This window comes from Protomyctophum parallelum (assembly GCF_964188405.1).
Source record: "Protomyctophum parallelum genome assembly, chromosome: 14".
Classification (NCBI taxonomy): Eukaryota; Metazoa; Chordata; class Actinopteri; order Myctophiformes; family Myctophidae; genus Protomyctophum; species Protomyctophum parallelum.
Genome location: NC_139709.1, coordinates 22685327 through 22949966, shown reverse-complemented (window position 1 = coordinate 22949966; position 264640 = coordinate 22685327). Strand labels below are relative to the sequence as shown.

Sequence of the window (264640 nt, the reverse complement as noted above, 5' to 3'; positions counted from 1 at the left end):
GGGAGACTGGGGTATCAATCCTCACCTTGGTAAGATATAATTAAAGTTATGAATATAGAAGCTTATTATAATACCACATAACTGCATTACTTATTTCTACATGTTACTAAAACACTTATCTGTTCTAAATCATTGTCAACCACGGCATTGTATGGCTTTGCTTTTATATAAATGTTAACTTGAAAATTATAGATGAATAATTTTAATAGCTTTTTTTACAAGAAAAAAGTCTCTGACTGTACAAACAAGGCGTAAATGAAATGGCTCAATTTTGAGGAACTGCATGGCCAATCCTCGCCTAAAATGTTAACAGAAACTGGATTTGAAAATCAAAAATGTGCAACAAAATCAGACATTTTGAAACAGAGTTTGGCACGGCTCTGTCTGAGCTAGAGTTCCAAGCATGTGTGTGTGTGTGTGTGTGTGTGTGTGTGTGTGTGTGTGTGTGTGTGTGTGTGTGTGTGTGTGTGTGTAAAGACCTGTTGTTTATCAATTTCAATGAATTGAATACTCAGGACACAATGGAAACAAGCCATATTGCTTTCTTGGGTTCAATCCTTTTAGCATTGCATTTGTATTAAACTTTACTCTTCTATAGGCTACTGGCTAAGTAATTCAATCAATCACTTGATCTTCAAGTAGACACTTCATCCTCTGAAACTCACTGACAGTCTTTTGACATTGCTCAGCTGATTTTAATATTCTTAGCTTTATATGCTGCTCTGATGTTGGTGTTACTCTGATGATCCCAATTATGAACAATCCGACGTTCCAAAATACACGTCTCAGTTTTGCAGGTAGGGTCAGAATTTCCGTGCTCACTGAAGACAGTTCAGTCTCTCTCTCCAGCAGACGTTCAAATTCTGCTGTGTGCCAGAGACTTGTCTCTGCTTGTGCCACCACCGTGGAGGAACTTTCATTTGACTCACTCACTGTAAGTCTTTACTACTTCATCCAGGCAATGGGTTTGTCGTTTGACTATTGTCAGAAATTCTTTGCCCAATTCTTTCACGATATTTGTGGAACCTCTTTCTCTCATTGTCTTATAGAGGTTTGTTGTAAAAAATAACCCCAAATGCTACTGATAACCACAAGCTCCAACTGCCCGTCAATGGAACTGCAATTATTCCCACTAATACAAGCACTAATAGTACTCTCCTGACCTTGTCCGTCTTGATGTGCATGTTTTGAACGTCATCGGCTGTTTCCCAGAGGCTACTTGCAATAGATTCCATTCTTCCTTTATCGGTATCAAAATGTTTTATGAATGTTGCAGCACTCTCACAGACCAAATTGGATAAATCTGGCGGATTTTCCATGCTGTATCTTCTCCTTCCCCTTGGTGGTTCTTGGTCCATTTTTTAAAATAGAATCAGTCAACACATAACTCAGTTGTCTTCTGTGTGTTGTAACTTGTGGCCCCCCACTGGCCGAGTTGTAAAAAGTCAAAAAGCTGAATGATGAAAACAGGTTATTAGTTTTCGTAGTTCACAGTAGTCACAGTAAAAGACCAACATTATTGTCCCTTTGTGGGGACTTACATGGGCACAAAGTTCCCATGTAAGCACCACAAAGTGTGAAAGCACACAATTACCTGTCTCTATATGAGGGTGCTGACTATGTAAAAATGTGACAAAACATACTACTGTATATTGAAGTTGTTTGTCTTTTCATCTGAGCACCGAAAGGAAAACTTTCAAAATTAAGACAAGCATCTTGAATCAGGCCTAGGCCGTTGGAGCAGCAGTAGACTAGACTGACAGCGTGTCACAGGTTCGAATCCCGAATCACTCCCCATCTCTCTCTCCCAATTTCCTGTCAATCTATACTGTCCTATAAATAACGGCATAAAAGTCCAAAATCTAATCTTTAAAATAAATAAAATAAAACATGTTGAATCATGTTGTAACTTTAAGGGCCATTCGAGCAAGCGGAGCCTACAGTACCACCGTTGCCCAGGTGGAGCCTGCAGAACCATTGCGGCTCAAGAATCCACCACTCCTGAATGAAGTGTGGTGCTGGGAGTCTGGTGCAACGCACACGTCCTGGCTGCACCTGGTGAGTGGACCTGATGATACGTAGGAGGGGCCCGGACAGGAGTCAACCCACAGAGCCTAGCCCTAGTCCCTCCACATGCTAGAATTGTGCCTCCCAGTCCCGGCAAAGTAGTTCTGGAGTGGTTCCAACAGATTGTGTGGCCCTGGTCTTTCCCTAGTGGGTCTGATCGAGGGTAGCTACTGGGACGTAATTCGGGACTTGATCACCCCGGCTGGGTCACCCGAGTGAGGGGTATGATCCGAAACCCTGATGACCTTGGGATACATCACTGAGGATACTTCCCAGGTATATCCATGCGATGTATTTACGTTTTGTTCTAAAGGGACACAAAATATATGTTAATGACGTTTAGAAGATTTAGAACAACTTCCTGGGGGTCTCTATGTGTGTAATATGTGGTTTTAGATATTTTAGATTTTAGCAGTGAGCCCAGTGTCTGATGTCCCATAATGCTTTGGTGCACTGCTCCTCCTTGTGGATAGGGGGAGGGCTGTCTTACAGCGTTTCCAGACCTGAGTCGACAGCCGCGGACATAAAAACCCGGAAAAGAAGCTGGCCGACAGAGAAAACGTCCGCGGCTCTCTGGTAAGTCTGGCAACAGCTTTACTGAGACAGCATGTAGTCCAGGAAGTAAGTGAGCCCAGTGTCCATGACATCAGAGACACTAGTGGGCACACTGCTAAAAATCTAAAATATCTAAAACCACATATTACACACCCCAGGAAAGTGTTCTAAATCTTCTAAACGTCATTAACATATCTGTTTTCCAAAAACTTGCTTATCTGGGAAGTGTATGGTGAGGGTTTTAATGGTTCTGAGAATAGTGGTCAGTGATGCATTGCATACCCAATACCTAAATTGGCATTACAATTAGTAAGTGTATTTTTTCTTTCTTTCTTTTTTTTTGAGTGGTGCAACCACTCCTACAACCAGCTTGCAATGTCCTCGTACCTGTTTGTGTGTCTGTGTGTGTGTCTGTGTGTCTGTGTGTAAGCACGAGTATGTGACTTAATAATAGCAGTAGGGGGCGCCAGAAACAGTGAGAGGGGTAGTGACTCTAATGAGAGAGAGTGAGAGAGAGAGAGAGAGAGAGAGGGGGGGGGGGGGGGAATTGCACCACTCAGTTCACACGTGTGTGATTTTTTTTTTACATATAGGCCTATATATTTTATATATTGAGTGCACGTTGAAATATGTCTGGCAACAAAGGCTCCAAACTGGTTGTCATGGTTCAAGGTTCATGTTGTCAGTCACACATTTATTTCTAAAACCATTGAACGTGTTGTCTCCAACCAGCTCTCTCTCCATCTCTCACAGAACAACCTGCTGGATCCCAACCAGTCTGGATTTAAGAAGGCCCACTCCACAGAAACTGCCCTGCTGGCAGTCACAGAAGCACTACATGCTGCCCAAGCTATCGGCAGCATTTGACACAGTGAACCACCAGCTGCTCCTAGACACCCTAGCGGATCTAGGCATCGGTGGAACGGCACTAAAGTGGTTCTCCTCCTACCTCACCGACCGGACCTACCAGGTTTCCTGGAAAGGTCTGTTATCATCCCCCCGAACCCTCCAAACTGGGGTCCCACAGGGATCTGTACTTGGTCCCCTCCTTTTCTCACTGTACAATAAATCCCTTGGCTCTATCATCTCTGCTCACAATATATCCTATCACTGCTACGCCGATGACACACAACTGTTTCTATCCTTCCCCCCCTCTGCCACTCAGGTGGAAGAGCGCATCACTGCATGCCTGGCTGACATCTCACAGTGGATGTCCTCCAACCACCTCAAACTGAACCCAGACAAGACTGAGCTTCTCTTCTTCCCAGCTAAGTCCTGCCCTATGCGGGAGCTAACTATTTCCGTAGACAACGCCCTGGTAACGTCTGTCCCAACAGCCAGGAATCTTGGTGTTGTCCTGGACAGTCAGCTCTCGTTCAAAACTCACATCACAGCTGTCACTTGATCCTGTAGGTTCACACTCTATAACATACGTCGAATTAGACCGTTCCTCACCCAGGAATCAGCCCAGCTCCTAATCCAGACAACAGTCTTGTCAAAACTCGACTATTGTAACTCCCTCCTTACTGGCCTACCAGCATGTGCACTTAAGCCTCTCCAGCTGATCCAAAATGCCGCAGCTCGCTTGGTCTTCAACCAGCCAAAATTCTCACATGTCTCCCCCCTGCTCCGCTCCCTCCACTGGCTCCCGGTCGCTGCCCGCACAGAATACAAAACTCTGATGCTGGCATTCAAAGCAACCAAAGGTATGGCTCCCCCATATCTTGCAAGTATGATCGAACCCTACAAACCCTCCCACGCACTCAGATCAGCCAACGCAGGGAAGCTGGAAGTACCCTCACTAAAAACGCCGGGACAACGCTCCACACGTCCCAAACTCTTCTCCCTTCTGGCTCCAAAACTGTGGAATGCACTTCCCATTGCAGTCAGAACTGCAGCATCACTCCCAATCTTCCGCCGTAGTCTGAAAACCCACCTTTTCAGACTCCATCATGGCCCATAGCACTTACCCCACCCCCTTAGATAGCATTTCTGTAAACTTAGATAGCATTTGATACAGACTTATAGCATGTTATGTAGACAGCACTATAATTGCATTGTAGTCATAGCACGTCATAGTACATATGTATAGCATAGTAGTATAGATGTATAGTTTATATGTATAGCTTCATTATATAGATATTCCACTGTTGCTTTCTTAGCTTACGCATGTTTCTTGATAAATGTTTTTATGTGATGTATTCCCATGCTTTTTTGTTCTTGCTTAATGTAAATCGCTCTGGATTAAGAGCGTCTGCTAAATGCCTAAATTGTAAATTGTAAATTGTACAAGGTAGGTGTATTTAAGGTGTGTATTTAAGGTGTGTGCACTGTGCAGTGCTGTTGTGGAATTCTTTGTCATACGCTCCCAGTCCCCATAAATCTATGTCCCTGAGCAGTGGTGTAACGAAGAACATTTACTTAAGTACTGTACTTCGTACAATTTTGAGTTATTTGTACATTACTTGAGTATTTCCAATTTCCAGTACTTTAACTTCTTCTACTCCACTACATCTCTAGCCTGGCGCAACCAGACTTCATCTGCCTGCACTGCATATTGTCCCCCAGTGCAGTGCAGTGGTTAGTATTGCAACTCGAGGCTACTACATCTCAGAGGCAAATAGCCAATTGTACTTTTACTCCACTATATAGCCATGGTTCACGTACATGGCGCTCGTACTTCATGTTTCAGGGCTAACTCCACTACATTTAAAACTTTTGTTACTTTGTAGATTATGATTTACAAAACATTATTGATTTTGAGCTTGTAGATCTACTATTTTCAAATGATTATTATACAATTGAAAACTTGAAATGGGACATTCTGCATAATTAGTACTTTTACTTTTGGTACTTTGATGCCAATACTTTTGTACTTTGTACTCAAGTACATTTTAAATTCCGGACTTTTAAGCTTTTCTTACACTTCATGCTTCTGTACATAACAATAAAATAACAAGTTAAAATAGTTGTAATTCAAGGAAAATGAGCTGAGCTGCTGCATCAAAAACATGATTCAGGTTTTGCTTTAATATTTGATTCTATTTATCTTTTTTACCTTTCTTTCCCAGAAAACACTGAAGTTATACATTTCAAAGCAGAAAATCTATGGTATGAAATAAATGTATGTAGTCTATCTATACTCCGTGTCCACCAGACCACCTGTTGCAGTCTCTTCACAGTGAAGTCTTCACTTATGACGTTGATGACTATGAAAATATTGAAAAAACACTTTCATTAGTGTGGTTGCCCGAATGGGCAACCAGACTCTTGTAACTGTGACACTTTATTAGTGTGGTTGCCCAAATGGGCAACCAGACTCTTGTAACTGTGACACTTTATTATTTCACTGGAGTAGTCTTTATTTTGACGCTTTATACCTCCCACACTGTACGCTGTACGCACTTGAGCCATATGTCAAATTGACCGGAAAAATCGGGAATCGTGTGCTTGTATTTTGTTAAGAGAAATGTTGTATAGTTTAATTGATATGAATTTATTAGTGAATTAAATTTCCCCATTGACATGAATGGGAAAAGGCAAAAATTCACATTCAAGTATTTGTTCCTCGGAGACTGTAATCACTATAGTTACAAAACTTTTAGGGATAATTCAACATTATCCCTAAAATTATTTAACCTTAGAATTTTATCGGTCGGCCTCATGGTGGCGCTATAACAGCCCACTTTACCTTTTGGCTTATAACTCTTGAACCATAGGTCGTAAAATAAAAAATATTTTTTCCCTGGATTCCTTGGGTCATGACGCATCTCCCCATATAGGCCACGCCCATTTCCGCCATGATAGATTTTCCGCCATTTTGAATTTTGTCCAAAACACACTTTTTTCTTTTCCTCCTACAGATTTTGTCCAAATCTCACAGAAATCGGCACACGTGATCTCTGGACCCATCCAATTAAAACTGAACTGCAGAATTTTGAAAGTGCGTATCGTTCGGCCGTAATCGTCTTCCGAAGTTAGTAGGAGGGGCCTATATCACAAAAAATGCCATAAATCACGAACGGAATGTCCAATCCATCCCACATTTCAATCACATGTCCGGGGTGGTTCAATCAACCAAGTTCTAAAAGCAATTCCATTTTCATCCATAGGGGGCGCCGCAAATGCGAGAAATGTAACCGTTTGTCGCAAAAACATGAATTTCGGGGGTTAAATCCCCTCCGAATTACTTACGCATGATCTAAGGCGTGACTTGAAATTGTAATTGGCTGGCAATACTAGTGGGAGGGGCATATGTAAGCCACTGCGGCAACCACACTCTGCAATTTTTTAAAATTTGTGATGCCTTTGACAGATGTTTGTAGAAGTCGTTCAGTTATTGTTACATCATTTTGTAATTAACCTCTTAAGTCCTACATAATATATACACTTAGTCGCACAACAATGTTCAATTGTAAAAATGGCTGATCTACAAACTCACAACACAGCATTGTGAGGCTGTTTTTGAACATTTGTAAAGGATAATTTCACATGTTTCAAGTGATTAAAGGATGGATGGCTTTGCCGGCATTTAATGTGAATCACCACCAGCCCAGGTGAAATGTATGCATAGTTCTTGTGAGGCTGGAATCTATTTTACAGTATGGCTCTAGATGCGGAACATAGAAATGTTATGTCAGATTTTCACATTCAGAACCGTGTTAATCAGACCAGTGTGTGTCCATGTGGAAACCTCGTATGAATCTGATCTCAGGTCAGAATGGGTTAATCAGACCAGTGTGTGTCCATGTGGAAACCTCGTATGAATCTGATCTCAGGTCAGAATGGGTTAAATACTACTGAAGTTTCACTTGTAAGTTTGGGTAAGAAACTGTTTTTTTTTTTGCAGAGACTTTTTGTCTAATCACGTGGTCTGGTTCTTTATTTTCTTTACTTTATACGATAAAGCGTCCAGTACAGGAGTTATGTACAATTTGTCAATTTGCAGGTATTTAGAACAAAATTATAGACTCAAAATCTATACATGCTGCAAGTGCTCCGTCTTCCAATAAATAAGGTTTATCAAGTAGAAATACATGTTTGGTTATGGTGACATACATTTTGTGCGTTGTACATTTACATGACATTGGCAGTTATAAATAAAATTGATATAAATTAACATGTTTTGAGTACTGAGTTATTTCACCGAGCTGGTCAGTTCAGGTGAAGAAGTTTAAATGGTTTAATGTTTGAAATTATGTTAATTAATTTATTATTAGCCAAATTTGTTTGATACATATCAAGTAGTGTCTAATGGGGGTCTAATGGGGGCTCAACAAATGTGGATTTGGGAACAACTGCAGACTGCAGTACAGTATTAAGTTATTAACAGATCCCTGATTGATCTAAAACGAATCCACAAATCACCAACAACACAGCAATAAGGCATTAAAACGTTTCCTTTGGAAAGTCAGAAAGTGACGTGCAAAATAAAAAATAAAATCTGCCAATTTATACACACTATGTTACACGTATACCGACGGTAGGATACCGTGTCTTTTAGGGGCGTTTCTGTGGTCAAGATAGGGCTTTTTTTTGGTACTGTAGCCTACCTGTCAGTTCTGCTGCTGGAGTCGGGTCTTCATGTAGGCTATAGCCTATGTGGTCTTCAATGTATAGCCTATGTGGCGTGAACACTAAATCCAGGCTAAAATCGCGAGATAGTCAGCAAGTCATTAATTACAGAAGTATTTCACACACCTTTGATTCGCTGTAATAAAGGAACTAAAAGGTGATCATGAAGCAGAGGGAAACACAAAAGTCAGTTGGCAGCGCCACAGCCCAGCGACACCCACGTTGTGGCCAGAAATGTCACTCCGTTTGTAAGCTAAAGGATCCCACATAATGTAGGTTTGTAATAATGTTGTTTTTTGATGAATTGAACAATGTGGACTTTTGATGAATTGAACAATGTGGACCCTCTAAAACAAGTGTAATGCTTAATTGGGTCGTCCACTCACAGTTAACAGTCTTTGTATTGAGTTTGTGCTTGAAATGTACTGTAATTCTACAAACTATTAATAAAATATTTAAATCAATCAATCAAACCAGAGCTAGACTACACCATGATATATTATTAGGAGTACAATAACTTGGCATTGTGAATAAAAAGGTATTAGCCACAGTGGGGTTGCAGTGTAATGTAATGCTGAAGGTTTAATCACAGGGCTGTCTGCTTTAGGCCTATGTATTATGATTAAACGTGCATTCTGGTATATTGTGAATCAATGATTGAGAAAAACATCAAAGGGGTTTGAACCCGTGAAGTTCTATAAAGTTGTATTAAGAAGTCGGGCGTCTAGACCGCTAGACCACTGAGGACGCTGCCAGGAAAGGGACTCATGTCTGTATTGACTATTTAAGCCGTGACGTGACGCTAATTGGAGATAAAGGCGTTTGAAAGAAACGGATCCGAAATTCAAGATGGTGCACTCCATTGTTGTTGACATCATCAGCTAGCAACCCAATGCTAATGTGAGTAGCATCTCGATCAAAAGCACTAAAAAAGACCATTGCGCCGTGAATCTACGCCAATGGCGTTGGGCCAGACTAACGCCAATGACGCAAATTCACGCTAATGGCGGGCCTGAGTTAAAATACTGACTAGATATTAGATACAGTAATAGTGATCAAATCAGACTATATCATTCATTTCACTTCATATTTTATACAAAACCGTAATTCAAAACACACTTTAAGTACCGTGCTGAGGATAGTTTGTTAATGTAATCCAACACATTAATTATTACTTGATGCAAGTAGATCATAATTGTGAAAGCAACTTTTCTAACCGTATTCACTCTCAACAGCAAAGATATATTTTGAGGTAGACTTACCTTTCTCAGGTAACAGTTGACATATACCGTATTACTCTATTGTTATGTACATTGAAACACTGAATACAATTGGAATAATTCTATACAGTGTTACAGCAGGAATATTGATCTTAAAGTGTATACTGTATATAAGTACTTTTCATGCTAATTTTAAGAATGTCGAAATATATTTTCCACAATTTTGCACATTCCATTTGTAGCTCATTCTTTACTAGCTAATGTTAAACACGTTTTACGTCCTGCAATATCCTCTGAGAGATAACAATAATTTGGAATGAGACAACAAAGTATAAAGGTATAATAATTACTAGAAATGTTTACTGCTGTATTTAAATTATGAGTGTATTGTTTTCAGGACAATAACACCTTTTACTTATTCAGAATTTACCATGTCAATCTTGAGCTGTCAAAACAAATGGAATATGGTACAATAATGGTACATTTAGTTAAATATATTATACTGTGCGGTTTTATTATACAGTATGTAACAATGCAATCATTTTATAAGCTATCTTGATACTTCAAAGTGTTGTGTGACTGAGTGAACAATTAATTTCACTTTAAAACAGGACCGATGTGACCAAATACTTCTGGGTTAAAAAAAGAAGAAAAGCTGTATATGCATATGAACATTTTGACTGTAACCGCCACTGTAGCCATTTATAGAAAGGTTGTTGTTAATTTGATCAACTGATAAGATTTTATTTTAAATAAATATATATTTTTAATCGTGGTTAGTGGTTACCACCACAGTCTTTTGATGAGGACAGGAGAAAAATTGGTGGCCGTGACCCATAATGTAATCTGAATTTAAAAGTAGACCAAAATGATTCTTTCAATGTATTTTTAAATTTTTAAAAATACATAAAAATAGGTTGACTTGGGGTCTCAAGGGCTCTAATTCTCCTTTTTTTTAATCAGCTTGCAGAGCTGATAAAAATCTCTAGTAGCCATGTAGTAGCGAGATTTTCATGATTGGCTAGCCTATAAGCCAATGGGAGACTAGCCCTATACGACCAATGGGATAGATGGCTAATTTCACCCTTCTGCTAGGCTCTCCTCTTCCCCACTCCCCCCCCACCGTACCATAACTAGAGACTGTCTCCTCTTCCCCACTCCCCCCCCACCGTACCATAACTAGAGACTGTCTCCTCTTCCCCACTCCCCCCCACCGTACCATAACTAGAGACTGTCTCCTCTTCCCCACTCCCCCCCCCCACCGTACCATAACTAGAGACTGTCTCCTCTTCCCCACTCCCCCCCACCGTACCATAACTAGAGACTGTCTCCTCTTCCCCACTCCCCCCCCCCCACCGTACCATAACTAGAGACTGTCTCCTCTTCCCCACTCCCCCCCCCCCCACCGTACCATAACTAGAGACTGTCTCCTCTTCCCCACTCCCCCCCCACCGTACCATAACTAGAGACTGTCTCCTCTTCCCCACTCCCCCCCCACCGTACCATAACTAGAGACTGTCTCCTCTTCCCCACTCCCCCCCACCGTACCATAACTAGAGACTGTCTCCTCTTCCCCACTCCCCCCCACCGTACCATAACTAGAGACTGTCTCCTCTTCCCCACTCCCCCCCCCACCGTACCATAACTAGAGACTGTCTCCTCTTCCCCACTCCCCCCCCCACCGTACCATAACTAGAGACTGTCTCCTCTTCCCCACTCCCCCCCCACCGTACCATAACTAGAGACTGTCTCCTCTTCCCCACTCCCCCCCCACCGTACCATAACTAGAGACTGTCTCCTCTTCCCCACTCTCCCCCACCGTACCATAACTAGAGACTGTCTCCTCTTCCCCACTCCCCCCCCCACCGTACCATAACTAGAGACTGTCTCCTCTTCCCCACTCCCCCCCACCGTACCATAACTAGAGACTGTCTCCTCTTCCCCACTCCCCCCCACCGTACCATAACTAGAGACTGTCTCCTCTTCCCCACTCCCCCCCCCCCACCGTACCATAACTAGAGACTGTCTCCTCTTCCCCACTCCCCCCCCCACCGTACCATAACTAGAGACTGTCTCCTCTTCCCCACTCCCCCCCCACCGTAACATAACTAGAGACTGTCTCCTCTTCCCCACTCCCCCCCCACCGTACCATAACTAGAGACTGTCTCCTCTTCCCCACTCCCCCCCCCACCGTACCATAACTAGAGACTGTCTCCTCTTCCCCACTCCCCCCCACCGTACCATAACTAGAGACTGCAAACGCAACTACAGAAAGCCCCACTACGGTACAATATGCAAGAAATCTACCCCAAATCTCTTCACCGAAAATAGCACAATGTTTATCCCAGAATATTATACCAGATTTCATACGGTTAAACTGACAGATTTTAGTATGAATTTTGACATAATGATCTTTTCCTATAAAGAGAACAGCTCTCATCATAGCCAAGAATGAACTTGTCTCTGAAGGCCCCATCTGGTTTGTAGCCCCTTGAAAGTCCTCCCACTAGCAGTAACCCTGCTAGCTGATCAATAATTCTGTCTGTTATTAATAACTACTGAATCTGATTGTACATTTACTTTGGTAGAATGTTTGTGATGGCTGCACTTTCACAACGGCACTAATCAATGTAAAATGAATCTGTTACCAGCCTAGCTGAATCTGCTAGAAGAAATGTTACAAACTGAGAAAGGAGTTCATGCTGTACACTTTATACCTGATGTATGTATCTCTTTTGAGAGTGCATCAATCTTTTTTGTATTTTGTATCTGGAAACCTGGAAGCTGATATGGAAAATAAAGTATGTTACTTTGTGTCTTTGTTTTATTGTATTGACAAATGTCAGATTCAGTGTATAGCATATTTTCTGTGCTGGCCTTCAAAACCACAAGTCAAAATTCAAATATAAAAATGTGTATATCCCATTGCATTTAGAAAGGCGATAAAAGCAAAAAATACCATACATACATACCATATACTATATGGTATGTTGTCTTTCATGGTTTAAAAAAGTGTGCCCTGGGACAAAAAAGTTGGGAAACACTGCCATATAGTATGTTGTTTTTCATGGCTTTCGACCATAAAAATAAATGATGAAAAACAACATTGTTTTTCATAGTTTTAGAGTAGACGATAAACTACGAGATAAATGGTTTTCGATAACATACTATGTTGTTTGTATGTCGTTTTTCATGGTTGTCATTTCTATTATCCTTTTTGAGTGATGCAACCACTATATCTTACAGAGGTATTTGTGTAGGGTGACCAGATCAAAAACTGTCCATTTGAGGGACAGAAGTATCACTTGTGTGGGACAAGTGGGATGGGACGGTGTTAGCAACATATTACTTCAATGCTTTGATGTCATATTCTACCATAGGCCTATTATCTATCATTTTGTTATTAAACCCCCCTAGTGTCATTTTGTTTAAAAATGATCATTTCGGTCATGGGTGGTATGGCGGACTTGGTACTGTAGCCTAGATAAACAATGACGTTTGCCTGAAAAGGAATCTTTGAAATGTTTCATAGTTTCAGAAATATAAGGCTTTCAAATTTGAGACATTTATAAATATAAGCCTTATATTTCTAAAACTATGAAACATTTCAAAGATTCCTTATCAGGCAAACATGTATATAGGTTGGAATGGGGTTTCTAGGTGTAAGTATGTAAACCTACCAACCCCATTCTAGCCTACTTAGGTTCATCACGGTGGACATGTTTGCCTGAAAAGGAATCTTTGAAATGTTTCATAGTTTTAGAAATATAGTGTGAATATAGTGCATTTTTGATTTTTTTTTCAAATCCTCAAAAATGATGAAAAACGGCGTGCTATAGTATGCCGTACGATATGTTTATTACCTCTCTGTCAGCAGTATGAGAATGAAACAACAAGCCCGCGCTCTGTCTTCCACCCTAAGCATGCAGTAAGTACCTACCAGTGTATAATATGGTACAGCATGCAGTAAGTACCTACCAGTGTATAATATGGTACAACATGCAGTAAGTACCTACCAGTGTATAATATGGTACAGCATGCAGTAAGTACCTACCAGTGTATAATATGGTACAACATGCAGTAATACCTACCAGTGTATAATATGGTACAACATGCAGTAAGTACCTACCAGTGTATAATATGGTACAACATGCAGTAAGTACCTACCAGTGTATAATATGGTACAACATGCAGTAAGTACCTAACGGCTGATTCGGTCTGGTTTATTAACCAGGCTAGTAAGTACCTACCAGTGCTTTTTTGCCTCTGCAACACCATGCCTTTACTTGCATGTGAATTATTTTGTTTTGACGGTAGGCCTACTTCTACATTTTTTTTATAAAATATTAATTTAATCAATCAATCAAACCCATTCATTATAACACAGATATGCTAAGCTATTCATGTCAACATGCTCTCTGAGTCTCAATAATAAGTATAACTGCTGTTTATTGTAGCAGAAGAGGCAATTAATTGAACACAGTTTGGCACAATTTTAACATCCCAGATCCATTGAAATATGAATCTACTGTGCTGACTGCTACAGCAGGTCCATATATAGTTCTAATGCCCATTAGAGCTATGGACCACCGCCCCCCCCCCCCCCCCCCTTTCCCCTCACTGTATATGTATCTTTTCCCTTTTTGCTTCCTATATGATGAATTCCTGTTCTGTTCTTTAAAATACATAGAAGTGTCTATTTGTATGTCTCTAAATGTTTTGATGAATTGAACAATGTGGACCCTGTTGTAAACAAGTGTAATGCTTAATTGGGTCGTCCACTCACAGTTAAGTCTTTGTATTGAGTTTGTGCTTGAAATGTACTGTAATTCTACAAACTGTTAATAAATATTTCAATCAATCAATCAAACCAGAGCTAGACTACACCATGATATATTATTAGGAGTACAATAACTTTGCATTGTGAATAAAAAGGTATAGCCACAGTGGGGTTGCAGTGTAATGCTGAAGGTTTAATCACAGGGCTGTCTGCTTTATGTACTATGATTAAACGTGCATTCTGGTATTGTGAATCAATGATTGAGAAAAACATCAGAGGGGTTTGAACCCGTGAAGTTATATAAAGTTTAATTCAAAGTCGGGTGTCTAAACCGCTAGACCACTGAGGACGTTGCCAGGAAGGGGACTCATGTCTGTATTGACTATTTATAAGCCGTGACGTAACCCGCTTCCGGGTCTTACTCAAGAAAGCTCCACGTCCTCGCGGGCGTGGCCTCACGTCATACCCGGAAGGAAGTGCCGCCCCCCCTCAAATCAAGAAAGCTCCACGTCCTCGCGGGCGTGGCCTCACGTCATACCCGGAAGGAAGTGCCGCCCCCCCTCAAATCAAGAAAGCTCCACGTCCTCGCGGGCGTGGCCTCACGTCACACCCGGAAGGAAGTGCCGCCCCCCCTCAAATACGGAAGAGACGCGTGGAGGGGGTTTTGCTCAGTGTTGTTTTGCCACGTCACCATGTCGGTCGTCGTCGTGTCCGCAGCAAGCAGGTACGTTCAATGTTATTTAATACTTAACGTTGTTGTTGTTCAAACATATATGATCACTTTATATGATGTTAACTTGTTGTGATGTTTATATATTATGTTCGTGCCACTCTGTAAAACCGTGTTCCAGTAGCCCAATGGTTACTCTCGGCGCCTTGTAGACAACAGGGCCCGGGTTCGAGTCCCCATCGAGGACTGAGAGTTAGCTTCATTCTTACCAAACTAGCACAATTGTTTTAGCTTTTCTCGTCGAGGTCCATTATTCATTCAGTATTTGAGCCTAAAAATGGTGGTCCCGTGGCTCAGATACGGAATGAATAAAGGACCTCGACTTGATGCAAACAAACAGTGTTGTGTTTGTTAAGAAGAAAATAAACTCGGTCATCGACTGGGAAGTGAACCCGGGCCCGGATGTTCACATACCATCGGCTTAACCATTCGGCTACTGGATCATAGTTTTATAAAGTAGTAGTAGTAACATATATGAACACAACACAGTAGGAACAGAGCATTCTGGGATGGACGCTAGTTCGTTAGCTAGCTAGCGTGCTGCCGTCGTGAACGTGCACAATGATAGTCAACGGACCAGCGCGTTCATGTGTTTGGGGCCAGGCTGCAATACCTTCATTCGGCCACTATGTCCATTTCGCCTCAGGGTTTCCTCTGGGTGCCTTCTCTATTCATAATATACTCTATGCTCACAATGGTGGTCCGTGGCTGAATAAATAATCGACTAGAGGTGAACAGAGTAGTGTTTAGATGGTTCTGTTATGACTGCATGCTGTAGTGTTTAGATGGTTCTGTTATGACTGAATGTTGTAGTATTTAGATGGTTCTGTTATGACTTCCCCTCTGCATGTTGTAGTGTTTAGATGGTTCTGTTATGACTTCTCCTCTGCATGCTGTAGTGTTTAGATGGTTCTGTTATGACTGCATGTCGTAGTATTACTATTTAGATGGTTCTGTTATGACTTCCCCTCTGCATGTTGTAGTATTTAGATGGTTCTGTTATGACTTCTCCTCTGCATGCTGTAGTATTTAGATGGTTCTGTTATGACTTCTCCTCTGCATGCTGTAGTATTTAGATGGTTCTGTTATGACTGCATGCTGTAGTGTTTAGATGGTTCTGTTATGACTGAATGTTGTAGTATTTAGATGGTTCTGTTATGACTTCCCCTCTGCATGTTGTAGTGTTTAGATGGTTCTGTTATGACTTCTCCTCTGCATGCTGTAGTGTTTAGATGGTTCTGTTATGACTGCATGTCGTAGTATTTAGATGGTTCTGTTATGACTTCCCCTCTGCATGTTGTAGTGTTTAGATGGTTCTGTTATGACTTCTCCTCTGCATGCTGTAGTATTTAGATGGTTCTGTTATGACTTCTCCTCTGCATGCTGTAGTATTTAGATGGTTCTGTTATGACTTCCCCTCTGCATGCTGTAGTGTTTAGATGGTTCTGTTATGACTTCTCCTCTGCATGCTGTAGTATTTAGATGGTTCTGTTATGACTTCTCTGCATGTTGTAGTATTTAGATGGTTCTGTTATGACTTCTCCTCTGCATGCTGTAGTGTTTAGATGGTTCTGTTATGACTTCTCCTCTGCATGCTGTAGTGTTTAGATGGTTCTGCTATGACTTCTCCTCTGCATGTTGTAGTGTTTAGATGGTTCTGTTATGACTTCTCCTCTGCATGCTGTAGTGTTTAGATGGTTCTGTTATGACTTCTCCTCTGCATGCTGTAGTGTTTAGATGGTTCTGTTATGACTTCTCCTCTGCATGTTGTAGTGTTTAGAATGGGGGTGGGCAACTTTGACGATAGAGACTATATTTCCACAGTCCACTATATTTCCACTCTCACTCCAGAGGGCCACGTTGCATATTACTGTTGTAGCAAAAATAGCCGATGTACAAGCTCAAAACGCGTCGCAGTGCAACGCGTTTGGGGCTTATTGATCAGCTATTTTTTCCCCAAGACGGTGGATTGTGGCCCATGCCTTCCTGCTGTTATTTGTCATGTTGGTGTTCTCTATATCTTTTCGTCCTGGGCATGACGTTAAACTGTTCCGTTCGAGAGGACCGGCGACCCTCGAATGTAAACAGCCACGAAAGGAAACTATGTGTGTGTGAGGTGTTCTCTATCATTTCATTCCAGTACTACTACTTTGGGTAGTGGCTGGACGTTTGTGTAGATATTGAAAAGGAGGGGGCGAGCAGGCTACCTTGTGGTAGGCCGTTCTTTTGGGCTTTCCATTTACTCCTCTGGTCATTTAACTGGACATAGAAGCGCCTGTTGTTGAGGAGGCTTTTCCTGACCATTGTGCGGTGTTGGACAGTGTCGTAGGCAGCAGAGAGATCTCTGAATGCTGCTCCAGTTATTTGTTTTCCCTCAAACCCATCCTCAATGTGTTGGTTGAGGTTGAGCTCTGTCCAGCACAGGAGCGGCCAGGACGGAAACCACCTTGGTCTTTAGTCAGCTTGGTGTCTATGAGTGGCAAGAGGCGTTGGAGTAGCAGCCTCTCTTCTAGGTGATGCAGAGGAGGGAAATGGGTCGGTAGCTCTTTGTGGATAATGGGTCTTTGCCAGGTTTAAGGATTGCAACCACTTTGGCCTTTTCCCAGACAGAAGGGATGGTTTTCTGTGCTATGCATGTGTTCAGCATCCCCACAAGCCAGGTCTTTGCGTTGGGTCCCAGGTGCTGTAACATTTCTGCCAGTAGGTCATCAATCCCTGCTGCTTTTCCGGGTTTCAACTTTCCCATTGCAGTTTCAAGTTCTTCTAGGTCGAAGGGTTTGGTTTGAGGGCTGGCTGATTGTGCTTGGTCTGATACCACTGCGCAATGGTATTCTCCTGTGGGTCGGTGGCGGTCTTGGTCACAACTGGTGGCCAACAGTTGTAACCAACACCGCCACCGACTCACATAGAATACCATCGCACAGTGGTATCAGACCAACCACAATCAGCCAGCCCTCAAACCAAACCCTTCGACTTAGAAGAACGTGAAACTGCAATGGGAAAGTTGAAACCCGGAAAAGCAGCAGGGATTGATGGCATACTGGCAGAAATGATACAGCACCTGGGACCTAACGCAAGGACCTGGCTTGTGGGGATGCTGAACACATGCATAGCACAGAAAACCATCCCTTCTGTTTGGAAAAAGGCCGAAGTGGTTGCAATCCCTAAACCTGGCAAAGACCCATTATCCCCGGAGAGCTACCGACCCATTTCCCTCCTGCATCACCTACAAGCTCTATGAGAGGCACTAACATTTCTGAACAGACTATATTTACATCAATATGTCTGGGTCCCCACCTACTCACTCAGGGTTGACGTGTCACACCTGCAGTGATGGGAGGGGTACCAAAATGTGGTGTTTTGATTGGTTGATGGGGGCACTCCCTTAGTATAAAAGTGTATGTTTTGTGTACACATGACCTGATGAAGATCAAATAGATCGAAACGTTGTCAGTATTTCAATACAGAACGTTTTTTTTATACCTGTGAAGTGCGGGCTCCATCCAATACCTACACCAGTTGTGATGCAACAGAGTTTGCTGTGACCGTTGTGAATTATGGGTGGTGTGGTTTTTGCCAAGACGGTGGATTGTGGCTCATGCCTTCCTGCTGTTATTTGTCATGTTGGTGTTCTCTATATCTTTTCGTCCTGGGCATGACGTTAAACTGTTCCGTTCGAGAGTACCAGCGACCCTCGAATGTAAACAGCCACGAAAGGAAATTATGTGTGTGTGAGGTGTTCTCTATGGGTTGGGTTTCAGGTGGTTGTATTGTAGTAGCTTGACATTTCTTGGAGGGCACTTTCAAGGACAGACTCAATCTTCTGGAAGTCTGCTTGTTGGGTCGTAATGCAGAGGTTGTCGGCGTAGATGAAATGCTGGCATTAGGCATTGGGTAGTGGCTGGTCGTTTGTGTAGATATTGAAAAGGAGGGGGGCGAGCACGCTACCTTGTGGGAGGCCGTTCTTTTGGGCTTTCCATTTACTCCTCTGGTCATTTAACTGGACATAGAAGCGCCTGTTGTTGAGGAGGCTTTTCCTGACCATTGTGCGGTGTTGGACAGTGTCGTAGGCAGCAGAGAGATCTCTGAATGCTGCTCCAGTTATTTGTTTCCCCTCAAACCCATCCTCAATGTGTTGGGTGAGGTTGAGCTCTGTCCAGCACAGGAGCGGCTGGGACGGAAACCAGCTTGGTCTTTAGTCAGCTTGGTATCTATGAGTGGCAACGAGGCGTTGGAGTAGCAGCTTCTCATATAGCCTTGTAGGTGATGCAGAGGGAAATGGGTCGGTAGCTCTTTGTGGATAATGGGTCTTTGCCAGGTTTAAGGATTGCAACCACTTTGGCCTTTTCCCAGACAGAAGGGATGGTTTTCTGTGCTATGCATGTGTTCAGCATCCCCACAAGCCAGGTCTTTGTGTTGGGTCCCAGGTGCTGTAACATTTCTGCCAGTAGGTCATCAATCTCTGCTGCTTTTCCGGGTTTCAACTTTCCCATTGCAGTTTCAAGTTCTTCTAGGTCGAAGGGTTTGGTTTGAGGGCTGGCTGATTGTGCTTGGTCTGATACCACTGTGCAATGGTATTCTCCTGTGGGTCGGTGGCGGTCTTGGTCACAACTGGTGGCCAACAGTTGTAACCAACACCGCCACCGACTCACATAGAATACCATCGCACAGTGGTATCAGACCAACCACAATCAGCCAGCCCTCAAACCAAACCCTTCGACTTAGAAGAACGTGAAACTGCAATGGGAAAGTTGAAACCCGGAAAAGCAGCAGGGATTGATGGCATACTGGCAGAAATGATACAGCACCTGGGACCTAACGCAAGGACCTGGCTTGTGGGGATGCTGAACACATGCATAGCACAGAAAACCATCCCTTCTGTTTGGAAAAAGGCCGAAGTGGTTGCAATCCCTAAACCTGGCAAAGACCCATTATCCCCGAAGAGCTACCGACCCATTTCCCTCCTGCATCACCTACAAGCTCTATGAGAGGCACTAACATTTCTGAACAGACTATATTTACATCAATATGTCTGGGTCCCCACCTACTCACTCAGGGTTGACGTGTCACACCTGCAGTGATGGGAGGGGCACCAAAATGTGGTGTTTTGATTGGTTGATGGGGGCACTCCCTTAGTATAAAAGTGTATGTTTTGTGTACACATGACCTGATGAAGATCAAATAGATCGAAACGTTGTCAGTATTTCAATACAGAACGTTTTTTTTATACCTGTGAAGTGCGGGCTCCATCCAATACCTACACCAGTTGTGATGCAACAGAGTTTGCTGTGACCGTTGTGAATTATGGGTGGTGTGGTTTTTGCCAAGACGGTGGATTGTGGCTCATGCCTTCCTGCTGTTATTTGTCATGTTGGTGTTCTCTATATCTTTTCGTCCTGGGCATGACGTTAAACTGTTCCGTTCGAGAGTACCAGCGACCCTCGAATGTAAACGGCCACGAAAGGAAATTATGTGTGTGTGAGGTGTTCTCTATGGGTTGGGTTTCAGGTGGTTGTATTGTAGTAGCTTGACATTTCTTGGAGGGCACTTTCAAGGACAGACTCAATCTTCTGGAAGTCTGCTTGTTGGGTCGTAATGCAGAGGTTGTCGGCGTAGATGAAATGCTGGCATTAGGCATTGGGTAGTGGCTGGTCGTTTGTGTAGATATTGAAAAGGAGGGGGGCGAGCACGCTACCTTGTGGGAGGCCGTTCTTTTGGGCTTTCCATTTACTCCTCTGGTCATTTAACTGGACATAGAAGCGCCTGTTGTTGAGGAGGCTTTTCCTGACCATTGTGCGGTGTTGGACAGTGTCGTAGGCAGCAGAGAGATCTCTGAATGCTGCTCCAGTTATTTGTTTCCCCTCAAACCCATCCTCAATGTGTTGGGTGAGGTTGAGCTCTGTCCAGCACAGGAGCGGCTGGGACGGAAACCAGCTTGGTCTTTAGTCAGCTTGGTATCTATGAGTGGCAACGAGGCGTTGGAGTAGCAGCTTCTCATATAGCCTTGTAGGTGATGCAGAGGGAAATGGGTCGGTAGCTCTTTGTGGATAATGGGTCTTTGCCAGGTTTAAGGATTGCAACCACTTCGGCCTTTTCCCAGACAGAAGGGATGGTTTTCTGTGCTATGCATGTGTTCAGCATCCCCACAAGCCAGGTCTTTGTGTTGGGTCCCAGGTGCTGTAACATTTCTGCCAGTAGGTCATCAATCTCTGCTGCTTTTCCGGGTTTCAACTTTCCCATTGCAGTTTCAAGTTCTTCTAGGTCGAAGGGTTTGGTTTGAGGGCTGGCTGATTGTGCTTGGTCTGATACCACTGTGCAATGGTATTCTCCTGTGGGTCGGTGGCGGTCTTGGTCACAACTGGTGGCCAACAGTTGTAACCAACACCGCCACCGACTCACATAGAATACCATCGCACAGTGGTATCAGACCAACCACAATCAGCCAGCCCTCAAACCAAACCCTTCGACTTAGAAGAACGTGAAACTGCAATGGGAAAGTTGAAACCCGGAAAAGCAGCAGGGATTGATGGCATACTGGCAGAAATGATACAGCACCTGGGACCTAACGCAAGGACCTGGCTTGTGGGGATGCTGAACACATGCATAGCACAGAAAACCATCCCTTCTGTTTGGAAAAAGGCCGAAGTGGTTGCAATCCCTAAACCTGGCAAAGACCCATTATCCCCGAAGAGCTACCGACCCATTTCCCTCCTGCATCACCTACAAGCTCTATGAGAGGCACTAACATTTCTGAACAGACTATATTTACATCAATATGTCTGGGTCCCCACCTACTCACTCAGGGTTGACGTGTCACACCTGCAGTGATGGGAGGGGCACCAAAATGTGGTGTTTTGATTGGTTGATGGGGGCACTCCCTTAGTATAAAAGTGTATGTTTTGTGTACACATGACCTGATGAAGATCAAATAGATCGAAACGTTGTCAGTATTTCTATACAGAACGTTTTTTTTATACCTGTGATGTGCGGGCTCCATCCAATACCTACACCAGTTGTGATGCAACAGAGTTTGCTGTGACCGTTGTGAATTATGGGTGGTGTGGTCTTTGCCAAGACGGTGGATTGTGGCTCATGCCTTCCTGCTGTTATTTGTCATGTTGGTGTTCTCTATATCTTTTCGTCCTGGACATGACGTTAAACTGTTCCGTTCGAGAGGACCGGCGACCCTCGAATGTAAACAGGAGTAGCAGCCTCTCTTGTAGGTGATGCAGAGGAGGGAAATGGGTCGGTAGCTCTTTGAGGATGATGGGTCTTTGCCAGGTTTGGGGATTGCAACCACTTTGGCCTTTCTCCAGACAGAAGGGATGGTTTTCTGTGCCATGCATGTATTCAGCATCCTCACGAGCCAGGTCTTTGCGTTAGGTTCCAGGTGCTGTATAATTTCTGCCAGTATGTCATCAATCTCTGCTGCTTTTCCGGGTTTCAACTTTCCCATTGCAGTTTCGAGTTCTTCTAGGTCGAAGGGTTTGGTTTGAGGGCTGGCTGATTGTGGTTGGTCTGATACCACTGTGCGATGGTATTCTCCTGTGGGCCGGCGGCGGTGTTGGTTACGACTGTTGGCCACCAGTTGTGATGCAACAGAGTTCGCTGTGACCGTTGTGAATTATGGGTGGCTCCCTGAGGTCCTTGATCGCCATTGGGTCCAACAGTGGTCATTGAAGCGTGCGCACACATGCACCTACACACGCACAGGCGCACATGCGTATGAACACCTGGACCTTTAAATGAACAACAACACAAAAACTAAGGCACTGGTGTCGGACTTCTGGTTTACCGGAACGGGGTTCAACTCCCTGCAGTGCCCTGCTCAATGTGTTGTATTTCATTCATTGGTCCATGGTCTCAGAGGTCATTGAGCGGCGCGCTATAGTGCGCGATTCTTCATCATTGTTGAGGATTTAAAAAAAAGGTGAAAATCAAGGAAAAGCAAAAGGCTATAGTCCATGGTCACGGACCACATACTGGTCAAGGTCATTTATACTGGTGAAGATCATTTACTAGTCTTATGAAGGTCATTTATACTGGTCAAGGTCATTTACTAGTCTCATGAAGGTAATTTATAATGCCTTCCTGCTGTTATTTGTCATGTTGGTGTTCTCTATATCTTTTCGTCCTGGGCATGACGTTAAACTGTTCCGTTCGAGAGGACCGGCGACCCTCGAATGTAAACAGCCACGAAAGGAAACTATGTGTGTGTGAGGTGTTCTCTATCATTTCATTCCAGTACTACTACTTTGGGTAGTGGCTGGACGTTTGTGTAGATATTGAAAAGGAGGCGGCGAGCAGGCTACCTTGTGGTAGGCCGTTCTTTTGGGCTTTCCATTTACTCCTCTGGTCATTTAACTGGACATAGAAGCGCCTGTTGTTGAGGAGGCTTTTCCTGACCATTGTGCGGTGTTGGACAGTGTCGTAGGCAGCAGAGAGATCTCTGAATGCTGCTCCAGTTATTTGTTTTCCCTCAAACCCATCCTCAATGTGTTGGGTGAGGTTGAGCTCTGTCCAGCACAGGAGCGGCCTGGACGGAAACCAGCTTGGTCTTTAGTCAGCTTGGTGTCTATGAGTGGTATGAGGCGTTGGAGTAGCAGCCTCTCTTGTAGGTGATGCAGAGGAGGGAAATGTGTCGGTAGCTCTTTGAGGATGATGGGTCTTTGCCAGGTTTGGGGATTGCAACCACTTTGGCCTTTCTCCAGACAGAAGGGATGGTTTTCTGTGCCATGCATTTATTCAGTATCCCCACGAGCCAGGTCTTTGTGCTAGGTCCCAGGTGCTGTATCATTTCTGCCAGTATGTCATCAATCCCTGCTGCTTTTCCGGGTTTCAACTTTCCCATTGCGGTTTCGAGTTCTTCTAGGTCGAAGGGTTTGGTTTGAGGGCTGGCTGATTGTGGTTGGTCTGATACCACTGTGTGATGGTATTCTCCTGTTGATCGTTGGCGGTCTTGGTTACGACTGTTGGCCACCAGTTGTGATGCAACAGAGTTCGCTGTGACCGTTGTGAATTATGGGTGGCTCCCTGAGGTCCTTGATCCCCATGGGGTCCAACAGTGGCCATTGAAGCGTGCACACACACATGCACACATGGACCTTTAAATTAACAACAACACAAAAACTAAGGCACTGGTGTCGGACTTCTGGTTTACCGGAACGGGGTTCAACTCCCTGCAGTGCCCTGCTCAATGTGTTGTATTTCATTCATTGGTCCATGGTCTCAGGTCATTGAGCGGCGCGCTATAGTGCGCGATTCTTCATCTCCATCCAATAACTACACCAGTTGTGACGCAATAGAGTTTGCTGTGACCGTTGTGAATTATGGGTGGTGTGGTCTTTGCCAAGACGGTGGATTGTGGCCCATGCCTTCCTGCTGTTATTTGTCATGTTGGTGTTCTCTATATCTTTTCGTCCTGGGCATGACGTTAAACTGTTCCGTTCGAGAGGACCGGCGACCCTCGAATGTAAACAGCCACAAAAGGAAACTATGTGTGTGTGAGGTGTTCTCTATCATTTCATTCCAGACTTTCCTTCGTTCATTCCCAACTTCACTGTCTATCTCCTGTGTTCTCCATTCATCTTGAGCGATACACAGTCGTCTGATGTGCGGGGGGAGGTGCTGGTGTTGTCTTGACGCATCCCGTGTTGATGCGACAGGTGTCATTTAGGGCTGTGTCGACCAATTTGGTGTGACGTGATCGGCTCCAGCTTGAGCAGGCATACTCTGCTGTAGAGAAAGACAGGGCCATGGCAGTTGCACAGATTGTTTGTGGGTCTGCGCCCCTCTTGGAGTTCACTAGTTTTCACAGGATGTTATTGTGGGTGTTGACCGTGGCTTTTGTGTTCTCCAGGTGTTTTTTGAAGAAGAGTGTCCTGTCCAGTGTAACTCCAAGATACATGGGGTGGGTATGGTTGGAGAGTTTGTGACCATCCCAAGTGACGCTCAGTTCTTTTTTCGCGTCTCGGTTCCTCAGGTGGAAGCTGCATAGTTGGGTTTGTGTGTGTCTTTCTTTTTCTGTCTTTCTTTCTTAGGACGGAGATCAAGGTAGACGCCGTTGGAAGGCTCAACACAAGCCGATGCCCCTAGAGATCCATCCCAAAGCTTCCCTCAGGGAGCCCAGCAAGCCAGCTAGCCAGCAAGCCTGCCCAGTCAGCGAACGCAGCCAGTCAGCTCCGCCAGTCAGCCAGTGTAGAAAGTCAGGCTGCCAAGCCAGAGCATATCAGCCCTTGCAGTCAGCCACTGCAGCCATGCCAGCCTTGCTCAGTCAGCTCAGCCAGGCCTCTCTCGAGGCCTGGCTCTCTGTCTGCCTGGCCCGGTCTGCCCCGCCCTGCCTTGCAGCAACAGAACCAGCCTTTCTGGCAAGCCAGCCAGCTCAGAATGCGAGCTGAGCAAGCCAGTGCAGCAACAAGCCCAGACTAGGTTACTGCAGCCTTACTGTGCAGCCACAGCCACTCAGCGGAGATCAGCAGGAGCTGGCCAGGCTCCAACCCTTGCAGCGCAGCCTTAGGCCGGATAGTCCCCCTGCCTGCACTTTGTTGCCTTCCTGGCCTGTCTGCCTGCCTAGGCGCCTCGGTCTTCCTGTCTGTCTGCCTTGGCCTGCCTGTCTGAAACTGGTTAAGACTAACTGCGTGCTTGCCAGCTGCGCTGGCTTGCTGAGCTCGTATTCTGATCTGGCTGGCTTGCTAGCAAGGCTGGTTCTGTTGCTGCAAGGCAGGGCAGGGCAGACCGGGCCAGGCAGACAGAGAGCCAGGCCTCGAGAGAGGCCTGGCTGAGCTGACTGAGCAAGGCCGGTATGGCTGCAATGGCGGACTGCAAGGGCTGATATGCTCTGGCTTGTCAGCCTGACTTTCTACACTGGCTGACTGGCGGAGCTGGCTGGCTGCGTTGGCTGACTGGGCGGGCTTGCTGGCTAGCTGGCTTGCTGGACTCCCTGAGGGAAGCTTTGGGATGGATCTCTAGGGGCATCGGCTTGTGTTGAGCCTTCCAACGGCGTCTACCTTGATCTTCATCCTAAGAAAGACAGACAGAAAAAGAAAGACACACACAAAGTCAACTATGCAGCTTCCACATGAGGAAGGCAGGCAGGAAGGCAGGCACGCAGGCACAAGCTGCCTGCGTGCTTGCTTCGCCCTCCAGTTGCTGCTCCAGTTATTTGTTTTCCCTCAAACCCATCCTCAATGTGTTGGGTGAGGTTGAGCTCTGTCCAGCACAGGACGGGACGGAAACCACCTTGGTCTTTAGTCAGCTTGGTGTCTATGAGTGGTATGAGGCGTTGGAGTAGCAGCCTCTCTTGTAGGTGATGCAGAGGAGGGAAATGGGTCGGTAGCTCTTTGAGGATGATGGGTCTTTGCCAGGTTTGGGGATTGCAACCACTTTGGCCTTTCTCCAGACAGAAGGGATGGTTTTCTGTGCCATGCATGTGTTCAGCATCCCCACGAGCCAGGTCTTTGCGTTAGGTTCCAGGTGCTGTATCATTTCTGCCAGTATGTCATCAATCCCTGCTGCTTTTCCGGGTTTCAACTTTCCCATTGCAGTTTCGAGTTCTTCTAGGTCGAAGGGTTTGGTTTGAGAGCTGGCTGATTGTGGTTGGTCTGATACCACTGTGCGATTGTATTCTCCTTTGGGTCGGCGGCGGTGTTGGTTACGACTGTTGGCCACCAGTTGTGATGCAACAGAGTTTGCTGTGACCGTTGTGAATTATGGGTGGCTCCCTGAGGTCCTTGATCCCCATGGGGTCCAACAGTGGTGAAGCGTGCACACACACATGCACACATGCACCTACACACGCACAGGCGCACATGCGTATGCACACCTGGACCTTTAAATGAACAACAACACAAAAACTAAGGCACTGGTGTCGGACTTCTGGTTTACCGGAACGGGGTTCAACTCCCTGCAGTGCCCTGCTCAAATGTGTTGTATTTCATTCTTTGGTCCATGGTCTCAGGTCATTGAGCGGCGCGCTATTGTGCGCGATTCTTCATCATTGTTGAGGATTTTTTAAAGGTGAAAATCAAGGAAAAGCAAAAGGCTATAGTCCATGGTCACGGACCGCATACTGGCCAAGGTCATTTATACTGGGGAAGATCATTTACTAGTCTTATAAAGGTCATTTATACTGGTCAAGGTCATTTACTAGTCTCATGAAGGTAATTTATACTGGTCACAGTCATATACTGGTCACGGTCATTTCTACTGGTGAAGGTCATTTATACTGGTCAAGGTCATTTGTACTTGTCAAGGTCATTTATACTGGTCAAGGTCATTTACTAGCCTTATTGAAGGTAATTTATACTGCTCAAGGTCATTGATATTGGTCAAGGTCATTAAGTGGCACGCTATAGTGCGCGATTTTTCATCATTGTTGAGGATTTGAAAAAAGGTTAAATCGCAGAAAAGCGAAAGGCTAAAGTCCATGGTCACGGAGGGCATACTATAGTATGTTGTTTTTCATTTTTTGGTGGTGTGCGGGCTCCATCCAATAACTACACCAGTTGTGATGCAATAGAGTTTGCTGTGACCGTTGTGAATTATGGGTGGTGTGGTCTTTGCCAAGACGGTGGATTGTGGCCCATGCCTTCCTGCTGTTATTTGTCATGTTGGTGTTCTCTATATCTTTTCGTCCTGGGCATGACGTTAAACTGTTCCGTTCGAGAGGACCGGCGACCCTCGAATGTAAACAGCCACAAAAGGAAACTATGTGTGTGTGAGGTGTTCTCTATCATTTCATTCCAGACTTTCCTTCGTTCATTCCCAACTTCACTGTCTATCTCCTGTGTTCTCCATTCATCTTGAGCGATACACAGTCGTCTGATGTGCGGGGGGAGGTGCCGGCTAGCGCATAAAGGCACGGGACAGGTGTTGTCTTGACGCATCCCGTGTTGATGCGACAGGTGTCATTTAGGGCTGTGTCGACCAATTTGGTGTGACGTGATCGGCTCCAGCTTGAGCAGGCATACTCTGCTGTAGAGAAAGACAGGGCCATGGCAGTTGCACAGATTGTTTGTGGGTCTGCGCCCCTCTTGGAGTTCACTAGTTTTCACAGGATGTTATTGTGGGTGTTGACCGTGGCTTTTGTGTTCTCCAGGTGTTTTTTGAAGAAGAGTGTCCTGTCCAGTGTAACTCCAAGATACATGGGGTGGGTATGGTTGGAGAGTTTGTGACCATCCCAAGTGACGCTCAGTTCTTTTTTCGCGTCTCGGTTCCTCAGGTGGAAGCTGCATAGTTGGGTTTGTGTGTGTCTTTCTTTTTCTGTCTTTCTTTCTTAGGACGGAGATCAAGGTAGACGCCGTTGGAAGGCTCAACACAAGCCGATGCCCCTAGAGATCCATCCCAAAGCTTCCCTCAGGGAGCCCAGCAAGCCAGCTAGCCAGCAAGCCTGCCCAGTCAGCGAACGCAGCCAGTCAGCTCCGCCAGTCAGCCAGTGTAGAAAGTCAGGCTGCCAAGCCAGAGCATATCAGCCCTTGCAGTCAGCCACTGCAGCCATGCCAGCCTTGCTCAGTCAGCTCAGCCAGGCCTCTCTCGAGGCCTGGCTCTCTGTCTGCCTGGCCCGGTCTGCCCCGCCCTGCCTTGCAGCAACAGAACCAGCCTTTCTGGCAAGCCAGCCAGCTCAGAATGCGAGCTGAGCAAGCCAGTGCAGCAACAAGCCCAGACTAGGTTACTGCAGCCTTACTGTGCAGCCACAGCCACTCAGCGGAGATCAGCAGGAGCTGGCCAGGCTCCAACCCTTGCAGCGCAGCCTTAGGCCGGATAGTCCCCCTGCCTGCACTTTGTTGCCTTCCTGGCCTGTCTGCCTGCCTAGGCGCCTCGGTCTTCCTGTCTGTCTGCCTTGGCCTGCCTGTCTGAAACTGGTTAAGACTAACTGCGTGCTTGCCAGCTGCGCTGGCTTGCTGAGCTCGTATTCTGAGCTGGCTGGCTTGCTAGCAAGGCTGGTTCTGTTGCTGCAAGGCAGGGCAGGGCAGACCGGGCCAGGCAGACAGAGAGCCAGGCCTCGAGAGAGGCCTGGCTGAGCTGACTGAGCAAGGCTGGTATGGCTGCAATGGCGGACTGCAAGGGCTGATATGCTCTGGCTTGTCAGCCTGACTTTCTACACTGGCTGACTGGCGGAGCTGGCTGGCTGCGTTGGCTGACTGGGCGGGCTTGCTGGCTAGCTGGCTTGCTGGACTCCCTGAGGGAAGCTTTGGGATGGATCTCTAGGGGCATCGGCTTGTGTTGAGCCTTCCAACGGCGTCTACCTTGATCTTCATCCTAAGAAAGACAGACAGAAAAAGAAAGACACACACAAAGTCAACTATGCAGCTTCCACATGAGGAAGGCAGGCAGGAAGGCAGGCACGCAGGCACAAGCTGCCTGCGTGCTTGCTTCGCCCTCCAGTTGCTGCTCCAGTTATTTGTTTTCCCTCAAACCCATCCTCAATGTGTTGGGTGAGGTTGAGCTCTGTCCAGCACAGGACGGGACGGAAACCACCTTGGTCTTTAGTCAGCTTGGTGTCTATGAGTGGTATGAGGCGTTGGAGTAGCAGCCTCTCTTGTAGGTGATGCAGAGGAGGGAAATGGGTCGGTAGCTCTTTGAGGATGATGGGTCTTTGCCAGGTTTGGGGATTGCAACCACTTTGGCCTTTCTCCAGACAGAAGGGATGGTTTTCTGTGCCATGCATGTGTTCAGCATCCCCACGAGCCAGGTCTTTGCGTTAGGTTCCAGGTGCTGTATCATTTCTGCCAGTATGTCATCAATCCCTGCTGCTTTTCCGGGTTTCAACTTTCCCATTGCAGTTTCGAGTTCTTCTAGGTCGAAGGGTTTGGTTTGAGAGCTGGCTGATTGTGGTTGGTCTGATACCACTGTGCGATTGTATTCTCCTTTGGGTCGGCGGCGGTGTTGGTTACGACTGTTGGCCACCAGTTGTGATGCAACAGAGTTCGCTGTGACCGTTGTGAATTATGGGTGGCTCCCTGAGGTCCTTGATCCCCATGGGGTCCAACAGTGGTGAAGCGTGCACACACACATGCACACATGCACCTACACACGCACAGGCGCACATGCGTATGCACACCTGGACCTGTAAATGAACAACAACACAAAAACTAAGGCACTGGTGTCGGACTTCTGGTTTACCGGAACGGGGTTCAACTCCCTGCAGTGCCCTGCTCAATGTGTTGTATTTCATTCATTGGTCCATGGTCTCAGGTCATTGAGCGGCGCGCTATTGTGCGCGATTCTTCATCATTGTTGAGGATTTTTTAAAGGTGAAAATCAAGGAAAAGCAAAAGGCTATAGTCCATGGTCACGGACCGCATACTGGCCAAGGTCATTTATACTGGGGAAGATCATTTACTAGTCTTATAAAGGTCATTTATACTGGTCAAGGTCATTTACTAGTCTCATGAAGGTAATTTATACTGGTCACAGTCATATACTGGTCACGGTCATTTCTACTGGTGAAGGTCATTTATACTGGTCAAGGTCATTTGTACTTGTCAAGGTCATTTATACTGGTCAAGGTCATTTACTAGCCTTATTGAAGGTAATTTATACTGCTCAAGGTCATTGATATTGGTCAAGGTCATTAAGTGGCACGCTATAGTGCGCGATTTTTCATCATTGTTGAGGATTTGAAAAAAGGTTAAATCGCAGAAAAGCGAAAGGCTAAAGTCCATGGTCACGGAGGGCATACTATAGTATGTTGTTTTTCATTTTTTGGTGGTGTGCGGGCTCCATCCAATAACTACACCAGTTGTGATGCAATAGAGTTTGCTGTGACCGTTGTGAATTATGGGTGGTGTGGTCTTTGCCAAGACGGTGGATTGTGGCCCATGCCTTCCTGCTGTTATTTGTCATGTTGGTGTTCTCTATATCTTTTCGTCCTGGGCATGACGTTAAACTGTTCCGTTCGAGAGGACCGGCGACCCTCGAATGTAAACAGCCACAAAAGGAAACTATGTGTGTGTGAGGTGTTCTCTATCATTTCATTCCAGACTTTCCTTCGTTCATTCCCAACTTCACTGTCTATCTCCTGTGTTCTCCATTCATCTTGAGCGATACACAGTCGTCTGATGTGCGGGGGGAGGTGCCGGCTAGCGCATAAAGGCACGGGACAGGTGTTGTCTTGACGCATCCCGTGTTGATGCGACAGGTGTCATTTAGGGCTGTGTCGACCAATTTGGTGTGACGTGATCGGCTCCAGCTTGAGCAGGCATACTCTGCTGTAGAGAAAGACAGGGCCATGGCAGTTGCACAGATTGTTTGTGGGTCTGCGCCCCTCTTGGAGTTCACTAGTTTTCACAGGATGTTATTGTGGGTGTTGACCGTGGCTTTTGTGTTCTCCAGGTGTTTTTTGAAGAAGAGTGTCCTGTCCAGTGTAACTCCAAGATACATGGGGTGGGTATGGTTGGAGAGTTTGTGACCATCCCAAGTGACGCTCAGTTCTTTTTTCGCGTCTCGGTTCCTCAGGTGGAAGCTGCATAGTTGGGTTTGTGTGTGTCTTTCTTTTTCTGTCTTTCTTTCTTAGGACGGAGATCAAGGTAGACGCCGTTGGAAGGCTCAACACAAGCCGATGCCCCTAGAGATCCATCCCAAAGCTTCCCTCAGGGAGCCCAGCAAGCCAGCTAGCCAGCAAGCCTGCCCAGTCAGCGAACGCAGCCAGTCAGCTCCGCCAGTCAGCCAGTGTAGAAAGTCAGGCTGCCAAGCCAGAGCATATCAGCCCTTGCAGTCAGCCACTGCAGCCATGCCAGCCTTGCTCAGTCAGCTCAGCCAGGCCTCTCTCGAGGCCTGGCTCTCTGTCTGCCTGGCCCGGTCTGCCCCGCCCTGCCTTGCAGCAACAGAACCAGCCTTTCTGGCAAGCCAGCCAGCTCAGAATGCGAGCTGAGCAAGCCAGTGCAGCAACAAGCCCAGACTAGGTTACTGCAGCCTTACTGTGCAGCCACAGCCACTCAGCGGAGATCAGCAGGAGCTGGCCAGGCTCCAACCCTTGCAGCGCAGCCTTAGGCCGGATAGTCCCCCTGCCTGCACTTTGTTGCCTTCCTGGCCTGTCTGCCTGCCTAGGCGCCTCGGTCTTCCTGTCTGTCTGCCTTGGCCTGCCTGTCTGAAACTGGTTAAGACTAACTGCGTGCTTGCCAGCTGCGCTGGCTTGCTGAGCTCGTATTCTGAGCTGGCTGGCTTGCTAGCAAGGCTGGTTCTGTTGCTGCAAGGCAGGGCAGGGCAGACCGGGCCAGGCAGACAGAGAGCCAGGCCTCGAGAGAGGCCTGGCTGAGCTGACTGAGCAAGGCTGGTATGGCTGCAATGGCGGACTGCAAGGGCTGATATGCTCTGGCTTGTCAGCCTGACTTTCTACACTGGCTGACTGGCGGAGCTGGCTGGCTGCGTTGGCTGACTGGGCGGGCTTGCTGGCTAGCTGGCTTGCTGGACTCCCTGAGGGAAGCTTTGGGATGGATCTCTAGGGGCATCGGCTTGTGTTGAGCCTTCCAACGGCGTCTACCTTGATCTTCATCCTAAGAAAGACAGACAGAAAAAGAAAGACACACACAAAGTCAACTATGCAGCTTCCACATGAGGAAGGCAGGCAGGAAGGCAGGCACGCAGGCACAAGCTGCCTGCGTGCTTGCTTCGCCCTCCAGTTGCTGCTCCAGTTATTTGTTTTCCCTCAAACCCATCCTCAATGTGTTGGGTGAGGTTGAGCTCTGTCCAGCACAGGACGGGACGGAAACCACCTTGGTCTTTAGTCAGCTTGGTGTCTATGAGTGGTATGAGGCGTTGGAGTAGCAGCCTCTCTTGTAGGTGATGCAGAGGAGGGAAATGGGTCGGTAGCTCTTTGAGGATGATGGGTCTTTGCCAGGTTTGGGGATTGCAACCACTTTGGCCTTTCTCCAGACAGAAGGGATGGTTTTCTGTGCCATGCATGTGTTCAGCATCCCCACGAGCCAGGTCTTTGCGTTAGGTTCCAGGTGCTGTATCATTTCTGCCAGTATGTCATCAATCCCTGCTGCTTTTCCGGGTTTCAACTTTCCCATTGCAGTTTCGAGTTCTTCTAGGTCGAAGGGTTTGGTTTGAGAGCTGGCTGATTGTGGTTGGTCTGATACCACTGTGCGATTGTATTCTCCTTTGGGTCGGCGGCGGTGTTGGTTACGACTGTTGGCCACCAGTTGTGATGCAACAGAGTTCGCTGTGACCGTTGTGAATTATGGGTGGCTCCCTGAGGTCCTTGATCCCCATGGGGTCCAACAGTGGTGAAGCGTGCACACACACATGCACACATGCACCTACACACGCACAGGCGCACATGCGTATGCACACCTGGACCTGTAAATGAACAACAACACAAAAACTAAGGCACTGGTGTCGGACTTCTGGTTTACCGGAACGGGGTTCAACTCCCTGCAGTGCCCTGCTCAATGTGTTGTATTTCATTCATTGGTCCATGGTCTCAGGTCATTGAGCGGCGCGCTATTGTGCGCGATTCTTCATCATTGTTGAGGATTTTTTAAAGGTGAAAATCAAGGAAAAGCAAAAGGCTATAGTCCATGGTCACGGACCGCATACTGGCCAAGGACATTTATACTGGGGAAGATCATTTACTAGTCTTATAAAGGTCATTTATACTGGTCAAGGTCATTTACTAGTCTCATGAAGGTAATTTATACTGGTCACAGTCATATACTGGTCACGGTCATTTCTACTGGTGAAGGTCATTTATACTGGTCAAGGTCATTTGTACTTGTCAAGGTCATTTATACTGGTCAAGGTCATTTACTAGCCTTATTGAAGGTAATTTATACTGCTCAAGGTCATTGATATTGGTCAAGGTCATTAAGTGGCACGCTATAGTGCGCGATTTTTCATCATTGTTGAGGATTTGAAAAAAGGTTAAATCGCAGAAAAGCGAAAGGCTAAAGTCCATGGTCACGGAGGGCATACTATAGTATGTTGTTTTTCATTTTTTGGTGGTGTGCGGGCTCCATCCAATAACTACACCAGTTGTGATGCAATAGAGTTTGCTGTGACCGTTGTGAATTATGGGTGGTGTGGTCTTTGCCAAGACGGTGGATTGTGGCCCATGCCTTCCTGCTGTTATTTGTCATGTTGGTGTTCTCTATATCTTTTCGTCCTGGGCATGACGTTAAACTGTTCCGTTCGAGAGGACCGGCGACCCTCGAATGTAAACAGCCACAAAAGGAAACTATGTGTGTGTGTGAGGTGTTCTCTATCATTTCATTCCAGACTTTCCTTCGTTCATTCCCAACTTCACTGTCTATCTCCTGTGTTCTCCATTCATCTTGAGCGATACACAGTCGTCTGATGTGCGGGGGGAGGTGCCGGCTAGCGCATAAAGGCACGGGACAGGTGTTGTCTTGACGCATCCCGTGTTGATGCGACAGGTGTCATTTAGGGCTGTGTCGACCAATTTGGTGTGACGTGATCGGCTCCAGCTTGAGCAGGCATACTCTGCTGTAGAGAAAGACAGGGCCATGGCAGTTGCACAGATTGTTTGTGGGTCTGCGCCCCTCTTGGAGTTCACTAGTTTTCACAGGATGTTATTGTGGGTGTTGACCGTGGCTTTTGTGTTCTCCAGGTGTTTTTTGAAGAAGAGTGTCCTGTCCAGTGTAACTCCAAGATACATGGGGTGGGTATGGTTGGAGAGTTTGTGACCATCCCAAGTGACGCTCAGTTCTTTTTTCGCGTCTCGGTTCCTCAGGTGGAAGCTGCATAGTTGGGTTTGTGTGTGTCTTTCTTTTTCTGTCTTTCTTTCTTAGGACGGAGATCAAGGTAGACGCCGTTGGAAGGCTCAACACAAGCCGATGCCCCTAGAGATCCATCCCAAAGCTTCCCTCAGGGAGCCCAGCAAGCCAGCTAGCCAGCAAGCCTGCCCAGTCAGCGAACGCAGCCAGTCAGCTCCGCCAGTCAGCCAGTGTAGAAAGTCAGGCTGCCAAGCCAGAGCATATCAGCCCTTGCAGTCAGCCACTGCAGCCATGCCAGCCTTGCTCAGTCAGCTCAGCCAGGCCTCTCTCGAGGCCTGGCTCTCTGTCTGCCTGGCCCGGTCTGCCCCGCCCTGCCTTGCAGCAACAGAACCAGCCTTTCTGGCAAGCCAGCCAGCTCAGAATGCGAGCTGAGCAAGCCAGTGCAGCAACAAGCCCAGACTAGGTTACTGCAGCCTTACTGTGCAGCCACAGCCACTCAGCGGAGATCAGCAGGAGCTGGCCAGGCTCCAACCCTTGCAGCGCAGCCTTAGGCCGGATAGTCCCCCTGCCTGCACTTTGTTGCCTTCCTGGCCTGTCTGCCTGCCTAGGCGCCTCGGTCTTCCTGTCTGTCTGCCTTGGCCTGCCTGTCTGAAACTGGTTAAGACTAACTGCGTGCTTGCCAGCTGCGCTGGCTTGCTGAGCTCGTATTCTGATCTGGCTGGCTTGCTAGCAAGGCTGGTTCTGTTGCTGCAAGGCAGGGCAGGGCAGACCGGGCCAGGCAGACAGAGAGCCAGGCCTCGAGAGAGGCCTGGCTGAGCTGACTGAGCAAGGCCGGTATGGCTGCAATGGCGGACTGCAAGGGCTGATATGCTCTGGCTTGTCAGCCTGACTTTCTACACTGGCTGACTGGCGGAGCTGGCTGGCTGCGTTGGCTGACTGGGCGGGCTTGCTGGCTAGCTGGCTTGCTGGACTCCCTGAGGGAAGCTTTGGGATGGATCTCTAGGGGCATCGGCTTGTGTTGAGCCTTCCAACGGCGTCTACCTTGATCTTCATCCTAAGAAAGACAGACAGAAAAAGAAAGACACACACAAAGTCAACTATGCAGCTTCCACATGAGGAAGGCAGGCAGGAAGGCAGGCACGCAGGCACAAGCTGCCTGCGTGCTTGCTTCGCCCTCCAGTTGCTGCTCCAGTTATTTGTTTTCCCTCAAACCCATCCTCAATGTGTTGGGTGAGGTTGAGCTCTGTCCAGCACAGGACGGGACGGAAACCACCTTGGTCTTTAGTCAGCTTGGTGTCTATGAGTGGTATGAGGCGTTGGAGTAGCAGCCTCTCTTGTAGGTGATGCAGAGGAGGGAAATGGGTCGGTAGCTCTTTGAGGATGATGGGTCTTTGCCAGGTTTGGGGATTGCAACCACTTTGGCCTTTCTCCAGACAGAAGGGATGGTTTTCTGTGCCATGCATGTGTTCAGCATCCCCACGAGCCAGGTCTTTGCGTTAGGTTCCAGGTGCTGTATCATTTCTGCCAGTATGTCATCAATCCCTGCTGCTTTTCCGGGTTTCAACTTTCCCATTGCAGTTTCGAGTTCTTCTAGGTCGAAGGGTTTGGTTTGAGAGCTGGCTGATTGTGGTTGGTCTGATACCACTGTGCGATTGTATTCTCCTTTGGGTCGGCGGCGGTGTTGGTTACGACTGTTGGCCACCAGTTGTGATGCAACAGAGTTTGCTGTGACCGTTGTGAATTATGGGTGGCTCCCTGAGGTCCTTGATCCCCATGGGGTCCAACAGTGGTGAAGCGTGCACACACACATGCACACATGCACCTACACACGCACAGGCGCACATGCGTATGCACACCTGGACCTTTAAATGAACAACAACACAAAAACTAAGGCACTGGTGTCGGACTTCTGGTTTACCGGAACGGGGTTCAACTCCCTGCAGTGCCCTGCTCAAATGTGTTGTATTTCATTCATTGGTCCATGGTCTCAGGTCATTGAGCGGCGCGCTATTGTGCGCGATTCTTCATCATTGTTGAGGATTTTTTAAAGGTGAAAATCAAGGAAAAGCAAAAGGCTATAGTCCATGGTCACGGACCGCATACTGGCCAAGGTCATTTATACTGGGGAAGATCATTTACTAGTCTTATAAAGGTCATTTATACTGGTCAAGGTCATTTACTAGTCTCATGAAGGTAATTTATACTGGTCACAGTCATATACTGGTCACGGTCATTTCTACTGGTGAAGGTCATTTATACTGGTCAAGGTCATTTGTACTTGTCAAGGTCATTTATACTGGTCAAGGTCATTTACTAGCCTTATTGAAGGTAATTTATACTGCTCAAGGTCATTGATATTGGTCAAGGTCATTAAGTGGCACGCTATAGTGCGCGATTTTTCATCATTGTTGAGGATTTGAAAAAAGGTTAAATCGCAGAAAAGCGAAAGGCTAAAGTCCATGGTCACGGAGGGCATACTATAGTATGTTGTTTTTCATTTTTTGGTGGTGTGCGGGCTCCATCCAATAACTACACCAGTTGTGATGCAATAGAGTTTGCTGTGACCGTTGTGAATTATGGGTGGTGTGGTCTTTGCCAAGACGGTGGATTGTGGCCCATGCCTTCCTGCTGTTATTTGTCATGTTGGTGTTCTCTATATCTTTTCGTCCTGGGCATGACGTTAAACTGTTCCGTTCGAGAGGACCGGCGACCCTCGAATGTAAACAGCCACAAAAGGAAACTATGTGTGTGTGAGGTGTTCTCTATCATTTCATTCCAGACTTTCCTTCGTTCATTCCCAACTTCACTGTCTATCTCCTGTGTTCTCCATTCATCTTGAGCGATACACAGTCGTCTGATGTGCGGGGGGAGGTGCCGGCTAGCGCATAAAGGCACGGGACAGGTGTTGTCTTGACGCATCCCGTGTTGATGCGACAGGTGTCATTTAGGGCTGTGTCGACCAATTTGGTGTGACGTGATCGGCTCCAGCTTGAGCAGGCATACTCTGCTGTAGAGAAAGACAGGGCCATGGCAGTTGCACAGATTGTTTGTGGGTCTGCGCCCCTCTTGGAGTTCACTAGTTTTCACAGGATGTTATTGTGGGTGTTGACCGTGGCTTTTGTGTTCTCCAGGTGTTTTTTGAAGAAGAGTGTCCTGTCCAGTGTAACTCCAAGATACATGGGGTGGGTATGGTTGGAGAGTTTGTGACCATCCCAAGTGACGCTCAGTTCTTTTTTCGCGTCTCGGTTCCTCAGGTGGAAGCTGCATAGTTGGGTTTGTGTGTGTCTTTCTTTTTCTGTCTTTCTTTCTTAGGACGGAGATCAAGGTAGACGCCGTTGGAAGGCTCAACACAAGCCGATGCCCCTAGAGATCCATCCCAAAGCTTCCCTCAGGGAGCCCAGCAAGCCAGCTAGCCAGCAAGCCTGCCCAGTCAGCGAACGCAGCCAGTCAGCTCCGCCAGTCAGCCAGTGTAGAAAGTCAGGCTGCCAAGCCAGAGCATATCAGCCCTTGCAGTCAGCCACTGCAGCCATGCCAGCCTTGCTCAGTCAGCTCAGCCAGGCCTCTCTCGAGGCCTGGCTCTCTGTCTGCCTGGCCCGGTCTGCCCCGCCCTGCCTTGCAGCAACAGAACCAGCCTTTCTGGCAAGCCAGCCAGCTCAGAATGCGAGCTGAGCAAGCCAGTGCAGCAACAAGCCCAGACTAGGTTACTGCAGCCTTACTGTGCAGCCACAGCCACTCAGCGGAGATCAGCAGGAGCTGGCCAGGCTCCAACCCTTGCAGCGCAGCCTTAGGCCGGATAGTCCCCCTGCCTGCACTTTGTTGCCTTCCTGGCCTGTCTGCCTGCCTAGGCGCCTCGGTCTTCCTGTCTGTCTGCCTTGGCCTGCCTGTCTGAAACTGGTTAAGACTAACTGCGTGCTTGCCAGCTGCGCTGGCTTGCTGAGCTCGTATTCTGAGCTGGCTGGCTTGCTAGCAAGGCTGGTTCTGTTGCTGCAAGGCAGGGCAGGGCAGACCGGGCCAGGCAGACAGAGAGCCAGGCCTCGAGAGAGGCCTGGCTGAGCTGACTGAGCAAGGCTGGTATGGCTGCAATGGCGGACTGCAAGGGCTGATATGCTCTGGCTTGTCAGCCTGACTTTCTACACTGGCTGACTGGCGGAGCTGGCTGGCTGCGTTGGCTGACTGGGCGGGCTTGCTGGCTAGCTGGCTTGCTGGACTCCCTGAGGGAAGCTTTGGGATGGATCTCTAGGGGCATCGGCTTGTGTTGAGCCTTCCAACGGCGTCTACCTTGATCTTCATCCTAAGAAAGACAGACAGAAAAAGAAAGACACACACAAAGTCAACTATGCAGCTTCCACATGAGGAAGGCAGGCAGGAAGGCAGGCACGCAGGCACAAGCTGCCTGCGTGCTTGCTTCGCCCTCCAGTTGCTGCTCCAGTTATTTGTTTTCCCTCAAACCCATCCTCAATGTGTTGGGTGAGGTTGAGCTCTGTCCAGCACAGGACGGGACGGAAACCACCTTGGTCTTTAGTCAGCTTGGTGTCTATGAGTGGTATGAGGCGTTGGAGTAGCAGCCTCTCTTGTAGGTGATGCAGAGGAGGGAAATGGGTCGGTAGCTCTTTGAGGATGATGGGTCTTTGCCAGGTTTGGGGATTGCAACCACTTTGGCCTTTCTCCAGACAGAAGGGATGGTTTTCTGTGCCATGCATGTGTTCAGCATCCCCACGAGCCAGGTCTTTGCGTTAGGTTCCAGGTGCTGTATCATTTCTGCCAGTATGTCATCAATCCCTGCTGCTTTTCCGGGTTTCAACTTTCCCATTGCAGTTTCGAGTTCTTCTAGGTCGAAGGGTTTGGTTTGAGAGCTGGCTGATAGTGGTTGGTCTGATACCACTGTGCGATTGTATTCTCCTTTGGGTCGGCGGCGGTGTTGGTTACGACTGTTGGCCACCAGTTGTGATGCAACAGAGTTCGCTGTGACCGTTGTGAATTATGGGTGGCTCCCTGAGGTCCTTGATCCCCATGGGGTCCAACAGTGGTGAAGCGTGCACACACACATGCACACATGCACCTACACACGCACAGGCGCACATGCGTATGCACACCTGGACCTGTAAATGAACAACAACACAAAAACTAAGGCACTGGTGTCGGACTTCTGGTTTACCGGAACGGGGTTCAACTCCCTGCAGTGCCCTGCTCAATGTGTTGTATTTCATTCATTGGTCCATGGTCTCAGGTCATTGAGCGGCGCGCTATTGTGCGCGATTCTTCATCATTGTTGAGGATTTTTTAAAGGTGAAAATCAAGGAAAAGCAAAAGGCTATAGTCCATGGTCACGGACCGCATACTGGCCAAGGTCATTTATACTGGGGAAGATCATTTACTAGTCTTATAAAGGTCATTTATACTGGTCAAGGTCATTTACTAGTCTCATGAAGGTAATTTATACTGGTCACAGTCATATACTGGTCACGGTCATTTCTACTGGTGAAGGTCATTTATACTGGTCAAGGTCATTTGTACTTGTCAAGGTCATTTATACTGGTCAAGGTCATTTACTAGCCTTATTGAAGGTAATTTATACTGCTCAAGGTCATTGATATTGGTCAAGGTCATTAAGTGGCACGCTATAGTGCGCGATTTTTCATCATTGTTGAGGATTTGAAAAAAGGTTAAATCGCAGAAAAGCGAAAGGCTAAAGTCCATGGTCACGGAGGGCATACTATAGTATGTTGTTTTTCATTTTTTGGTGGTGTGCGGGCTCCATCCAATAACTACACCAGTTGTGATGCAATAGAGTTTGCTGTGACCGTTGTGAATTATGGGTGGTGTGGTCTTTGCCAAGACGGTGGATTGTGGCCCATGCCTTCCTGCTGTTATTTGTCATGTTGGTGTTCTCTATATCTTTTCGTCCTGGGCATGACGTTAAACTGTTCCGTTCGAGAGGACCGGCGACCCTCGAATGTAAACAGCCACAAAAGGAAACTATGTGTGTGTGAGGTGTTCTCTATCATTTCATTCCAGACTTTCCTTCGTTCATTCCCAACTTCACTGTCTATCTCCTGTGTTCTCCATTCATCTTGAGCGATACACAGTCGTCTGATGTGCGGGGGGAGGTGCCGGCTAGCGCATAAAGGCACGGGACAGGTGTTGTCTTGACGCATCCCGTGTTGATGCGACAGGTGTCATTTAGGGCTGTGTCGACCAATTTGGTGTGACGTGATCGGCTCCAGCTTGAGCAGGCATACTCTGCTGTAGAGAAAGACAGGGCCATGGCAGTTGCACAGATTGTTTGTGGGTCTGCGCCCCTCTTGGAGTTCACTAGTTTTCACAGGATGTTATTGTGGGTGTTGACCGTGGCTTTTGTGTTCTCCAGGTGTTTTTTGAAGAAGAGTGTCCTGTCCAGTGTAACTCCAAGATACATGGGGTGGGTATGGTTGGAGAGTTTGTGACCATCCCAAGTGACGCTCAGTTCTTTTTTCGCGTCTCGGTTCCTCAGGTGGAAGCTGCATAGTTGGGTTTGTGTGTGTCTTTCTTTTTCTGTCTTTCTTTCTTAGGACGGAGATCAAGGTAGACGCCGTTGGAAGGCTCAACACAAGCCGATGCCCCTAGAGATCCATCCCAAAGCTTCCCTCAGGGAGCCCAGCAAGCCAGCTAGCTAGCCAGCAAGCCTGCCCAGTCAGCGAACGCAGCCAGTCAGCTCCGCCAGTCAGCCAGTGTAGAAAGTCAGGCTGCCAAGCCAGAGCATATCAGCCCTTGCAGTCAGCCACTGCAGCCATGCCAGCCTTGCTCAGTCAGCTCAGCCAGGCCTCTCTCGAGGCCTGGCTCTCTGTCTGCCTGGCCCGGTCTGCCCCGCCCTGCCTTGCAGCAACAGAACCAGCCTTTCTGGCAAGCCAGCCAGCTCAGAATGCGAGCTGAGCAAGCCAGTGCAGCAACAAGCCCAGACTAGGTTACTGCAGCCTTACTGTGCAGCCACAGCCACTCAGCGGAGATCAGCAGGAGCTGGCCAGGCTCCAACCCTTGCAGCGCAGCCTTAGGCCGGATAGTCCCCCTGCCTGCACTTTGTTGCCTTCCTGGCCTGTCTGCCTGCCTAGGCGCCTCGGTCTTCCTGTCTGTCTGCCTTGGCCTGCCTGTCTGAAACTGGTTAAGACTAACTGCGTGCTTGCCAGCTGCGCTGGCTTGCTGAGCTCGTATTCTGATCTGGCTGGCTTGCTAGCAAGGCTGGTTCTGTTGCTGCAAGGCAGGGCAGGGCAGACCGGGCCAGGCAGACAGAGAGCCAGGCCTCGAGAGAGGCCTGGCTGAGCTGACTGAGCAAGGCCGGTATGGCTGCAATGGCGGACTGCAAGGGCTGATATGCTCTGGCTTGTCAGCCTGACTTTCTACACTGGCTGACTGGCGGAGCTGGCTGGCTGCGTTGGCTGACTGGGCGGGCTTGCTGGCTAGCTGGCTTGCTGGACTCCCTGAGGGAAGCTTTGGGATGGATCTCTAGGGGCATCGGCTTGTGTTGAGCCTTCCAACGGCGTCTACCTTGATCTTCATCCTAAGAAAGACAGACAGAAAAAGAAAGACACACACAAAGTCAACTATGCAGCTTCCACATGAGGAAGGCAGGCAGGAAGGCAGGCACGCAGGCACAAGCTGCCTGCGTGCTTGCTTCGCCCTCCAGTTGCTGCTCCAGTTATTTGTTTTCCCTCAAACCCATCCTCAATGTGTTGGGTGAGGTTGAGCTCTGTCCAGCACAGGACGGGACGGAAACCACCTTGGTCTTTAGTCAGCTTGGTGTCTATGAGTGGTATGAGGCGTTGGAGTAGCAGCCTCTCTTGTAGGTGATGCAGAGGAGGGAAATGGGTCGGTAGCTCTTTGAGGATGATGGGTCTTTGCCAGGTTTGGGGATTGCAACCACTTTGGCCTTTCTCCAGACAGAAGGGATGGTTTTCTGTGCCATGCATGTGTTCAGCATCCCCACGAGCCAGGTCTTTGCGTTAGGTTCCAGGTGCTGTATCATTTCTGCCAGTATGTCATCAATCCCTGCTGCTTTTCCGGGTTTCAACTTTCCCATTGCAGTTTCGAGTTCTTCTAGGTCGAAGGGTTTGGTTTGAGAGCTGGCTGATTGTGGTTGGTCTGATACCACTGTGCGATTGTATTCTCCTTTGGGTCGGCGGCGGTGTTGGTTACGACTGTTGGCCACCAGTTGTGATGCAACAGAGTTTGCTGTGACCGTTGTGAATTATGGGTGGCTCCCTGAGGTCCTTGATCCCCATGGGGTCCAACAGTGGTGAAGCGTGCACACACACATGCACACATGCACCTACACACGCACAGGCGCACATGCGTATGCACACCTGGACCTTTAAATGAACAACAACACAAAAACTAAGGCACTGGTGTCGGACTTCTGGTTTACCGGAACGGGGTTCAACTCCCTGCAGTGCCCTGCTCAAATGTGTTGTATTTCATTCATTGGTCCATGGTCTCAGGTCATTGAGCGGCGCGCTATTGTGCGCGATTCTTCATCATTGTTGAGGATTTTTTAAAGGTGAAAATCAAGGAAAAGCAAAAGGCTATAGTCCATGGTCACGGACCGCATACTGGCCAAGGTCATTTATACTGGGGAAGATCATTTACTAGTCTTATAAAGGTCATTTATACTGGTCAAGGTCATTTACTAGTCTCATGAAGGTAATTTATACTGGTCACAGTCATATACTGGTCACGGTCATTTCTACTGGTGAAGGTCATTTATACTGGTCAAGGTCATTTGTACTTGTCAAGGTCATTTATACTGGTCAAGGTCATTTACTAGCCTTATTGAAGGTAATTTATACTGCTCAAGGTCATTGATATTGGTCAAGGTCATTAAGTGGCACGCTATAGTGCGCGATTTTTCATCATTGTTGAGGATTTGAAAAAAGGTTAAATCGCAGAAAAGCGAAAGGCTAAAGTCCATGGTCACGGAGGGCATACTATAGTATGTTGTTTTTCATTTTTTGGTGGTGTGCGGGCTCCATCCAATAACTACACCAGTTGTGATGCAATAGAGTTTGCTGTGACCGTTGTGAATTATGGGTGGTGTGGTCTTTGCCAAGACGGTGGATTGTGGCCCATGCCTTCCTGCTGTTATTTGTCATGTTGGTGTTCTCTATATCTTTTCGTCCTGGGCATGACGTTAAACTGTTCCGTTCGAGAGGACCGGCGACCCTCGAATGTAAACAGCCACAAAAGGAAACTATGTGTGTGTGAGGTGTTCTCTATCATTTCATTCCAGACTTTCCTTCGTTCATTCCCAACTTCACTGTCTATCTCCTGTGTTCTCCATTCATCTTGAGCGATACACAGTCGTCTGATGTGCGGGGGGAGGTGCCGGCTAGCGCATAAAGGCACGGGACAGGTGTTGTCTTGACGCATCCCGTGTTGATGCGACAGGTGTCATTTAGGGCTGTGTCGACCAATTTGGTGTGACGTGATCGGCTCCAGCTTGAGCAGGCATACTCTGCTGTAGAGAAAGACAGGGCCATGGCAGTTGCACAGATTGTTTGTGGGTCTGCGCCCCTCTTGGAGTTCACTAGTTTTCACAGGATGTTATTGTGGGTGTTGACCGTGGCTTTTGTGTTCTCCAGGTGTTTTTTGAAGAAGAGTGTCCTGTCCAGTGTAACTCCAAGATACATGGGGTGGGTATGGTTGGAGAGTTTGTGACCATCCCAAGTGACGCTCAGTTCTTTTTTCGCGTCTCGGTTCCTCAGGTGGAAGCTGCATAGTTGGGTTTGTGTGTGTCTTTCTTTTTCTGTCTTTCTTTCTTAGGACGGAGATCAAGGTAGACGCCGTTGGAAGGCTCAACACAAGCCGATGCCCCTAGAGATCCATCCCAAAGCTTCCCTCAGGGAGCCCAGCAAGCCAGCTAGCCAGCAAGCCTGCCCAGTCAGCGAACGCAGCCAGTCAGCTCCGCCAGTCAGCCAGTGTAGAAAGTCAGGCTGCCAAGCCAGAGCATATCAGCCCTTGCAGTCAGCCACTGCAGCCATGCCAGCCTTGCTCAGTCAGCTCAGCCAGGCCTCTCTCGAGGCCTGGCTCTCTGTCTGCCTGGCCCGGTCTGCCCCGCCCTGCCTTGCAGCAACAGAACCAGCCTTTCTGGCAAGCCAGCCAGCTCAGAATGCGAGCTGAGCAAGCCAGTGCAGCAACAAGCCCAGACTAGGTTACTGCAGCCTTACTGTGCAGCCACAGCCACTCAGCGGAGATCAGCAGGAGCTGGCCAGGCTCCAACCCTTGCAGCGCAGCCTTAGGCCGGATAGTCCCCCTGCCTGCACTTTGTTGCCTTCCTGGCCTGTCTGCCTGCCTAGGCGCCTCGGTCTTCCTGTCTGTCTGCCTTGGCCTGCCTGTCTGAAACTGGTTAAGACTAACTGCGTGCTTGCCAGCTGCGCTGGCTTGCTGAGCTCGTATTCTGAGCTGGCTGGCTTGCTAGCAAGGCTGGTTCTGTTGCTGCAAGGCAGGGCAGGGCAGACCGGGCCAGGCAGACAGAGAGCCAGGCCTCGAGAGAGGCCTGGCTGAGCTGACTGAGCAAGGCTGGTATGGCTGCAATGGCGGACTGCAAGGGCTGATATGCTCTGGCTTGTCAGCCTGACTTTCTACACTGGCTGACTGGCGGAGCTGGCTGGCTGCGTTGGCTGACTGGGCGGGCTTGCTGGCTAGCTGGCTTGCTGGACTCCCTGAGGGAAGCTTTGGGATGGATCTCTAGGGGCATCGGCTTGTGTTGAGCCTTCCAACGGCGTCTACCTTGATCTTCATCCTAAGAAAGACAGACAGAAAAAGAAAGACACACACAAAGTCAACTATGCAGCTTCCACATGAGGAAGGCAGGCAGGAAGGCAGGCACGCAGGCACAAGCTGCCTGCGTGCTTGCTTCGCCCTCCAGTTGCTGCTCCAGTTATTTGTTTTCCCTCAAACCCATCCTCAATGTGTTGGGTGAGGTTGAGCTCTGTCCAGCACAGGACGGGACGGAAACCACCTTGGTCTTTAGTCAGCTTGGTGTCTATGAGTGGTATGAGGCGTTGGAGTAGCAGCCTCTCTTGTAGGTGATGCAGAGGAGGGAAATGGGTCGGTAGCTCTTTGAGGATGATGGGTCTTTGCCAGGTTTGGGGATTGCAACCACTTTGGCCTTTCTCCAGACAGAAGGGATGGTTTTCTGTGCCATGCATGTGTTCAGCATCCCCACGAGCCAGGTCTTTGCGTTAGGTTCCAGGTGCTGTATCATTTCTGCCAGTATGTCATCAATCCCTGCTGCTTTTCCGGGTTTCAACTTTCCCATTGCAGTTTCGAGTTCTTCTAGGTCGAAGGGTTTGGTTTGAGAGCTGGCTGATTGTGGTTGGTCTGATACCACTGTGCGATTGTATTCTCCTTTGGGTCGGCGGCGGTGTTGGTTACGACTGTTGGCCACCAGTTGTGATGCAACAGAGTTCGCTGTGACCGTTGTGAATTATGGGTGGCTCCCTGAGGTCCTTGATCCCCATGGGGTCCAACAGTGGTGAAGCGTGCACACACACATGCACACATGCACCTACACACGCACAGGCGCACATGCGTATGCACACCTGGACCTGTAAATGAACAACAACACAAAAACTAAGGCACTGGTGTCGGACTTCTGGTTTACCGGAACGGGGTTCAACTCCCTGCAGTGCCCTGCTCAATGTGTTGTATTTCATTCATTGGTCCATGGTCTCAGGTCATTGAGCGGCGCGCTATTGTGCGCGATTCTTCATCATTGTTGAGGATTTTTTAAAGGTGAAAATCAAGGAAAAGCAAAAGGCTATAGTCCATGGTCACGGACCGCATACTGGCCAAGGTCATTTATACTGGGGAAGATCATTTACTAGTCTTATAAAGGTCATTTATACTGGTCAAGGTCATTTACTAGTCTCATGAAGGTAATTTATACTGGTCACAGTCATATACTGGTCACGGTCATTTCTACTGGTGAAGGTCATTTATACTGGTCAAGGTCATTTGTACTTGTCAAGGTCATTTATACTGGTCAAGGTCATTTACTAGCCTTATTGAAGGTAATTTATACTGCTCAAGGTCATTGATATTGGTCAAGGTCATTAAGTGGCACGCTATAGTGCGCGATTTTTCATCATTGTTGAGGATTTGAAAAAAGGTTAAATCGCAGAAAAGCGAAAGGCTAAAGTCCATGGTCACGGAGGGCATACTATAGTATGTTGTTTTTCATTTTTTGGTGGTGTGCGGGCTCCATCCAATAACTACACCAGTTGTGATGCAATAGAGTTTGCTGTGACCGTTGTGAATTATGGGTGGTGTGGTCTTTGCCAAGACGGTGGATTGTGGCCCATGCCTTCCTGCTGTTATTTGTCATGTTGGTGTTCTCTATATCTTTTCGTCCTGGGCATGACGTTAAACTGTTCCGTTCGAGAGGACCGGCGACCCTCGAATGTAAACAGCCACAAAAGGAAACTATGTGTGTGTGAGGTGTTCTCTATCATTTCATTCCAGACTTTCCTTCGTTCATTCCCAACTTCACTGTCTATCTCCTGTGTTCTCCATTCATCTTGAGCGATACACAGTCGTCTGATGTGCGGGGGGAGGTGCCGGCTAGCGCATAAAGGCACGGGACAGGTGTTGTCTTGACGCATCCCGTGTTGATGCGACAGGTGTCATTTAGGGCTGTGTCGACCAATTTGGTGTGACGTGATCGGCTCCAGCTTGAGCAGGCATACTCTGCTGTAGAGAAAGACAGGGCCATGGCAGTTGCACAGATTGTTTGTGGGTCTGCGCCCCTCTTGGAGTTCACTAGTTTTCACAGGATGTTATTGTGGGTGTTGACCGTGGCTTTTGTGTTCTCCAGGTGTTTTTTGAAGAAGAGTGTCCTGTCCAGTGTAACTCCAAGATACATGGGGTGGGTATGGTTGGAGAGTTTGTGACCATCCCAAGTGACGCTCAGTTCTTTTTTCGCGTCTCGGTTCCTCAGGTGGAAGCTGCATAGTTGGGTTTGTGTGTGTCTTTCTTTTTCTGTCTTTCTTTCTTAGGACGGAGATCAAGGTAGACGCCGTTGGAAGGCTCAACACAAGCCGATGCCCCTAGAGATCCATCCCAAAGCTTCCCTCAGGGAGCCCAGCAAGCCAGCTAGCCAGCAAGCCTGCCCAGTCAGCGAACGCAGCCAGTCAGCTCCGCCAGTCAGCCAGTGTAGAAAGTCAGGCTGCCAAGCCAGAGCATATCAGCCCTTGCAGTCAGCCACTGCAGCCATGCCAGCCTTGCTCAGTCAGCTCAGCCAGGCCTCTCTCGAGGCCTGGCTCTCTGTCTGCCTGGCCCGGTCTGCCCCGCCCTGCCTTGCAGCAACAGAACCAGCCTTTCTGGCAAGCCAGCCAGCTCAGAATGCGAGCTGAGCAAGCCAGTGCAGCAACAAGCCCAGACTAGGTTACTGCAGCCTTACTGTGCAGCCACAGCCACTCAGCGGAGATCAGCAGGAGCTGGCCAGGCTCCAACCCTTGCAGCGCAGCCTTAGGCCGGATAGTCCCCCTGCCTGCACTTTGTTGCCTTCCTGGCCTGTCTGCCTGCCTAGGCGCCTCGGTCTTCCTGTCTGTCTGCCTTGGCCTGCCTGTCTGAAACTGGTTAAGACTAACTGCGTGCTTGCCAGCTGCGCTGGCTTGCTGAGCTCGTATTCTGAGCTGGCTGGCTTGCTAGCAAGGCTGGTTCTGTTGCTGCAAGGCAGGGCAGGGCAGACCGGGCCAGGCAGACAGAGAGCCAGGCCTCGAGAGAGGCCTGGCTGAGCTGACTGAGCAAGGCTGGTATGGCTGCAATGGCGGACTGCAAGGGCTGATATGCTCTGGCTTGTCAGCCTGACTTTCTACACTGGCTGACTGGCGGAGCTGGCTGGCTGCGTTGGCTGACTGGGCGGGCTTGCTGGCTAGCTGGCTTGCTGGACTCCCTGAGGGAAGCTTTGGGATGGATCTCTAGGGGCATCGGCTTGTGTTGAGCCTTCCAACGGCGTCTACCTTGATCTTCATCCTAAGAAAGACAGACAGAAAAAGAAAGACACACACAAAGTCAACTATGCAGCTTCCACATGAGGAAGGCAGGCAGGAAGGCAGGCAGGCACGCAGGCAGGCACAAGCTGCCTGCGTGCTTGCTTCGCCCTCCAGTTGCTGCTCCAGTTATTTGTTTTCCCTCAAACCCATCCTCAATGTGTTGGGTGAGGTTGAGCTCTGTCCAGCACAGGACGGGACGGAAACCACCTTGGTCTTTAGTCAGCTTGGTGTCTATGAGTGGTATGAGGCGTTGGAGTAGCAGCCTCTCTTGTAGGTGATGCAGAGGAGGGAAATGGGTCGGTAGCTCTTTGAGGATGATGGGTCTTTGCCAGGTTTGGGGATTGCAACCACTTTGGCCTTTCTCCAGACAGAAGGGATGGTTTTCTGTGCCATGCATGTGTTCAGCATCCCCACGAGCCAGGTCTTTGCGTTAGGTTCCAGGTGCTGTATCATTTCTGCCAGTATGTCATCAATCCCTGCTGCTTTTCCAGGTTTCAACTTTCCCATTGCAGTTTCGAGTTCTTCTAGGTCGAAGGGTTTGGTTTGAGAGCTGGCTGATTGTGGTTGGTCTGATACCACTGTGCGATTGTATTCTCCTTTGGGTCGGCGGCGGTGTTGGTTACGACTGTTGGCCACCAGTTGTGATGCAACAGAGTTCGCTGTGACCGTTGTGAATTATGGGTGGCTCCCTGAGGTCCTTGATCCCCATGGGGTCCAACAGTGGTGAAGCGTGCACACACACATGCACACATGCACCTACACACGCACAGGCGCACATGCGTATGCACACCTGGACCTGTAAATGAACAACAACACAAAAACTAAGGCACTGGTGTCGGACTTCTGGTTTACCGGAACGGGGTTCAACTCCCTGCAGTGCCCTGCTCAATGTGTTGTATTTCATTCATTGGTCCATGGTCTCAGGTCATTGAGCGGTGCGCTATTGTGCGCGATTCTTCATCATTGTTGAGGATTTTTTAAAGGTGAAAATCAAGGAAAAGCAAAAGGCTATAGTCCATGGTCACGGACCGCATACTGGCCAAGGTCATTTATACTGGGGAAGATCATTTACTATTCTTATAAAGGTCATTTATACTGGTCAAGGTCATTTACTAGTCTCATGAAGGTAATTTATACTGGTCACAGTCATATACTGGTCACGGTCATTTCTACTGGTGAAGGTCATTTATACTGGTCAAGGTCATTTGTACTTGTCAAGGTCATTTATACTGGTCAAGGTCATTTACTAGCCTTATTGAAGGTAATTTATACTGCTCAAGGTCATTGATATTGGTCAAGGTCATTAAGTGGCACGCTATAGTGCGCGATTTTTCATCATTGTTGAGGATTTGAAAAAAGGTTAAATCGCAGAAAAGCGAAAGGCTAAAGTCCATGGTCACGGAGGGCATACTATAGTATGTTGTTTTTCATTTTTTGGTGGTGTGCGGGCTCCATCCAATAACTACACCAGTTGTGATGCAATAGAGTTTGCTGTGACCGTTGTGAATTATGGGTGGTGTGGTCTTTGCCAAGACGGTGGATTGTGGCCCATGCCTTCCTGCTGTTATTTGTCATGTTGGTGTTCTCTATATCTTTTCGTCCTGGGCATGACGTTAAACTGTTCCGTTCGAGAGGACCGGCGACCCTCGAATGTAAACAGCCACAAAAGGAAACTATGTGTGTGTGAGGTGTTCTCTATCATTTCATTCCAGACTTTCCTTCGTTCATTCCCAACTTCACTGTCTATCTCCTGTGTTCTCCATTCATCTTGAGCGATACACAGTCGTCTGATGTGCGGGGGGAGGTGCCGGCTAGCGCATAAAGGCACGGGACAGGTGTTGTCTTGACGCATCCCGTGTTGATGCGACAGGTGTCATTTAGGGCTGTGTCGACCAATTTGGTGTGACGTGATCGGCTCCAGCTTGAGCAGGCATACTCTGCTGTAGAGAAAGACAGGGCCATGGCAGTTGCACAGATTGTTTGTGGGTCTGCGCCCCTCTTGGAGTTCACTAGTTTTCACAGGATGTTATTGTGGGTGTTGACCGTGGCTTTTGTGTTCTCCAGGTGTTTTTTGAAGAAGAGTGTCCTGTCCAGTGTAACTCCAAGATACATGGGGTGGGTATGGTTGGAGAGTTTGTGACCATCCCAAGTGACGCTCAGTTCTTTTTTCGCGTCTCGGTTCCTCAGGTGGAAGCTGCATAGTTGGGTTTGTGTGTGTCTTTCTTTTTCTGTCTTTCTTTCTTAGGACGGAGATCAAGGTAGACGCCGTTGGAAGGCTCAACACAAGCCGATGCCCCTAGAGATCCATCCCAAAGCTTCCCTCAGGGAGCCCAGCAAGCCAGCTAGCCAGCAAGCCTGCCCAGTCAGCGAACGCAGCCAGTCAGCTCCGCCAGTCAGCCAGTGTAGAAAGTCAGGCTGCCAAGCCAGAGCATATCAGCCCTTGCAGTCAGCCACTGCAGCCATGCCAGCCTTGCTCAGTCAGCTCAGCCAGGCCTCTCTCGAGGCCTGGCTCTCTGTCTGCCTGGCCCGGTCTGCCCCGCCCTGCCTTGCAGCAACAGAACCAGCCTTTCTGGCAAGCCAGCCAGCTCAGAATGCGAGCTGAGCAAGCCAGTGCAGCAACAAGCCCAGACTAGGTTACTGCAGCCTTACTGTGCAGCCACAGCCACTCAGCGGAGATCAGCAGGAGCTGGCCAGGCTCCAACCCTTGCAGCGCAGCCTTAGGCCGGATAGTCCCCCTGCCTGCACTTTGTTGCCTTCCTGGCCTGTCTGCCTGCCTAGGCGCCTCGGTCTTCCTGTCTGTCTGCCTTGGCCTGCCTGTCTGAAACTGGTTAAGACTAACTGCGTGCTTGCCAGCTGCGCTGGCTTGCTGAGCTCGTATTCTGATCTGGCTGGCTTGCTAGCAAGGCTGGTTCTGTTGCTGCAAGGCAGGGCAGGGCAGACCGGGCCAGGCAGACAGAGAGCCAGGCCTCGAGAGAGGCCTGGCTGAGCTGACTGAGCAAGGCTGGTATGGCTGCAATGGCGGACTGCAAGGGCTGATATGCTCTGGCTTGTCAGCCTGACTTTCTACACTGGCTGACTGACGGAGCTGGCTGGCTGCGTTGGCTGACTGGGCGGGCTTGCTGGCTAGCTGGCTTGCTGGACTCCCTGAGGGAAGCTTTGGGATGGATCTCTAGGGGCATCGGCTTGTGTTGAGCCTTCCAACGGCGTCTACCTTGATCTTCATCCTAAGAAAGACAGACAGAAAAAGAAAGACACACACAAAGTCAACTATGCAGCTTCCACATGAGGAAGGCAGGCAGGAAGGCAGGCAGGCACGCAGGCAGGCACAAGCTGCCTGCGTGCTTGCTTCGCCCTCCAGTTGCTGCTCCAGTTATTTGTTTTCCCTCAAACCCATCCTCAATGTGTTGGGTGAGGTTGAGCTCTGTCCAGCACAGGACGGGACGGAAACCACCTTGGTCTTTAGTCAGCTTGGTGTCTATGAGTGGTATGAGGCGTTGGAGTAGCAGCCTCTCTTGTAGGTGATGCAGAGGAGGGAAATGGGTCGGTAGCTCTTTGAGGATGATGGGTCTTTGCCAGGTTTGGGGATTGCAACCATTTTGGCCTTTCTCCAGACAGAAGGGATGGTTTTCTGTGCCATGCATGTGTTCAGCATCCCCACGAGCCAGGTCTTTGCGTTAGGTTCCAGGTGCTGTATAATTTCTGCCAGTATGTCATCAATCCCTGCTGCTTTTCCGGGTTTCAACTTTCCCATTGCAGTTTCGAGTTCTTCTAGGTCGAAGGGTTTGGTTTGAGGGCTGGCTGATTGTGGTTGGTCTGATACCACTGTGCGATGGTATTCTCCTGTGGGTCGGCGGCGGTGTTGGTTACGACTGTTGGCCACCAGTTGTGATGCAACAGAGTTCGCTGTGACCGTTGTGAATTATGGGTGGCTCCCTGAGGTCCTTGATCCCCATGGGGTCCAACAGTGGTCATTGAAGCGTGCACACACACATGCACACATGCACCTACACACGCGCACATGCGTATGCACACCTGGACCTTTAAATTAACAACAACACAAAAACTAAGGCACTGGTGTCGGACTTCTGGTTTACCGGAACGGGGTTCAACTCCCTGCAGTGCCCTGCTCAATGTGTTGTATTTCATTCATTGGTCCATGGTCTCAGGTCATTGAGCGGCGCGCTATAGTGCGCGATTCTTCATCATTGTTGAGGATTTTTTAAAGGTGAAAATCAAGGAAAAGCAAAAGGCTATAGTCCATGGTCACGGACCGCATACTGGTCAAGGTCATTTATACTGGTGAAGATCATTTACTAGTCTTATAAAGGTCATTTATACTGGTCACGGTCATTTACTAGTCTCATGAAGGTCATGTATACTGGTCAGTCATATACTGGTCACGGTCATTTGTACTGGTGAAGGTCATTTATACTGGTCAAGGTCATTTGTACTTGTCAAGGTCATTTATACTGGTCAAGGTAATTTACTAGTCTTATTGAAGGTAATTTATACTGCTCAAGGTCATTGATATTGGTCAAGGTCATTAAGTGGCACGCTATAGTGCACGATTCTTCATCATTGTTGAGGATTTGAAAAAAGGTTAAATCGCAGAAAAGCGAAAGGCTAAAGTCCATGGTCACGGAGGGCATACTATAGTATGTTGTTTTTCTTTTTTTGGTGGTGTGCGGGCTCCATCCAATACCTACACCAGTTGTGATGCAACAGAGTTTGCTGTGACCGTTGTGAATTATGGGTGGTGTGGTCTTTGCCAAGACGGTGGATTGTGGCTCATGCCTTCCTGCTGTTATTTGTCATGTTGGTGTTCTCTATATCTTTTCGTCCTGGGCATGACGTTAAACTGTTCCGTTCGAGAGGACCGGCGACCCTCGAATGTAAACAGGAGTAGCAGCCTCTCTTGTAGGTGATGCAGAGGAGGGAAATGGGTCGGTAGCTCTTTGGGGATGATGGGTCTTTGCCAGGTTTGGGGATTGCAACCACTTTGGCCTTTCTCCAGACAGAAGGGATGGTTTTCTGTGCCATGCATGTATTCAGTATCCCCACGAGCCAGGTCTTTGCGTTAGGTCCCAGGTGCTGTATCATTTCTGCCAGTATGTCATCAATCCCTGCTGCTTTTCCGGGTTTCAACTTTCCCATTGCAGTTTCGAGTTCTTCTAGGTCGAAGGGTTTGGTTTGAGGGCTGGCTGATTGAGGTCTGATACCACTGTGCGATGGTATTCTCCTGTGGGTCGGTGGCGGTTTTTCGCGTCTCGGTTCCTCAGGTGCAAGCTGCATAGTTGGGTTTGTGTGTGTCTTTCTTTTTCTGTCTTTCTTTCTTAGGACGGAGATCAAGGTAGACGCCGTTGGAAGGCTCAACACAAGCCGATGCACCTAGAGATCCATCCCAAAGCTTCCCTCAGGGAGTTCAGCAAGCCAGCTAGCCAGCAACCCTGCCCAGTCAGCGAACGCAGCCAGTCGGCTCCGCCAGTCAGCCAGTGTAGAAAGTCAGGCTGCCAAGCCAGAGCATATCAGCCGTTGCAGTCAGCCACTGCAGCCATACCAGCCTTGCTCAGTCAGCTCAGCCAGGCCTCTCTCGAGGCCTGGCTCTCTGTCTGCCTGGCCCAGTCTGCCCTGCCCTGCCTTGCAGCAACAGAACCAGCCTTTCTGGCAAGCCAGCCAGCTCAGAATGCGAGCTGAGCAAGCCAGTGCAGCAGCAAGCCCAGACTAGGTTACCGCAGCCTTACTGTGCAGCCACAGCCACTCAGCCAAGACCAGCAGGAGCTGGCCAGGCTCCAACCCTTGCAGCGCAGCCTTAGGCCGGATAGTCCCCCTGCCTGCACTTTGTTGCCTTCCTGGCCTGTCTGCCTGCCTAGGCGCCTCGGTCTTCCTGTCTGTCTGCCTTGGCCTGCCTGTCTGAAACTGGTTTAGACTAACTGCGTGCTTGCCAGCTGCGTTGGCTTGCTGAGCTCGTATTCTGAGCTGGCTGGCTTGCTAGCAAGGCTGGTTCTGTTGCTGCAAGGCAGGGCAGGGCAGACCGGGCCAGGCAGACAGAGAGCCAGGCCTCGAGAGAGGCCTGGCTGAGCTGACTGAGCAAGGCTGGTATGGCTGCAATGGCGGACTGCAAGGGCTGATATGCTCTGGCTTGTCAGCCTGACTTTCTACACTGGCTGACTGGCGGAGCTGGCTGGCTGCGTTGGCTGACTGGGCGGGCTTGCTGGCTAGCTGGCTTGCTGGGCTCCCTGAGGGAAGCTTTGGGATGGATCTCTAGGGGCATCGGCTTGTGTTGAGCCTTCCAACGGCGTCTACCTTGATCTTCATCCTAAGAAAGACAGACAGAAAAAGAAAGACACACACAAAGTCAACTATGCAGTTTCCACATGAGGAAGGCAGGCAGGAAGGCAGGCAGGCACGCAGGCAGGCACAAGCTGCCTGCGTGCTTGCTTCGCCCTCCAGTTGCTGCTCCAGTTATTTGTTTTCCCTCAAACCCATCCTCAATGTGTTGGGTGAGGTTGAGCTCTGTCCAGCACAGGACGGGACGGAAACCAGCTTGGTCTTTAGTCAGCTTGGTGTCTGAGTGGTATGAGGCGTTGGAGTATAGCAGCCTCTCTTGTAGGTGATGCAGAGGAGGGAAATGGGTCGGTAGCTCTTTGAGGATGATGGGTCTTTGCCAGGTTTGGGGATTGCAACCACTTTGGCCTTTCTCCAGACAGAAGGGATGGTTTTCTGTGCCATGCATGTGTTCAGCATCCCCACGAGCCAGGTCTTTGCGTTAGGTTCCAGGTGCTGTATAATTTCTGCCAGTATGTCATCAATCCCTGCTGCTTTTCCGGGTTTCGAGTTCTTCTAGGTCGAATGGTTTGGTTTGAGGGCTGGCTGATTGTGGTTGGTCTGATACCACTGTGCGATGGTATTCTCCTGTGGGTCGGCGGCGGTGTTGGTTACGACTGTTGGCCACCAGTTGTGATGCAACAGAGTTTGCTGTGACCGTTGTGAATTATGGGTGGCTCCCTGAGGTCCTTGATCGCCATTGGGTCCAACAGTGGTCATTGAAGCGTGCACACACACATGCACACATGCACCTACACACGCACAGGCGCACATGCGTATGCACACCTGGACCTTTAAATGAACAACAACACAAAAACTAAGGCACTGGTGTCAGACTTCTGGTTTACCGGAACGGGGTTCAACTCCCTGCAGTGCCCTGCTCAATGTGTTGTATTTCATTCATTGGTCCATGGTCTCAGGTCATTGAGCGGCGCGCTATAGTGCGCGATTCTTCATCATTGTTGAGGATTTTTTAAAGGTGAAAATCAAGGAAAAGCAAAAGGCTATAGTCCATGGTCACGGACCGCATACTGCTCAAGGTCATTTATACTGGTGAAGATCATTTACTAGTCTTATAAAGGTCATTTATACTGGTCAAGGTCATTTACTAGTCTCATGAAGGTCATGTATACTGGTCACAGTCATATACTGGTCACGGTCATTTCTACTGGTGAAGGTCATTTATACTGGTCAAGGTCATTTGTACTTGTCAAGGTCATTTATACTGGTCAAGGTCATTTACTAGTCTTATTGAAGGTAATTTATACTGCTCAAGGTCATTGATATTGGTCAAGGTCATTAAGTGGCACGCTATAGTGCACGATTCTTCATCATTGTTGAGGATTTGAAAAAAGGTTAAATCGCAGAAAAGCGAAAGGCTAAAGTCCATTGTCACAGAGGGCATACTATAGTATGTTGTTTTTCTATTTTTGGTGGTGTGCGGGCTCCATCCAATAACTACACCAGTTGTGATGCAATAGAGTTTGCTGTGACCGTTGTGAATTATGGGTGGTGTGGTCTTTGCCAAGACGGTGGATTGTGGCCCATGCCTTCCTGCTGTTATTTGTCATGTTGGTGTTCTCTATATCTTTTCGTCCTGGGCATGACGTTAAACTGTTCCGTTCGAGAGGACCGGCGACCCTCGAATGTAAACAGCCACGAAAGGAAACTATGTGTGTGTGAGGTGTTCTATCATTTCATTCCAGTACTACTACTTTGGGTAGTGGCTGGACGTTTGTGTAGATATTGAAAAGGAGGGGACGAGCAGGCTACCTTGTGGTAGGCCGTTCTTTTGGGCTTTCCATTTACTCCTCTGGTCATTTAACTGGACATAGAAGCGCCTGTTGTTGAGGAGGCTTTTCCCGACCATTGTGCGGTGTTGGACAGTGTCGTAGGCAGCAGAGAGATCTCTGAATGCTGCTCCAGTTATTTGTTTTCCCTCAAACCCATCCTCCATGTGTTGGGTGAGGTTGAGCTCTGTCCAGCACAGGAGCGGCCAGGACGGAAACCAGCTTGGTCTTTAGTCAGCTTGGTGTCTGTGAGTGGTATGAGGCGTTGGAGTAGCAGCCTCTCTTGTAGGTGATGCAGAGGAGGGAAATGGGTCGGTAGCTCTTTGGGGGTGATGGGTCTTTGCCAGGTTTGGGGATTGCAACCACTTTGGCCTTTCTCCAGACAGAAGGGATGGTTTTCTGTGCCATGCATTTATTCAGTATCCCCACGAGCCAGGTCTTTGCGTTAGGTCCCAGGTGCTGTATCATTTCTGCCAGTATGTCATCAATCCCTGCTGCTTTTCCGGGTTTCGAGTTCTTCTAGGTCGAATGGTTTGGTTTGAGGGCTGGCTGATTGTGGTTGGTCTGATACCACTGTGCGATGGTATTCTCCTGTGGGTCGGCGGCGGTGTTGGTTACGACTGTTGGCCACCAGTTGTGATGCAACAGAGTTTGCTGTGACCGTTGTGAATTATGGGTGGCTCCCTGAGGTCCTTGATCGCCATTGGGTCCAACAGTGGTCATTGAAGCGTGCACACACACATGCACACATGCACCTACACACGCACAGGCGCACATGCGTATGCACACCTGGACCTTTAAATGAACAACAACACAAAAACTAAGGCACTGGTGTCGGACTTCTGGTTTACCGGAACGGGGTTCAACTCCCTGCAGTGCCCTGCTCAATGTGTTGTATTTCATTCATTGGTCCATGGTCTCAGGTCATTGAGCGGCGCGCTATAGTGCGCGATTCTTCATCATTGTTGAGGATTTTTTAAAGGTGAAAATCAAGGAAAAGCAAAAGGCTATAGTCCATGGTCACGGACCGCATACTGGTCAAGGTCATTTATACTGGTGAAGATCATTTACTAGTCTTATAAAGGTCATTTATACTGGTCAAGGTCATTTACTAGTCTCATGAAGGTCATGTATACTGGTCACAGTCATATACTGGTCACGGTCATTTCTACTGGTGAAGGTCATTTATACTGGTCAAGGTCATTTGTACTTGTCAAGGTCATTTATACTGGTCAAGGTCATTTACTAGTCTTATTGAAGGTAATTTATACTGCTCAAGGTCATTGATATTGGTCAAGGTCATTAAGTGGCACGCTATAGTGCACGATTCTTCATCATTGTTGAGGATTTGAAAAAAGGTTAAATCGCAGAAAAGCGAAAGGCTAAAGTCCATTGTCACGGAGGGCATACAATAGTATGTTGTTTTTCTATTTTTGGTGGTGTGCGGGCTCCATCCAATAACTACACCAGTTGTGATGCAATAGAGTTTGCTGTGACCGTTGTGAATTATGGGTGGTGTGGTCTTTGCCAAGACGGTGGATTGTGGCCCATGCCTTCCTGCTGTTATTTGTCATGTTGGTGTTCTCTATATCTTTTCGTCCTGGGCATGACGTTAAACTGTTCCGTTCGAGAGGACCGGCGACCCTCGAATGTAAACAGCCACGAAAGGAAACTATGTGTGTGTGAGGTGTTCTATCATTTCATTCCAGTACTACTACTTTGGGTAGTGGCTGGACGTTTGTGTAGATATTGAAAAGGAGGGGGCGAGCAGGCTACCTTGTGGTAGGCCGTTCTTTTGGGCTTTCCATTTACTCCTCTGGTCATTTAACTGGACATAGAAGCGCCTGTTGTTGAGGAGGCTTTTCCTGACCATTGTGCGGTGTTGGACAGTGTCGTAGGCGGCAGAGAGATCTCTGAATGCTGCTCCAGTTATTTGTTTTCCCTCAAACCCATCCTCAATGTGTTGGGTGAGGTTGAGCTCTGTCCAGCACAGGACGGGACGGAAACCAGCTTGGTCTTTAGTCAGCTTGGTGTCTATGAGTGGTATGAGGCGTTGGAGTAGCAGCCTCTCTTGTAGGTGATGCAGAGGAGGGAAATGGGTCGGTAGCTCTTTGGGGGTGATGGGTCTTTGCCAGGTTTGGGGATTGCAACCACTTTGGCCTTTCTCCAGACAGAAGGGATGGTTTTCTGTGCCATGCAGTTATTCAGTATCCCCACGAGCCAGGTCTTTGCGTTAGGTCCCAGGTGCTGTATCATTTCTGCCAGTATGTCATCAATCCCTGCTGCTTTTCCGGGTTTCAACTTTCCCATTGCAGTTTCGAGTTCTTCTAGGTCGAAGGGTTTGGTTTGAGGGCTGGCTGATTGAGGTTGGTCTGATACCACTGTGTGATGGTATTCTCCTGTGGGTCGGTGGCGGTGTTGGTCACAACTGGTGGCCAACAGTCGTAACCAACACCGCCACCGACCCACATAGAATACCATCGCACAGTGGTATCAGACCAACCACAATCAGCCAGTCCTCAAACCAAACCCTTCGACCTAGAAGAACTTGAAACTGCAATGGGAAAGTTGAAACCCGGAAAAGCAGCAGGGATTGATGACATGCTGGAAGAAATGATACAGCACCTGGGACCTAGCGCAAAGACCTGGCTTGTGGGGATGCTGAACACGTGCATGGCACAGAAAACCATCCCTTCTGTCTGGAGAAAGGCCAAAGTGGTTGCAATCCCTAAACCTGGCAAAGACCCATTATCCCCGAAGAGCTACCGACCCATTTCCTTCCTCTGCATCACCTACAAGCTCTATGAGAGGCACTAACATTTCTGAACAGACTATATTTACATCAATATGTCTGGGTCCCCACATACTCACTCAGGGTTGACGTGTCACACCTGCAGTGATGGGAGGGGCACCAAAATGTGGTGTTTTGATTGGTTGATGGGGGCACTCCCTTAGTATAAAAGTGTATGTTTTGTGTACACATGACCTGATGAAGATCAAATAGATCGAAACGTTGTCAGTATTTCAATACAGAACGTTTTTTTTACACCTGTGATGTGCGGGCTCCATCCAATACCTACACCAGTTGTGATGCAACAGAGTTTGCTGTGACCGTTGTGAATTATGGGTGGTGTGGTCTTTGCCAAGACGGTGGATTGTGGCTCATGCCTTCCTGCTGTTATTTGTCATGTTGGTGTTCTCTATATCTTTTCGTCCTGGGCATGACGTTAAACTGTTCCGTTCGAGAGGACCGGCAACCCTCGAATGTAAACAGGAGTAGCAGCCTCTCTTAGGTGATGCAGAGGAGGGAAATGGGTCGGTAGCTCTTTGGGGATGATGGGTCTTTGCCAGGTTTGGGGATTGCAACCACTTTGGCCTTTCTCCAGACAGAAGGGATGGTTTTCTGTGCCATGCATGTATTCAGTATCCCCACGAGCCAGGTCTTTGCGTTAGGTCCCAGGTGCTGTATCATTTCTGCCAGTATGTCATCAATCCCTGCTGCTTTTCCGGGTTTCAACTTTCCCATTGCAGTTTCGAGTTCTTCTAGGTCGAAGGGTTTGGTTTGAGGGCTGGCTGATTGAGGTTGGTCTGATACCACTGTGCGATGGTATTCTCCTGTGGGTCGGTGGCGGTTTTTCGCGTCTCGGTTCCTCAGGTGCAAGCTGCATAGTTGGGTTTGTGTGTGTCTTTCTTTTTCTGTCTTTCTTTCTTAGGACGGAGATCAAGGTAGACGCCGTTGGAAGGCTCAACACAAGCCGATGCCCCTAGAGATCCATCCCAAAGCTTCCCTCAGGGAGTTCAGCAAGCCAGCTAGCCAGCAAGCCTGCCCAGTCAGCGAACGCAGCCAGTCGGCTCCGCCAGTCAGCCAGTGTAGAAAGTCAGGCTGCCAAGCCAGAGCATATCAGCCCTTGCAGTCAGCCACTGCAGCCATACCAGCCTTGCTCAGTCAGCTCAGCCAGGCCTCTCTCGAGGCCTGGCTCTCTGTCTGCCTGGCCCGGTCTGCCCTGCCCTGCCTTGCAGCAACAGAACCAGCCTTTCTGGCAAGCCAGCCAGCTCAGAATGCGAGCTGAGCAAGCCAGAGGTTGGGTGAGGTTGAGCTCTGTCCAGCACAGGAGCGGCCGGGACGGAAACCAGCTTGGTCTTTAGTCAGCTTGGTGTCTATGAGTGGCATGAGGCGTTGGAGTAGCAGCCTCTCTTGTAGGTGATGCAGAGGAGGGAAATGGGTCGGTAGCTCTTTGGGGATGATGGGTCTTTGCCAGGTTTGGGGATTGCAACCACTTTGGCCTTTCTCCAGACAGAAGGGATGGTTTTCTGTGCCATGCATTTATTCAGTATCCCCACGAGCCAGGTCTTTGCGTTAGGTCCCAGGTGCTCAACTTTCCCATTGCAGTTTCGAGTTCTTCTAGGTCGAAGGGTTTGGTTTGAGGGCTGGCTGATTGTGGTTGGTCTGATACCACTGTGCGATGGTATTCTCCTGTGGGTCGGCGGCGGTGTTGGTTATGACTGTTGGCCACCAGTTGTGACGCAACAGAGTTCGCTGTGATCGTTGTGAATTATGGGTGGCTCCCTGAGGTCCTTGATCCCCATGGGGTCCAACAGTGGTCATTGAAGCGTGCACACACGCACGCACACACACATGCACCTACACACGCACGGGCGCACATGTGCATGCACACGCTAACCAAATGTAACTCTGAGAGTGTAACACATGTAACCAAATGGACCCTTACAGCTCTAACTCTGAGAGTATATATGGTGGCCGACGGGCACGTACAGGTCTAGTGTAACCAAATGGACCATTTGGTCCATGTCTGTAAGTCTGAGAGTGTAACACATGTAACCAAATGGACCCTTACAGGTCTGTCATTCTGAGAGTGTAACACATGTAACCAAATAGACCCTTACAGGTCTTTAACTCTGAGAGTGTAACACATGTAACCAAATTGACCCTTACAGGTCCAACACTGGTTATCGAAGCATGTACACACGCACGCACGTGTAACCAAATGGATCCTTACAGATCCAACACTGTTTTTTGTTAATCATCGAATGAAATGTGGGAGGTCGGCAAAAGAGAAAGTTTAAAAAATCAAAGCAAAGGTAATTCGAAAATGTTATTTTTGTGCTTTTGTGTTTCTCTTCTTTATACATTACTTTACTGTTTGAAATGTAAAATTTACATTTCAACGAAAGGACCTGTAAAGGACAACACAAAACCTAAGGCACTGGTGTCGTACTTCTGGTTTACCGGAACGGGGTTCAACTCCCTGCAGTGCCCTGCTCAATGTGTTGTATTTACATGGTTCATTGAACGGGGTTCAACTCCCTGCAGTGCCCTGCTCAATGTGTTGTATTTACATGGTTCATTGAACGGGGTTCAACTCCCTGCAGTGCCCTGCTCAATGTGTTGTATTTACATGGTTCATTGAACGGGGTTCAACTCCCTGCAGTGCCCTGCTCAATGTGTTGTATTTACATGGTTCATTGGTCCATGGTCTCAGAGGTCATTAGAGCGGCGCGCTATAGTGCGCGATTCTTCATCATTGTTGAGGATTTTAAAAAAAGTGAAAATCGCGGAAAAGTGAAGGGCTATAGTCTATGGTGTCGGACTGCATACTGGTCAAGGTAATTTATACTGGTCAAGGTAATTTACACTGATCAAGGTCATTTATACTGGTCAAGGTCATTTATACTGATCAAGGTCATTTATACTGGTGAAGGTCATTTATACTGATCAAGGTCATTTATACTGGTGAAGGTCATTTATACATGTCAAGGTCATTAATCCATGGTCTCGGAGGTCATACAATAGTATGTCGTTTTTTTCGATTTCGGAGGATTTGAAAAAAAAAAGGTGAAAATCGCGGAAAAGAGAAAGGCTATAGTCCATGGTCACGGACCGCATACTGGTCAAGGTCATTTATACTGGTCAAGGTCATTTATACTGGTCAAGGTCATTTATACTGGTCAAGGTCATATATACTGGTGAAGGTCATATATACTGGTGAAGGTCATTTACTAATCTTATGAAGGTCATTTATACTGCTCAAGGTCAGTGATTGATTGATTGATTGTCGAATTACAGTACATTTCAAGCACAAACTCAATACTAAAAAGTTCCAGCATGTGTCTCCACAGTAAGCTGAATAACAAAGTGTGAATGTAGTTTCTAGGTGAAAGTGATTTTTAAATTTCCCCATTGACATGAATGGGAAAAGGCAAAAATTCACATTCAAGTATTTGTTCCTCGGAGACTGTAATCACTATAGTTACAAAACTTTTAGGGATAATTCAACATTATACCTAAAATTATTTAACCCTAAAATTTTATCGGTCGGCCTCATGGTGGCGCTATAACAGCCCACTTTACCTTTTGGCTTATAACTCTTGAACCGTAGGTCGTAAAACAAAAAATATTTTTTCCCTGGATTCCTTGGGTCATGACGCATCTCCCCATACAGGCCACGCCCATTTCCGCCATGATAGATTTTCCGCCATTTTGAATTTTGTCCAAAACACACTTTTTGCTTTTCCTCCTACAGATTTTGTCCAAATCTCACAGAATTCGGCACACGTGATCTCTGGACCCATCCAATTAAAACTGAACTGCAGAATTTTGAAAGTCCGTATCGTTCGGCCGTAATCGTCTTCCGAAGTTAGTAGGAGGGGCCTATATCACAAAAAATGCCATAAATCACGAACGGAATGTCCAATCCATCCCAAATTTGAATCACATGTCCGGGGTGGTTCAATCAACCAAGTTCTAAAAGCATTAGAAAAAATCCATTTTCCACCATAGGGGGCGCCGCAAATGCGAGAAATGTAACCGTTTGTCGCAAAAACATGAATTTCGGGGGTTAAATCCCCTCCGAATTACTTACGCATGATCACAGGGGTGACGCGACATTGTAATTGGCTGGCAATATTAGTGGGAGGGGCATATGTAAGCCACTGCGGCAACCACACTCACAATTTTCTAGTTGTTCCTAGAGTGCCCCTAGTGGCACTTCAAGCGATACAGTGTGACTCAAGAATTTATTGATTGAATAATGAATACTTTATTAACAGTTTGCAGAACAAAAGGAAAAGCACAGGAAAGTACAGTTCAATACTTGTAAGGTCTGCTAAGATGATTTTAAAGCCAAGAAAGCCTATGACTTGTTTCCACTGGGGTCATTAATATTAAATTCATGAACATGAAGGAATATTTAATGATATACAAACAAGGGACTAAAATAAATTAATTTCGCTCCTATATGCCACCGAAATCAATCAATCAATCAAAACAAATGCAATACTATGCAAAAACACAATAGAAACAAAGAATAAATAATATACATGTACAGTAAAGGGGGGACTTAGATTTGTTTTACTAGTCCAGTTTCTAATTGCAGCCACCCAGAGCGGTTTTGAAGGAAAGTAGGGATTCAATTCCTTTACAACTGTGGTAGGGCGTTCCACATTTTTGTGGCATAAGAGTTAAATTAATTTAACCCCTTGTTTGAGCCAAACCTGGGTTAGTGGAGCACTGGCGCTCCCTCTGGTGCTGTGATTGCGGACGGCATTGACATTTTAGGAAGTAGTTTGACAGGTAGCCTACATCGGTGTCTACTGTCTTTGTGGTATTGTCTGGAGCCTTGTTTATAGGGCCTTTGTGGTGCTATGGTACCATGAGGTGCATGCATATTAGATTAGATATAAAACAATTAGAGGGTTTATTTGTCACTACTCAATACTCATACAGGTAGCTAAATGGTCCACATCACTGTGCTAATAGCAACAGCTATATAGAAATTATAATAAAGCCACATGGGGGTAGTTTAGTGTCTGCCTGTATTTATAGAATTTGCATGTGCAGACCAGATTTGTATTATACATTGTGCAAGTACATCTGAATTTTGCATGTGCATGTAGGCCTACTGTAATTATTCTGGTACAATGTATAATACAAATCTGTACAAATTCTTTGCATGTACAGATTTGTATTATACATTGTGCAAGTACAGGAATAATGAGGCTACAGTTACATTGCCAGATCCCGGAAAATTGCCTTTTCCATATCACACATGGTAGCAGAGTACAAGTAAGACGCGCAAACGCGTGAAGCGAACGCAGCTCGTGTGTGTGTGGTTGTGTGTGTGTGTGTGTGTGTGTGTGTGTGTGTGTGTGTGTGTGTGTGTGTGTGTGTGTGCTACAGCTGCGCCCTGTGTGTGTGTGTGTGTGTGTGTGTGTGTGTGTGTGTGTGTGTGTGTGTGTGTGTGTGTGTGTGTGTGTGTGTGTGTGTGTGTGTGTGTGTGTGTGTGTGTGTTACAGCTGCGCCCTCTGGTGGCGGGCCGGTGGTGTAACAGCGTGACACACACACACACACACACACACACACACACACACACACACACACACACACACACACACACACACACACACACACACACACACACACACAGACATTCAGCCCTTGCTGTCATAGTAAGTGGCTCACTGCGTTCGCAAAAAGGACTCCAATGTCTTCTGTGACACCCTGAATTTCTAACTGCCCCTTGTCTTCTTCAGATCGGGTCCTCTGTGATGTGCACACTGAGGCATTTGAAGCTGCAGTGGTCACTCTCTCCGCTGCCCATCAATCAGGAGGAGCACGTAGGAACTCTGCCCTTCCTTGCAGAAGGCCACAATTATCTCCTTAGTTTTTCCAACACTCAAGAAAAGGCTATATTTTCGTGGCACTATACTGCAACACTTCTGACACCTCCAAGTAGGCACCCTCATCATCAATTTAGTAATTGAGATCAGGCTCACCATCACTGTGTCATCACTCATCATCAGCCATCTTGACAGTGGTGTTGGAGCATGGAGCTATACAGTATACAGCAGAGGACTCAGTATATCCTTGTGGGGCTCCAGTTTTGAGCGTGTTACATGTGTGACTGTCGACCCTGACTAGGATATCAAATGGAATGCACAACCAACCTAAAGATTAATCATTGTGTGTATTCCTCCACTATCTGCATCGAGTGATCTTGGTACATAGAAATGTATTTATTGGAGATTCTGACTTTCAATTTCATACATTTTGTTTTGATTGTATTGTTCCACTTCTTTTGCAATGTAGACATATGTTTTGTCATTACAATAAAGCCCCTTGACTACATTTATGATTAATTAAACATTAATGCTACATAATAACAGGCGTTGAGAAGCTGCATGAGGATTTAGTACACCTGTGTCGAAAAGTCCATTAGTCAAATGGTGTTATATGAATAAAACTAAAATAAACAAAGTTAATTGGAGCTGCCCTCCAAAAAACTAGCAAAACATAACATTTGGAGAAATAGGATTGTGAAGATTTTTTGTATGTGTGTGTGTGTGTGTGTGTGTGTGTGTGTGTGTGTGTGTGTGTGTGTGACACATTATGATTGATAAAACATTTACACCTCAATACATGCGACATAAGAATGAATGATTTGTATTTATTTTTATCCAAAGGGGTGGCCTGTGTAGCTGTGTGCGTTCGTGATACTTGACCAAAACCAATATGCAAAAGAGACGCCACAGTAGATAGGCAATCTGAGAACCCATAGTTAAAAAATATAAAGGAAAAACAGCGCCCTCTTTTCCACAGTGTGTGTTGAGAGGAGGGCAGAGACTATAGTAGATAGATAGGTAACCTCGCGTCACCAGACTTTCAGTAGATAGTTAACTGTTGGACTTAAGTTGTGGCATAGGCATAGCCAAACCAACCTTTAAGAAAAGTTACATTAGGAGAATCTGTAAAAGAACACATGGACAGTCGCGGGGGGGGGGGGGACTACTTTAAAACCACCTACATCAAATGACTCCCTCCCCCTTCTGTGTCTTCAACAGTCGGGTACAATATTTTTCTCCCCCAAAACACGTTCATTTTCTGTTTCTATTCTTCAAAGAGATTTACGCTGACTCCGGGCGAGGAGACAGCCGTACACCTCCACGCCAACGCAAACTGCGTGGCCGTCATTGGCGAGGTTCCTCAGCTGGTTTAGCTAAACATCCAGAGAGAGAAAACCGATGAACAAGAAAAAATGAGACGAAGAAGATCAGAATTGTAAAAGTCCGGACGGTTAAGTTGACGTCTTAAAGGGAAAAGCAGTTAGGTGGGTAAACGGGCTTTCTGGCTGTTGTCGTACATTTTGTTCAGCCTGGTAATGTTTATGAATGGTTGGCAGTGTGTGGATAGAAATGTAACATTAGCTAGCTAGCGCGTTAGCGTCTATTTAGTTTCATATGGAGATCGGCTAGCTAGCTAGCTCGCAGTTGGAAAATTAGCTCTGTAGCCATCCACTGATGTTGTCAACAAGGTACTAACGCTATACCCTCTTATTTATGTTAGATGTGGTGTTGCATGATGCAAAACAACCGAATAGCTGGTATTTTCCACTTGATCTCAGAGATCATGGAGAAGGATATTGAAGTTGTTTCCATAAGGCTAATTTATACGTCGTTGCGCGACACTTTCTATAAGTGTTGCTCCAAGAAAATGGCAAATGTTCGATGAATGGCTTATTTTTAACTGAGAAAAATGTCGACGTCGCGCATGTCGACACTTTTTGGTTGAACATACGTCATTTGTTTCGAGCGAAAGCAGTCGTGCGACGACGGGTTATAAATGAACTGTTGGCTAAAACTAAGCTGAGGCCAAACATATTCCCACAAACTAATGTGGCCTACCCCCAACTTCCTGTCTTATTTTGCTCGATTGGTGGTTGAATGTGTTATTTTTGCATCAAGCAGCTTGGTTATCCAAACATCTTGATTGAACATTTGTTTGTTGGGTGCTAAATTGTGAAGTGATTCATTCAAGCGGACAGTATTTGTCTAAATATTAGATTGGCTGCGTTAGTGTTAGCTAGGTGGCTACTGGCTAGTGTAGCATTCGAGCTATTCTGTTCTTCTGAACATAAAAAGCAGCAAACATTCGTAACTCTTCAAAAGCAGGAAACTTGCCATTTACATCATCAATGCAGCCCTAAGCTTAACTTCATTTTTAACGAGTTAAACACTGCTTGGTGTAGTGTAACCCAATAGTACAATACACATTGTAGACAGATGGCATCACAGTGGGCTAGAAGTCTGGTGGTTGTGAATGTGAACTATGTGAAGGCGTAATGACAATAACATTACATGTATATTGATAGTTGATACATGAAGGGGATTTTCAAAAATGTAACAAGATAAGATAAAACATCAACATCTTATTTTCCCCTAAGGTCCCACAAGTTACTGTTTAGTTCAATGGGAGAGCATAGCACACAGCTAGTACTACCATTCCTATCCTAAGCAATGAAGCATAGTGAAAATTTAATATGCCCTTATTGTACTAAGTGATTGGAAAACAGGCTTCCACTATGTGTTGCAGGAGATGCATTCAATAATTTCTGGAAGAATGGCCCCTTTCCATGAAATCACCCTCTGCAATATATCAGGCTTCTCTCCAAACATCTGAGAGCTGGCTTTGGCTGTAGTTTGTTTGGGTATTTGATACAGCAGTCTGAGCAGTGCTGGATATTGACAGGTTGAGTTTGGGTTACTTGATGTTATGATAAGTGATCTCATCTATTAGTCTTTGAGTACAGTCATAGGACATTTTTTGGTACTGGACATCCATTGTGACGAGCTATGTGTATGCAGGTGCGTGCTGTCTTTGTCCTGGAGTTGAAGTTAAATCAAACATTTGGTGAAAATTTGTATTAAACAATAATAAACTCACCAATATTGCACCTGTATGGACAGCTTAGGTTATCCTATTTGTCTCTGTCAAGTCTTTGTTTAAAAAGAAAAGAAAAAAATCCACCTTGTTTTGGACAACTTTATGTCAAACACTGTGCAGTCCTGATTTTTCTATAAAGTGAAGTGTTCGTTTTTGTAAACTGGGAGTATTTGTTGTAAATCACTCAACGTAGTGTGCACCACCTTAAACCACAAAGATTGAACATATGCAGTGTAGTGCTGCACAATTAATACAAAAAAGCTTGTGATGTGGAAACAAGAAAGACTTGCTAGCGATAAATAGTATAACCCAAGCTGTCTGTACAGGTGCAAATTTGATGAGTTTATCGTTTAATACAATCAGACTTTTCTGTTTCATGAATGGGCTGTCAATAGAGTGTTGCAACTTAGAGAAGTTGTGGCGAGCATCTAAGATCCTTGCAGCTACTGGTCAACTAGTATATAGGGTTAAAAAGACAGTGCTCTGCATACAGTTGATCCCTCTATATTGGAATCCTGTCTATTGTTTTTATTTGAACTTACAGGAAATGTACAGCGGAAGCTTTTATTAGGAAGCGTCTGGTCTTACTTTGTCCGTAGCCGGTTGATAGGGATGTTTTGCTATCTATGCTGGGCGTGTGTGCTGATGACAGACAGAACAAGACAACACATATATATATATATATATATATATATATATATATATATATGTGTGTGTGTGTGTGTGTGTGTGTGTGTGTGTGTATGAAGACTTATTTCATTTTTGTGTTGTCATAAACAAAAACAAATGAATTGTGTGTCTGCGCTATGGACAAAAGGATTTCAACATTAAACATGTCATCCACATCACTAAATTCGAATGTATATAATCATTAACAGATTATCCTAGATCGGTTACTTGGAATGATGCAAGTTGGAAATGAATGCCCACCAAGTTATTATGTCTGTGTCCTTTTTATGCTCCATATATGGAGTTCCTTGTCAGGTATGCCCAAATATGGAGTCTATACAGATGTCAGAACAACATTGTGATGTCAGAACAGGCCAGTTCCATAGGGGTGATCAGGTCCAGAGCCTGGGCAGAGACTGTTGTGCTGATTCTGGACAATGGTGTATCCAGCGGACTCGACGCCAGGCACTGCACTCCCTGTGGTGGTGTGGAACGTGTGTGTCGAATTTGAAGTCGGTGGGGCGAATGGTTCTAGAGTTACGTGGATTACAGACGTGCGCACAGTGCACATAATATGTGCACTGTGCGCACGTCTGTAATCCACGTACATCCACGACGGACGTACATACATATTATGTATGTACGTCCGTCCGTACATACAGAGACTTTGTGCATTTATAGATGGACTAGCCTGGTGCCCGGCTGTAGAGCACAGAGTCTGTAACGATGGAAGTTGGAGATCCATGCCCCACCCGGCTATGCAATACTTATACCCGTGTCAGAGTATCCATTCCATGCTGAGCCATAGAGTAAGACAGAGTTACGACTACTCCGTTCACTTCATGGGGCCAGTCCAATGGCGGCTCTTCTACATAGACTTCTATTGGCGAATAGTGACAAAGGCTGAAAGGCCTGAACCGGAAGTTTATGGAATGCATTGGAGTCTATATTAGGTTACAGTGACAAACGAGTTACATGAACCATGTGACCTGGCTGTTTTCTGCCCCCTCAATGTCTTAACTCTGTCTTACTCTATGGCTCTGGTTCCATCCATCTGTCAGTGTGCCTTTTATGCCCATATATGGAGATTTCTGTGTCTGTCTCTTTATTCCTATATATGGAGTTCTGTGTCAGGCATGCCCAAATATGGAGTGTTGTCATGTCAGAACAGGCCAGCTACATATATGGAGCCTGGGCAGTGGCCCTGTCCAGAGCACGAGCAGAGGCCTTTTGTGGCAATTCTGGACAACCGTGGGTCCGACTCGACACTGGGCACTGCACTCCCTGCGGAGGTGTGGAACGCATGTGTCGAATTTGAAGTCTGTGGGGTGAACGGTTTTGAGTTACGTGGATTACAGACACCTACATAAGGAGTTCTGTATCAGGCATGCGGCATGCCCAAATATGGAGTGTTGTGATGTCAAAACAGGCCAGCTCCATATATGGAGCAGTGGCCCTGTCCAGAGGCCGGGCAGAGGATTTTATGCTGGTTCTGAACAACCCGCGATCCGACGGACTTGACACCAGGCTGCACTCCCTGTGGTGGTGTGGAACCAATGTGTGTGTCAAATCTGAAGTCGGTGGGACAACGTACAGATGTACACACACACAGGCGTGGTGCATTTATAGATAGATTAGACTGTTTTTCTGAGTTACACATTTGATATAACGTAACTACTGGCACAAATGTGGAACATTTAGAATGATAGCATGCTTTTTTTAATAACGTTTATTATTTCTGTTTGACATTGCAAAAACAAACGAAATTCACGAAATGTGCATAGTGAATTGTGTGGCTAATCTCAGACAGACCACCAAATTGCAGATTGAGTTAGAGATTTAACTTGTGGCGTTTCATGGCTTTGTGTTGCAATGATGATAGTGTATCGAGTGACTGATGCACACTGACACACACGCGCACATGCACAATGAGCGCAATATCAGCTACCTGCAGACAATGACCTATCCTCTGTTGTTTGAAGCAGAAGCCACTGCGAGAAAGGGAGATAAAGAATGGTAAGGGGTGGATGAGTGCAGTAGAAAAGTTAAAAGGGCAAAGGTTTAGAAACGAGTTGATGAAGATGTGGTGCTGAGTAGAGAGGAACTGAGAGGAGAGACAGATCTAAGGAGATTAGTTAGGAATAAGGAGATGCTGTATATCATGCTGCATGCATAACATTAATATGTGGAACTACTGTCGGAAACAAATAACTTGTTACTCCACGACACGACACCATTTCTGTCTAAATATACTCTGTTGTCTTTATCTTATCTGGTCCACATATTGATACTGTGTCTTTGGAACGGATGATTGTAAAATTAAATCAAGCCAGCCAACCTTTGCTTGTTTTTTATTTATTCAGATAAAATGTATTGCTTAGCTTTAATAAGTTTGGTCTATTATTGAAGATAATTTTTTGTGTTGTGTAGTAGTAGTAGGCTAGTTAATGGTACATTCACATCAAGAAAACTATAAAAACAAAACCTATAAAGAATCAGAACATATTTCTCCATGTTTTGCTTCTTTAAATAAAATGTTGGAATTCTATAGCATCACAGTCCCTCCGACAGGCCCAGGAAATAATTCCCCATGCACTTTTCCCATAGACATTTCAAAAAGTATTTATTTAAAGAGCAGACATTGCATGTATATTATGCTAAGACAGTCAATGCTATAGAAATTACTGTATTAAATCTTTGACTCTCTCTTCCTTCCTCCCTCCCACCACTCCCTTTTTCTAGGTGGTGAATTCACTGAAACCTTAATTCACAACACTCCTTGAAGCAAGGACCAAAACTACTGGTATTTCATACGACAAAGCCAGGTTGCTGATCTAGTAATTGTGGATGTAGGATTTACATACCAGTAGTGACTGCAACCAGTAAGTGGAGGACCACGCACTGTGAAAACAAGCTGTCTAGACCAGGACAGATGCAACGAGACAGATCTGGGCTAGAATAGAAAATGAAAGTATTCAGATGTGTTTGGAGAACACATCTGAACATCTGAAATCCTTCAACTTTGGTGTATTCAAATTGAGGCTTTTTTTCTAAACTTCGGATTAACGCTGGGTTAATGCTGCTAGTCTGAGGTCTTTCAAGACTTTACCCTTTTAACATAAGTCTTGCTAAAATTGCCTGTATGTTGTGCTAACTGCAGGTTTGTTATGGTCGACTGGTAAAGCTGAGCACAAAGCTAGCGTAGCAGTGCTAGCTGCATGTAGCATGTTAGCATGTGGCTAGCTAGCTACAAATGGTGACAGATCATTATCCACCTCCTTTCCATCTTCACCCTTGGCCCCGATAAGGGGGGAAGTGTCCTCATTAAGGTCGTAGTGGTGCCCCTCCCTGGTCATCCATTCATCCATCCATTGGTCCATCTACTCAAACAGCTACTTTGTGGTTGTTGCTTTTCCAACTCACTCTCAGCCCAATGAATAGCTGTTAGGAAGTGCCCAGACACTACTTCTCTTTCTTCCCTTAAGTCTTTTAATTTATAGACATACATTATTTAGTTACAGCTCCACTCTCGTTCCCTTCCTTTTTCTGTCAGCCTGAGTGTAATCTGGATCTAATCTCAGGCCTGATTTCTCTTCAGTTTTTTCAAAAACCCAATTATCCCCAACCCCTTCCGCGAATTTGAGTTCACGTGTGACCCCCATCGAAGTTAATTCAGCCTGTGGCCTCTCCCCGAACCCCCCACTCTCGAATCCAGCCTTGTAGCCTAACGTTTGGTAGTCAGGCCGGCAGGCAGCCATTTTGGTGGTCACGTGGGTTGCATGGACTCAGCTTAATCGTGGAGAGGCCAGGCTACCACAAACTGATGGACTTTGACAAGCGGGGAGCAGGAGGAGGCGGTGGTGGAGGGGGAGGAGGGGGCAAGGGGGAGCCCGAGGAGGGGAAGAGGATGTCGGGGAAGACTGGGAGTCGATCAGGGCATGGCAGCCGGAGCGCCGGTTCCAACTCCGGAGTTCTGATGGTTGGTCCGAACTTCCGGGTGGGAAAGAAGATCGGCTGTGGGAACTTTGGTGAGCTGAGACTCGGCAAGAACCTCTACACCAACGAATATGTGGCCATCAAGCTGGTAAAACGCCTGACTTTCTTTTGTTGATTCTTCTTACTGGCCAATGTAATATTTGTTTTTAGTCTAGGACGTGGCTAAGCTATGTATGCACTTCATTTAGCGGAGAATATCTCAACTGTTTTTGACTAATATGACCCCCTTGAATAACTTCATGATAAATTCTCTATCCGGGACGAAATACCCGGAAATGACGCCCAAAATAACTGCTATTTTAAACATGGCTCTATATTCTAAACCGTTGGAGCTACAGATATTCTGAGATACTCAAAATGTTCAGAAAACTCCCCCCTGTCACGTGAAAAGAAACAGCTTGGACTCCTCATGCATAGAGGGAAGCATGAGGTCAGTCCGCTGACATATACAGATGGATGGATGCCGCCATTATGCTCCATAGACTTTGCATTGCGCCTCAATTTCCCAGAAGCCCTGAGAAGCCAGGCTCAGTTATCCAAACGTGTGACGTATCCTAGACCTAGACTGTCCGAGGAAAACCTTTATATCTTAAAAGTGATAAAAAAAAGGCAAATTAAACAATGCTTCCTTTTCAGGAACCAATCAAGTCCAGAGCACCACAGCTCCACCTGGAGTATCGATTCTACAAACAGCTGGGGAGTTCAGGTGAGAAGCACCACGTAAAAAAATTACAGTAGAGTTAACAGTGTAAATAATAAGTGCGGGGGAAACAATACTTAATACTTAGTAACAGTTACAAACACATTGGGAACAAATGTGCACAAGATTGTCAAACTATATTTGATTTGTAGGCATGGCTACCACATGTTTTATCATGTAAATTCAACCAAGTGGTGAGCTTAGACGGTCTTTGAGTATGAAACACTTAAGAATTAGTAGTGGGATTCATGTAGGAATCCGATGGCTATATGTGTCATGGTTTCATGTCTGACAACATTCAAGTAGAATTATCCAAGAATAAATCCAGGTAAAATAATTGGACACTCCACAATAGTTAAGCTATAGTTTTCTACCTGTCCAAAAGTCAGTTAAATTCTGAGACATGAAATGGATATTAGTTCACAATTCACATATCTTTGCAAGCATCCTCTTGTGGAGTGCTTGATTTTGTTATGCAAAATATTATAATGGTAATAATAGTAATGTTCATTCAATGCATGCAATACAAAGTGCATGCGCCTATATATCTGTTCTGCCCCTGTCTCTATACCCTCCCTCCGTAATTCTCTCTCTCTCTCGCTCTCTCTTTGTAGAGGGTGTACCTCAGGTCTTTTACTTCGGACCATGTGGTAAATACAACGCTATGGTTCTGGAGCTGCTTGGACCTAGTTTAGAAGACCTGTTTGACCTCTGTGACAGAACCTTCTCTCTGAAGACCGTACTCATGATAGCCATACAACTGGTAAGACTAACACTGGACTGGACAACTGGACTTAAAAACGGCATACATGATAGACCATGATTTGTTTAAAACATCTGCAGTCAAATTTAACTTGCAGATAAGTGATCTGTTATTCACAAACGCCTACACGTTGTAGTTAGTTGCCAGTATTTCAATTGATTCCTCACCAATCAAAACTGAGTTTTCATACATGTATGTTTGTATAATGTATTTAATTTTAATTTTAAAATGAATTCAGAGTTCCCTGGCGGAGATTTCAACCCCCCATACAACGCAGAGAGCTATTGACATTTGCTCATTAACCTCCCATAGATAACCCGTATGGAGTTTGTCCACACCAGAAGTTTGATCTACCGAGATGTGAAACCAGAGAATTTCCTGGTGGGCCGACCTGGTTCTAAACGCCAACACACCATCCACATCATCGACTTTGGCCTGGCTAAGGAATACATAGACCCAGAGACCAAGAAACACATCCCTTACAGAGAACACAAGAGTCTGACAGGAACTGCAAGATACATGAGCATCAATACACACCTGGGAAAAGGTGAAAATCTAGTTGAATTAATATAATTAATTCATATAAATATACTGCTTTATTTCACTCACACATATTGGACTGACTGATGTTTATTCAACTATTTTTAAGTTGTATATACTATATAACTGAAGTATGTTGTTCTATGTACTCAGTATATTTCATTAGATCATGTGTCTTTTCTGTCTGTTGGAATGAGTGTGTTTGCTAACAGTGCTAGAAAGCTAGTACTACACACAAATGTACCACATGCCTCCGCCCACTCCTGGAAGAGTCAAAGTCAAAGATAAGAGCAAACTGTGTAGCTTGGAGTTGGCTGTGATTTAAATCTCTGTTGGTTCCTTTCCTCTCGTCAGAACAAAGCAGGCGGGATGACCTGGAAGCTTTAGGTCACATGTTTATGTACTTCCTGCGAGGCAGCCTGCCATGGCAGGGGCTCAAGGTGAGTGGGCGTCACACATTCATACACCAATCTGTCCATTCATCTATCCATCCATTGATCTGTACTTCTTTACTTCCTCCCACATTGTTGAAGACCCAATGAAATGAAAAATGTGTTTTTCAGACCTTTAGAGCTTTAAAACTGTAAAACGCAAATGTACTGCGTGATTCTGTCACCAGCAAGCCCTTATGAATAAATATAAATCATGTTTTCGTTCACCTGTGTGATTCCCATAGCTCATGTTTTATATTCTACTCAGCCAACTACATGGCAGAAATGCAGTGCATTAGGCATACTCTCATCACATGGCCGTGACAATATGCTGCAGTTAAAACCGAGCATCCGAAAGGTGTATAAAGGTGCTTTAAGTGACTTTGATCCTGGCATGCTTGCCAAATGGGCTGGCATTTCAGAAATTGCTGATCTACTGGGAATGTCATGCACCATCTATAGTAGGTTTACAGAGAATGGTGTAAAAAAGAAAAAACTGGTTCAAGCTGATGGAAAGGCAACAGTAACTCAAATAACTCACTCGTTACATCTGAGGTAGAAGAGCATCTCTGAAAGCCCACATCAGGTGTCACTTCTGTCGGCTAAGAACAGGAAACTGAGGCTACAGTTTGCACAGGCTCACCAATCGAACATTAGAAAATGCTGAGACATCTGGATGGTAGGGTGAGCATTTGGTGCCTACAACATGAAAATAATGGCTCTGTTCTGCCTTGTATCAAAGTTTCAGGCCACCTTCAAAGTCACTTACAGTAAATCATCTGATGCTCTGACCATGTGTGTAATTGTATGCATAAATGCATTGAGTTGCTGCCATGTAATTGGCTTATTAAAAATTGCAATAATGTGCACTTGAACAGATGTTACACTGTGTGTACACACACACACACACACACACACACACACACACACACACACACACACATATGTTCTGTCTGTAGACATTTCACAGTGAGTATGTGAATATGTACGATCTCTCAACCTATAGGTTGAGGGTATAGGGGAAGAGCGTAGTGACGTGTTCAGTAGTATTTTGGCTTATTTGGGTGCCATCTTCCTGCCTACATGTAGGAGCAGAGCATATATGTGTTTGGGAATGTTGCTGAAGGTGTTATTTTGTCAGCTGACACCCAAACCATACAGTGTTTATTTAATTATTTTATGTTTACAGTTTTAAGATGTAGAATCTACATCTACAATGGTATATGTCTCCACAGTGAGGCTGGAAAATGTAGCCTAGCAGCCTACTAGCCTACTGATAGGCAGGAAAATGGCAACCCGAATAACCCGTTCTGAGCTAAACTACTCCCTACGCTCTGGCCCTATAGAGCGCCAAAGTCCTGACGCTAATCCCCTCGATTCCCCTGGTTCACGGAAGTAATTTCTCTATGTAGAATAACATGGGGTGATCTTAATATCGTCTACTATAAGCATTGTGGTCCAAAAATAAACAAGCTGTCTCAGCGTTATTGTCAGTGAGGTGTCTCTGTATCATTTATGACAATCAGTCACTCATATATGATACAGTCTGTTTCTAGTGAAAATGTAACTAATTCAGCAGCAGTAACATTAGCGTTTTCTCTCAGTCAGTTGATTCTTCATATCCATATGAGTGAAGCGGCCTGGGTGGATGATTTGTTTATTTTTCAATGGGGATGGGGATTACAATGCAAATAAAAAGTACATGAACCTGTGGATTTGCGCCCTCGCCACCGATATTGACGTCAGACTTCGGTGCTCTATAGGACAGACACACTCAGCAGTTATCCTTAACTGTCAAAAGTTCTGCAATGTACATCCTAGTAGTGCAATTGTGCCAGAGTCCATGCAGGGATCAGTAGTCAATGTCAAGTGGATGTGGAAGCTGGTAGAGGACAAATGTCCATTGTGAATAAACAAATTAGTTGTTTTGTCCCTCCATACTCTTCTCTCTCTTTCTGTTTCTCAGGCTGACACACTGAAAGAGCGTTATCAGAAGATAGGAGACACAAAGAGGGACACGCCCATAGAGGTCCTCTGTGAGAGCTTTCCAGGTCTGTGTACACGTGCGCACGCACACACACACACTGTACGCATACTAAAGGTAGTAAAAATGTCTGCCAGTAGAGAGGGGCATGATCTAATCAAGGAGAATGTTTTTTTACATATTAAATCCCAGGTCATAGGCATTTTAGCTCCCGGCAGCCATCACGTAAAGACAAATCATAACAATTATGCACTTGGTAACTGCTTTTTGAATTTTGACATGCCGTTAGGTATGGGCATAAGGTTTTCAAAAAACATCGCAAACTAATTTGGCTCGCCCCCTAGTGGTCAGTTTGCAATGAAACCATAAAATATGTGTATATTATTTAGCACACCCAATAGTAACAGAATCCATTGAATCTCCTTTTATCAATTATTTTGGATTTCAACCATACCTATATGTATCTAATATTTGAGTCTGTGCACCACTAGGGTAACCTGACTTTGCCAGATGGGGGCGGTATTGGGTAACCATGTTCCCCAACACAGCATCCATCTGGAATCTCTCAGGGAGTTCAGCTAACACCGAACCGCTCCGTGGTCTAACCAATCAGCGTGAGCTAAGGGCGGGATATGTGCGAAACCGGATGTGAAGCTATATAGACACGTCAATATGATTGGTTGTGTTTGCACGCCCACACGGTGATAGACAGACGGTCCCATCCAATCATCTACCAAGTATCTTGAAAAAAAGGAACAGCCCGTCATCGAATTTGCTTCCGAGATCCCAGATCCCAATAAGCTGTGAAACAATTTTGTGTAGCAAGCTTCTTGGATCTGGCAGCGTCAGGTTACCACTGGGGGGCATGCCCAATTTGTTTGAACACTTTATACCCAACACCACGCCAAAATTCAAAAACTTGTCACAAAAAGCCAAATCTTTACAAGTCCGCCCTCCGCTAAGAGAGAGAGAGGAGCCCACTCCTATGCCACATTTCCAGGGTGGCTCTCCCAGGCTTTTTTTCTTCTTTTGGAAAAAAAAAAACATTAAAGTAATGTGTGACCCATCAATTAATTACAGTCGTACCGTGACCCTTGGCCCCTAACTTGATCAGTGTTTATTGCTCAACCTGTTTACTGGTTTGCTTTGCTTCTGCCACATCCAATTCAACAACTGCAAGAATTTACTTTTTATTTCAGAACTATATCACAAGTTTTAATCGTTAAAATTTATTTAAGCTATTGACCAATTTACCATAACAGAATTTTGTAATTTTCTACATACGTATCCATAAATTGGCAACAAAACAAGTTTTCTTCTTCTCCAGTGCTTTTGGCCCTGCACCAACTCTGTGAACCATTAATCATTGATTGTCTCCGTCTAAAAAACAGGATCTAATTTCCTTCTACTTAGATTTTTCCACCCTTAATTCTACAAGGCAAGTTGACCTTGAATACATTCTCTCTTATATTCTAGATCAGGTACAATAGAGGAGCAATTGCAGAGAAGGGGATTTTATTGTTTACACACTGATTGATGATTGATACATTGATGTACACATGCCTGGGATCTGCAGACATGCATGTAATTTTTTGTGTGTGAACCATACTGTAAAAATATATGGACAAAGCGTTCTCCGGGTCTAATATGGACGTAAGATGAAACCTGTCAGTCCTTGAATTGTAAATCGCCATATTTCTAGATCCGCTTGGGCCCAGCTGGCCATTGGCTGGCCCAGACAACGAGGTGGGACTTCCCCCCTTCTTCTTTGTTTGTTTTTATTTTGACTCGAACGGGGTGTGGCTCCCGATCATAGACTGTAACGGTAGCCACGCCCCTCAGAACATACTGAAAGGTAATTTTTTTAATAAATGGGACCATCATTTTCCAAAAAGAATATTATGACATGAGAAATGAGACTTTAAACTAGTGACTGGAAGCAGAAAGTATTCATGACCATGTTTATTAAGGTAATACAGTCTAGGTGAAGTTGGGCCCAAATACATGGACCTCTATGGAGATATGGGGTTTTTTGGGCCCAATGACAGTGCCACAACAGGGCATTATATGAACTTTCAGGAAGTCCCTTAGTTTAGTCCTTAGTGGCTTCACAAAATATCTGTCTGGCTGCCTCCCTGGTGTGAACCGTTTGGCTGCTCCCACAGAAATCACCCCCACTTGTCCATTTTGTGTTGTTGGGTGATTTCTCATAACCATGTAAATCTTTGTACATTTGTATCTATGTGTGTATTAATGTACATGTACCTTTATCGCTTTGTGTGTCTGTGTGCAACAGAAGAGATGGCCACCTACCTACGGTATGTGCGTCGGCTAGACTTCTTTGAGAAGCCAGACTATGACTATCTTAGGAAGCTCTTCACGGACCTCTTTGACAGGAATGGATATGTCTTTGACTACCAGTATGACTGGACTGGAAAGCCACTGGTGAGTGCGCGTGTGTGTGTGTGTGTGTGTGTGTGTGTGTGTGAGCGTGTGCGTGTGCGTTTGCACGTGTGTGAGAGATGGCTACGTCTTTGACCAGCAGTATTACTGAGTGAAGTGCTTTATATTAATTGCTGAACTGAGCTTTGTCCCAGTAAAATGCGACTTGATGATATTGGCCAGCAGGTAAAAAAAAAACGTATTAGCATATTCCTGTCTGGGGCCACTTAAAAACTAGCTGCATTTTTGCATTCTGCATCTACGGACTCTGAGTACATCTTGCATCAGTAGATTTCTGCACAGTGGGTATATAACTCATAAATCCCATCCAGCTAATCAAATGTCCACATGCCACGTTTTAATTACTCATCGACCATTGCAGTAGCCAACTCTGACCTCATTTCCTGTGTGTCTAGCCCACTCCTATTGGTCCAGTGGCCAGCGAGACTCCACTTCAGGCCGGTAGCCGAGAGAAAGCACCACAGCAGACCAAAAACCAGGTATACACACACGCACACACACACACACACACACACACACACACTACACTGAACACAAGCAGATATAGAAATCACACACACTGCATACATACTCACAACAAACTAATATTTATTTTATAATACGCTCATACACATACATACGGCACATGTATATTAACATACCGGTACACACCGAACCCAGTCACACAAGTGCAGGACACCACCCTCCAGGATAAATTGCTTATCCGGGACTTGGGCTCATTAAAACGTGGCTGTACTTTTTCTTAAGATTTTTTTTAGAGATGGTCGTTTTTTTCTTGCTTAATTTAGATTGGAGAGAGTAGTGAGACAAGAAGCTGAGTGTAGAGAGGGGTGTGGGGTGAATTGAACTCTGTCTGGAATTGAACAGGAGATGTTGTGATTATGTGGACAGCACACTATCCGTTTAGATACCCAAATATGTGGCTGTACTTTTTCACAAGCAAAAACCAACATTTCACCAATAACAATCCAGGTCCATTGACGGTTGAGGGAAAGTAGTACATAGAATGAACAGGTCCACCTGTTCGCTCTCTTCTCTTTACTCTTTGACTTTGCATGGGCCTCTCTCACATGCACACCCTCCCATGCACTCTTGATTGATTGTGCACACTTTCAACGTGCACACCCTCCTGTGGCATCTACACCAGATATCTTCTCTAAACCCGTTCTTCCTCTTCCGTTTCCTCATACACTGTCTACCACCATTTCTTGACTATTGTTCTCATGCTTCGCTCTCCCATTTACTACCATGCTTTTTTTCTACTTCTCTGTCCCCTCTGTATACTTCCTTTCCTCACGTTCCTCACATCTACTACTCCACATTTCTTCCCTTCCATCACCTCTTCACCTTCTCTCCTCCTTGCCCCACCCCCTCCATCCCAACCTTTCTCCCACATTCGTCCTCCTAATGACATCCTGTCACCTCTAGTCTCCAGAGGCGAAAGGCAGTGAGTCCCAGCCCACTCCAGTGACCAATCGAGAGCTGCTGGGCTCCCATCTCACTGCTGATAGGCTGGGAGGCTCTGTCCAGGTACTGGGAGGTTCTGTCTCTGTCTAACTTTTCCGTCTTGTCTGTCTGCATGCCCCTCTTTGTCTCTGCAGCGGGACTGACTAAAGTTAAGTCAAGCTGTTCGGGGCATTTAGGAGTGTGTGTGTGAGATTGTGTGGGTGTTAACTACCAACCCAAAGGCCTCAGATATGTGTTGTATTCATATCTGGTAAGACCAGTGATCTGTTGACTACTGAGTATGCCTTGCTCAACAATAGATGCTGAAGTTGGCGAGATAATCTCTGACAGACTGAGGATGTCAACCAAACCTGCTGTTTTACTTCATTTTTTATGAAAATTGATAATTTTTGGTTTTGATCAATTGCATTTTTGGTTTTGATCAAAATGCATGTGAACCCAGACCAGCTGCAGTGCGCATATTGTCTTCCTCTGCTTGCCTGAAAATCTCTTTGCCATTTAACACAAGTTCATTAAAATAGATTCTGCGTAACCCTCCTAGATACCCATACACACTCCTACACACAGATGATACCTCCTAGATACTGGTACCCATACACACTCCTACACACAGATGATAGCTCCTAGATACCGGTACCCATACACACTCCTACACACAGATACCCATACACACTCGTACACACAGATACCCATACACACTCCTACACACAGATACCCATACACACTCCTACACACAGATACCCATACACACTCCTATACACAGATACCCATACACACTCCTACACACAGATACCCATACACACTCCTACACACAGATACCCATACACACTCCTACACACAGATACCCATACATACAGATACCCATACACACTCCTACACACAGATGCATCTGAGAGCAGCATCTGAGAAATTAGAGCGCAGGGTCAGCCGCAGTGTACATTTGGAGGTTCAGTGTCTTGCTCAAGAGCACTTGGGCAGATTAGGTTGCCACACTGTATATGTAGTACCAGCCGCTATTCAGTCATCAGTTTACGGTTGGAATAAACCTTCCTGTCTGTATCAGGGCTGAACTAGCAACCTATCACAAAGAGAAGGGTGAACTGTGGAGAAGATGGGAGGTTGAACAGACAACACTATGTTGTTGGATTAAGTGTGAGATACTATCTGTTAGTCTTAATCTTTATGGTTGATCTAATGGAAGTGGCAGGTAGAAGTGATGAGTACACTCGGTACTGTAGCCACAGCGAGATTGTCCCAGCTTTTTTTTGTTGCCAAAGGCTGTCCAACTAAGAGACGTCGCCAATAAAATGACCCGGACCACCAGTAGTTGTCAATGCTTCCTCATTGATGCTCCTTTGAAATCAGTCCTATGTTTCTGAAAATTATTATTACCTTTCTAACCTTGTCAATTATTCTTTTTTGTACTACAGTTAAGAACTGCCACGAAATCATTGAGTAAATTCAACCCCAAAGTATAAAATTAGTTATTCACCGTACATACAGAGCAGCTCACTGTTCACAGAGAGAATCACCTTCTCTATTTCCTCCCCAGTGAAATCTATTGATTGCAACAAGCTTTAGTCCAGAAGTCTATCTGACATGTCCCATTGTAAACGAGGAAAGAGTGAAAGCAAACACCCATAAGCATGTGTGTAAGTGTTGACAATCAACAACACTCACACTCAAGATAAGAGAGCACATCTTATCTTTTTACTTCATTACCATGTCTGAATTGCACAGTATTTACAAATCATGAAGACTGTAATAAAAGCTAATGATAAAGATTTTGTGACATAAAGATTTTGTGACATAAAATCAAAATATTTCGCCAAAAGTACCCAATTCACACTCAACTGAATGCAGATCACATTCAGCTCCAGAAATTAAAAACGATCATTGGAGAGTTGAATATTTTATTCACCACCAGTCCACTCAGTGTCCTCATGTCACATGTAGGTTTTGTGCAACGTTCATACACCTCACTTCCTGACTCAACATCAGTTCTCTCGCCCCTCTCCTGTCCAAATTCAGGTGATGAGTTCCACCAATGGGGAGCTCAACACAGATGACCCTACTGCGGGACACTCCAACGCACCAATCACAGCCAACGCTGAGGTAGAAGTGGCTGATGAGACCAAGTAAGGACAAACACACACACAGAGGCACAATTATTAAAGCAATACATCCCAAGATGCTGTGCTTTTCAGTAATTTTAGAAGAGCAAGGAACACTATTAAGAGTAATAATGTCAAATGCAGTCACATATGTTTATAGAGCATTTTACAATAGATTTGAATGGCTCAACCAATCACAATTCAATTTGGGCACAAGAATAATGTGCCCAAAATTGCAAAGTGTTTCTTATAAGTTAGACTTTGTGTGCTTTTCAGGTGCTGCTGTTTTTTCAAGAGGAGGAAGAGGAAAGCTCTCCAGAGACACAAGTGAAAATGAGGGAGATGATAGATGAGACAACTCTGCTCTCTTTGTCTCCTCTTGGCTTTCTTGCTCTCACTCAACCACAACACTTCACACCCTCCCCTCCTCTCTATCACCTTACCACCCTCTCCTCCGCTGTTGGAGTGTCTTGTAGTCTAAGCAGCGGTTGGCTGGTGTGTTCTGGACCAGAGGTCAGCAGCACAGCCAGACAGAAGGATGCGCTTACTAGTTTAGTCTGGTTCAATCTATTCTGGTCTGCTGTGTGCTTCCCCAAACAGGGTCGGACCATAATAGAACCCTTCAGAAGCAGGACAGGTCTGCTCGTCTGATGTGCCTCTGGACTCCAGTGGACCTTAAATGTTTGCTAGCTATACTAGCAGTGAGCACAGCATGTCTTAGACAGGAACTCTTATGTATTTATGGCTCCAACAAGGTTGAATATAGATAATGAACTGGATCAATGCAAATGCCGTAGTGGAACTTATGATTGGGACCACATGGAATTGGTGACTTGCAAACTGTTTAGCTGGCAAACTTGCCGCTAGCCTGTTTGTTGACTGGCCTTTTTAGCTGGCATGTTCTTAACTAGCCTGTTGGCTACCAGATCGGATCAACAACTAACACGTTCATTAGACAAACAGGTGGGAGAGGAGTGGGACAGGTGTGTTTCTATTCTAATGGATGGACAGAACAACGGGAGAAGAGGAATTTTGAGACTGGATGACGCAGCTGCATACACAGATGAATATGCATACAGACAAACATTCTCTGGAGCTTGTCATTACAAAGAGACATTTCTTTGGACGGAAAGATGCAGCTCTAGCACACAGTCTGATGTTTTTATTTGGGGAGTGGCTTGGTCTGTTTGCTGCGACGCAACGGGCTAAGTATATTTCCTGAAGTTACATTCACCCTGAGATGGAAAATCTCATGTCTACCCAATTCAGATGTTTAAAAAAAATTATGTAAAAGGTTCTATTCCCCCATTTTCTTTTGTAATTTAAAAACAAACTGACTACACTTTGGAACCCTTATGCCTAGTTCAGACCTTCACTGGAATTCCACTTTCTGAGAAAGTGGCGTGGTTCCATTCCATGCATTGTTTATGGTGAGGAGCAAGTTTTCTGTGACAGGAGGTGTAGACAAAAAAAAGTGGTACAGAAACGTAGCCTCGCGTAGCGATACTTTATCACTGCGTGGATATTAGTCTCGTCCCTCTCAGTATTACATTTTTTCCCTGCAATGTCCCGCCCCATATTTGCATACTGGGCCCTGGTTGGTTATAGCCTGGCAGTGGTTCCAGACAAATCTGGTTGGGTCGTCACCACTTCAGCCGTGAAGTCCTCCCACAATTGAGAGGGGCCAGACTTAATCTGCCTGGGGCGATATGCATTGCAAAGGCAGATGAAGGCTGGCTATGCAAGGCAAGCAGAAAAGTTGAATCAAGCTTAACTTTTTTGCGGAGTTTTGTGGCAAGACAAAGCAGCAACCAATCAGAAACAGATGCCTGCTATATGTTTCTAGGAACTCCTTCCTTATTGAGGCACACAGAGGTGACCGGGATGTTTTGAGTACTTGGGACACACGCATTTAGTGGAAAACCACTATCGTTTGATGGTCTGAACTAGGCGTTGCTTCCTTCCTCTGGTTTTAGTTGTTGAAAAACGATTTTGTTTTTAGTAGCTTCTAGTGTGCTCCTCAATTTTATTTTTTTTAAATAACTTGTCTTTTTAATTTTCTGTTTTTGTTTTTGTTTGTCCTCTGTCTCTCTGGCTTGGAGGATTTAATGTCTGCCAGATAACTCCATTAAAACAACTGAATGAAAGAAAATGTGTTTTTATTTATTTTTATTTGAGGGAATCAAGCTCAACTCATTTATTGTTCTGCTGACTATACTAAACTTCATTAAGAGGCTTTGAACAGTAGATTCATAAAGGACTCCACTGAGGTGATATTTGCTCTTCACCGATGAGAGCGAGAGGTCTGCCTGAGTTTGGAGAAGACTACTATGATTTATTTGAAAACTGTATTAACAGTTTGTAGAGTAAGCACAGGAAAGCACAGTTCAATACAAGGTCTGCTGAGAGGATAAAAAAATCCAAGAAAGAACCATTGTGTTTCCATTGGGGTCCTCCATTTTCAATTCATCAGAACATTTAATGACATACAAATATACATTACTGTGAGAAAAAAAATCATAAATGGTTAGAAATCAAAAGAGAAAATATGTACAGTAAAGGTGGGGGGGAGGGGGATACAAATGGATGAATGTTATCACTAGGGACCTTTTATATGCGCCCGTCTGCACTGCACAAACTGCATTCAAACCAATACTGACAAGTATTTGAAACTGCATTAAAAATGGAAAGATATATGACTTAACTACATTAAATCCCATTATATATCAGATAATTGAGTTGGATCTTTTTAAACATTTGGCGAAGGTCAATAGGCCTTATGCAGAACGTGACCATCAACTAGCCATTACCAGCCCATACATCCAAACAGAAAGGTCCTATCTCATTGTATTAAGCAACGTCAAACTCGCCAACATTACAGATGTACGAAAAGCTTGAATTATCTGCAAAGTGTTTGATTCATAAAAATCCACTGTAGATATGCAGGGGCAGCCTTAGGAATCTGGATGCCCGTTTAATGACCAAATGAGGCCCCCATATATTCCTATGACTTATTATTCTGTTGATACAGGCGTATTGACACATAGTTTTGACTGTTCAGTATCGCTCGCAGCCATTACTCTCGACAATTACGCAGCAACAACACCTCATCCTGTTGTCCCTTCACAATAAAGTGTCTCCCATTTATCTCCCAATGCTGCACATTTTAACCAAGTTATTAGCAGGAAATAGGTGTAACTTTAACATCGTCATCGTGGGAGAGAGCAAGGCATTGAGTGAGTGAGAGAGAGAGAGAGGGCCATGGGTGGTGGGGGGTTGAATGACATCTGGCTCGGAGGCCCCCCTGAGGGTGGAGGCCCGTTTCAATTGAAACTAGTGAAACACAGCAAAGGCCTCCTATGTAAACATGTTATGAGCTATCTGTCAAGAAATTCCTTGCAGCCAGGTGATTATTTTTGTGTTGGAGTTTGTAAGTGATAATTGTATATCACTTGATGGCCCTGTGTACCACCTGTTTTGAATTTGCACATAATGCAGCAGGCAGCAGGAGGTTTGCTTTAATGAAAGCGAGTGCTTCCAAACTACAACACTTCACCTGCAAGGAATTCCTTGACGGAAAATAGCTCATAACATGTCCACAGTGGATTTTTATGAAACAAACACTTTGCAGAAAGATAATTCAAGCTTTTCGTACAGCTGCAATGCATTAGCCTGGATCCAGCGCTCTTCAAGAAAGCTACAGTCTGATAATCAGGCTAGCAATGCATGGTGTCGTTAAATCCAATCAGATAGGACTTTTCTGTTTGGATGTATGGGCTGTCAATGGCAAATTGCGGCTAGTTGCCACCCTGCTGTTAGCGAACGTAATGGCAAGATGGCCGCGGTCTGCATAAGGTCTTTTCTTAGTATTAATAATACATAGCCTACAATTTATATAGCGCATTTCAAGATACTCAAAGTCGCTTTACATAGCAGAAAAATTAAAACAATTTCATTCGAAAAATAAACTAGTTAAAAGATTCAAAAGGTTTACTAGAACTAAACTAGAAACGAAAGGTAGAGAAACAATAAGTGTGTGAAATTATGTAGGAAAACTATGTCTTAAAAGGTGGGTTTTGAGTGTGCTTTTGAATGTTTCGAAGGTGGGGGCAGTATTCTATTCATAGAGTTATAGATTATATTGCATAGTTTTATTGCAGATGTGGAACATTCCGGGCGGAGTCACGTGAGGGCAGGGACCCAGCAGGCCACTGTTATTGGTCTTTTTTATTGGGTCGTCTCCTCACGTCATCTTTGATCTTCTAGATCCCATTGGCCGGAGGATACTGGTGCCCGATTTTTTTTAATATTTATTATATCAACGTCACATAACTTTCAACATTATTAATAGTAGTATTATTAGTATTATTTTATTATTATTCATTGGCAGCAGTAAATAGCCTACAATTTAAAATAACTATTTGCTACATTAACAAAATTAATGATCTACAAAGACAATATCCAGTTCCACTGTACAAAGTGGATGGATGGCATGGATCACTTTACAGACGCGTAAATGCGCGTCACCCGTCTGCCTGACAACCACTAGCCAATTAACCTCGCTTCACCAGGCTTTACTAGCCAATAATGGCTTCACTCCAGCCAGGCTATGGGATGGAGAGATTCCTTTAGAATCTGTTTCCCATGATGTTTCCGCTGTTATTTAACGTTAAATAACAAAATGTACACAGACACACAGACCAGATCAGTTAAGTTAATGATGGGTCTTTTTGACGTTGACGACTTCTCATAGCACTGCATCACTGTCATTCACGGGCATTTGCATTGGTCGATGTCTCGATCTCGATGCTGGGGAAATTGTGGAAAATAGCAAGTCTTCCCTCATTTGTGTTTTTAATGGAATGTTTGTCTCGTTTATTTTCACGCCGGCGGTCGCTACAGGCAGAATGGACAGCATGAACACCACGTTCCTCACTTCGTTACGTTTACGTTCGATTTCCAGGTGATGTAAAAAGACTGACCTAACAATGTAACGCACATTTACTGTGCTTATACTTTCACCAGTGCAGTTTCTGTTTTTATTGCTCCAAATGCTCCTGCTGGCCCCGACCTTTCTTCCTCTATCATCACCTGACTTCAACTCAAGGAGGGATCTGACTCATCAAATTTAAGTTATTTAACACGAGACGAAACGAATGATCTTTGTGACTTGTCAGTTGTCACATCGCAGGGACGCACATGACACATGACACATGATGGCACTTCTTTTTACGTAACGGCCGGTTAAGTCATCGTACGATAAAAATAAATTGATCTAAAGGCGACAGATACAGGAACATGTAAATTAAGGAACAGAAACTTCTCATTTTACTCTGTGTTAGTGTGTTGTCATTAACATATGAACATTTTGGGTCCAGGGTCTGTCGGTGTCGCAAATCCCAAGTGACAGTCTGACATACAGTGTTGTCCCAGACACGATGTCTGATCCAGAGAGGTCCCTGAGCTTCTGCAGACGGCTCTGCTATGCGGTGGGACACTTTCTGAACGACCTGTGTGCCTCTATGTGGTTCACATACCTGCTGGTATTCTACCACTCAGTACTGGGATTAACGAATGAATATGCAGGTAAATTTACATTGTAAAATACTTCTGTGCAATGTGTACACCAGTGGTTGTGGTTCCCAAAGCCAGGGCAGTATTTGAAATACATGTATTTGAAATACGTATTTGAAATACTTTTTTGTATTTTGTAATTTGTATTTCGCTGGGATGGAAGAAATGAGATGTATTTTGTATCTAAATACTTTCAGATTGAGTATTTTCTGTATTTCAAATACATAAAATACTTTTTTTGTTTTAATGTAATTTTATTCTCAAATGGACACATGTTTAAACTGTAGGGGCAAAACACACGCACCCACCCATACACACAACACAACACAATGTGTGATGTCACTTATATTCCGCCTTCTGATTAATCAATCAGATTGATTGATTGAAATATTTATTAACAGTTTGCAGAATTACAGTACATTTCAAGCACAGACTCAATACAAAGACTGTTAACTATGAGTAGACGACCCAATTAATCATTACACTTGTTTACAACAGGGTCCACCTGCATGTTCAATTCATCAAAACATTTAGAGACGTACAAATAGACACTTATATTAGTTAAAGAACAGAACAGGAATTCATCATAAAAGAAGCAAAAAGGGAATTGCATAGGAGCGAAAATAATTTAGTCCCTTGTTTGTGCCGAATCTGGGTTGTACATGGTTTGTTGCACTCCCTCTGGTGTTGTGGGTGTGGACTTTGTTTACATTAAACTTTATATTAAAATTTGTTTTGGGAGGTCTGGAGCCTTGTTTTAACCCATTCTGACCTGAGATCAGATTCTAAAAATGTCTATTACATCCTGACAGTTTCATTATTAACCCATTCTGACCTGAGATCAGATTCTAAAAGTGTCTTCGATCTTTCAAAAATAGCAGACCTACAAGCTCGTATCGCGCCACTCGGTGGCGCGATATGAGCTTGTAGATCTGCTATTTTTCAATAGCTAAAGCATAACATGATGCTAATACCAAGCCATCCCAGCCTGTCAAAGTGGGCAGGGGTGAGGTGGGTTCGGGGGGTGAGGCCAAGTAGGAGCCTGACCAGTTTGTTTTGCGAGCTCTGGAGCCTTGTTTTAAGGGCCTTTGAGGTGCTGTGGTACCAAGAGGTGCATGCATAGTCAAAGAAACCTTGTACGAGGGCTCCTGTTAAGGTCTTCAAGGTGTTTTTGTTGACCAGTGAGTAGATCCTGTAAAGGAATCTTGTTCTTTGATTGACTTTTTTGATTACGTTGGTGGCCATTTTATCACTATGCATGCACCTCTTGGTACCACAGCACCTCAAAGGCCCTTAAAACAAGGCTCCAGAGCTCCCAAAACAAACTGGTCAGGCTCCTACTTGGCCTCACCCCCCGAACCCACCTCACCCCTGCCCACTTTGACAGGCTGGGATGGCTTAGGGTCGACGACAGAGTACAGCATCTTGCAATGGGTCTGGTCCACAAAATTCGATACACCACCAAGATACCCATGTACCTGTCTAGATACTTCCTTAATGTAAACGAAGTCCACACCCACAACACCAGAGGGAGTTCAACAAACCATGTACAACCCAGATTCGGCACAAACAAGGGACTAAATTATTTTCGCTCCTATGCCACCAAAATGTGGAACGCCCTACCAACAGTCATTAAGACATATGAATCCCTTAACTCCTTCAGAACCGCTCTCAAAGGGCACCTACGGACGGCTGCAATTCGAAACTTTTTTTTGCTTGAAATGTACTGTAATTATGCAAACATATTTCAATCAATCAATCAATCAAAGCTTACACACTCAAATTGAACCACAAATGAGAGGCAGAGTAGGGCGGGCCTTCAGTTGTTGGAGACTAACCTCACAAGGCTCATATCTTCAAGTTCTTCTTAATAAACTTCAATGTATTAGACATTCTGACAGGTCATTAATTTAATATTTGGCAATCAATTATGAATTTACTTATCATTATACAAATGTTCATAAAAATGTATTTTCATGTATTTTCAAAATACAAAATACGTATTTGTATCTTAAATACATTTCTCAGACCAGTATTTGTATTTTGTATTTAGATACATTGTTTGACCCAGTATTTGTATTTTGTATCAAAATACATTTTCAATGTATTTTGCCCATGTCTGCATATCCGTATGAGTGATATGTGAGTTTACCATAATCACAGCTACTAATCCTTAATCATATTCCATCATTCAAGGGCCTTTGGATAGAAATGAAACAGACAAGGAAGGCAATTATGTTTCTGCACTGTCAAATGGATCTACATCTATTCTAAGATAGCATTTTAAATAAATGTTGTGAAAATGTGTTGTGACTTTGATTAAAACGTTTTAATACATAGTTCCAATGGCATCTAAATGTAAGGTTGCAAATATGCTTATCGGTGTTGCAAGGATGAGGGGGTAGTGGGGTAAATTGCGGCTACCCCAAGGGGTACCTGGGCTAAAAAAGTTTGGGAACCTCTGGTGTACACATTATGAAACCAGATGCAATTACTCTTCCGTTACGTATGTATATTTTCTCTGTTTACATTGATTGATACATTGTGTGAATGGATGTGTTCTAAAGTTAAACTATAAACCTTTTCAGAAGATATAGTTATGTAATGTAGGCTACTTTACTTGGGTTTCTTTCTTTCTGTCTACTAAATACTTTAATACAGGGTTCCTACGCAAGTATGTAAAGTAGTGGAAAGTGGAATTTCATTTTATACTTTTCCAGGTCTGGTCAGTGATTCCAGCTTGTACTGTACTAGTGTAGCCTTTAAGTGTCTGGGATGTCCATGCTCACAGGGCGGCCAGGGAGTCTATACATGCATTCTGGCACCAGTGGGCCTTTGCAAGTCGAGGCTTCTCCTAGTGCTGCACAATTAATTGAAAAAAGGTCGGAATCTAGATTCAAAGGGGTCATGCCTATGTTCCCTCAGCCCTATGTTCCCTCAGCCCTATGTTCTCCCATTCCAAAACAGACCCTATGTTCCCTCAGCCCTATGTTCCCTCAGCCCTATGTTCCCCCATTCCAAAACAGACCCTATGTTCCCTCAGCCCTATGTTCCCTCAATCCGATAAATGCAAGTGTAACTACACAAAGTGCCAATCGGCACAGGTCTCCACCAGGGCAGGTCAGGTTGTGGCCTCATGGTGGCGCTATAACAGGCTGTTGAGGAAGATTTGGGCCGGAGGTTCGTGTTGGAGGGATGCAGGTACAATGTTTTTCCATGTGTGCATACATAAGTTGTATACAGATCGATGCAGTTATAGCTAAAAACAGGAATTGGCCTGTTATAGCGCCACCGTGAGGCTGATTTTGAGGAAAAAATTGTGGCATGTCGTCCTCGGCCTAGTGAAAATGTGCGTGTATAATTTAACGGAAATTGCACACTGTGTTTGTGATTTGTGGCCTTTTTTCGAAATGGACGAATCGTGTGAGCTTTGGAAGCCAATCTTAGCCAATCAGGATGGAAGATGGGAAATGGTGCCGCTCCGTGTTGATCACATGACTATGGAGATAGTGTATACCGATTTGCGTGAAATTTGGATAAAATCTGAAGGAGTAATAATAGAAAATGTGTTTTACATATGTCGGCCTCCTGGTGGCGCTATAAAGAGCAGATGTGAGAAATTCCAGGCAAAGGTTTTTCCTTGGCCTCTAGGGAGTTGGCATACAAAGTTATCCACAGATCCGTGCAGTTAGAGGTAAAAACACTTTTCGGCCAGTTATAGCGCCACCTTGAGTCTGAGTTGAAATTGTTCATGTGGCATTTCGTCCTCGGCCTAGTGGGAATGTGGGTGCACAATTTCAGGGAAATCACGCGATGTGTTCATGATTTGCAGCATTTTGTTTGAAACTGAGCACTCCTGTGAACTTTGGAAGCCAATCTTAACCAATCAGGATGGAGTGTGAGAAATCTGAAAGACCGGTTTCGTTGAATGGCTCTAGAGAGACTGTACCAATTTGCGTGATGTTTGGACAAAATCTGTAGGTGTACTGTGCAAAAACTTGTTTTGCACAAAGCGGCCTCCTGGTGGCGCTATAACAGGCCGTTGTGGAAAGGTTGGGGCAGTCTATGGTTGGGGCAGAGGTTCATCGTTGGCATCCAGGGAGTGTGTGTGCAAAATTTGGCATCGACCGGGTTAACGGTGGCCGAGATTAGCTACGGACGGACGGACGGACACACGGACGGACGGAGTGCAAAACATACTCTCCCCACATGCCTTCGGCCTGGTGGAGACAATAAATGTAATAGTGTAATAAGTATAATAGTGTAATAAGTATAATAGTGTATAGTGTAATACAGACAGCATTTTTTTCCCAATGAAATTGGCTGACAGCTTGTCTCGTCTCGTCATAATAATAGGTTCATAATAATTACTCCATTTAATTAATTATATTGGTCGGCCTCATGGTGGCGCTATAACAGCCCACTTTACGTTTTGGCTTATAACTCTTGAACCATATCGTGTGTACGGTTGCAAGTTGGTCATCTCCGTCAACTTTTTGCAAGATTCTATAACCTGGACGTGGCAGAGCTTGCTATGACTCACGTAGTCCTGGGTGTCACCTCTAGACGAGGCAGGTCACGTACATAGACTTTTAGGTTCGGGTAACTTATGTGAGTTGACCCTGGTACCTAGGGCATAGGGCATACCCTGGAGCATTTAGGTGGACCAGGACTGTCAGCTCAGTTAGCCTTTGGAGCATATAAGGGCAAGAGGGCACGTACTGTGTCATGGTGCAAAAGGCCCATTCATAGTCGAATGAAACTGTGTGCCTGTGGCACCCAGGGGTCCCTGGAAGGGCCTCTGCTGTGTTTATATGCTGGTAGAATCTAAAGCAGCAGCATCAAATATTTGCAAGAAAAACTAAATAGGTCAAAATGGGCAGATTGTTTTACAGCCCAAAACATGCCTTCATTGAGTTGAGTGACAGCTGACATGACAAGCCTCTGTTACGGCACTCCATTAGGACCCCAGAGAACCAATGGGGTAGAACACTCCTTATATTAGGACCCCAGAGAACCAATGGGGTAGAAGACTCCTTATATTAGGACCCCAGAGAACCAATGGGGTAGAACACTACTTATATTAGGACCCCAGAGAACCAATGGGGTAGAAGACTCCTTATATTAGGACCCCAGAGAACCAATGGGGTAGAACACTCCTTATATTAGGACCCCAGAGAACCAATGGGGTAGAACACTCCTTATATTAGGACCCCAGAGAACCAATGGGGTAGAACACTCCTTATATTAGGACCCCAGAGAACCAATGGAGTAGAACAAACGTTCCGTCCTCACTGCATGTTACACTTTGCTAGTGCAATTAATTCACAGTATAAAATGTAAACCTTCATAAAACTAAATTATTAAATAATTAAACAGACTCTTAGGTTAGGTTTAGGTGTGCTTCCCCGTGGGAGGTTAGGGTGAGGGTTTGAGATGGTTAACATCGGTAGACTGTAGACAACTTGACTGCGTGTACTGTACGTGCGTTTGATTTGTGAGTTCTCTTGGCACAGTGCCATGGGTGTGTACGCATAACAAAACCATGATGCTTCTATGCAATGATTGGTATGAAAAACATCATTGAAGCTGAGAAGTGTCGGCTATGTGGTTGACACGCACTGTGAGAAGATGAGTTCAGATATGTACCAGTGCCACTGTCTGCTATTTTGTTTAAAGCTGCATTACACCTCAAGCAGACTGAAATTATGAACCCTTTTGGGTGTTATTTTGTCCATAAAGTGATGCTATTCTTGTGTGATCCTCAACACAGGATTTGATATATCCAGACTAAAATTATTAATATTGCCGCCACCACCAATAACCATGATAATACAGCAGCTATCTGCACCCGGGGAAATCACTTTGCCAGCTTGTGAATGTGATGGACATTTCCATTAATATTTTATTTTTGCCACGGACATGCAAAACAAGTGATCAATGATATTACCAGAACACAAATGTATAGCCTATAGTACTAATTGACTCTTGTCTTGACGTGTCATAGTGTCTACTCTATTCCACTGCGCTACACATTTTAAAATAAGTCATTTATCAAAACTTATTTTTGGGGAAAAGCCGATCTACAAGCTCACAACACATTACGGCATGTTGTGACCTTGTAGATCAGCAATTGTCCTTTCTTCTTAGCCTATAATGACATGCCCAAAATTGGGATTTCAGGGTTAAAGTAGCTATATAGTTACCCAACTTACCCAGAAAGACTGGGAAGTTATCCACTGTATACTGGTGGCCGTCCTGAGACAGGCATTATATGTGGCATAATACATGGTCCAAGTATATTCCATGTTTGGGATTTCAATAAATGGGTCTTATACAGTAAGTAGGCTACAGTTGCAGTCCGAGAAAGGGACACTTAGCTGCAAAGGTGAATGGGTGCTTAATATTTACTTAATATTAGGTTATTGCAGATGGCCTTTCAGAGGACAGTGTTACTTGGGGACATGAGGAGACAGGAAGTTCTACAGGCTAAACTAGTTTTGTTTGTCAACGTAGCTTAAATAGTTGGTGTCAGTTCATTAAGGTGTGTACTCTAGGTTGATGAGACAACTATGCAATGGAAACATACCTGAGATTCAAAACAGATAATTAAGTACATGATGAGTGATTCATGAAGAAATGTCAGGATTTAAAGGAATGTTTCACTGTTCACTGTTTCACTGTGTTGTTGTGGAGCATTTGCTATAACAAAGTAGATAGACTAGACCCCATGCAGTAGTGTCATTGCTGTAACTTGGTATCTGTAATGTGTTCTGTTGCTGCAGGGTGAACTACTGTATGGGTAGCATTATAGTATAATTGATGCCTTACAGCCCCCCCCCCCCCCCCCCCCCCCTGTCTGTTTTGGAATGAGGGAACATAGGGCTGAGGGAACATAGGGCTGAGGGAACATATAGGGCTGAGGGAACATAGGCCTGAGGGAACATAGGGCTGAGGGAACATAGGGCTGAGGGAACTTGGGTACGGTCCCGATTCAAACACTCAATCTCAATTCCTAAATTTGAGCAAGAATCGTGCAGTACAAGTTGGATGTCCAGTTGGTAGCACCTTTTTGGAATTTTTTAATTCCTATTTTTGATGAGAGACTTGGAGAGGTTTGTCTAAAAGACAAATGATTTCGGTCTTGCAGATTCGTATGATTTCCAGCCTAAATTTGTCATTAACAGTTATCAGTTCTTGGTTTGAACACCTTCTGTAAGATGGTACCACCATACAGCATAAAGCTCAGAGAGAGAGAAGTCTGGCTGATTTTAATAGCAATTACTTTTACTTTCAATACCGATTCCGAATATATTTCATATCAGATAATTAGTAAAACAGACTTAAGAGTCTAAAAGCCACACTAGCAGCCCATAGAGGCTGTGTTGTTCACTAAAAGCATCTTGCTTTTACAGCTGAAAGTGTGACCTCAGTCACTGACCTCAGAAACAGATCTGCACAGCATTAACTTCCTTTGGGATTTAGGGCACTGTACTTCTGCTTAGACCGGATGCTCTCTTTTAGCGTTTAGGTTAGGCGCAACCTGGTCAACACATCAATGAAAGGGGGAGTTCCCTGCTTAGACACTTACTGTAGCAGTTCTTGTCCATCCTACAGCAAATGTATAATGTTCTCTCATGTGGCCTTCACCTAGGGAAAGAAAAAAATTAATCTAATTAATCAGAGGCTTTGCGATTAATTAATCTAGATTAATCGCATTTTTATCACATATCATTATTTGACCCGAGAACAGTTAGAAAGCAATTTTTTCAAATGGATTTTGGTATACTAGTGAATCAATGAATAGTGAATACATAAGTTTAAGCAATAAAACATTGTTTTTGTAGTAATAGGGGTAATAATTCTTTATTGAATAATTGCACACAACTGTGCTGTAATCCACGCTACCATCGGATAGCCTTTTAAATCCTATTTCCAATCCACGGGGACAAGCAAAGTGATCTCAGCGGCTTCCCCCAGTCTGGTGAACTGTCTGCGGTTTCTGGTGGTGTTATTGTCTGAAGAGGACACGGACACTTGGTGCGCAGGTCCGTCTGAAAACTCTCCAGTGACAACGTTCTGCGGTGAAAAAAATAGTGCGATTAAAATGCGTTAATTTTTTTAATGCATTAATTTTTCTGTAGTTAATTAATCGCAATTAATCGCAATTAGTCCCGGCCCTAAGGGAAACATTGCATTTTTTTCACCAATCACCCCATATAGTGTGTGTTTGTCCCAAAACTCAATATGCATTGTACTAAAATAGTAACAGACCTGGCTTACACTAACATGCTGCTATAGCTCTCCATCCTTTCCTCTCCAACAATTACACTGTTCATTGTCAGGCAGATAATTGTACTTTCATGTGTATGGATGATTAAACATGTAAGATGTACATGAATTGTTTTAATTTAGAAATGTCTCTCTGTGGTGCAGGTGTGCTGTTACTAGTTGGCCAAATAGCTGATGGCATCTGCACTCCTCTCATTGGATATGAGTCAGACAATACCCCAGGCTGTGGAAATTACGGCAAGAGGAAGACATGGCACCTAGTGGGTAAGTCTGATTGATTGACGTCTTTCTGTACTAAACAGGCATAGATCAAAATATTAGTGGACCTTCAGCATTTCTATTTGAGGACCCCTGCCCTAGAAGTCCATGACAGTGACCATGACATTGTCTTTAACTATATGCATGCAGTAGTTTTAGTAAAAGTATTTACCATTGTTCTGTACTTTGGTGAGTGGTTATCTGGTATTTATTTGTTTTGTTTTGTTGGTTTATTTATTTATTACTAAAGGATAAAGTATCCGTCTTCTCCCAATCTTTGTCATTTTTCAGCACACGTGTTGACAATGGAATAACAAGAGCTGTGTGTCTGCTGTGTCACACCAAAAGTGGTGACCTATTGAATTCTGTACATTAGAATAATTATAAAATCACCACAGATTGCAAAGCATAATGTGTAACAAGCTGCGACACGGTGCATGCCTGTCACTTCTCCTTGACACAGAGAGAGAGGCTCAGAGAACTGATTCATTCAGGAAAGGATAATCTTTCCTTTGTGGCAACTGGCAACAGAAAAAAGGGAAATATAGGTCTTAAATTTAACTATAGTAACAGCATTGTTTTTGGAAAAGGTAACCGATTACTCTATTTGCAAACTAACTCGTTAGGTTACTCCGTTACCAAAAAAGTAGTCTTGTTATATAACGCGGTTATTTTTAACGGCGTTATACCCAACACTGATCATTGCACATACTGTATAAGTTATAACAGTATCATTACATACTGTACACTGTACACTGCCATCAACAAGAAGGCCTTCGCAGTGGCTGCCCCCTCACTGTGGAACACACTCCCAGCTCACATCAGAGCTGCCCCCACCTTCGAAACGTTCAAAAGCTGTTTTTATTATTTTGTTGTATAAAGCAACTTTGTGTGTGTGTGTGTGTGTGTGTGTGTGTGTAGTATTTTTGGAAGAGACACTGATTCTGATATACATTTTATTTTAGCCAATTATGTTTTTGCTTTATTTTATATTGAGAATGTAAACTAGAGAGAGGAAGCTGAACATGCAATGCTTCTGCTGACATTTGAATGCATTTTCAACCAAAATAAGTAACTTATTTTTTTACACTCTGTGTGTGTGTGTGTGTGTGTGTGTGTGTGTGTGTGTCCAATCCAGGGACGGTGAGCGTGGTACTTTCCTTTGCCTTTGTCTTCAACCAGTGTGTTGGCTGTAGCGCTCTGACCCCTCAGAGTGTCAGAGCAATCTACTTCATTCCATTCATCATCATATTCCAGTTTGGCTGGGCTGCTACTCAGATCTCACACCTGTCTCTCATACCAGAGCTGGTCACCTGTGAACACGCTAAAGTAGAGCTCACTGCTTACAGGTATACCCTGTGTGTGTGTGTCAGATACGTTGATCTAATGTGTTGTAGTTACATTTGTAACGTGTTGTGTGTGTCTGTGCTGCAGATATGCCTTCACAGTGGTGGCCAACATTGCGGTATATGCTATAGCCTACCTGCTCTTCCACGTCCAGGCTGGAAAGGATGACCCGTCCGTCAGCGACGCCCTCGGACCACAAGACATCCCTGTCTTCAGGGTGAGCGGTGGGACCAGCTTTTGTTAGTTAACTGTTATTAAGATTGTTGTCACTGCGGAACTTAGTTTCAACATGCTGTTGTTGCTAGGAGATGTGTGACACCCATGCCAACATGGGTGCTGTTTACGCCAAACTCCAAATTAAAACAATAATTATCTTAAGAATAATAATGAATACAAAAACGTTACAGATATCTTTTTTGTAGACTAGATAGATAACTAACAGCTGTTTCTCTGATCGTTTGTCATTCCAGTTACAAACTAGTTCATATTATTATTTATTATTATTATTATTATTATTGTTCACACATTGAAACCAACTGTATCAGTCCATCTCTATTGCATATTCACTCTCAAGAGCAGCTTGAAGTTTTGTTGGACTCATCTCTTTATTTGTGTACAAATGTAAACTAACTAGACTTTCTGTTCTGTAGAACCTGGCACTGGTTGTGTTGGGTATTGGATCTCTCTTCTCTCTCCTCTTCCACCTGGGAACAAAAGAACCCGCTCTCGCAGCAGTAGGAGGAGACGAGGGGAGGAGAACAGGTGTGGAGGAGGAGGGAGAGGGAGAGCGGAAGCCTCTCCTTCCTCGCTCCCAGCCTCCTCAGTCATCTCTTCTTCAGTGGAAATGTTGGCTCAAACAGCCTGCATTCTACCAGGTAGGGTCCAGCACCACCAAAGGGTAATTCTGGTGATTTTAGACCTATCCATAATTTGCCTCTTACACTGTCATAAAACAAATAATAATTTGCAATGCCAATCAAAAAAGTGTCCATTTGGTCAGTGCAAAGGCATGAGAAGTGTAAGTGCTCACAGCGAAAAACAGCACAGCAGTCTTTGAAACATCTATTTATACCAACATTTATTTATTCCATAACAATAATATTAATTAATAACACAAACTTTTCTAAATACTCAAAGTGAAAGTATGTCATAAAGGATAAGATGATAGACATCTTTTTATTTACAATGGTGAATATAGCTATAGGTGAATATAGAGTATTATGTCCATATGATCTGTCACATTGTCTTTATGGCACATTTTGAAAGCGTATTTCAGTCAATAAAACAAAACATTTGGACAGATGAATCCATGAAACTCTGTCTCCGTAGGTGGCGTGTCTCTACATGTGTACTAGACTAATAGTCAACCTGTCCCAGACCTATATCGCAATGTATCTCATCAACACACTGGGACTACCCAAGGTAACCTACACACTATGTAACTCATCAACACCCTGGGACTAACCTACACACAAACAGTTTGAGATAGTGATATTGAATAATCTGTTGGTGTTCAACATGCTACATGTGTATGTTCTGTCTAAAGTTGTAAAACTTAAACCTAATGTCTCTCTCCCTTTGTCTCTTTCTTCCAACAGAAGTTCATTGCAACTATTCCATTGGTGATGTATGTCAGTGGCTTTGTTTCCTCCTTCATCATGAAACCTGTCAGTAAACTCATTGGAAAATGTGTGAGTATTTAATAATAAATAAGAGAAACTATAGTAAAATATGCACATCACTGAGTGGAGGTGCTGGGTTCATAAAGTGACATAGGAAAAGAGAAGGGAACCCGCGCACTCATATACTCCAAAAGATACATTTATTGACGACGTTTCGAGCCAAGGCTCTTCATCTGGTCAAACTCAAGATGTCAGTGATCCACCCACTTAAATAGACACCCACGGGTCACGTTACTAGTCAGTGGGTGGAACCAACACAACATGGTCATTAGATCAATTAATGAAATATCATTAAATACAGTGTTACACATTTCTCAAATCCACAACAGTGGAATAAACAAAAGGACATCATGATTATTATAGAATCTAAGAGTGATTCACATAATCAGGTATTATTACTTAGGCAACAATTCAAATATATACAGCATACAATAAAGAAATTATAAAAAATGGCTGATGGGGAAGTCCTCGTTCATTCCCTTTGGGGACATTGTATTTAAAGTGTAAATCCAAAAGGATTCACGTTGTAGCAATAATCTATTCAGATCACCTCCTCGCCTGGGGCATTTTACATGTTCAATCCCCTGATATCTAAGAGTGGCCAGTGGCCACAGTGTGTTTAGCGGACAGAAAGTGCATTGCAACCGGGCTTATCTTTTGGAGCATATGAGTGTGTGGGTTCATTTCTCTTTTCCTATAATAAATAAGAGGAAATACAGTATATTGGAAAGGTGCTTAAGTTTATAAGTCTATTACGCTCCTGTGTAAAATGACAAAATCTTAAAAGGACGAAATAAGGAAATAAAATGCTATTAATATTGTTTTTTTTGTGGTGTTTTGTCTGGTTTAGATGACCTACTTTGTGGGATTGGTGTTGATCCTAGCCTTCTCCTACTGGGTGTTGGTAGAGGACAATATGGGCCTGCAGGTGTATGGGGCCGCTGTCTTACTGGGGGCGGGGTCAGCCATCATCTTAGTTATGTCATTGGCCATGACAGCTGACCTCATCGCTGATCAGACGGTATGTTGTGTGTGTGTCTAGGACGGGAGGGGAACTTGTATGTTGGAAGTGCACGTAAAGGATACACAAACCGGCATAGACCATCTGCTCGGGGGCAGACTTACAGTATATGACTCAAACCCAGCGTTGTAACAAGACATGATGTAGGCCCTGCTGATGTGGGGTGGTCACCGGGGGCCACCCCCTGAACATTAATATGATGAAACTATTGGCTCTACATGTCATGTTTTACATTCCAAATATTAGTCCGTTATAGTAGATATGGAGGGTATAGCATGTTCTTTTTAAAGAGCATCCGTGTGGTACAGTATATGCACGTTTGTATTTATTTTTCCATATCATCTTGTGTTAACTAGATGATCCTTTGTTAAGAAGTGCATTATAAAGCTACATCATGCTCTAGTCTGAACATGAAGAGATAATGTGGTTCTACACAGTGGTGTTACAAGTCATCAGAGGACTTCTAATATTCTATGCATGTGTTAAGTGGTGTTACAAGGCATCAGAGGACTTATAATATGCCATACACACGTCAGAATAGAGGGTATGCACGTGACATCATCATACCTGGAAGTTATGCGGGAACGCCTACTGAGTGGCAAAAAGCTGCATTCTGGCCTTGACAGCACATAAATCCAAACAGAAAAGTCCTATCTGATTTCATTGAACAACGTTAAATTCACTTTGCCACCTATTTTGCCACTCACTTTATGCATGTGCATAGCCTCTATTAATGCAATTGCATACTAATGTATGCTAGAAGTTTGATTAACATGGCTGGGCTTGAGTTTTCGTTTGATCTTCGATATCTTTGCTGATATCAACGCAAAGCCTAGAAAAGTTGACATTCTATGAAAAGTTGACATTCTATAGTGTATAATTCTCTATCTGTGCTTTGGTTTCTGTCTTGCCATCCAGCAAAGTGGGGCCTTTGTCTACGGAGCGATGAGTTTCACAGATAAGGTTGCTAACGGAGTGGCTGTGATGATCATCCAGACCTTACATCCCTGCCAGTCAGTATCAGCGCTCGCACGCACGCACGCACGCACGCACGCACGCACGCACTCACGCACGCAAGCGCAATGTTTACAATAACCTTCTGCTGTCTAGTACACAGGTGTGCTGTCCAGACTGTGTGTGGTACTATCATTACGTCATGGTAGGAGTGACGGGGGGCGTGGCTGTTGCCGCAGTATTTTCTCTCTGCACAATCTTCATTTGGCCAATCAAGATCAGACTACGTGAGTTTCAGTACAGCAGTCACAATGTTGGTGTTTGACTGTGTGTACATATTATTAATATCTCAAACTTCTCGTTCTTCAGTACCACGTGTTCCATCTCTCTGGATTGTGTGCATGTGTTTTGATATCATCATACCTTTCTTATTACTTATGTTTGTGTCCAGGTGGTCTCCCCAGGGTTTCAGGACATACTGAGAGTGAGGAGAATTCAGGGTCCAGCTCCTCTGATGAAGGAGGCAGAATCAACTAAAACCTCCTGACCCTATCACAAACCGACAACACAGCCTTTACCCAGAAAACTTCATTCTACACTAGACAGTGAGGGATCCTGCATCCTTTGCTTGGTTGGACACTAAATATGGCTGCCTTTACAGCACTTTTATGTATGCTAGTTTACATGGTGTATAGACCAATGTGCTAGCACGACACACTAGAATAGACATTCCTGTTACAAATGTTATTGCCTGAATGGCATTCAGGCATTTGTAACACTTGACTGCCACAATTTCAGATGGATGTTATTTATTTATGTGGAAACGAGAAGAACCAAAACTGGAACAAGGAAGTGCTCCAGGTGCACAAGGAAGTGGTTTCTCTAACCAACTTAGATCTGCAAGCCACACACTGAAAGCGAATCACAAACAGGTGTGTGTAATGTGCCAAAGCTTGGGGTGAACAGAGAGAAAGGTACACACTCACAGTAAAATCTTGAGTGTTTGTTTAACTGGAAAAAGTGTAACCTCTCAGGACGTTGCTGGGCAGATTATTAGATAGACAGACTGGTATACATTGACCAACAGCTGAGAACAGACTCTGAAATCTACATGTCAGATGATGACAATGATTACAGCTTCACGACAATGAAGAAGCATCAGGATATGCATTAATTCATCTCACCTCTGCACCTTAAGGGACTATACTAATAGAATATATTATGTAGTCATACGGTCTACAGCAGATGTAGCCTGACAACTTCAGTTGGTTGACTATGGAATTATTGAGTGTGTTGATTTGCTCACTATATTCTGGATAAGAGGATGAATTTCAGGTAAACGCTTATTAAGGATGCCATACTTGAATCAACAAGGAATGCTTGAATATCCTCAGCAAAGGGATGTTTGCTATTGACTTTCATATTAAAAGTTAGTACAGGATGTTGATGTAAAAAAAATGATATCTTAGGCCTACAGAAGCCTGTGCCCACTGGTTTTCCATTCCATTTGTCATGTAACTGAAAATGTATGATTGAACTAAGAGCACATTAAGTTGCTATGAAATACTTCTTAGAAGTTCTCGCTGTTTTGATCACATTATTTTAACCAATTACAATTGAATCGGTGGTGGTAAAAAGGGACTTTACTAGGGATCAATTACTGTTTTATCTTGAAATATAATGTGAATGATTTAAGGGCATCATAGTACTATGCTATGGGAACTGTATAGGACGAATTAGAGGCATTATGTGGCTTTACTATGAAGCCGCAGTCGCGTCATTTGAAACTGGATGTGACACTGTGAGGCAGGCATATTCGTGTAAAGTTTGTCAATTTCCTCCAGCTGTCAAAAATTATTAGAACTACTTCTTGAAATGCAGCTGATGAGAGGGTTGTCTTGCTCAAGCCAGGCTAAGGAACAGCTAGCTTGATGGGCTAAACCGCTTGGCTGGCAATCCATTTGTGACAGGTTCGAACCTTACATTAGAACAGCACTGAATTGTAAGTCATAAACCTATACTGGAAGTTTTGAGTGCCAATCTGTCATTTGAAAATAGGTTATTTCTGTAGACTAACTTTTGTCAAAAGGGTTGTTTGTACAAATGAGCTTTAAGTGCCTTGTCAGTTACAACTTTGATCTTGAATGCCTCATCTGTGGTTTATGACTACCATTCAGAAGGACCTCATAACACAACCTGGCCCCACTCCCTAATGGCTCTGGTTGCAAACTGCAAATAGTCTCATATAGTACCGTAGGCATGATTTACATAGGCTTTGGATTCTATTTACTTTCAGGAATTCTTCATTATACAACGGATGTGTGGAAAAGGATTAACTTACTTTTCAGCAGAGCTCTGCTGTTAGAATTGTGTTATGTTAAACACACCTCAGAGTGCTATATGCAGTATATATTTGTATACTTTTGGTTTAGCTGTGGTGTCCATATGTGTTGTGTGTATGTTTAAACAAAGGGACAATTATTTAAAAAGAATTAAAGGAGGAACCAGTTTCTTTTTTTACAGGGGCCAGTTTCGAATTGCAACCGCCCGTAAGTGCTCTTTGGGCACAACATATATTTTCCAGATACATTGACCAATTTCTGTATATTTAGAAAAATCCATGTAAATGATGTGTTAGAAAATAGCTAAATAAAATGAGTACAAAATGTTATGACTCGAGAAGTGATTACTGTAGAAAATACTAGAATGAACATCGTAAGTAAAGTCTGAGCTTCTAATGCGTTCAAACGGGGCAGATGCATATGATGCAAAGCTACACTGTATTTGTAGTAGCTGTGTAGTGTACTGTAGCTTTTCATGTCACTGGCTTCTAACGGTCTACTAGTCTAATGGTAGACTATAGTTAGTTTAGTTTAGAAGTTAGTTTTGCATCTGCCCGTGTGAACTTTAGGTGTGAACAGAGGAGGAGAGAGAAAGAGAATTGTCCAATCAGTCTCTCTTATCCAAATGCACCTAACCAATCACCGACTGGTAACATCATGTGGGTCACAGTGGGAGGGATTTCCATGTTTTGAGGAAATGAAATGGCTGGAATCCTATGGATGGAATCTGAATCTGTTAGTTGACTTGACTGTCTGAAGCTTTTCAGTGACACTTTCATTGAAAACTCGAGCTTTTTTCATTTTATTGAGAATGCATTGGGAAGGAAAGTGGTGGTAACCTAAATCCTGGAGTTGCGTGTCATTGGTTGGCTGGATCTCCTAGTAGTCTTAGCAGGGTGCTGCTAGTGCAGCAGCTAAGCTAAATATCAACATCACGGGACAACTTGACTTCCATGTGCTGCTGAAGGAGAGAGAGGCTGTTTGTGCAGGTATGTAGTTTGTATGTGTTATGTGTCGTCCTACTTGTGATTATTAAATATTGACGCTGCTAATTGATCTGACTACAGTACTACTATGTCATAGCTAGTGCATATCTTTGTGTCACTTTGGTGTGTATTGGTATTTTGGAGTTGTAGCCTATAGTGATCATGTTCCAAATGACTGATTTCTCCTCAGCTGCTTCGTCATGAAGACCAATAAATCATATAAGCTTGTATTGCATAAGAAAGGCTTTGGTGGAAGTGGTAAGTAATATTGATGTGATGTGAAAATTAGCAAAAGGTTTGACCAATAAATGTGTGGTATTACATTAGGTAGATATTCTGTCCTTTTGAAATCAATCATCAATTACCTTTTTCCTGGCACAGATGATGAGTTGGTTGTCAACCCAAAAGTGTTCCCTCAAGTCAGTGTGGGGGACATCATTGAGATCGCACAACCGACGGATGAATACAGGTGAATATCATGCATGTCAACTTATTTAATTATTGAGCTGTATAACATTGTCAGTTGTTAACTTGTCAAGATAGGGTTAGAAATAGAGAGGGAGGGTCTCCCCAACTAAGTTATTGTAATTTATCTTCACCATGCATTATTACATATTACTAGAGAATGTTTCATTGTCGTCTCTGTAGTCTATACCTAGAGTAAAAAGACATTAAAGGAATTGTGGACTACTAAATGACAGACCAAATCATGTCGATCAATAACAAAAGAAAATCTTAAATTAATGTCCCAGAGATAAATGGTGTCAAAAGGTCCATGGTCCAATCTGCATATCAAATGTGGCTTTTGAATTAAAAAAAATCACACTTGTGTGAAGTGAGGGGCATCCACTGTGTCTGCCACATGACGTCACTACTTAGTACTACTAAGTTTTGGCCCGGACGGTTATCTCAACCGTCTGCTGAGCCAGCCAACCTGACGCCGTGCCGCGGGTTCGACTCCCGATCCCGACGGCCTTTGCCGCGTGTCTTCCCCCATCTCTCTCCCATTAGATTACTTTCAACCTATCAATAAAAAGGCAGAAAAATAAATGAGTCCATAGACTTGGCTGCCAGTGCCACATGATGTAATTTCTCACAAATCATGAATCATGACAACTACTGCACACATACAGTATAATTTTCTCTCCTACATTCCAGCCCTCTCCTGCTGCAGGTGAAGAGCCTGAAAGAAGACCTTCAGAAAGGTAAATCTCAATCATCTCTACAGCTACAATATGAAGATTGCAATATTTCAGAAATGCCCCTCATTAGTTTAGATGAAATCATTATCATTATTATCTAGACAACACAAATAATGAAGGCATCTATAGAGCACCGAAGTCCTGATCGTCACACACTCATCCCCTGGTTCCAAGGGGTTTGCGGAAGTTTTTCTTTATGGAGAATAAAATGGGGTCATCTTAAAATCATCTCATATAAGAATTGTGGTCCAAAAATAAACCAACTGTCTCGACGATATTGCTGGGGAGGTGTCTCTGTATCGTTTACGACACTCACTCAGTCTGTTTCTAGCGGACATTTACAGTAACTAATTCTGCAGCAGTCAATTGATTCTTCATATCCATATGAGTGAAACTGCCGGGATGATTAGTTTATTTTTCAAACACAGTTCTTATATGAGGTGATTTAAGATCCCCCTATGGGGATTATAATTCAAATAAAAATGTACACGAACCCATGTACCTCTACCGATAATATTGATGTCAGACTTTGGTGTTCTATGTATCCACTAACCAGTATGTTCTTTGTCTTTGTGTTCTTTATAAATGTCCTTTGAGGGATAAAAAAAAAACGTTTTTAAAATGTATTCGTAACTGTTGAATGCATTATTCTTCTCCAGAGACAATCAGTGTGGACCAGACTGTAGCACAAGCCTTCAAACTGCGAGCCTACCAGGATGTCATTGTAAACATTGTAGATCCTAAGGTACATTTGTGTGTCTGCTGTGCTGCTTAGTTCCACCACTGGAGCCTATTTGATCTGAACAGGAGCACTCATAAGCTTTGTTCTTGTAGGATGTTACACTTGACCTTGTGGAGCTCACTTTCAAAGACCAGTATATCGGCAGAGGAGACATGTGGAGACTCAAGAAGAGTTTGGTGAGGCGTGTGTGTGTGTGTGTGTGTGTGTGTGTGTGTGTGTGTGTGTGTGCGCGTGTGTGCGTGTTTACCTGCCTGCATAATATTCAGTGCTTATGTATACCTGATAATTTATATTATACCATTCATATTACAGGTCAGCACCTGTGCCTATGTGACACAGAAAGTGGAATTTGCTGGAATCAGGTAGGCATTGAGTATTATGACTATTTCATATGAGTACTAAAGGTGTTTTTATAGAACAATGTGCTGAGAGGATCAATAAAGAGACTTACTTTGTGTTCTCTCTCCAGAGCACAGGCCAGTGAATTGTGGGTGAAGGGAGAGAAAGTAACCTGTGGTTACATCAGTGAAGACACCAGGGTAAGACGTAAACCACATATGGATTGTGTCACAGTAATGTACATACAGTATGTGTCTAGTATTTATGTACAACTCAATAACCAGTATCTAGTGGTGTGTTATTGTTCCTCAGTGTTTGGATATTTTGTATTCGCCACATGTTTTATTAGGGCTAGCATATTCACACAGCAGTTAATCAGTGAAAAATGCTGTACCCCCTCCAACTGTACTGTATATACTTTCCCCATTTTCAACTGTTTTTATTATATTTTTACACTTGCTTTGGCAATGTAAATGTGTGTTTTCTCATGCCAATAAAGCTCCATTGAATTGAATTGACAGAACAAGAAAAAAATGACATAACCGTATATATGTATAACTGTGACACTGTCTTGTTATACAGGTGGTGTTCAGATCAACATCTGCAATGGTGTACATCTTCATTCAAATGAGCTGTGAAATGTGGGACTTTGATATTTATGGTTAGTTGATCCTCACCTTATTTAAACATTGCAACTACTACTACTACTACTACTTTGTCTGAGACTAAAGCTATTCTAATAGCATAAGGGCGAATGAGAATTGAAATAGGCAACGCTATGAAGGAGAAGATCTGATCAGATTTTTTCTCTTTCAGGTGACCTGTACTTTGAAAAAGGAGTAAATGGTTTCCTGTCTGACCTTTTTGCTAAATGGAAGGTTTGCGATTTTTAACTATTTTGTGTCATTGTTTGTAATTATTAAGCCTTGCAATTATTACATCCAAGAGACCGTTCTTATGCATAACCGACTTGTTTCAGGAGAAGAACTGCAGTCATGAGGTGACGGTCGTACTCTTCTCGCGTACGTTTTACAACGCTAAAACGATAGGTGAGCCTATGATTTATAAATTCAGTGCAGTGTATATATCACTGAATCTGCATGACGGCAGCATAATGACTTATTTCTTCTTCTGTTATCAGAGGAATTTCCAGAGATCCTGAGAGGTTCTATCAGACAGGATCACGAGGGACGCTTTTACGAAGACTTCTACAGGTGAACTAAATTTTGTATTTCATGTACTATGTGTCCTCAATGCATTATTATCACCTGCCTGGAAATCTTTTCATGACTGCTATCACACCCAGTTAGCCATTTTAATGGTGTGTGTGTGTGTGTGTGTGTGTGTGTGTGTGTGTGTGTGTGTGTGTGTGTGTGTGTGTGTGTGTGTGTGTGTGTGTGTGTGTGTGTGTGTGTGTGTGTGTGTGTGTGTGTGTGTGTGTGTGTGTGTGTGTGTGTGTGTGTGTGTGTGTGTGTGTGTGTGAGATGCACAACACTGAATCCTTGTATCTTTAGTACAACGTTCATTATTTGTTTTTCTCACATCCTGAGTTGATGCTGAGCTTGACCTGGCATTGCCTCAAAGCAAACAAGCAATCACAGACTACGTCAAATTAACTGTGGAAGGAGTTTGGTAAATGTTTGTAGCATCATGTCATGTTGTTTGCAGGGTAGTGGCTCAGAATGAGAGACGTGAGGAGTGGACCACGTTACTGGTCACCATCAAGAAGCTTTTCATCCAGTATCCTGTCTTGGTGCGGCTAAAAGAAGCAGGTACGGAATGAATGAGGCCTGGGATGTTCTGTCATTGATTGATGGATGCCTTCCTTGCTATTTTGTACCTTTGAGTCCTGTTGTGTTTGTTCCTAACAGACGGTTTCCCTTCTGGTCAAAACTCAACTGCTGCTCAGGGGAATTATCTGGAGGCCATTAACCTCTCCTTCAATGGTTGGTACTCTAATTATGCACTAAATAGAGAGATGATTTACAACTTGCTGTTATTTCTTTCCACATAGATCATTTTGTTGATCAATCATGTGTCGAAGCAATGACCACCACAGGAATACCTGGTAGGAATGGGTTCCTTAATACCTAAGATTAACACAATTAGACATTCTCCCACAGTTTTTGACAAGCATTACATCAACCGTAACTTTGACCGGACGGGCCAGATGTCAGTGGTCATCACTCCAGGAGTGGGGGTGTTTGAAGTGGACCGTCTCCTTATGATTCTCACCAAGCAGCGCATGATTGACAATGGTGATATACACGTGGAATTGTGGTTATAATGAATACAGTGATTTTCATAATTATGAGCTTCACGGTATTGATGGAACTTGTTTTCCTGTGTCAGGCATTGGTGTGGACTTGGTGTGCATGGGGGAGCAGCCGCTGCACGCAGTACCGCTGTTCAAGGTAAGACATCTGAGATGATACAGAGCATAGATACTGTAAGACAACAACATAGCAGTATAAGATTTGGCTGGCATTTGCCAGCTGAGATGGCTGTATTATTTTTTGGAAGGAAACTTCTATGCTTCAAATGGTGGGGTGCATAGGACAATAGGATAGTCCAACATTTAAAAAGTTATCCTGCACACTGCCTCTTTTTTTAACATTCAACATTTCGGTCCATAGAGCTATTCTTGACTTTAATGAAAGTTCAAGACAGGGGTAGGTAGTCGGATCACTCTTTTTTTCCCCATTTTAAACCAGATGTTCAGTAAGGTTAGAACATATAGGGCAGCAGTGTAACCTGAACCAGTTTATACACACCCTCTCAGATTGAATGGACACTACGTTGTGGAATGGATTACGTTGGTCACTGATGTTCGTTGGTCTCCTACTGTGTAGCTGCACAACAGGACAGTGCCTGGAGACTCCCGTCTGGGGGACGACTACAACCTGCCACACTGGATCAACCACAGGCAAGAAGACAACACATTGGAAGGGCAAAACAGTTATTTATAGAACAAAATGTATTGTAGTAGTAATAATAAGTAGTAAGTAGTAATTAATTCAAACTGTACATATGTAATGGAGGTAATCGTGATGTCATGGGTTTGAATTCTGCCCATGAACTGTGACATATCATCTGCTTTCTCTATTCTCTCCTTCTCTGTTTTATTAAGTATATTTTTAAAAGTGTAAGTCAAACAATGGAATTAATATACACCTTAATAGTCTTTATTAAACTGCATTCATGGTGTCACCCACAGCTTCTACACTTCCAAAAGCCAGAACGCCTGCAGCTCTTTCACCCCTCGAATTAAACTAGCAGGCCGCAAGGTACAGAATGCTGCCCCGCTACAGCTTTTGCAGTAATGTCGATAAATTACCTTTAAAATGTTTTTATTTCGTGGATTTTTATCCACAGAATTAATTTCAATTATTTCTTTTCATGTTTTTAGCTCCATGCAGAAAGATTCAAGAGCAGCAGAGATCACAGTAAGAAATCACTGATCACCTTTTAATGCAATAATCTAATATCTCAAATCTGATACTGATAATGATGATGATGATAATAATCACGTGTTGGGAGGGGAGTGGGGTGAGAGGTTGGTGCAATGCATAAATCCTAAACCTGTAATAATCTCCTGGATATCAAACTGACCCTGTGACTTCCTCCAGCTCTCTGTGCCCCAAAGGAATCCGACAACAGCCTTCCCATACAGGTGGACTACGATGCCCATGATGCTCTGGTGTTCAGACTTCCTGGTCCATCACGAACTCAGAGGAGCACCAACTTCAGGTTCTGACCAGCCATGCATTGGACACGTTTATGTGTGTGATCTGTTGTTCTCCCTGAGGGTCCCTGGTTGTAATAAACACTTTTGGTGCAACATAGACACATCATCAGTGATGTAAAACATGCAGTGTCTTTGAATGATGTCTTTGAAAAACACTGCCCTAATGGACCAACAAAACAAATCGAGCAATTACAATTTAGGCATTTAGCAGATGCTCTTAATCCAGAGCGTTTTAGAGTAAGCAAGAACAACACATGGTAATACATCAAATACATAGACGGATGTTAGGTTCTTAGATTACTTCTGATCCTTGATGACCATTTCTAACAGTGGACTATCTGTAAAATGAAACTACCGTACACTCAGTCTATAACGTGATGCAGTCTTATAGTTTTAAATAAGTAACAGTGATTCGTCTCCTAGGATTGGCCGAGATAAAGAGTCGAGTGGAAGGAAGAGCTGGGGTTCAGTTGACGTTAGCGGGGGGATGGGGGCGTCCCCTCCATGTCGCTCTGTGGCCCCTGATGAGCAGCGGAGCCTGGCCTCAGATGACAGCCTGGGCCCCGTGTCCAATATCCTGCTCATACCACGCCTGCCCCCAGCCCAGTACGAGGTCAGCAGCTCCCTGGGATACACCAGCACCAGAGGTATCTCTTCTTTGGTCTCTGCACGGTCAAATCTTCCGTGTTAATTCAACTCTTAACTACATTGGTTACAAATGGATAAAATATCACTTTATCCCCCCAATTCCTTTTATCACTTTTCACTTTCAATTTTTCCCCCCAGAGTTGCTGGAGAAGATGATGGAGTCTCAACGGGACTCGAGCGCTCCTGGCAGGTTCACGGTCGGCAGCGCTGAGTCAACGCTGCACATCCGTCCAGGGGGCTACACCCCTCAGAGGGCACTCATCAACCCCTTCGCCCCCTCACGGATGCCCATGAAGCTCACTTCCAACCGCAGGCGCTGGATGCACACCTTTCCAGTCGGTGAGCACGCAGACACACACACACACACACACACACACACACACACACACACACAGATATTTAGGAACAGTTTTTAATCCCGTTTTTAAATGTCATACATTTACTAAACACACTGTTGAATATTAATAAGATGTTTATTGATTTTATTTGTCCTTACATTTGAATTATAATTGTACTGCCTGTCAATGTATTTATTTTACTTTTGTTTAACGGGTCACTTTTGTAAGTGCAATTTGCAAAGTATGTTCCTTTTTGTTGTAGGAATGGCCAATAAACTTACTTGACCTGACACAGTGTCATACAGACAGAAAATACACCGAATCTGTACAGCTCAGCATTGTTAATTGACCATAATCACGTTTGAATAATGTCCGGCGTGTGATCTGTGGTTAACTGTTCTTGCACCTCAGGTCCGTCTGGAGAGGCCATTCAGATCCACCATCAGACCAGACAGAACATGGCGGAGCTACAGGGCAGCCAGCAGAGAGACCCCGCCCACACCTCAGCTGAGCTCCTGGAACTGGCCTATCACGAAGCCACTGGAAGGTTGGACACGCCCACCTACAGTTTCACACAGTGGCTGGGTCTTATTTGCAAGGAAGCTTCCTACTTATGAGACTTACTGTAGCATTATTTCTAAATACGCCTGCTACACTAGGTAGGTTGATTTGGTGAGATAAAAACAAAAATTGGTGCAAATGGTACATTGGTGCCGTGGCATAATATATACCATGCGGTGAGGCCCATGATCATTCATTTATATATGGCTATTTTCAAATGAATTAAAAAATATAATGGAATGATATTCATTCTGTACTCTGACAGATTTCTTTATTTCAGTTCTGAACCATCTCAAACGGCCCGCTCTTAGGAATGTTCCTTAAGCCCGCTCTTTACTAACTAACTAGTAGTAACCAGAAACGTCCTTGCAAATGAGACATAGCCGAGGTAGGTTGACGAAGCATGGCACTGCAGTCACTAATTTCTTTCAGGCGGACGGGACCTCGGCACATGGGGGACAACGGGCTCTACGTCAGTGGAGGCGTAGAGGAGTTCACTGGAAGCACGGGAAGCAACAACACCACTGGTACACATTCACAACAATAGTGACCTCACTTTAGGGCTGCACCTATCCATTACATTTTTGAGTAGTGTGTGTGTGTGTTTTCTTTGATAGTTTTCTTTATTTTGTACGTATCAACAAATTGATGCAAAATGATTCTAATCGATTTTTCTAATTATCGACTAAATCGATTGTCGTTCAACAAAGATAACGAAAATAGCCGATCTACAAACTCACAACACGACGCAATGCTTAACCGAACAAACTTTAAAATTATGTTCGTATTTTACCGTTCAATTTTACCATAATTTCATAGGTGTAAATGATTGTTTCTGTACAGGAGCTCCTGTCAATCGTGGCTCCTCGTTTGAGGATTCCTCCTTTGGTGGTTCCGATCCAAGTGAGTGAGCCTCACCATTGAGAAATCAGCTGAAAGACGGAGTCCTTGCACGTCGAAGAGCTGTGTCATATAGTTTATATCTCCACTTAATATGTGTGTGTGTGTGTGTGTGTGCATGTGCGTGTGTGCCTCCATGGGTCTCAAAACTCTCAACTATGAAAGGTAAAAGAATGTTAGAGGTGACATGGTGAAGTAGTGTCTGAGACTCTGAGTCACCTTCAACCCCTTCCCCAACCCCTCTAATATCTTTATTCTTTACCTGTCTTTTTCTGGATTTCAATCTTTCTGTCCGTTTACCTCCTCCTGTTATTCTCTACATCTTCTAATTTGTTTTTGTAAAGCTACCCTCGATAAAATCTATTCCAGAATCATTTTCCTTGGCTGATTTTACTTAAGACTTGCCTATAGTACTACTGTATGTGCATGGAATCAGCATGTTAATATATTTAATCATACATTTTAATTCACGGTGTATTGGTGATGCTAGGCTGTCGTGTGCACGCACACATACACACACTGTAGATATTCCTTTTTAATTTCATAGTATGTTTAATTTTTAACACTGTATATATGTTTGCATGATGTTTTGATGGTACTTATTCGCCGTTCCCGTCACACTTAGTGCAAATCGGAAGACGTACGTGTGTGTGTGTGTGTGTGTGTGTGTGTGTGTGTGTGTGTGTGTGTGTGTGTGTGTGTGTGTGTGTGTGTGTGTGTGTGTGTGTGTGTGTGTGTGTGTGTGTGTGAGTGACATGTCTGATACAGAGCTGTGCACTGATTGATGCAGGTCCATAAAGCTCCACTCTGCATGTGTTGATTTGATCACATAGCTGCCTGAGCCACTGGAATAATCATCAGCCGAGGTGCAATGAAACCAATAAAAGTAACATTTTCCTGTTTTTGTTCTCCTTTCCCCCTTTTCACTCTCGTTCCTCCCTTTCTCTTTTTTGTGTGTTCGTCCGTCACCGTTCGATTGCCTGTCTGTGTTTCTGTTTCTTTTATCGTCTCTATTTTCCATCTATATGTCGTCTCTATCCTGTTGTCTTTCTCTGTCGTTTCATGTTCAAACGCTACCCTTCTATGTATCTTTCTCCCATGTTTCCCTTACCTCTCTCATGTACCCTCCACCCTTTGGAGTGCATGTATTTGTATTTTTTTTTGTTGCCATGGGGGTTTTGGTTTGTGTCTTTTTTGTGTGTTTGTTTTGTTTTTTGTGTCCCGTTGCGTGTGTGTCTATTTGTGTGTCTGTGTTGGGGGTACTCCTGAAGCCCTGCTGCTGTCTACCCCTCCGACAGTGCCCAGTTTCTGCTGCACGGTGGGGGTAGACTGGAAGTCTCTCACCACACCGGCCTGCCTGCCTCTCACCACCGACTATTTCCCTGACCGCCAGGCCCTGCAGAATGACTACACCGAGGGCTGCTATGACCTGCTGCCACACACTGACCTGGAGAGGTCAGACATCAGACATTTAGTTTATTAGCACATTGTTATAAACAACAGAACGATGCATATCAAAGAAAACAAGTTACTGTGCGAGGAAAGAAAAAAGCCGGAATGCAATTTGGAATATTTTCCTCACCTAGAAGAGGTCATTAAATAATGTTGATTCAAAGTTCAATAAGAACAATACAAAATATAAATACAAGTTCACAAAGAGGAGCAGCAGTGCAATAAAGAAAGATTTGATATTGTTTAATTTTTCTTAAATATAATATATAAGTATAGTGATGACTTAAGTGATGCATCTACATTTTATGAAACATTGATGTTTCAAAGTATGACATAAGGGTTAATTAACTTGTGGGGTAGGAGTGAATCTCAGACGTAACACAAAGAAAAAAGTAAAGAAAATAAATAAATATATAAAATGTCCCTGTAGATATGAAAAGCACAAACAGATTTTATTGTATTAGTACTTTGTAAATTGAAGATGATGAAATAAGAATAATATTAATTCAATCTTTAACAACAAGTGCAAGGACCCACTAAACATACGGCATCACTCTCTCAACAAGCTGTGAATATTGATGAACATGATACAGAATAAAAATGTCAACACAAAAGACACCTGTACCAATAATAATCACTGATATTTCTCCTATCTGTACATGGACCTACTGCTCTCTCTCCTCGATGCCAAAGGCGTGAAGATGAGGGTCCGGTGATGAGTGCTCCTCATGTCTTTGAGGAGTTCATCTGTCAGCGACTGATGCAGGGTTATCAGATTATTGTCCAGCCAAACAGGAAACCCCAGCCAGCGGTTGCCACACCTCTCGGCAGTAGTCCGTTGTACTCCAGAGGTGAAAGCCTCATGTTTTATCATGTTATGTGTATTTATGTTATGCTCTCTTTGCTGTCTAATGTAGTTGATTAATCTGTCACGATTCTGATTCTAGGTTCTAGCTACCTCATTGATTTTGTTCTTCTTCCAGGTCTGGTGTCTAGTATGCGTAGACCAGAAGAGGAGGAGAGTGTATACTGGCTCAGTATGGGTCGCACCTTCCACAAAGTGTGCCTCAAAGACAAGATTATCACTGTCACTCGTTACCTGCCCAAGTGAGTGAGAACGGTCTTCTACAGACAGCAGTGTTGTTATTTAATTGCAATAATATGAATGTGTGAGTGCGTGCGTACGTGTGTGTTTTGCAGGTACCCGTACGAGTCGGCTCAGATCCAGTACAGCTACAGCCTGTGCCCTCCCCATTCTGAAGCCCACTTCCTGTCCTGCTGGGTGGAGTTTGGTCATGAGAGACTGGAGGAGTACAAGTGGAACTACCTGGACCAGTACATCTGCTCTGCGGGCTCCGAGGACTTCAGGTGGCCACAGGGCAAACAAACACACATAGTAGTCAAATCCTGAGGGCTAATTTAACTCTAAATGATCCATTTGCAATAAATAAACTTAATGAGCTCTGACTGCTCTCACACACAAAATCACACAAAGTCATATATCCTTGAAAATAATACTCATTAACCGATTTAGACCTGGTGCAACCTATACTGTACGTTGTTTTACCTTTCATGCCGGGAGCTACCTCTGTTTCTCATACACCTTTTGTATCACTTTTGTCTCGTATAGCAGCAACATTTATTTAATAAAACAATACGAATTTAAAGGTTTTCAGAAAACCTTAGGTTAGGTTTTAGAAGGCACTTTTAGAATCGGCCTCAGGTCTAAATGTGCCCAGGCCAGTACATTTGTTTTCTGTTCTACAGAGTTCAGAGCTTGCAGAACATTGCTCTGCTTATCGGATTATATGTTGTGTTTGTAGTCAAACATCCCAATATAATTTGGTCTGTGACAGGTGAAATGCTTAAACACAAATGTATTCTTTTAAACATTTACCTGTCCGTATAACGTAAATGTAATTGGTGATCATGTATTGTGCTCATCATGTGATTATCTCATCCTGGGTGTGAAATCCAGCTCCCAAACCCGTGTTTGATTTGATTTCCTTTGTCTATAATTCAACAAAATCTGATCGTTCCTTTCCTGTGTCCACCACAGTATCCAGCAACAATCAGACACTTCCCAGTTGTTCCTCTGTTCTCATCTTCCTTTCCTTTTATCTTAGTTTGATCGACTCTTTGAAGTTCTGGAGGACCCGTTTCCTATTGTTGCCGGCTGGCGGTGCCAGGCGTGTGGCGGACGGGGAGGGTCACTGGGACGTTTATGGAGACGGAGCCGGCAGTGGGGCCACCATGAGTGGAACAGGGGACTGGATGCTATTGGACGGTTTCATCCGCTTCCTGGAGGGTCTAAACCGCATCCGTAGACGCCACCGCTCCGACAGGATCATCAGAGTAATAATAATAAATAATACTGATTTGGATTTGATAAATCATTGAGGATTTAATTGTTAAATTGAAGAAATGTATTTAAAAATCCTGGTAAACGATTAACTAAACATTAAACTAAGTTTGTAAGGCTATTCCTTTTTTCTTTTCTTTTTAGAGTAAGGCTCTTCCTTAATATCTGTTAAACTTTTCATGTTTCGCATTTTGGAGCATTTTCGTTTGGTAATAATACCAAATAATATTATATTCAAGCAAATTAGTGTAGATTGTCAGTACAGTAATGACATCTACAGATGAAAAATTAAGAATGTTTATTATACATTTCTTGTATATTACCAGCTACTATAGAATGACCAATAACTTGACCATCCATGTTGTTTTTAAAGCATTGAAAGAAAAGTATTTCACCACAGCCATCTATCTAACTCTCTTTTCTCTCTTTTTTGTGTGATGATCTAGAAAGGCACACCGATGAAAGGGCTACAGGTGACTGGACCCCTCCCCTCATATCCACCAGAGCCTGTAGCGCCACCTCCTGGAAAGAAAGGCACCTCAGCCTTATCAGCCCTACTGGAACTTGAGCAAAACCAGAAGTAAGCACATTGTGCAACAGTTAAAACTTTCACAAATAGTGAAAATGGAAACCGTTTTATCTGGTGTAGATCGGCCCTACACATTGGCCCTGCAGGTAATTTTCACTGTATTTACACTGTTGTAAAGTATAAAATAGGGCTTAAGTGGTTAATCGATTTGTTATTTAAAATACAAAATATTTTTTAAATGCACTCGATAATTTGATCCATGAAAAAGTAATCAACAGATTCATCGCTAAGAAAATAATCTATAGTTGCAGCCCCTAGACCACATGAATAATTAGAAATATAATCTCTGAGAACTCAAAATACAAGCACAATTGTATTCAGTGACTTCAGAACATAACCAACCAATTTCTAACATTTGGTTTTCTTTCTGTCTGCAGGACTCTAGAGGAACAACAACAAGGGAAGTCTTCAGCATCTGCCAGTGAGCCCTCAAATGTCACCACAACTGGCATGTATGTGGATAGTCCCCGCAAGGTCAGTGTCTTTTTGCGTGCGTGCGTGTGTCTGTCTCAGTGAGCGTGCATTCTGAAAGTCCTCTGCCTGCGTTGTGTATACTAGAGTCAGGTGACATCGTTTTGCAATGTGATTTAACCACTTGAACTCTAGCTTTAATGTGTCACATTGCAAAGCAATGTGACACATTAATTGTGACCAAATCTCTTTCAGTGACGAGAGTTGTTGTAGAACCAGAGGGGGAAAAAAGGTCTAGAGCCCTGGAGGACAGTGGTCAACTAAGTATATAGCGTTTAAGTGGTTAAACAAACTCATCTGAACTGATATGAAGTCTGTTTTTGGGGCAAGCAATAGTAATTTGTAGCATTGCTAATTTAATTGATTTCTGCTATTTGATTATGGGGTTTTGCTATCAGTTCCTTGCTTCCATCTTTCCATTCCTCTGGTGTTTGTGGGAGTTGGGTGTTTCATCTTGGGGTTCATTCCTCCTCCCATGCTGACAGGACACTGCCTTCATATTGGACTTTATACGTAGCCCTCGTTCCTCCTACATCTATCATGCTCAGGTCAGTAACAGGGTCTCTGGACATAGTAACTCTCCTGTAGACTAGTGGACTGTCTATATGTGTGTCTGTGCTGCATGTTGTTAGTCTGTCACACTTGCTATGATTTCTCTAACGTTCCGTCTGCATGCATAAAACATGCATGTGCCGATTACACCACAAAACGACTAGGACTGTAGGTCGTTTCGTGACTGTAAGCTTGCGGTGCTGTCCTAGAGTCAAACTTGTCACTGTTATGCTTGGTTTATAATCTGTAGCATTTGCTGGAAAGAATTGTGTATTTATGTATTAAAGTTGTGTACTGTATTTGTAATAATAACAAATTCACTCATTCCCAAGGCACAGCGGGTCTTGTCTCGTGGCATGCTGTTTGGGAACCACCGAAGTAGCTTGTTGGTTCTCGTGCATGAAATAGTGACTTACTGTGATAGTCATAGCTACGGTAAACAGCCCTCTTTGTTACACGTGTGTGTGGTGCCTCAACCTTGTAGCTGCCTGCTGAGCCTGCTGATGGCGGCTCCAGTGAGAGAGGAGGCCAGACACAGGGGGCTACAGCAGCACTTCCTGCTGTTCAGAACACAGGGGACACAGGAGTCAGTGGAAACACTGACACCAGGTGGGTCAAGGCTCTGAAACGCATTCATTTCAATGATCCTCAAATTGCCTAAGATCACAGGCCATGTCTGTTTGGAGGTAGTGCAATGTTTAAAAAAAAGTGACGTGCGCTCTTATCATACGTGTGTGAAGTGACGTGCGCTCTTATCATACGTGTGTGTGTGTGTGTGTGTGTGTGTGTGTGTGTGTGTGTGCAAACAGTGGACAGTCTGGTACAGGAGCATTGTCTCTATCCTCATCCTCGAAGCTGTTGGAGATTCTGGAGGCCATTGAACACCCAACGTGAGGCTCTGACTGCAAATACATTGTTCCTATGTGGTCTAATGTGCTGCAGATGTTTAACTGGTTATTTACATTGAGATGTAATTACAGAACAGTAGTGGATGTTCACACAGATGTATGTTGTTGATGTAGGCTTCAACTTTATGCAAATAAGCCACCGTGGCCAGTGTGCTGGTTATGTTCATATGGTGTTCTGCAAGAATTGCAAAACAACTATGCAGAATAGGAGGAAAAGCCATTAGTTTGTTCGTTTTGTCATCCATATAGAGGAAACATGGGGACACAGAACCCATCATATTTGACATGTTCATGTTCATTTATTTCCCTGTGAATGGAGTGTAGGCAAAGTTCGGAGGCTGTCACGATCCCTGCTAAGTTTAACGATAATTAATTAATGTTAATTCATGTAGAACACCTGAATAACTATTTGAATTATCCCCCCCAGTGCAAGTGTCAGCTAAATGTTAGTCCATAACAGCACACGCATCATCCGAGAGCTACGCAGCGACTGCATCATGCAACCACTAAGTCCCTGCTGGTGTTGAGTGTACGCTGAGCGAGTCTTAATGTCTCGTGCTGCGTGATCATGTGTACACTACAGGACAGGTGTGCAGCTGCTACCTGAAGAGAAGGGCCTGCCCCTCAACTGCTTCATCAGCGCTGAGATCGTCCACTGGTTGGTTAACAACGTGGAGGGCGTGGCCACGCAGGGCATGGCTGTCGACATCATGCAGGTACTGTAAGGCACTGTTTCCCAAACAGTGGGTCGGGACCCATTTGGGGGTCACGGACCAATGTTTATGGGTCACGACTCGAGTAAAATAAATCCCAATTTCTATTCCTACATTTAAAAAATAATAAATATATATTGTAAAAAAAATGATCATTTCATACATTTAAAACAATCAAATAAATAAATTAGTGAAAATTGCCGATCTGCAAGATCGCAACACGTTTTTCACTATTTTCACTAGTTTGGTACCCGGACGAGGTTCTCAACCTGTGGAGTTTGGGAGCCACTGCAATACAGAGGTGTTACAGTGTAACACTTTGACCTTGCTTTGACTGATTTGGGAGAGGGGGAAAATTGCCATTGATAGACTGTTTTGAGTAAATATTTCTTATTTCCATGTTGCATGTGTAGAAGATGCTGGATGAAGGCCTGGTGGCCCATGCATCTGGGGACGCCATGCGAACCTTCGTCTACGGCTTCTACTTCTACAGGATAGTAGGAGAGAAAGACGGTGAATGGGGGTTTCTAAAAGTGCTCATAGAGCGCATAACGTTAAGGTTGTACACAATTTCCGTAGCACACACCTGTGGGGCAGCTGTTTCAGATGGAATTGTTATGTCCCTCACTATGTGTTGGTTAACCTATGTGTTCACCTATGTGTTGTTTAACCTATGTGACTATGAGTACCAGTAGGGGCAAAAGTGGCACTGTTGTGCCAGAAACGAAGAGAGAGAGATATAGTGCTGCACTGTTGCCTGCTAATGAGAGAGAGAGTGGGGGGGGGGGGGGGGGGGAGTTGCACCACTCAGTTCACACGGGTGTGATTTTTATACTAGCATAGATAGGCTAAAAACACAGTTGGAAAATAACAAGTAGTAAAAAATAAATAAGTGTTTCCCGATGAAAGATGTGTGACAAATCTTCATCGTAGTAAATTCAAGGTGAAAGGAAATGTTAGTCGTTTCCACCAGTCTTTAGCATGGAGTTCACCATCTCTTCTTCTCATCTCCTTCCCAGTCCCCTCGTCGCCCCTCCCCTCGGCCACGGCAGGGGTCTGGTCAGCAGCAGGCATGGAGGACTTTGCCCTTTTCCAAAGGAAGTGGTTTGAAGTGGCCTTCGTACTGGAGGAGCGTCGGCCCTGTGACCTGCCGGCCTTCCTGCTTCCGTGGCTCCCCAGCCGGCCGGCCTCCTACGCAAGTAGGCACAGCTCCTTCAGCCGCAGCTTTGGAGGACGCAGTCAGGCCGCAGCACTGCTAGGTACACCCAGCACTGCACCTCCCAACAACCATGCCAAAACAGAGCCATCCGCCCAATCACATGCATTCCCTTGAAGTCGCCACCATTGGGATTGGCTGCATCCAGTCGTAAAGTGTCACACACAATCATCATGCCTCCATCTCTAGATCACCACAGGTCTGCTGCTCACCATCAGAGCCTTTTTCTTGAGTCTTCCTCGAACAGAATGCCATTGTTCCTGCTCTCTTCATCGCTGCTGAACTGATTTCATTAATTTAACACGTTGACTACGGAGAATTTAAATGAAATAAGCTTCACTGCGGAGTATTTCACTATTTTGAAGAATCACCCGAGCGCCAATTTAGGTCCGTTTCATTGAATATCCGCCTTAAAATGGTGTGATCGTTTGTTGTCGTGTTGATAAAGAATCCAAACTGCCGATCAACAACAAAGAGCATAGGACAGAGCCACCCGTAGTGCACCACGATTGCCATTGGAATGCATTGGGCCTCAATTTCCCAGAAGCCTTAGCAAGCCAGTGCGACTGATCTTTTTCCGGTGACGTCATCCGAACGCGTCACCTATCCCACTGTCTGATGGAAACCCTCTAAGTCATAAAACGTATTAAAACAGGCAAATTAAACAATGAAAACAAAAAAAGGGGAATGTCGTGATCCGCAGGGAAAGATCTCTTTATCAATTAAGTCGGGAATGTCGTGATCCGCAGTCAAACTGTTAAAAATGATCTAACCATGACTACAATCTAAATAACTATACTCTGTACACTCACATGTGTGTGACACTGAATGACTGGACTCTTATTCTCTTGATGGCTGACTGAAGGGCTGCACGTCAGTTCTCTGGTATTTATGTTTACTCCAAATTGTAATGCAATTGCATGTGGAGCCCCTCACCCAGATCTGTTCTAATTGTAGTTAGAATTGAATGTGTTCACAACCAATGGCAGTGCCTCTGTCCAATCATATGGCTGATTTAATTGAATGAATTAATCAGATCAAGATCAGATGATTGATTGTTTTCCAGTCAAAGCATGGTGTGTGGTGGTTTGCAACCTGTCCAATCAGCCCACTAGTTGGTGTGTTAAGAGCATGCTGTGGTAGTAGTGGCTGTGGTACCGTAGTGCCGTGGTGTGCAATGTCCTCTCCTATTGCTCTGCCTTTGCATTCCAATGTATACAAATGGAATATTGCTGCACTGGCTTGATTCTAACCACTGCTGATGCGTAGGCCAGGCCAGCCCATTTTGTTGCACATGAAACAGTGATCCGAACTCAATCCGCCAACCCTCAAATAAGTAAATTCCTCTTTTCTTCAATAAAATGAGATTAAATATACCTTCATAGTAATGGAATAGGGTTCCTTTGGGATCAGTGAACGATGCAGTATGATAACTGAATACTGGGGGTGTTCAATCACGGTCTCGATGTTCAAAAGTCCTCCTATGGCCCGAGGAGGCAAGGATGGAAACGGTTCCTGCTGAAACTGAAATTACATAACTTTCAAAAAGATAATTAAAATGAATAAGGAACCTCTCTCTGTGCAAATGGGTCGAATAAGCCTGAGGAAGGTTATTTCGTTAATTGAATTCAATGACATTTTGTCTACATTACAACATTGTTTCAATAGTCAATACACTCGTTTGGGACTGACTTGCGCATTACTACTAATCGCTGACTTAACTCGTTCACCAAAGCCTTTGTGTCACTGCTGACTGAAGTTTTGGATTCTCTGTACTGCTTGCTGACTTGACAAGACATTTCACAGGAAACCAGTCCAGCATTTTGGACTGTTATTTCCTGGAATAAACACAAACTGAATGTATGTTTACTGGGTGCAGTCAGAATATGGGCTGTCTAAATGAATGATGTTATGAATGAAGTAAAACCCATGAATAATGGGATCATTTGACTGCCTTTACTACTATTTCAGAGTTCTGATAAAAGCAAGCTTGTATATCTTACCTCTAAACTGCTTAACTAAAATGGCTCTTACTTACACATTTCTAACCGTTGTTGTAAACCTTTAATTTCCTCTCATCCTAACACTTCATAAATCTCCACTGCGATCCTCTCACTCATTCATCTTCCTTTCTCTCCGCCCATCCTCCCATCCATCTGTCCTACCTATTTTCTCTTGGTTCCTTCCTCCGTGTCCTTGTCTGTATCTCTCCCTCCACCCCCATCTCTCTCTCTCTATCCCTCCTCTCTCTGCCCCCCAGCTGCGACCGTCCCAGAGCAGAAGACGGTGACATTGGACGTGGATGTTAACAACCGCAGTGACCGCACAGAGTGGTGCAGCTGCTATTACCAAGGCAACTTCAACCTCAACGCAGCCTTTGAGATCAAGCTGCACTGGATGGCCGTCACTGCAGCTGTGCTCTTTGAGATGGTAGACACGTATAACAAGACAAGTATAAAGCAGTTAGTTATTTGGCTAATGGGCATCATTAAGATGGTATTCATTCCAACCCAATGCTAACTAGCACACCTACAACCTGAGATGGAGGAGTTAAATATGACCTGGGTTGGTGGAATTAGTCTCAAGCCAGACTGTTTCAAATGCATCCATCATACAGTCAGAAGCACTGAAATCATTCAGGCACTGGTGCCACATTGTAGATTATAGGGGTGACGTGGAAAGTGTGTTAATACCATTGATATAATGTCTGTCAGAATTTGCCTCACTCCAAACTCTGACCTACTGTATGTGATATTGATGTTTTGATCAAACATATGGACAATGTAATTTTCAAATGTATCGGCAGTCACATTTTTCATAATAGATTATGCACCTCACAATAAGTTGTAACACATTTAAAACTTAATATAATATAAAACTTAACAATTGTACAATCTTGAACGGTAAAACCCCAAAAAGGGGTTCCTGTCCTTAATGGGTTGGATAATATGTTTGCTTTAATTATGTTATTGTAAATGTATGTGAAATACTCAGGTTCAAGGATGGCACAGGAAAGCTGCGTCCTGTGGTTTCTTACTGGTGCCGGTTCTGGAAGTACCATTTGCTTTAACATCGTATCTGTACGGTGATCCACTGAGGGCCCAACTCTTCATCCCCCTTAATATCCAGTGTATGCTAAAGAATGGCAGTGAGAACCTGTTTGAAGGTGAGCTGCTCCATTGAATGGTGTTGTGCATTGTTCTTCACCAGATTTAAGTACAAGTTGCTGGTATTTCTTAATTTATTTCTGTTTAGTATCCATTCTATTAAATCACCATATTTTCCGCACACACTAGAAGGCACTTAAAGGAGAATTCCATGCTAGAAGGTTTTCTTACCTTTATTTGTAGTTGTTACGTCCCCAACAAAGAGGTCCAGGTGTTATTTTGTGCAAAACCTCCTTATTGGTTATTTCCCCTACCATAAGCCCTAAATTAATTGAATTTAATTGAATGGGGCTATGGGGTGTTGTGCTAATTCGCTTATTTCCATCACTCAAAATCATTATATTTTTGTATATATCCTCTCTTCATAATGTAAATAATATCCCAAGTGGCACACTTTACTACTTATTAAGGTCATTTCCCATTATATTGTGTAGGCTTTGAACCAGAGACATACTGGGACAGGATGCAGCTGTTTCAAGAGGCCATTCTTTACAGGTGGGTTATGTCTATGTCTTCAACTTAAAATATTTGTAAGTGTGGCAAATAATTTATAATGTATACATTTTAATTAACAAATGATCATTTTACAAGGTATATGTGTGAATTGTAGGTGACCCTCTGAAGACACCAAATTGTCATTAACATTGTTTTTCTTTTAATCAGATTTGGCTTTGTTCAGGACAAGTTCTCCGCTTCTGCTTTCAATTTCCCAGCAGAGAACAAGCCTCAGTACATCCATGTCACAGGTATGTCACCCTATGTAAAAGACGTTTCACTTCATTGTCGTGGCCAGATAGTTTGTATACCATGTACTGTACGCATACACGTGACAATAATGCTGAAGATTCAAAGCCAGATCATGACCTGGGTCAAATATCTATTGCCTCTCTAACCCTATGATCTTCCCTATCATTGGCCAAGTGCAAACAATTGTCCCTACTAGTATTTTCAACAGCATGTTTTTTTTTGTGGTGACCTCTGGTCTTCTCCCTCTCTCAGGCACCGTGTTCCTACAGCTGCCTTACTCCAAGAGGAAGTACTCTAGCGGACAGCAGCGTCGTCGCAGAAACTCAACCACATCCAACAGCCAGGGGGCGTACGGAGGCGAGGAGCGGGCGGGTTACTACTGGGCTTACAACACCATGCTGACGAAGGCCTGGAGGACTGGGGTGTTGGGGGACGAGAGGCTGGCCGACCGCCTACTCAGAGACTTCACCGACTTCTGTGCCAACAAAGACAACAGGTTGCACACTTTCTGGGACAGCTGCCAGGAGAAGATGAATGCCAGCGCTCCGTGAATAGGTGAAAAAATGTTGTTGGGTTGGGGTGGGTTGGCATTATCGGTTAGGACCGGCAATCCAAACTGGTGATCTTCTGGTCACAAGCAGCACTGTGCCGCCCGATAAGACTGAGATTTCGTATTTGGAGATTTTTCCGATGGTCTCCGTACATGTTTACATGTGTGTCATGACTTGATATTTGGACTTGCAGGTTGGACGTAGTGAATGTTCATGATTAAACTAAGACCTGAGAAGGATGAAGGACTTTAGGACTGATATACTGCTGCTGCTTCTTATTATATGCAAAATGTGAATATTGTAATAACCTATGTATTATTTAAAGCATTCTTTTAATACAAGATAATCTTCTAGAATTTCCATGTTGCAATGTCATATTTTGAGTGTTGGTTACAGAAATACTATCGTGACGGTCCTTCATTAATTTCACATAAGTCACAATATCTCAAAGTTTTACCATTTATTCCCAAGACATTAAACTTCATATAATTGACAAAGCTTTATTGATTATAAAATCCTGAATATAAAATTGATTTACAATTGCGCCAATAGTTTCATGGTACCACAATGTTGATTTGTTTCGTTCATAGAAATACATTATTTCCAGTTAATAACTTTAGACCAAGTAGTACCCAAAACGGCAGAAAACAAATCACACATGTATTGACAATAAAAGGTATATTTTGGTCCCTCATTTATGGCAGAAAATATATTGTAAGTGGCCAAACAATATTTCAAATATACATTAGTAAAACTATACTTCCGGGGTCCAAAACATATTCTGAAATACACTTTTTGACAAGGTTTTATATTTTTTTCAAATGTTTCTCTTTTTGCTCTGATATAATAATCTGGTTATAATACAAAATTTGACAATAAGAAATACTGCATAAAGAAACAAATACTATATCAGGAAAATAAGAAATATTAAAGAAAATATTAAAATTTTATAACATACATCAAATCCAGAACACATGGCAGTTCTTTATTACAAAGAGTGATGAGACATGTACAAAAAGCACATGGCATTCCAGTTTGTTTAACCACAAGTAGCATCCCTATTTCGGTCATGTCCGATAGGCGAACATTTGGCGGAAACGGGCAAGAACATACATCAAAAATAGGCAAACTTTCGTCAAAAGTCTGGGAAAATGTCAGCCATTTTCTCTTTCTGATGTACAGCTTAAGTATGGCTTAAGTGGTCAAATAACTGTTTCTTTTAACAAATATTCATGGCAGAATCTATGCCTTTTGCTCCCCTTTCCGCTACTTTATTTTCCTTGTTCCACTCTGTTCTTCAGCAACAGTTTCTCTTCACATCTTTGGGCATGGCCTCCTCCAGGTTGGCTCTGTCAGATCCTGGTGAGAAATATAAATTATATAATGCATATGAATATTATGTAAATAATAATCATCATTATTATATTTGTTCTTGGGTATATTGGGAAGGCGTATATTTTATACATGCTACACATGCAATATTGGTCATATGAAGTAAAGTCAACATGACATAAACTAGTACCAACCAAGGAATCTACAGGCTTATTAACATAATGCAACAAGACACGCTGTGATCTTGTCCATTGGTTATTTTCAGTAAAGAGATTTCATGTAAACCTGGAAAAAAGAGTGAATATAGTATAGGGGACTCTGCCACTCCGGTCAAGTAAGTATATAGGGTTTGACGCAGTAAAAATAAAATACCTGTCTTAATCGTAAAACACTCTTTGGATGATATTAAACTTGTCTCTTACGGATATTTCCACCTCGTCCAATGCTGGTCTGAGTGATCCCTCTATCAATGTCCTTTAGCGTTGCATCCTCGAAGGCCAAGGCTGCCACCCTAAAGAAGAACTCCTGCACATTCTCCCCTATAACAGGAACATGATCAAATAAACATTGTACCTTAGCAATGGTCAGAGGGGTAAAATATCTGCAAACTGAGTTATAACTCCCAAACAATAGGGCAACGTTTAGATCGTATAGGCCTTCATCAGGTCTGATAAAGACCTAGTATATGGTTGAAACATTGCCTTTAAATAAATTCGTTTCGGAACTCAATGTGCGAATATTTTAACAGTCTTTGATTTCTGCCTCTTTAACCAGCAGCACCTATCCTAAATATCTCCTCTTTGAAACCTTAACAATGGTGTCTTGGAGCAATGAATATATTAGTGCGTACTCATATTTATAATTATGTTAACATTGAATGGCTATTACCTGATTTGGCTGAAACTGCCCAAAACTCAGCTTTCATTTCCATTGCCATCTGGATAGCATCTTTCTCTGTCCTATGCTGTTCTTCTGGCGCCTGCAAATGGTAAAGATCCAAAACATTTAGCACAGACTCACCGATAGCCGAGTGGTTAAGGTGCGTACTACATAGGCTCTGATGCCTGTCAGACCCTTGTCACTACCTGACTCTCTCTCCCTGTTGCCTGTCTTTCTACACTGTGAACTATTTAAGAAAGGCCTAAGTAAATAACTTAATTTATCATTTAACAATTAACACCATATGCCTGTGAAAGAAAACAATTTCATTAGCTAGGAAAGAGTTATGTGGAACCCATACACATGACTGCACTCACAAGCAAGTCGCTCTTGGTGCCAACCAAGAAAAATAAGCAGGAGCCTGGCTCATTGTCTTCCATGGCATCCTCCAGCCACTGCCTGGAGAGAAGTGAATTGGAGAGAGTTACACACAGTATATGCACATCGACAGTGGGTCCTGGAGTAAATGCAAAGCATTGATTGAATTTGAGACAATTAGAACTCAGAAACTGGGCCAAATTCCCACAAATTACTAGATGATAGTTCGATCCATAGTGGGGAGGACTGAATTTGGTTCTCAAACTCAGCGAATACAGTATACCATCCTGTCATTTGATTTCAGGATTGTTTTACATTTGTTTTGTATTAGACTTACCGTGTATGTTCAAGTGACTTGATGTCTGCCATGTCAAAGACTGTGATGATCACTGGAAAAGACAAAAGAGCGCTTTTACCTGAATTAACACTAATTTACCGGTACTCAAACATATACTATAATCACAATCTAAAATTTCTAAATGGTATACCAAATTAATTATTACTATTATTTACTTACTCTGGGCTCCTCTGTAATATGCTTTAGCGATACATTTGAATTTTTCCTGGCCTGCTGTGTCCCAGCTATACATGGAGAGAGAAAAGGATCAATAGTGCATGAACAAAACAGAGAATTTAATAAAAATACAATCTGAATCCAATAAATTATTACATCCTCTTGAAATTGGAATGACTCACATCTGAAGAGAGAATGGCATTCCCTTTATCTCAAACCTCTCAATCTCAAAGTCCACCCCTATGGTGGCCTTGTAGTCTCTGTCAAACACATCTTTACAGAATCTGATGGGGAAATTAAGGGAGGCAGCAAATCAAAGGGAAAATCTCAAGTGTTTGCAAAAGAGACATTTTGAAATCTGTATGGAATGATGAGTGATTGGCACAATACCTGTTAATAAGACAAGTCTTTCCCACATTCAGGTCTCCAACAATTACCACTTTAGACATCTTCTGTCTGTCCCACCTAAAAACATAACACTCATTTTGGCCATTTATGTATTTACAAGATATCAAGCATTTTATTGTGTAGCATTATGCATTATATGTATAATGCTAATATATAATGCCCTATGTTGTCCTTCCTTTGCCCTGGATGGTTTGTCACAATAATATAATATTATATAGCTGCAAGGAGCTATTTTAATTAGAGCTGTGTAAGACATGGAAATACCAAACTAAGGCAACTCACGGTTGATGCCTGGTAGCTCTGTCTTTGCAGGCAGCATGAGTCTCAATGTTCCAGTCATGTTTTAGCTGTAGACAAGCCTCTGGTGTGTAAAACTGGAAAGGCAGGAAAAATGCTTATATATATATATATATATAAACACTGCACACAATGACAATCAATGAGTTACTTTTTTGTGACAAACTTTTTATTTTGTTTTTTTAAAAGAACCCCGGGTTAGCACAGACATTACAGGAGAGGGAAACAACATTGGTGCATACGTATAACATAATACATGTTTCTTTTTCTTTTTTTCTAACGAGACAATTATGATGAAAACAAAAACAAAAAACGTGGCAATGATGTTTTAAAGGACAAACAAGAATGGGTCAGACTTTGTTTACAGGAGTACAAGTATTGGACCTAACGGAGTCCTGATTTAACCTTCTGTGCCGCTGTGAGTAGGGCTTGGATGGAATCTGTCCTTGCTCACTGTGCTCGAGCATTGGAAGCCTTCAAACTCAAGACGTCGTAGTAGGATATTTTAACGGTGGATACTAAGGTTATGGGGTGGTTTCCATCTCATTACCAGCATTTTTTTTGCAGCTGTTAAACCGGCAAATAGCACTCTCTTCTTGTGAAGTGTTAGGCTTAGAGATGAGTCATCATTTAGCAACAGGATGTGTGGTAAACACGGTATGTTTGAAATAATGCCACCTTTGCCCAAAAGGCTAATACTCCTGGGCATTCCCACATCATGTGTATGTATATTCCGATGGGTTTTAGCGGACATAGTGAGCATAGAGGACTTTGTAGTATTTTAATTTGGCAGAGTTTCCTGGGTGTAGAATAAAATCTTAAAATCAATTTGTAATAGCTTAGTTGATTGTTATAATTACGAGATGTTAGTGGAATATTATTCCATACGTTCTGCCAATTTATTCTGATATTGTAATCTTTTAGATCTATGTTCCATACAGTGATAATACCTGTAGTAACATTTAATTTTTCTTGTAATTTATTATATAACCCGGAAACAAAGCCACTTTTAACATTTATACCACTCAAGACAGTCGTTAAAGGATGAACTGGTAATGGTTGGTTCCAGGGGACTCCATAAGTGCGCATCGCAGTACGCAACTGTAAATAAAAAAAGAAAGATGTACCAGGGAGATTATACATTTGTTTGAGCTCTTGAAAGGATCTGAGACCATATTCGTTATATATATCCGATAATTTGTGGATACCTTGTCTTTGCCAATTCGGAAATATGATTGGCCTTTCTAATCAATAACTCAATCAATGAGTTACTGAAAACAACACAGAATCACAATAGTGTTCATCTCACTATGGTATGACACTTGGAATTTGCTTGAGATAAGAAATACAACTTTAAATGTTTTAATTGCATGGCTATTTGTTGTATAATCTATGTCTAAGAATTGTTCCTAATGATGGACGATGGAGAAAAAAAAGTATATATTTGTACGATTTGGTTGAAGCTGTATAAACAAAACATCGTTGAAGCTGTGAATAGACCGGTATGATTTATGTTTACACACGTAAATATCTCTTTGCTTTGGTAAGATTGCTGCACCAGTATTCTTGCTGGCAAGGGAAACGTATCTAACTGGTGAACTTTCTACAACTCACCTCCAAATAATTTGCTCTAATCTAATGTAGAAGACTGTAGTCAGTAGAAAATTGCTTTAATGACAAAGACTTCATGGTGCCTAACTTTGGCAAGTTTTATGATGGCAACTGACCTAAAACCAGCATACTGTAGGTGAACTCTTTGGACTGCTATAAACATTGTATGTAATGTCCATAAATTGGTTGAGTGCTTTGATCTGACACTGATTTAGTCATTTGCAAGAACCGCTGATAGAAACCCTAGATAGATGTCACATGTTTTTCCCTGAGGCTGCTTGCTGAGCCCTGAACAAGGATATGGAACAAAAAAGAAAAAGAAAAAAGCTGAAATTCATAGCTATCAATTTATTGTACAGTGTGTACTTGTAGCCTACTTGATCATACTGTGAAATTGCATTAATATACCTTTTATTGCACATATTATTTTATTTGTATTTTATTATATTGTTAGCAGTCTTGCAGGCCACATTTCCACAATTGGTATAATGCCATTGTAATGAATTATTTAAGTGAATTATACGCTGTCTATAGCCTACCTGTATAGGCTACGTGAGTGTCGTGACTCGTGACAAATATATATTCCCTCTTATTTCAAATTGTATGCCTTAATTAACATTGCCTTGTTCTAATAATGGTGATCATCATACCTTTGGGAATTCATAGATGACTCTGTCTTTGCTCACAGGTGGTGGAATGTGGATCGTCCCATTCTGTATTTCTTGCATGATGATTTAACGGTACGTCCAGTCTGCGAGAGAACATTATGACAGACAGCTTACTCTATCAATTATAATGTATTAAATACCAGGCTCTGTTGATTGTTCCATTCTACTCTGGCTGCTACAGTGTCAGTGTCAGTGAGATACAGAGGGAAAGAGAGGGAGATGTGATGACAGGCTAGCACTACTAGACGATCGTTTCATAACGGTAAATACAGACTTGAGGACTTCAATTAGGAATCCTCATGTTGGAAAAATAGGTATGTCCCCAAAACTGAATCTGTACATCAGTGCATTTAGACAGAGCCATTAACTGTAGCCTACGAATTTTCACACACATTGACACAGCAGCTATCAAGTCGGAGCCATAGCCTACATATAGGAAGTACCCATTTATCGACAAAATGTTGCGCATCCGACAGGCGACATTATAACCACAAACAAGAAATTAACGAACGAGGACTTGCTTACCGCCAATAACCAGATAATGTCATGGAGTTATGTATAACTTATATCCTCGGGATAGCGACTAGCATACAGCTAGACCAGTGTGATGAAAACGTAGTATCCATGACAACCAGAACAGCTGCAGCTCCACTGACACGTGATTCCCATCCAACAGGTGTTGCATCGAAATTTGTGACCTATCAGATACTGTGACTCTCGATGCCCCCAAGCAGAGGCACTATCTTCGTTTAATTAGCCTTCGCTATTGCTTATGATAAAATGCAGGCTACATTTTTTGAGTGTTGCAACCACTCCTACAACCAGCTTGCAATGTCCTCGCACGTGTTTGTGTGTCTGTGTGTGTGTCTGTGTGTGTGTCCGTGTAAGCATGAGTATGTGACTTAATAATAGCAGTAGGGGGCGCCAGAAACAGTGAGAGGGGTAGTGACTCTAATGAGAGAGAGAGAGAGAGAGAGAGAGAGAGAGGGGGGGGGGGGGGGGGGGGGGAATTGCACCACTCAGTTCACACGTGTGTGATTTTTTCTACTCTGTCTGACATATCAGAAACCCGCCTACGCCTATTTACCAACGGCTGATTCGGTCTGGTTTATTAACCAGGCTAATTTACCACCACCATGCAGTGACATCAGTTTTTTTTCTCCCCCAAACAAGTTCAAATTTTAAAAATATATATTTTAATAGATAGTTGTCTTTTTGAGTGATGCAACCACTCCTATAGACAGCTATGTGTGTCCCACCCTGGCTGTGTCCAAGCATGAAAATAGTGTTTCGTTGGTTTTCACAACCAATTGCGTGTCACTGTTGCGGGTCTGGATGTACCCACACACTGTAACTCTCACTTCTCGGCCGGAACCAGCCCAGCATCCTGGCCGCGTTCCTGTAGTTCTGGAACTTCCGGGGACCCCCACACAGGTGTGATTTTAGAACGATGAATGATGTGTTTTCCTTTCTACCTAAGACAGTTAGGTAGGTTAAAAAGGCTGATATATTCAGAGCTTTAAATTGAAAGACATGTTTATTACAAGAGTAAGAGTAAAAGTAGTACAAAAGTATAACTGGAAACCTTCAATAAGGTCATGGGGCACCGAGTGGCAGTGTCTGTTAGAGCGGTTTAATAAAAGTTTCCTGATTAAATCAAGATCGCATCAGGCTGATCTGATCACGGCTCTTCCTGGTGTTGTGCGTCCTTGATCAAGACACTCTCCGTCATCCCAGAGAGCAGGTTGGTATCTTGCATGGCTGCATCTGCCTGACGGTGAATATGAGGCGCAGGACTACGTATAAAGTACTTTGAGGTTGATTTGAAGACTAGAAAAAAAGGGGCCTCATAAAGGCAGTTGATTTACCATAATGGAAATTTTATTACAAGTCATGGCAGCTCAAATGAGGTTGGCTCATACTGACAAGAAAATAGTTGGAGAGACATAGCCGTATATACAGTACACCGACTACAGTATCCATGTGTAACTCAAACAAGAGACGTATGTTCATTAACTTCAACTTAAATTGATCAAAGGAAGCATCGGTTGTGTGTGTGTATGCGTGTGTGCGTTAGTAGTCCAGGTAGAGCAGGGAGGCAGCTGTGGCAAGCAAGGCGACTGCAGAGGCAACTGCTACGCCTAAAGAAACAGAGCAGTCAATTATAAATTGCACCCGTGTAAACTGTATACTTTTATAGTTACTGTGTGTGTGTGTGTGTGTGTGTGTGTGTGCCTGCTTCCTGGAATGCCACCCCACTCAGCAGCAGCTGCAAGGGTCAATAGGTCATACTCTGTAAACAGCAGGGCCAATATGTCGTACTCAAACATGCATAGGGACATACAGAGTAGACAAAGGGACACACAAAGCTATTCATTGGAGTCGGAGACTGTGCACTGCTCAAAAAGGCGCGCACACACACACACACACACAGTATAACTGTATATTCTTTGGTGTGTATAGGTGAGAGAGGCATGTAATTCTTTTATGCAGCAAAATGCATGGGGTGTTGTAATTTGTGTTTTTATGTGTTTATTAGTAAGACAACTTGAAATCGAATGGGAAGATTTTCCAAAAAGAATTTGGGAAGAACAATGAGTAGGCCACCCTGGAGAAAGGGCAAAGGCCAAAGGTACAATCAAGAAACATAGAAGAAAATATGTTGGTGTAGGAAGGGTGTATTTTGTATAATTTACCAATGTAGTTGATCTTTTTGGGCACCAGGGATTTCTCAATGGGCTCTGGATACACTGTTGAGAGACATTGCACACTCATGTCATACAATATGCAAACCTTATACTATACAACTTGTGCACCCAATGCACATTATTCACCTTTTATTACCATACCTTGGCTACTGTAATAATAATTTCCCCACAAGGGATCAATGTTAACCTGACTCCGCCAGATGGCAGGAGCAGTGAGTTCCTCCTCCTGCTCCCATCTGGTCTCTCTCGGGCAGAGCACTGCCACAGCGCAAATGTAAACACAACCTAACAAAACTCAAAATGATTATGGAGATATCAGATTTTTGTCCCGCTGCTTCTGGTTCATCGTTTCTGCTTGAGAGAGATCAGATGCAGACAGGACGAGGGAACTTGTGAACTCAATACTGACGCAATCTGGCGGAGTCAGGTTACAATAACGTGGAATCTAATTGAACTCAAATGATGCTAATGATGTTAATAATATTTACACCAATGCAGAGTCACACAGCCATTCCCCACCTTCTGTCTCTGTGATGTCCCATGCTGTTTCCAGTGTGACGTCCAAGTCCTGCTCAGCTGCCTCTATGTCCAGGATTTCTTTTAACCGGTCAGTTACCTCAGCAAGGCCCTCGTCACTGAACTGGTAGTCGCACACACACACAGGTCCTGCCCCGCCGACCGGACAGAATACACGGCGAGGAAAAGCAAAACGGTCTGAGATAGAAAGAGACAAAGGCAGACAGAGTCAGATGACACGAAAGTTATTTGCATGAAACATTAAAATTATTTTTTTTGTTTACACTGTATGATCAAACTCTCTTGTGATGGTAATGAGAGTGCAGAGTGCAGACAAGTAGAAATGACCAGGATGAGTTAGGTTTTGTTGAAGTATCCAATTACAGGACTGACACTGGACCAGTATGCTACTATGACCATCATGTAGTCTTTCTTGGTTCCGTTTGAATTAGCGTCCAGCATAAGCCTATGTGTGTGCATGTGCGTGTGTGCATGTGCGTGTGTCTGTGTAGTGTGTACCAATCTGTTGCCCACCTTTGGAGCTGGCCTTGCTGTCCTCCTCCGCTGTCAGCAGTTCTTCCAGAAGCATCTGGGCCCTCACAGCGACGGTGGACACCACATCCCGTTTCAACAGCTGTGTTCAGATAAAACTAATTAGAATGTAAGTATGAAAATCACCCATTTTTTGGGCACTAAAGTATATATTATTATATAAACAGCAAACGTTTTGTACATTCATACATTTGAAAAATATATTTGGTAAATCTCAGTCACAAAACCTGAAGGAGTGCATGTTTTTAACACGGTCAGACCTTGACTACAGCTGGAATTCCAGAGAGGATAAGTTGTTCTGAGGCATTCTAATGTTTACCTTCTCAGCTAGTTTAGCTTTTGGTTTGTTGCTGTGTAGGTAGGCTCTGGCGTGTACCGCTCCTGTCACTGACACACTACCTCCACACTGCTGCACCACAGCTGTAGTCCGCTGCTCATACTGACACGACTGACGACAGAGTGTATGGGAGGAGAGAGAGGAAGAATCAGATAAACAGAGAAGAGGAAGACAAAGACAGACATAGACAGAAGAATAGTATGACAACTATTACAGTATATGAAACGTAGAACAAATTATCTAGTTTCAGGAGACAATGGTGAAGAGCTGTGCAGAGATCATTTATTTTCATTGAATGATGCGATGCATTGCTTCATGCATTTGTCGGTGCAGATTTGTAACGTCTCTCTCGATACTGCCAAAATCTAAGCATTCCTTTTAACTAGGGAAATAAAACTACATCCACTCTTGAATTCCTACATTTTGTTTTTAATTATTATTCCCCCCCCCCCCCCCCCCGCCCCCACAAATTATCCTTAATTAAAAACAAATTAAATAATTCCTCGAAAGAATTGAATGGTGAAAATAGCAGATCTACAAGCTCACAATGCGATGCGAAACATTGTGGATCGGCTATTTTCACTAGCTTGGGTCCTGGGGAGACATAACATTTCTCTTGGAGAACTCTCTTGGGAACCAGTGCACTAGCGACTCCTGCTGGTTGGTGGCCAGTTCTGCAGGGAGGGGAACTGATATGATAGTACTTTATTATCAGTTCACATTGAAAATTGTCTTGCAAAATCACAAAGTTCTGGGTAAGATAGCATCCTTCATGCCTCCAGTACCTCACTGTACGGTCAAAAAGAAGCGTACATGGGGGGAACTGATAATGACTTGAAAGGGGGGTAACACACTGAGTGTGTGTGTGCGTCTTACCGGTGTGGTGAGAAGTTGAACTTTTAGTATCTGTTTCACATTCTTCTTCTAAAGAGGAAAGATGGAAAGTGACTAGGTTTATTTTTTTCATAAAGACAACAATAAAGAAAACAGTCTAATATCTTCCCACTGTTTATTACAAGTTAAACATTTTGTTCTATTAGCAGTGTGTGCATGCATTACTGTTCATAAAATGCTTTGGCTGTGTTTGTTAAGGTCAGGTTTGCTGCTCTTTCTAAGCAATATCTTGAATATGTGGGAGTTGCTACTGTAAATGCAGTCTGCCATTATTGACAGGTGAGCAGCCTCACTGGAGCACGATGGGAAAGGTCAACACCCAACACTCAAGGTGCCCATGAGCACGTCCCAATGGTGTGAATGTTACAGTAGGTAAACAATGTTAATATAGCTGCTATCATTCCTGCCTTTAAAAGCCAGGTACTGTAGATCTATTATCACCTGTCCTGCTGTAAGCTCTGTGTCATCTGGGAGCCTCTTTCCATTGATGAGACAAACTCCACTCTCAATCTGCTGTGTCCATGTTTTCAATCCCTCCTGAAACAAAGATCGACCAGAGACGGTTTCATTCGCTTTTACATTGATTGCATGTAAAGAATATTCTTTACCTCATATTCATAATAATCTGTGTGTGTGTGTGTGTGTGTGTGTGTGTGTGTGTGTGTGTGTGTGTGTTTATATTATTTTAATATCCTCAATATTGTTGCTGTTATCTGGTAAGTATGTTAGTATGCAGTACTACTATGTTTGTGTACAGTGTACCACTGCCCATACCTTTAGACATTTCTCCACATCTTCTAGGCTCGTTCTGTTCTCTGGCATGGGTACCAGAAGCTCCACTCTGAGAGAACATGACACCATTGGCCAGGAGGCACACACGCCTGATTGGTACTTCCAGTCAGCAGGCTTGGCTGTGCTCTGTAAGAGCCCGATCACAGTTTAGTTGCGGTACGATCTACAGTTCAGCTAACATGGCTAAGGATGGCAGCTGCAATACCGAATCAAAGGAAAGTACATGCTGAACAAACCTTGGGGTCTTTCACATCAAAGGTTCTGCACACAGTTCTGACATAGAGGGTTAAAGAACCTTCACAAAATACTATTAACATTTATTTATGAATTTATTCACTCACTCATTGTTTATTGACTTCCCCACTGATGTACTAATTTCATTCACTTATTTACACTTCTATCCACCTAGCCATCACCCAACCAAGAACTAAACTGTCTCTATCCACCTAGCCATCACCCAACCAAGAACTAACTGTCTCTTTCATCCATGAGTCTGTCCTTCGCTCTGACCATTCATCCATCTCTCCATCCCTTCCTCAACTTATGCTCCTCCCTCCTCTGCATTCATTGGTTGTGTTGAGGACATAACATTATCAGAACGATCGGTGTCAGGCCTAGCGGTCCGGGCACTTAGAGTAGGCTAAATGTAGCCTGACAGCGTGTCGCAGGTTTGAGACCCGAGCCAGATGGCCTCTGCTGCGTGTCATTCCCTGTGTCTCCGAGTCCCTACCCATTTCCTGTCTCTCTTCATTAATACTATCCAATAAAGGCAGAAAAAGCCAAAAAAATATGTGTCAAAGGATACTTTCTGGTTTTTGAGTTGATGTGTAATGTGATGCGGTCTGTGATGTCATCATCTGCAAGGCTCCACAGATGACCTCTGGAGATCAGGTTCTCTATTCCAAATACCAGCTACACACAGACGCAATAAACAGAGGACAGACATATTGTATGTAGTGGTAATGGCATACGGATGTGTGCATATCGTATGCACTCAGACATACTTTAAACTTTAGCTTACATTTAGGTAAACGTTTAGTCTCCACACAAACATGTGTACCTGTCACATTTCAGCAGTGTGTGTGTGTGTGTGTGTGTGTGTGTGTGTGTGTGTGTGTGTGTGTGAAGCTGACCTGTCTCAGAGTGTTCAGTGTGTCCTTGGCATCAACATCAGTAATCATGAAGATTCCCAGTACAGACAGGCCTCCAGGCAGCATCCTGGACACCTGGAAACACACAGAATAAATAATACTGTCATCATAACACACAATAACAACATAACAGCAGCACCTACTGTACAAGTTAATACACTTGGTCTCCCTGTTTCTATCGAGTACCTTTCTCTCCTGAGCAGATCAGTGGTACAATCATTAGCTAATAGCTATTGCACACAACACCCAGGTTCAAATCCAGGGTAGAACAGGAAAGCTACATAGTGCAGCTTCAATTGAAAAAAGTTACACAGTATTTACTTGAACCCATTTAGACCTCTAAATCAAAAAAAATATCAAAAAACGTTTAAATAAATACTGTAGCAATATACATACAGTAGCAACATCTCTTTCCAGGTTTTTAAAGTTATAATCGGTTAAAATATCCTTTCTGACATCTAGAAAACAGCAGCAGCTCATTGAATCAAATGAACAGCCAGGAGCTCCAAAAATACTTTGGTCGCTCGCAACTGTGTTTCTCATCATCATCATCATCATCATCATAACATTTATTTCAAAGAAAGTTGAGGGGCAGGTCCTGATTTTCAATGTAGCAAAGATACAAATGTAATCCTGTTCTATGACTGTACAGTAATTGTTACATAACTTGATTGAAATAATATACATTTTATTCTCTTTGATGCAAATAAAGATTTCCCAATTGTCCACGGTAAACACCGTCATTTAATTGTTTACATCACTGGTTACCTGTGATTTGACAAAGATGATTCGGAGGTTACCTGTCGGGCGTGCTCAGTGGTCCACTCCAGGTCTTGTTTGCTCAATAAGCTCCCAGCCACTGGAGTAGAACCTTCCCTCTGGGGGGTCTGTGTTGCCATGACAACAAAATCTCTCTGTGCAGAACTCTAAAAAGAGGGCAGATGATTCACATTAATCTTACATGGTACAGTGTCCAGAAACCAGCCACTCTGAATCCCCCCCATTCAATGGAAATTAATTACATCCAAAATCCATTCTATGGGGTGGGATGCATGTAATACATTAATTAATCCCCAAACCCCATTTAATTGTATTGAAGACCAGGGTTATACAAATAGACCGGGTGCTGCTGAGAACGAATCCTGCCAGAGCCTGGGTGTGGTGTGTCCCCATCAGTTTAATCAAGGTAAAGAATGAAGATAAAATATTCTGGATAGTGGACTGCATTGCATGAGACAGAAAAGTGACACCCAACACAATTTTAGACACACAACACAAGCACGTGTCAGAGTGTGGGTATTCAGCTTTGTGTAATTACAACAAGTGTGTTGTGTTCCAGGTGTCCAATATGTCACTCTGTTATAATTATATGTAAGATAATTGTGAATGTGAACAAAGAACAGCAACACGAATCATGACAGTCTTACCTGGCCAATGAGCAGACCTACCACCCCCGTTGCTCCTGATGCACAGAGGCCTGACAGGTAATTTTCCACTCCATCTTCTACTATATAACCACGACCCATGTTGAATACTAGAGAGAGAGAGAGAGAGAGAGAGAGAGAGAGAGAGAGAGAGAGAGAGAGAGAGAGAGAGAGAGACAGACAGACAGACAGACAGACAGACAGACAGACAGACATACCAGTCCAGTGATGGTTAACACAGCATGAATGAATGTATGCTCCATTTTATTAGAGTAGAGTAGTAAGTTAACTTTGTTAACGCCATTTGGGTCATATTTACATCACCCTCTCGTCTATCTACACAACTGACAACACATACAAGCTCAAATAAGCTACATGCATCATGAATGATCAGTGTTTACATACCTGAATAGTGAGTATAGAGTGAAAAAACCACAGCTCCCACATGAGCCCACTCCGGCTCTCTTGTAATGTTGACAGCTGTCGCTAGACTACACGTCAGCAGAGCCGGATCACTGCAACTACCACAATGCTTTGCAGAGCAGCAAACTGCAAAAGTGTTTCCGTCGCATACCAATGATGTGATAACGTGGTTCAGGTTCATCTTTACACTGCTAACAGATTCTCATGCAGTGGTACTAAAGATTAAACCCTTTCCATTAGCTTTTTTGGGGGGCGAGTTGGAGGTTTTGGAGCCATGTCGGCCGTTCTGCTCCAGGCTCTGGAGCGGGCGGAGTTGAATAAGCTCCCGAAAGGCGTCCAGAACAAGCTGGAGAAGTTTATAACCGAGTTGCAGAGCACGAACGACGCGCTCAAGACGGAACATGAGCGCTTCAAAGCGGACCTTGGTGAGTGATGATAACCCGGCCGGCGGTGAAACTGTCATCCGATATAACAGAACTCCTGGGTCTCAAACAAGACACTTCATAAACGGACTATAGTATACAGGCGTGACGTGACAGTGTTTGTCCATTGTTGGGGTCTTCAAATCACGCCGGGTATTGTTGCTAACTAGTTAGCGAGCCCGCTTTCCAGTTCATGTTGAAACAATCAACATACATGATCGATTAGCCCCTTTCGGGACCCTACATAAAGCTTTTCTGAAATTTTGATGAGTCAGAAACTTCAGTACCATTGGGTTCTGCTTGGAGGGCTAATGATCGATATACAGCCAATGAGTGTGAAGGGATGCTGAATGCACATTATGATTCGTGGCAGCATTCATCATATCATTTTAGCAGGTGACATTTGTTTAGAATTGTGATGAAAGCTAACCTCACCTGTTAACTATCTGTCTTAAAGTTGTGTGTTGCTGTGTTCCCACTGGCTGGAGAATGGCTTGACACTACAAGTTACCCCCCCACCATAGGCCCTGGCACTATATTCTTATAATGTCCAGGCTACCATAGGATATGCCCATGTGTCTACCATAAGCCTAGAAAGCCATGCTCTGGCTCGGGGTATTCCCCCCAGTGTCTAGCATAGGCTGCTAATACTGCTATGCCATGGGCCATGGCACACAATCTTTCTCCAATGGCCTGGCATTATCCCACCAAATGTCCAGTATGGACGTGCTTCCCCTTCTTTGTATTCATTGACTGACTCCTGTCTACCATAGGTTATGCTTAGCCCTCCAAGCAGAACTCAATGGTACTGAAGTTTCTGACATTTTTTAGACCCAGACCATGGGGTCCTGTTCCAGCAGTATCCTGCCACCTGGTACGCGGACATACATAAAACATAAACAACGTGGATAACGCCTGTCTGCGCTCTTTGACAACTTTTTTTCGTGTGAGGGCTTCTGAATTAGGGTGGCCACCTGCAAGGCCTCAGAAAGGAGGACACTTTTGCGGGGCTTGCAGTGTTGCCAGGTTTTGGAAGAGAACCAAGCAACCATGTCTATGAAAACAAGCCCAAAAGAAGCCTGACTAGGCTTAGTAGCCTATTATATAAAACAAGCCCAAAGTCGCTTATAATTAAGCGGACATGGCAACACTCTGAACGTCTCCACTCGCCTCTCTCTTTTTAAGACAGTGTGGCCGGCTCGCTGCGGAGGCGGAGCTGAGCAGCGCTGCGGAGATTTTAATACCCAGGCAGACGACGTAAATGACAGTAAATGACACAAGCACTGTATATCACAAAAAAACGGACAATTATGTGTCCGGCCAGAGGTTGAGGTGGGAGGAGGACAGGTGGGTCTAAAACCGGACTGTCCGGCGTGAAACCGGGCGTCTGGCCACCCTATTCTGAATCTGTGAAGTATAAGTACCCATACATGCCGCTGCGAATATCTCCTGGTCGCTTTGATTCTTCTCTTCCTTCCTTGTTTATTGACACCTCATTGTACCACCTATCTGGCTAGCTAGTGGCGCTATAGCTATGACAGAGCAGATCAGAGGCAGGGACGTAGCCGGCACAAGCCAACCGCACACCGGGAGGCGGTACAATAAACGGTAAACAAACAAGAAGAAATAAAGCGACCAAATTGGTCAAACTGAGATTAAAAATACTTAACGGCTTCCGCGCCACAGGAGATATTCGCAGCGGTTTGTATAGGTACTTATAGTTCACGAATTCAGAATAACTCAAACAAAAGAAAGCTGTCAAACGCAGCAGATACGATGTTACGGAGCATATTTATGTCCGCGTTCCAAAATTCTCATACGAAAATATAGTTATGAACAGGGACCCTACAATAAAGCGAGATCCAAATTTCAGAAAAGCTTTATGGAGGGTTCCGAGAGGGGCTAGGTTATGCTCTGACAGTAGTAACATGTCACTTAAAGTAACGTGACACTTAAAGTGGCAGTCATCACACAACTGTGGTCCACACACATATTCCATGACGTCCTCTGCTACTACCAGTAAGACACCTGAGGGCGAGAAGCGACCTAAGGTCACGTGCACATCCACCTGGGTGACAGCAGACTGCTGGGCGAGTGGGTGAGTGCTGGTGCTTTGGAATGGGGGGTCAGATCAACATATTCGCCTGGGTGACAGCAGACTGCTGAGCGAGCGCTGGCCCTTTAGCATGGGGGGTCACATCAGCATATGGAATGAATTCTGTACAGGCCATATATTGAGCAGGTCTTGAGTGTACAGGGTTTGATGAGGTCAAAACAACATATGGAATGTCAGAACAGGTCAGCTCCTATGGAGATCTATTATTGGTTTGTTTGATTGATTGATTGATTGATTGATTGATTGATTCTTTATTGCAGACTCAGGGGAATCCATATCACAGTACAGTACAACAACATAATAGATAAAAAGAATAATAAAAAAAGAAGAAAGAAATATACAATAAAAAGAGTTCAATCATATTCAGTTTCGAACATACAGACAAGTTCGCCAATGGTTCCATAGTCTGGAGGAGAACCTGACAGAACTACGTATTGTGTTAGTGATGACATTAATGATGTCATTTACTGACTCAGATACCCTACACATGTGGTGGGGACTCGAAATGTTGGATCTAATAGCTTTTACTGAAACACACTTAAAGAAAAATAATAACATTACTTTTAAATTAAAAACAACGAACACGAATTACAATACAATGAGGAATGACAGAGAAAAATATAGGTGGGGGAGTTATGTTTGCTATAAAAGAAGATATTTCCATTGAAAGAATTCCAACTGAAAGCAGGATAAGAAAGTAGAACATATATGTATACATGTAAAAGATAAAAATCTATATATCATTCTTATGTACAGATCACCTAAAACAGACCTTTCAAAATTAAACACATTTCTCGAAAACATGGTAAAGTATATATCATCTCCGACTTCTGCAATTTTGATAATAGGAGATTTCAATGAAGACCATAATACTGAGATAGAAAGAAGTATAAAGACCTACATGTCAAAATTAGGCTTTAAACAATTCAATACAAATCCAACTACAGATTACGGAAATATTTTAGATCATGTATATTTTAACAAATGTGAAAGTATTATTATAGAAATTGAAGTTAGAGACACATATTACTCTGACCATGATTTAGTATTAATATCACTATAGTCTAACATGAAATAGATTTAAAATTAAAATTACATTTTTAATTCAGTTTATATACTTTTTTTTATAGGCGTTTACATACATAAATTAGATAGGTAGTAAATAGTTACACCTAATAATTACACATTTCAAATGTTCCTTCACAGAGATATTGAGATTCCACCGCTTACAGAAAAAGTATACTGTATAACATATTTTAATTCAGTTTATATACCTTTTTTTTTCAACACATATAAATGATTTATTTGTCTCTGAAAAACAAAAAAGGGATCCAGAATATATCTACAACAATAAAACAAACAGAGGTCCATGTCTCTCTTTTCCTGCCTCTGCCCATTTTTTAAGAGCATTTCTAGCCTCTAGATGGAGCTCTTGTACATGGTCATTCCACCCTGTCTTGGCATTGTACACTTTGGCCTTGTGTTTACAGAGAGCCCTGCTGGAAATGCACAGAGACTCCACAATAGCCTCGTATAGGGAACATAATACATTACAATGAAGTGGGTTTTTGCAGTTCATGTCTCTACACATTACCACATCTTTTGGAACTTTAATATTACCCAACAAGGCATCTGAGTGGTTCAAGTAATTATTAAGATCTCTCTTGCACAATTTAGACCAGTCTATTTTACCCGCACATGCGCTGTTATCCACCGTCAACAATATTGGTAAGTGACCTGTATTTAATACCACACGAAAGGGTATGTGGTCAGTGGTAGCCAAATCATACACAATTTCCATTGCTTCAATAGAGTCATGGGCATCCATTGTACAGAGGCAGTGATCCAGCCAGGAAGTGCTGTGCCAAGCCTCACTTATATAAGTATAACTATTTGCTGGTAACAGTATCTTACTAGATAAAAAAATCAAACCACTGTCTGAACAGAAGTCCATTAAATGATTGCCAAATATAGATTTTGCATCAGTTACATCAGCATTCAGGTCACCGACCACGTAGATGGAGGTGGAAGGATTATCCTGAATAAAAGACATAATGAATGCCATTCTGCCGAGATACTCATCCTCATTTTGATTGCACTCATACGGAGTGTAGACATTCACAATAATCAGCTTTTTACCATTACAGCACAGCTCTATCCCAACAGCCCAGTCCACTCCCAGCCTAATGACATTAACCATATTTTTTATTCCACAGAGTTGCAACTCCCCCTGGGATCCTCCCTCGAACCTCTTTAGAACACAGATCGGTGGTGGATTCCCCCGCCCTGTGAAAGTCCTTATGGATAGAGTTTAGACCTTCCAAGTCTTGTTTAGCCAGAAATGTCTCCTGGACACACAAAATGTCACAGCTCTCCAACAGTTTGTCCACAACAATGCGCCGTGATTTATCCGTTTCACTGTGGCCAACACGCAGCCCTCGCGCATTGTAGGATACAACACTGATGTTCATGTTCATGTTCATAGTAATTGATACGTGTCACAGTGACTATGCAGTCGCAGATTGACTCTCATTCCGAGCAGCAGGTATATCGCTCCCCCCCGCGCTGCTATTAGGCTTTAGCCCACGAGCCTCATAATAGCGGCGGACATAAATCCCAGCTGGCCACAGTTTGGGATCAAACATTTCCTCAACACTATTACATTCTGCAGTAATGTGAAATGAACCGAATCTACTGTGGGGTGACAAGATTTTGCGGCATGTCATTGACATTGTCTTATTCTCCAGTTTCTCTGCTAGATAATCACGTATGGTATCCTCATCCAGAAGAGGGGAGAATCGAGTAGCAAACACACTCACCAGTTTGGTTGTCACCACTGCGATGTTGCTTTCCGTGCCCGTGCCAACTATGCCAGGGTTCTTCTGCTCACGTTTCAGGTTTGCTTGCTTGTTGTGATTGTGTCGCGCTGCTGTTGACACCGGCTTCTTGCGCCCTTCCTTCACGACAACGCTCCACTGTTGGGACTGTAGTGGCGAACGTGGTAATGCAGTTGTAATGACACCTGTCACATCCACCACTTCCTCATGTTGATCGCCATCCGCGAGCCCTGAATGAATGCCCCCCACTCGTGAGGTACTGGGGGTTCCACCACCCGCCGGGACAACGAGCCGTAGCTCCCCGGCGGTAGACGTTGGTTCCTGTTGGCGAGTACCAGAGCCCAAACCCGCCGGGACAACGAGCCGTAGCTCCCCGGCGGTAGACGTTGGTTCCTGTTGGCGAGTACCAGAGCCCAAACCCGCCGGGACAACGAGCCATAGCTCCCCGGCGGTAGACGTTGGTTCCTGTTGGCGAGTACCAGAGCCCAAACCCGCCGGGACAACGAGCCGTAGCTCCCCGGCGGTAGACGTTGGTTCCTGTTGGCGAGTACCAGAGCCCAAACCCGCCGGGACAACGAGCCGTAGCTCCCCGGCGGTAGATGTTAGCTCAGGGGCTGTTAGCCCCCCCTCCCCCTCCTGTGCAGTGACAGCCCTGCTGTCAGTGACACTGACAGCGGACCGGGGGTTCTCGCTCTGAAGACGGTGTTTTCCTGTAGCTGTCACACGGCGATCTAGGGCCGCAACAATAGCACTGAGGTTCACGCTCACATCTGTCTGTGTTTCGAGTGACCTCCTCAGACCAGAAACTTCATGGCTCAGCTGCTCCATTCTGCTTAGCTGCGCCGAGGCGTCCATATTGCCGAACCCCACAGGTGGTAGCTCATCCAGGTAGTGTGAGACAAACCGGGGAATATTTTCTCCGAGCTCATTGAAAGCTTTCAAACAGGCCTTAACGTTTTTTATGTCCTTCTGTGGGCCTTTGTGCATTACATTACGTGAGGTGGGATTTGGGCAGAGCTCAAACAGCAACCGCTTGGATTCCTCAATCCACTGGGATGAAAAGTTGTTTGTTGTCAGCATCACAATTTCATCATGACTCAGTGTCTTCATTTTTACCACAATAAAATTTAAAAGTTAATCTTCCACAATCACCTTTCCATCCTCCGTTTTGTATATATCGGGTTTTGAGCGAGGGCAAGTAGAGCCTCCACCATCAGCACGCACACCATTGTCTGTCACCTTGTCTGTTGTTTTGTCTCTCGTGGTTTGAAAATATGTTATTTACTATAGAATTTGTAAGATATGCCTGAATAATCATGAGACATACTATTTTTTTGATGAGGTGATGTTTGTTTTTCTGAAGGATGGAGACATAATGTTGACCTGTATCTTTTGATGTTGTTTACCCCTACAGAGCAGCAGTATTTTGATGTGGAGAAAAGACTGACGGAGAGTCAGGAGCAGACCTTGACCATCAGTAGAGACCTACAGAAGGTCAAAGAAGAGAATAAGAGACTTGGTGAGTATACTCTACAGAGAATGTTTCAGTCCCATGGAAACAACAAAGACACTCTTCATTGTAACCTGTGGTCATTTGTATCCAGTACAGCTGCACAATATTGACAGAAATCGTGCAAAAGTATAATGGTCATTTTGGTCAGTACTCAGTATTGGGTTAAGAAAGTCAAATATTCAGCACAGCATCATAATTCTGCAAAACCCCCTAAAACATTTATTTTTAATTATTTAATGCAATTAGGATCATCATGTGAAATGTGTGTTGTTTTATTCAGAATTATATTTCAATATTTCTGTGAGCTATCTTGTAGCCAATTCTGTTTCTGTCTGAAGTCATCTTTAATGACCCAGGCTTTAGTCATTTGGTATTAGACTTCCACAGCGCTCAGTCAAGTAGCTCTGTTCTTGGAGCAAAAGGAACTTTGTCCTCGGGTGGATCACTACTAAATAAAGCTTTTGTTCTTATACTACTGTCGCTTTGAAGATGAGGAGCTGAGCACTCTGAAGGGAATAGAGGGAGAGAGCTCTGATGACAAACCAGTACAGCAGGTGGGCGCGTGCGCACACACACACACACACACACAATCATTTGAACTTGCATTCAACTTTAACATTATTCAATATTCATATACTGTAACACATGTAAAATCTGGACATTATTTAAACCTTTGTGTTTATATTTGTGTTTGTGTGTTTTTTTATGTGTGTATGTATCAGACCAAAGCCAAGTATGAAATTGAGGCAGAGAGGAGGGAGCTGGCCAGACTCCTGGAAAAGAGAAACCAGGAAGTGGAAAACTATATTGGTGAGACTTCCACAACAACAGAAACTATACTCGTACACAGTACAAACGAGGCCTATGATGGTCAAAGACCTATAGTACATGCACATATGTTTAGTGGTAACACTCGATCTTACTTAGTCTTCTTGTGAGTTTTGCCATTCGTTTGCCATTCTTTTTTTCCCCAGCTTCCTATGTCCAGCTTTGAGGGTTTGTGTAAACACAAACATTGTCCTAACACAAACATTGAATGCCAGCATTGACAATGAATGCCCAGTTTTGATTGATTGTGCAAATACAAACATTGAATGCCATTTACTGCCGTTTTCAGAATACCTCTTTTAGAAGTCTGTTTTGCACCCCCTCTCATTTATAGAATTTATTGCAGCCTACAGGGACTACAACACATTGATGAATTGGCATAACAACTAAATTGGTAGGGCAGAAAAAAAGTGTCTTCTGAACTGATTTGTTTGTGTTTGCAGAGGATGTGAAGCGTCTGAATGACAAGCTGTCGGAGACCAGCAAAGCCAAGATCGATCTGCAGTTAAAACTGGATGAGATACAGTCATCTGAAGTGTCCATACAGGTACACACTGGATATAATTAGACTACCGTGCTTACTTGTTTTAAAGATGGCTTTTACCATACGGCAATTAGACTGGGTTACTGTCAACAGTGATTGATTGTTAAATTATCAGTCATTTATTAATGAGATATCCAGAAATTGATAATCCAAAATACCGTAGTACAGTATAACGGGTCACAAAGCAAGGGCATGCGTTCGCAACAGTTCAAATCAAATCAAATGGGTTCAGATCTGAGCCAAGTCTCCTGAGGAGGCACGTCTGACGCCTGTCCTGGACGGGGTATCCGGACGTAAAAACAAATCCATTGAAAAGGGTCACAAAGTCACTCTTTTCGCACATAATAAACTAAAGCAAACAAAGTGGATTCTGATAATGTAACATTAGGAAAATCACAGATTTGTTCTTAAACCAATGCCCATTGAGGCTGATTCTTCTAAATCCACAGTTTTGTGTTAGTTTGTGTGATATAGGTGTGACTTTGAGACCTGTATTACTGTGCAATGTAAGTGAGGAGACTATTTTGTGTATTCTAGCACCGGGAGAAGCGCATGGAGCAGGAGAAGGAGTTACTCAAGAAACAAAATGAGTGGCTTAACTCTGAGCTGAAGACCAAAACAGAGGAACTTCTCAACACCAACAGAGAGAAGGGCAAAGAGCTCCTGGACATTCGCTGCAGTCTGGACAACACAAAGGAACAGGTAATACACACACGTGCTAAAAACTACTTTTTTATTTTTTTGCGACTTTGCTCTGAAGTGTGAACTTAGCTTTTCTGAGAGTGCAGTACACTTAACTAAGTAACTTAACATAATTCATATTGATAACTGTCTTCTGTAGAGCAGGTAACATTTCTCTCTCTTTCTCTCATCCAGGTGACCCGATTGGAGAGCCAGTTGACTTCTCTGAAGGAGACCAGTGACAGCCACCATAAGAGAGCTGAAGATCTCAATAATAAGCTAAAACAGGTAACACACACTAGGGTACTATGGTTCATTTGTATTTCTTGAACAGCAACGACACAAGTACATTTTTTATTTTGACTTTTTTTGGGCCAAATGGGTCTTCTTCCGGCTCCTGCTGGATTTCTGATCATTAACACCCGCTCCAGCAATGGACAGACACACAGTACGCTGGGCCTGCTGCTGATCAGTATTAATACATAGGTCTTTATTTACCTAAAAAAGATTATTTATTTTCCTACACAAGACTGTAAATGATTCTGTCAATAACTCACAACGACATTTTGTTGCACAGCCTGTTCATGCCTGCATCAACCCAAAACCACCCGCTCACACAAGATTTGCATTGGGATCCGTGGTATCCCAATACCAATGCCGGGTTCTGCCCACATGCAGTATCTAGTTTGTACACACATCTTGTAACTAGATGGTCTACATTCATTCTTTCTGTCCCGGTCTCCAGGCTAAAGACCAACAGAGTGCTATGGAGGAGAAATATTGCAATGAACTCAACTCTCACATCAAGTTGTCCTCACTCTACAAAGTAAGGAAGACTGCAAGATGGCTGCATTAAATAAACACCAATTGTATTCCTGCTCCAGTATGTATAATGCAATGATGTGACGTGTGTTGCTCATGTAGGGTTCAGCGTCGGAATCTGAGAAAAAGAACCAGGAACTGAGCAGGGCAGTAGAAGAGCTCACCAAGCTGGTCAAAGACAATGGAGAGGGTAAGGGAGAGAGAGAGGGAGGGAGGGAGGGAGAAAGGGAAAGCCTCATTAATCAAAGATTGAAGAGCATAGTAGAGACACTCATCTGTACTAGAACTAAATTGTATTTCCATAATATTTATAATACTATATTATAGTATACCGTACTAATGTCTGGATAATTTGTCATGGCAGGCAAATTCCTTGTTTGTTGAAACGTGTGGCTAATAAAAATGTTTTTTTCTTCTACTTAGGAACTGTTCTTTACATTTGTTGTATGTGACAGAATATGTTAAACAACTACTAAATTGGAAGTAAAGTCAAATATTAGATAAATATCAACTGCATAAATTGGACATGGTGACATTGTTAGTTGATGATGATATCTATACTGTGGCATATGTGATTGATGCCCCTTGCTTATAGCCAATAAGGTTCTGGAGAAGAAGGTGTTGGAAGAGGAGGGGCTTAAGGCTCGGATGGAGGCGGAGCTTAAAGAGAAGTTGAAGAAGTTGGAGAAGGAGGTGGAGAACGCCACACTGAGGGCCACTGCCAAACGCTGCTGTAAGAAATAAGAATACATATGCAGCTATTCCACCTGTCCCAAGTACAGACGAATGCACTGATACAGTATATCGACTAAAGCTGAGGAGTTATGTTTTATCGGCATAACTGTTAATATGTGTGCGTGCATTGCACTTGTACTTGCATTATGTGTCTGAAAAAATGCATGTGTGATTGTGTGTGAATGTACTATAGGTGTGCCCTCTCTGGGCGAGGAGCAGTTAGACTCCATGTGTCCCTCTGCAGCTGCCATAGCTGAGATTGTCAAGCCTGGTATGAAGTTCTTTGAGGTGAGCGTGCAGTAGCTTAAATCCAATTTATACATCACTGTACGACAAATAACAGTGAAGATAATGGGCTCTGTGATAACTGTAGTCCTGGGTTTTCAGAAGGTTGCATATCCATTTCCTGTTCTGGTTCATTTTTCCATAGCCTTGTTTATGTCACCTTCTGGAAACTAGGAGAACTGTTATGCACTTTGCACAGAGACGATTAACTAACTGGTCTTCATGTCCTTCCCCTGTCTCCCTTCGCCATTTCTCATTTCCCAATATGACTCCAGTTGTATAACGCCTACGCAGAGTGTCAAACTCTGCTTCAGCTAGAGAAGCAGGAGACTCGGCGTGTCAGCAGGGTGCTGGATGAGATCGTCCAGGAAGTGGAGTCTAAGGCCCCTGTTCTTAAGAGGCAGAGAGTGGAGTATGAGAGCCTGCAGAAATCCATGGCTTCTCTGTGCCACAAACTGGAGCAGGCACGAATGGTGAGGAGAGGCAGAATGTGGAGAAAAAAACACTTATTTAAATTAAAAACAAACTAATTAAAATAGACCATACAATGTGTATACCGGTACTTTGAAATGAGATTAGCATTATTGCTAATGGACACTCAGCATTCCATGTTATTTCTTTGACATTAGGAGATCCACAGTTTGCAGAAGGAGGGAGAGGAGGCCAAACAGCGCTGCTCTGCTCTGGAGCGAGACAAACTCAGGGTAGAGAGACAGCTGGAGGACACATCGACACAGGTACACACAGATCAACATTATGACAAGATGGGATGAGACTTGTCTTTTGACAAAATAATTAATTCGACATGGAGGTTAATCTCCTGAGAAGACTGCTGACTTCAGACTTTATCGCGGCTGAGTGCAGACATTATTCTCTGCACTTTTTCAATAGATTTAGTTTTCAACCCAAACCTCTGATCCTTTGAGTTAATTTGACACCGCCTCATCCCACCTTCATCTCCATCCAGGTGTGCACTCTCTTGGTGGAGTTGGAGGAGGCCAGGGGCAGACAGGTGACCCGGGAGGATGGTAGTTCTGCTGCCATCAGCAGCTCCTCTGAGGTCACAAGGCTGCAACACACCCCCGATGCCACCAGCCTACAACAGGTGTCCTTCCGCAGTGTGGAGGAGCTACAGAGACAGAACCAAAGCCTGCTGGGAAGGCTGAGGGAGCTGGAGGAAGAGACGGAGAGGCAGAAGGGACAAGTAATATCAAAACGGTAAGGACTAGAAATGGTGGCACTGTCATTTATACTCTTATGCTACTAATACTTGTTCCGCTATATTGTATTGCATTTAAATGTGTCTCTCTCCTTGCCTGTCTGTTTCTCTATCTGTGTGTCCAGTGTTTCAGAGCTGGAGGGGACGGTGAATAATCTTCAGAAGGAAGTGGAGCAGCTCAAAGAGCAGAGGAACCAGCAGAAACAGCTGGCCGACTCCAACGGCAGACAGAGAGACATGTACAGGATCCTGTTGTCCCAGAGCACTGGCTTCAGCCTGCCTCCTCAAGGTACAAGGACAGACCTGCCAACCTCTATGCATGTTGCATAGCAGGTACACATTTTGACATCAAGTACAATGTGTGAACCCTTAATCAAAGTACGCTGAAAATTGGTTATGCTCAAATACAAAACAAACAAACTGTCTTTCTCTCTCTCTCTCTCTCTCTCTCTCTCTCTCTCTCTCTCTCTCTCTCTCTCTCTCTCTCTCTCTCTCTCTCTCTCTCACATGCAGTAGGACTGCATGATATTGATAGGCTACCGATGAAAATATTGATTATTATTATTTAATTAATCTGTATAACAAATTAACATAATTTTGTTATTGTTAAAGGTATCAATCACAATATTTCTATTACTCAGAAGTGTATAAGAAAATCATATAAGAGCGAGATTAAAACCTTGACTAATGAACTATAACTTTAAAGACGTGAAATTAAAACTGTTTTTTCACACTTTTAGACGATATCTGTGGTCATCATATGGGCATACAATTGATGCCAAAGCAATGGGAACAACGTCCATAAAAATAAAATTTTAATTAATTCCTTTGAATAAAAACGTGATGCGTGATGACCTGTCGAGTCCTGCATGAATATAAATTAATCTTAATTTCATTCACCTGGTTGTTGCCATTGGTGCGCGTTCGTCCAAACACAGCTACCCCCTTTTTAATCTCATTCAAGATGACATCCAGACAGTGTATTATTCATTTTAAACTTAATCAGCACGCTAAATGTATCTGAAAGATTAGAAATAAGCCACATAGTAACTGCATGCTCTGTATCTGACTTGTGAAGTTTTGTAAACAAACAACTCCAGCGTCGATGCTATACGACCCATAGCCTGATGGGATGGAATGATTTGTATGTACTCATTGGGAGATCTAAAGGTCAGAGGTCTTGACGAATGACTGTGAGCTTCAGTTCCTGAGGGATTCTTACGGAAACAATTAGGGGTTAGACCCTTCCCCCCCCCCCCCCCCCTTCTATCGATTACTCACCCCGTGGAGGCTTGAATGTAGGGAGAATTGTTTGTTTTTGTCGCGTTCCTAAGCCAATAAGTTGTTGACCTGAGGGAGACTCAAAGGATCTCCATTGAATACATGGGGTGGGCAAAAGGTTTTACTTCTGATTGAAGGTATTATGGGTGGTTGTGGTGTGCTGTCTCTGGTCTTCCTTTCACTGGGTGTTACAGTACATAACATATCTCCTGTCTGTGTCTCCTCTCCAGGTCCAGATCCCTTGCCTCAAACACCTCCATCTAAACCCTCTGTTCCAGCTACTCGCTCTATGCCTCAGAGAGCAGCCGCTGCAGAGTCGGCTCAGACTGCTCAGGCTAAAGCTGCTCTGAAACAGGTAGATGTACACACATTGTTGTCTTGGTGGTCTACATTCTTTTTTTTTTTAATCCTAAAGTTCACTGTCTTTTTCTGTGTGCGTTCATGTATCACCTGTGTCCTTCCAGCTGACCGATGCCTTCACTCTGTATAAGAAGGAGAAGGGGGAGAATGACAAAATGATCAATGAAACCAATGACCGACTGCAGAAACAACTGACAGAGCTACGCTCCAACAAGGCCAAGTTATCCTCTCAGCTAGACTTTAACAACAAGAGGTAGGTATGAGGACTAACTGATGGCTTACTTACTGGTGCCTGCAGGTCTTGAAACAGTCTTATATGTTTTAAATTTGGATATCTTAATTTCCTTAAATTGTCCCAGTGCAACTAGATGTGATCTTGTAGATCATCTATTTTGTTCCACGCCACCATTTCACAACTAACAGGAGTGAGACTCATAGTAGGCTAAATAAAGAAGTCAAATATTTAGTGCTACATTTTTTGTCGTTTTTTCTTCTCAAACGTGTGGTCTCCACTGGAACGTACGATCCCCCCTTCTGTGCCCGTAACATGAGAACTAACAGTTTTGATTTCTCCCCTGTGAATACGGTTCCTGCGGTAAATGTTATCTTTGTATGTTTGTCCCAGGTACGAGATGCTCCAAGAGACCGTCGCAGCATCCCGCAGAGAGATCACTGCACTGCAGGACAGGAACCAAAAGATGTCTGCCACTGCCCAGCGACACGAACACATCATTCACACCATCAGCCAAGACCTGCGACAGGCCAATGAAAAACTGGCAGTAGAAGAGGTACAGTGTGGCAGGACGAAGGCAGAGTTGGATGGAGGGGTTGATAGAATGATATAGCGTATAGATTGATCAAGTGGCACTTTTTTATTTTTTTTCTACTAGTAATGTGACATTCTAGTAGCTGTTTACACCTATCAAATATATAATAATACATTTATAAACATCATGGACATGGTTTCCCTTGGTAATGGTTGCAAACCATTACAACGTCATCTCAACGTTTGGAATGTACAGGGCATGACAGTGGTGTTGCCTAACACTGCTCTACCACTTACCGTGAACATATAATCATACCATCCCCAATTTGAATCTTAAGAGGACCTACATTACTTTCTGTCTTCCTGTTTCTCTAGGTGCGAGTAGAGAACCTGTCTAAAGAGAGAGACATGTTGAGGCAGGCAGAGAGTCGTCTCAGCCGTGAAAAGGAAGCCATGATGGCTGAACAACGGAACCAGAACCTGTTGCTCACTAACCTCAAAACAATACAGGTATTGTATGGATAATAAACTGGTGTTAATTTTGATAGAAAGATTTTATGTAGTTTCGGTCATAGTCGTTTGAATAAAATTCCATTTAGTTTGTCATCTGAAATGTTTAACTTTGAGTCTAGTTTTACATCTAAATATTGTCTAAATATAGAGAAATCTTAGTAAATTTTATTTTGACAAGCCTGATTAGTCCCTCCCTCCTAATATATTTTTGTTGATGAAATTGTCAGTATATTTAGTCATAGTTTTTATTTAGTATTCGTCAGTGAAAAGTGTCTTCTCTCTGTTAAGCTGACTATGGAGCGTACCGAGACAGAATCACGGCAGAGGCTGAACAGTCAGTTAGAGATAGTGGAGGCAGAGCTGACCACCATGAAGACCAAACTGGACCAGGAAGTAGAGCAGAGACATGCTCTCGGACGCAGCATGGATGTGTGTATATGTGCAATGATCATTTTATTTGAACCCATAATTATTTAATTATCCCTTAAAAAAAGTCGTATTTTAACAGCAAAAGATCAAACTCTTGCCTACAGTGTGTGAAAACTCCTAATGGTAGTGTCTCCACTTTCGTATCAGAACACTGAACCTCATTGCTGTAAATGTGCAGCATTTTAATCAAGGCTGATGGACTGATCTCATCATCACATGTTTTGCTTAAAAGACCTTGTATTTGCAACATAAATGAGCAAAATAAATCTTGTAAAAATACCAAATAAATGTTATTAAAGGAAAATTAAATTAAGAAACTACTGAACTTTTAGTAATTTATCACAGGACGACCAGGGACAACACTTCTTTAATCTCTTGCTTTCTACTTCATCCTTCCCTTCAGGCCCAGCTATTAGAAGCTAAAAAACAGTTGGAGACCCAGAATACCTTGCAGCAGAAGACAAGGGAACTGTTACGTTCCTCTGAACAGCAGGTGACGACACTGAGAGCTCAGATGAACTCCTCTCCCTCTGAACCTGCTAACACCACAACGCCAACCCCTGCTGGCCTGGCCACTAGGGCCTCTGCAGGCAGAGTGCCACTCAGAGGTAAGCGGTGGAACTGCATATGATGGATATATTTTTGCCAGGTGCTTGAAAAGCGCCTGGACATACATTTACTAACGACCGCACTGACAACCCTAGTCGTAGTGACGACTGTAGTGGACACTGTTTCATGATTGGCTGCCTCTAAGCCAATGGGAGACTTACCCATAAAACCAATAGTCTGAAGCGTGAAGCTGTAGTCATGTAGTGGCTCCTGTTGTGTAACAGGTTTGTATGAGAACGCAAGTGAGAAGTGGAACGCAAGTGGCAACAGAAGCTAATGTTATGAGCTAACGGAGAGCTTGCTGCACCTGGCAGTTACAGTATGACTTACATCTGCACTTCCTGCTTGTTAATTAGATTAATGCTAGTTGTGGTATTCAGACTGTTGTCTACCTGTTATCCACATAATATTTTTCATATACAGCTGTGGGTAATCCTTGTGTGACTTCTATCCTATAGCCCCAGCTCCTCCCACCTCATTGCAGCACAGTCAACTGGAGCGAGAGCTGGTGGAGGTGAGAGGCCGTCTGCGTGCTACTGAGGAGAAAAGCAGTGAGCTGGCGGAGCAACTAAAGAATGCCACAGCAACCGTAGATCGCTACAAAGCAGTGGTACTGTCACTGGAAGACAGCCTGAAGAAAGAGAAACAGGTGAAACTCTCTCCCCTTTACTCTTCACACACAAATCTTTGTCGACTCTTCTCTGCTACTTTTTTCTACACTCTCATAGACTAGCTTAGATAATATAAAGTGAACATGAGATTCTAAGAAAAGCCCATATCTACATTAACACATACGATGATCCTACAATATTTAACCACTGATCTGACCTGTTTAATTAGTTTTACGTCAAATAGTGAAATAATAGCCCATCCACAAGCATGTTAGCTTGAATGTAGATCTGTTATCTTTGTCAAATGTTCACCTGTTTTTATATGGTTAAAAATACACCTATTTTCGCTCGCACGCACGTGCACACACACACACACACTCATTTTGACGGTGTTCTCTTGGGTTCTATAGCTGCGCACCCCTGTGGAGATGAGGTTAAAAGAGTCTGGCGAGATGATAAAGATTCTGGAGATGAGGCTCCTAGAGGCGGAGAAGGAGAAACAACGACAGCTGGACGATAGGAGGAAGGCTGTGAACGCCGTAGAGAAACAAGTATGTCTGTTAGGAGAAAGCAGGCAGTTGACAGACCTCAACCGTAATGGTCCTATGGAATTCATTCGGCGATCCAATTGGTTGCAGTCCAGACACTGAATTGTACACTGTATTTTTTGTTTTGTTTGTCATGTCTTTAGGTCTGCGAGCTGCAGCGCAGTCTGAAGGCCAGCCAGGTGGAACAGCAGGAGGCGCTAGAGAGATCTGTTGCTGCTGTTACACAGGAACAGAATGCCACACAAGACAGCCTGCTGCAGGTTTATACAGAAACTACACACACAGGAACAAATATTTTTAATTACATAATTGTCTCCACCAGGCCGAAGGCATGTGGGGAGAGTATGTTTTGCACTCCGTCCGTCCGTGTGTCCGTCCGTGTGTGTGTGTGTGTGTGTGTGTGTGTGTGTCCGTCCGTCCGTGAGGAGCTAATCTCGGCCACCGTTAACCCGGTCGATGCCAAATTTTGCACACACACTCCCTGGATGCCAACGATGAACCTCTGCCCCAAACTTTCCACAATGGCCTGTTATAGCCACCAGGAGGCCGCTTTGTGCTAAACAAGTTTTTGCACAGTACACCTACAGATTTTGTCCAAACATCACGCAAATTGGTACACAGTCTCTCTACAGCCATTCAACCAAACCGGTCTTTCACATTTCTCAGACTCCATCCTGATTGGCTAAGATTGGCTTCCAAAGTTCACAGGAGTGCTCAGTTTCAAACAAAATGCTGCAAATCATGAACACATCGCGGGATTTCCGTGAAATTGTGCACCCACATTCCCACTAGGCCGAGGACGAAATGCCACATGAACAATTTCAACTCAGCCTCAAGGTGGCGCTATAACTGGCCGAAAACTGTTTTTACCTCTAACTGCACGATCTGTGGATAACTTTGTATGCCAACTCCCTAGAGGCCAAGGAAAAACCTTTGCCTGGAATTTTTCACATCTGCTCTTTATAGCGCCACCAGGAGGCCGACATATGTAAAACACATTTTCTATTATTACTCCTTCAGATTTTATCCAAATTTCACGCAAATCGGTACACATGATCTCCATAGTCATGTGATCAAGACAGGTTTGTTTGATTTCTCATATTCCATCCTGATTGGCTAAGATTGGCTTCCAAAGCTCACACGATTCGTCCATTTCGAAAAAAGCCCACAAATCACAAACACAGTGTGCAATTTCCATTACATTATACACGCACATTTTCACTAGGCCGAGGACGACATGCCACAATTTATTCCTCAAAATCAGCCTCACGGTGGCGCTATAACAGGCCAATTCCTGTTTTTAGCTATAACTGCATCGATCTGTATACAACTTATGTATGCACACATGGAAAAACATTGTACCTGCATCCCTCCAATACCAACCTCCGGCCCAAATCTTCCTCAACAGCCTGTTATAGCGCCACCATGAGGCCACAACCTGACCTGCCCTGGTGGAGACCTGTGCCGATTGGCACTTTGTCTAGTTTAGTTTATTTTGCTGCAATGTTTTTTTTTTATGCTTGCAGTTTTTAATTAGACCCTCTATTAATTATAGTATTTATAGTTTTGTTTTTATTTGTCAGTGTCTCTTATCGGAGCATATTCTAGTTATTACTTCAGCTTTCACGTCTGTCACCATTGTTAATTTAACACCCTGTGAGCGCACAGGATGGAGTTCTCCTCAAAACAGATCGCATCGCTCCACAGGCTGGGAGCGTCTGTTGCGCAGACACTCAATGTAATTTTCCGGTGAGACGTCATCGAAAATGTCCCCCCCCCATTTTAGCCGACGAGATCGAAAATCTTAAAACGTTAACTCTTGATCTAAATCATTCCGTCCAATTCTAAGAAAAGATTGTGTTAGACGGCCCACCGCGGTCCTGTCGCTAGTCGCGTTAGAATAAAGCAATAAGCCACGAGAGGTCTCAGGTTACCAGGTATTTTACAATGGCTGGGGGCGTAGGCAGACCCGGAGCACAGCCTCAGGTCCAAGTATTGGGACTACCCGTTTTAGAATTAATCATACCTCCCGTTGTTGTCGATCGCCTCGAGAGTGTTTTGGCTACATCAAGCTACGTACTTCAGCCACATCCGGGATAACATCCGGTCTGTCGCTAAATGTGCTCCGCTGCTATAAATGGCTGGGCGCTATGATTTAATGGATTAAATAACCCCGGGCATTCGGGGCTTTAATGTTGACAGCATATTTTCATTTAGTTTAGTCATAGTTTTTTGAATTAAATGTAATTTCGTTTTAGTCATCTGAAACTAAATATCAATTAAAATGTACAGTTGATTTTGTTGACAAAAAAAATATTTTGCCGGGCCTTGATGGCGTCATGGTTGGTTGCATGCTGAAAATGGCTGATCTACAAGCCCACATGTCACAGCGTGTGCAAAATAAAATCACTCTCCAGTAGTCCCTCCCTAACATTTTTGTCTAGTTTTTATTTGTTGATGAAATGTAGTCGTTTTAGTCATCATAGCTTATTTTGTTATTTTGTTTTCGTTAGTGAAAAAAGGTAGCTGTGAACAGAATTAACACCGTCTGTCACCCCCCCCCCCCCCCCCCCCCCCAGAAAAGGTTTGCCGCAGAGGCCCAGTCCAAGTACGAGCGTGAGCTGATGCTTCATGCAGCAGATGTGGAGGCCCTGCAGGCGCTGAAGAAACGGAATCAACAAGATTTGTCCGGAAGGCGGGAGCTGGAGGAGGGAATAAAAAAGACCACCTCCCTCCTGCAGGAGAAGACATCCACCTTGAACACACTGGAGAAACAGTCGAAGGTAGGAGGACCACAGGTGAACATGCTAAAGACACCGCTGAATAGAAGGTAGAAGGAGAACAGAGGCCAATGCTGGAGAGATAGAATAGAAGAGAGGCAGTTCCAATTGCTGATGACCCTGTCCTAACTACCCCTGCCCTAGGATGAGCTGGCCAATCAGAAGCGTAGCTATGAGGAGTTGGTGAAGCAGAACACCCTGCTGCACCAACAGATGGATGACATGGCATCCAAGAGTAAACAACATCAGCTGCAACAACACCAACAGCAACAACAGCAGCAGCTCAACCTGTCTTTCAGTGAGGAGGGAAAGACGACAGAGCAGATCCTTGAAATACTCAGGTAATGTGCTGCTAGATCCTTTTTCTGCTTTCTTTGGACTGTTAATGAAAATGACGGTTGTGAGGAGGGTACCTGTAAAACAGGTCTTTAGTGGCAATCAAACCCATGGCGTTGGCGTTGAGGTTATGCATTTAATGTAGTACCCCCAAGGTGCTAATTAGATGGGGTTAAGTAAGTTAGTAGTTTGTATTCTTGACATAAGAGATGGATATTCATTTATTTAATCAGAGAATAACACTCTGTGTTCATGTGTGTTTGTTTTTGTAGGTTTGTGCGTCGTGAGAAGGAGATCGCTCTGGCGCGGGGCGAGGTGTTGGAAGGAGAAGCTCTGCGCTACGGACAGAGAGTTGAACACCAGGACAGAGAACTGAAAGAACTACAGGATACACTTAATGCTGAGAGAGAGAAGATGCAGGTATGGGGACTAGGTTGGTGGAGGGTGTGTAGAGCCCAGGATCACATTAGATGATTGACACAGGGGTGAAAAAAGGGTTACAAAATCGTGGGATAAAAACAATAAAAAAAGAAGATGCAGGTAGGAGTGATGGATGAATGGAGGGGAAAGAATGACAAACTGAGAGGAGGGAATGATGGACGGACCAGAGGGAACAATGGACACAGAAATATTGAACTAATAGCCACACTAACTTTTATTAAGAATATTAAAATGCAACAACGCCCGAAGAGTTGCGAGACAAAAATCCCAGAGGATATAAAAAACAATAGTAAGAAGCCACGCACCAGTTCAACCTGCCTCTCCCTCACTTCTCTCTCTCTTTCTGTCTATAAGGCTACAGCAAAGACCCTGTCCCGTCAGGAAGACCAGCTGAAGAGAATGGAGAACATCGGTGCTCTTCAGCAGAACAACAGAATACTGAAGATGGATAGAGAGAGGCTGGAACAGGAAGTGCACCAATGTCAGGCTAAAGTAAGCCTCAACTTTAACTAGCATTTAATGCATAAATAAAAATGAAAAACTAAACTAAACTAAACAATACATGAATATAGTGTTTTTAAAGTAAATACTTGATGCCACAAATTACCTGTGGGCCTTACACATAGTATTAGTTGTACCCTACATTTGAAGGTAGTGGTTCATATCGGTACTATAACGGGTTGGGTCACTTATCTGTCCAACCTGATGTCTCAGAGTTCTCTCTGTAGCTGACCGAATCTTTGTCTGTGTCTGGCCAGCTGACTAAACTCCAGTCGGACATCAGCCCACTGCAACGCTCTCTGACTGTAATGACGGAGAAGAACGGCTCTCTGCAGGCTGACAACAGACTCCTGGAAGAGGACCTCAAACGATGGAAGACCAGGGCTCAGGTGTGTGTGTGTGTGTGTGTGTGTGTGTGTGTGTGTGTGTGTGTGTGTGTGTGTGTGTGTGTGTGTGTGTGTGTGTGTGTGTGTGTGTGTGTGTGTGTGTGTGTGTGTGTGAGCCGAAAGACTGAGTGTGTGTGTTCATATCCCTGCAGCAACTGGTGAGTCAACAGAAGGACAGTGATGTTGAAGAGAAACAGAAACTCACCAATGAGAAAGAAGCGCAGCAGAGACGCATCACACAGCTAGCTGAAGAATCTGCCAAGCTAAAGACTGAACTGGCCAGGTAATATATTCGGAAATAATATATTTTCCTGCCCACCCAGAGGTTTGAAACCACCTGACTTGGCCGGGCACTCAATCAAAGTGGCCATATTTGAGGTTGGGAAGAGGGTGGGGGATGTATGATATAGCATAAGCGCACATTGGCACAAGTTAACGCTGGTGCTCTGCAGCTGTCAAACTGCACACCTATAGTGACTTTCTGTCCACAGCTACAGATTGCACAGGGAAGGGTGAGAGGCTGTTAATAAAATGACTTCATGATTAATTGGTTCTGGTCTGTTTTTAAGGTCACATGCCAGCAGCAACTCCACTCAGTCTCAGCTGCAGGGTCTCAGGGAGACCCAGGCCAAGCTGACCTCAGAGAGAGACAACATGAAGAAAGAGCTGGAGACTATGACCAACGATGTCCAGGAAAAGAACAAGACCATCGCACAGGTCAAGAAAATCGCACGGCGCTACAAGACCCAGTTTGAGGAGTTGAAAGTTCAGCACGACAAGGTGGGACTGAGTGATGGTGCATGTGATGTGTTCATTAAATATAGAGACACGGGAAGGAGAAGCCTAGGATTGACATGGCAAATCAGACAGTTATAGATGGAAAAGCAAAGATGGGTCATAAACGCTCTGTTGTAGAAGAGAATTGACACTGGAGCAGCTCAGAGAGTTAAAGCCTTTTTTATCATTAATACCTGGAACGCATCTGTGTCACCTTAGCTTTTAACACATTATTTTATACGTTGGCTGTGTAAAAATAACAGATGGCACAAGCTCAGTGCAGTGCTACGAGCTTGTAGATCTGCTCCATCCATTCATCTTCAAGACCACCCGTCTTGAGAAAACTCATTTTGTCCGGTTGTATTCACGACCTTATTCTTTCGGTCATGACCCACACTTCATGACCATAGGTGAAAGTAGGAATGAAGATTGCTCGGTAGACAGAGAGCTTTGCCTTCTGGCTCAGCTCTCTTTTCGTCACATCAGTGCTGTACAGCGACTGCAATACCGCCCTTGCCGCTCCGATTCTCCGGCTGATCTCCTTCTCCGTCCTCCATGTGAAAATGAAAGCCATCATTCTCACGATTTTACTGTATATATATATATATATATATATATATATATATATATATTATTATTATTATTTTTTTAATCTTGTTTAAAAAAATCTGCCTAGTGATGATGTCACTGGTGGACGGGTTTCTGAGCTGCCCACAGCCCTCCTGGTGGTATTGGTATTGGTGGTATTAGTATTGGTATTGGTATTGGTACTGGCGTTTCGATGCTACTGTATCAATCTCTGAGTCAGAGTCCTAACCGGTTTACAGCCAGCCACCGACTTTGCTGAGGGACACGATCGCACTTACTGTAGCTCATCTGTGTTTAACACGGAAATGTGAAAATGCATCATACTGTAGATGATGGTCCGATTGTGATGAGATGTGCATGTCTGACTGTGTTGTAGCTGGTCGAGGAAACGGCAGCCAAGTCAGGAAGTGAGGCTGCTCCGAGCCCGGAGGTGCAGCAGGAGTTGATGCAGGTCAAGGAGGAGCTCAGCAAAGCCAAAGAGGAGCTCACCAAGAATAAGGAGGAGGTGCAGAAAAAGCAAGAGGAGGTAACTAGCCATTTCAAAATGTTCTATACAAAAAAAGTATTTTTTTGTAGGCTACTATTATTAGAAGTAGTGTGTTCTTTAACACCCTGTACGCCCGGGGTTATTTAATCCATGAAATCAGAGCGTGCAGAGATTTATAGCAGTGGAGCACATTTAGCGGATGCTATCCCGGATGCTATCCCGGATGCTATCCCGGATGTAGCTAAAGTAGCTTGATGTAGCCAAAACACACTCGATGCGATCGACAACAACGGGAGGTATGATTTATTCTAACGCGACTAGCGACGGTACCGCGATGGGCTGTCTAACCCATAATCTTTTCCTAGAATTGGGACGGAATGATTTAGATGACGAGTTATTCACGTTTTAAGATTTTCAGTCTCGTCTGCTGAAATGGGGGGGGACATTTTCGATGACGTCCCACCGGAAAATAACATCGAATGTTGCGCAACAGACGCTCCCAGCCTGTGGAGCGATGCGATCGGTTGTGATATCAATAATCTCCGTCCTTTTTATCAATCTCGGTCCTGAGCACTGGGCGTTACTAATTGATTGAAAGGAGAACTCCGTCCTTGCCGCTCAGGGTGTTAACAGTGGCTTTTTGATTGCACCCTTAATTCATTCTCTCCTACTGTAACTCCTGCTTCCCTCCAGGCCCAGAAGTCCAAGCAGGAATTGGAGGAGGCGCAGAAGGAGAGCCAGCAGTCAAAGCAGCAGCTCCAGGACGTCCAAACCCAGCAGGCACAGAACCAGAGCCAGCTGACACAGGTACTCACCTGATTGATTTGGCTGTCCTTCTACCTATTACCTAGAGTACCTACTGTTTTAACATGGTGTCTTTACTCTGTAGGATTACCTAGAGTACCTACTGCTTTAACATGGTGTCTTTACTCTGTAGGATTACCTAGAGTACCTACTGCTTTAACATGGTGTCTTTACTCTGTAGGTCCAGTCCCAGCTGACTCAAACACAGACTCAACTCCAGCAGAATCAGAACCAACTGACCCAGAGTCAAAAAGAACTTCAGCAGGCCAAGACCCAAACGCTGCAGGTAAAAAAAACTGCTGACTGTAAATTCAATATAGCATGCTGTAATCTCGCCACTTACAGAACCGTGTGATATTTTTGAGCCTTGCCTATCCACTCCAATGAACAGCTATGTATGTATGTCTGTATGTATGTACGTATGTAAATGGCTGAGGATCCTCGTTTTCGAGGCTGCCATGATGATGTCTGAGTATAGACAGCTGCAATACCGCTGGGTGACCTACCTTCAAATGGCTGTGTTGAGCTTCACACTGAACTTTTATTTTTCATTATTAATATATTATATTCTTTCTTCCTTAGACCCAGAAGTCGAAAATTCCAGTAAGTCAATGACTGTGCTTGAAAGGCACCGCTCACTTCACATTATGGTGTGATTTTTCTCGCACTCTGTGGTCAGAAGGTGTCTGGGTTGTTGGGTCTGTCTGTACCAAAGCTATGGTTTCATCGCTGTAATCCTTGTGTTGAGCTGCTCTTGTCTGAGCAAGAATACATGAAACAATAAAACCTGAGTTGTATATTTATTACAACCGAGGCTAATCTGTTTTATTCTCTATATCCAGTTACAGAACCAGTTGAAAACGTCCCAGTCTCAAGCCCAGGCCCGTCAGAACCAGATCCAGCAAGTCCAAAGGGAACTCCAGCAGGCTAAGGAAGCCCTTCAGCAGAACCTAGGCAAACAAAAAGATCTACAGCAGAGCCAAGCATCCAGTCAACAGAATCACAACCAGGAAGTCACCACTCTTAAGACCTCACTCAGCCAATCAGAGAGCAAGGTAAGGGCTGTCTCTGCTCTGTTTTTTTTTCTTCTATTCTTTTTTTGTGTGTTTTTATTTCAGTTTGGGCAACTTCACAGAATTATAAACATACATATTTCTTACAATTGCTTTTTTTTTTACACAACCTCAGCTGTTTCACACTTTCATAGAATATATATATATATATATATATTATACACTCATACACACAAACAACTTCACATACATTTACAATTATTCAAAATAAAACAAGGAAATAAAATACTATTATTCACAATAAAACAAGGAAATAAAATACAAGTAGAGACGAAAACAACAGGGCGTCAACAACAATGGGAAGTGAACAATACTGAATACAGATATGACTGGAGACAGAGGCAAGCATATAAACGCACCAGAAGGTCTGGGGGAAAGTGTATTTGGTGAATTGTTACTCAAGATTCAGATACCTACTAGCTCCTTTTCCAGTGCACTTCATGTTTTAACATTCTAAATAAAAGTATGAAGATAATAACATAATTTCTCTTCTCATAGGTGACTGAGCTGCAGGGAGAACTTGACAAGCTCCAGAAGGTAAGGAAACCCATGCAAATCTAGTGTTTTATTGTCTCATATTGAAGCCTCAATGTTGAAAATCAGCGATGGACAATCTTTCCTCAATGCTCCGCTCTGTAATTAAACATCTCTCTCGTCCTCATCCCTCCCTGTGTTAGACTGTAGGCGACCGTGAAGCAGACATCAGTCGTCTGCAGGAGCAGTTGACCGAAACTAACCAGGCCGTTGAAGGCCAGTCTGCTCAGGGCTCCCAGCCAGTCCCAGCCAATGATGCTAATACTGCTAGTGATGCTAATAAGGCACTACAGGAGGAGCTGGCTAAACTCAAACAGGAGGTATTGTACATCTTTATTTTGGGATATTGTGAAACGATGGGGCATATTACCAGTAGGGGTGCACCGATGTATTGGCTGACAATCGGTAGTGGCCGATATTTGCCTTGTTTAACTGCCATCGGCGCATCGGTAAAAAAACTTGACTTTCACCGATGGCAGTGGCCGATGGTCTGCTCTGCAGGCAAATCAACGCTCTTTAATTGTGTGATTAACGGATTATATATAAAAATAATTTTGGGCCAAATAAATACAATACTGGGTGTTAGGGGGTGCGTCAGCTCGGTCAACGTCAAAGTCCTCCACATCCCCAAAAATAATCATTTGTGCCATACTCAGCCTATATGCACAACCGATTGTTTTAATTCAAAGTGGTATATATTCTGTGAAATGTGTATTGTCATCCCTTGTATCTATAGTGTTGCGTCCACATGCAGCGTGTTGTGAGCTTACTATTTTGATTATTTTTGGTGCGCACTCACCATGAATCAAAGCAGAGGTCCTCACAAGTATAGGTAAAACACTGCCACCACAGTCCTCAGCGCAATGGCCCGTAGCACTAAACGTTGAGATCTAACTTGTGGCATACTCAGCCAGTCCTCAACCGATTGTTAAAATTCCAAATACTCCATGAAATTTATATTTAATTTTATTCTGTATATAACAGCCTTTTAAAATCTATATCATTTTACACAGCTGTGCTACCAGTCTGTCAGACAAAATACTTTGCCTGCTATGTATGTTTATCATACCTTTTTAATTTTGCACTAAAAAACATGCTCGACAGGAACTGTAACCAAATAATGGCCCGGTGCAAAAATAAATAACGGCCTACTGCAAATAGCAGCCTAGTTCCTTATAAACAACGGGGTCCAAATCGATTTTGCATATTAACAGCCCGTGCTACCATTTAGAAAAATACAGTATACAAACATCGGCATCGGTGACTATCGGCTAGATTGTTTTTTTTAACATCGGTATCGGCCAAGAATGTCCACATCGGTGCACCCCTAATTACCAGTATCTTAACACACGCCAAAATAAATCTATTTAGGAAGAGTGGTTTTGACTTTAGCCCTATTTGCACATGAATACTCGTCTCAACTCGACTGTTCTCTCACTTTACTTCATTTTCATTGAGGCAAGTGAGATGTTCATTTAGACTAGAGCTACCACCCTGTCAGTGTCCAGAGAGTTCTAACATGGTTGTTGTCATGTAGCTGTCAGAGCGTACCACCAGAGAGGAGCAGCTCAGACAGCAGATGGCTGAGAAAGAAGAAAAGACCAAGAAGATTTTAGTGGTAGCCAAAACTAAAATCGGCAATCTGAACAGTGAGTTTTCTCTTTCTCTCTCACTCTCACATGCACGCACGCACACACACGTCCAAAATCAACCATATACACTTGACACACACATTACGCACAAAGACCAAAATCTACCATCTGAAGAATTTTACAATAGTTAAAAACCCACAGTGTTAAGGCCAACAAATATTAGTTACCGTTAGTAATCGTATTCCCCTTTAAGAACATTGATGGTTTCTTCCAGGTCTCAAGGAGCAGCAGTCTAAAGAGATCGAGGAGTTGAAACAGACCAGGGAGGAGCAGGATGTGCGATTAAGTGCCCTGAAGTCCCAGTATGAAGGACGATTCCTCCGACAGGACAGAGAGCTTAGGGAACTGAGGGAGACGCAAGCTGAACCGCGAGAGGAAACCCAGGAACAGAGCACATCTAAGGTAGCAGCACTGTGCAGTACGCAGTCCATGTCACTGTGATTCAACCAATAAGAAACCCTGCTTACTAAGTGTACTTCATATTTTCCCATACATACTGTAATTTCAGTCAATATGCCATAATATACTCGTCGTCATGCCTTCAAAGTGTTTATAAAGGGGTGTGTGTGGTGTGTGGTCTGTGTGTGTGGTCTGTCTGTGTCTGTGTGCACGCAGGATCAATCCAGACCAGGCGACCAGAGACAGATGTCTCTGAAAAGCCCCGCTCAAGACAGAGGAAGGTATAAGATACGGCAAATTCCGTCTTTTAAAGTGAACACGTATGCTGGGAACTGGGGTTTATGCTAACGGCTAGCGGTAGAGATAGAGTTAAACGTGTGACAAAGTTGAGCCTTGAGGATCGTCCACATCTAAAAATAAAACGACAATGATGTGAGCATTCTCTGAACAGTAACGTTCGCCACTGTCATTGTTGTTACAGTGTCTTGTTAATTCTTCCATCCACTTGTTCTGCCATCTACTTGATTTTTTTACACAATATAAAAAGGATTTTAAAACAATATAATAACTTTAATAAATAATAATAACACTTTAATTGTGAACTTTCTGTCTTGCTTAGCTCCAGTCTGTCAGACCCTCCAACGGCCAACATCCGCCCCACCACTAGCACACCATCGCCCAGCAACAAACCAAACCCCTCTGCTGGCAGCAAGCCAAGCCCTTCCCCTGGCAACAAAGCCACACCCCGTGCCAGCATCCGGCCCATGTGTCCGACTGTGTCCGTGCCGACACCCACTGCTACTGTCATGCCAACCACACAGACTGACAGTCAGGAGGGTAAGAGATGGACGGAGAGAGAGAGGAGGTGGACGGAGAGAGGGGGGAGAAAAAATAATAATATATATATATATATATATATATATATATATATATAAAGCATATGTAAACATCTGTTAGAATGTCTGTCTTTATACAAGACAAGAGCCCAGACTAGAACCTGTGTATTTGTTTGTCACCAGTATTTGTGTACCAGCTGTTGAAAGATGTGTGTAATTAATATGAATATAATGTGTGTATGCAGCTTTGATCAGTGCCAGTGGAACCGTGCACTCCACCAGCCCCAGCCTCGGAGCCACGCCCACCTCATTGGCTCAGCCAACAAGTTCCCAAGCCACAGCCTTTGTCCAACCCACCCAGCAGCAAGCAACCAATCAGGAAGCAGCAGGGTCCAGTATGGAGGCAGAGCAGCCTTCCACATCCTCTGTTCTGATTGGAACAGGTGAGTTCAGTGGAAGGGGACCGAGACAACCTATTTAGGCCCGTATGGTACTATACTATATACTAGGTAAATGCCAAGTTTCAGAATATCGAGAAGATATGATATTTAGGCATATAAAAACAATAACAGTATGTTAGGTCAGAAACAAGAAGCACAATGCCTTAATCCAATTTGGGTGACATGTTTTTTATCTATTCTACATGATCACAAGCATTTTGCAAGAATGAGGCCGAATGACACAACTTGTTATCCTAGTTCCTTTGTAGCACATGCCTTCTTAGCACTCAAATTTCTCGGCCACGGCCTGTCTCATCCCTCGACCGTGCATGACGGTGTCTGCTAAATCATGCCTAAAGTTGTAACAAGGAATGTTGTGAAGTGAACATCCTCATCCAAGACGCCGAACATTCTATAGATTAGCTGACAGTCACCAGTTAAATTAGTGATAAGTCTGTGGAGCCTACGTGGAGTCCACTTCAGCCAGTCCACCTGGCTGAAGCTGAAATGTAAGAGTGTGTGTCAACAGGACCAAAGCGAGGTAGAGAGGATGACGAGGGCGGAGCAGAGAGTTCTCAGACGGTCTTAGACAGGCCTCCTAACACCAAGAAATTACGGCTGCGACAAACAATAACACTACAGGTACGTGTACACACACACACACACACACACACACACACACACACACACACACAAAGTAGGTGTGTACAGTATGTAGACTATGTACTGTATATGGAAGCTGTATCTGAGTTGTGAACATGTGCATATATGTCTGTATTTTTGGTTACTGTTATCATTCTTGTATTCTTTATTCAACTGCTATGCATTTGCAGGTACAATGTTCTTTCTTTGTGAATTTATTCTTGATTTGATAATGTGTGTGAATTCCCTTTTGTTGTTGTGTGAATAATGACTGGAAAATAAATCATCCATTCTTTGACCACCAAATTCCCCACCCTCAAGTATGACAGGGGCGTGAAATGACCCCAGTGTGAATATGGTCCGTTAATGCACAACCAGGATAAACTTCCTGCATCACTGCACATACACAGACTTCGGACGCACACTTTCACCACGAAAATAGAATAATTTAGATAAAGTTACGGTTGGTGTTTGATTTTGGATGCGTGCATGTGTCCCAGGAAGAGGAGGATGAGGGGATGGAAGGAGACCTGGATGAGGAGAGGGACAGACCGGATTCAGCAGACAATAGCCAGGTGAGTGTATCCCTGTAGAGCAGCGGTTTTCAACCAGGGATCATGGATACCACCAGTGTGTCATTGAGGGGGTTCCAGGTGGACCCTTATAGATCTTCATCACTTGAGAGTGTAAAATGAAACGAATAATCGGTAATAATTGGAGCTTGAAATGAAAAGGGTTGAAAACCACTGCAGTAGAGGGAAACCCTAAGGCCGTCCTCATGGTCCCACATGCTCCACTTCACCCCCACAATGGACATTTGTGTCTAGGAGCTGCCGGAGGAGGCTTTCCCAGTGCTGCTTGCTGAGGATGAGGACGACGACGAAGGGGGCGTGTCCCAGTCTGTCCCCACTGATCCAATGACGCCGCAGGAACGTGATGTCATCGTGATTGACACAGACAGCGAGAGCCGAGAGAGCAAAGGGGAAGAGGAGAGAGAGGACGATGGAGAGGAAGATGAGGAAGAGGTTGTTGTCTACTCTGTATTGTTATGTTGTACTGTTCCTCTCTTTTCTTCTGTTCTACTATAATGTCTCTTCTGTTGGTTCTACTGTCTTCTTCACTGTATTGTCATTTCTTCTATTATGTACTGTATGTACGTCTATTATGTTCTGCTGTCTTCTCCTTTCCTTTCTTCTGTTCTGCTGTATTGTCTTTTCTTCTATTCTGTTCTACTATTTTCTCTCTCATTCTGTTCGATTATCTTTCCAGCTGTCTTTTCTTGGCCTGTCCGGGAAATGTTGGAAATGCATGCCACACCCAGTTTTGCAATACCCTTTGCACCCGCCTGTTTGTCTGTCCTTTTTATGACATATTTTTATTATAGAGTTCCATGTCAGGCATGGAGTCCAGGCCAGTCTGACGCTAGTCTGTCATCAAATCGATGGCAATAGCAAACTACATTATGGGGATTTACAGTTTTATCGTTTGGATCGCTCATCCGTGCTCATCCGGCTGATATCCCACTTGGCGCACCACACCCTCGGGTCCCGACCCATATATATGGGCATATCGGTCAGATCTGCGGTTCTGGACAATTGCCAGAGATTTAGCTCATTTATAGTAGGATTCTGTACTCTTTTAGAACCAGTCAAAGATGTATTACCACTTAAGCTCACCGCATATACTTTCTGTTCAGTTTATATAAATGTCCCAGTTTCTTTTTCATGCTCTATGTCTCTGTTCACTGGAATTTAACATCCCGGGCCTGTCATCTGTGCCTCAGTACAAAGAAGAGGATGATGAAGACGAGGACGATGGTGATAACGAGTGTGGTGACGGCGGGATGGAGGAAGTTGAGGAGAGCAACGAGGGCAGCGGAGAGGCAGGCGACGAGGGAGGAGAGGAGGACCACGAAGATGGCGAGTCGTCGGAACCCGCTAACGACGAGGACAGCCATGGCGGAGCGTCCTCCGACTCCACCCACAGACCATCTGACTCCGTCTACAGACCCCCTGACTCGGCCCACAGTGGTGAGGAGCATGTGTGGTATTATGTGTCACGGAGGTCTGAGTGTCTTCAGGGTTTTATTTCTGTACCTTTTGTACAAGTGTGTTCTAATAATAGCATCGCAAGACTGCTCACTTATGGGAGATTGCGCCCCCTGGCGTAAACACAGAAGCATTCAAATAAACTCACAGACTTTTAGGCTGATGACGTTGAAAACCCCGCCCGTCGGGGGCACCTTATAACCGTGCCTCAACGCCTACGTCTCCATTCGATTGTCTCTTAACATGTGTGAACACACAACGCAACGAAGTCTCCCTCACGGATCAGTATCTGATTTAAGGATGAGAAGCCTTCTCGGTACCGCGGAAACTGCTTTTCCCAGAGGCTTCGAGAAGAAGAAAGTCGGTAAGTCCGCTTTCTATTGACTGAGTTAACACTAACTTGGGGGTAATTTAGTCCGTTTAGTGGCTCACGGCCCTAGCTGGTTTCTTTATTACCTGTGTGACGGTCTGTAACGTGGCTAGCAACAGCCAGTTTTTGCTTCCACACAATCCTTCGCTGACCTAAGGGTCTCGAATGTGTGAAGGGCCAGAAACGGTACACAACCCTTTGTTGGCTTCCACACGTGTGGCGGCGTTGGCGGTGGCTACTAATAGCCCGCTCTAGCCGACACACACACGTCCCGCGGCTTTTCCAAGCCCGCGACGGCAACCTAGCAGCATATAGTAATATTCTGTTTAGCTTCCACGCTGTGTGACGGTCTCTGATAAGGCTATCATATCAATAGCTCTTCTCTCAGCTTCCACACACACGTCCCGCGGCTTTTCCAAGCCCGCGACGGCGTGGATCTCGAACGTGTGAACGTGTGAAGGGCTAGGAACGGCGCAACCCTTTGTTAGCCTCCACACGTGTGGCGGCGTTAGCGGTGGCTACTAATAGCCCGCTCTAGCCGACACACGCACGTCCCGCGGCTTTTCCAAGCCTGTGACGGAGTGGTAACCTAAGCAGCATATAGTAATATTTCTGTTTAGCTTCCACTTTGTGTGACGGTCTCTGATAGAGGCTAACAATAGCCCTATTCTTAGCTCCCACACGCACGTGGCGTCTTCTGCAGTGGCCGGCGACGGCCCTGTTTAAGTCTCTATATAAAGTGACGGTCTCTCACAGTAGCAAGCAATAGCTCTGTCCTAGCCCTCATTTTAACGTGACGACCTACAGACTCGGCGCCTACAGGCACGCAGCCTTGTAGGACTGTTTATTAGAATTGGAGGTTACGTACGTAACCCGAGTTCTATAAACCAGCGAGCCTTGTTTGTAGCTTGTTTGTTCACGTATTTCTTGGCTTTACAAGAAAGAAGTGACGGTCTGTCGCAGCAGCTAGTGATAGCTCTGTCCTAGCTTCCACTTAAACGTGGCTGCCTACTAACTCGGCCCCTCTTGCCTTGTTTTTTGCTTCCACGTGCATCTTGGCTTTATAAGATATCTGAGTCCCCGACCAAGGCCCGTCGTCGACGCCGTCGCGCCCTAGCGGACGCTGACAGCCAGAGCCTGCAGAGGGCCTGCAATCATGCAGGGGCCTGCTCGCCCACGACGACAAGCACGACGAGTGTCTCTACTGCCTGGGTTAGCTTAGCTTAGCTTCTGAAGGAGGCGGTGGCACTTTCTCCTCTCTCTTCAACCCTATCTCTCTCCCTCACCGCGTGCCCCTCTGCACTGCCTCTCGTCTGATCTCTGACCAAACATGGAACTTATTAGCTGGTCCTTGAGCGCTTTCGACAAAATTCTTTCGGACAGGCACTCCGGTGCTGGGGAGCCAACATGCCCACCGGGTTCGTACCCTGCTGGTTATGTCAGAGACAACTACCGGGAGAATTGGAACATCCTCTGTCTCACCGTACTAACGGTGGTGGACGTAGAGGACATCTGGATCATTGGATTAATGGTGGTGAAGGGGCTGCTATGTGGACTAGGCGGCACCCTGATCTACCGGAAAATTGCCCAAATTTCGAAGGGAGCAGTCGACAACGTCGGTGAGACTCCGAAGCCGCTCACCGCGATAGATGACCTTGGGAAATTGACGGGGAACATGTACATGGCATTGACTGAGCTAATTAGGAAATTGGATACCAACTTGCAAAGACTATCTGATAGACTCACAGCCGTGGAGCAGAGATTGGAGGTCTGCCTTGAACGGCAGGCTGCGATACAAGGAACTCTAATGCGGGCAAATTTCGACAAAGATGACTGAGAAAATAAAAATTTCTCTCCACCCTCCCTCTCCCAAAATCCACTGGAGTTTTCGCCTGAGAACCAAGGCCGCAACGTCTGCACAGCTTTGCTGTTATTCCTTTCACTATCTGGACCCTGAGACAGCGCGTCCCTGGGGCCCCAGATACGAGAGCAGCCCAGGAAACGCTTACATAAACAAGAACTCTTACAGACAATGAACTCCATACACACACACCTACACACACACACCGCCTCCACCCACATACCCAACCCCCCCCACCCACCCACCTGCTGCCCGGGTGTAAACAATTTTTTTCCTGCCTTCAGACAGCCCCTCCTACTGAGGCGTTGTGTGAGGATCAGAGTTTTTTTAATTTGTTGCACATCCAAAAATCCAACCCCCCACCCCCCCTCCCAAGTTCCGTGCCTACACAATGCAACTGTATGTGATATGATGTCTCCATCCCTCCCCCCCCCCCTCCCTCTCTGTCAATACCCCTCACCCATTCTATGCTTCCCCCCCACCCCCCATTCTTCTTTATGATGATGCTATGAGAAGTATAAGCAGCGCCGAAATATGGCTGCAGCTGTGTAACTCTGATTGTTGTCTCTTCCCCCGTAATTGCAATGAGTGCCTGCACAACCAGAATTTCACCCATGTTACTTGTAATGTGTTGTGACAATAAAGTCTGATTGATTGATTGATTGATGGCCATGCTGTGGAGGCGGTGGAGAACCCAGAGCGATGCCCACATTGCTCTGCCTTCTCCGACTTCTAGCAGACTGAAGCGCGCCCACAGGGCATATCGGACCCAGCGGGACGCCCACGCACGGGGGAGAGAGGACGAGGCCCAGCGTCAGGAAGCCTCCAGGGAGGCAGCTGACCCTAACCGCTACTCTCCAAGCCTCTTCATCGGAGCCCCGACCCCCGGTGAGGCAGCCCGGGCTGCAGCACAGGAGGCCTACGATGCAGATAGAAAGCGTGGGGCCACTCCTGAGGAGGCGGCCCACGCCATTGCAACATCTATTGCACAGAGGGCCTACAACACCGCTCTGAAACAAGGAGCCAGGCAGTGGTCCGCTGACATGGACACTACACTCCCCGACGCCCCTGACGTTGTCATTCTTGCGGATGACAACGCAGGCTTGGTGCAGGCTCTCAGAGAGGACGACGCTGAGATGGACTCCGGGGAGTCCTCATCTCAGGACTCGGCATCCTCCTACACCTCTGACGAGGAGGAGGGTGATGAAGAGAGCAGCAACGAGAGCGACGCCGAGGTGGCAGAGCCGCCTCCAGTCGCCGCCCCCATTGCAGCACCAGATGCTGCTGAAGTCTGCAAGGGTCAGCGTCTCATGTCCTGTTGGAAGCGGGAGACGAGCCTACCCCCGACCACATGGCTGAGTTGAGGCGCCTGCACCTTGAGCTCCTCCGTCTCACTCAGGCCCAGGCGGAGATGGTGGGCGGAACCATGGCGAGACTTCTGGTCCTCGAGAGGGCCAGGTGGCTGGAGCTGTCCCCCAAAGTGGGACGTACTCCTTTGAAACAGAAAGTCTCCACTTCGACACTCTTCGCGTCCATGCTCGAGGAGATGCGCTCCCGCGACGGACAGACGAAGACTGACACGGAGGTCACGGGCGCCTGTCTCCTGGCGTCTGGAGCACGACCCAAGCAGGCTCAGCCATACAGGCCGACCTACGAGCGCACCAAGGACAGGGACGATCGTTCCAGGTCCAGGAGGAGCGCCTTCAAGGTCCCCGTCGCTCAGAGGGCTCCGTCAGCGGCGTCCTCATCTTCCCACCCACCTCGCAACCGCAAGAAGACCGACAGGCCCAGGCGCCCCTCGGCTTCTCCGGCCAGCGGCCCCCGCAATGGGGCCAGGAAAGGAGGGCCACCTGGCGGGAAGGCGAAATAACCGGACCTGCCCCACGGGGAGACATCGGACACTGTCTCCCCCACCCTTCCCCGAGTTTCTCTGAAGCGCAGCATAGTGGCCACGGGCCTCATGCCGGACGCTCTTGGTGTAGACGGAAAGAGGACTTGTTTTTTGAAAATAAATGTCTCTCCAATGTTTTCTGTGCCACCACTTTTCTCAATAAAGCAGTGTTCTCTACTGAAAACCGGTCTTTTGAATCGTCACTTGAAACTTAAGGGAATGGGCCAGCAGCCCGGGCCCTCAAAGGGGCCCGTGGCTGTCGGCCGAAATGCAAGTGTAACGGCCGTGGACACAGCACCAGGGCCCCAGGTCCATATTGCAGGACAGAGGCCCCAGGCCCAGGTTCTGACCGTAAGGGGCGCCGCTCTACCACAGAAAGGTTCGGAGCTGGCTGCAACCCCTCTGGCGTGGAATCGTTGTGGTGTTCATCCTTGGGTGTTGAACACCATCTCGAAGGGTTACAAACTACAGTTTGCCAGAAGACCTCCCACTTGTGGGAACGTTCTGTTCTCGCAAGCGAGTGGTCAGGCAGCCGAGGTTCTCCAGGGCGAGATAACGTCTCTGTTGGAGAAGAAGGCTATACGTGTGGTGCCCATGGAGCAGAGCAACACCGGGTTTTACTCCCGCTACTTTCTCGTGAAGAAGAAAGGGGGGGGCATGCGGCCCATTCTAGACCTACGTGCTCTGAACGGCTATTTGAAAGCGTTTCGCTTCAAAATGCTCACGAGCAAGGCTCTGCTGCGCATGATGCGTCGAGGGGACTGGTATACAACTCTCGATCTCAGAGACGCGTATTTCCACATTCCCATCTACCCACCACACAGAAAATTCCTGCGGTTCGGCTTCAAGGGACAGATATACGAATATCTGGTCCTTCCGTTCGGACTGTCACTGAGTCCAAGGACTTTTGTGAAGTGTACACAGGCAGCCGTCGCCCCGCTGCGTCAGCGGGGCGTTCGGATAGCAATGTACGTGGACGACTGGCTGATTTATGCGGACTCGACTACACACAAGTTGGGTGGTATGGAGTGGCAGCATCAAGTCTGCCCACATAAATTACCTGGAGCTGATGGCGGTAATGTTGGCGTTGCAGCATTTCGAACGTTTCATCAGCGGTTTCCATGTCCTGGTCAGGACGGACAACACAACGACGATGTGCTATATCAACAAGCAGGGGGGCCTACGGTCCACCAAACTGCATGCGCTAGCACACAGACTGACGTTATGGTGCGACGAGCGCCGTCTTTCGGTCAGAGCCTCCCACGTTCCGGGACTCCAGAACACGGGGGCGGATCTGTTGTCCAGGGGCCGATACCTCTATGCGGCTTGGTCACTGCACAAAACAGTGGCCAGGCAGATGTGGGAGAGGTTCGGCGAGCCACGAGTGGATCTGTTTGCGTCGGAAGACAACAGCAAGTGTCCTCTGTTCTTCTCCATAGCAGGGACGGCTCCGCTAGCTTTGGATGCCTTGGCGCACCGTTGGCCCCAGGGCCTACTTTACGCGTTTCCCCCGTTGTCTCTCATCCTTCCCACGCTGGAGAGGGTGAGGACACAGCGCCTGTCAGTGATCTTGGTGGCCCCAGGATGGGGCTCTTGGAGGTCAGACATAGTCCCTCTCTTGTACGGTCGGCCCTGGCAGCTTCCGTTGTGCAGGGACCTATTGACCCAGGCGGGAGGCGGGATATTCCACCCACGGTCGGAAGATCTAGACCTCTGGGCTTGGCCCGTGAGAGGTTGAATCTTGGCGCGGAGGGTCTTCCCCAGAGCGTCATCGACACTATTCAGTGTGCGAGGGCGCAGTCGACCAGGGATGCTTATGATATGAGGTGGCGGTTGTTTGAAGACTGGTGTTCACCAGCTCAAGTTGTGCCATTTCAAGCACCAGTAAGGGTCGTTCTGTCGTTCCTCCAGGACCTCTTGGACAAAGGCAGAGCCTTTAGTACTGTCAAGGTGTATCTGGCTGCTATCTCAGCCTGCCACATCGGGTTTGAGGACAAGACGGTGGGCCAGCTCCCGCTGGTGCGCCAGTTCATGAAGGGGGCTAGCCACCAAGTCTCTGGTCCCCTCGTGGGACCTTGCTTTGGTTTTGGACTCTCTGTCCCGGCCACCGTTTGAGCCCTTGGAGGGGTTGAGTATGAAGCTATTGTCGCTGAAGACAGCGTTATTATTAGCTTTGGTGACCGCTAAAAGGGTCAGTGATATCCATGCTTTGTCCACAAGTGCGGAATGCATGAGGTTCAATGGGGATGCAAGGGTGGTCATGAAGACCAATCCGGCATTTTTACCTAAGAACCGCCTAGCTACCCCGGTTCCGATGGACTTGGCGGCGTTCTGTCCGCCCCCCTTTGCCTCTGAGGAGGATAGGAGGAGGCATAACCTCTGTCCGGTGAGGGCATTGAGGTTGTATTTGGACAGGACTGAGGTGACGAGGAAGACTACACAACTGTTTGTCTCCTGGGATCCCAAGACTGTGGTACTGCCTATCTCAAAGGTTAGGCTTTCCCAGTGGATCGTGGAGGCTATAGAGCGGGCCTACTCTGGTAGGGATATGGTGCCTCCCGTAGGGTTGAGGGCACATTCCACGAGAGGTATGGCATCGTCCTGGGCCCTCTGTAGGGGGGTCTCTGTTCAGGATGTTTGTTCCGCTGCAAGTTGGGCGTCGTCTTCCACCTTTGCCGCCTTCTATAGACTGGATGTGACATCAGCGCCGGTGGCGCATGCGGTCCTGGGCGTGGCCTCCAGTTAGTGGAGAGACTTAGTTCCCCGCGGGGGACGTTGGTTTTCTCCAGGGCGTTAAGACGGTTGTTCTGTCGGCCCCTCTTAGGCACATATGGCAGACTTAGGTCTGTTTGGCCTTCCCAATGGGGTGCAGTAGTCCTGTTGAGGGACGTACTGTGGTCCTTTGCTCACAGATAAAGGTACGGGCCTGATGACAATAAGGGAGTTAATGAGGTCTCCCATAAGTGAGCAGTCTTGTGATGCTATTATTAGAACTAGGGGTTACGTATGTAACCAAAATTCTATAACGGCGAGCAAGACTGCTCAACCAAGATTCCCTTCTTGATTGCTTGAGAAGAAAACAATTGTTATCGAATGGAGACGTAGGCGTTGAGGCACGGTTATAAGGTGCCCCCGACGGGCGGGGTTTTCAACGTCATCACGTCTAAAGTCCCAGCCTAAAAGTCTGTGAGTTTATTTGAATGCTTCTGTGTTTACGCCAGGGGCGCAATCTCCCATAACCATAAGTGAGCAGTCTTGCTCGCTGTTATAGAACTTTGGTTACATATGTAACCCCTAGTTTTTTGAGGGTCTTTCTTTTGAAATGATGACTTTTTAAACTTTTTCTTTAGAGCACTTTTAACAAACAGATGGCAGCCAAGTCTATGGACTTTTAATGTTTGTTTATAGCAGTTAAACAAACATTACCATGTGCCCCTCAATTTTTAAGGGGTTCTATGAACAGCTTTTGTCCCCACACGCCACAAGATTTGCCATTGACAATGAACAGAGAAATTAGGTCAAAATTCTGCTAAATATGACGTAAATTAAACGTCAAAACATTAAACGCCATTGACATTGAAGGGAAAATGTACGTCATCTGTAAACGAGCAAATCAGCTAACCAAACACAGGCAACAGGCATTCTGATTGGCCAGTATGAGATGATGCATGATGATGTATGGGGATAAGAGTGCCCCTCACTTCACACGAGTGTGATTTCTCTAAACTTAAACCAGATTTAGTTTTTCACTGTTCCAAAAACAGTTTCATGACTGTTCCAAAAACAATTTCATGACTGTTCCAGTCATGAAACATTGAAAAATCACACTCGTGTGAAGTGAGCGGTGCCTTTCATCACAATGATGACGTCTGAGCACATCTCGTGCACAAACAGACAGACGGTTATATTCTGCCAGATTTAACTCCTGTACATTAAATTGTAGTCTCCTATTTGGGGAAACCAGTAGTCCAGATTATTCTTTTATTTATATATTTATTTCAGTTCACGTGGAATTTCATTTAAAATTAATTTATTGTAACCTTTGGTTTTATTTTAGAAGTTCATTCTGTTCTGTCGGACTTCCTTTCAGGCGAGGGAAGCAGTTGCACTACTTCAGAATCGGACCCCCTGCGAGACCTGCCCCATCTCCCCCCCACTCCCTCCTCCTCCCTCACCCCTCGTCTCCCCCATTCCCCCCGTCGACCGCCCCACCCCCTCCCCCCGAGGCTCTACATCCAGCCCTCCGCTCCGGAGTTGGGACCCCCACACACACAGGTACACACACACACACACACACACACACACACACACACAACCAATTTCAAACAGAGGCTGGCATTTGTGTACCAACCAATTCATTTTATTGCTAGATCGCATGTACTGTATTCCTCATAGCCTAGGCTTAAAGAGAGTCACACAAGCGGGTCGATTGACAAAAATCACATTCCAACTGCAAAAAGTGTGGACGTGACTCACAGTAGTGACAAATTATGAATTAAAACCACTCACTGACGGGGTTTAAATTGTCTGTCCGTCCATCCAGAGACAGTCAAATCTGCGCCGTCCATCTGTAGGAAGAGGACCACAACTAACTCCTGGAATTGGTAGCATGGTGAGAGTCGGCTACATGTATTCATGTATTTGCAGTCAACATTGTTTTACAAGCCTTGTCTATAGCGGTTGTTGGGATTTCACGTTTTGTGTGTGTGTGTGTGTGTGTGTGTGTGTGTGTGTGTGTGTGTGTGTGTGTGTGTGTGTGTGTGTGTGTTTGTGTGTGTTATAGCAACATTTCTTTGATGATGATGACAGAATGGTTCCCAGTACTCCCACTCTAGTGGTCCCACACCGAACTGATGGCTTCGCCGAGGCTATACAGTAAGATACAGTATATACAATAAGATACAGTATATACACTTTAAAAATGTCAAGGACCATACTGGTGGTTCGCTATACTAGCCGATGTATGTATAAAATCACACTCATGTGAGGGGCACCTTGTCTCAGTCTTTTGCTGCCACATGGCGTCATGGAGGGCATGAATAACGCAAACATAAAAAGTCCATAGACTTGGCTGCCACAAGACGTTACGGGGGGCAGGGGGCAAATACTGGAGTGACCCGAATGCGACACCAATTTCTTGTGCTGGATAGAGAGACGGAGACAGACACTCGTGCTTAGACAAACGCACACAATCAAATGCTGAAGCACCTTTCAAAATCAACCACATGGACAATAATTGTAATCTGTAAAACTTGTCAGCTTTGCTACAATCTCAAAGTCAGACTATCTAATTTGTCTCTCATATCCTCAGTTCTCCTCAGGTACCAGGTCTGTCTACCAGGTTCCGGTTTGGACCCCCTGAAGACCTGCTGCCTCAGACCCACGCCTCTCACTCTGACCTCGGACAACTGGCCTCACAAGGCGGTACTGTACTGTCTAGACACAATAAAACATGCACAGCACCTGCAGTAATACACAGTAAACACATTAAAAGACATACAGTAATAAAGCATAATAAAAATCACACCCGTGTGAAGTGAGGGGCGCTCTTATCATCGTACATCATCATGACAAATGGAGACTATGCCTATTTGCTCAGACGCTATGACGTAAAATTGTCCATTCATTGTCAATGAATGGACAATGGGAATTTAATGTGTAGGACTTTGTGTAGGACAAATATCACACCTGTGTGAAGTGAGGGGCGCTCTTATCATCTTACAATATCAATTACAACATGTTTGTTTAAGCAACGGGTGCTAATGTTTGTCCTTACAACAAACATTAGATTTATCTTCATTGTCTATGGCGTTTTCTTAAACAAACATTGTTGAAAATCAAACATTAAAGCCATATATAGGAGCGCCCCTCAAAAATAGACATTAAGCCGATTTGCTCAGACACTATGACGTAAATTCTCCATTCATTGTCAATGGGAATTTTGTGTAGGATGGACATCTACACTAATAACTGAATATAGGAGGGGCTAGCCTAAAATAACCAAAAAATCACAAAACAGAGTGGGGGAGTCCAGGATCTCCTTTTAGGGATGTAAAACCAATGACTAACATCACGTCATCGCTTACGTGATGACGTGATGTTATATACGTTAAAAGTATAGTTTGTGGGTTTATTAAACCAGATCCAAGTACGATGTACCAGATGGTAAAATGAAGAAAGGAAAAGGTACTGACAACGCCGAATGTTAATCGATAATAGAACGCTATTGTCAACAGCGAATGGGAAAACAAAATGTCATCGTTGGACTACTTCGAACAGCCGACCAGCAGACACCCTTCATCCTGCTACAAGCAACAAGAGACCCCTACTGTGGATGAGTTCACGGTGCTGGAAGATAATCCAAATGAGCTCAAATCCGCCAAGGCCGAAGTAGAACAGATTTTCAAGGTAGCTTTAACGATTAATGACAACACGGATTATTGCCAGCAAGATTATTGGACGCACGGAGGCGAGACATCGCGAACGATATGGCTACAGCTTAAAGGAAACAGAGATGATGTTTCAAAGGCAAAGGAGTATGTGATAGGCCTGTGTAAGCCAGAGCTAAAGGTGGAGGAACACTACCCGTTGGGCATGCACTGCATCTTTGCTGGTGCTCGTGGCTTCTTCCTGGACAGACTCCTGCGAGACACCGGTGCCAAAGTTCTGGTGCCTGAACCGGGCCGCCTGCAACTCCTGGGCCAGGCTGAACCTGTAGTGATGGCCCGGAGCAGAGTCCAGCAGTTTGTTGCACTCTTTCGTGAGAATAGGTCTCTGCCCAGCGACAGTCAAACGGTAGTGAAGCGAGCATTCAAATCCTTTGTGGAGGAAAGAGATGACAAATACACCATGGAACTCTTACTGCTGCCCAGTGCCCTAAAGGAAGAGTTACTAGCTTTGCCACAGAGCCCCACTACCACACACACACACACACTGACCCAGACACCATGTTTGCATACCCAGGCCGGATTGCTTCCTGAGCTTGTGAAGACTGACTGGGATTGCTCGCAGAGCAGCACCACCATAATGGGGCTCTCTAACTGGATTCTAGACACCAGCTGTGAGAATGCATCTGGGAGTGCTGCTGGAGCTGGGTGTGGAGCAGGTCACGAGACAGGCATAGGCCACAATACGGTCCTCCTGAACGGGACTCGTCCCTCGCACAAGCGGCACTCATCTAAGAGTGAAACTCGGGACACAAAAAGACAGTACTCTCTGGAGCAGATGGATGACTCACTGGGGAGACTGGAGGAGCAAGAGAGGAAGGAGAGAGAAAGTAGGGGGACCATTAGCAGCTGCAGGTCTAATGCCCCCTGCAGTTCAACATCCCTCTCCTGGTCGAGAGGAAACACAGACGTTGGTATGATCACACTGGACTCGAGCGAGGGTGCTTCTGATGACAGCGAGGCAAGCCTAGAAACCAACCAATACAATTTCTTAGTTGCAATGGGCTACGAACAGGAGGTGGTGAAGCATGTCATAATGGCATCTGGGCCAACAGAAGACCTCTCCCTCGTACTGGATAGAATCCAAGGAGAAACCAAGCACTGGCAACAAGAAATGGAGACAGAAAGTCCAGAAGCCAACTTGAACGAAAAGGTCACATTCTTCCAAATGATGGGCTACCGACAGGAAGTGGTAGAGCAAGTCTTAAGGGAAACTGGTCAAACAGAAGACGCCTCCCTCATACTGGATCAAATTGTTCAGAAAATGAAGCGCTGTGATTCCAGTGAGCCCCCGGCACCCCCAATAACAGGTCTAGCCCGTTTCTATCAGTCACTACTCAAGATGCCATACACACTGACCCTACCAAACAAGCCAGGATGTCCAGACCTCAGACACATCATCATAGATGGCAGCAATGTGGCCATGGCTCACGGCCTTCATAAGTTCTTCTCCTGTCGAGGTATTGCTCTGGCAGTGGAGGCATTTTGGAGACGTGGCCACAGAGAGATCACGGTCTTTGTTCCTCAATGGCGGCAAAAAAGAGATCGACTCACTATAGAGAGAAACATTTTGAACCAGTTAGAAAACCTGAGACTGCTCAACTTCACTCCCTCCAGAGAGGTCTGTGGTCAGAGGATATCCTCACACGATGACCGGTACTTGCTCCACCTGGCAGAAAGAACAGGCGGGGTAATCGTAACCAACGACCACTTAAGGGACTTGCTCAACACGTCGGTTGCCTGGCGAAGAATCATCCAAGAGAGACTACTCCCATTTACATTTGTGGAGGACCATTTTATGATCCCTGACGACCCACTGGGTCAACATGGCCCTCCCCTAGAAGTCTACCTACGCAAAGATGGCGGACAAAACTCCACCACCCCTCCCCCTTTGAGGCACAGAGTCTTCCAGCCGTCCTTCCAACAGCAACATTACCAACAACATTACCAACAACAACATTACCAACAGCCGGTTAGACCAGCCGATTATTTCCAAACTCCCCACTCGGCCTCACGGTCGCTGATAGTCCCACATTGCACCCACCCCGGTTCTCACCCTCACCCGCCCCACCACCCCAGTGTTCGACAGGAGAGACGTCGGAGTTGAAGTACGACATCTTCCCCCATAAATGACACATTGACCGCATCCTGTGCATGGACTGTAGTGTGGTGATGAGAGGAATTGCGCGCGCGCACACACACACACACACACACACACACACACACACACACACACACACACACACACAGGAGGAGAGATGAGGGGCTCACTGAACAAACTTAAAGATCCATAGATTTATGGTCATTTACTTTACTTTCTCTACCAGCCTGAAAGCGCATTGGGCTCCCAGAGGATGGCACAGAACATTTTTTTTAACGTTTAAGACTTCTTCTTTTAAGCTGCTGTTAGCATAAGATATAACATTATTTGTTTGGAAGATTTCACTATATCTTTTTTTTTTTTCATTTCTGCCTTTCCTTTCCCTTTCATTTCTAGTTGGTTAAGTTTACACTGATGTGCAATAGTGGAATGACAGACCAGGGCTGATCCTGCTCTTGCGTTGGTTGGTTAGTTACCTGGAATCCAGCCTGATTCGCTACGTTTGTCTTTTTCTCGCCGCCACTGAGTCTGGCCAGGCTCCTATTTACTCGTATTGCCATTATGTATGCATTGGACGACACTGGTACTACCACCACAGACCAATCAGAAGCCGCAGGTCGTTTTCTCCCGTTTGGGAACGGAGATGGTAGGCTTTCCAGACTGAAGCGAAGTGAGTAAAACACGAACGTAGCAAGCAGTCCTTTATCCTTTATTTGGTCGGGACAGTGTATATTGATGAACATTACATTAAAAATGCAGTGTAAATATACCAGATTTAGCAAACCTTGCTAATTTCCATCTGCAGTCCCCAGACATCAAACATCAAACGATACAAACAGGACATAGCATACAAATTACCTAGTACATTTCAAACATAATAAGAAAAGAGCAGCAGGGCCTCAGAATGTCTAACTGTCCATCACAGCAGAAAAGATTAGTAGATTTGATTTTTGTTTAGCACAATATAAAAACAATACAAAATAATACGCTAAATATAAAAAGGAAAGTGCCAGGAGGCTTGGCTTATACGAGGCCTCAACCTGTGTATAACATAATAAAAACATTTAGAACTAAACTAGATGCATATAATTTACAAATAACATGATTGCAGTATAATAATTAAAAAAAGTCTACAACATGGGCAGAAATGGAACCCTGAGGCTTAAGTCTGTGCTAGAGTTGGATCCGAGGGTGACAATGAATGCCCTCGCAGGGTGATATTCTGTTCATCACCATACCCATAGCCTTATTTATTCATAAGGAAAATGGGAATATAACATTTGAACAGGGCTTATTGCTTAATTAAATAAACATTAGTGTAAACATGATTTTCTTAATTACTGACTAGTGTGAATAGAACTTCAATCCACAAAGTGTCAGTCCTCATCACACCTGTTCTATTCACTGGCTATAGTTGTTGGAGGTTCTATCAAAAGCTGTTATGAGGCTAAAGAATAACTTTCACAATATCTAACATCTAACTGAATAAAATTGCAGTTCCACTGGAGTCCCCCACCCCCACCCACCTTAACGTCAGTGCTTTCTGCTCTGCGTTTTTGCTTTGTGCCTGGATAAAGTCCTGACTTTAGTACTTGTTTGACATAGTGACTTACTGTATGCAGAGGGATCACTTGCTCTACCCCTTATCCCCACCTTGACACTTAAGCAGCAAACATATTGGTCAGCTGTAGGGAAAACACGGCTTTAGGTTGAGTGAATGGTCGACCTCTGAATCGGCTATGGAGAATATACAGCAGCTGACGTGTGTGTGTGTGTGTGTGTGTGTGTGTGTGTGTGTGTGTGTGTGTGTCTCAGGTCTAGGTATGTATGAGTCTCCTCTGTTTCTTGCTGCTCATGATGAGGATGGAGGAGGAAGGAGTGTCCCAACCACACCTCTACAGGTTGCTGCACCAGGTACAACACACAATGCAATAACCACATACCCTATCGCTCTACAAAACCTGTGTTGATTGAGTGTTACTAGAGGGGTAAATGTGTAGATAATTTAAATGTGCATAGTGTGTATATCATGATTGTTTAGTATCGGTAAGTGCACTTTGGGTGCATTCATTCACACAACTAGATCTCCATCTGTTGCATCTGGTGTGTGCTCTGTCCACTCCCATTCCGAGTGCTTTCCTGTCGGTGGAAATTATAGTATAATAATAATCTTTATTTATAGAGCACCTTTCAGACGCAAGTGCAGTTCAAAGTGCTTTACATACAAAAAAAACAAAAAAAACAAGGGTTAAAACAGAGGTAATAGGTTAAAATCTAGTAAGTGAAAAAGTAACAATTAGTTAAAATTGAAAAGAACATTTAAAATACAGTTAAGCCACTCTGAGCTGGGACATAATCATGCAGGCAATCTGACAGATTGGAAGGCACCAGTCCCTTCTTGACAGTATGACAGTCTCAGTCATTTTACGAACGTACCCTTAGTAGATGTTCCAGGATTGCACAAATTACCAATTGGACATGATGTTGTTGCTTTAATCCTGATCGAGATCGATCACAAAAGACCCTTGTGTCAACACGTTTTGCCAGACTTGCGGTCTTTCTCTCTCTGTCAGTGACGGTCTTCACAGAGTCTCTACCTACAGACAGCAGTGACAACATGGCTTCCCAGTCTGTTCCCATGGTGACTGCCTCCAGCGGGATGGCAGGCTCCACGGACGATGGAGATGAGGTGTTCATGGAGCGGGAGGGGTGAGGTTCCTTTATAGTCTAAAGTTTACCGACCATTCAGGGTCGTAATGAATGTGATGTGTGAGATTTAGAGTAAATTATTGGCTTTCTGTGCATCTTACGATCTGGATAAGTTGGTCTCTTAACATGTTATGTTATGTTAAATGTTTTGTGTGTGCGTGCCCGTACTCTAGTCTTGGTGCGGAGGCCTCTCTAGACAGCCAGCCAGACATGGAGTCGACTGGACAGAGTGATGACACTGGACTTCCATCTACCAGTCAGGAACCTGGTAATGTCTATTGTCTAACAATCTACTGTATTGTGCCATAAGCAACCATTTCTTCTAGAAGCATCATATTAACATCTGTAGCTTTACAACTAGATGTCTGTCCGTCCATCTATCCGTCCCACATTCTGATCTGGAGTAATATACGATGAGCTTTGCTTCACTGCCCACACATGGAAATGATGGTTTAAGCTTCACAATGACAGATCTGAAAACGGATAACGGAGCATTCCCTTTCATATTCCTCTCACACCTGCCATATCTTCTCTCTATCTTTGTCTTTTTTGTCTACAGACACCAGTAGCATGGCTCAGCGTCGCCCCATGTCAGCTAGAGGGGGAGGTCCCAGAATGGGAAGAGGGGAGGGCCGGACCACACTGATCCGCAGAGGTTTGGCTCTTAAATGTCCCTCCTGCAAGAAAACTATTTAGATTTTTAACGCATTAAGACCTTTTCAAAAATGTTCAAAAAAGCAGATGTACAAGCTTGAGTGTCTGCTATTTTTGAATAGCCGCAAGTATGACACGGATGCTTTCCCGGTTATAATGTGTCATAATGCCGTTGTCTTGTTTTCATAGTTTCAAAGTACCTTTACCCAATTCAGATTATAAATGTAGTTTGTGACAAACTAGTGGTGAGCTATTTAAAGGCTAACAAGCTAACTGTTGTGTTCACAAGAGGAGGACACTGTAATGGGCCAGATCCTAATCCAAATCCCACATTATGTACACTTTTCTTTTGTGTTTTCAAATTGGGAGACGATGTTTATGGCCCCGTCCCTATATTGATATCCCAGTGTGGCACTATTTTAAAGCTTTGGCTTTGCCTTCAAGAACAACATCCTTGGATATATCATCCTTGGACACACGTTTATGTTAAACCATCCGCTACTTATAGAACAGGCTGGAGGCAGTTGTATTGTGATAATAATGTTTATTAGCTTAAAGCAGAAAGCAGCAGGTAAAACAACAAAACGGTACACATTACATCAATATTGGGATAATATTTGAATTATTTTCACAAAATGTAATTGTGAGATGGAAATCATAATTAAACTTTCTCTCTCTTCTCGCAGGAAGAGGAGGAACCATGGGCAGAGGAGGCCACTCTTAGTCATGATTTCATCAGCACCAGCAGTGCTTTGACAATTCTCGTTTGTAATCTTGCTTCCAAGATATTTAGCTTATTGTTTATTTTTTCTTTATTTTTTTGTAATAGGTATATGGAGCTTTCAGTTGTTCTGTAATTCTTAATGTTTATTGATTGTAGTCCTCGTAGTTTTGAAATATCAAGCAAATGTTAATTTTGGTCTGTGTTATGCTATGCTAAGAATTTTGATTAGATAATAAAGTTGAAATAACAAGAAGCGTTGGTGATTTATTGTGTTGCTCACACACAGGCAGTGCAGGTGCCAAAAGAAAATCCACACAGAATGGATAGAAGGGTCATTTCCCATCTGTCAATCAAAAAAAAGATCTTGATCGGCCAGTGTGATGGTGGCCTCTATGATGCATTAAGAAGTGTCCTTTCAATCCATTCCAGTTCTACTGGATGTGGATGTTTTAGAGGCACTGAAGCCAGGCTTGGATGGAGTTTATTGGATAGGGTTTCTTGGGTTCAATCTGGCCTGGTTTCTTGGATTGGGACTGAGGGCCGCTGCCCTGGACCGCAAAGCTTTCAGGTTTCACCAGAGCTGGTAGGTCACCAGAAATCTTGATGCTGAAGAACAGATCTGGAGAAACATAATGAAAAGTTTAGAATATTTGAAATCTTTGTATGAAATGGTTCAAATTCCTTCGAAAATCATATTTTTAAACTCCTACTTTTGTTTTTGTTCTTGTGTATTGTTAATTAAACTGCAGTCTTCCGAAAGCTTCATGCTTTACATTTTCTTATTGTGTTGTGAGAATGTTTTGTCATGAGAGGCCCTTACTCCCTGAGAAGACGTAGGGGTCATACGAGTCACTCTTCTGAGGGTTGGGGAAGGAGAGAGCAGCGGTGATCGGCAGAGGGAATCCTTTCACAGAGATACGAAGGTTGATGTCTCCATTTAGATGCGCTCCTGGAGGTCAACCAATAATGAACACTTAAGTATAAATGAATAAGCTGGACATGGTATTTTGATTATTTCTATATTTAGCCACACAAGTCTGAAATGTGGGTCAGTAAGTTACAGTAGATGGCTTCATCTGCTGATGTTACTCACCGGTCTTCTTGGAAGGTGATTTGGGGGATTTATTACTGCATGAGGGAGTGCTCTCCGAGGGGAAAACAAACGTCTGCATGTTGTCTCCTATACAAAAGAGAGGGAGGAGATGAGAACATTCAAATTCATTCAAACCTTTATTTATTCTCGAAAGACATTGAGATCACCATTTGCAGTGTCGTTGAGATACACATAATAAAATGAACCGATTCATGCAAGATATATTTATTTCTGGTAGGGAGAGTGAATTCCATGTCACTTACTTTATTGGGGAAATGGATTATGCTTTTTTTCTATGGATACATAACCAACTCTACAGCATATTATATGCTCCCATGGATGGATTATACATTTTTATTTGCATTGCTATAAAGGGACAATTTCTACAGTATATATTTTGATTGATTTATTGCTTCTACATCCAAACCCTGGTTGCCAGTTTGCTAATCTTTCTTACCTTTCTTGAAGAAGTAGATGGTCTCAGGTTTTTTTTTGGTTTCTGGTTGACTCAATGCTGCACTTATGGGTCCTTTCAGACCAGAGAATCCAGAGGACAGAGACTTGGGGAAACCCGGCTCCACCTTCATGTTACTGTCCAGACACCAGTACTGATCTCCCTGGAGTGGTGGGGTGTGCAGGTAAGGAGTGAAAAGACAAGGAACGTGAAACGTTTGTGTGTCATCAGGATGTTACAGTGTAGGTGCCAGAGGGGGGTGAGGTGTAGATCAGCAGCAGGTGGTAGCAAGCATTGTACCTTGAAAATGTAGGTCTTTCCCTGGCAGTCACAGCGTGTGAAGAGGGCATCAATCGGAGACGGGATGCCCAGAGTTTCTGTTATGTTTTGGGGTGGTCCAACTGAGCGGCTCTGTGGGTCAACTGACCAGAACAACTTACCTGGAATGGACACAGGAACAGCAACATACGCCATGAACTCTCATCTAATGAAATGGTAGTTTGACTTTTATTGGATGTTTTGAGGGGACAGGTTTAATGTTTGTTTTTAGTTCAATGTTTGTTTTAAAAATGCCATTGACAATGAAGGGAAAATTAACGTCATCTTGTCCCCAACACAAACATTAAATGCCATTAACAATAAAGATAATTTAATGTATATGTTGGCACCGTTTGTTTTACATAACCATTACATCACCTAATCAACATGAGTTAGACTTTAATATATTAGCGCCCCTCACTTCACACAGGTGTGATTTTTTTTAAATTCAAATTACCTTTGAATACCAGGATCGTCCCGTTGCTGAGAGCTGTTAGTCCATCAATGGGAGAATCACTGCATAGGTCGGTACTAAGGGGCAACCCTAGAAACGTGCACGCAAGCAAGCACACACACACACACACACACACACGCATACACACAAACTGAGCTATGCACAGACTTCAGAGTTATGCCTTTACTCAAAAGAGCACATTCTGTGTGTTTAATTTGAAACTCTATTTTCTAAATTAAACTTAAAGTAAGTGGTGGTTTTGATTGAAGCCCATAACTTGAAGGTATGATTTGACTAAACCTGTTTAGATAGTCCCATAAAGGGATTAAACCTGTTTAGATAGTCCCATAAAGGGATGTGGGACTGAAGGCTAATTTATACTTTATACGACTGTGGTACGACATAAGTTATGCATTTTTATTACATATAGATACTCTAACCCCTTAGATAGCATTTCTGTTGGCTTAGATAGCATTTGACACAGACTTATAGCATGTTATGTAGACAGCACTATAATTGTATTGTATATAGTCATAGCACGCCATAGTACATATGTATAGCATAGTAGTAAATATGTATAGTTTATATGTATAGTGTATGTATAGTTTCATTATATAGATATTCCACAGTTACCTTCTTAGCTTACGCATGTTTCATGATGAATGCTTTTATGTGATGTATTCCCATGCTTTTGTTCTTGCTTAAATGTAAATCGCTCTGGATTAAAAGTGTCTGCTAAATGCCTAAATTGTAAATTGTATGTCATCTTTGCCATGCTAAGTAGGCTCACACCCAGACCCCGTTTAAGTGTCAAGAATATATCCATTTACTTTATCTGGAATTGGATGAATTGAAAGATAAGATACATAGTACAGTACATGCATGCACATTAACAGATATGGATACACAGAATGTTTTTTCCAACCTGCTGCTGGTCCCTGTGGGCTGCCTGCTGGTCCCTGTGGCCTGCCTGCCCCCAATAAGGCTTCTAATGCCTGGGCTACGTCCTGCAGAGTACTAGGTATGGAGCCTGAAGCCTGGGCTACGTCCTGCAGAGTACTAGGTATGGAGCCTGAAGCCTGGGCTACGTCCTGCAGAGTACTAGGTATGGAGCCTGAAGCCTGGGCTACGTCCTGCAGAGTACTAGGTATGGAGCCTGAAGCCTGGGCTACGTCCTGCAGAGTACTAGGTATGGAGCCTGAAGGTGCATTAAAGCCTGGAAGCAAGAAAACAAAATATAAAGCATGTGATTAAAGAACTGTATTTATTCAAATAAAGACATTGAAAATAAATACTGTATATAAAAATGTTGTAAGTGAAACTTTACAAACTCAAATATATTGAACTGAAAAATGAAGATAAATGGAATGTCTCTCTCACCTGTTATTCTCACATAAAGACCTGGCACTTCTCCTTGTGTCCAGATCTGTTGGACTCCCGGACCAGAGAGGCCGACAGGACCACTGCTGCCCAGGGATGGAGCAGCACGTTTAGGGACAGAGGAACTCGGGCCTGTGGAGCCCGAATCCATGCCATAAGAGGGTGGTAGAATCAATGGCAACAAGCTGGACTCTAAAAGCTCTGCTATTTTAGAGGTGATGGCATTGATGACTGCATGGAGAAGGCAGGAGCAAAGAGGAGAGGGCGAAATAAAGACACCGGTTAGTGCATCGTTCCATTTCAGGCAACAAAATGATGTATTCAATTTAAAGTCATACTGTGTAACATTAATTTTAATAGTGTTTTTGGTGACGCCTCTGGTAGCTCGTCTGGGTCAGACACTCGGGAATAAAAAATAGTGTTTAAAGTTGTCAAACACATTCACGTGTAATTGTTATTGTGACAAATATGACTTTATTAAATGAATAAAATGAAACCTAACCATCTGAAGCGGCAGCATTGGTTGATGACCCCTGACCTCTGGGATCAGCAGGGAATTGTGGGCAGGATCCTCGTGCAAGTTTGGCCTCTGACAAAGTCAAAAACGCAATGATACATGTTACCACAGCAAGACTATATGTACATTCAACAATAATTGGCAACATATTGACCAACTGATTGATTCATTGTTTGTTCATCGATTGTGATTATTTAACCATAGCCTCTGCTCAGTTAACTCTTTCCAACCTGGTGCTGGTCCCTGTTGGCTGTCTGCTGGTCCCTGTGGGCTGTCTGCTGGTCCCTGTGGGCTGTCTGCTGGTCCCTGTGGGCTGCCTGCTGGTCCCTCACCGGTCACCTGGTCGTAGGACGGACCAGAGTTTCTATCTGAAGACATCAAATTACATGCAGTCAAACACATTTCGAGATTTGGTACAGATATGCAAAACCAAAAAGGTTCTATATGGAATTTTACCTGCAACCCATTCCTCACTGGCACTGTCTGACTTCTTCCTCTGAGCTGTGTGAGGGGCATGGTTGTATGGAATAGATGAAGAAAGTCATAGATGAGAGAAGAAGAAAAAGGTTCTGCTATTCATTGTGATGTCGGCAGCCAATGCTTCTGGCTGATAAAAACAAACAGGCAGACTCCCTCGTATGTGTAAGACTAAATATATTTTAAATACACTACAAATAGTGTTATATTGTTGTTAGAAAGGTCTGTACCACAGTGTATCTGGTAGTCTTTGCAGCAGGTTTTGTAGCGGGTACAGCTCGGGTCACACTCACAAAGTCGACCACGCCTGAATGACTCTTTGCAGCGCCCCATGCAGGACTGACCTGGAGATTATACCCACCCAGACACAGTGTTATAGTCAGTTTGTTTTTGAGTACCTTGCAACTTTAAGAAAAGGGTAGAATACAAACGGTTACAAACATATGCATAATAATAATAAGTGTATCTGCATTCTGTTAACCTGGTGCAGTGGCTGCAGCAAAGGTCACAGCCAGGCCGACCAACAGGAACAAGGACCACATCTTCATCTCCAGCATCATCTTAATCAAATACTTCAGATGACAATGCAAGAGATTTGTTATAAGAGAGGAAACAAAATTGAGTCGATATACACAGAAAAAAGTCACAGAAGAGAGAGGGAACCAGAGAGACATGAGATGCAGGATGGGAAGAAGAGGAATGGAAGTATAATGAGACTATTGATCATTATATGTACACCGATATAGCCTATGCTGGTGCCTTACTCTTCCCAAATATAATGTTTACTTATATGTTTAAATTAAATTAAAAAGAGATGCAGGTTGCTAAAAGAGAATCGGTGAGATACAGTAGGCAGAACATGTACATTGTACAACCATAGTTATTACCTTCTCTGTAAGTTGTTGCTGCTTCTTCGTCTCTTGTCTGTCAGCCTGTTGAGCTTTTATACCCATCAACTGTACACTACACCACACACGCACACACACACACATACACACGCATGCACGCACACACTTCACATCACCAGACCAATTACATTTTGAATTGCTACACAGACTGGAAACAAACTCCTACACACTGGAAATGTCTTCAAACCAGAGGTGACACACGACTGCCTTTAACTGCCTTAATTACCATACTTTATTTGCCACAAAAAAGAAAAAAACATTCCTTTACGTGAGGCCTCGTTAAGCCTCACCTAAATTAAAAGAGTGAACTGTGTTTGTAGTCAAGCTATTAAGTTGCATACATGCTTATGTACAGCATCACTGGTGTGCAACCTGAGATGAGATGTCAATGTTTCATTATATTGGTCTCTGTCCACTGGGCTTTATATTTCTAGGAATCTTAATAGAAAGGGTCATCTTTCACAAGGACAGGTGCATAGGAAAAACATGACATGAAAGGAGGGAGAATACCTCATGGATTGGTCACCACTTGGATTCCAGATGCACCGAAAATAGCAGATCTACATGCTCGCAACACATCACGCTGAGACGTGTTGTGAGCTGTAAATCTGCTATTTTCAGTCATTAGTTGTATTAAGATTCAAGCGTATTCAAGTAGTCAAACTAGCAATAGAATAGGCCTACATGTTCAGAAGCATCTTCCCTGAAACATGAATAGGTAGTACTCTGCACATCCTGCTGTGTGAGTATCTCAACCACCACCACCTGTTGGCACAGACAGGCTGTTGGTCCTGATGGTGTTGGTGTTGATGTGATCCGGTGATGATAGTCAGACACTATGAGACAATGTCTGTTAGTTCTCAGCCTGTTAACACTCCTACAGGCCAGCTGCTGCTGCTTAATCCTTGACCCAACATCAGGACTGCACAGTCTGTTCAAACCAAACACCACAACACTATACACTCCCACTGTGTTCACATGTTGCAATAACGTTACCCCAGTTGCAAACTGATACTGCTCTGACACATGCCACACCAGTCTGGTCTGGCCTGTGCGTGTGTGTGCGCGTGCGTGCGTGCGTACGATGTTAATTAAAAGTGTCCTGTCTGAGAAAGGGAGATGAAATTAAAAACAATTAATTGTGAGTCATACAGAAAAACAGGCTAACATGTTTGTTCAGCCACTTAGCTGATCTACATGCAGTTCTTAATGAGCTCAGGAGGAGGAGTGTGGTCACTCACTGTCTGGTAATTGTATCTGACGTCATAAAACCGGTTGTAAATCTTTATTAGCGCCACACAGTGTCACAATGTAGTTCCCTGTGTACAGACTGTGGGATGGACGTTCTCGGCAGGCATTTCACCACACTGCACAGCGCCGCACACCGCCACACGCACGCACTGCGCGCACACACACACACACACACACACACACACACACACACACACACACACACATACACACAATTCAAAGGGCTTTAATTGGCATGAGAAAACATACGTTTACATTGCCAAAGCAAAAGTCACAATACAGAAACACACACACACACACACACACACACACACACACACACACACACACAGGATGCGTTGTATATTTACTCATCAAGAATCTTTATTAGTTGCTAAAGGAGTCACATTTAGAGTTCAATAAAAGTAACAGAGTTGGACAGCTTTACTTCCATGAGATGACAGTTCCGAGTAGCTACTCCAGACATGACACTCCAGATAGGACTGACCCCAAACATGACTGACTCCAAACATGACTGCAGATCATGGTTGTTTGCATCGTCCTATAGTTGTGTGCATGTGTGTGTGCGTGCATTTGTGTGCATGTGCACGTGTGTGCGTGCGTGTGTGTGTGTGTGTGTGTGTGTGTGTGTGTGTGTGTGTGTGTGTGTGTGTGTGTGTGAATGTGTGTGCGTGCGCGCGCGTGTGTGTGTGCGTGTGTGTGTGTGTGTGTCTGTGTGTGTGTGTGTGTGTGTGTGTGTGTGTGTGTGTGTGTGTGTGTGTGTGTGTGTGTGTGTTTGTGCAATTAGTCCGACATATGGCTTGAGTTTATAACAATGTGCATCCTATGCAATGTGCATAGAATGACACAGACAGTGTCCCATCGCACGTGGTTTATCACCAGACACAAGCAAGCCACACGTCCCAAATACCACAGAGTGCTCACAATATACTGCAGAGGCGACAATATACTGCAGAGGCCTCAAAATATCCTATAGAACTAAATGCAGCAACGGTTTTAGAGCTATGGACCAGAGCTACACTGTTTTTAGAACGTTCAGTTCAACACTGGCAGACTCAACTGACAGATGATAAAGTCGTTTGTTGGCCTCTGGCGGCGATTACGAGAATTACAATTCGAAACTGATAATTCACAAACATTATCACTCATAAACCAATTATAATATACACTTTATATGAGGGAGTGTGTATCTAAATGTATTGTTATGTCATAGTCAACTAGCTTGTTCGAGCATATTGTCTTTTTGTTAAATTTTATTACAATGTGTTTGCCTTCCCGGAACAAAGAATTTCAGAATGTGTTGTTAACGGACGAATATGACTCGCGAACCAAACATCTTTTGGATTCACACATGACACTTTTCTATTTTATTTGTAGCCTATTACTATTCTGCTGTATTGCGGTGTTGTTTAATTACACTAGCTACGTTTAATGAATCAAAATAGATCTAAATAAATATACGTGGGAAAGTACAAGCTGGACGTGTTAGCAGAAGTTCAGAACTAAAACTAAAAGGTATGTAATTAGCCGCATTAGCTGCATAACACCTAGCCCCATATGTTCCCTCTCCCTACGCTCATTCTGTAGCTCTACAGAATGAGCGTAGGGAGAGGGAACATATGGGGCTAGGCTTGTCCTTGACATTACTTTCTATTTGTACTCTTCCTCTTTTCACTTATGTATTACTCTCTCTATTTTTCCCTGTAATGTAAAATGTCTTATTTGTCTCTCTCTCTCTAGCATGCTGCTGGTAGACCCTGGACTTTTCATCGGCACTGCGGCGGACCTCAATGACAAACCGGGATTGGACGATGCGGCTGTCACTCACATCCTCTCGGTAGACTCTGAAGATCCCACCTGCCTGCTTCCTGCCGATGGGGGTTTTCACAGGAAGTGGATCAACGTTTTGGATGAAGCGACTTCCGACCTGTTGAGCTACATGGATGACAGCTTCCTGTTCATCCATGAAGCCGTGGAAGGAGGAGGGGCTGCACTTGTTCACTGGTAGGGGTCAAGGGTCAAACGTAGACCTTCACAGTTTGAGATGATTTAGTCTTGTTAAAACTAAGGTACATTGTTGGCGTGGAATTGTGGCCGAAAGTATGTTGTATTACACTGTGGGCCATGGCACTATATGCATGGCACTATGGGCCTGAACGCTATGCTCTATACGTGAACGCACGCAATGCTATGAATGGCCCAGCACGGTCACGTTGTGTGTGTGTGTGTGTGTGTGTGTGTGTGTGTGTGTGTGTGTGTGTGTGTGTGTGTGTGTGTGTGTGTGTGTGTGTGTGTGTGTGTGTGTGTGTGTGTGTGTGTGTGTGTCTCTCAGTCAGGCAGGTCGTAGTCGTAGTGCCACCATAGTAACAGCGTACCTGATGAAGAAACATCAACTGAGTTTCGCTGAAGCTTACCAAAGACTACAGAATACCAAGCAAGATGTACAGTAAGAACCCTTGTCGTCTGTCTCACTGTTTCTATGTACAGTACATAAATGCATGCTCTCTATAGATTCCAGTAATCTAATTATGTATGTCACTCTGTCTATGTCCACGGTTTTTGCCCAAATATAGATGACTGATGTCATTGTTGACTGACATCATAGACTGGCCTCCTATATTCTGATAAATGTTGTCCTACACAAACATTAAATGTCTTTGACAATGGATGGCCAATTTTGAGTGTTCGTGTAAACACAAACATTGTGTAACACAAACATTGAAGATGAAGGTAAGGACGCAAATTCTGATTTGCCGGAATGAGATGATGTATGATGATGACCGATTATAAGAGCGCCCTTCACTTCACACAGGTGTGATTTTATTTTATTTTATTTATCTGATATGTTTTTGTATTGTGTAATCCTACACTATGAGTGGATGGGCTTGTGGAATTCTCATGTATGTGTATTGTGCAGTTTGGTCAATGGGTATGTTGGGCTTTGAGAAACAGTTCAGACAGTGTCTCTGTGTTAATCTTTTCAGTGAGATTGACTGAAGCTTCATTTACTTGTGTGCTGGTGTCGTGCACGAAAAATAGCAGATGTACAAGCTCATAATGTGTTGCTGCACATTGTTAGGTTGTAGACCGGCACTTTGTGGTTTGTGGCACCAGCATGGAAGATGCAACTAAGCATGACTCAGGCTAGACTGATTTGATGTGTTCCAGGGTGAATCGAGGGTTCGAGGAGCAGCTTTGTCTGTATGAGGCCATGCAGTGTGAAGTAGATGCTTCCAGTCCTTTATACAAACAATACAGACTTACCAAGATCACAGAAAAATACCCTGGTAATGAACACATTCTCACACATTGAGGGCAACAATGAATGGCAGGCGAAATGTATCACATACCCATAATTGTGTGTGTGTGTGTGTGTGTGTGTGTGTGTGTGTGTGTGTGTGTGTGTGTGTGTGTGTGTGTGTGTGTGTGTGTGTGTGTGTGTGTGTGTGTGTGTGTGTGTGTGTGTGTGTGTGTGTGTGTGTGTGTGTGTGTGTGTGTGTGTGTGTGTGTGTGTGTGTGTGTGTGTGTGTGTGTGTGTGTGCGCGCGTGCGTGTGCGCAGAACTCCAGAAGGTCCCCAGGGAGGTGTTTGCTGCTGACCCTGCCCTCTCCAGCTCTTCTGAAGTTTCCTATAGGTGCAGAAAGTGCAGGTGAGAGATAGAAACGATGAATTTGGAGAAATATCCTGGCTATCCTATCACTCTCTTACACACTGAGCTTTCTATGCTGACGTGTATGCTTTGCTGCTACAGCTGTCTGGAAAACCTCCTCCACCCCACTTGCCCTGCTCCCAGAATGGTGTAATGCTACAGGGAGCAGCACGTCCAAGCCTAGCACTATACCAAAGTGAAACTGTATTGCAGATCCAAAAGCTTTATCGTCTTACCTTTTGCTACTTTTGTGTGACACTGAAAAGTGGGGCATTAGTTTAGGAAACTACATAAAAGTTTAAATATGGAGGTTTCTGTCCATTAGCAACAACATGCAATAATGGTTAACTTTTGAGTTATTCATGACAAAAATGGTAGTAAAGGACGAGACAAAAGGACAGTAATATAATGATGGTGTCCTTCATAGATGCACAAAGAAACCAGGATCTAAATTTAATATCACTAACCTGTTTTGAGTATGCATGTGTTTTATGTGTTCCCTGATCTGCAGAAGAACTCTGTTTCGTGATTCCAGTGTTCTCAGTCATCCAGTAGGGAGTGGAGCCTTAGCCTTTAGTCACAGGAAGGCCAGTAACCTCACCGGTAAGAAAGCCTGACAATTCTATTAACTATTGATGATCTGCAAAACAGCCAGGGTATCCTTAGATATTAGATAAATACACATTATCTGTTTGTGTAGACATTATAGGAGGACATGGAAGATGTTAAGATATGTGTAATAGTATGTTGTTATTACTCATATAGGAAGTATGAACGTTGAGACACCATATTAATAATAATATATTTAATTTAATGCATTTACATTATTTACATTTTTGAAAATAGCTGGGAGGGAATTCGGCCCAAATCATCAAGATGGGGCACTTGGTGACAAGTTTTAGATTTTTGGCATGGTGTTAGGTACCTTAATATATTGTCCTTGTCCATAATATATACCATGCCAAAACTCAAAAACGCCTCTCCTCCGCGTCATCAGTGCCCATACCCGAGGCGGGGTTGGCGAAAGGGCCTTTCGGTGTGGAGTTTGCATGTTCTCCCTGATGTGTCCCCTAGGGTAGGTACCATCACAAAAAACATAATCCGCTGCCCCTTAGTTTGTCAGAGGAAGCGTAGCGCCCAGGATTACATTCGATAATTGATACTGGGTGAAGAAATGGGTTGGAAATTGTGGGATAAAAAATAAAATAAAAAACACGATTTCCACGAATTCCCTCCCAGGTAAAATCACAAAGTGATCACAGAGGTCCACAAAATCCCAGTCATATGAATACATATATTTTATCTATTTACCTTCCATGCACGGTTTGCTGGGCATAAATGCCCTTCTTCACTAACATGGCACACGGTTTCACCTGGAAGCGGCCCAATACAGCCATGCAGTCTTTGAATGGTTCTACTGCAGAAATGATGCCTTCTCTGACCTTGATCTTTTTTTTACACACACACACACACACACACACACACACACACACACACACACGCACACGAGAGAGACACACACACGCGGACACACACTTGCACACTATGTTTGTGTAAACAATTGTGTGTATCAGTATCCGTGAGAATATTCTGTAAAGTGAAATCCTGTATCATTGTTTAGGCGACATACAATGTACGTCATACTTCATAGAACCAGTCCAGTGGATGGAGCAGGCCTTACTGGGGGTGATGGAAGGGCAGGTAAGATACAGACATACTAATAATAATAATACAGTTTATTAGTATAATTCTAAAGTAGAGATATTTTCACTCATTGGGATCAGAGAATATAAAAGTAAAGTTCCCTAAAGCATTTTTTTAATGAATGTTTTTCCAACTTTTGATAAGAGAAAATACTTATCCATCAATTGTTTTCATGTGAATATTTTGGAGTGCCGACAAGCTCAAACAGTTATGAAGAGATCTCTTTGTCTTAAATCTGCCTGTCTCTGTTCTATTGTGTGTCTGTGTGCCGTGTAGCTGCTGTGTCCGAAGTGTAGCTCTAAACTGGGTTCATTCAACTGGTGCGGAGACCGGTGTTCCTGTGGCCGATGGGTCACCCCGGCCTTCCAGCTGCACCGGAACAGAGTCGATGAGATACGTCAACTCGGCATACACAAAAACTAACACACACAGGCATACACATACTTAACAGCAGTACAAATAACACACACACATCCAACAGGTACGCATAACGTATATCTACTAATAACATGTTTGGGAATTTATCGTTTGCCTGCCTATATATTTGCTACAGATAATGTACCATTCAATTATTTTATCAACTTTCACACAATGAGCTCTTATATCAATATACCCATTTTAAAATAAAATGATAAAATATACCTCTGTCATTGTGTAGATTTCTTCAATTATGACTGTTTTTTACGATTAACCCGCATTTTAATCAACCCCCCTTCACTGCCGAGATTGTTGTATTACCTTTAGAGCATACGCTGAATTATTTGGGCTTTTAATCCGCGAAAATCCATCAAAAAAAGCTCCCGTGGTTTGTTATGATCTGTGTGTAGCATCCACCATCTTGGTGCACCCGGAAGACGCACACAAGATTGGTTTCAATGAGGCGTTGCATCCAATGCATTTCCATTGGCCTCAATTTCCCAGAAGCCCTAGCAGCCCACAGCATGTGACGATTTCCGGTTTCGTCATCACAGCGAAGGCATCCAGTCTCATACTCCGCGACGAAGACGGATTTTCTTTTGATTCATTACATTACGGCGGATTAAACACATAAAACAAAAGGCGGGTATGTCCGATACGGCAGCGACATTAACCTGGAGTAATCCATTCCCGGCACGGAAACTGTTACAACTTTTGTTTTTTTCAACCAAGGTTCATGTTTTAGGTTGTCATTAGAGAAAGTAAAAGATGAGTGTTGATTTTTTTTTTCATTTGCTGCTTTCTTTCGTTTTAGGGATTTTAGCTCTTTTTGACAGGGGGGCGGGGGCATTCGAGCATGGGGCTAAATATATATATTTTTACCAAATTTGATGGTGATTTATTTTTGTATTATTTACTATAGTCCTAATAAACCCCAGGAAATTACATCTGGCCACAGAAGATCACAGGATCTACTGAATGTGAAGGTAGCCTACTGCAAGGCTTATATACACTGACACGAAACAAGACAGGAACGCCCAAAAACGTCACAGCCGGTTTTTTAACAAGACAGGAACGCCCAAAAACATCACATCCGGTGTTTTACCCCGGGCAGAATTTTCTATGGCTGCCAATGCAACTTTTTCCAATCCTTAATCACATACGGCAAACACCTATGCCGATAATATCTAACTTGCGGAGGTAACGTGCCTTGTCCGCGGGCAACAGATCTTTCAACGTATGGCATTGCAAATACGTTAGATAATCGCTACTCTGCGCAATATTGTTTTGAAAATGCCGCAAATTGCATTGCAGTGAACGAGAGCAAATCACAAATCACAAATCTTACCCCGGGGGGTGGGCGGAGCCGCGGAGTCGCAGCTGACGCCCCTCCCTCCGCTCTGATGACGCGTTGTTATGTCAATGTATACTGTGTGTATATGCTCAATATGTCAGTTTTCACATTCAATAGATCCTGTGATCTTTTGTGGCCAGATGTAATTTATTGGGGTTTATTAGGACTATAGTAAATAATAAATAAAAAAATTGCCATATTATTTTGTAAAGAAATACATATTTAGCCCCATGCTCGAATGCCCCCCTGTCAAAAACTGCTAAAATTCCCAAAACGAGAGAAAGCAGCAAATGAAAGAAAATTAACTCTCACCTTTTAGTTTCTCTAATAACAACCTAAAACATGAACCTTGGTTGAAAAAAACTAAAGTTGTCCTTTAAGGTAAATTCATTTTGACATTCTTGGATTGTGAAAGTATTTCTGTGAACTTTTTACAGCAGTCTCCCCCGTGGAGAGGTGGGTTTGTCGCCTGCATTTAACTACAGAGGATTCAGACATCATACTGTTTTGTTTACATAGATATATTGTTTTTCTTGATGCCCAGTGTTTGTGTGTACCCCATAGTGATGATTTGATTGGCTGAGCAGTGAGCACCCCATAGCGATGATTTGATTGGCTGAGCAATGTAGTATTGAGGATAAAAAGTGAGGACAGAAAATTGTGATTGGCCGGAATATGATAATAAGATCACCTTTCACTTCACAGGTGTGTGAGTTTGGATATACAGTATGTAGACAGGAAATGGGGAGAGACGGTGAGTGACACCGGCAAAGGTCGTCGGGATCGGAAGTCGATCACGTGGCACTCTGTCAAGCTGCATTGCAGGCTATATATAACTAATTGTTTTAAAAATCGTTCAAACTCAAATTGATGGCACACACCACAACTATAACGGCATTGTTTGGCTCACTTTCAGAGAGATTTTATGGACGATAGAAGCATTGACTTTGAGCATTGAGTCATTCAAAACAAATTCGACACTGAAAAGGAATAAGGTTCAGATTTGAAAATATTCTTGATATTTCAAAATCATACAATATATGGAATTAATATACAAGCAGGTCGGATATTGCATAATTATGTTACTTATGTGACTACAATAAGATGTATATGCACTCACACACACAGGGCTGTATTTTGCGTGCCTTAAGTACCAGGTCTTATTCCCTAACTTGAGTTACTAAAGAACTGGATCAATGCTCTTTGGCCACTCAGAATAGCCAAATGGCATTGATCACGCCTCCAGGTCTTTAGTTTACTCAAGTTAGGGAATAAGACCTGGTACTTAAGACACGCAAAATACAGCCCACAGAGTGCAAGGTTAGAAGAAATAGCAATGGTATGAGGCAGTTAAAAATAGCATAGTGACAAATGGCAGGTAATATACATGATGCAATAGGTGTGTGTGTGTGTGTGTGTGTGTGTGTGTGTGTGTGTGTGTGTGTGTGTGTGTGTGTGTGTGTGTGTGTGTGTGTGTGTGTGTGTGTAAGAGCCATGTCTTTTCTGTTTTGTTTTGTTTCTATTACTACGTCGCCTAAAGGGCTTGGTCAATGCCAAGGTTGGCCAGGTTATTTAATCAGGTCTCATTAAAGCACAGGCGTTTCCAGGCGTTTTGTGTTGAGTGAGTGAGGAAGAGGGATGTTGTTTTCTGTTTTGCTGTTTATTTATTTATTTGTATATGCCTACTGAAGTGACGGACAAGTAGTGAATAAATATAATTAGTTGTGAACTAAGTGGACGGTTGGACATCAGTCTTCTTTACTCGCATGTGTAAACTTGATCCACGGCATCGGGCAACCAGTAGTATAGAGACTTTGACGCTACTAAACCAATCACTGTTTACAACAATGAGAAAAAAATCACTTGTGTGAAGTGAGGGCGGCCTGAGACATGCCTTTTTATCATGATGTATTGGCCCACATGACATCATAGGGGCCTAAAAACATAGTTTAAAAAAAAACTAAAAGTTTCAACGGAATGATCCAGGTATAAATAATGTCAGCATTGACTTCGATGCCACATGACATCACACAAAGCCACACGTTGGAGCTCAGAAATGTGTTCCTTTGGTGACAGAAAAACATTTTACATTCTTGTTGTTGTTATCCCCTCTGAGGGAGAGGGAGGACTGGCCTCATAAGGCCTATTCATACTCTAGTTTTAGGTGATGATGTGACCACCAAAAGGTTTAGGTGATGCGGAGAGGTGACCACTTTTTTCCCCATTTTGGTGGTCACCTCATTACCTAAAACTGGATTATGAACAGGCCTACACAGGGGTGTGTGTTCTCGTGACTCTTGTCCAGCAGGGGTCAGTGTCTCAGATGATCTCAAAGGTCCCTTTGAGTTCCTTGATGAGCAGCCAATCAGATTTCCCCATGTCACCACGGAACCAGTTCTTCAAAGCATCGATGGATTCTCGACTGATCTTGCTGACGATGCAATCAGTCTCTTCAAAGTGCCGTCCGACCATCTTGGGAGACTCTCCAGGCATGGGGTCAATTTTCACACAAATCTCCTGACCCTTCTTGGCAGAGTCCATCGGCTTATGATTCGCCTCGATACCGGTTACTATACCGATGTTCACTAAGCCCTTGGCAGGGACACACAGTGGGGTGCCCAGTCGGAGGATGCCGTCCTCCACGGTCACACCGATTAATATGGGATCTCTGGAATTAAAGACTGAATGAGGATTGAGAATAATCTTCAGCTTCACTGGAAACACTGCTATATGTTTGAACTCTTCTTGTTTAGCCTTTGTGTACTTCGCTCTGTACTCGGTGAAGGCATCAAACAGGTGGTATATGATGTCTGCGGAGAACACCCTCACTCCATGACTGTCTGCCATCTCCTGAATGTCTTTCTCCACTTTAACATCAAATGCCAGGATCACTGCATACAGTGGGTCGTGTTCCAGCATGGTGGAAGCGTTCATGATGTCATTCTTGTGTACAGGACCAATGTTGATCCCAGCATAAGGTACATTAGAAGAGTGTAGGAACTCCAGTAAGGCCTCAAGTGATCCCATTGTGGAGGCCTGGACATAAACTCCCTTCTTCTCCTTTTTGAAGGCAATGGCATTAATTGTCTCCATAACCAGCTTGTCAAGCTCTTTCTTTAGCACCGGGATCTCATCTTCTTCATGTGCTACGAACAAGGGAAGTCCTGCCATAGTCTTCTCCAAGTTTTTGCCAATAATCCTCACTCCCTGAGACGTACATACCTCCTTATGCTGCACATACTGGTTTGTGACTCTGAGCTCCTTCATAGGAGGAGGCAGGAGAAGTCCTCTTATCTGTGTGACGATAGGTCCATCCACTCCTGGAACAATGATGGTATCTCCTTCTCTTAGGGAACCATTAATCAGAATCACATCTATAGTGGTTCCTATTCCAGGTAATGCTTTGACCTCCATGACTTGGGCGCTGAGCTCATCACTGTGAGCCAATGTCTTAGCTAACCTGGTCTGTGCGAGATTCACCAGCAGAGCAATCAGGTTGCCTATTCCGTCTCCGGTGTGAGCCGAGGTGGGGACCAGCGACACAAACTTTCTTTGATCTTTGTTTTCATGGAACAATGCAGCATTCAGACCCTCCTTGGCGAACTGTACAATGATGTCCTTGGCTCGCTCATCAAACTCATCTTTAGTGGTTCTTTTTTGTTTCATCAAGGTAGCAACTACATCTGTCTCCGGACTCTTCTCCCACCCATACAGACGGTCAATCTTGTTGAGAGCGACTATAAGGGGACACTTCTTCTCTTTCAACAGATTGATGGACTCCAGCGTCTGTTTTTCCAGTCCATGCATGATGTCAACCACCAGTATGGCGATGTCACACAGAGAACTGCCTCTATTACGTAGATTACGGAATGACTCGTGTCCAGGTGTGTCTATAATCAGCATTCCTGGAATCTTAATGTTGTCTTTGTCAAAACTTGGAACAATCTTAGCCTGCTCTATAATGGCTTCCAGAGGAACATTGGTGGCTCCAATCTGCTGGGTTATTCCTCCTGCCTCACCAACCTGCACTTGAGTGTGACGCAACTTGTCCAGGATCTTTGTCTTTCCTGTGTCTACATGTCCTAGAACACACACAACAGGAGCTCTCAGCTTGTCCAGGTTTATGTTGCAAATGTTCTCTGCATGTTTCTCTATCGATCTCTCACTACTGCTGCTGTCCTGTTCGCTCTTCTTTCCTATTTTGCCCTGCTGCTCTCTTCTACCCTTCTCCACCGCTCTCTTCTCATTGCCCTCATCACCTTCAGCCTCATTGGTGTTGCTGGTAGCAATGGACTGTTTTGCCTGAGCAGGAGCAGATGTTTCCTTCACCTCAACGTGTCCCTTCCTTAACTCTTTCTCCTCATCGCTGCTGGCTAGGGCCTCCCAGTTATCATCATCGCTGCTGGTTATGGCCTCCGAATCATCCACCTCTGTATCTGTTTTGTCCACTGGAGTGGTTACCGTCTCTGTCTCAATGGAAAAAGGTGCAGGGACCGGTGATGTCACCTCAGAAGTTTCTTCAGGTGTGTTTGTAACGATGATTATCTGCTTCTTCCTCTTATCTCCATACACTGGCTTCTTCTTTGACACAGAGTCCTTGGATGGCACTTTAACACCTTGAGCCTGTAGTATTTTGAGCGTAGCCTCTGCTCTGGCTCTATCCTCTCTCTGAGCCTTGTTGAGCAATTTTCCTTCCTTCTTCAGTCTCTCCTTCCTCTCCTTCAACTTTTGTTTCCTCTTCTCTTTCCTCTCTTGTTCAAGACGCTCCTGCTCCAGTCTCTGTTGTTCCTGCTCTTCTAATCTCTTATGTTCCTCCTCTTCCTCTCTCTTCGCTCGCTCCTCCTCCTCTTTAAACTTGGCCAGTGCTTCCTTAATGTGTTTCACTGAGGCTTTACTTTGTCCTTTCTTCTTGTTCTTGTCCGTCTTCTTTTCTCCTGTGGTCTTTTGGTGAGAAGGAGACCCAGAGTCAGAGGAAATGGAGACAGGAGGAGGAGCCTTCTCGTCTTTCTGATCTTTGATTTTCTCCATGTCACCCTGACCCTCCTTTTTATTACCCTCTTCATACTGGTTTCCCTTCTTCCCTTTATTCCTGGTCTTCTCTGGTTTGGGAGGCACCACACTCTCCGCTTCTGTGGTGTGTTTGTTGACATTCCCTCCCTGTGTTTCCTGAGATAACTCCTCTAACTCCTTTATGATATCATCCTCATCAAAAAGATCGTTCTTCTTTGCACCCTTCTTTTTTCCATTGACTTTCTTGGCTGCTCCTGCACCCTCGATCTCTACAGCTAAAGCTTCAATGTCCACACTCTCCGCTTCTGTGGTGTGTTTGTTGACCTTTCCCCCCTCTGTTTCCAGAGATAACTCCTGTATGATATCATCCTCATCAAAAAGATCATTTTTCTTTGCACCCTTCTTTTTTCCTTTGGCCTTCTTGGCTGCTCCTGCACCCTCAATCTCTGCAGTTAAAGCTTCAGTGTCCACACAATCGTCTTTGGCACTATTATCACCTGCCTTTTTTCCTTTCTTGCCCATTTCAATAGAAATACAAAATTGTATTCATCACCAGCTCTTTATCACTATCTCACATTCAAGTCAAGAAATGGAAAAAGACCCAGTGTACAACATATTATATTGGTTGGCCAAGTTCTTGTCTGACGTCACCAATGTGACGTCATGCAGCGCGTCCGGCAGTACGTTTCCTCGCTTTTAGCCTCTCGGTGGCTTACTAAGTTCGTCGCCATACACCATTTAATTGATTGGCCACACAGCAAATTGTGCAAAATACATTTATGGCACCAGCTGCATGACTGCCTGCTGCCGCCATGTGACCATCATTACCTAAACAAACAGGGTTGCCAGATTTCACATAAACAACATACTTTGAAAAAGTTAAAAAAGAAAAGAAAAAGAAAATAAATGTATTACAAGATGTATTTATTTCAAACAAGTCCATAGACTTACATCACAATTTACCCTAAGCATTAAAGTTCATAGACTTGGCCGGTGAACGGAGAATTTATAATTAGACTCTACAAATTAAATTAAAAGTCTCGCCTATAACATCATTTCGGAAAGCCATGCATTGGAGGGGGTAGCCTGTGGAGTTATTAATGCACACTCTACCCTGGAAAGATGCTCAACAGTATGTGGGTCTACTTCCAGCCAGCAGGTGGCATCAGTGTCTTTCAGAAGGCAGCATGTGGTCATACTTATGAAACATCAAGTAAGTGATTGTTTGAATTTTGTTGTTCATCCAAGGTGATGATAAATTGTTTATATATGAATATTGTATTGTTTCCAGTGTTTTCCAATGTTTTCCAGTGTTAGTGTTTGAAGTTCTAATCTGTTCCGTTGTAGGAACAGTGGCGTAAAGTGAGTTGTAAATTGATAGCTTACAATTAGATTATTGAAATCAATTTGATTGTGAAATAGGTATTCTGTCACTTTACATTAAGTGTAGTTACATTTAATACCGGTATGTATTTTCATCTTCGAAATGGGACCAGAAACAAGGCCATACACGACACTGAGTTTGAACATAAGAATCCCCAAACAGGTTGTCTAATCAGTCCTGTCTAATCAGCCCTACCAACTTGGCACATGTATACCTCTCATCAATCAGCTGAAGTATGTGCTGTCCATGGTGCTGAAGTCTTTCCTTGGGCCTTAGCTCTGGAGCTTGTATGGTCGGCCGACTCCATATACCCCCACTTTGGGAACGTCACATCCACAGTGATAAAAAAGATGGAGCTTGTCCAAAAACTAATTCCACCCATTTATACCTGTATAAAGTTAAACCTGTAAACATGTGATAATATGTAAAGAATAATAAAGATGGTTCTGATTCACCGTGATGGCAATTATTAGCACTTGCATGGAACAACCGTCAAAACAGAGTCCGATGTTTGAGTGGTGCAACCACTCCTACAACCAGCAATGTCCGTCCGTCCCGTACCTCTCTGTATGTTTAGGGTACCAACAGGGGGCGCTGTTGCAACACTCACTTCAGACAGGTCTGATTAGTTTCTTCTACTCACAGGAATATCTGCCATCCCATGCATGAAAATAAACTTTGCATATATACACAGTAGGTCAAGAGACGAGAGGAGGTGGTGAATGGCGAGGAAGAGAAGAGAGGCGCTTCAGAGATGGAGTGCTGAAGTTCACACTGCACTTCCTGTGGAGTATGAAACAGGATGAGCTGGCTGACACTGGAGAGCAGTAAGAAAGTATTAATTCACTTCTTTAACATGATGGAAAGGACATTGTTGTTCACTGTTTTAAATCTACATTCAGATCTGAGACTGTCTCCAAGTGCTGTGTAGAGAGGGTCTGACGCTGTTACTCTGCGGTAGAGTATAGTGAACGGGTTCACAGATATCAGTGACATACAGAGGCAGCGGCAGGGCTATAGTGTTTGGATACAATGACAAGTCCTGGTGTCTGGAACATCATGGTCACCATGGTAACAATTACACTGTGTGGCAAAATATGAATAGAACTGACCTCCAACTCCCAGTCTGTGTGTTTCTGGACTGTGCTGCTGGCACTCTATCCTACAATCTACAGAGTCACCGCTGACACACTGACACACCTGTAAACCTTCCAGTCCTCATTCACTGAATCCATATACCCTGGTTTTGGTTTAAACTATGTCTGACTCCTCAGCACTTGATGAGTACACAGATGAGTACCGTTGCATCCTGTGTACTGGAGGAGAGTGTGGGTGCACATGCGCGCGCACACACACACACACACACACACACACACACCTTCACAAAGACTGCTGCTTAAATGATACTGAGTGAATAAATTCCTTTTACAGAATCACACACACACTGACATACAACAGGCCCGTTTTTATTAGCGACCTAGCCTGAACACCATCATACGATGGTGACCTCCGGTGAAAACAGCCGATCTACAAGCTCGCATTGCGATGACTCGGATGAGACACACATTATGTACTTGTAGATGGTTTATTTTCACCACACAACACCGGTGCACAACTAAGTATAAATGGGCTTTGCATCAAATGAACACTGACTCACCTGACTTGATCTCTACAACAAACCATACGGGTGGCAGTAGGCCAGAAGCACATGTGAAATGTTAAAGGGAATGCCATTAGTGTGGTTGCTCTACCACTGCTGGGTTGTAACTCATCAGCTCTGTCCAACAAATGACTGGAAAACTGGACCGGAAACCTGGACGGGAGAGAGAGAAAAAGAGAGACAGATGGTGGGGAATAGAGAGAATGGGAAAGAAGTGGTGACATAAGGTGAGGAGAGAAAGAGGAGAAATGGAAAGGAGAAGTGTGAAACTGGAGTGTTTGTGTTTTCCATGCTTTCACAATTCCACAGAATTAGGAGTGTACAGCACAATCCCAGGTTTTAGACGAACCCCTGAAACAGTTAAATGACAACTTTAGTTTATTTTAACCAAGATTCATGTTTTAGGTTGTTATTAGAGAAAGTAAAAGATAAGTGTTTATTTAGTTTCATTTGCTGATTTCTTTCCTTATAGTGATATTTGACAGGGGGGCAGGGTCATTCGAACAAGTGGCTAAATATATTAATTTTTATCTTTATTATTGTTTACTATAGTCCTAGTCTAGAGACCCCAGGAAAAGATCACAGGATCTATTGAATGGAATGTGAAGGAGGAGGTGACAAACTGACATTGAGCCTACGACACACAGTATGGCAGCCCCGTAGTATGGCGCTTCACATTCATCAGATCCCGTGCTCTTTTGTGGTAATTTCCTGTGGTCTAGTAGGACTATAGTAAATAATAATAAAGAAATCACTGTAAAATATTGTGTAAATAAAATGCATATTTAGCCACTTGTTCGAATGTCCCCGCCCCCCTGTAAAAAATAGTTAAAATCGCTAAAATGAAAGAAAGCAGCAAATTAAAAAACTAACGCTGATCTTTTACTTTCTCTAATAACAACCTAAAACATGAACCTTGAAAAAAGTTGTCCTTTAAACACTGGAAACCAACTTCTCTACCAATTTGTCTGTCTCTGTCTGTCAGTGGCAACAGCAGGCTCCATTCTTCCACCAGATATTGCCATGATGCCATCACCCGAAACAATCCGTTTAGGCCCATTTATTATTATGAGTTATCTTAAAATGATTGGCCGTATTTATTAGGATTATCATGTATTGGCCCCCGGGGAGCAACTAGGCTCTGGTCCTGGGATAGTTGCCATTAAGTCAGACTACAGTACAGCAGCATGCTGCAGTCAGCTGAACCCCAGACCATTTATGTACTGTTTGTTTCACACACTTACATTGAAAGTTAACATGTTGCATTGAGTACTGACCATTATGGCTCTATAAAAACATTCAGAATGACCTGTGGAATTATAATAATTCATAATCCTTCCCTGTAATAGCAAGTGTTGCACAAAAGGTGAATATATTCTGAGAAAATGAGAACTCCCTGAAGTGCATTGCAATGATGCAGAATCCAGATGTTGTCTGAACTAGAGGAAATCTGCAGTGAGGTCATGTCCCTCACACTGTTAATGTATGTCTGTAACAGTAATTTTAATTCCCAAGAGCAGCGACTCATGCTTACTGTACTGTAAGTCTATTTGAAATCTTTCTCCGCTGTCTTTAACCACTTAAGCCCTACAGTATATGCTTATTCAAAGAATAGCAACATTCCCAGATCTACAAGCTGACAAATATGACATACATTAAATTGAATTCTGAAAATGTTTGATTATTTGTCCAAAATAGCGACACACAAAGGTTGATGTGGTAAGGAAGCCTAGTGGTGGGTTTCCCCTACAAGACATGTTAACACCAAGCAAATCTTAAAATCCCCCTGAAAATCCCCCCTCAGGACTATTCATTTCAAGAACCTTTCCAGCAACAAATCTCTCTTTCATCCTTGGTGGACTGGGACTGGACTGGCGATGGCTGGAAGTGTGTTTTTGTGGTCAGTGTGCAGGCTAATCTTTACTGTAGACACCAGCTGCTTAAGTCTCGACCTCCTGACACTGGTCTGGCTAATTTCAGAATCATCATGCAACTGCTGTGCAGGAAAAAAACGTTCCTGATGAACAGATTTGCACTGGAAATTTCAACTTGAGTGTATTTTTATGATTGCTGGAGTTTGACAAGTGTTTATATAATGTTTCATTTTAGAGCAGTGCTCGTTCAGATGAATTTACATCCAACGAACTGTGTGTAAATTTAGCCTCTGTAAGCTGCTACAGTGGGTTAGTACTATTCAATGTGAAATAGTGGTAGTGGCCTTGTGACAAATCACATCCATGCAGCAGCTTGCACAAAAGCCTGAAATGTTTGGGAGCACAGAAAAGGTTTTCTACGTGGGAGACAGAGTGATAAAGCAGATGTTTCGTCTGTTCTTCTGGACAGTAAGAAGAGCAATAGATCAACAGCAATGGCACATATAGCACTGACTCTGGAGCTGGTGATTTCACACTACAGGATTTAGATCAGGTTTTTACTGTAGCTTAAAGTGTGTGTGTGTGTGTGTGTGTGTGTGTGTGTGTGTGTGTGTGTGTGTGTGTGTGTGTGTGTGTGTGTGTGTGTGTGTGTGTGTGTGTGTTGTGGTGTTTTAGTGACACTAGCGTACAGATTAGGCATCTCTACTTGTTCTCCAATTAGTCCAATAGCTTTTCAAGCTTTCCTTGTGAAATTGTTTTGAAACTTTAAAGTTTTCTAGTAATCTGATTCATTTTCTCAAAGTCTTGGGTCCTTTTCGAAAGCCCAGGTTGGCTTACTCGTATCAACACTTTTTGGCTCTGTTTGTTGTTCATTCTTGACCTCTCTGTGAACTCTGACCCCTAACTTTTTAACCTCCACACAGGTCAATCTTCTTTGGAAAGGCATTCCTCTCTTATTTCTTCTACACTCGTCTTGGGTTCCATCCATCTCTCTTCCTTATGTTCTCTTTTCCTACATTTGTGTCTTGAGTTCAGGCTATCTCTCTCTCTGCTTGCTTTCCATCGTCTTCCTCCTCACTCTTGCTCGTTAAACCTGATATATTTTTTATTGCGTGCCGGTGTCATGATCATAATTTTAACCTCCAGTTTCTGTCTTCCTGTGGCTTTCTCCTTTATCTCCATCTCTCTTTCACATTTACTGTGATGTTAGGTCTCAGTGAGAGAGAGGAATGTGTTCCAATGTGTAGATACTGCTGTTTCTAAGGCAACCAAATGTTGTTTGGCAATCAAACCAATATGTGCCTGTGTCTGTGCATGTTTGTGTACTGTATGTGAGTGTTTGTGTGTTGAAAGCAGACCTTGTGCTTCCTGCACATTGTGAGATAGCATCCTTAAGCACCATCTGTGTGTGTGTGTGTGTGTGTGTGTGTGTGTGTGTGTGTGTGTGTGTGTGTGTGTGCACACTGTGGAGCTACAGCGCATTTACTGTAGCTCCACAGAATGTAAAGCGTCAACACTAATATAGCATACTGTAAGTAGTACATATTGTCACAAAGTACATAAGGATTAATGATCTTTAAAGTACAGTTTTGGACACAGGTTTATCGTCCGACAACAACCTTATAAAAAGGCGTGCTGCAGCACTCAATTCTCTCAACAAAAAGCAAACGCAGATAAATTCAAGGGAAAGGGCAAGAAATATTTAGGACAGAAAGTGTGTGTGTGTGTGTGTGTGTGTGTGTGTGTGTGTGTGTGTGTGTGTGTGTGTGTGTGTGTGTGTGTGTGTGTGTGTGTGTGTGTGTGTGTGTGTGTGTGTGTGTGTGTGTGTGTGTGTGTGTGTGTGTGTGTGTGTGTGTGTGTGTGTGTGTGTGTGTGTGTGAGAGTAAGTGAATGGGGCTCTTTCTCCTGCATCCAGCTTGGTGGTCAGTTACCACACACATCCACATGGACAGACATGCATTCAGAGCACCCAGACACCACACACACACACAGGTTACATAATTTTCTCATGTCAGTTCCAGACGATCCAATCAGTGCTAGAATTGGAACATTCCTATCCCTGCTTCTGGGTAGACCTGATGACATCAGCAGGTGTGTGTGTGTGTGTGTGTGTGTGTGTGTGTGTGTGTGTGTGTGTGTGTGTGTGTGTGTGTGTGTGTTTATATGCCAATTGTGGTGACACAGGTCTCTCCTTTCCAAATTTCTCCATTCATTTGGGGTCCTTCGATCATTCCTCCAGTCTGTTACTTACTTTTTTCATCTGAATATCATGCAGTCACTGTAAACCCTTCTACAGTACCTCATTTCATACTGTCATGTATCAGTAGCTTATAGTTTCCCACCAGAGGTCAATAATAAAGCGATGTGAAATTTAAACACCTAACCTCCCCACTTACCTCCCAGGCTGTTTAAATTGCCTTTTTAATTGGAAGTCAAATTCAAAAGGTCCTCACTGTCCCTTGTTTGTCTACAACATTTTAGAATGATAACTTATTTTTTTTTAGATCTGCTATTTATTTTTAATTGTTAACATTTGTACAAAACATTTTTATCTCAAATCTTTGCTTCTCGGGGCCCCTGGAACAAACATATTTTGAGTTGGGCGTCTATGGCCAAATATATATTATTTTGAGGGTCTTTGACATGAAAAAGTTTGAACACAGCTGATATAGCAACATTTAGAAGACATTTGTAGATTCGGCCTCAGTCTTAATGACAATAAGATTTTAAACCCGGCACCCCTGAAACAAATACACAAACAAACAAAAACAATTTCAAATTTTTCTATATTGCCAAAATAACACATTCTGTAAATAAGCTTATGAAGTTGTGAGAATGTAGATAGGCTACTTTAGCTATTTGTCATGTAGTACATACCTGTTTTGGGGTCCCTGCTCAGTTAAGCAGCCCCAAGCAGGGGTTTTACCAGCATCTGGCTGCTGGCAGGGGATAATTTTCCACCCTACATAGTTGATGCTCTGGGATTCTTCCATTGGCCTCTTTGCTTCCAGGAAAACTAAATCAACCCAACAGCCCTACAGACACAGCAGGCCTTCTACAGAGAGAGAGAGAGAGAGAGAGAGAGAGAGACTCACACAAATAGACAGACAGACAGACAGACAGAGTAATGAAATAGAATTGACAGTAAGAGAACTATATGGACAGAGAGAGGAGCAAAGGAGAAATGGGGGCACAAGAAAAATAGCTAAAGCAACAGCAAGAAATTAGGGATTGATAGAAACGGGGAAGATTTAGATCTTGTTTGACAAAATGTGTGTTTGTGTGTACGGTATTTACCAATCATCTGGCTGTTTTATGAAAAACTTTATTATAAATTACAGTTAATACAAAAGAAATACATTTGAACTCCTAGCAGAGCAGTTGAAACAACCTTGTCTTGCTGATTCTCTTTTAACCACGTACAAGCAGGCACACTGCAAAAACCTCCTGTTAATTTAACTGTTGTGCAAGAGATTATTATTCGTGATTAAAAATATTCCGAGGTTATCCCGTCTCTCCAGCTCTTTAGTAAACAGAAAATAGATTTTCATTTTGGGATACAAACTTTATCCAATCAGGAGATATGACTCATACAGGATAAACAGGTACATTTGGTAAAACTGAAGCTGATTTATTAGTCTTCTCTCCTGTTTGGACTTAAAAATGTATTCTCTATTTTCCAAAGAGTTGGAGAGATGGACAGACCCCTCTGTTACTAAACAAACACCCTATACAGTAGCTATTGAAATTATCTTTTTAACAAAAAAGATGTACCTTGCAGAATAAAGAGAGAATAAGAAAGTGTAGTTTACACTCTGAGTTAAATTAACACTCAGGGTTTTGCAGTGCAGTGTTACGGAAATTATTTGATTGGAGTTTTTTCAATGGCTGTTTTATAAGCCAGGTGTTCCCGTGTTGCTCAATACTGTAGGTTGAAAAATATGGTAACACTACAAGGACTCAAAGGGTTCTATTTCCCAATGAGACACAATGGGTAGACAGCATGGCAGGTAAACAGTGAACCAGCGCTGTGTATAGTATATCAATGAGGTGTGAGAATAAAGCTGTCATAATTATGGTGAATAATATACATTATACTTTGTTGCATGATCCTTACAAAACAATGTAAAGGAAGTAAATTTGACTTCTGGGTTCTATTTCCCTGTGAAGCTCAATAGCAATTAGAGGGTTTGAACTCAAACTGGATCCAAACGATGATACGAAAGATTCATGCACTCATGGTACAGTTCTACAGTACGAAGTATTTATGTACATATGAACATGCAATGAGCTAAGCAGACATATACACAGTATAGAAACATACAGTACAGTCTCTTTTTATAAAGGATAACAGACTGCTACCACACACAGGAATAAAGAGGCAGTTTTTACTCTTTAAAAGTTGCCACGCATGAAAATATTTGACACGTTCAGTGTTTACCTCCAGGTACGTCATGTTGCAACTTGCAAAGCAATAGTAGCCATAATTCTAGCCAAAGACTGTTTACTGACTAGAAATGAATTACTTCAAAATTAGCCTGCTAAACATTCTGTCAGGACATAGAGGTGATTGCAGATTTTGGTTGCCTTGCCTGGTCATATACTGTAGATAAACATTTGTTTCATCAACCTAATGCATCGGTCAACACATGGTCGAGTAAAGATACAGAACAATACTTTATAATGTCTAAAAAGCCAAATAGACTCTCTAGTGTTGTCAGATTAGTCGCTGCTGTGAAACTTGCCGAAACATGATGTTTCAGGGGTGAATGGCAGATACATACTAGCGTAATACTATATGTATGAAAATATGGAAAATACAAGCATCTACAGTACGTGGCTGCATCCAATCCTTGGTTTGTTTGCCGCCCTAGAGGCTACATGTGTGAATTAGTACAGACCTTAAAACATTACATTAAAAAAAAACTGTTACATACAAATTGAGGAAACTGCTAATGCAGTTGCATGCCCTCTCTCAGTCATCACAGGGATATCCTGAAGTATGTAACTGTTGCATAAATCTATAGATTCTTGCTCATACTGTGTATCTCTTGGCTGTGGGAGCAGAGATATAGCAGGGAAGCACTTAAAATCTGCACCAGAACGAGAAGCAAATTAGATAATTTGTGTATGTCTTCTTAAAACTACAACATCGTGTTGCTAGGTGATCTTATGAAGTCATGGCAGAATATTATCATGGAAACTGAGAACTGGTGGACAGCTGTTTGATAATCAAATGCAACAAGTTGGAACCATACGGCTTCACTTCCAGTCTTCTCAGAAGGTTCATTGCAGTACTTCAAAGAAAAGGAAAGAGATATATGGGAAGTGATTGTGGCCAAGAAGATTGTGCCATGATTTAACTAAACACAACCATGAGTGCTTTAGTCATGCCCAGAGTAATATAGTAAGAGAGTGGAGACACTAGCGTTGACTCCCACTGTAACAATGGAATGCGGAAGTGCTCATTCTATCTCAATGAGATAGTTCCAGCCATAGGAGCAATGTTTGGAACTATAGAGCCCATAGGCCCCTGCTTTGAGGCGAGATCAAAGCGTGTCACTACTCTCCTACTCTACACTCTGGTCTTGCCTAGCCAGACGATCAGTGATGTTTGCCTGTCTGGTGAAATCAAAATTCAATGTTGGGGCTAAACCTGGAAAGACTTTTTTTGTCTAAATAACAGCACTGCAGAGCCAATAGAAAACCTTGAGCGCAGTCCTTCATTTTTGGACAGTGCCATGATTTGTTTTCAAAGCAATGGCCGATATAGTTTTGTCAGGTTTGTTCTCATCGCTGTTTTAGCCCATATTGAATTTAGATTTCCCCACAAAAATGAAAGCTGCCCCGACAAAAATTAACTTTTCGACCAAAGATGGAATGACGACCAAAGATGGAAATCTTTGGTCGTCTGGTTAATTGAGAATAGTAGTGCTGGGGGAAAAAACATTGACAAAATCAAAAACATTGACAAATCCCGGCTCCTCCTGTCTACATGTCGAAGTGTCCTTGGGCAAGACTCTGAACCCCAAATTTCTCCCGATGTGCTGGTTGGTACCTTGCATGGTTTCCGCCGCAATCGGTGTATGAATGGGTGAATGTAATGCACAATCTATGTAAAGCGCCTTGGATAAAGGCGCTATATAAATGCACCATTTACCATTTACCATTTACAAAACAAAACAAAAGCCTACTTGTAATAAAAGTGGCTCATTAGGTATTCTGTGTGTGGCAGAGCGTCATCTGAGGTTTATACAAGAAGTGCAACATGGTATCATGCCACAGATGTTCGTTAAAACCACAAATGAAATTCATATTTTTTGTCAAACCATAATTTTAACAAAATACAGCCCATGTTGGATGAAATTTGACTTTAAAGAAATTATTGACATTTATGGTTTTACGGACATTGTTTTCCGGTGTCTTGACGTGAGGACAGGATTCAAAACCATTTTGCATGATTGGACTGATCAACAGTCACTGTGACACAAAGTCCTAAAATATCTCTTCATTCTTCCATCTGTCTCTCTCCTCTCCACTTTATGGCAGCCCTCTGTTTCGTGCCACCTTACCATCCTAGCATACATACATCTCTTTGTGCCTCTGACCATACGTTCATCCGTTCGTTCATCCATCCATCCATCCTGTCTTTCCACCCAAGGGGTGTGTCTGTTGTGCTAATATGCGAAGATGACACCATAGGTCATCTGGTGTCCATTGTCCCATGCGTACAATTTCTTGTCCAATGGAGAGTAACTGAGCTGAGAGGTGTGTGCATGCATGTTTGTGAAGGCCAGACTGGGCACGGTGTGCGTGAGCGTGTGTGTGTCGAATGCGTAAGTCACGTTGGCGTAAATGCGTTCTGTGTTGTCCACAGCGTACAACACGCCACACACCAGGAACGAGTCGCCATAACGGCCACGCCGCAGTCCCGTGCGGAAGCTCCGGATGGGTTGAAGGTCCCTGGGGCGGAGATGGGTGAGGAGCAATACCTCCTGGTGGAAGCCCTCTGTGTCCAGAGCCGGGTACAACAGCCACAGGCCTGACTCGTCAACAGCAAACTCCACCTGAGGTACAGAATCACAATCAGCTTTATTGTCACATCACCGTTTTTTAAGTAAAAAAGTGGGTGAAATTTGTTTTTGTGCATATTAGTTCCCATCGTGTCCTTTTTCCAAGAAAAAGGGGGGGGGAGCAAAGCTTTTATCACAAATTGTACACACACACACACACACACACACACACATGTTGGACTATGGACTGTTAATTGTTTAATGTTAGCCTTGTGACTGCATCACATGCTAAATCTTGTACTCTTGCATGCACACGCACGCACACACACGCACACATGCACACGCACACACACACACACACACACACACACACACACACACACACACACACACACACACACACACCCCTCTCTCTCTCTCTCTCTCTCTCTCTCTACCTCTGTCTGTGTCCTGTGAACATGTTCCTCTAGTATAGCATCGTCCAGTGTGGTCCAGGCAGCTACATATCTGTGTCTCAGGTCATATCTGATAACATCCCTGCTGAAGGCACGGTTGTAGTAAAAGGCTCCATTGAACACAACGTGGCCGGTGCCAGTGAAACTGTAGGGCAGCTTGTAGGTGTTACTGGCCTGGCCTGAGAAAAAGAACGCAATACCCTTAGAACTCTACAGGCTGATTAGCACATGCATTATGTGACTTGTGCTCCATAGCAAAAATAAAACCGTGCTTATTATGAGTGAAATCAATATTGTGATGTTTATATAATATTCATAAGAATAAGGTTTTAAATAAAGTTTCCACTTCCATAGTAATTGAAAACAGCAGCCTGCTGTCAGGAAATAAAAGACCAATCAGTATCGAGCTTTCAGCAGTAATAAGTCTCCAAGCTAATTCGGGTCCATTTGGTTCCATTTGTACACTCTCAGAGTTAAGGGGGTTTTGGAAATAAAACGTTTGAGAGCCACTAGAGTTAGTAGAGTACTAGTTGGAATCCTAATGTGCCACAGTGTCGTAGTAAATCAGTGTAATACATATTCCGAAGAAAGAAAACCTGGAGACTTGACATGTCTTATGATCAAAATAAGAACATTAATAACTAGAAAAAGTGCCCTTCTGGGCACAGGTCTCCACCAGGAGGATAGGAATGTAGGACATTGCAGCTTGCCTTCATCTGGTGGTTGGGTAGCAGGGCAACACAAATAAACGAGTGCATGACGCGACTTGGCTTGTTGTAGCGCCACCATCAGGCTGTTGAAAACTGTCAAGTGTCATTTCTTCCTCAGCCTAGTGGGAATATGCGTGCACAGTTTCATCGTAATCGGACGCTGCGTTGAGGAGTTGTGGCGATTTGTACAAAGCGGGCTACTCCTGAAAACTGTAGGAGCCAATCGTGGCCAATCAGGATGGAATATGAGAAATCAAACAAACCTGTCTTGATCACATGACTATGGAGATAATGTGTACCGATTTGCGTGAAATTTGGATAAAATCTGAAGGAGTAATAATAGAAAATGTGTTTTACATATGTCGGCCTCCTGGTGGCGCTATAAAGAGCAGATGTGAAAAATTCCAGGCAAAGGTTTTTCCTTGGCCTCTAGGGAGTTGGCATACAAAGTTATCCACAGATCCGTGCAGTTAGAGGTATAAACACTTTTCGGCCAGTTATAGCGCCACCTTGAGGCTGAGTTGAAATTGTTCATGTGGCATTTCGTCCTCGGCCTAGTGGGAATGTGGGTGCCCAATTTCACGGAAATCACGTGATGTGTTCATGATTTGCAGCATTTTGTTTGAAACTGAGCACTCCTGTGAACTTTGGAAGCCAATCTTAACCAATCAGGATGGAGTGTGAGAAATCTGAAAGACCGGTTTCGTTGAATGGCTCTAGAGAGACTGTGTACCAATTTGCGTGATGTTTGGACAAAATCTGTAGGTGTACTGTGCAAAAACTTGTTTTGCACAAAGCGGCCTCCTGGTGGCGCTATAACAGGCCGTTCTGGAAAGTTTGGGGCAGAGGTTCATCGTTGGCATCCAGGGAGTGTGTGTGCAAAATTTGGCATCGACCGGGTTAACGGTGGCCGAGATTAGCTGCTCACGGACAGATTAGCTGCTCACGGACACACACACACACACACACGGACACACGGACGGACGGAGTGCAAAACATACTCTCCCCCCATGCCTTCGGCCTGGTGGAGACAATAATTGTGTGTTAAAAACTAAATCAAACATTTGCCACGGACAAGACCAAGTCTTTGCCATGGACAAATTGATGACCCCTGATTGGTAGCCATGGCGGATGTTTTGGAATGGCTTTGTGTTCTGATTGGGAAAGTAGCAACGTTTTTATTTTCATTGTGATATCGGTTCTCGGGATATAGACCTATGACACGTGTACAATACCCTGCTCAATTATTACTGCTCCTCAGTGAGCACTCAGCGATGAGACATTTTGTCTGTAGTGGTATAGTGTACTGAACAGTTAAAGAGTTAAGTCCTAAAAAGGCTACTGAACAGTAACTTTACAATTTCCACAATGCCCACAAACCTATATTATCTAACCAATCTTCTATTCTTACTACTACTATATCCATAAAATACACATGCATGCGCACACACATTCCTGTACCTGATTTGAAGGTTTCCATATCTCTGAATTCCTGGAGGTTATTACCATAGTGACCATTAGTAGTGTAGATCACGCTGCCATGTCCACGAGCATCTTTCATCCAGGCTCCATCACTACTGCCAAAGGAGTTGTGTTGGACTGGTTCTGAGATGCTGGCTACAGTGTCCTTACACACTCCTACACGCACGCACACACACACACACACACACACACACACACACACACACACACACACACACACACACACACACACACACACACACACACACACACACACACACACACACACACACACACAAACACTTGTTGGGTCCACAGGAAACGACTTCCACCAGTTGCATTTTACACAACAACCATACTTTTAACATACTTTTAACACAACAACCATGTTGAATGTGTGTGTGTGTGTGTGTGTGTGTGTGTGTGTGTGTGTGTGTGTGTGTGTGTGTGTGTGTGTGTGTGTGTGTGTGTGTACGTGCGCAAGCAAGCGTGCATGTTTGTGTGTGGGTTAGCCTGTCTTTCTATCTTTCTAAATGCATTTACCGGTATATATCTTCCACTTTGATATATGACTGTATAATACAATGTGTATGCTTATGTATACTGTATATAATACAATGTTTGTGTACATGTGTCTATATACCAGGTTTTTTGGTAGTTGCTGGTTTGTCTGCAGGGCTCTCTGTCCAGCTAAGTCGTCTTTTAGTTCCCCCGAGGGATTCCGTTGCAGTGGACAACGCATCAAGGGGTGGGGCAACACCAGCTGCAAAGGGCGGAGCATTGGCTTGTGTGACAGGAGGAGGGGTAGCTGAACTGTTTGGGGGCTGTTTAGTAGTAGTAGTTGTCGTCGTAGTAGTTGTTGTCACTGCTTTTGTGGTACTTGGTTTAGTGGGTTTTTTTGTCGTAGTGGCAGGTTTGGTCGTGGTCGTAGGAGGCTTTGTCGTTTTTGGTGTAGTAGTCAATTTGGTAGTTGGTTTGATGGTGGTAGTTAAGGTTGTAGATCGGGTTGGAGTTGGGGGCAGATCTGGTCTCCCTGCAGAGCCGTGGGTGGATGGCTTTCGGGTAATGATAGTGGATGGCCTGGGTTTCTGGGTAGACGGAGGCAGCTGGTCCGAGACCAGCAAGTCCACTGAAGCATCTCTACTTATGGTCTTTTTACTGGCTGGAAAGGAGATGGAGGAGGGAGAGGGAAGGGGAGAGGTTTCCAATGTTAAACCATTCCTTCAAGCTGTTTTCAGTTATACTGTAATATTCAGATGTATGTTGGTTACTTGTTCACATAATAGATAGACTAGATATATTGTTTTCTTGACCACAAATGCTAAGAATGATAATTAGATGGCATGTTGTTTTTAGACAGATGCTAGGTTTGTTGTTGATCCCTAGTTACTTTGCAGCACTGTTTTCTTTACACTCTAATTACCTAAACATGTATTTAACCTGTTGTTTGTTGACTATGGGGTTCATGCCATTTAGTATTTACTATGATTTCGATCTATTCAGTTTTTCAATTTCAAAACATTTTCTTTTTTAAACACGATCGAAAAGGAATAGGCAGAAGCTTATAGCTTATGTATGCCTATCCTTATTACATAAGAACGTAGAACATGTACAGGGTCTACAAAACAATCAACATTTGGACGAAACATAAAAAAACAAAGAATGTTCAATTCTTCAGCATACCGTATGGTATTTATCCAATATCGCCTGTTTAAGCCTTTTCTTTTTATTGAATTAGATTTACACTTTGTGACAAGCCATTCTACAGCTTCACCCCACGAACATAAATACACATGCTCTTCAAAGTAGTGCCGACCCTTGGTTTTTTAAAGTTAAGTTCACCTCTCAGCTCATACCTACAATCCCTATCCCTAAACCTATAAATATAAATAAATATAAATCAGAGGCTGCAAAGCCTTCTGTAAGCAATTGGAGTAGAAGTCAACACTCCCTGTGTAATATTACTTCACAAACACGAGCCAATGGAAACTGCCTGGGCTGTATGTACCATGGTTGTTCTGCCATCATCTTTTTTTTTCAGTTTACAACTGAAATGATGTGGAGTTGCATGCAGTACAGTAGTATTAGGAAAACACATACAGTAAGGAAAGCTCATTGCTAGATTGGACACTACATTGAACAATTTATTTTAACAATTTAAAATATTTTTGCAAAATTGTAAAAAAAACACTTAAAAAAGGTTTAGGCATGGCCTCGGCCAGCCGAACGGTCCAGGCACCTAGGCTGGTAATCCTGACAGCCTGACAGCGTGCCGTGGGTCTATCAATAAAGGCAAAAAGCCCCAACAAATATCTTACCCCTTAGGTATAAGGGGTAAGGTGGAGGCATGCAAGATAGGGCCCTATGCACAGCCATCTTTATTGTAATACGGACATTGTTGAAATGACCTCTCTCCATTAGGAGAGGTAGACAATTACATAAAACTTACGGATTGTAGCTTTAAAGTACTCACATCTACAATATATTACAGTAAGTCTACCTTAACCTTTATATTTGTGTTTCTCTCTGTTTGGTGCTCTGGTTGAGAGAGTATCAACTTACTGTTCTCTGCTCTTCCTCTCTTCTCCTCCTCCTGCTCCCCTTGTTGGCTCTCTCCCTCTCCCTTATAGAAGGTCACACCCCTGATCACCATGCTATTCTTGTCTCTGATTGGCTGCTGTGATTCTGTCTTGTTTTTGCTAGGCTGCTGAGTTCCCGTTTTGTTTCTCATTGGCTGCTGAGGCTCCAGGCCGTCCTGTGATTGGCTCTTCTTCGGCTGGCCTCCCACAAAGCGCTCCTCATAATTCTTCTGCAACAGGACAAGATGAGGCGAGATTAGGCGAGGTGAGGTGAGGTGAGGTTAGGTTAGGTTAGTTTAGGTTCAATGCCAGCTTAATGGAAGGGCTTTAGGTGCTGCAGCACAGGGCACCAAACTTGGGGGTCAAATGAGATAAGAGAAGCAGGTAAACAGTTTAACAAACAGACAGATGGTTAGTAAACAGATGAACAGATGTTAAGATACAGGGACATACAGTATATGTACCTGTGTGTTGGTATAGACAGCAGCGCTTTCTTTCTGTCCGGAACGATCCGATTCGCTCAGTTTCTTCTTCTTCTTCTGCTGTATTCGCTTCTCCTTCTCTTTTTCCTTCTCCTTCGTTTTCTCCTTCACTCGTTCTTTCTCCCTCATTCTCTCTGTGAAGTTGCCAGAGAAAGCCTGGAGAGAGCAGAATGACACAGAATGAAGACCAGGCATTAAAGTCAAGTCAACACTGAACACACGTTAAAATCGACATGTTACGTCATGATGATGTACGATTATAAGAGCGCCCCTCACTTCACACGGGTGTGATTTTTACTTTGTGAACTGACGTGACATCTAGGCGGGTGATGGTACTCGACAATTGCCAGAATATGTGCTTATAGAAGACGGATAAAAGACGTGCGGACGACGGACAGCCGGTGTTTGAAGGTTGGAAACATGGAGCTATGACAGAAAGCTAGGTTCGTTCAAAATCCGCCCCAACTTAAATACTCCAAAACACATTACATTTCATCTTTAAAATAATTAAAATTAACGACCATTGTGTGCGCGCGTGCCTGCGTGTGTGCGTGCCTGCCTGCCTGCGTGCACATGTACCTTCTCCATGTTGTCTACTCTGGTCAGTAGTTTGGTGGTGACAGAGTGAAGCTTCAGCAAGTCCATTCCATACAGAGAGCCTTCCAGCAGGTCAAGTATGGCAGCGAGCTATAAACACACACACACACACACACACACACACACACACACACACACACACACACACACACACACACACACACACACCCTGTTTTACTTAGACATGACAGACAGCACATAAACTGAGTTAGAGAATGTGGAAGACATGCAAGTTTTCACCCCCTATCTGGTCATCTGCCGACATGCCTCACATTAATCCTATTGCATGTGCAAGTTGTTACATAGGACAGCTGTTACCTAGCAAGCCTATCTCTAAACCAGTTCAATGTGACCTGTTGTTTGCCAGGCCAGAGCGGCTGAGTTTCCCGGCAACAGTCTGTGATTAACTGGACATCAGCTGGTTGACTGGCTGACTCAGCATTCAGTTTGTCTCTCACTGGATTAATTGGCTATTTTTGCAGCCTTTGGGTATGTATGTACCTGTAAGTAGTAAGTAGGCTGCTGTACCTTTTTCTTTGCCCTGTAATCTGTTTTTCACTGCTGTATTGTCTTTGGTGCCATCTGTGTGTGCACCCCAAATTGCTCCAGCGGGACCAATAAAGGACTTATCTTATTTTAGGCTACACTAGTATGCATGCATGCGTGTGTGAGAGAGAGTTTGTATGTACGTAGCCTATCTGTGTTCCTACCTTAATATCATCTTTGCCAGCTTCCTGTAGTTTTTTAAACCTGTAGTCTCCTTCACAGGGGTTCACAGCTGACGGTGGGGCCAAACACACACACTTTTTGCAGTCTGTTCCCTTGGTGACCGTCTCCACAGTGTAGAAATCCCTGGGAGGCGTGGTAGGGTCATCGTCATGGATGCGGTCGCAGGCAGCGCGTTTGATCGGTCGGACGATACAGCGACACACACAGTCAGACCCTGAAGAAATGGTCTTAACCTTGTCATAGTCACCTAGCAACTGGGGGAAGACAAGAGGGCATTTATTCACAGCATCTTTCTGCCTCATCTTATGACATACTCAAACATAAGTAATCTACTTCTGGTCTCAATTTACCACTCCAAAGCTAATTCTGTTGAGTACAAATGTGACTCTTGTCTTGTCTTTGTGTCAGCTTTGAAGTGAAAGTAATTCAAAAGTAACAGTAATGATCGAGCTAATGATTCAGATTCCATTCATGAATACAATTCTGAAGAAGAAATAAAATACATTTTAGAGGTTACATTTCCAGAGAATTACAGTACATTTCAAGCACAACTCAATACAAAATTGTAACTGTGGACGACACCATAAAGTATTACAGTTGTTTACAATAGGGCCCACAATGTTTAATTCATCATAACAATTAGAGACGTACAAATATACTCTTCTATATAGCTAAAATCAGGAAATCATCATAGAGGAGGTAAAAAGGGAAAAAAACTAACATATACAGTGAGGGGGGAAAAGGGGTGGGTGGGGGATTCAGGTTTTACAGGGGCCAGTTTCAAATTGCAGCCGTCCGTAGGTGCCCTTTGAGAGCAGTTTTGAAGGAGTCAAGGGATTCACATGTCTTAATGACTGTTGGTAATGCGTTCCACATTTTGGTGGCATAGGATTGAAAATAAATTAGTCCCTTGTTTGTGCCGAATCTGGGTTGCATATGGTTTGTTGAGGTCCCTCTGGTGTTGTGGGTGTGGACTTTGTTGACATTAAGGAAGTATTTAGACAGGTACATGGGTATCTTGGTGCTATATATCGAATCTTGTGGACCCATTGCAAGATGCTGTACTCTGTCGTCAACTCTAAGCCATTCCAGTCTGTCAAAATGGGCAGGGGTGAGGTGGGTTCGAGGAGTGAGGCCAAGTAGTAACCTGACCAGTTTGTTTTGGGAAGACTGGAGCCTTGTTTTAAGGGCCTTTGAGGTGCTGTGGTACCAAGAGGTGCATGCATAGTCATAGAAACCTTGTAGTAGGGCTCCCGTTTGGGTCTTCAAGGTGTTTTTGTTGACCAGTGAGGAGATCCTGTATAGGAATCTTGTTCTTTGGTTGACTTTTTTGATTACGTTGGTGGCCATTTTCGGAAAGATTTGCCTCCAGGATGGAACCTAGGTAGGTATTGTCACCCACTCTAATCAAGAAGTCATCAGCATTGCTGAGATTACTATTTGAACCAAAGAGAATGGATTCAGTTTTTCCCAGGTGTAAAGATTTGTTTGTTTGTTATCAGCGAGTGCAGATTCTACCGAGCTCAGAGCTGAGGGCCTTTTCAACCTGCAGCTTGTTCCTGTTCGAGACCAGCAGTGCTGAGTCACAAGCTGATGTCATGTTGTTAACATAATAACATCCTAATAGGATAACAGTAAAGGCCCTAGTAGGCCTAAGTAACATAAGTTTCATACACATGGCAGGGCAGTCTACTGTGTGTTACATTTCACATAATTTCCTGTTAGACTTTGTTTGAGTAGCCTACTACTACTACTACTACAGTAGGCTGACCATAAGCTCTCCCAGCCCCAGGAGTGGACCAGTGTGTAGCCATGAAGAAGAGACAACACATTTAACTCTATCAGGAAATGAGTGACCTAGTGTACACACTCCAGTAGATTCACATGTCTACAAGTAAGAATAATCAAAGGAACTAATTTTCTCAGCAGTGTGATTATGATATCATTGTTATTACGCATACGCAATTACGCATATGGCTGGGCGTACGCAGAGCCTCACTCTACAGTATGGCTCTGGGCGTACGCAGCTTGGAGATTACCAATCATCACTCTGATAGATGGAGAATGACGGAGAATTACGCGCCCATTTCTTTGTGCGTAAATTCTGTGCGTAAAAGGCACACACAGCCGCTCAACTAGCTAGCGTACTGTATGTCAGAGGACAGAACAGCCGTAAGAAATGTAGTGCAACTGTGCAAGGCCAGCGTCTGTATGGGTTAACATCGGTAGAGCCTGCGAAAATTTTCAATTTGCCTGTGGTTTGATTCATGGTTTGTTTATAAGCTACTCACCTGGGTCATAATGTTCTCTTGGTTGTCCACCTCATCCTCCAGGGTATCTGTAGTTGGCTGCTGCTCTCCCATCCCCGCTTGAGAGACTGCTATTCCCTCTGTATTAACCCCGACCTGAGAATCCGTCCTTCGATTCTGAAGTTCTCCATGTTGGGTATCTTTCCCTGTAGCCTCGATATTCATATCCTTCCCAATGGCCCTTCCCTCAATTGCCACGACTTCAGCCACCGTCGGCGGAGTTTGGAGTTTTTTAAACCCATCACGTTCCGTTGCCGGGCTGTGCTGTTCTATTGCAGTTTTCTCCTGGGTAAACTGAGCTGCTCCCTTCACTTCCACACCACCGACTGCACCGAGCACAGAACGCACTCCACTGTCCGAAGCGCAACATAAAACCAACAACCAAAATTTACGCCACATCCTACAGGGGCATCCAATGGACAACAGTGAATGGAACTCAATCTTCGCAATCAATTTTGATAGATCAACTGACAGTTCAGCAGTCAGGTTTTCGCAGAAGCCGCTTCAGAATGAATGAACTCCAGTTCAAAACAAAATCAACGTATGCACTCCACAAGCACATCGAAAATATTCCCACAATTAAAGAGGCCTGTTAATGAACACAAGAAATGTTTAAAAATAATCCAACTTGAGTTTTAATTCCAGCTCTCTGAACGACTGACGACGATGAATGAACCGGCGGCATGAGGTTTGGGGTTTAACTTCTACTATGTAATTTTCGACTTCTGTGATCTGTCATTCTCCCTTGCTCCACGAACAGACATTTATTCAGTCTATTTTAACTAATACAATCCACGTGTGCTGACTGAGCTCTGTAATATTTTTCATTACATAATTCCCTTATGATAAATGCCGACGTTGTAAATTGAGCTAGTGGAAGGATAGTTCTCTATACCTACTACTCGAAACAGCTAGAGATGAGATTGGGGTGACAAGGAGGGAGCAAAGAAATGTGCGAGGGGGGAGGAGGAGGTAGGTAGGTAGACATGGAGAGACAGAAAGAGATGGAGAAGCACAGAGAAAGCCTGCAGAGGAAGATCCCGTTGGGAAAAGGGGGAGGGGTAGAACGAGAAAACATGAACAATGGCTAGTTTGTTGCTTCATGCCAGTAAAGCTGCAAACCATATTGGATTTAAACAAATGTATGGGTATACCTATATTTAGAAAGAGAGTGATGGAGTGATTAAGATATGGAAAAGAGTATGGAAAGAAGGGGCGTGGTTTTGTATGGTCATAACCACCTCTGGGTAGAAATATTCAACAAGGCCACACATTATATAACTGGGCCATTCATCAAAATTATTAGGCTAAAGAGCACATGCTTGCCTTGGACTGCCTGTTATGCTTTTCCTGGAAGGAAGCTTCAAGCTGGTTTGGCAACTTTGGCTTATGTGCATGGGGATATACTCTTGAAGGTTATGTTAACCTATACTCCTATACTTTAGTACCCTATGCAGAGGCAAAACTTTACAAGCTACAGTTACAGTATCATTGTAGAGATGGTAGAAGACCATAGTTTATAAAGCTTTATTTATAGTTTTGCCAAACTAATCAAATCAGTGGCCGAAACCAACACTGTTCTGATTTCCCCTCTGATTTTTATTTAAATTATCTATCATTAATTAATTTAATTGAGGCCTAATCATCAGTTTCATCCATCCTTCTGGACTTTCCTATATAACTACCATAAATATAGGACTCTAATCTCATATGACAAATGCAACCAAAAACACCATGGCTCTGCCTTCACTCTTTGTGTGCCACTGGTCCATAACTACTGCTGCTTTGGTGCTGTACCAGAATTTGCTGATTTGTTTGCTGAAATACATGTAACACATTGAGTTATAAGTTTGAGGTAGGCCTTTTTGTAGGCCTACTTTACTTGAGTATTTCCAATAGGCCTACTTTTACTTCTACTCCAATTATCTTGGATCCAAATATTTTAGGCCTACATTTACTACATTTAAAAACGTTATTAGTTACTTTGTAGATTTGGATTATTTTAATATTACAAAACATACATTAACCATTTCAGCCCTCTAGGCAGAGGCCGATTCAGCCATTTGAAAAGCCAATCTACAAGCTCACAATGTGTCACATCGTGAGCTTGTAGGCCTAGGCCTACATCTATTTTCATTTTTCATTTGAAAACTTTAAATGAGACATTCTGCATAATGAGTACTTTTACTTTTGGTACTTTTTTAAGTTGGCTGCATTTTTTATACATTTGACTTATTTGAGTTAAGTACATTTTAAATTCTGGACTTTTGATATTTCTATATCGCTACTAGAGTAATGATACTTTTGCTTAAGTAAAACAATTGAGTTTTCCACCACTGCCTCTATTCCTTGTGGCCAATGTGGCCAAACCATTGACTGGCCAAACTCATAGAACCCGCAGGAGCTGACCTAACCCAATAGTGACATCTCCTGGTAGATTATTGGATCAAACGTGGAATTGCTGTCAAAAGTATAGATATGGAATATTTTTTCTGTGATGTGCTGCAATAATTATTGTAGCCTTAAGGCTATAATGCAGACACATCCTTCTGCCTTTTAAATATGATGACTGTTTTAATATACAACGGCAGATTGGCAATGTTGTTGATACTAACTAATATGTCAATCTTCAGTTTTCTGAAGGAGGGTGCAAAAATAGGGTGCGCTTGTTTTATAACCCAAGTCACGCCAGGCGCCAGCCATGTCGACTGGACGAAAATTAACTCCACCCAAGCGAACAATCCTTGTAAGACAAATCGTACACAGACTACGCACAACCGACGGTGTGTGCGACTGCGCCACAGTGCGTGAGTGTGTTGCATTTTGGACGAAATTGGACGGTGTACGGTCGATGCATCCACATAACATTCATTCAGCTGTAGCAGGGCATCTTGTGTAGCTGTGTTTTTATCAAATTACATTTTGACATCCAACAAGATAATAACGTCACGGTAAGTAACGTTAGCGAACATAAATAATACGATAGCCTTTTATAGCTACCATAGCCCACAATGTCATCATGCACAACGCTCATGGGATAATATGGGTTTGCAACATTAACGTACAGTACCAGACACCATAGCTATGTTATATAATATATCAAGCCATTTATGCATCATCGTGCACCGATATCGTGTAATAAATTAAACACAGCTGAAACTCAGCTAAACGTGAAATCAATTTGAACTGCATGGCCGCTATCTCCACAACACATCAAGCTATATTTGGTTCATTTAATTAAGGCTAGTTTAGATTAAATTAAAAATGAATGAATACCTTAAATTGATTCAAAGTGCTAACTTCTGTGGTTATAAATATTTGTGGTTTTAACTTTGGGATGCTGCTGTAACTAAATTACAAGTGGCAAGTTAAGATTGTATTGCAGACCCTTTTTACTCTCAATTAACAGGCAGATTGATGTGAAGATCGAGTGATTCAAATGACAGTGCACGTGCTTTTTTTACATTATTATTTATTACGTTAATTGGGTTTGTACAGCAGAAAAACATACAGCGAGGTGAGCGAGCCATACCATTAACCATTTTGATCTTGTCTTGCCACAGGCTGGATGAGTGCCACAACCTTTCCTACCCCGCCTGCTGCGGAGGTGGCGGAGATGAACCGCATCCACTATGAGCTGGAGTACACGGAGGGTATCAGCCAACGCATGAGGATCCCGGAGACCCTCAAGGTGGCCCCAGAAATGGAACCAGGAGGTCTGCCACTACAACAGCATCTGGCCCCACACCACACCGCGTTCATGCACGTGCCTGAGAGGATATGCATAGCAGGTCAGCAAAGCAGATGGCATGTCAGGAGACCAGTGGTTCTCAAATTTGCATTTAGGACCCCTGGGGGTGCCTGGACCCCACTTTGAGAACAACCTCTGTTATTTCAGTGGTCACCTCACCACCGAAAGTCCAGACTATATGAATGAGCCTTAAGTCCATTGACTACATCACACCGTATACCTGACATTATTGTCAACCATTTTCCAAAGTATAAAGTTAGATTTTTGAGGAGGCCACACTGGAATACATTCATTACATTTGCAGGGACATAGAAATGTCTTTATAAATCCAACACAGTGAACTTTTTTGTGCCCACCCATACACTCGCACAATCATGCACACATATTTTGTATTTTTCTGCCTACTTGATCCTCACACACTCAAATTCTCCATTCTCCATCCCTCCAAAACCCATCCTCCCGATACCCTTAATTTATAAATGTAAATGTCTTTGATGGATGTACAGTATCACTTGACCGGTTTCTTTCCTACAGTATGCCCTCTTCAACTTGCTCCCCCTTTCATGAAAACTACGAATCATGTAGAATTGCACACAAACATAATTGCACCCACTACACCTGTAAACCTGTGATGCCCTCACTTCCACATTCAGGGGATGATGAGGACCTTCGATATTCTCATCCCAGAGATTTAGACCTGATCAAGTCCACCCCTCCTCTGGACTTGCTGAACATGAAGGCTCCACCCCGCATCCTGACCCTCCAGGAGCAGCCTCTAGACTCCCTGGAGACTGAGCAAACCACCCCATCACACAGCCATGTTAGCCAGGGAGTGAGTGTCGACCTTGGGCGTTCTCCGTTCCATTTATCTCTTGCTGGCTGTGTTTGAAACAGATACTTTATTATATATGTATCAAATAGGGCTGCCACAATTTTCTTAGTCATTATTCAATCAATTATTTTATATTTTGTTGCACAATGGTGTTGTGCAGATCATCTTGAAATGGGCTATTTCCCCAATTAGCTATTTTTTTAACGTTTCAAAAGTTTCTAATGACAAAATAGTGATTAATAATAAATTATCAATCGCATTTTATTTAATTTATTATCGATTAAATTGATTAAGTCTGATACGTGTATTAACCTGCATTTTAATCCTATTACCTCTCTTTATCAGGAGTGTTCAAAGTATGGAATGCAGCTTTAACTCAGCAAGGAAATTGGACATTGTGTCCAATTTGACATGTCATTTACAGGCCCAGTCTCATCCGCGATCCCGTAGAGAGCGAAGTGCTAGTGAGAACATGACTGGACGTTACAATGGCCAGATCAACAGAGCTGATGCAAGGTAACGGGCCCTATAACGTAAAAGAATGCAAGCACGACTCGAGTCTTAAAGATTAGTCTCTTACCAGGTGCATGACTCAGAAGAGTTCATATAAGCAAAAAGATCACCAGCACTCACAAAATGTACTTTACTGTAGGTACTTATTTTGATAGGCATGGGCAACGTTTGGCGAGTGCTGTTGACATTTTTGCAAAAAATTCCCTTCCACAGCTTTCTCTGCAGAATTCATCACCGTAGTTGATTAATGTACCGTGTAACATATTGATAATTCAATTCCTCACTCTCGGTTTCCGTGTGAGTACACAATTTAGACATCAGATGGGTGTGTTGGCGGTAAATGAGTTAAACATAATTTTCATTGTGTACTCCCGACACTTGCATTTACTTATTCATTTACAGTTACTGACAACCTGTTGTTGCTTTCCAAAATACTACAAGGGACAGACTAAAAGGAATGTTACACAGTATGACTTTAATAATGATTCTCTTCCCTTTCCCAGCGTAACGCCATCATCATCAACTGCTCCCCCAATCCGTGTGTGTCCCCCACTCTGTTCTCCAGAGGATGCCAATGCACACCTGTTCACAGCAGGAGGTTTTCTATCGTACGTACAGTCAACAACACACCGTGCCTACCAGCAGGTCCTCGAGGTTCTGGATGACAGCCACCGCAGGTGACGTCCCTCCTTTAATCCTCAATGTGTTAGTCAGTGATGCTCAACCGTTTATATTATGCATTATTGGGCCAGGGAACCCCATTTGATACATTTTCTTATCTCTGACTCCAATTGACACTGTAAAATTTGTGTTAATTTAACTCACACATGGAATGGTAAGAATCCATTTGTGATATATCCGAAAATTATACAGGTTGAATCGACCCCATTCCTTGAACCAGTTATCTTTATAATAAGACACATGCACGTTCTTCCCCATCCTTTGATTAATGTTAAGTGACTCCTCAGTGCTTACCCACTCTGGCACTTTTGCTCATGGACAGTATAAAGCAATGAGAGGGTCTGCTTGCTTAGGCCTGCCTAGGCTAACTGGTGTTAATGTTTTACCAATGATGGGGTTTAGTTCTCACTCCATTCAAAGTGCAATTTTTTCTGGTGATAGATTGCAATGCAAATGGTTCATATTATCTATGCTAAGTAGTAAGTACGGAGCTTAGTCTTTCTTTAACCACCAGCCGAAGCATGGTCTGATGTTGAGTCACTGGCTTCTATATGGTTATGCTTTTTAAATTATCGATAGCCTTGAGAGTAGATGAAGTTCGCACAATGGTCTTGAGCTCCAAACTTTTTATTAAATGTTTAAAGAAGATAAAACGTTTCGAGTTTCGACCACTTTGGGTCTTCGCCAGGAATAACGAAGACCACTCTCCATAGTCCGTAATGAGAGATGTTTTTGTCTCCAGGACTCACCTGGAGCTGGCCCTGGACATGACCACAGATGATTCAGGTTTAGTGGACGCCTCCTCGCTTCGACGGCAGGTAATCCCCGCAAACTAAGTCCCAAACGTCTGTTATGAGGTTGTGTACATGCAGTGTGAATCTCAGGCTCAACATGGGAAAGCCATGGCTTCATGTGGAACTTTCTTCATGTTACCATCTTGTGATGTCAGTGGCTACGTTTACATGAGCAGTTAAATCCCCTTTTCATTCCGAATATAAGTTCAATCCTATTAAACGTTGTTATGTAAACACCTACAAAAACTTACATCCGAATGAAAACGCTCGATGCGATCTAAAAACCATTCCGATGTCACTGGCCGGATTACTCCGATGTTCATTGCGATTGAAAGAAAATTGGACTCATGTATACACTGCTTCGGATGTAAGTTCATTCTGGTCTTTCTGAGCATGCTCATTTCCATTGCGCTCCAACTCCAAGGCGCTCATATCCAAGGCGCACCGAGGAGTTTACACATAGAGTGCGTTATTTCTTGCATTTTGCAGCTCCGAAATCCCCCCCCAAAAAACGTGGAGCAGGCTGCAGCATGCAGTGATGATTGATGATCCCCCTGGTCTGTGAGTGTTCAAAAATCCAACCGTCCCGAGTTGATCATGATCACTGATCATTTTCAAATTATATAGTGCATCGGGGACTCACAGAAAGACAGTGGAGAGAGGACGCAATGCCGTCAGCCCGTGCACGCACACGCACACACACACACGCAGTCCCAAGAATACGCTATTATGTGGGGCACATTGTCAGCCTGTAGATCAGCTCTTACTTACACAATGTATGCCTATACGTGCATTGTGCAAAGACGAAGCACAAATAAATCCAATAGCCTTGTGAGGCGCGCAGCGAAAAGTTGATAAATGCGATGTTTTACTGCTTTGTGTGTGACTGTGTGTGTGTGTGTGTGTGTGTGTGTGTGCGTTCTCTCTCTCTCTCTCTCTCTGGTCCAGTGCTTACAGCAAGCGAGAGATGAAATGATGGGATTTCAAAGTATATGGTCTACTGGTGTTCTGAATGAACTGCCTATATTTTATGTGTCCAACAGATGGTGTAGTTTCACGTGAAATAACATGTGTCATGGCTTATATCACACCGGCAACGTCCATATAAGATATAAACACTCATTCGGAATGACCATTTCCCATGTAAACTCGCGGCAAAAAACATTACATCGGATGTATTTTATTCGGAAGTATTCATTCGGAATGATCACCCTTCATGTAAACGTAGCCACTGATCTATTACAGTATGTCAGTCTGTTTGACATATCTGTGACTTACAAATTTGGGCAAGTTTTCAGCCCGTTCAGAGCCTCACTGATTGATTTATTGATGTATTAGGCCGTGGACCCCCATCAGAAAACAATTTGTCTCAGGGACTCCCAGAACCTTTCTAGAATCTAGAACATTTTGGAATCATTAAAAAAAATAATAATAATAACCGGTATCTTCAAATCTAGATTCTTTCTAACATTTTCAAAAAATACCCGGTCTGCAATCTCGCTACATGTCGCATCGGAACACTTGAGCTTGTAGATCTATTTTTTTTGTAAGATATTTTTGGGGCTTTTTTGCCTTTGATACTGTATACAGTATAGGTTGACAGGAAACGGGGAGAGAGATGGGGTGGGGGGGGTTGACACGCAGCAAAGGTCGTCAGGATCAGGACTAACCGGTGACCAGCCTAGGTGCCTCCCGGCCAGATCTGCTATTTTTGAATTTGTTAAAGTATAAAATGGGCTTATAGTGGTTAAACTGATTGGATGCCACCTTGTGCCCCTTCAAGGAGCCTTGGGGGTCCCCAGACCCCACTTTGAGAACCACATGTACTCGCATCAGAACAATGGGATATATTGGTTTCAAAATCCCTTTAAGAAATGACTGATTTCCATCTTGGTGACTGGTTCATTCAGATTGTGAAGCTGAACCGTCGTCTGCAGCTGCTGGAGGAAGAAAACAAAGAGCGCTCCAAGCGAGAGGTGATGCTGTACTCTGCTACGGTGGCCTTCTGGCTCGTCAACACCTGGATCTGGTTCCGTCGCTAACGTGGACCCAGCAGGCTGAGTTTCCCTAAACCATTGATCCTCTCATGTATACGTTGTTCAGCTTGAAATGTTCACAAGGCTGAAAAGAGCTGAACTCCATGATGTGCTGCTTGTCATCAGTTGTCTTGGTGAATAGAAACAGGATTTGCAAGTTTGCAACCGAATAATCAGTTTGTAGTTCCAAGATAAAATAAAATAAAAATAGCTGATCTGCATACTCACAAATTGTTGGGAGGAGTCCCGTTGTGAGCTTGTGGATCCGCTCTTTTCATTGTACGATGAAGTACATCATCGTAAGTGGTTAAGCAACAAATGCATTGAGGAATCCAACCCAGATGTCCAATCACAGGCCCTCTTTATACTCGGCATTAAATTGACATTCCAACGATTTTCAACCTCTTAATTGTCTGAGTTATGTAAAGAACATCGTTAATAGTCAAAACAGCTATTTGCGTCCTGAAATTGTTAATAAATTACTTGCAAGTTTGAATGTGTTTGAATTTGAAAACTACAACCGTTGATTTCCTTTTCTGTCCCTGCCTCACTCTATTAATGTATTACACCTCCAAACTACTGACAACTTCACTTACTTCACTGATATTGTATGTTATAAGCTCCTGTAGGAAAAAGCTTTCGCACACCTAGAAATCAGGCGCATGTATGAACAGGTGTGTAGGTCAGTGGACATCAATGAAAGGAATAGAATACACCCGCACACTGTGTATTTCCTAGGTACATAAGCTCCACAATGCCATTGAAGTCCTCATATGGCATATTTGAAGTCCTCAATGCCCTTTTAGCACTGTCTCGCGGGCAGGCATCAGACCTCTGGGGACCACGGCACCTCCAAGGTTTCTTTCCCAGTCCTCAATCCCTCCTAGTATGTAGATCTTTACAGATCTGCCACAGCTGGCAGCCAGGCTGTAAACTGGAAGTGTCGCTTTTTCATGGGGGCACACATGCTCCACAGGTTATTCCCCCATTAATACTATTGCTGTAAGTAAGCCTTTTGTTAGAGCAAATAGTGAATAGTACTGAATGACTGCTGTAAATGGAAGATGCAGCTTCCTTCAGCTTTACTGAAGGAATGAGATATTTATTTTAGACCGAATACAGTGATAAGGAGCTACACTGAAGACAGCAGTGAGATTATCAAGGAAGCTTAGAGAAGGAAGATTGGTCACGTGACTGGGCGCCATGACTTTCATGGACACTTTCATGGGAGCCAAACTACCCGGAAGTTTGGCAGAATGCTGTTTAGATCCTCAGATAAAATTATATACTGTGCACTCTGTGCACATCGAAAAGTAAGAAGTTAGAAGTTAGAAAACAACCTGTCTTCTTTTATATTCCTGAACCGATTATATGACAAAGGTCTCCATTGTAAACCTAACCTTAACCTCAAGAAAACTATACCTAAACCTAACCTTAACCTCAGTAAACTTAACTTGCCCGGGGGCGTGGTTATAAACAACCTGTGTAGGAATTAGTATGTAGCCCCATGAAAGTGTCCATGAAAGTGTCATGGACGTGCCCAGTCACATGACCACTTCTCTTCCTTCTCAAAGCTTCCTTGGAGCTTAGAAGGCTACCTGCCTGCTAGTCAGAGGCTTGGTGCTTTGTGGGTAATGCAGGAAATCACTCATCCCTTTGTGATTAAGTCAATGTTTACTTTCAAAGATGGTGTGCTTGTGGGCATACCATCAGAAAAGCATTTGTGCACAGTTTGCACACAAATATTATATATAATTATAATATAATAATATTCTAGATTCCACAATCAAGAAGAACACAGTACACAAAAGGAAATTCTTCCACTATTTTATATATGCATTCCAGTTCACATCTCTACTGACTACTGTACCTGGTTTTAAAACTTGGTATGAGGACATACACTAATTATACAATTTAAAGAGGACTAGCAAATGTATCATCATGGTCTGTCTTACTTGCATCTTCCTGCTGTGCATGCCAACACATACAACATGAGTGTCAAGACTCATGCCTTTGATTTGACTGAATGAATTCTCAAGATCAAATAGTTTCAAATGCAGTGAGAATGGATCATGTCTGGACTGGAAAATTCAAGGCCTGTTCCATAACATAGAGGAGCAATTTTATGGTGTGTAGTAGTGTGTGTGGAGTATTGTCAGATTAGGAATAAATTGTAAACAAAATACCTTCCAAAAACCAAATTAATAACCTTTTTTGAGGCCTTTTTTAATAGAAGATAAAGAAAGAAATATAGGATTATTTAGTAATAAAGACCTTACAATACTGTGGACACCCTGTGTTGAAAACGGTAGTTTCAACATCCCAAATTGGAGTCTGGTTGGAGACCTGTGTTGCATGTCATCCCCCCTTTCTGCTCATAGTTTATCGTCTTGAAAATACATTTAAAGCTTACCAACTAAAACTAAACAATATCAATGTTGTGCGAAAGTGATGTGTGTTGTGACTGTGGCTAATAGAGATCTGATTTGTGTTTGTACACTAGGGCTGAGTTGATGCATATTACTGCCAGTTGTAAAGGTACTGTACGTGATCCACACTGCCAGGTGTAAAGGGGGCCCTATAGTAACAGAACCAAGACTCAGATCTCTTTTGACTAGTTTTTGAGCATGGTTCTGTAGTTTTATCAAAAACAAGCATTTATTCTGAAAAGTGTCAAAGTCCATAATGTTACAAGTCGAGAGAGTTGCCATAGCATTTGTCTTGAATGTTATTTTAAAGTGGCAGTCACATCTCTACTGGGTCGGAACATGTTTACACCTATTGTCAATTTGACAAGAAAAAAAGAAAATAGTGAGGACAGAAAGAGGGTATCTATCCACTTCATAGTTTAATCAATGTTTTGTGTTTTTCATGATATATTTGGTAACAAACACCCCATATGAGTCAGTGCATGAACTGTGTTTTTGTTATGCTGTGACAGAAATCGTAGCACTACTAGTATTTATATGATGTGTCATTTTGATCTCTGTGTATATGAAACAAATCATAATTTTTTATTAATGCAATAACAGAATATCATGGAGATTTATTTATTAGTGATGAGGGTGAATTCAACAAAGAAATGTTATAATGATGTGGTGTACTTTATTTATTAAGCACTATCTAAAGCACTTATCTATAAAGCTGGACTAAGTTATTTTTTGTAATATGTGAATACATTCTTGTTTGTAAATACTTTTGATGTATTTAAAGGTTTTATGACATTCATTTTCATTTATTTTTCTTTTTTCTTTTAGGTTTTATGACCTCAATTACACCCAAAAAACCTGAACTTTGAACATTCAGTGGATTTTCTGTGGTCTGAAGTTTTCTTTGGGGTTTTTTGGGCCTTTTGAGCTACAATGAAAACAGGCAACACAGTGAAACAGTGACATCTGCTGGCAAATCCCATTGACATATATGGGATTTGCAGTAAGTGATGTCACTTACTGCCGCAAATCAGAGCACCTGTTTGAGCCAGAAAACCCCAGATCACAGAAAATCTACTGAATGTTAAAAGTTCATGTTTTTTGGGTGCAATTGAGATTAGAAACCCTAAAAAAAACAAGAACAATTCCAAAAATAAATTATGGATGTTGATCTCTGTGGATGTTTGCTTTTCTTGTCCAGTGATTCCCTCTATTGGCCTGATAATGTAAAAACAACACAACTTTCCGTGTACATAGTGTTATACCGAAATCGATGACCCGTTGAATTCTGTAACCATGGTAAAATATTTAAATGTAAATGGATCATCCTAATCCTATCATCCCTAATGGTTGGCCATTGCATCATAATTACGCTGGTGGAATGTTCTCAATTTCAATTCAACTGGCAATAAACTAACTGCGTCGAAACATGCCATGCCCATGTCTCTAGCAACCTTACTTAATTCGGTAGGTCGCCGATTTCGGTATAACCGCAGCATCATTTAAAAGGCTCCAATGGTGTCTTGCTAACTCGTTACAATGGGGATAACAAAATTGGCCGATTTAATTCGCATGGACGCCCCTGGGGCAATACTGCATAAAGATATTAGTGACTACACAGGTAACGCTCCTCACATCCAACGTTTGATTCATTGGATCCGATATATAACGACAACCATGTGATTGCTAGTCGTATAGCATAATGCTATCAGCCAGGATTCCTCATTCCAGGAAGTTTTCGTGCATTGCATGCATGCGATTCTATTGCACCGTGCAATCTAGCTCTGCAACGGCATTAGAGCTATGGAATCAGCGCTAAATGCAATCCAAAATAATGCAAATAATCGATATATTACCATGTAATTGAAATGTTAAGATTTAGATTTAAGATTTAGATTTGCACTACAAATGCAAGCATTGAAAGTGAGATGGTCACAATTGTATTTCACAAAGCATGATTAGAAAATTACACTGACAGTGGGTCCAAAAGTTTTTGCACAAAACCAAGTCAAACAAAAATCTTATTATTGCTTTGATTTTGTAGTGCGAAACCTCCTTTTATGACAATACTTTTTATACTCCTATGCCCAGCTTTGTGCGTCTGTGTGTACCCGATTTGATGATTTGATTGGCTGAGCATGGAATGTGATGTATGATGATAAGAGCGCAGAAACTCTATATAGAGGTGCTGGGTTCAAAAAATGACATAGGAAAAGAGAAGGGAACCCGCACACTCATATACTCCAAACGGTATATTTATTGACGTTTCGAGCCAAGGCTCTTCATCTCTGATGATAAGAGCGCCCCTCACTTCACACAAGTGTGATATTATTTTTGTTTCTATTGGATCCAACAGGAAAAGTAATTGCACTGGATACAGCTATTGTTATGAATCAGTGCCGTTCTGCAGTGCCTTCACTCAATTTCAGGTGAGATAATAGTGTCCTTTGATATAGGCCTAATCATAACTAGGCCTATTTAACATTTGTTTGGTGGTGGTGAGATGGGTAGAATATTTAATTTACCATAGTATAGACTGGCCTTGGTGCCCAGTTGTAAGTATATTCCAACATGTGAGCTTTTTCAGTTAAAAATGTTGAAATAATTTTACTTTGACCAATTTAACTACCGGTATTTCAACAAGTGTATTTTATTGTATGCACTGTAGCAATGTGAGTTAAAGGACAACTTTAGTTTTTTTCAACCAAGGTTTATGTTTTAGGTTGTTATTAGAGAAACTAAAAGGTGAGTGTTATTTTTCTTTCATTTGCCAATTTTGTTTTGGGGATTTTAGCAGTTTTTGACAGGGGGGCGGGGGCATTCGAGCATGGGGCTAAATATGTATTTTTTTACAAAATATTATGGCGATTTATTATTTTGTTATTTACTATAGTCCTACTAAACCCCAAGAAATTACATCAGACCACAAAAGATCACAGGATCTATTGAATGTGACAAACTGACATATTGAGCCTATACACACAGTATAAGCCTTCCCCCAGTAGGCTACCTTCACATTCAGTAGTTCTTGTGATCTGCTGTTGCCAGATGTAATTTCCTGGCGTTTATTAGGACTATAGTAAACCATGAAAAAAGAAATCACCGTAAAATTATGTAAAAAAGTACATATTTAGCCCCATGCTCGAATGCCCCTGCCCCCCTGTCAAAAAGAGCTAAAATCTCTAAAACAAAAGAAAGCAGCAAATGAAAAAAAAAAGACTCATCTTTTACTTTCTCTAATAACCACCTAAAACATGAACCTTGGTTGAAAAAAACTAAAGTTGTCCTTTAAGTTAACCACTTTCAACCTGATGTTAAATGTAAATACGTTTTATTTTTTCTTTCTCCCCCTTCCAACAATAGTGAAAAAAGCAGATCTACAAGTAGATAGGCCATTTTTCCTATTCATCACAAGGGTTTAAGTGGTTGAGATAAGAGAACCCACCTGCTACTATTTATAATTATTTCCTTCTATCTAGTCTGCTGACAGGCCTATTTTTTCGCACACTGACATTCCTGGAACATGACATAAAGCCAGTGTTTGTGTTTGATGGGAAGCCTCCTGGGGAGAAGAGAGCTGTTGTAAGTGCCTTGATTGTCTTTCATCAATTTGATCCTATTCATGATCCCAGACAATATTTTGTCTTTTATGATATTGATATAATTATTGTCCTGTTTCATGTTGGTAATTGAAATGCCGTGCTGCAACAAAGCAGAAATTGTGAAGTCTTCTTTTGTGTTGTGTTTGTGCTGCAGTTGGAAAAAAGAGCTGAAGTACTGGGATGGAGCTCCCCCAAACGCACAGGCGAAGGTAAGATGGCTGAGTTCAAAACATTTTATCACCTTTTCACCTTGGAGAATTCCAAGACAGATTTGATCACATCAGTGGTTGATGGTTACATGGAAGTCACTATCCAAGAGATATTCTTGACAATGTCCTGTTTCCCTGCAGCATCCCCTCAGACAAAAGACTGCCTACACCTTCTGAAACTCCTAGGGGTTCCAATCGTTCAGGTCTGTCTACCCTACCTACTGCTGTAGCAGGACTAAAGCAACCCGGGCATTTGTCTTTCACTCCAGCTCTGTCTCTTTGTATGTATAGTAGGCTATATCTTCTACTACAGTATGTCTTTCTCTCTGTGTTTTTCTGTTGGTTCTTCTTTCACTCCAGGCTCCAGGGGAGGGCGAGGCAATGTGTGCCCAGCTGGTAAAAGAGGGAACAGTTGATGCAGTGGCATCCGAGGACATGGACACCTTGCCGTTCGGAGGGAACATACTTGTCCGTCAATTAAATGCCAAGAGAGACAGGTATAAACCAGTGTTGTTGATAGATTGCTTAAACATGTATTTTTAGTGTGCTAGTGTTCAACTCAAATGCATGGATTGAGCATGGATTGAGTATTTGTTATTACAGTGCTGTGTTTAGAGTTTAGTAAAGTTAGAAATGAATGAAGCAATGGTCTCCGTCAAAAGCTGAGACACATCTGTCTTTTTGACAGTGACGTCGTTGAATATTCCCTACCCAAGATGTTAGACATTCTGAAAATTACTCACAAGGAGGTAAGACATTAACACAGAATTTCAGTTCAGATTAAACTGTTATTGAAATTTGAAAACGTTAACCTTGGGGAGATGACACCACCACTCAGGCTTACTTGATGTCTTTCCTATAACCTCTCCGCCAGTTTGTGGACCTGTGTATTTTGCTGGGTTGTGATTACTGTGACAAGATCGCTGGTTTGGGTCCCAGGAGAGCTCTGGCCCTCATCCAGCAGCACCACACCATAGAGAATGTCATCTTTCACATCAACAGAAAGGTACCACGTTTTCTGACTCCAGAGCTCTTCATGTCTGAGTTTTTGCAACTTCATAAATGTTCTAGTATTAAAATTCAGAAAGTATTTTCCAACAATTGTGAAATTTAGTAAGTACTCGCCTGTACAAAGTAGTGTAAACACTTTTTGTGCGCTAGAGTGCCCAGCAGATGAGGGAGATTTTACTCTGAAAAGCCACGCCTTCCATTTCCCCCCAAAACCGGGAGGTAATACTACCTCGCACTAATAAGTCTGATCTCTCTTTAGAAGCGTTAATATTTCAAACGAGATGCTTGGTTAAGTCAGACATTAGGACAGAACATTGGCGTTCTGATCAAAACCATGGACAGCGACGTCGATAATAGCAAGATTTGTCTGCCGTAAACAAGGAAGTGAATGGCTGTGTTCATTTAACTCAGACTGTAAAGGTCCATTAGGTTCCATTTGTATCTGAGTAAAATATACACTAAGTGTTGTACAGTGTAAATATATCTTAATTGCCTTTCAGACGCATCCTGTGCCGCATTTCTGGCAGTATCAAGCAGCAAGGAAGTTATTCCTGGATGCGCCACAAGCTGTGGCCCCTATTCTGGTGTGGACTGAACCAGACGAAGAGGCCTTGGTCCAGTTCCTCTGCCACACAAAACATGTTAAGTAGGTACTACTGTTGTGTACAATACATGAGTGTATTCTCTGAGGTAGAGGGCAGAGTCCTCCCCACACACACACACGCACACGCACACACACACACACACACACACACACACACACACACACACACACACACACACACACACACACACACACACACACACACACACACTCACACTCAGCTGGGTGAAGCTGAAAACTGATTTCCCCCGTGCCACGTGGGATGAAATAGGTCTAATTATTATTACAGCTTTGGCGCCAGGAGGGACAATAATTTGATTAGTATGTTCCTTCAATTCAACTGAACTAAAATTATCTTGTATGAAAGCACCATTACAGTAGGTAACAAAATGAGTCAGATGGCCAGCAGGCAACAGAGCTAGTCTGCAGTCAGTAATGATAGTCAGCTAATAGAAGGATTTAATCATGTCAAGGATATGCATGCATGCACAAGTCATCACCAAGGTGATAAACAAATTAAATGCATGACCATGTACTTGACCAAGGTTAGTATATGTAAATCATATGCTCCGATCCATATACTGTGTATGCACATGGTACGTCTGTGGAATAGAATACTGGGTTTGAATTCCAATCAAATTGCAAGAAAGTGTGGAATCTTGGGAGTGGGACATCTTGATCAAGGGTGCATTGGCTACAGACATGTATGACATTCTTTTGAGAGCTGGTTATGAAGACTATTATTATAATAAAGAAAAAGTAGAGACTATGGTAATAAAAACATGTTTTTTAATGAAAAGTAAAGGACAGATGGGCACTGGTCTAGATATATGGTGAAGAGTGTAAACCAAAGCTCTGCATGTGAGATAAAGCATGTCTATGTGACGTATACCCTGTCAAAAAATAAATTATCCTTATGTGCCCAAATCAGGGCTGGCATACATTCTTTCATATTGAGACGGGTACGTAGGCACTGTTGAGGAGAATAGATTATGTAGTTTGTATGATCTTAAGGAAATTGAAAATGAAATGCATTTTGTTTTTGTACTGCCCATTCTACAACTCTATTAGGCAGAGACTTTTTAATAAGGTAGATAAAAAAAATAGTTGGATGACTTGGAGAAACAAACGTCTCTTTCAACATGACAATTTTTAATTGCTTCATTTCTTGAAAAGTCCTGGTCAATGAGGAGGAGGGCCATTTACAAGTAAAATGGCATTGTCTTATTTGCACTTATTATTTTCCTATATCTTATGCATGTTTAAGTGGTATCTTATAAGACAGGACGTAACAGGAAGAATTGTTAGTGAGTTATTTTCGTTTCGTATAGTGTCATATAATCCCATATGGGATGGGCGTGACACGAAAATAAAAATGTCATTTGTTAATTCATTCATAACCATATAAAAACAGTGCTACATGTTAGTACTACCACAGTGGTGAATTGAAGGCTATGAGTCAAGTATCTTGAGAATGTTGCTGACGAGGAAATACATTTGATTAGATAAAGATTTTATTTAATGAGGAGTCGGGTAGAGAGCAGTACAAGGGAAAGTATAGTAACACTCAGGAGCTACGTATTTAGATAAACCGTCATATGCTGACAGGGCAGAGTGACTGAACATTCCGTAGTAAATCATAAAAGATAGTAATTTTCACTGCTACAAGTTAAACCTCCACTTTGTGGTTGTGTGTGCCTTTCAAAGACCTTTAAATTTATGCATCTGTTGTGGTTTTTATTTTTAGGGAACACAGAGTTCGTGGACGAATGGAGAAGTTCCGTCAGACACGGGTAAAGAAACGGGCAGACAGAGAAGAGGAGCTGGCATCAGGACGTTCCAGACAGACTCGCATGGAAGACTTCTTCCGTGTTACAAGGAAGAGGCAACAGGTAACATAACCTTGAAGTTGTTCTTTTCTCCTTTAAGGCATTCAATGAATGTATGGAATAAGATATGCACAATTGCACATCCCTGCAGTTTTTAAATATGGTGCTAGACCCAAAAAAAGAAGAAATTTTTAATGTCTGCACATGTATGTTTGCAACTAAACAAACAACGTTTCGCCCCTCCGGGCTTTCGGAACTTGAGAAAGCCTGGAGATGCGAAATGTTATTTGCCATTTACAGAGCAGGAAATAATTGTGTAGGAGAGTTGCATTGAAATGTGGCCTGTTTTCACATCTAAAATGACCTCTTCTCTTTTAGGTGCCTGATACTCTGGATCCAGTGAGCAGCAAAGGAAAGAAGGCAAAGCGAAAATAATGCAACCTAATTACAGTATTACTTTTTTAATGTGGTTTACTTCAATAGCAGACATTTGACCGGTACACACAGCATTCATTGTGGGTATGTTTCATTGTGTTGCTACTGTGTGCCAGCATGAACAGTTCCTGTACACTTAACGTCAATGCTGGTACACATCCCAAAATAAAATAAAAACACCCACAGTTATAATGTTATTATTATCTTGCACATTTATTTACCCATCAAAATGTCTACTGTGAAAAAGGTCCAATCTGCACTGGAGTGAGTGCTCCTATACTGAAAATAATGGTCTGATCCTGCTTTTTATTGTACTTCCCACTTCTTTGGAACTTACTGTGTAATTATTACATCCATGTCATTGAAAATTGTCAAGCTGATCTCATCCTCCTGCGGATGCAGTAAGCAGAAATGAAAGGGAACAGTGTGATCTCTGTGTGAGAGGCCTTTCGCTTTTCCCCTCTGCCAGGATGGCATACAAGGGATGTCTCATTACAACATATTCATTAGACACCTGTTGTGTTAATGGTGCCAAATGTAGGGCCAAAGACTTGAATTTAAATACATAATGGTATTATGTATGTATATATTATATACACAAAATAACATATTTAAACTTTGATTGTTTTTGTTTGACAATTACTAAGTTAGTAAAAAAAATAAACATTGTCAAACTATGATGAATACACTAATACAAATAAATGTATTTTTTAAATTCAATTCATGTTTGTTTATTTGGCTTGTACAGTGCAAAATGGTCCGGGCATAGTTGAGCACTACACAAATACATGTGCACTGTCCACACATAATTTCCCCCATAACACCCAAATCACTTTACACAAATAGGCCTATGATATCGCTGTAACAAAAGTAAGAAGGCATATCTTGTGTGCAGTCAGAGGTATGCGGCTATCATTCCAATTCGATAGATGGCGACGATGGTGCTGATATTTCCTATTTTCTGCATAAAAGAAGTGATTTGTCACTGCCAGTGGTTGCGTCAAATAGCTCACAGCTGGCCACAACACGGCCGGAAGTGAAGTGATTATTTTCTCCCTCCGTCGAAATGAAAGTATAGTTGGATTTTTCTTTTGATTTGTAAATGGTGTAGCGGTAGCCTTAGCTGCCTGACACTCAGCTTTTTGAGACAGAATATGAGAACATATATTTTTAATTGGCGCGCGTGGCTACAAAAGATCAAGCTCTTACACAATCTCTGAAGTTACCCTTACCCAGGGGGGGACCATACGATTGGATTTACATTTCCAAAACATGGTTTTATTTTGATTATTACTAAAGTTACTAAAATGATAGTCTCGCGTAGACAGACAACTATTCCACATTTGGAAATTGCGAGAGGCAACAGTCTATCAACGCAAGACTACTAAAATGACTATACCGGGTCCGTAAATCAATGTATACGTCTAGTCCATACAGTTAAACGCTCCAGACCAGTCTAGTAACTTTATTTTGAAGTCATCAACAGGAAGTGTTGATTGACTGGCTGGGCGGGTGACATGACAGCGGTCCCGCAAGGTGTCTATCTGTAGTATTCACTATTCTGGGCCACCGCCGCCGTCGAGGCAAGTCTGTGTCCACCCCGAAAGACGTCGTCCTTCCCTCCCGAACAAGTTCCACAGAATTGGAAAAGACTCCGTTAAACCCCCTTCGTCTCCCCGTTCGACGGCAGTTGGATTTCGGCCATGGCGACGAGTGCTAAGCGAAAGCAGGAGGAGACCCATCTGAAGATGCTCCGGGAAATGACCAGCTTACCGCCGAATAGGAAATGCTTCGACTGCGACCAGCGCGGCCCGACCTACGCCAACATGACAGTGGGCTCGTTCGTCTGCACCACCTGCTCCGGCATCCTGTGAGTAACGCGGCTCTGTGGCCACATCTGTCCGGCGTCGGTGCTCTTTTCTCGGCTGTTGTTAACGCGGCCAGCCGCCCGCGGTGCCCGCCTTCGGGCGGTGGGTCGTGCATGTTGTTGATTTGAGAGAGAGAGAGCGGAGGTACATACCGTTTAGGACGAATATGACAAGGATACGACGGTGATATCACGAACAAGCGGAAATATGTAGCCTGCATTTCTTTTTAAGAACATAATTTTTTTTTAGTAACTCATAATTCAAATATACTGAGAAGGATATATGAAATATAGAAAAGGCAGACATTAAAGTTACATTAGTTACATTTTTACATGTATAATAAAATAATAATAATAAATAATTATATCAATATATTTGCATTTCTTTATACAAATAATATAAATTTTAATTAACATATTACAGTCCCCCATGAGTCTGAAGCGCTTAGCTTCATGGTTCTTATTTGTGACGTCACTGTCGAATCCTTTGTCATTGTTCTAGGGTACCGTTAGCTCGTCAGCTAATTCAGGACAGGTATCTGTGCTTTTTAAGCCCCCAGGGCAGGCCGTTTGTCCCGGGATGGGCAGGGCTCAATTCTATCAAGCTTTTGTTTACAAGGTCTAGCTCACTTTCTGAACCCTGGGCAAATATGGCATCATCGTAGCTGTGTTTAAAGTAAGTTGGTTGAGAAATGTTGTTTCCGTTGCCTTGGTTCTTCTGACTCAGTGAGTCAAGGTTACAGCAGTACTGCATGCGTTCCAGATAGCAAGAAAGTCAAATATTTGAGCAGTGTGTTTCAAAACATCACGTCACAACAAGCAGGCCAACCTCCTCACGTTGAACTTTACAATACATGGACATCCCTCCAGCTGCTGCAAGTCATGTTGATCACATCCCCAGCCACACACAACACAGTTACACACACACACACACACACACACACACACACACACACACACACACACACACACACACACACACACACAATCCTTATCTCAGGACTATATACACAAGATAAGTAAATATCTTATCTTAGGGAGTGTCTCACAAATTGGGAAACACTTTTCACAAAATGGGGAAGAAGGTCTTTTTGTGCTGCTGACCAATGTCGTGTCATGTGTAAGCCTGTGAGGCAAAAACTTTCAATGTGAATTGTGATGATTACTTATAGCCTATAACTGTCTAACTACGATCAGTACAACAATTTAGAGTTGATTTTCTTGCAACATATTGCTTGTGAGGAGTTTATTTGACAGTCCCTAGTAATGGCAAATGTGTATTGTCAAATTGCTTCCCCAGGCCTCAGCCCTGGTCAGCATTTGTAAAACAGAATGCTGAGTGTGATCAATAGATAAGTACCACTTGGTGTTGTGAGTAATGAAATATTGGGCCTACATTTGAAGAGAAGCTTATATATATTAAGAAGAATGTGTTGTCATTAGTTGTCATTACATACACATCCATGCCTTGGTTGTGCCACACGAGTCGCCACAGTCTCGTAAATCATGTTTTGGGGTGAGTGTTCAGCACAACTGCCAATCAAAGTGAATGTACTGGCCAGGCCAATCACATCGCATCCGGGACTTGGCAAAACACATAACGGCATAAACATCTGTTTAGCAGACTGAGGCAGCTTGTGTGGCACAACCAAGGCATTTTGACCGCAACAAATTGCTTAAAGAACCACTTCACCACTTTTCAACCTATCTTCATATAATTGTTCCTCACTAATGTTCATGATAAAATACCACAATTTCTTTATGGGCTGTGGGCAGTTCAGAAACCCGTCCACCAGTGACATGGTTAGGCAGATTTTCTGTAAACAAGATAAAGAGAAAAACCCATGTTTCTATGTCAGTGGTTCTCAAACTATTTCATGTCAAGGACCCCCAAAAATATATGTAATTGCCCGCCAACCCCCATCTGAAAATATGTTGTTCCAGGGACCCCCCAGAAGCAAAGATTTGAGTGAAAGTAGCAATTATGCTTATGGATTCCGAGTAGGCTATGCTGCTGGGGAAACTGGACGACAGGGGCAATTCTGCATTTAGACCCCATGGCAAGTAATTTTGGATCAATATAAGTAGGAAAGGAGGTTATATGTTATTTAGTACTCCAGACTTGTCTTTTAAGCATATTAACCAATCAGTCACTCTTCCTTAAAAAAACACACCATTAGTCATATGTCACTTGACATCTGAAGTCAGCTTCCAGTATTACATGTGCTGTAAGTACAAAATATCACTTACAGCACTACACTACAGCATATTTAGGTTGCGAATGGTAGCACATAACACATCTCTGATCTGAGCATTCATGTATAATGTTATTTTAACCCATTTTGGGGCGGGAACCCCTTTTGGTGTTTTAAACATTATGTTATAATTTAGTCATTGAAAAATAGCAGATCTACAAGCTCATAGCGTGCCACTCGGTGGTATGAGCTTGTAGGTCTGCTATTTTTTTTTCAATCGTGAAAATATTTATTTCAGAAAACTGGAGAATTTAGAAGTTTTTTTTTTTTAATTTCGAGGTCAGGCCTAAATGGGTTAAGCTGTAACCTGGAACATATTTTGATGTTTTAATCTGTAATATAGTAGAGTATGTAAATACAATATAACTTGTATGTCTGCACTGCAGTGGTTAGACTGGTCTCCCTAGTCTTCCATTGAAACATTTAGACCCTTGGAGGAGTAGGAAACCTACTGGTTGACAAGTAGTACTGCCGGAAGCTCATAATCACCATCTCTCCCCTGGCCAGGGAGGGGGTTCAGGGTACAGGCTTTAGTTTAGACATACTTGGTTTGACTGCCATTAGACCAACAACCTACCTCAAACCCTAACCTAACCGCAAGCACGGACTGCCACGGAGCAGCACATGTCCGACCGTTGTTTCCGCATGTCGGTCCGTTGGTGTGTCTAATCTTTGTGTGTATCCTGGGGGTTCAAGGTTGTGCTTTATTGGTACATAATACATATTGTTTTAAAACTTATTTTAGTTCACTTCCTTCAGACAATGCAGCAGCATAGGTAATAATAATAATAATAATAATTATTATTATTACTCTTTTTTTAAATTATTATTATTATTAAAAAAGAGTTCAAAAAAAGAGAACATCAGCGTATGTCTATGTACACGTGCATATGAATTTGGTATTATACACCAACTGTCCTGTCCAACTGCATATTTTCAGTTGCTGCCACATTACATTGCCTGAGGCATTGCCTAAGGCAGGGGTTCCCAACCTTTTTTGGACCAGGTACCCCTTTTGCGGTAGATATTTTTCCAGGTACCCCCTCATCCTCGCAACACAGATAACAATATATTTACAACCACAAGCAGTGTTTCCTGCAGGAAAAAGCTTTGGCATGGTGCTGGGCGCAGGCCGCAGGGGGGCCTTCTTGCGTCGAACATTTTGATTAATTAATTAATTTGATTCAATAATTAATGAATAAGATTAATAAATTAAGATTGATTTGTATTATTGCTCTTGTATTGCTATTGGAGACACTGGGGGGACACTGGGCAGGCACTGGGGAGGCACTGGGGAGACACTGGGGAGACACTCGGGAGGCACTCAGGGAGGCACTGGGGAGGCACTCGGGGGGGACACTGGGGAGGCACTCAGGGGGACACTGGGGAGGCACTGAGTGGACACTGGGGAGGCACTGGGAAGGCACTGAGGGGACACTGGGGAGGCACTGGGAAGGCACTGAGGGGACACTGGGGAGGCACTGGGAAGGCACTGGGGAGGCACTGGGGAGACACTGGGAAGGCACTGGGGAGGCACTCAGGGGGACACTGGGTAGGCACTGGGGAGGCACTCGGCTGGTCACTGGGGAGGCACTCAGGGGGACACTGGGGAGGCACTGGGAAGGCACTGGGGAGACACTGGGGAGACACTGGGGAGACACTGGGGAGGCACTGGGGAGACACTGGGGAGACACTGGGGAGCATGGGGAGGCACTCAGGGGGACACTGGGGAGCATGGGGAGGCACTCAGGGGGACACTGGGGAGGCACTGAGGGGACACTGGGGAGACACTGGGGAGGCACTGGGGAGACACTGGGGAGGCACTGGGGAGACACTGGGGAGACACTGGGGAGGCACTCAGGGGGACACTGGGGAGGCACTGGGGGGACACTGGGGAGGCACTCAGGGGGACACTGGGGAGGCACTGGGGAAGCACTGAGGGGACACTGCAGGAGGCACTGGGAAGGCACTGGGGAGGCACTGGGGAGAAACTGCAGCCACTGGGGAGACATTGGGGAGCCACTGGGCAGACACTGGGGAGGCACTGGGCAGACACTGCAGGGAAGACACTGGGGTGGCACTTGGGGAGGCACTGGGGAGGTACTGGACATTTCATATCACACACACACACACCATGATTCACAAGCCCCCTCAAAAAAGGAGGAGAGACTGGGGAGACACTGGGGAGACACTGGGGAGCATGGGGAGGCACTCAGGGGGACACTGGGGAGCATGGGGAGGCACTCAGGGGGACACTGGGGAGGCACTGAGGGGACACTGGGGAGACACTGGGGAGGCACTGGGGAGACACTGGGGAGGCACTGGGGAGGCACTGGGGAGGCACTGGGGAGACACTGGGGAGACACTGGGGAGGCACTCAGGGGGACACTGGGGAGGCACTGGGGGGACACTGGGGAGGCACTCAGGGGGACACTGGGGAGGCACTGGGGAAGCACTGAGGGGACACTGCAGGAGGCACTGGGAAGGCACTGGGGAGGCACTGGGGAGAAACTGCAGCCCTGGGGAGACATTGGGGAGCCACTGGGCAGACACTGGGGAGGCACTGGGCAGACACTGCAGGGAAGACACTGGGGTGGCACTTGGGGAGGCACTGGGGAGGTACTGGACATTGCATATCACACACACACACCATGATTCACAAGCCCCCTCAAAAAAAAAAAAAAAAAAAAAACCCCTTTTTTTTTTTTTTTTTTTTTGAGGGGGCTTGGGTACCCCCTGGCTATGCGTCGCGTACCCCTAGGGGTCCGCGGACCCCACGTTGGGAACCGCTGGCCTAAGGGGTTGCCTCTTGCCTGAGTGGTAGATGACTGGTCTCTCACGCCAGAGACCCAGTTTTGAATCCTGGGTAGGACATAGAAGTTGCTTAAATGAAATAAAAATCAAATAAAGATCCTCAGGATGAAGTTCTCTTAATAATTTTAACCCCTAAATTAATGTGCAATAGTGGTTCCACACTCCTGCAGTGGAAGGTGAATGGAGATCTGTTGGAGTTTCTTTTGGGCAGATGAACTGTGTGAATGTCTCCTGCTTCTGTCTTTGTTGCCTCTCCTAACGTTCTTCTCCTCCACACACAGACGAGGTCTGAATCCCCCACATAGAGTGAAGTCCATCTCCATGACCACGTTCACACAACAGGAGATCGATTTTCTACAGAAACACAATAATGAGGTAGGTCGGTCTGCACGTCCTAGTGAAAGGACTGAGAAGCAGCATTCATATTAGAAGTCTGCCGCTAGCTACAGTCTACTTTATTGCCATTCCCTGACTTACGAAGGTGTTGTGTGCCGAAAATAGCAGTATTTTTGGCGTGCAACACCGTCTCGTCTTATGGCGGACTATAAATCAGGCTCTAATTTCCGTCCCTACTTCTTAGGTCTGTAAACACATCTGGTTGGGTCTCTATGATGACAGGACATTGGTTGTGCCAGACTTCCGTGAACCACAGAAAGTAAAAGAATTCCTTCAGGAAAAATATGAGAAGAAAAGATGGTGAGTTTTATTTAAAATGATAGCAGAGCCAAAGAGCTAAACTCAGTTAGTTGTCTTTAAAAGTAATCTGACTAGATGACAATTAATTGTTAGCTATGTATTTTGTTAAAGGGTGCCCTTGTTTATTTACAAATGTTTTTTAAAATTAAAGCTTTATTAAGCAACAGGGGTCTCCTAATCTCTACAGCTACTAATGTTATCCAATCAAGCGATCAAGATCTCTTCTTGGTATGCTTTTTGAAAGTAATTTTGTTATTGACAGCATATAGATATATTTTAGGCAGAGAATTCCAGAGTGATATATTGACCTGTATAAATAGCCATTCACACCAAGCACTATAAGGATAATTATGTGAGCGACGAGCATCCACACTGATGAACGATACTTTGTGTAAACAGTGGCACCAAACATGTCAGAGCCCACACATGGAGGGAGTCTCAGGAGATCTCCGCCTCCGTGACAATGGTGCTGAAAGATGCATGCAGATGCTATCTGGATAATCTTACTCTTAATTTATTATAAGAAGGCAAGATAGTAGTTGTATCTCTGTTAATAATAATAATTACAAAACTATCACTGATTCCGTTGGTGAGACCGATTGCATTGCATCCCGTCCTGATAGATTTTGATTGACTGTTTCTATCGCTCTGAAAGTGATCCATCTATCATTGTCGTTATTGTTGTGGTCTGGACTCTGCCATCCACTTAAGTCGAAACAATTTTGAGTTATGGTTGTACTGTAGTCAGTGTTCTTGGTGTGAACATCTGTTAAGTGGAAAAAAGGGTTGCATGCGTGTATGTGGACCTACGTACTTTGCATTCTTGCATGTGTAGGTATGTTCCTCCAGACCAGGCAAAGGCAGTAGCCACTGTCCAGGCCTCAGTGTCTGGTTCCTCAGCCAGCAGCACAGGCAGCACCCCCGAGGTCCAGCCACTCAAAACACTGCACCTCAACAAGACCCCGCCTCGCCAGGTAACATAATGTCTGCTTTCCCATTAGAATGCATCTTTACAGTCCAGTTTTTTGTCCTATCAGCCCTATTATACCTCTGGTTTTCTGTTAGGATCCCTACAGCTGATTCTTGTCTGTTTTTTTACAAGTTCATTATTCTTCTTCTTTTTCAAATAGAAACTTTGAACAAATCTACGTTTTTCAAATTGATTACAAAATGTTCTCCAAAGTTGGGCTAGCATTTTGTCGGCCTCTGTAAGTAGAGAAGGATAGAATACCAAGTCTAGGCTGTCTAGCAGCGGTCCTGGAGGACGAGGGCGGTAAACCACATGTCTAACCCCTCATCACCTCTCCCTACCACAGTCTCCAGGGTTGATTCGCTCACAGCCTCACAGCATCAACCACCAGGAGAAGAAGTTTGACTTGCTGTCTGATCTGGGCGGAGACATCTTTGCTGCCCCGCCTTCTCAGGCCGCCAGCTCTACCAACTTTGCCAACTTTGCACAATTTCCCAGCCAATCAGGTAGCCACTTCTTGGTTAAGATTATTATATCCCCTCCACTAAGCAACTGGCATGGTCACTCTTTCATTCTTTTCTTTTTTGTTGGGTTTTTTGTTGGTTTCATCCAGGTCATTTCATTATCACTGTCACCATCCTGTGGCATTCTCTGAGTTCTGCATTCCTCTCATTTCGGTGTTTTTGTTTCCTTGTTTGTTGCCACAGCAACTCAGGGTAATTCAAATGCCAACTTTGCCAACTTTGAAGCGTTTGGCAACTCTACAATCCCATCCCATCTGGGCACGTCACCCCCCTCCAAGTCCTTGTCATCAGGTACCCCCTCTCTCCACCACGTCCATAACCCCACCTATCCACGCCTTCTCATTCCTGTCTCCATTCACATGCAGGTTTTTACACATTGTCCAATTTTATGTTGTCCTGATGCAGCTAAACATTTTGTTTACCTGTGTGTTTACATGTGTGAATGTGTTGGTTAGCGGTTAAACGTAGCATGATGTCATCTTTATACAAACTGTATTGCATCACACGACTGTTACACCGTCATACTGTATATAGCTTAATTGACTACCGGTACTTGAGCAAGCCTACAAGTCGAAGAGCGTCCACATACAGTCACCTGTCTGTATGGAAATGTTTTAAAATGCATTGTGGTTTCTTAGATGTCTCTTACCGCCAGCTACGTGTACACAGTTTACTGTTTAATTTTCCATCCCTATTGGCCACTCAGCCCTCTTTTAGTTATTATCACGCCTGGGCAAGACTATTATCTACTCCGTTCTCTCTTCAGGGGGAGGCGTGCCAATCCCGTCCATGTCCAGTGCAGTCCCCGCTCAGTCCCAATTTGGGACCTCTGCAGAAGACCGCTATGCAGCTCTGGCTGACCTAGACAATGAGCTTAGCTCCTCTGCCCCGACGGGCAGCAACGCGCAAGGGTGAGACAAATGTTGTGGTATTGCTGACCAATGATCTAACAATGAAAGATTGTGTGCCAGTGGTGTTTTTCAGATCTTTGGTTATAACTGTTATGCATATATCTCAAGTTTTGTTATTAAACTGTTAAAATGATTAAGGATTACTGTGGTAAGCTCACATTTCATATCACACACACCATAATAATACACTAGCCCCCTGAAAAAAATATCTTTTGAGGAGAAAAACAAAATGCAAATAAAATTGTACCAAATAATTTCGTTTCCCCATAGTCAGTGTCGCGACCCCAACTTTGGGAACCCATGCCTTAGACAAAGGAAAAACTTAAATACCCAAATCATGGCACTGTGTCTTTGTGTTGAATTGCCTGCACATACAAACCTTAACATGCAAGCTTTAAACAACATGTTAAGACAGCTGCAGCTTGATATGCGTTGTATATTGTTTAAATGGATGTAAGTCTAATTAATATAGATTTTGTTTTTGCAGGAATATGTTTGGAGCTGTGCTGGGATCCTCACCTGCCCAGACTCATTCTGTTCTACACAGTATGCAGCCAGGTTTTGGAGGTGTTTTTTGTAATAAATGTTTGTAGTGTAGGCCTGCAACTATTGATTACTTTAGTTTTTATATTATTTGAATAATCAAGAATCAGGTTTATTTTTATATATCAATGAATCGATTAACCAGTGAAGCCATATTTGATAATTCATTGGTTTGAAAATAGACGTGTCTTGACGTGACGTGAAAAAAGACGCGTCTTGAAAATAGACATCAAGACGCAATCATTTTGGGGGGAAATGAAAATAAGAATAATAAAGGCAAAAAAGAAGTAATTGTAAAACCACGGTCTCCTCACACAAGGGGGTGTTTACAAATTGATATCAAATATCTAAATACTGAATCAAGCAACTTGTCAAACAAATATTCCTTTAAACTATTTAATACTCTAAATCAATCATGTTTTGATATACTGTTGCACCCCTAATGTATTATATTCAATATGATTGAATGTATGAATGCAAATACTGTGTTAACGTTTCTTACTTGCCCATGTATTCACTCCAGCTGTCCCGTCCACAAATCCCTTCGTTGCTGCAGCCGCTGCCCCTGAAATGGCCACCAATCCTTTCCAGACCAATGGCAGAGCCCCAGCCGCAGGTATGTTCGTGTGCATTGGCTCACTTTATTTGTCCATTTCTAAACAGCCAGTTGTATTAGCCACTAGCCAGTAAGTGAGCTAGTTTTTTTTATTGATAAGGTAAGTTGTGTCTGTTTAAAATTCACGTCCGTGCCTCCGTTACCTGTGTGTGCGTGTGCATAATGTGGTGTGTATGTGTGTGTGTATGTGTGTGCATACATCGTGCGCACACGTTGCTGTATGTTGTGTGTCGTAGCATCGTTCGGTACTGGCTCTATGAGCATGCCCGCCGGCTTTGGGAATGCGTCCTCCTACAGCCTGCCAACCAGTTTCAGCGGAACCTTCCAGCAGCCCTTCCCCGGCCAGGCCCCAGTCCCCTACCCCCAGCCTGGGGCCTATCACCCTCAGCCGAATGGTTAGTGGCCCCCTCGCTACACCCCAACTCGTTAGCCCCTTCTACCCATACAGTACCTGCCAATGAAAGACCTCTTACTTGTATTGGTTGAAACGACTGTTTCATGGAAACACATTTTGAGGAATCAGATTTGAACCCTGTTTCTAGGTGGTTCAAATCTGATATGTAAAGATGTGTCTCAGTTTTGAGAATCATATTTGAATTATGTTGCTAGGTGGTTCAAATTTGATTTGTAAAGATGTCTCAGTCTGGTCACTGAAGCCTGATTTCTACGTTTTTTGTATCACTGCGGAAATAGCCAATCTACACACTTTTCAGCTTGCGACACCATCATACAAATTACGAGTACAGTAATAAAGCATTACTCATGCTGTTAAGTCGTTACCACAGCAACTAGTGCAGATGGGTTGACAATTTCTCCATACACGAATGATGACTTGCAAATTACAGTTTGGACAGTCGGTCCTAAAGATACTTTTTGAGAAATAAAAAGGAATTGCCTGCAGTCTGAACAAAGACTGAAATAATCCTCAGATTTGGACATTTTTGTCCATGTGGTGGCATTCTATACTGGGAGTTATGCTTCATAGCAAAACTGACTTTTCAATGGCAGATACTGGAGTATGATATGGGCTGTGTTTGGACCACAAAACATACTGAACAGGAACTGAAATCATTGACTGCGCATCGTTCACGTTTGAATGCACCCTGAAACATCACCTTGTAATGTTTCATTTCACAGTCTTAAGTCACATATTAGTTTTGTCAAGAATGACTTGACAAAACATGACTGTTCATGTTTGACTCTACAGTTGCAAGGGTTTCTAACTTGCACAAACAAACCATAAAGTAATGCAAACTACTGTTGAAGACTGCAGGCCCGGGGCCAACATTTGACATGAAGCCCAGTCTCTCTTGCATTTCCCTAGGCCCTGCATATCCAGTGTACGGTCAGAACAAGGTCTCCATGACACCATTTGGCCAGGCTATGGCTGGCCCGGGCTTGTCCAGTAACCCATTTATGGTGAGCATGTATCCTCTTTGTTTTCTCACATATTTAAAAGAAGGCTTTTGTGCTGAATATGTGAATGGAATAATTGCAATTATTCAATATGATGTTTATTATTATTATTATACGTTAAATAACCCTGCAAGTTCAACAAAATTTGAAAAATACTTTCATACATTTACTCAGGTAAATGTTTTCTTAATATTGTAGATGTAAGCACAAGTGATGAGACTTGCTGGGCATTTCTTTCATACATTTACTCAGGTAAATGTTTTCTTAATATCGTGGTATTACTACCTTTATTTAAGTACAACTGCTGTCAACCCCCACCCTCCTGTCCCTGTGTGCTGCTTCAGGCGGGAGCCCCAGCAGGATCCTTCCCAGGAGGTTCCACCAACCCCTTTCTGTAACACACCTCCAGTCCTCACCAGTGGAGGGCAGCATGCAGCACATATTCAATGCACCCCGTTCTGTCATGCAAACCAGTGACTTCTATTCCCCCCCCCCCCCCCCCCCCCCCAAAAAAAACAAACAAGACTCTTCCACAAAGATTTCTTTCTTTCTTTCTTTTTTGTTGCTTTTTTCGTAAGGAAAAAAAAAGTTTACAGCACTACAAAGGAGGACAAAAGGACTATATTGAAGACTGATGGACAGTTCTGGAAAAAAAAGAAACAATTATAAAATGTTGGACTATATACAGTACATTATATACATTCTATTTTTTGTTTATGTTAATGACTGTAAGCTCTTTGTGCATATCATCGTTTGTAATCACAGTACATGTATAAGGACTGAGTTAATATAGGTGAGTATATACGCACACCTTGTGGAAAAGCCACTACAATGTATCTGCATAAGGGTATACTCTATATATGTTTAATTACAGGGTTTCCATCCATAAAACTCCATGGTCCGTGTGGGTTAAGCAACTAGAATGATGCTCCGATGCCATCTAAGAAAATGATTAATTGTTTTATTTTATTGTTTTTTGAGCTTCGTACTTCCTCGTCACCCTCTGGCACAGAGGTGGAACAAATCACCAACTTAAAGAATTACCCAGAGAAGTGTTCCAAAGTGTCACAACAAGTTGACCCTGGCCTAAAATAGCCTGTGTTAACCCTGCATATCTTAGAAAACAACCAATTGGTAAGACGCGTACGGTGTGTTGTAGTTGGCGCCCGCTTCGAATTGTGTTGAGGTTGTCATGGAAAGCTTTTTATTATAGCACAAATGATGTGTGATGGAGAGGAATGTGGGCATTAAGACTGATTTATTATAAATCAGTCTTAATGCCCACACTAATTATAACACATAGTACAACACGCCTCTTGCCAACAAGAACCTTCACGCTAACAGCACATCACTTCATGAATGATATAACGTGTTCTTTTTGGCGAGCGACACCGTTGTGCGATGGAGAATAAATTGGGCTTTTTACATGCCTGGTTTGTCCTTGTGACCTCTGCCTCTAGGTGTAAAATAATTTACAAGAGGAAAAGTGATAACTGACAAAGTGTTCATGTTGGTACTGGAGTTGATCACCATTCCGTTGGGTTGTGGCTCGTGATAATGACCCGTTGCCACCGTGACAAGAGTCGGTGTAATGTTTACTAGGCCTTGGCCACAGTGACAAATATACAGAACTTGAATTATGAATGAATTCTGTATTTATAACAATGTACATGTCCAATTCGCCTTTTTCTTTCTTTAACGATGGGCCTTTAAGGTGAAGGTAGATGGAATTACTTGTTTCCCTACACTACAGTTTGCTTTAAAAGATGAGTGGTTCTCAAAATGGGGCTTTGGGGACCTCCAGCGGGTTAAATATTTGATGGTTAGGAGCCAAATGGACCCTTACAGGTCTGTAACTCGTGTACAAATGGAACCAAAGGGACCCTTGCGGTTCCATTTGTACACAAGTTATGGGGGTCTGTGGTACTAATCATGCATAACAAACTGGCGCTCATTGAAATTAAGAGTTTGAGAAGAACCACTGCTTTAGGGGGACAGCTTTGATAAGGGGTTGTGTCATTACCGGGGCCAGTGCCTGTTTCTGAGAAATGAATGAGTGTCTCACTTGTGCCACCATGTGACTAACCATGAAGTTGACAATGTGTTACTTGACTTTATGAGAATAGGTAAGTCAATGTGTACATATATAAATATATGTATAAATATATTAAAGATTTTTAACTACAACTTGTTTGGAGAGTTAGCATTTTCATGGGTTTGCATTTGTTTAAATCAAGACTAACCATATTCAATCTGCATTGGCAAACATTTTCATTTGTTAAATTTCTTTTTTTCTGCAACACTTTGTGGGCATG

At 43.8% G+C, this 264640-nt stretch overlaps 14 protein-coding genes across 27 annotated transcripts; 9 read left to right on the top strand and 5 right to left on the bottom strand.

Moving 5' to 3' along the window:
- Positions 1–72238: 72238 nt before the first annotated feature.
- LOC310871064 (casein kinase I-like) lies at positions 72239–85754 on the top strand. 4 transcript variants are annotated; one of them, XR_014570295.1, is made up of 12 exons: positions 72239–73230; positions 73779–73848; positions 74457–74605; positions 74918–75152; positions 75500–75585; positions 77543–77627; positions 79857–80005; positions 80419–80502; positions 81452–81553; positions 83522–83628; positions 83881–85170; positions 85268–85754. XR_014570295.1 is itself a non-coding variant. In XM_083782520.1 (11 exons), exons 1-11 carry the CDS (start codon positions 72970–72972, stop codon positions 83933–83935), a joined length of 1380 nt encoding a protein of 459 aa, XP_083638646.1. In that variant the 5' UTR covers positions 72239–72969; the 3' UTR covers positions 83936–85754. The 4 variants fall into 4 exon arrangements, 3 of the variants coding, with proteins under 3 accessions (XP_083638646.1, XP_083638645.1, XP_083638647.1); XM_083782520.1 differs by having other exon boundaries at positions 79860–80005; positions 83881–85754; XM_083782519.1 differs by having other exon boundaries at positions 83881–85754.
- Positions 85755–88225: 2471 nt separating this feature from the next.
- On the top strand, positions 88226–105382 carry mfsd12a (major facilitator superfamily domain containing 12a). 3 transcript variants are annotated; one of them, XR_014570253.1, is made up of 12 exons: positions 88226–88567; positions 88983–89190; positions 97615–97734; positions 98867–99077; positions 99163–99292; positions 99726–99950; positions 100405–100497; positions 100674–100766; positions 101608–101778; positions 102697–102791; positions 102896–103019; positions 103184–105382. XR_014570253.1 is itself a non-coding variant. In XM_083781962.1 (12 exons), the coding sequence occupies exons 2-12, from the start codon at positions 89043–89045 to the stop codon at positions 103267–103269; spliced, it is 1503 nt and encodes a 500-aa protein (XP_083638088.1). In that variant the 5' UTR covers positions 88226–88567; positions 88983–89042; the 3' UTR covers positions 103270–105382. The 3 variants fall into 3 exon arrangements, 2 of the variants coding, with proteins under 2 accessions (XP_083638088.1, XP_083638089.1); XM_083781962.1 differs by having other exon boundaries at positions 102889–103019; XM_083781963.1 differs by having other exon boundaries at positions 88226–88904; positions 102889–103019.
- A 427-nt stretch (positions 105383–105809) lies between these two features.
- Positions 105810–127622, top strand: depdc5 (DEP domain containing 5, GATOR1 subcomplex subunit). Of its 7 annotated transcripts, none has more exons than XM_083782418.1 (43): positions 105810–106063; positions 106251–106318; positions 106442–106529; positions 107219–107265; positions 107922–108007; positions 108097–108180; positions 108317–108366; positions 108474–108543; positions 108926–109004; positions 109160–109221; positions 109323–109392; positions 109485–109557; positions 110012–110115; positions 110215–110289; positions 110467–110601; positions 110696–110757; positions 111196–111269; positions 111561–111630; positions 111753–111789; positions 111973–112093; positions 112515–112738; positions 112878–113078; positions 113489–113624; positions 114071–114165; positions 114482–114541; positions 115837–115993; positions 116684–116841; positions 116974–117097; positions 117191–117358; positions 118117–118345; positions 118799–118932; positions 119319–119415; positions 119898–119960; positions 120449–120573; positions 120774–120854; positions 121456–121588; positions 121999–122098; positions 122605–122844; positions 125062–125231; positions 125796–125967; positions 126403–126463; positions 126632–126714; positions 126968–127622. In XM_083782418.1, exons 2-43 carry the CDS (start codon positions 106261–106263, stop codon positions 127264–127266), a joined length of 4755 nt encoding a protein of 1584 aa, XP_083638544.1. In that variant the 5' UTR covers positions 105810–106063; positions 106251–106260; the 3' UTR covers positions 127267–127622. The 7 variants fall into 7 exon arrangements, 5 of the variants coding, with proteins under 5 accessions (XP_083638544.1, XP_083638545.1, XP_083638543.1 ...); XM_083782419.1 differs by having other exon boundaries at positions 115810–115993; positions 122605–122784; XM_083782417.1 differs by having other exon boundaries at positions 115810–115993.
- A 128-nt stretch (positions 127623–127750) lies between these two features.
- On the bottom strand, positions 127751–133964 carry rab36 (RAB36, member RAS oncogene family). The gene is made up of 11 exons (XM_083782423.1): positions 133879–133964; positions 133336–133436; positions 131060–131151; positions 130760–130834; positions 130552–130653; positions 130373–130437; positions 130193–130244; positions 129855–129936; positions 129487–129577; positions 129021–129137; positions 127751–128625 (listed from the first exon to the last, which is right to left on the bottom strand). Exons 2-11 carry the CDS (start codon positions 133411–133413, stop codon positions 128564–128566), a joined length of 816 nt encoding a protein of 271 aa, XP_083638549.1. The 5' UTR covers positions 133414–133436; positions 133879–133964; the 3' UTR covers positions 127751–128563.
- Positions 133965–134939: 975 nt separating this feature from the next.
- odr4 (odr-4 GPCR localization factor homolog) lies at positions 134940–142217 on the bottom strand. The gene is made up of 14 exons (XM_083782561.1): positions 142133–142217; positions 141731–141837; positions 141104–141229; positions 140286–140378; positions 139958–140064; positions 139389–139425; positions 139135–139278; positions 138802–138897; positions 138343–138390; positions 137449–137577; positions 137112–137211; positions 136581–136775; positions 136050–136103; positions 134940–135494 (listed from the first exon to the last, which is right to left on the bottom strand). Exons 2-14 carry the CDS (start codon positions 141827–141829, stop codon positions 135427–135429), a joined length of 1296 nt encoding a protein of 431 aa, XP_083638687.1. The 5' UTR covers positions 141830–141837; positions 142133–142217; the 3' UTR covers positions 134940–135426.
- Positions 142218–142292: 75 nt separating this feature from the next.
- LOC310871189 (nucleoprotein TPR-like) lies at positions 142293–190749 on the top strand (the record flags this gene model as incomplete). Its single annotated transcript, XM_083782678.1, has 56 exons — positions 142293–142575; positions 148940–149044; positions 149528–149592; positions 149761–149848; positions 150310–150413; positions 150948–151112; positions 151287–151379; positions 151837–151917; positions 152016–152103; positions 152509–152646; positions 152842–152936; positions 153209–153406; positions 153563–153670; positions 153901–154151; positions 154278–154441; positions 155664–155788; positions 155898–156046; positions 156419–156581; positions 156935–157069; positions 157361–157501; positions 157905–158109; positions 158569–158759; positions 159132–159272; positions 159413–159529; positions 161849–162052; positions 162194–162390; positions 162658–162805; positions 163181–163318; positions 163585–163716; positions 163866–163996; positions 164283–164493; positions 165455–165604; positions 166259–166372; positions 166551–166655; positions 166952–166972; positions 167212–167424; positions 167941–167979; positions 168120–168296; positions 169514–169625; positions 169843–170030; positions 170244–170308; positions 170647–170864; positions 171109–171306; positions 171833–171945; positions 172446–172520; positions 172773–172970; positions 173729–173975; positions 182206–182390; positions 182659–182727; positions 182899–182990; positions 183427–183539; positions 188478–188576; positions 189236–189371; positions 189545–189639; positions 189931–190026; positions 190712–190749. Exons 1-56 carry the CDS (start codon positions 142425–142427, stop codon positions 190747–190749), a joined length of 7578 nt encoding a protein of 2525 aa, XP_083638804.1. The 5' UTR covers positions 142293–142424.
- LOC310870504 (NEDD4-binding protein 1-like) lies at positions 184145–186784 on the top strand. The gene is given in 2 exon segments (XM_083781740.1): positions 184145–186549; positions 186552–186784. Coding segments are annotated over 2 exon segments (2325 nt in total). The 5' UTR covers positions 184145–184367; the 3' UTR covers positions 186695–186784.
- prg4a (proteoglycan 4a) lies at positions 190550–196395 on the bottom strand (the record flags this gene model as incomplete). Its single annotated transcript, XM_083782676.1, has 11 exons — positions 190550–191368; positions 191570–191698; positions 191843–191929; positions 192300–192459; positions 192597–192736; positions 193072–193158; positions 195196–195333; positions 195422–195466; positions 195673–195786; positions 195924–196014; positions 196330–196395. The coding sequence occupies 11 exons, from the start codon at positions 196393–196395 to the stop codon at positions 191199–191201; spliced, it is 1227 nt and encodes a 408-aa protein (XP_083638802.1). The 3' UTR covers positions 190550–191198.
- A 2554-nt stretch (positions 196396–198949) lies between these two features.
- Positions 198950–203560, top strand: dusp12 (dual specificity phosphatase 12). The gene is made up of 8 exons (XM_083781516.1): positions 198950–199116; positions 199342–199605; positions 199934–200047; positions 200770–200888; positions 201162–201249; positions 201761–201852; positions 202871–202950; positions 203230–203560. Exons 2-8 carry the CDS (start codon positions 199343–199345, stop codon positions 203374–203376), a joined length of 903 nt encoding a protein of 300 aa, XP_083637642.1. The 5' UTR covers positions 198950–199116; position 199342; the 3' UTR covers positions 203377–203560.
- Positions 203561–207043: 3483 nt separating this feature from the next.
- Positions 207044–210256, bottom strand: LOC310871186 (eukaryotic translation initiation factor 5B-like; the record flags this gene model as incomplete). The annotated part of the gene is made up of 1 exon (XM_083782675.1): positions 207044–210256. The coding sequence occupies one exon, from the start codon at positions 210254–210256 to the stop codon at positions 207044–207046; it is 3213 nt and encodes a 1070-aa protein (XP_083638801.1).
- A 9265-nt stretch (positions 210257–219521) lies between these two features.
- On the bottom strand, positions 219522–231942 carry olfml2bb (olfactomedin-like 2Bb). Its single transcript, XM_083781299.1, has 9 exons — positions 230970–231942; positions 228660–228932; positions 227932–228039; positions 227335–227508; positions 226854–227100; positions 224935–225453; positions 224292–224468; positions 222103–222299; positions 219522–221719 (listed from the first exon to the last, which is right to left on the bottom strand). The coding sequence occupies exons 1-9, from the start codon at positions 231384–231386 to the stop codon at positions 221330–221332; spliced, it is 2502 nt and encodes an 833-aa protein (XP_083637425.1). The 5' UTR covers positions 231387–231942; the 3' UTR covers positions 219522–221329.
- On the top strand, positions 221605–242841 carry LOC310870211 (mitochondrial fission factor homolog A-like). Of its 2 annotated transcripts, none has more exons than XM_083781302.1 (7): positions 221605–221724; positions 234551–234778; positions 235392–235570; positions 235995–236086; positions 236587–236760; positions 237507–237582; positions 239469–242841. In XM_083781302.1, exons 2-7 carry the CDS (start codon positions 234556–234558, stop codon positions 239598–239600), a joined length of 876 nt encoding a protein of 291 aa, XP_083637428.1. In that variant the 5' UTR covers positions 221605–221724; positions 234551–234555; the 3' UTR covers positions 239601–242841. The 2 variants fall into 2 exon arrangements, with proteins under 2 accessions (XP_083637428.1, XP_083637427.1); XM_083781301.1 differs by lacking the exon at positions 221605–221724 and adding an exon at positions 233790–233938 and having other exon boundaries at positions 239469–242840.
- Positions 242842–243523: 682 nt separating this feature from the next.
- On the top strand, positions 243524–250406 carry LOC310870160 (putative flap endonuclease 1 homolog). Its single transcript, XM_083781240.1, has 11 exons — positions 243524–243644; positions 244380–244452; positions 245503–245605; positions 245780–245834; positions 245976–246037; positions 246195–246331; positions 246523–246583; positions 246709–246840; positions 247346–247491; positions 249197–249341; positions 249657–250406. Exons 1-11 carry the CDS (start codon positions 243563–243565, stop codon positions 249711–249713), a joined length of 1053 nt encoding a protein of 350 aa, XP_083637366.1. The 5' UTR covers positions 243524–243562; the 3' UTR covers positions 249714–250406.
- A 672-nt stretch (positions 250407–251078) lies between these two features.
- agfg1b (ArfGAP with FG repeats 1b) lies at positions 251079–262819 on the top strand. Of its 2 annotated transcripts, XM_083782189.1 has the most exons (12): positions 251084–251583; positions 256931–257024; positions 257230–257345; positions 258181–258319; positions 258662–258821; positions 259023–259130; positions 259606–259750; positions 260238–260317; positions 260817–260909; positions 261146–261304; positions 262234–262328; positions 262670–262819. In XM_083782189.1, the coding sequence occupies exons 1-12, from the start codon at positions 251417–251419 to the stop codon at positions 262721–262723; spliced, it is 1410 nt and encodes a 469-aa protein (XP_083638315.1). In that variant the 5' UTR covers positions 251084–251416; the 3' UTR covers positions 262724–262819. The 2 variants fall into 2 exon arrangements, with proteins under 2 accessions (XP_083638316.1, XP_083638315.1); XM_083782190.1 differs by lacking the exon at positions 259023–259130 and having other exon boundaries at positions 251079–251583.
- Positions 262820–264640: the final 1821 nt, after the last annotated feature.

Excerpts from the sequence above, each read along its gene's own strand:
- LOC310871064 (XM_083782519.1), top strand. The coding sequence starts at position 72,970 with ATGGACTTTGACAAGCGGGGAGCAGGAGGAGGCGGTGGTGGAGGGGGA. Across the intron at positions 73,231-73,778 it reads AATATGTGGCCATCAAGCTG|GAACCAATCAAGTCCAGAGC; the intron begins GTAAAACGCCTG and ends CTTCCTTTTCAG. Across the intron at positions 75,586-77,542 it reads TGCCATGGCAGGGGCTCAAG|GCTGACACACTGAAAGAGCG; the intron begins GTGAGTGGGCGT and ends TCTGTTTCTCAG.
- mfsd12a (XM_083781962.1), top strand. The coding sequence starts at position 89,043 with ATGTCTGATCCAGAGAGGTCCCTGAGCTTCTGCAGACGGCTCTGCTAT. Across the intron at positions 89,191-97,614 it reads ATTAACGAATGAATATGCAG|GTGTGCTGTTACTAGTTGGC; the intron begins GTAAATTTACAT and ends TCTGTGGTGCAG. Across the intron at positions 100,767-101,607 it reads GTAAACTCATTGGAAAATGT|ATGACCTACTTTGTGGGATT; the intron begins GTGAGTATTTAA and ends TGTCTGGTTTAG.
- depdc5 (XM_083782417.1), top strand. The coding sequence starts at position 106,261 with ATGAAGACCAATAAATCATATAAGCTTGTATTGCATAAGAAAGGCTTT. Across the intron at positions 108,008-108,096 it reads TAAACATTGTAGATCCTAAG|GATGTTACACTTGACCTTGT; the intron begins GTACATTTGTGT and ends TTGTTCTTGTAG. Across the intron at positions 109,393-109,484 it reads TTACAACGCTAAAACGATAG|AGGAATTTCCAGAGATCCTG; the intron begins GTGAGCCTATGA and ends TTCTGTTATCAG.
- rab36 (XM_083782423.1), bottom strand. The coding sequence starts at position 133,413 with ATGCAAGAAATACAGAATGGGACGATCCACATTCCACCACCTGTGAGC. Across the intron at positions 130,245-130,372 it reads ATATTACAGAGGAGCCCAGA|TGATCATCACAGTCTTTGAC; the intron begins GTAAGTAAATAA and ends TGTCTTTTCCAG. Across the intron at positions 129,937-130,192 it reads AAGTCACTTGAACATACACG|GCAGTGGCTGGAGGATGCCA; the intron begins GTAAGTCTAATA and ends ACTTCTCTCCAG.
- odr4 (XM_083782561.1), bottom strand. The coding sequence starts at position 141,829 with ATGGGTCGTGGTTATATAGTAGAAGATGGAGTGGAAAATTACCTGTCA. Across the intron at positions 141,230-141,730 it reads TAGGTCTGCTCATTGGCCAG|AGTTCTGCACAGAGAGATTT; the intron begins GTAAGACTGTCA and ends CCCTCTTTTTAG. Across the intron at positions 138,391-138,801 it reads CAGAGCTTACAGCAGGACAG|AAGAAGAATGTGAAACAGAT; the intron begins GTGATAATAGAT and ends TTTCCTCTTTAG.
- dusp12 (XM_083781516.1), top strand. The coding sequence starts at position 199,343 with ATGCTGCTGGTAGACCCTGGACTTTTCATCGGCACTGCGGCGGACCTC. Across the intron at positions 200,889-201,161 it reads GATCACAGAAAAATACCCTG|AACTCCAGAAGGTCCCCAGG; the intron begins GTAATGAACACA and ends GCGTGTGCGCAG. Across the intron at positions 201,853-202,870 it reads GAAGGCCAGTAACCTCACCG|GCGACATACAATGTACGTCA; the intron begins GTAAGAAAGCCT and ends ATCATTGTTTAG.
- olfml2bb (XM_083781299.1), bottom strand. The coding sequence starts at position 231,386 with ATGTGGCGTAAATTTTGGTTGTTGGTTTTATGTTGCGCTTCGGACAGT. Across the intron at positions 227,101-227,334 it reads CTGTCTATACCAACACACAG|AAGAATTATGAGGAGCGCTT; the intron begins GTACATATACTG and ends GTCCTGTTGCAG. Across the intron at positions 224,469-224,934 it reads AGCAACTACCAAAAAACCTG|GAGTGTGTAAGGACACTGTA; the intron begins GTATATAGACAC and ends GCGTGCGTGTAG.
- LOC310870211 (XM_083781302.1), top strand. The coding sequence starts at position 234,556 with ATGAGTGCCACAACCTTTCCTACCCCGCCTGCTGCGGAGGTGGCGGAG. Across the intron at positions 236,087-236,586 it reads ATCAACAGAGCTGATGCAAG|CGTAACGCCATCATCATCAA; the intron begins GTAACGGGCCCT and ends TCCCTTTCCCAG. Across the intron at positions 237,583-239,468 it reads CCTCCTCGCTTCGACGGCAG|ATTGTGAAGCTGAACCGTCG; the intron begins GTAATCCCCGCA and ends TGGTTCATTCAG.
- LOC310870160 (XM_083781240.1), top strand. The coding sequence starts at position 243,563 with ATGGGGATAACAAAATTGGCCGATTTAATTCGCATGGACGCCCCTGGG. Across the intron at positions 244,453-245,502 it reads GTGCCTTCACTCAATTTCAG|TCTGCTGACAGGCCTATTTT; the intron begins GTGAGATAATAG and ends CCTTCTATCTAG. Across the intron at positions 245,606-245,779 it reads CTGGGGAGAAGAGAGCTGTT|TTGGAAAAAAGAGCTGAAGT; the intron begins GTAAGTGCCTTG and ends TTTGTGCTGCAG.
- agfg1b (XM_083782189.1), top strand. The coding sequence starts at position 251,417 with ATGGCGACGAGTGCTAAGCGAAAGCAGGAGGAGACCCATCTGAAGATG. Across the intron at positions 257,346-258,180 it reads AAATATGAGAAGAAAAGATG|GTATGTTCCTCCAGACCAGG; the intron begins GTGAGTTTTATT and ends TTGCATGTGTAG. Across the intron at positions 259,131-259,605 it reads CTCCAAGTCCTTGTCATCAG|GGGGAGGCGTGCCAATCCCG; the intron begins GTACCCCCTCTC and ends TTCTCTCTTCAG.